This window comes from Hyperolius riggenbachi, chromosome 1 (genome assembly GCF_040937935.1).
Source record: "Hyperolius riggenbachi isolate aHypRig1 chromosome 1, aHypRig1.pri, whole genome shotgun sequence".
NCBI classification, from domain to species: domain Eukaryota; kingdom Metazoa; phylum Chordata; class Amphibia; order Anura; family Hyperoliidae; genus Hyperolius; species Hyperolius riggenbachi.
In genome coordinates, this window is record NC_090646.1 from 438497006 (window position 1) to 438785363 (window position 288358).

A 288358-nucleotide genomic window follows, 5' to 3' on the forward strand; every position below is an offset into this window, starting at 1 on the left:
AAATGGACAGGTTTATTGAAACAAGGGCCGAAGTTCATCGCTTTTGATTCTGAGAAAACTGTACACCGTACACACGCTTCTTTAGGTACCGGCATGGAAAGAATTCCAACGCCAGTATAGCAAGCATGGCAATTCAATGTGCTGCTGCCTGTGCTCTGAATTAAGGCATCAGAAAATATACAGATGACATCATGGCAAAAGGCCCTTTCACTATTATTAAACTGATATTTATGTAATCAAAAACTCCATCCACTTGAATCAAACACGGGGGTGTGTGCAATAATAAAGCAGAAGAGCATACGCAAAGTCTTACCGCATGAAGAGTACAGTGTAATGCATGGCATGTATTGTATTGCATTCTGCTCTATGTGCCCTAAGACTTTACACACGTAATTCTGCATAATGCAGTTTAATAAAGACACCCCAATATATCTTATAATACTATTCATGGCTGTCCATTTTAAAAAAATATTTTTTTTCAGCCTAATACAGATTGTTTTGAACCCTGTTTGATAAGAGAAGTACATTTGCAAAAATAACATAAAGAAATGTGAACATGACATTTTACAGTGATACTCCACCTTCGTTAAAAAGTCATATTACATGCTGTTCCAGTGTTCATTGTGCAAAATATCTGAAAATATGCTTTTTGTCAAAATCACAAAATTTGCTTAAGGTAAAGCTTTTTTAATGACGTAACTGTAGATGGTTTTCTTGTAAGCTTACAAACCCCTACATTAAACCTACGATTGGTCACTAAAATGAATACCTAAAACAACTTTTGTTACTTTGCCAAAAAGTGTATTTTCAGAACTAATTTTGTAATTTAGTTATTAAGAATTATCTTTCCATTTTGTTTAGTTTTTTTTGTAGCAGGTTTTACATGTATAAAAGGGCCTGTCTAAAGTATGTCCTTCCCAGTAACTTCCCCACTCCTGCATGAGTAATTACCGTAGTAGCTACACAGATCAGGAACCACTGCAACTCTGATGGAGTGTTCACTTGCAGTAACCAGCAGACCTACACTGCCAGTATCCACTGTGCTGCTAATAATCCCGTGAGAAGGATTATACTGTACAAACAATTTATACAATATTACAATCGATACAAGAAATTTGAAATAAGGTTTGAAAAATTAATTGTACTGTATAAATATGAAATGAGGGAAATGCTTTTTAGCAAACGAAAGTGGAATATCACTTTAATGGCTTCAGTTTCATAATGCTAGCTTTTGAAGATCTAGTCTCCTTCTTGGATTATATTTTGAGAAGATGGAGGGCAGATCTCTCGAACCTTGCATCAGAAAGCTTTTTTTTAGTTGGCCAATGAAAAGTATTACTTTTGTTTTTTATGGTTTCTCTACAAACATGGTTAGCCAAAGAAAATTACATATTTGTAAATTGCAGTATAACGTACTGGAGGTTTGAAAAGGATCATTTATAAAATGGGTAAATTCAGGATCTGGAGAGTAAAGAGCCTTTGCTTCTGTGTAAACAATTAAACGTAGAGTGGTTATTGGGGTTGTGGTCCTGATGACACCAGACAGGCAGCACAAGCCATAATAAGACTTCCAGTTAATAGCACCCGACACAAAATAGTGGCGGGAACCACTAGAATCTCCACATGATTAATAACATTTATGAAAATTCCACACTGTAGTTACTTATGAACATACAGTAAATGACACATGATTTTAATAAAACATTACAATGATGCTTCTTTTCATGACTCAGCTAAACCTTCAAACAGAATACATACACACATACACGCACAGACGGCGCCAGGAAATTTGGTTACAGGGTGAAGCTGAAAAATGGCTCACCCTGCTCCTACAAAAGTCCCGACGGCATTAATTACTATTCCCCCTCCAGGCCCCTATGGACTCAGTGGGTAAAATGTAATTCAGCCACCAGCTATTGCTGGTGGCCAAATTACGCTGTTGTTAAAGTAATTTGGGCTCCATTATTTGACAACACCCAAATTACTGTTTGAGCACCACTATAGCTATAATTCACATTACGGCCTATGGCGCTCCCAAATATCTCTGCATGGTTTTGTGCAGTTTCGTACATACACACCTCTGGTGCCCCTTTATACCTTGACTGACATGTGAAACCGCTGTCAGTAAGGCAGTTTTTTATTCTGATGAGATTTTTCTTTATACTTGCAATAAAAGGGCATCCCTAGTGTGAAGTGGCGGAATCCTCCTTGTTGGCTCATGCAACAGGCTACTCAGTAAAGTGGAGAAGCATAATAGAAGTTTGTCCAAATTTGCAAGTCTGTTCTGGGCTCTACTGGTTTCAATCAAAAACGATGTAAATGACTAATGTCAAATATAGTGATATTCAAAGGCGCTTATAATAATGGGAATTCTGATACTTATTAGGACTGTTAGAGCGCAGAATTTGCAAACTCATTCTCCCTCACAGCCCAGGATATTGTACAGGCTATCAGGCATGAAGTAGACTCGGACATGACTAGATTATTAGATGCTGCTGATCTTTTGCAGCAGAACTGCAATGATTTTTTTCAACTATGCTTTGAGTGATGTAGGACTTGCAGCAGCACTATAAATGTAGACCTGATCATTTTTTCCACAATAAAACATGATGCTACTTTGCTGGATGTCTTTGTCACACATAAAGAAGGTAAAGGATGCAAAAACAAGAAGCTAGGCTTTTCCTAAACTTTTCTCAGACTATAAATGATCCTTGCAGAATTATTCAGTAAAACAGGCAGCGGTGAGCATCACAATTAATCAAACAACCGAGATTGTATGCCAATGATGTAACTTCTGCATCATAAATATCACTTATTACTACAGGTTACATCGTGACCAGTGTCTCTGTGCTGTTTCACTGTATACGTCTGTATATGTATCCATGATCCACTGAACACACACAATGACATTTTGGGCATATCAAAAATGTTTCACGAGTCTGCAATAAAAACATTAAATTTATATATAATACAAAATAATAAATAATTGGCATAAATAATCCCAGTGCATATGACAGCTGCAAGGTTAAATAGAAACAGGAACAAGAAACAAAATCAGAAGAAAACATTTTGCATTACCGGAATTACTGAACATAATATTGACATTAAATTCACTTATGTACTACAAATTCGAAAGAAAATGATATGTACACCTGCAAAGTATTAAAGGCAATAATAAATAGTAATAAATAATAAAATGTTGTCTGCAGAGCATGTTCACCCTTAATATATATGTAAAAAGTGAAATTACGTCCATGTTTCTACAAAGCGGGAGCGATTTCGCACACTGTTGAAGTTGAATGAACATGAAAGAAAGAGGCCTGTAAATCCAAGAGTTTTGTCATTTCAGGTTTCTAGAGAGGGAACCACCATAAAAAAGGCTTTATATATTAAAAAAAGCCAGGAAACCTGCTACACGTGAAATTACCCCTATTCGCAAAAGTGCCCAGTACATTAAATAAAAGCAGAAAGACAGGTGTGACAATAGAATACAACTTCCTGGCTCTTGACAAGAGTCTCGTGCCTTATGTTCAAAAAGCATTTTATCATAGAAATAATCCGTCCAGGTTCATAACACAATCTGAAACAACGAAGGTTTGGTTCAAGCAAATACTTATCAAGCAGTTTAATATCATGCTTAGGTGTACAATAATACACTATATCATATAAAAGAACATCAAATACCCTAATCATCAAGTGACCAAAAAGTTTACCATAGTACATATCGTAGGTGCAAATAGAAGCAAAATTCTCTTTTAACATAATACACTTGTATTCAGTGGCTGACCAGGACAGGTCACAATGTAGAGTTTACAAACAGGCCCTTACCTTTGCGCTTTGGAAATAAAATGTTTTGATCCAGAGCAGTTACACTGTCTGCACTAACACTAGTAGGCATCTCTAGGCAGCATTTGATTAACAAAGAAATTCATACAATGTCACTGGATTAAGCACTGAATATTACCACTTCTACGTTAACTTTCTGACTTTGCCCTTAAAAAAGTTTATAAAAGTTTTTATCACATTCAAAATCACCCGTCTAATATAGTTTGTGTTCCCAAGAATAAAGTGACGTACATACCTAGAATACATGTTGCCAGAGGACATTCTTTAGTCATCTTTTTATCTGTGATCAGCATATAGATAGGCTGCTGGCTCTGTGCTAAGCAGCATTTATGAATGGCAGGGTGCGTAGGGGGGGAAGGTGCAGAAGTACAAGCAAGCAGCTTCTAGAGGTAGCAGGAACTACACATGAAATTGGCTGAGGATTTTTTGACTGAACAGATCACTGTAGAGGAGGTTCTCAACATCAGGCGGGCACCTGTACCCATCATAGATTTTTACCTGAAGCCATCACGGTGTTTTGAGGCACCAGAAATGTAGTGTGCCAATGTACCTGTGGACTGACACACTTAAAGTCAATCTAAACTCAGAACCTCCTCATTGCTCTAAAAGATTAAGCACAGCATAATAACTTTTAGGGAAAAAATGTTTTCATTTCTATGTACAGAAATCCTAAAAAGAAAATACATTTTAACTGGATTAGCTTTCAAGGAGCACAGAAATGGTTACGCCTTAGTCTTTTCCTGTACAGGCAAGCCGCACCGCCCTCATTCACAGCTACTCATAAGACTTATTACACTCTGATGTAGCTAATCAAACACAGCTCAGTGCAGTGAATTTCTACAGCATTTATATGTGGAATGAAAACTTAATTGTGTGCTGTGCAAGAGTTTGGGTCCACTTTAAATTCTTCACTAACAACTCCAAACATAGAGAGCATATAACATAAATGGTTCCAGAGCACATAAATAGACAAGACAAATAACATTTATATTGCGCTTTTCTCCTTGCGGACTCATAGCGCCAGAGCAGAGCAGCAGCCACTAGGGCGCGCTCTATTGGCAGTAGCAGTGTAAGGGAGACTTGCCAAAGGTCTCCTACTGAATAGGTGCTGGCTTACTGAACAGGCAGAGCCGAGATTCGAACCCTGGTCTCCTGTGTCAGAGGCAGAGCCCTTAACCATTACACCATCAGCCAAATAGGTGGTTTTGACTTGGACAATTTGTTTATCCTTGTTGGCACAGTTGTGAAGGAAGGATAAGCATATCAAAGAATGACTGAAATGCTACAGCACTGAGTGTGCAACTGTTTCTAGCAGTCCTTTAAGGCAGATTACAAGGAAGGAAGAGCAGATATTGAAATAAGGAAATACAGTAGCTGATAAAACTAAGCATTTGTTTCCATTGAAAAAATGCTAAACTATACTCAACTGTATTTCAGTTGTACTAAATAGGACAGAAGCGCAATCACACAAAAACTGCAGCAGGCAGTGTGATTGAGGATCCATAGGAAATGCATTGCACTGATTGAAATGGACAATAATTGCTGGCACTTCTGAAGTGTCATTGCGATGAGCAAAAGCCAATCGCAATGGCAAACACATCAAGTGGAAACGAGCCCTTAATAAATATTTCTAATTTAATACATTTTTTGTTGCCTTTGTGTCTGTGAAGGCCACTGAGTAAAGAAATAACTACATGACATCCACAGATGTCTACTAAATAACTTTACAACTTTATATGGAAAACAACAAGGGTCGTTTAATTACATAGTCACCAGATATTATCAGGCTTTAGGAATACTCTAAAATGCAATTCATTATATCAGACAGAACATCAAAACCACTAGTGAAGTGAATTAATAATAATGATAATATATGAACATGCCTAAAGGAGGGGACACTACAGTGATGAGTTCAGAAGTGTGCTGCAGCTTTTCATTTTACACATGCAGCTGTGTTTCTGACCATGATATATTTCACTGGAGAGCAATGAAAGAAAATAATCCATATTGCTGGTTGTACTTTTTTGATTAATGTGAATCACAGGACTATATGGCATTTGTTGCCAGATAAGCCTTGCTTGTACCATAACTAATTTTAATTTTTAACAAGAAATCAGCTTTAAATATTATTTATTGACGTAACATCAGCATCTGATGTTCCAGTGGACTTATCCAAATTCCTAAAGATAAAAACAAGGTATTTTTATTTCTCCTTAAATATGTTGAGAAGTATAAATAAAAATAGCGGTATACAGGTTAAAGAGAATCTGTACTGATTTGCACAATAAAAAAACATACCAAGTGAGTTACTGTGATCTCCTGCATCCCACTATGTCGTTTCTACCACTCCCCGCTGCGATCCTGGCTTCTAATTGCCAGTTTTCAGCAGTGTTTACAAACAAAAAACATGGCCGCTAACCAGGAAGTGATGTGTGTATATAGCAACAATATGTAGGGAAACAACTGACTCTTGGGTGCATACTGGAAATATTTTAATATAGAAAATTTCATATACAAAAACACATATACACATCAACAAAAACTAGAAACCCACCCACTACATAGACCCAATTAAAATAGGGACGCTACGGCCCTAAAAAACGCCATATCACCCACTACCTCACTAAATTCTCTTGGAGGCTGCAGTCCTCCGGTAAACTAGGACACGTCCAGAACTCCTTATGAATGAAATATAGTTCTTAAGTAGAAATTGCATGTAAACAGTAGACTCAATCGCAGTCGTGTGTGACGTCTGTAGCCACCAGTTAGATACATAAACTGGACTCATTCGCAGTCCTCCATATCACGTCAACATCTCCATTACTTGATATGTGCTGTACATCAAACAGTAGCTTAGAGTGTGGAACATGCACATCCACGGGATCAGCTGTAGCAAGGTAAGAGCCATGCAAACATGATAGAACGGCAACTGTGACTGTCCTCAGTATGGCAAACAGGCAAGCCTTCAATGTTATTGTGTACAGAGCTTAAGCGTTTTGAATCATCAGCATCCACCTACGGTAGATGAGATGCAGCCAGCAACTGGGATGTAAAGTTCATAGGTTCATAGTTACCACACCGCTGAGTATGCGGATTCCGGATAAAGATGTGCTGCCACGATGGAGATGGAATTATAGGTTCCGGGCTCCGGATAGTCCTAGTAGGTGGTTATAGGTAGTGGTGAATGGCGTCAGACGCTATTGCATCTGACATGTTTCGCTGTCTGCCTAACAGCCTCTTCGGAGATTAGCGTCTATTTCTTACTAACGCCACTACACGGGTATTCATGGCGTCCACCCGGGTGACCGCCCACCTCCCTCATAGCTGCTGTAGCCAATAGGGAGCGGCCCAGCACGAGCGCCGAACTCCGCCCACCGCACGCCGCGCTTGGCGGCGGAGGTGTGCGCGTCACGCGCTCCAACGTAGGGCCGCCCGCCTCCCCCACAGCCGCCACAGCCAATGGGAAAAGGCCCAGCACGAGCGCCGAACTCCGTACTGATTTGCACAATAAAAAAACATACCAAGTGAGTTACTGTGATCTCCTGCATCCCACTATGTCGTTTCTACCACTCCCCGCTGCGATCCTGGCTTCTAATTGCCAGTTTTCAGCAGTGTTTACAAACAAAAAACATGGCCGCTAACCAGGAAGTGATGTGTGTATATATATATATATATATATATATATATATATATATATATATATATATATATATACAGTATATCATGTTACAGTATACTACAAGTTTTTTTTAAGTGAATTATCTGCACTCCAGTCTGGGATTCTCGCAGTTTATCAGCATGTGACAGGCAGCTCTCTCCCCCCTCAGCCTCACAAACTGCATCACAGACAAGCTGAAACTGAGAGCAGAGACGCTGTCTGTAATCAAAGCACACAGAGCCTGGAGGGGGCGTGCATAACTTGTGTTCATTACAAAGGGGGCAGCCCATTCCTCCCTGAGTTGACAAAACTTGACAAAGAAAAGAAGATTTAGATATATTACAGAGACAGTGCAACTAGAAGAGGCTGCAGTAACACAGACCACATTAGAACTGGTATAGGAACTTATAGGATAGAAGAAATAAGGCTGAAAATTTTGTTACAGAGTCTCTTTAAGAACACTTTTGTTTTGACACTTTTTGAAAGATAAATGAAAAGAATCCATCTTTGAAATATGTAACTTGACATGAGCTCAAAATAAACATTAGCTAGACATTTTTTATGTAACCATTTTTAATTAGGTGCTGCTTTAAAAGCCATGTGCCTTGATTACAGAATATGCTCAGCTACTTCTTTCAATTGATAAAGTTTCAATCAGTGTAACAACAGTAAAAAAAAAAATGACTCCATTGTATATTGTATCTTTACACACATTGCTAAGAATTAATTATTATAAATATTACAGTAAATCCCTATGTACAAATAGGTTGTCAATGTAAAAGTCTTATGTGTTATTGTTTAAATACACCACATATTGCCTTGTAGACTAAAAACTTCTCATTAAAGTGTACCCAAATAAAAAAAATACAAGATTTCAGAAATAAAATCTATTTTCTAATTATAATAATAAATAGCATGATGACAAATATAAAATATTTTACATTTATTGAAGGAACCTCTCCCTTCCTTTCATATTGCCGGGACAGAATCCGGCAAACTGGTGGAGTAGGTGGTGTCCGGAAAAGGAGGAATTGCAAATGGCTGCCACCTTTATAACCCTAGTTATGAAAAGAGAAGGGTGAAAAGCATGCACTGAAATGCTCATAGGCTTAAAGGAGTGTTTATTTATCTTTGTATGTGTCAGAGTGGTGCAACTAAATATTTTGAATTAAAAAAATGTTTGGTTTGGGTCCGCTTTAACATTTGGGCATCTGTAAGCTAAACTCAAACTAAGGCTAGTTTGACACTATGCAGGAGTGGCAGCATATTTGTATTGACAGATGTGTCGCATCACATATAGGGTCAGTTGCAGGGTCCACTGTACTCCAGACTGGGGGTGTACCATCTATTAAATGAATGGTAGCACAATCTGCTGTCCAAGAATATGTGTGCAGTTTGGATTTTACATCAAACTCAAACAGAATGGGTCAGTGTGAACTGACTCATAGAAAACCACTGAAGTCCTCGTCCATCTGCTGTGAATGTACTTAAAGAGGAACCATCGCGAAAATCTTAAAATTTAAAATAGATACAAATAAGAAGTACATTTCTCTCAGAGTAAAATGAGCCATAAATTACTTTTCTCCTATATTGCTGTCATTTACAGTAGGTAATAGAAATCGGACATTACCGACAGATTTTGGGCTAGTGCATCTCGCTATAGGGGATTCTCAGCATGGCCTTTATTCTTTATAAAGACATTCCCTGAAAATGATTAATATAAAGATGCTGGCCAGCCTCCCTGCTCGCTGTGCACTATTTTGGCAGTTGGACGGAGTAACTGCCATTCACTAAGTGCTTTTAAAAATAAAAAAAACCTTGGGAACCCCTTATGAGAAGATGGGCTAGTCCAAAAGTCGGTAATGTCAGATTTCTACTACTTACTGTAAGTGACAGCAACATAGGAGAAAAGTAATTTATGGCTCATTTTACTCTAGGAGAAATGTACTTCTTATTTGTATGTGTTTTAAATTTTAAAATTTTCGTGACCATTCCTCTTTAACCTATTTTGGTTCCTGGACGTAGAAACTACATCCAGGAACCATGCGCGCTATCGCGCGCTCCCCCGGCCGATCGCGCGCGTGCATGCGCACTCCCGGCCGCGGATTCGGTAGCCACAGAATCAATGTATCAGGCTATGGTGCCCGATCACTGATTCCTCTCCCCCGCTGAAAAAGTGACAGCTTCTCTCGGAAGCTGTGCTTTTTCTGGCCGTTGCCTCCCCCCTGTGTCACTCTAAGCGTGTGTTACGCTTAGAGTGACGTCATGTAAACAAACTCATGGCCTCCATCTTGTGGCCAAAAAGCAAAAAAATACAACTAAAAGTAAAAAAAATTAAAAACAACACACAATTACATTATAAAACTATAGTTTACATCCCACCCTCCCAAAAATACCCAAATAAAATGTTTAATATAAAAAAAAAAACATTACAATAAAAAAAAAAACATGTAAATATTTACCTAAGGGTCTAAACTTTTTAAATATCAATGTAAAGATGAAATATTTCTATATTTTTTTTATTTTAAACTTGTAAATAGTGATGGTTGCAAAACGGAAAAAATGCACCTTTATTTCCAAATAAAATATTGTTGCCATACATTGTGATAGGGACACAATTTTAACGGTGTAATAACCGGGACATATGGGCAAATACAATACATGAGTTTTAATTATGGAGGCATGTATTATTTTAAAACTATAATGGCTGAAAACTGAGAAATAATGATTTTTTTCAATTCTTTTCTTATTCTTCCTGTTAAAATGCATTTACAGTAAAGTGGCTCTTAGCAAAATGTACCCCCCAAAGAAAGCCTAATTGGTGGCGGAAAAAACAAGATATAGATCAGTTCATTGTGATAAGTAGTGATAAAGTTATAGGCTAATGAATGGGAGGTGAACATTTCTCAAGTGAAAACGACGGAACGCGAATGGGTTAAGGACATAGTAACCGAGCCAAAAATCCAAAATGAAAAAGGTAAATTCTAGCAGCACGCTGGATTATAAGCAAATATAAATAATAAATGAAAGAAAAGTGCTAGACAGAATATTTGTTTCCTGGCCCCAGTGTGCCTCTGCAGTACCACTTGCTTTCTCTCCTTTCAGCTGCTGGGCAGATTATTCGTATGTGGCAATATGATACCCACAGTAGGAAAAACAATAGATGCCAGGCTACATTTCCTAGAATCCCTGTATAACATCAGAAAGCATCAGGTTGATTAATTGACAAAATTGTGTGTGCATCTACTCCGTGCTATATTTACTGCATAAAACTTAGGGCACGATGCACAAAGCCACAATCCCATACCTTCTCATGCACAAACCACTGTGGTGTCTAATGCAAAAATCTGACTGCTTGCATACATTTTTTTCATAAGTTATTGTCTACATTTGAGAATGTACCACTCCCGCAAAAACAAATTGCAGTAAATTCTGAACTCTACATTTTTATACAAAAACAATCAAATAATTTAACCATAACAATTATGCATTTACATTTTTGTGGACTTATGATATTCTTGTTATTTGTTTTATGCAGGGAATTCTGGCATATGTATTTATTTTAATTAGTTACACGTTAAATGTGGTATGCAAAAGATACATGTTTTAGGGTACTTCTTTAAATATTACTCTGTGACTTTTTAACTATGGACAATGTTAATTTGAGACTGAAGAACATTCACAAGATTGTTTACATGTACTTTAGCATCAAGGTCTTGCAGACAGCAAGAGGAGATACAATTTTCCAGCCAAAGTCTAAACATTAAAGCATAAACTCATTGAAAGTTTAATACCTATGTCTTATAAAGCACTTATGCCATTTTATATTGCCGAGAGATAAAATCATCAATAAATTCCCAATAAAGAGAGAAATGGTGATTTTTAAATGACGTTAATATTTTATTAATAATTGTAGTATATATAATTATATACTGTACATTCAGTTATGACTGTATTCTGTAAGTAAAAGTTTGAGGCACATATTAGCAAGGGTATTATCATATGTCCTTGATTCAACTGGAAGAACCATAAACAATCCTTTATACTGAGAAGTAAGATGTTTTGGTTATGGATTTTCTTTCAGACATTCTGGAATGCAAACATTAATCATTACAAGGGTTATTCCTATTGTCTTATACTTAGGAGAACTGCAACACATGACGGTTATGCAGTAATTCATATACTATTAATTATTTTATAAAAGACAAATACTTATAATGATTTTATATACTTGAATGTATGATATGCACCTATTTTATTCAGTTATAGTTATATATTTACCTCTATATTAAATGCACTTTTGTATTTCTGGATAGAAGACAGTTTAATTAAGCCAAAATGGCCAATGGTATTTGGAAAAGGACAGACACATTCTGAACTAATTAGTAGAGACATAGGCCTCAATTCTCTAAGCTTTATCAAACACTTTATCGACCGTCAGTAAAATCTAATTTTGAATTCACTAAGGTGTTACAGATTTATTGAATGTTTTATTGATAAAATGTTCAATAAATCTATAACACTTTGGTGAATTCAAAATTAGATTTTACTCATGAGGTAAATTATCAAATGATTGATAAAGTGTTTGATACAGCTTAGTGAATTGAGGCCCCACTATACCGGATTTACGACAGCAACGCTTTAAAGGCTGGTTCCTTTACTGAGTTGGTGATCATGCAAAAAGGCAAGAACCATTTAGGTTTTTGAGAACAGCATAAGGCCTCTTGCACACTGCAAGGGATTCTGATTCAGATTCCGCTTTTTAATCAGTTTTTACATCCAATTCAGATTCCAATTTGCAGTGTGCAGGAAGCAAACTGCAAATCGGAATCTGAATCGGATGTAAAAACTGATTAAAAAGCGGAATCGGAATCACTTGCAGTGTGCAAGAGGTCTAACACTGGTTTGTGCAACAACCCTTGTGAGTCTACATATGGGAGATATGAGGTGGGACTTTGTAGTTCACAGGAAATATATATGAGTCAAACCCTTGAGGGCTGGAGATGCTATCAGCTTGCCTGTGTGTAAATTCAGTCCCCTCTCCTCCTCCCTCCTCCCCTCTGCCTCTGAAATCAATGGCTAGTAACCTCCTCCTCATCCTGCCCAGACTGAGCTCCCAGAAGCCCTTGCTACAGTGCCAAGGCACAAAAGGTGCTGTGGGCGAGGCTTGTTTAGTTTATAGGGAATTAGAGTATTAAAACAAAACAAAAAAAGTACTTGGCTTGAGGAATGCCCTATAAACTATATGAGAGGAACACAATTATGCAATTAGTAAAAGTTTATCTCGGATCCGCTTTAAGCCTGCATGGATAAGTGCACAATTGCAGCAAACACAGCTACACAAAACATTTTCCAAGGGTAATATGTCTATTTTAGTCTAATCAACATTCATTCAGAATGTGCCTTTTTCCATGTTGGTTGGCTTAAAAATAAGTTAGTCAATTCCAATAGTAATTATTTTTAACATTAATCAGTAATTCTGGCTACACACACTTCAGTACGTTCGTATTGTAACGCTGCCAGTGAGTTGGATTCAGGGTGAGCTGGATGACAGCTCACCCTGCTGCCACTGAAATTCCCGGTGGCGTTAAATATTATTCCCCCTCTGAGTCATAGCAACTTAGAGGGAGAAGAATTTCGGGGTCCAGCAATTGCCAGCACCCTCAATTACCTGTGCATTGGTCCACGGACTATAGCATTGTTTCCATAGTGGCGCCCAATTCAGGCACTACGTGGCCAGTGCTGTGTGCACACCTGCTTCCCGCTTCAGCTGTTATTATTTGATGTTTTTTTTTTTTTTATTTATCAACAGCTTCCATTTAGGCTACATTAAAGTGTCATATTAAGAACAATTGATTATTTATTGTTTAACTGATCACATTGAACTGAAGTGATCATTTTAAACACTGAAAGATCACTTTAGAATGTGATTTTAGAATTAATTATTTAAAAAGACAGCATTAAACTATATACATGTGTGAATAGAATTAGCATATAGTAAAATAGTATTTTTTGGAAGATTCATTTTACTTAAGTTCTCAATAGGAAATATATTTTTCTGTAAACATTTTTACAAATGCCTACAAACACCCATGGTCATGGAACTATTTCAGGCTTATGCAATTTTTTGCATGCATTGCTTTGCATTTCTTTTAATTTACCGCTGTAAATAGAGAAAAAATGCATATCCAATAAAATGTGCACAAAAGAGAGTGCAGCACAAGCGCACATGTGTTTTTTTGCTGTGGAAACACAACTGTACAGGGGGAAAAAGCACTTATAGCTGAACAAGTATTTGCAGTGTACCACAAAGAATAATCACTGAAGTCCTGCTGACTCAGGCTGTTTAAGTAACAACCAGTGAACACAAACCCTTAGCAGACCCAGTCACTTTCACTGCAAGTGAAACAAACAGAAATGCATGCATACAGCAATGCATTACGGAAATGCCATCAAATACAGTGCGTAAGTAAGTACAGCTGATGTTGTAAAACATAATTTTCCAAATATTGTGTTACCCAAACGATACGCATTTCTGAATAATGATCAGCAATTTTTAGTGTGTGAATACTACACTTTACACTTCAGTGAAAAAAATATTACAGGCAAATTTAAAGCCTGTATTTAATGCTGTATTCATTACTCACGCAGACAGAACCAACCCTTTATATAACCACATACCATATTTTTTGGACTATACAATGCTCCTGACCATAAGACGCACCTAGGTTTAGAGGGCAAAAACCAGGGGAAAATATATATATATATATATATATATATATATATATATATATATATATATATATACTAAACCTGGTGCATCCTTGGTGAAGGGGCATCTTGTGCATTATGCCCCCTTTGTACCTCAGCCTTGTACCTCTTGTGTCTCCCTGTGTCCTCTTTGTGTCCTCATCTATGCCCCTTTATGCCCCCCTTGTGTCCTTCTCTTTGCCCCTTTGTGTCCCCATGTCCTCCGTTTTTCCTCCTGTGTCCTTCTCTGCATGGGCACAGTACAGGGAGCCCCTAACATTACGGTGGGTTGTAGGTTCGTATTGGCAGGCGTTCACAAGTCAGGAACTCCCTGCATCTGGACTATAAGACGCAGTGACTTTTTCCCCCCACTTTTGGGGGAGAAAAAGTGAGTCTTATAGTCCAAAAAATACAGCATATGTAATTACTATAAGGCATAGAATTTGTAATGCCCCAGTGAAAAAATTAAGCTGTTACTTAAAGTGATCCCGTTACAGACCCTTAATTTTGCTAATAATAAATATGAAAAGACAAGATGGTATTTTTATATTCTCTTTGTACTGATGGGGAGCCCAAGTTTTAGGTATGCACTGGATCTGACTGTCTTCAGCAAAACATTTTTTCAACTTTAGCTGGATGGCAAGAAATTTTGGAGCAGCAACTGTGAGATATCAGACCTCTATCACCATTCTTGAGAGTGAGGATAAGCCCTTCCACTTCTGCAGTTAGTCCTGCTCTGTAGGGCTAGTTCACAACTTAGATCGCAAAAGGCAAATTGCAATCTTACGGAATTGGAATGATTTTCTGCAATTTGTGATCCCCGTTCAAGAGAATTACATCCCAAACACCCCCAAAAGTGTGTGTGCAGCATGTTGGCGAGATACAGTATGAAAAGCGCAAAAGTAGCAATGGGAAATGATCCCATGGTGATACATATGTCGCAGTGCTTTGCTGATTGGCGGCAAGTGTGAACTAGCCCTAACTGTCCTGTGATGGGAAGTATCACTAACAATTCATAAGACCCTGGAAGCAGGGAACAGTGAGGTAAATATCTTAGTAGAAGGGCTAGCCTAGCTATGACTTCAACAACAGTTGGTATCTGCTTCTGGGGTCTGCATGCTACCTATGCTAACAAACTAAATAACTTACTCAACATGAAAGAAAGATTGGGCTTTCCTCTAATGAAGCAGATAGTAATATTTGGAGTATATGCATAAGTACAGTTAGTTATAAGACTTTAATCTTTAATAAACACTTCCAAATTTCCCCACTACGAAACAATTTCTATATAATAAAAATACATGTTGGCAAAAACATGTCATGATTAAGCCCAGTACAGGATTTAACGCCCAATATACCATTTTCTTGGCATCAAATAATAATAAGCAATAATTACAATGCTTGTAACACAGTTTGTGTGAAAAGTATACAAATCTACCCACAGGGATCATCTAACCACTCAAAATCAAACAGTAGAAGTAGAAGAGTGAGAAATCAGAGCTGATACTGTAATCCTGCAATGGGCTGAGAATATTTGTGTTACAAACACTAATTATAAGACCCATTGCCTCTGTTAAAGAGAACCCGAACCAGGTAAAAAAAAAAGCCAGCTAGCCAGGTTAGGTAGAGCCCCTTACTGCCGTCTCCCCACTGCTCCTGTACAGAGTTTTCTGGCAGTTTCGTTTTACCATTAAAAAATAGTCTGCGACCCAAGAGTAACAATGCTGCAGTCTTGGAGGAGAGCACAAAGAGGAGGGGAAGGGGCATGGGAAAGGTAAGGGACAAGCGGTGAGATGGCTCTGAGTCAGGGAATGCGTGATACGCAGGAGCAATTGTTGGTAGATTTTAAGGGAAGGCAGCGAGGAGAAGGGGACTGAGAGCAGCATGGAGTGGACACAGAGGCATGGCATTTAGATGGGAACATGCCTTTAACACAGAAGGAGGTGTAAAACACTTTCCTTACTTCCATGTAAAATTATACTATGACATTGAAATGCTAAAGAGCTAGTTTTCAGCAATCCTTTTGAGTAGATATAAATAAGGAAATACTTATGTTCTACAATTAACTGTAGTAAGTCATAGAGCTTGGAGATACTTTATATTGAACACATTCTGGAGTTCTCCTTTATGGCAGAAAGCAGGGGACAGAGCAAACCCCACATACATGGCAGAGAAAAGGATGGGTGGAAATGTGTACGTGAGAAAGATTGGTTACTGAAAAATGGATTGAGGATTATACCCTGAATTTTCCACATACAGGCTGGAATGTATTAACATTCAATAAAATATTACTCTTCGTTGATTTAAAGATCCTTGACAATAAAGAAGTCAACAGCTGAAAAAAAACTTCCAAGGACAAGTATATGTGCCCTCCTTTATTCCCTAGAGTGTTTAAAAGACAATTTGTCAGTAAAGCTTATGCATATTCACTCATCAAACCTGTTTTGCTGATTTGACTTCTGGTCACCTATAGTATTTATCCAAACACAGTAAAAGAAAAGCCAAGTACAGATGTTCTAGTAATGCTCCACTGCAACAGTATGTCATGATCTTGTATCAAGCGCTTTGAGTAACATGCACCAACGTCAAAACGCTAACGATTCCATACAGGAAGAAACTGTATACCCTAAAGTACAAGCTACCACAGAAAGGCAGCCAATGCTACATACTAATATGCATTATAAATGTGAAAAAATATCTATGCTATTCATTCGTGTCATTGTAGGAACATACATATAAAACTATTTAAGAATGTGTACAAGAATCTGTAGATAAAAATAACCATTTACTAATAGGCTGGGACATAAATATTCCATCAAATATATCATATAATAATATATATATAGTACATACAGCAGTGCACTCAAAATACAATAAACTAGACATCAGAGAATCTAAAGTGATGTCTAAAAAATGTCAAGGTTTTAAACATTCTTAGACTGATTTATTAACAAGGTGCACAGAAAATTGGTCCAAAAGTAGAGCAAAGGATTGTAGCAACCGCTGAGATGTGTCAGCTGTTACAAGAAAGGAGAATGCCCATTGGTTGCGCCAGTTTTCTATGCTCCTGTCTTGATAAATCTTAAATTTTTCATTCTCGAAGATAAAATGCTTTTTGAATAATGGACACCACTGCATCAGATCATTCAGTGCAAAATTATGTGAACATTTGTAGTACAAAGGGATATCAGTACCCCTTTCTCCAGAGCAAACGTAGGCAGCTGAAGGATTATATTTCCCAGCATGCCATGCTAGCACAGAACGCTGGTAGCTGTACTTACACAACTCCAATGAATTAATATTCAAAATCCTATAAAAAATTCAAATGACTGATTTTCTTCAGTAGTAGCTAGACTATGTAACAATGCATACTGTAAGCTATTTGCAAACAATCACCAGTATAAATACAACTACCCCACTGAATGCTGGAGGGAACTCCAAGGATTTTCAAGATCTTGCAGTGCTAAACAGTATTAGAGCAAATCCTAAATTCTGTCTGGCCAGCCTCTTCCTATTGTGCTTATAAGGTAAAACCATGATCAGATTGTGCAGCATTGTACTTATTAAATCAGAATGCTACGTTCAATGTCTAGCTAAAGTACCACAATTATTGTTCTATAAGCATTAAAACATACCTGTCTTTAATCTTTTGCCATAGTCTTCAAAAATATAAATATATTTATATGTATATGTACATATTTCAGTGTATATATACACACATAGTATTTTCACATTAAGGGATCAGACAATTTTATAAAAATCATTGTTCAAGAAGTGCCACTTGTTCTACACACTTGGCACAATGCTTTGACCCAGAAGATCTGTAATGCTATTGGACTGACTCCTGATGATTCTACATGTGTGGACCAGCATGCTAAAAGGGACATCAGTATCAAGGTCTTCCATCTACAGGCTGTTTCAGGCACAGTTCACTTCCTGATGATACAATGGGTAGATGCTTCTCCAAGTGGTGGTTTATGAGATGGCCGATGCTATCAAACACGCGGTCTTTAGTTCTGACCTGTAATTGCACAAAGCACGTAAAGATTATTCTTTTGGCATACACTTTTAACAATATACTGTATGCTATGTGGCATATCTTTGAATTGAACAGAAAATTACTATGTCCGAAGCACATGCCCATTATCAGACTTCCCCTGATCAGAAACTAGCCCATCCTATTAACTTTTCTCCAAGGTGATATTTTCAAACCTTACCAATAAAATACCTTTAAAGCTTCCACCATGCAAAAAATATTCAAATATGTTCAATATTACTTTTTTATTTATGCCTACTTTTTAGAACTTTTTCAATTGCTGAGTGCTGAAAACTTCGTTTTTAGAAAAGATTAAAAATGATCCCCTGGGAGAAAACTCAGGAGAAAAAGTCAATTGGATAAGGTTCACTGGCCCATATGCAATTAACTTTTTCTCCTGAACTTTCTCTTAGGAGTTACTTTTTCATCTTCTATTTAAAAATAACTTTTTGTTACTTTGCAATTAAAAAATACCAAAAAGTAGAAGATGAAAAAGTACCATCAAAATTATTTTGAGCATTTTCTTGCTTGCTGGTGGCTTTAAAGGTCTTTTATTGACAAGTTGTGAAAATATCACCAAGGAGAAAACTTAGGAGAAAAAGAGAATTGCATATGGGCCACTGTATCTTTTGATTACATCTTCACAAAATCACCTCCTTCGTTTAGAGAGGCACTGTAGTGACATATATTAGAATGTGGGTAATTATTCAGTCTACCCACTTTTATGTTAATTATCTTGCTTTCAGAATCAGAAACACTTCCTATAGCTTTATTTTGCTGTATATTGGTATGTAGCCCCGCCCTCCCAGTGATGTCACAGCCTAGGCTGTTCAGATATGCAGAATTCTCCTCCCAGGCATCTCAGAGACCAGGTATTATTTATACTGGATCCAGACTACAAAATAAGCATTCTGCAGTGATGCACCTGGCAGCAGTAAATATGTCGCCACCTTTTCCTCACCCTGATTTACATTCTGAAATTTATCACAGCTGGTGACACTTAACCATTGGCAGGTGCATCACTGAGAAATGTTTGTTTACTGCATGTTACGAAGCCAGATTAAAAAATGCATGGGCCCATATGCAATTCACTTTGTTTTCTCCAAGTTCATATTTTATATTTTTTCGTGATCATTCTGACAGGCAATTTTAACAAACTGATAATGTATTTTTTAATATATACTGTACTCAGTTTCAAAGCTGATTTTCAATGAGTTGCTTTAGTTTACTAAACAAAAGACAAATACAAAATAGATTATACTTACTGTGCCTTCGGGATCTACCAAAAGAAGATGCTTGGCTTGTCCATTGTGCATACCGGTCAGCACATATGAACCAGGATTATTGATACTTTTTCTGACAAGGAAATCACCATCCATTGTAAGTAGTTTTTCTGCTTCTTTCCTGCACATTTCTCCCACATACCAGGATTCTGATTTCAGCTCTTCATTTATGGTCAAGATTGCTGCCCTGGACAGAAGTGGACTGGAACAGTCTACTGAAGCATCTTTATTCAACATTGGTTGGTTTCTCAGGGCATCTTCAAATGGCTCTGTGGGATTATTAGTTTTCAATAGTTTTTTATTGGAATTTCAAATTTTTAACAAATATGCCATTGACATATCATGTATAAAAAAAACAGAGATACACTTTATACATAATAACATTCTTTGTTTAAACAAATAATATAAAATAACCTGTACAAAAGTTATGTTGAAATTTGAACAGAAATACCTTTAGTAAATGACATAGCTTGAAATAGATACATCATAAATGTTAAGTTTCAAAAAATTATAATTAAACTATATCAGATAATTTCCCTTTGGTCTTTTATTATACCCAATATTATATATATAAAAATATTAATCATATCTTAAATTTATGCTACCTTAGTGTGAAGTGATCCTGTAATGGTGTAAATGTTAAAGCGAAATATAACCCTGCATTTCAACTTTGCTCTAAAACATTATTTACAGTATATTATATGCAACCAGCATTTTTTTTTTTACTAGACCAGCATTGGAAGGGTTACACAGGGCTTTAAAGTCCCTAGAGATTTCTGCAGACGCATCCGAACTTAAGTTAGATACTTTTTGTTTACATAGATGTATCTAAAGCTGGCCACTAACGGTCCAATTTCTAGCGAAAAATCGTTCGAGTGATCAGAAATTCTGATCGGACGAAAAATCGTTCAGTACACCATCAACTAACCAATCATTGCTTCCTATCTATCACAACCACCAAGAAAATAAAAATTTTTGTTTGACGAAAATTTATTCGGGCGACATTTTTTTCACTCGTTCATAATCGATTGTGTCCACCAATGGAGATTATTTACAACCAATCCGATCATAATTTCTGATCGCTCGAACGATTTTTCGCTAGAAATTGGACTGTTAGTGGCCAGCTTAAGTGTTTATTGTGACTCATCTCTCTCACTGAGAAGGAGTTGGAGGACAGCCAAAGAGTGTGTAACATTTCTAAATATATACATATAACTAAATAGAATGTAACTATCTGAACGTCTGCATGGAACTTAAAACCTCTGTGTTTAACCCTTCCAATGCTGGTCTAGTAAAAAAAAATGTTTTTTGCATATTATATGCTGTATATAATGTTTTAGAGCAAAGTTGAAATGCAGGGTTATATTCCGCTTTAAGATCTTGTTTATAGAGATTTCCCAAGGAACAGAACCTCTGGAGAATGTGGGCATCAACTAGCCTCCCTACTGAGACTCCAGAGGACGCATCCCTGTTCTATCTCCATGGTTCACTTATGTTACACCATCACTATATAGATCCAAGACTCTAATTCAAAATAACCAATAATCAAGATATGATCCCATAATTATGAATGTCTTATACATTACAAGATTCTAATATTCCTGTGATATATTCTTACTGAACTAATGTAAACTAAACTAACAAAATTAGACTAAACTAAACTAATTTAAACTAAATGCGCTATTGTCTTGTGTTAAGTTCTTGGTTTTTATATATCAAGGATATGTATACTTCACTTTGAATTAATTGGCAAATGATCCTTATAAAATTACTTCCAGAAGTTTAGAGTTTTTTGAGGTTTAGTCATCTTTAATAATACATGAGTTTCCAGCTAGTTATTGGAGTTCCATATATCTATAGTTCTGTGGGATTATTAAGGATAGAACATACACAAAATTACTGAACATATCAAAAGGCAGACAAGCTCTGCATTGCACACACTGATCCGAAAGCATTACATGGAAAATGAAATTCAGTCAACACACAATCATTAAAAACCAAGATGGTATCCAACAGAAAATATTGGCACTGGCTCTGACTCATCCTATGTGAAAACAAAAACCTTCCTGGTTAATTTAATGTGCTATTTTACATATCAACCTCTTCCCCCTACACATTCCTCTAGACTAGAGTATAAGCTAGCAAGAGCAGGGCTCTCTCACTCTTGGAATTTGTTATTAACCACTTGCCGACCGCACACTCATAACGTGCGTCGGCAAAGTGGCAGCTGCAGGACCACGCAGTACTGCGTCGCCAGCTGCAGCCTAATTAATCAGGAAGCAGCCGCTCGTACGAGCGGCTGCTTCCTGTCAAATCACGGCGGGGGGCTCCGTGAATAGCCTGCGGGCCGCCGATGGCGGCTCGCAGGCTAGATGTAAACACAAGCGGAAATAATCCGCTTTGTTTACATTTGTACGGCGCTGCTGCGCAGCAGCGCCGTAAGGCAGATCGGCGATCCCCGGCCAATCAGCGGCCGGGGATCGCCGCCATGTGACAGGGGACGTCCTGTCACTGGCTGCACAGGACGGATAGCGTCCTGTGCAGCCCGGATCTCCAGGGGAGGCAGCAGGTAGGAGAGGGAGGGGGGAATTTCGCCGCGGAGGGGGGCTTTGAGGTGCCCCCCCCGCCACCCACAGCAGGCAGGAGAGATCAGACCCCCCCAGCACATCATCCCCATAGGGGGGAAAAAAGGGGGGCAATCTGATCTCCCTGCCTGCACCCTGATCTGTGCTGGGGGCTGCAGAGCCCACCCAGCACAGATCAATCAAACCAGCGCTGGTCCTTAAGGGGGGGTAAAGGGTGGGTCCTCAAGTGGTTAAATGCGTATCTTGCAATCTGTTATACCTTTTTTTTAAATTCATCATGTTACATTTGTCACTGTAATTACAAATTGTGTATTTTGAACCAGTGTTCATTGTCTGTATTATTATGTACCCCATGTTTGTTTTTCTTACTTTGTACAGCACCACAGAGTATGTTGGCACTTTTTAAATCAATAATAATAATAATGTTACTTTTTCCAAACATATATTAATACGTTTTCTTATTTTCTAGGTGCTGAAAAGGTAATATATACAAATAGGATGAGCAAAAGATAGAGGCCCTCAAGCATTAAACTTATCAGTTTTCTCACCTTGAACCATGATACACTAAACTTATCATTTTTCTCACGTCTGTTTATTCAGTAACTTTTCAGCATCCAGTGAAAAGTATAAAAGTTACTGTGAATAATTTGTCCTCGGTTGACTTAAGTATGGGGTTACTTTTTTCACCTCAAGCTTTGCTTCCATTACATACTTGAGTTTTTATATGTGAAAACTTACATAGGGACAAAAAAGAAAAAAAAAGTGTTTGCACTTTCCGTGCATTTTGGCATGCACCTACTAGCATATATAACATCTTCCTCCTTCTTTGCTTCCTTTGTAAAATGTATGGAAATTTGTCCATTTAACATGCGGAGTAATTGAGAATCATTATGCGCGAATCGGACGTTAACATGATTAGCATGCAGAAGAATGCAGCAGGCTGTCAATTTGTTCCCACAATGCAATATGAATGAAACTTTGCATGTACTGGAAACAAGCCCATAGACATACATTAAGGCTCGGTTCACATTGGCGTTTTGGGCCAAACTGGATCCGGTGAGTAGATCCGGGGTCCGCATCACCGGATCCGGATGGCCCATGGAGTGTCCATTCACATTGTGAAAACGGATCTGATCAATGATTGATCGAAACCGTTTTCACTGAGCAAATACATACCTAATCTTCACAGCAGCCGGCTGTAGAGGGTTCCTCTACTACTAGTCACGTGACGTGTCATGTAGTCACATGACCCGGAAGAAGACGGAAGCCTCTACCGCCGGCTGCTGCGCACGATTAGGTATGTATAAAGCCACCCTAGCCCACCCGCCCGGCTTCTGCACCCTCCCCTCACCCTCCCGTCGCTCACTATTGCGTCGCCCATGCCCACGTCGCCAGTGGAATGGTCCGTTTCTTCACTAGTGTGAAGAAATGTTCCGTTTCCCATTGCCCCCAATGCTGCAGCATTTTTTTCCGGCTCCGTTCCGCAGGGCAGAACGGTCCGGAAAATTAGGGCCTGCAGCAATTTTGGGATCTGAGGTACGGAACGTACCCGTACCAATGGACAGATGTGAATGGATCCATATGTTAACATTGGATCCATTTACATCCATTCCGTTTGTACAGTATACGTTCTGCTTACGTTCCGCAAAAAAAGCCAATGTGAACCGAGCCTAACATGAACATTTTTACTTCATGAAAACGCAAACATTTGCACATAGCAGAAACATGGCCATATCATATTCAACAAGTATTACACAAATAAGGACTTCCAAAGCAAAAAATCTATAACACTGATAAGTGGAGGGACTACTGGTTCCCGTGTTCCACTATCTGCATCCTCCTCTCTGCAAACAAAACATATGGTGCAAGGACATTCTCTCTTGCACTTCCAACTCTGTGAAGCTCATGGTTAGTCAGTTTAAAGGTGGCCATACACTTATAGATTTGCAGCAGATTGGACCATCAGATAGATTTCTGTTAGATGCCTGTCAAGTTGAATCTGACACAAATCTATTTGATGTGTGCCACACACTAGGAACAGATTTCCAAAAGATTTCAGAATGAAATCTATTGTACATCTATTGGAAATTGATTTAAATTGGACCATTAATTCCAATGCAACTCTATGGGCCATCGATATGCTGCCAGGAGCAGATCGACCTAGATTTTCCATCCTGTCAAATGATGATAATTCATGGAATATATTTTTTGCTTCAGGACTATTGTTTCAATTAAGTTTAGTGTGACTTTAATGCACCCCCTGATTGCATTTACGGTATATTGCTAATTGTAGATTGATAAGCTGCTTGTCATTTATGTTTTCTGTTGTGCTTGATACAATTATCTAAAACTCTTCAACTCCCTGTACATAGTCTGAACTTGTATTTTGGGTGTGACTGGGGTAACCTCCACATACACTTGTTGTTTTTTTTTTGTAACATCTTTTTATTGATTCAGCATGAAAAATAAAATTGTACAGTATTGTACAATTGAAAATTTTTCACATAAGAACATAACTAAATCACATGCTTTTTAAATTCAAACATTTGAAAAAGAAACTCAAACAATTACAAGAACAGGAAAATGCCATCACAGAGAGTAGTAGTTGGTTTTTAAACAACAATATAACTAGCTTTAGATCCTCTGTGGGATAATAGTTATACCTACTGTCTTGAACTTGAGAACAAGACTAGGTATATTATGACCCCATTAAATAAACTTAATATAACATTATAGTTTGCGGGTCCCTCTCCCATTCCCCTCTATTTTCCATCCACTTATATCCCCACATCTCAACAATATTACCTTTAGATTAGATCTCTAGTAATCCTAGATAACCCCCATTTTTCCCTTTTAAGTACCATTCAGTGTCTTCAAAAAATCTCTTTAATTGGATTCTGGATTCTAGTAAAGTTTTTTTCGATATACTGTATGACTGCCAGGTTCTAAAAAACGTAGGTATTGTCTTTGGCTTCCTTCGTTCCAATGTCAATCACTCTTGATGAGGAATGTGGTTAATGAGACTCTTTAATTCTTGAATTGATGAGGGGAGGAGTCTAGCCATTTCTTCATAACTGCCTTTTTCGCAGCCAGAAGGAGAAGATGCTCCCACTTCGAGATTGGGGGAACATCATCGCCCTCCAACCGTCCAGTGCTATGGAATAGACAAAACAAGGGGTCTACCATTCTTTGCTTATTAGAATCATCTTTAGAAAACTCCAATACTTCACCCCAAAACTTTTGAATAGAGGTACAATACCAAAGCATATGGTTTAAATTTGGGTCTGCACTCCAACATTTAGGACATGTTGTCCCTAAAACTGAGTCATTATGTTTATATGGCCCTTTTATGTGAATATATGCTCTATAGAGACTTTTAAGGAACATCTCTCCACTCTTCCCCTACAATGGGATGCGAAAGTTTGGGCAACCTTGTTAATTGTCATGATTTTCCTGTATAAATTGTTGGTTGTTACGATAAAAAATGTCAGTTAAATGTATTATATAGGAGACACACACAGTGATATTTGAGAAGTGAAATGAAGTTCATTGGATTTAGAGAAAGTGTGCAATAATTGTTTAAATAAAATTAGGCAGGTGCATAAATGTGGGCACTGTTGTCATTTTATTGATTCCAAAACCTTTACAACTTATTATTGGAACTCAAATTGGCTTGGTAAGCTCAGTGACTCCTGACCTACATACACAGGTGAATCCAATTATGAGAAAGAGTATTTAAGGGGGTCAATTGTAAGTTTACCTCCTCTTTTCATTTTCTCTGAAGAAAAGCAACATGGGGGGGTCTCAAAACAACTCTCAAATGACCTGAAGACAAAGATTGTTCATGATTATGGTTTAGGGGAAGGATACAGAAAGCTGTCTCAGACATTTCAGCTGTCTGTTTCCACAGTTAGGCACATATTGGGGTAAAGACCACAGGCTCAGTTAAAGTTAAGGCTCGAAGTGGCAGACCAAGAAAAATCATTTAGACAAGACAGCTTCATTTTGGAATAAGGTGCTGTGGACTCATGAAACTAAAATTAAGTTATTTGGGCATAACAAGGGGTGTTATGCATGGAGGAAAAAGAACACAGCATTCCAAGAAAAACACCTGCTACCTCCAGTAAAATATGGTTTGGGAATCTTGTCAAAGTTGAGGGACGCATGGATTCCACTCAGTATCAGCAGATTCTGGAGACCAATGTCCAGGAATCAGTGACAAAGATGAAGCTGTGCTAACCCTAAACGCTGCTCAAAATCCACTAAGGCATTCATGCAAAGAAACAAGTACAATGTTCTGGAATGGCCATCTCAGTCCCCAGACCTAAATATAATTGAAAATCTGTGGTGTGAGTTAAAGAGAGCTGTCCAGGCTCGGACGCCATCAATCCTGAATGAACTAGAAATGCTTTGTAAAGAGGAATGGTCCAAAATACCTTCAACCAGAATCAAGACTCTCATTGGAACCTACAGGAAGCATTTAGAGGCTGTAATTTCTGCAAAAGGAGGATCTACTAAATATTGATTTCATTTCTTGTTTGTGGTGCCCAAATTTATGCACCTGCCTAATTTTGTTTAAACAATTATTGCACACTTTCTGTAAATCCAATAAACTTAATTTCACTTCTCAAATATCACTGTGTGTATTTCCTATATGATATATTTAACTGACATTTTTTATTGTAACAACGAATGATTTATACAGGAAAAGCATTACGATTAACAAGGTTGCCCAAACTTTCGCATCTCACTGTACCATGGCTTGCCTGACGGTGTTCCACCCAATTTTAACACTGTCGACAAAATCAGCTCTTGAAATCTCCATTAGCTCTGCCCATTTGTCAATCTATGAAAAGTAGTCCTTGCATTGGGTTTGTGTATCTCTCATAAGGGTGTAAATCCAAGACAAGGACTGTTTGTTTTTCAATCCACCACTTCAAAATTGGAGTTCAAATTGATTTTTCCCTTACCCCCGGTCATCACATACACTTGCTTTTAACTTAAAGGGTTACTGCAAGTCATTCTTAGTAACTGGATGCCATCAAAACCCTAGTTCAGTGGAACAAATGCCACCCAGTGTTGCTATTGAGAGAGAGGAGGGCGGTCAATGGCCACTCAATGCCTTGATGGTGGTGAAGGGACGAATGTCAACTACTGCTGCTATCTGGAGGAGGAGGAACAATGGCCACCTTATTCTAATAGGGGGGGGGGGGGGGTAGGGTGCAGGGTGAAACAAAGGTCGACTGTAGCTTGCACCGCTATGTGGTAATGGAGGGGGGGTCATGGAATTTTGGCCAGGGCCCCATTTTATCTCAAACGGGCCCTGCAGAGAACATAATGGGATAATGAGACTATGGTGAACTGCAACGCTGGTCAGAGTTCATCTGTTAGCAGTACATACAGGAGTTGGGTAGGGTTAGGTGCTATGTTCTGGGTAGTGATGACCCAGTCTCTTGGCACCTGCCAATATGCAAAGGTATCCTGGGTCCTATGGTTGTCTTTTTCAAAGGAATTTATATGGAATTGCTGCATCAAATAAGGAAATTGTAAGGTTAATTGTTTATTCCCCTATTCAGTTTTACTAACATTTAAAAAATCTGTGATCATGAACTAGGGCTTTAAGGAAAGTGAAAATACATGTTAAAGCACACCTGTATACAGAAAGATTAACAAGGCTTTAAGAACTTACTCATGTCAAAGAGATCTTTCCTTGGGCTGAAGTCCTTGCAGCTGTCCATAGAGCCACAGAATACAGAGTCTATACTCCTTTGCAGTGCTCCAAGTGTCTTTTTGTTGATGTGTTGAGTATTGACATACGTTGGAGCATTGCCAGTTGATGACTTTCCTTCTGGAACACTGTAAATGTCTAAAGAAGCTGAAATATAATACAAACGTTTTCGTTATTGTTATTATTATTTGTGTAACATTAACAAATCTAAAAATTGTGCCCAATGACTTCAATGTATGTCGTAAAAATAAATTAAGCATGCTTGCCCCTAAATTTTCACATATATTCTCAGCCATGTGAAAATATGTTCAGAATCCTTTAGTGCATTAGTTTATTTTTTAAACATAATTTTGTGTAACTTGGATTACATGCAAAATCATAATTACGATCAGTGGTAGGCCAAAATTTTGCATATGTGAAGTTTCACATTGAAATTCGCAATTACACATCATAATTGTAATGCCAAATTTTGAGAGAAAATCGTAATTAATTTCATATGTAATAGTAATATTTAATAATTTCGTGAAATTTTGCATAATTTTGTGACGACTTTAGCGGTTAATAGCAAAGCCCCCATACATGTTATTGCTACCAAGATTGCTACATATGTTAAGCAGAATACTAGGTACAAGTCAAAAAAAATTTTTATCAAAAAGACTGTAGTTTTTGAGAAAATTGATTTTAAATATGCAAAGAAAAATGATTTTTAAACTGTAATTTTTCTGAGTTTAAAGAAATATTGTAGAGAGTCGGGGGAAAATGAGTTGAACTTACCTGGGGCTTCTAATGGTCCCCCACAGACATCCTGTGCCCACGTAGCCACTCACCGATGCTCCGGCCCCGCCTCTGGTTCACTTCTGGAATTTCAGACTTTAAAGTCTGAAAACCACTGCGCCTGCGTTGCCGTGTCTTCACTCCCGCTGATGTCACCAGGAGCGTACTGCGCAGACCCAATATGGTCTGTGCCTGCGCCGTGCGCTCCTGGTGACATCAGGGAAATCGAGGACACGGCAACGCAGGCACAGTGGTTTTCAGTCTTTAAAGTCTGAAATTCCAGTATTGAACCAGAGGCGGGGACAGGAGCATCGGTGAGTGGCTGCGCCGGCACAGGATGTCTGCGGCGGACCATTAGAAGCCCCGGGTAAGTTCAACTAATTTTTCCCCTACCCCCTACAGTATTCCTTTAAAAAACATTTTTTCTTTGCATTTTTAAAATTGTTTCCTTTAAAAACTACACAGTCTTTTTGGAAGATTCTTTTTCTGACTTGTATCCACTATACCCCTCAACATATGTAGCAATAAATGTGTAAATAGCATGTATGGGGGTTTTGCTATTCACTGCCAAAGTCGGCATGAAATTACGCGAAAATTATGTGAAATTTTACGAAATTACGAATAACTATACAAAATCAATTGAATTCACAAATCAAAATTATGTATAGGAGTAATTGCGAAAATGTATGTGAAATTTAGTGTAATCGCTGATTACGATCATCACTGATTACAATCGATCATAATTGTGAAAATTATGTGGAATTTCAGGAAAACAAAACTATCCACTACGATCAACAATACTGAAAAGTGATTTTTTTGTTATCTTATCTGTAACATCAAACATGGTATTATGTGGAATGGTTGTACATATACTTTTATTGTTGCTTTTGAGCTGAGTTTCTAAAGCACTTTGGTTGGATCTTAATTGTAAACTTCACATTTATATGAGCTCTTATAGAGCAGTGTTAAGCTGCATTTGAATTACCATATATACTCGGCTGTAAGTGCAGAAATTTAGGACTGACTTGCAGTGTAAAAGTGGAGGGGTCACCTTTTTTGCAAGTCAGTCCTTATTCCTTCCACTTATAGGCTGGAAGAAAAGGAAGGGCACCTCTCTCCCACTCCTTGCAGCCCGAATCTGAGACCTACTCTGATCCCCTTCCCATCCATCACAATCTATAGGAGTGCCGCTTCTCACTGCCCCCCCCCCCCCCCCCATTGATACAATGCAGAGTCTGCCATCTCCACTCCCTAACACTGGTCTGTCTGTCAGGAGTAACTATGGTACATTGGCAGCCGGAAGTACACTGATGAAGGCAGAGCAGTGTGAGTATGGGGAGGGGGCCGTGGTGCTCGTTGTGGTCTCTGTATGCCCTAGATTGTTGGTGTCCTCTACACGTCATGATGTAACCATTTCTTGTCATCAGGCTGGCGCTGTATTACTGATGCACAATAGAACTTTCAGTCTCTGAAACAGCTGTTAAAAACAGCTGGTTTCTGAAACATGCACAGTTGCCATATAAAATGATGCCCTGCCCGGAAGCAGCACCAGAAGCTCTGAGAAGGACTGCACCATCCTCTGTACAGGGTGCACCATTCTCCGTACAGAGTTCCCCATTCTCTATACGGACTGCACTTTTAGTGGAGGTAGGACATCACTTGGCTATTGGTTGCTGCAGTACTTAAGTAAATGTGCAGTCCATAGAGAGAGTGGTGCACCCCATACGGAAAATGGAGCAGTCCTTCTCAGAACTTTCTGGGTGGGCAGCACAAAATTATCAGGCAACTGTGAATATCTCCAAAACCAGCTGTTTCAGAGACTGAATGTTCTATGGCGGGTGCTGATGAGAAATGGTTACGACATGACATGTAGGGGACGCCAGCAATCTAGGGCATACTGACCAGACACCAGTGGTGGGAATGGTGAGGCTTCTGCTGCAGGGTCTGCATTGTATCAAATGGAAGGGGGAAGACAGCAAAAAGCGGCCCCCATTAGATTGTGGTGGGTGGGAAGGGGGGGGTCAGAGTAGGTTACAGCTTCAGGTTTCAGGAAGAAGGAGAGAGAGATTGCACATTATAATTTATCACAGATGACAGTGGTGGTGCATTGCAGTCAGCTCCATGAAAATGTAATTATAAATTAACCAAGCTGGGTAGTGGATGAAGGAGTCTGGCTGCTATGGACAAAATACAGTGGGGTGCGAAGGTTTGGGCAACCTTGTTAATTGTCATGATTTTCCTGTATAAATCATTGGTTGTTATGATAAAAAATGTCAGTTACATATATCATATAGGAATCACACAAAAAGTGAAATTAAGTTTATTGGATTTACAAAAAGTGTGCAATAATTCTTTAAACAAAATTAGGCAGGAGCATACATTTGGGCACTGTTGTAATTTTATTGACTCCAAAACCTTTAAAACTAATTATTGGAACTCAAATTGGCTTGGTAAGCTCAGTGACCCCTGACCTACATACACAGGTGAATCCAATTATGAGAAAGCGTATTTAAGGGGGTCAATTGTAAGTTTCCCGCCTCTTTTAATTTTCTCTGAAGAGTAGCAACATGGGTCTCAAATCAACTCTCAAGTGACTTGAAGACAAAGATTGTTCACCATCATGGTTTAGGGGAAGGATACATAAAGCTGTCTCAGAGATATCAGCTGTCTGTTTCCACAGTTAGGAACATATTGAGGAAATGGAAGACCACAGACTCAGTTCAAGTTAAGGCTCGAAGTGGCAGACCAAGAAAAATCTCGGATAGACATAAGTGAGAAGTGAGAACAGTCAGAGTCAACCCACACCAAAGACCTACAACATCATCTTGCTGCAGATGGAGTCACTGTGCATCGTTCAACCATTCGGCACACTTTACACAAGGAGATGCTGTATGCAAGAGTGATGCAGAGGAAGCCTTTTCTCTGCCCACAGCACAAACAGAGCCGCTTGAGGTATGCTAAAGCACATTTGGACAAGCCAGCTTCATTTTGGAATAAGGTGCTGCGGACTGATGAAACTAAAATTGAGTTATTTGGGCATAACAAGGGGCGTTATGCATGGAGGAAAAAGAACACAGCATTCCAAGAAAAACACCTGCTACATACAGTAAAATATGGTGGTGGTTTCATCATGCTGTGGGACTGTGTGGCCAATGCAGGGACTGGGAATCTTGTCAAAGTTGAGGGACGCATGGATTCCACTCAGTATCAGTAGATTCTGGAGACCAATGTCCAGGAATCAGTGACAAAACTGAAGCTGCGCCAGGGCTGGATCTTTCATTAAGACAACAACCCCAAACGCTGCTCAAAATCCACTAAGGCATTCATGCAAAGGAACAAGTACAATGTTCTGGAATGGCCATCTCAGTCCCCAGACCTGAATATTATTTAAAATCTGTGGTGTGAGTTAAAGAGAGCTGTCCAGGCTCGGAAGCCATCAAACCTGAATGAATTAGAGATGTTTTGTAAAGAGGAATGGTCCAAAATACCTTCATCCAGAATCCAGACTCTCATTAAAACCTACAGGAAGCATTTAGAGGCTTTAATTTCTGCAAAAGGGGATTTACTAAATATTGATTTCATTTTTTTTTTTTGTGGTGCCCAAATGTATGCACTTGCCTAATTTTGTTTAAACAATTATTGCACACTTTCTGTAAATCCAATAAACTTAATTTCACTTCTCAAATATCACTGTGTGTGTCTCCTATATGATATATTTAACTAACTTTTTTTTTTTATCATAACAACCAACGATTTATACAGCAAAATCATAACAATTAACAAGGTAGCCCAAACTTTCGCATCTCACTGTACTTTGTTGTGTCAGTTTACTTTGTTCCACTTTTCACAACTCTGCTTGTGGAGAAAATCTCTCAGGAGGGTTATTTAGGCTGTGCAATCAGGTGCAGAGTTTGCTGGATAGACTTATATTTGAGTATTGAAAAAATTCTAGCTTAAAGGATACCCAAAGTGACATGATGAGAAAGACATTTCTATGTACAGTGCCTAACACACAAATAAATATGCAGTGTTCTTTTTTTTTTCTTTCTTTGTCTGAAAGAGTTAAATATCGGGTATGTAAGTGGCTGACTCAGTCCTGACTCAGACAGGAAGTGACTACAGTGTGACCATCACTGATAAGAAATTCCCCTTTTTACCTCTTTCGTGCTCTCAGAAGCCATTTTCTGCTAGGAAAGTGTTTTATAGTTGTAATTTCTTATCAGTGAGGGTCACACTGTAGTCACTTCCTGTCTGAGTCAGGACTGAGTCAGCCACTTACATACCTGATATTTAACTCTTTCGCAAAAAAGAACACAGCATAGTTATTTGTGTGCTAGGCACTGTACTGTACATACCCATGTCTATCTCATCATGTCACATGTCACTTCAGGTATCCTTTAATAGCGTCAAATATTGGGGTCAACTTATATTCAATGATAAACAGTATATTGGTATACTATCATTATATATTGATACTCATTTTTATGTCTAACTCCAGTTCTGAAGGGCTGAGTTCCTCAAACATTTTTGGCACAGCTGAAATGAATTGGTGGAACTGAATCAGGAAAGATGTGGTTCATCAAGCAGAACACATTTCTCCATTTCTCAGTCCATCCTAAACATTGGCATGGATATGGCCCTCAAGAACTGGAGTTCAACATCCCTGCTTTACACAAATGGAGATTATATGTGAATCACATAAAATAATACATATGAAACATTTTATAAAGATAAATGTGTGCTTTAAGAAGATCGTACAACTGTTGAGTTTCAACTCTTGATGATCTATGAAAAGCAGCATATAGTGAAAATGTAGTATAATCTTTACAAATGGCTTGTGATCATACTTCATGCATGCCAGGTAAGGAAAAACATGTTTTGTTCTCTCTGTGCATTCTGGAAGCCGAATAAACATCTATAATTAAATGTAAGTGTTTGGCAATAACAGAAGAATAAAATATTGGCATGTGTAACTATAAAATTAAATGGCTCTGTGCCAGGCATCTTAGATTACTTACCTTGCCTTTTTACTGCTTGCTGAAAGACTTCATTAGGTTTTTCTACTAGATGACGACCTTGGTAGTATGTCTGCTCAGATCCAGAAGATGTCAGAAACTAAATCAAAGGCAAATCATTTCCAGTAAGTTTTCAACTAATTTTACACAAAAAAGTACTTATCTTACTAGATTGAAAGACTTATACACTCATACGGTGTGAGTTGGCACCCGATCCCTTGGGCAACATTGCAGGGCTGAGGCTGTACAGAAACGTCACTAGCTTGCATGCTTGCGAGCAGTTGAGGGGGGTCGCTGGCTGCTGTACACACACTGGATTCTAAGCAGATGTGGTCGTTATCATCCACCTTGACCGAGTTACCTCTAGCGTGTGTACAGAGCTTAAAGTGTACCAGAGATCTCACTATCTAAAGATTTGATACTTACCCGGGGCTTCCTCCCACCCCATGAATATGTGCGATTCCCTCACCATTTAGCCGCGACCAGCCCCGGTAATAGTCCAGGTCCAGTCTGGGTCTTCTGCGCATGTAGACCCAGACTGAGGCGACTGAGCCTATTACCAGGGCTGATCGCGGCTGAACCGGAGACCACAGGCTGATTAGGCAGTGAACTAGAGTCCAGTTTATGTCAGGTTCAAAGACTGCACACAAAACGGGAATAGAAATTCCTACAGACAACCAGCGTCCCAGACAGAAGCGTTGTCTATAATCTTTCGGTGATAATAAACACCACCTCACCCCAAGAAGTGGGCACTCACCCTCTATAAATGACCCTCAGCTAGACAGATCTACAGCGCATGTCGGGTTATCAGGTTGCCCCCTGCCTAATCCACGGTCCTGTGCTCTGTATTTCCTCCACTTGAAAAGGACAATCTTGATCCAAATAATCTCAAATAAAACATATTCAAGGCCACCAGAGTGTAAAACTGTGTATAAAGCTATGAAGCTTAGAGTTTTTATAGGCTCAACCCAATATGTTGGAAGCCGGGTCAGCTTGAATCATGCTGCTCATTCCCCTTGCTTGCCGCCTCTCTCAACCATGCTAACCGAGTACATATTAACTCAGCGCCGCTCAGTTCGGCACGGGGAGAGACAAATGACAGCTCTCACCGCTGCCACAAAACTCTGAGGCGGCGTTAAATACTATTCCCCCTCCGAGTTGTCGCAACTCGGAGGGAGATGTAATTCGGGGTCTGGCAGCCGCCGCAGCCCGAATTACTACTACATGCCCCGCGCAGCATAACATTGCTGCTATGGGGCGCCCAGCTTCATCGCTCGGCTCTCAGAGCTCGTCCCTGTGGAAGCAGCGCAGCTACGGACTGGGCTTTTGACTGCTGCGGTTTACATATGTGGCAGTTTAACTACCTTAGTGTGCCAGCCCACTGCCCGTCCCCTGCCTCCTGGTGCCCTAGGCCATAGCCTTTTTTGGCCTTGCCTCAAATCCGGCCATGCTTAACTCTGCTTTGGTCAGTACAGCTTCCACACATATTTTAAAACACTCATGTATACCTGATTATTGTCTCCTTGGCTTGGATTCTGATTTTTTAACCTCTCATCAATTATCCCTCCAGGAGGGGGGAGTTTGTTTGGAATACTGTTGTAATACTGAGGTTCTGTTGATGTTGTATCCTCTTCTGGCCAAAGTGGATCATCTAAACTCTGCATTCTTTAAAGAGAAAATACAATAACTCTGAATGATTATCTGCTAACGATATTAATGAACATTATCCGTTTTCTAACAGGTGTACAAAAATGTACTGTAATTAAAAATGTTAAAGTAAAGATATTGTCAGTGGCAATTTCCAAGTATTCCCAATCAACAATGACATGCTTTTTCCAGAGGATGAAGATGATACTCATATCTGTGGGGCTCTACGCATGCATCAGTAACAGACAAGCCATGCGAGGCCGCTTTCACAGTGACTCAACCATATGGAGAGGAACCCTACAGTAAACCTAGGTTGCCAAAAAAAGGTTTGCCTTCTTAAAACAGAAGGTATTTGTGATTATTCAGATTAGAGTGAGCATATGATGTCTCCAATGAAGCATCACGTTTGAATATGCAAATTATCCTTTGTTGTCCCTGTAAGCTAAACACACCTCCAGAAACGCTGGAATGCAATGATGTGTCAGCTTGTTATTATTACAGAGCCAAACTAATCCACCATGCATACAGTTGTATGTTGGATTCGTATGGCCCTGTACAGATAACAAGCTTACACATCATTGCATTCCAGTGATTCTGGAGGTGTGTTTAGCTATCAGGGACAACAAAGGGATAATTAACATCATATGCTCACTCCACCCTGAATAATTACAAATACCTTCTGTTTTAAGAAGACTAATGTATGTTTTGCATAACATTTTAGTAAAAGGGATTTTTGGTCCATTTCAGGCCCTTACACACTCCTAGGAGTTCTGGTTCACCATGAGCTTGCTGATCAATCTTAAACATACAGTAGTTTGTCTGTCTAATGAAGCTTTTTAAAATATATAGAAAGGATCTGACAAGAGACTAATGTTTTCCTCTCTAGAATACAAGATATTCTTGATAGAAGTATACTTTTTAAATATCCTTATTCTTAAAGTACCCCTGATCCCTGACCTGGTCCCCGATACTTTTAATATATTTTGCTCCTGGTGCTGTGTGACTAGCACACAGCACCAGCCTCCCACCTTCAGCGCCCCCTGCGGGCCCGTCCTGACATCAAATATGTGCAGGGAGTAAGTGGCAGCTCTTCCTCCACTCTGCTCCTCCTTAACCCCGCCCCCTCCACTCGCCGCTATAGTTCCCCATATGACTCGCTGCACACAGCGTGCAGGGGAGCTGCGCTGTGTGCGGTCTTGTGCTAATTGAGGTCGTAGAGAAATCCAACCTCAAATACCACAAGAGCGCACACAGTGCAGCTCCCCTGTGCTCTGTGTGCAGAGAATAATAAGGGGAACTATAGCGGCAAGCGGAGGGGGCTGAATTAAACATAATAAAAGTATTGGGGGGGGGGGGGGGGACCAGGTCAAGGGTACTTTAAAGCTTTTGCTTGATAGGCATACAGAGCCATTAATATACTGATAAAAATACATCACAGATCACCAATCTTGTATCATACATGACATCTACTCACCTGTCTGGGAATGCAGGTATCTTAGATGGACATTGTAAATACTGTTTAAATCGTAATTCGAAAGCTTGTCCTATCGTGCTGATGACATCTTGAGCTAACCCATCACCACATTCCAGAATATGACAGGCTTAGGTGAAAGACAGAAAGAGTTATACATACAGGCGAACGTCTCCCATCCTATAATTTAAAAGGCTTTGGTTTTTGAAACTCACCTCGACGATTAACAGGATCCTTTGCTACATATGCAACATAGTCAGCTGCATCCTAAATAAAGAACACAGAGAAAATGCAAAATCATTTTTATCCAAAATTAATGTCTAAAAATAGACATATTTCTATGGAAAAAAAAAAAAGAAGAGAAAGTGTAAATTCTATCAAGCACGTCAGTGAAATGTAATCATACACAGTCCCCACTAGGAGGCAATGTACTACTCATAATGCCTTGCTGAGATCCATCTGCTGGAAAAAATGCCCATTGTTTGTTTTGTCTTTATTTTTTTGTATGTGGCTAGGAGTTGGTATACTCGTTTATGGGAGATCAATGAAGAAAAAAAGTGATCCAGAAAATCGGATTTTTTTTTTTTTTAATGTTTTTTTTTAAATGTTTTTTTAATGTTTTCTATTCAGGTGTTAAGACTTTGCAAGGGCTGCTGAAAGATTAGTAAAATAGCAGAGGTGCAATTGCAATTACATGCATGCATCCACACAGTGTGAAACTGGAAAACTGAATACTTACCTTCCGTACTTTTCCTTTCCTGGATAAACAATGGCGGCATACTTCTGGGTTAGGCCCCTGAAGTATGCCGCCATGTTTATTCAGGAAACCGGAAAATTGAATACTTCCGTAATTTTTCTTTCCTAGATAAACAATGGTGCACGTAGTAGTGTGATGCACACCTCTTGTTGCTAGTAGTTGATGTGCCAGGCTAACGATCCGGCAGCACTCCGGGTCCTGGATAAACAATGGTGGCATACATAAGGAGGCAGAGCCTAATCCATGTTTATTCAGGAAACGCAATATGCCAAATCCATACCGTCTTAGGTTTATTAAAAATATTTTTGTTGGCATGTGGCAGCAGTAGTGAGAATACTGGGCAATACTTGCTTTGCTCTTATAAGAAATAGATGAGGGTTACAAACAGTGGCGTAGCTAAGGAGCTGTGGGCCCCGATGCAAGTTTTACAATGGGGACCCCCAAGCACTCTATACAAAACAATTGATACGGCGCACCAAAACCTGCCAATGGCAACTACATGTCAGAGGTGCAAGAAGGGGATGGGGAACAGTTTGTTAATGATTACCACTAGTCAAAATATCTATAGAAGTGATTATTATGAGCACAGGACCAATAGAGAGCTAATACTGCAGTTGAGGGAGGGCCCTTTGGGGCCCCTCTGGCCCAAGGGCCTGATGCGGTGGCTATCTCTGCAACCCCTATTGCTACGTCCCCAGTTGCAAACTTTTGCAATGTAGTATTTACTTAATCCTGTGTCTCCCACAGGAGCAAAGGACCTCCACAAATGTATGCAATGTAGTACACATTTGTTAAAAAAAAAAATCCAATCTCAGTGGAAGCTAAAGTATAACCTCCTTCCATGCCATAACATCTTAAGTCATAATGAAGCTATCATCCAAGCTTGCTTTGAGCATGGCAGGGAAACAGCTTTGCTTTCTGCTGTGTGACTGCATATATGCATAGTGCCTGGCTGGCACCTTGACCTTCCACTTTCCTAGCACTGCTTGACACTATTAACTTCCTGTTGTCCTCTGTGCCATAACTGGCACAATTGACCCTTTACAAATCTGACACACTTGGTGCCACTTTTATACCCCTTGTTCCCTGGCTCTGTTAACTATTAGGTTGTCATCCTTGTGCTGTGTCAGCGGAGTAGGGGTGAGGTTCAGTCATCCTTATAGCATATCTAGATCATGACTCAAAGGTGCTGTGGGCCCTGTCTATACAGTAATCTCTAAACTATACAGTAAATACACATTAAAAAGCCCAGGTGAGTATTCTGTATGCATTTTCTTCATTAGTATAACCATAGAGTGACTGGTTGAGACAGAGAGCAATTCAGCTCAACCTCACAACATATTCTGGTGTCACCAACAGCCCACTGAAACAGGTAGGGCATAGCACCAAGCTGACACATCTGCCATTGAAGTAAGACTACAGTACTTTCGGTACTTATCCGTTAGCTGGGCGCATCCGGCAGGTGGCGCCAAAACTACACCATAGTTACATCTTTCCCTACTATCCATGGTGGCCTGGAGGGCGAATAGTAATTAGCGCCACCTGCCGGATGCGCCCGGCTAACGGATAAGTACCGTACTTTCTATATCTTTTATTGTGTAGGGCTGGGCCTTAGGAGGTAAACAAAGCCTCATTCTCAGTTATGTTTGGCCAGTCAGAGGTTTTGTTCACCTACCTCTGAAGGCCCACCCCTTACAGTTAGGGATATCTGCCACCAGGCATAACATTTAAAGTGAACCTTAACTGATAAAAAAAAAAGAGTTTAACTTACTGTACCTGGGGCTTCAGCTGGCCCCCTGCAGACATCCTGTTCCCGCGCTGGGACAAACCAATCCTCCGGTCTCCCGCAGTGAGCCAGTTTAGTTTCTGGCGACTGTCCAGACAGTGGCCACTGCACCTGTGTAACCTTGGCCTCACTCGTAACGGGGAGCGTCCTACACATGCGCAGTATGAGAATTTCTGTGTGCAGGATGCTCCCGACGACGGGAGAGTGATCAAGGAAGCGCGTGCAGGTGCAGCGTTGACCATCTAAATAGTTGCCAGAAACTAAACTGGCTCACTGCGGGGGATCGGAGGATCGGTTTGCCCCGGCGCGGGAACAGGATGTCTGCAAGGGACCAGTAAAAGCCCCAGGTACAGTAAGTTAAACTATTTTTTTTCATCAGTTAAGGTTCCCTTTAAACATGCAAATGCTGGTATGCACCAACAAGGTTGATGAACAGTACAGTTTAAATGTTTTGGTACAATGACTAAAGGTACAAGTATTATTCAGTGGGTAAGTGTTCTACATAATGGTTAATGTGTATAACCTCTATTGCATAAAACATCATCTTAATTAATCTTGTGATTATTATTATTATTATTTTTTATTTATATAGCGCCAACATATTCCGCAGCGCTTTACAACCTACTTCACAGACTCAAGAAGATTATTATAATTATTTATTTATAAAGTGTCAACATATTCCATGGCGCTGTACAAAGTAAGAAACAAACATGGGGTAAAAAATAATGCAGACAGTGGTATACACCAATATACAAAATACAGAGTTGGTACAAAATACATAATTGGTAATTAAAGTGACAAAAGTAATATGAGTAGAATGTACAGGGTGGGCCATTTATATGGATACACCTTAATAAAATGGGAATGGTTGGTGATATTAAGTTCCTGTTTGTGGCACATTAGTATATGTGAGGGGGGAAACTTTTCAAGATGGGTGGTGACCATGGCGGTCAATTTGAAGTCGGCTATTTTGAATCCAACTTTTGTTTTTTCATTATGAAGAGGGTCATGAGACACATCAAACTTATTGGGAATTTGCCATGGTCACCACCCATCTTGAAAAGTTTTCCCCCTCACATATACTAATGTGCCACAAACAGGAAGTTAATATCACCAACCATTCCCATTTTATTAAGGTCCATATAAATGGCCCACCCTGTATAACAAATTCCAAGACATAAAAGGGTGAGAGAGCCCTGCCCTGTACACTTTTAACAAAGTCAGACCAAAAAAATAGGGATAAATGACCAATGTCTAACTGCAACAAACAGAAGTAAAGTGTACAAAAATGCACACACATATTACAATATTTATTAAGGGAAATCTGAGATAAAATAAAGAAAAGCATGTATACTTACCTGGGGCTTTCTCCAGCCCCCTGTAGGCTGTGGGCTCCCTTGCCAACTTCCCGCGCTGCTCCATTATCCCGCAGCCAGCTTTCATGAATTCCCCAGTCATGCTCCCCTGCGCATGTGCAGTCCTGGCATTGCTCACCCCCAATCACACTCCTGTGGCCAGGAGAGTTCTGTACCTGTGCAGTTTGCTGAGACTGTAACTGCACATGTGTAGAGTGCTCCCAGAGGAGGCGCTTGTGGCTGGGACCACACATGAGCAGTGGAGCATGACTGTGCCTTCTGAAAAATCCTCTGCTGGAGCAGTCGTGGGCTACTGAGCATGCACAATGCTGTCTACGGGCGTCCTGGATGGAACTCCCTGGGAGCACAGTCATCGATAGGACTGCGCATGTGCAGTAGCCCCCAACTGGTTCAATTAGCTGTTATATGAATTTCCCTATGATTTTCATATTGAGTCTTCCTCTATATGATTTTCGTATTAAGACTTCATACTGCCATTATGTGAATATTGTTTCTATCATTTTTATTTGAAATTTGAAGTTAGAACATTGCAAAATTACAGTAAAACATTGTTGCGCATTATATAAAGAGCTGTTTCCCTTTTTATATCTATGCTAAGTCATATTACCTGTTTATACCGAGACAAAGGAAAGTCCAACTACAACAACTGAGTAAATTTAATTCAGCCAAAAAATAGTTAGTATTGCTATCGCTATATACTGCCAGCAATAGGTGTAAGGGCACTTGATCATGCCCAAAAGGTCAAAAGGTCCGTCAGTTAACACCAAGAACACGTTAAACACTTAAAACCAAAGCAGAAAAGCAAAATGAAAATACGAAGCAAACACTCCACATCTCTCTCCCATTGTGACAAGAGCTTCAACTAATGATGATATCCCGAGTACCCCCCACCCATCCCCCTGCAGCTAAATCTAATAAGGGTTGCCATTATGAGAATTTTCCTATGATTTTCGTATTAATACTTCCTATAGCCGTTAAAAAATATTGTGCACCTTTATTATACTGTGGGCGCCACAAAAGCGGTTACTAACATTGTGCTATACACAGCACCCTTTTTAACTGCTTGCCAAATGTGCACGGCTGCGCAATCATCCATGTCAGAAGATACCGACCTGGCAAGGTCAGCATTTGCAACCGAAGGGACCCCGGGACACTGGCTGGAAGAGGAGCTGCGGCGAGGAAAAGATGGGGTGCCAGAGGCTGGAGGAAGACCCAGGTAGGTAGATTTTGTTTTTTTTAACCTCAGACCTGTCCTTTAAGCTGTTAAATCGAGTATGCCAGTACTTTTTCTTCTTTTAAATTTTGCGCTGGGTGCTAGAAAACAAGTTCATGATGAAATAGTCCACAATGTCGTTTTATTACGACAGCAAACACTCCACATCTCTCTCCCATTGTGACAAGAGCTTCAACTAATGATGATATCCCGAGTACCCCCCACCCATCCCCCTGCAGCTAAATCTAATAAGGGTTGCCATTATGAGAATTTTCCTATGATTTTCGTATTAATACTTCCTATAGCCGTTAAAAAATATTGTGCACCTTTATTATACTGTGAGTGCCACAAAAGCGGTTACTAACATTGTGCTATACACAGCACCCTTTTTAACTGCTTGCCAAATGTGCACGGCTGCGCAATCATCCATGTCAGAAGATACCGACCTGGCAAGGTCAGCATTTGCAACCGAAGGGACCCCGGGACACTGGCTGGAAGAGGAGCTGCGGCGAGGAAAAGATGGGGTGCCAGAGGCTGGAGGAAGACCCAGGTAGGTAGATTTTGTTTTTTTTTAACCTCAGACCTGTCCTTTAAGCTGTTAAATCGAGTATGCCAGTACTTTTTCTTCTTTTAAATTTTGCGCTGGGTGCTAGAAAACAAGTTCATGATGAAATAGTCCACAATGTCGTTTTATTAAGATTAAGCATGTGGAATATACTTATTTAGAAATCTGTTCTTGCACCTAAAGGCCATCTATTTCTTAATAGAACACACCATAAAACTGAGAGGTAGAATAACTTACCGGGTCCCCACCAGATGCAAAGGAAATGGACTGCATATGATGATTTGCAATGATCTGCAATAAGATGAGAAGACAGTGACACAATTGAATTAGCCAATGCTCTTTGTTTATTGCTTATGTCAGATTTCAATTTACAAATGCACACACAACATGGAATCTGGAGACTTCTGCCACTCCAGGTGGTTGAATCAAAACCCTTGCAGTAAACTGTGGTACCCTGAAAGCACATTACAGGTAGGTTCTACAGCTTACCACACATCAGTGCTGTTTGTCACATCTGATGAAAGCCACATGGGCAATACATTTGCTTCAAACATATCCTTTGATGCACTGCCTCTTTCTTATTTGATTTTATATATGAGTGTTTGGTCTGGTGAGTTCTGCCACACCTGGAAGCTTGCCCCGGCTTTACCTAAAAAAGTGTTGGTGTTTGCAGAGCATATATTGTGTGTCATCCTTCCCTGTAAGAATGTCCTCCATTTTATGGTTTCATAGATGTCTTGTCTATGAAGTCAGAACATGAAAATGATGTTCTAGCCTCCCTGTGGCAACAAGTAGGTTGAAAAAAGTTCTGCTCCTCTTTTTGTTTTCTTCCTTCCTGTTCAGCGAGCAAATTTCACACTACTTGGCCAAAACAGAAACTTGTGAGATACTTGTAAGTCATTCCTTATTAATAAGGCGTTAATTTTGCACTTTGCCTAAACAGCGAAACCACTGCATAGAGTGCCCTCTACAAAATGCAAGAATTTTGTACTTTGCAATTTAACATATACATGTTTTTGGAGGAACTTATGCTGCCATCCACAATGTCTTTTTGGAGGAAGATCTTGATTATTTCAAACCTCACCTGCATGTATAACACCAGGAATCTGTAGTAAGACAGAGTCTAAATGCTTAAGTAGCCTGTCTGCAGTCCAAACCTGTCAGCCATTGATTTAAAAAAGAAAAAACAATAGACCCATTAAAAATATTTGGTGATTTTGAAATGAAAAATAGGACAAAGGAAAGCCCGAACTATTGAGCAGCTGGAATCATATTTCATGCAAGAATAGGACATTTCCCATTCAGAACTACAGTCGCTCGTGTCCTTGGTCAAAAACAATTACAAAGTGTTGAAAAAAAATTAAGGTAATGCCCTACAATGGTAAAAATTTCCTTCTCAGAACTATTTTTGTCCAACTTAGCATGTAAGCAAGCATCTGTGCAGATACGAAACGGCTGTTGTGCTAGTTCACTTAGCATCTTAGCACTCACATCCCGCCCAACACACTCTAGCTTCATTGCATTGCGTTAAGGATTGTTGAACCATTTTGGCTGTAAACCAGGACTTTGAATAAACAAGTTTGGACAGTCCTAAGTGAGCACAATGAGCTATACATATTGCAAGGATTAATGGCAAAACTTATTTTAGAGTGATTACTTTGTTTTTATGTAAATAAAAAAACACAGTTATTCCTCAGTGTAGAATTAGGACATAGCAGTGTGAAAGTCTGCTGGCAGTTAATGGATTATCCCAGGTGTTATAAAATGAGTAACTAAAGCTCCTGTACTCTACAGGCTATTATTCCTTCATGAAGGTGCAAGTTCCTGGACAGTCTCATAACAACACCAAACAAAACTACACAAGTGTTATTGACATGAATGCAAAGAAGAGCAAGTTGATTTTAGACAAATTTAGATGGCTGCTAACTGACATGGAAAGTTTACCTTTTCAATAATACAGTCATGGCCAAAAATACAGGTACCCTTGCATTCATAAAATGCACCACTTCTCCGAGACAATTGTTGCAATTACAATGTGATGTATTGCCATTAGAAGAACACAAAAAAGCAAGGGAAAAGTATTGGCAAAATTATTGACACCATCAACACAATACCCTTTGGAAGAAAAAAAAAACTGATGTTAATTGCTTTCTGTAACAATCAAGGATTCTTTTACTTCTCTCTACTGGAAATTTGGACTACGCCTCCTTTGTCAGCTGCTCCAGGTCTCTTATGCTGGGTATACACAGCTCGATTTTGCTGCTCGATTCTCCCGCTCGATCGATTGCCCGCTCGATTCCGCAGGCGATTCTCTTATCTTCCGCTCGTTCTTCTTATCTTTTTGCATTGTGTTCAATGCAGAATTGAGCAGGGAAGCGATCGGGCGGGAGATCGGACATGTTGGAAATAATCTATCGAGCCATCGAAATGGCTCCGAATCGAGCCGTGTATTCCCAGCATAAAATTTGAAAGGTTCCTCCTCCCAACTGCTATTTTAAGAACATGTGCTCTATGGGATTTAGATCTGGACTAATCTCTGGCCACTTCAGAACTTTCCAGTGTATTAAACCATTTCTGGTTGCATTTTGAATTATGCTTTGGGTCACTGTCCTGCTGTAATACTCATCACCTCCAGCCCGGGAATTCTTTGATAGCCTTCATCTTTTATGATACCATGCAAACAGTCAATACAGTGCCAAAGCAGCAAAGAAACCGCAAAACATCAGTGAACCTCCTCCATTTTTGACTGTAGGGCCCACGTTCTTTTCTTTGAAAGGTTCTTTTTTTGTTTTCTGTAAACAGTTGAATGATGTGCATTACTGAAAAAAAAACAACTGTATTTTTGTCTCATCTGTCCAGAGGATATTCTCCCAGAGGGCTTGTGGCCTCCACAGGTACGTTTTAGCAAACTCCAATCTGGATTTCTTATGTTTCTGTGCCGTAGTGATGTTCTCATGGTTCTCCTGCCATAGTGTGCCTTTTCATTCAGATGGTGGTGGAAAGTGCAAGCTGACAATGCTGCACCCTGTGCCTGCCAGTCTGATTGAATTTGCTTGGAGGTTGAATGAGATTCTTTATCCACTATTTGAACAAGTCTTTAGTGAAACATATAATCAATCATTCTCTTTTGTCCATGTCCATAGAGCTTAGGTACAGTGCTATGAATGTAAACGTCTTTACAATGTTGCATGCAATGAAAACATTAAGATTACTGAACATGAACTTACTGCCTTGAAATTGTCTTTGCTTTTTTTATAATTTTTGTCCTCCAATGCTCAGAAAATGATTTGCTCTTCTTTCTTGTCTTCATGTTTAGTGGGGTATTCACTAACAACCAAAGGGAATATTGAACCACTTCAATAAAGGAAAGAAAGCACAGTTGGCACTTACCAGTGTACTCTTGAGGCTTACAGGGGGTTCAAATGAGTCTATAAATCTCATGAATCCCTGACCAGGACCGCTGGCACCTTCGGAAGCAACGCGGCTGAGTCAACATTTCACCATTTTAACTAGTAACAATTGTCAACACTATTCATTTCTTCTGGTGAATTGCAAATCAAAGTAGCATCACATGTTTGACACGTTTCAAATAGTTATTTCATACAATCCTGATTATGTGCCAATAATTTAATCCAATACCATTTCTGAAGTTATATGTGGAACCTCTCATTTTTTTTCTCTGCCTTTTTGTGTCCTTTAAGTGCCAACAAAAACAAATAAACATAAGAAGACCAAAGCATATGAGATTGCAACAGTTTTCTGGGAGAAGTGGGTCATTTTCTGAAATAAATACAAGGGTGCCAATATGTTTGGCCATGACTGAACTAAATTGCATAACAAAACCTTGTGCAGCACTCATGTATTTTTCCTGTATTTTCATAATGAAAGTAGAATTTCCCTTTAACATTACTCACTTAGGGTAAAACACCCAAGATTCACCAATCCTCAAGGAAACCTTGACCATTCATACCTTCCTGTACAAGCAACAATACTGACATTAGATCAGAATGAGTAGTGGTTGCTCATCATGAGAAGGGCCTTCTAGTTGCTATTTTATATACAGATTTCATTCTGCTAATATTTCCGCTCAGTGCCTTTCACCACAGTGTACATTAACTGCAGACATCACCATTCGGGATTCCTGCCTTGTATTCTTTTGCATGATAAATGTATTTCCAACAGTTGCTCTGGCAACCGCTGCCAGCCTCAGCCACATTTTGCAGATGCTTTTCTTCTTCATTCATTGATTTGATTTCGTTTAAAAACACAATGCATACAGGCTTGATTCAGGAAATAGGGGTCACTGGCTAACTAGTACAACACAGCAGAATATTATCTAAATGAGTATTACAGCACAACAGCTAAATCTAAGCATTGATTCAATGTTAAATTCAATTAATGGAAGCTTATAATGCATTTAAAGAATTAGTGGTAAATTAAAGCGATGAACGTCCAGATTCCTATTCATATATTGATTATAAGTGAACATGTGTTCATATGTTAAATGGGTGAAATGGAGAAGGACTGTTGCACAATGTAGCTGTGCATGATTGATGGAGGATTCTAGGGTAAAGACTGAGCAAGTAAAGATCCATTCACGTACAATGGCTGACAGCACTGGACAGTATTTAGAAAGGTGGCCAGCAACATCTTATTAATGCAACAGTTTCAATATACATTATACAACTGTATACGTTATACAACTGAAGGCAAATATTTGGTAGAAATATTTTAACTCCTACCAAAAGAGGGGGGATGCCCTTTAGCTAGTCTCATTATGTTCCACACTGAACTATGAAGATAGTTTCATATCATTGCCATTCAGCAGCTTTTCCACTTAAAAACACAGATGGTAAAACCAGCAGGTGATCTCCAATACATAAACCATTCATATCTTCTGATCAAATAAATAATAAATAGATGTTCATTAAGTACCTTCATTTATGAGCAGATACACTGCACAGTTTTTGAATTCCCTAGGTTTACTGCCTTCACCATACTCAGCATATACAGTCCCTCTTTAGGACACTATCTGCACAAAGGTTATATGTAATCCATTTGTTTACATTGCTGCTCCACCGTAGACTTTGGTTTCTTCCAACATCCCAAAAACATACTGGTAAGTTAATTAAGTGCCACAAATATTGGCGGGTCATAGGGTTATGGTTAATGATAAACTTGAGCTAGTTTTTTTTTTTTTGAAAGGTGAAGGTTAGGGGAAAATTGAGGGTTACTGTTTGCACTAGAAAGGGTTAAAAATAGGCTCAAGGTAAAATTAGGACTATTGGGTTGAAGAGTCCAGTTAAGGTGAGTGTCAGGCATGAAAAGGTAGGATTCCTGTTAGGATTAGGCAAATGTTAGGATATGAAATTAAGGTTAAGTTAACCTCTTGAGGACCATGGTGGTAAACCCCCCTAGTGACCAGCCTAATTTTACATTAATTGGCCACTGCAGCTTTAAGGCCAAGCTGCAGGGCCGTATACCTCTGCACACAAGTGATCCCCCCCCCCTTTTTCTCCCCACCAACAGAGCTCTCTGTTGGTGAGGTCTGATCGCCCCCCCCCCCCCTGTGTTTATTTTTTTTTTATAAATATTTGTTTGTTTGTTTGTTTTTTAAATATGTTTTGACATTTTCTTTTTTTTTCCTGAATCCCCTCCCTCCCCCCAGCCGGCCAATCACGGCGATCGGCTGTCATAGGCTTCTGCCTATGAGAGCCGATCGCTCTCTTGTCCCCCATGGGTACAGCCGTGTCACACGGCTGTCCCCAGTGCAGCGCTGCTGCTGATCGCAGCGCTGCACATGTAAATACACGACGGTTTCGCCGTGTAACAGTCTCCCGAGCAGCAATCGCCGCTCGGAGACTGAAGGCGGAGCTCAGCTCCGCCCACCAAGCGGGAGATGCGCGCGCACCGTGCGCGCGATCTCCCGTAAACTGCTGCCCCAGGACTTTCCGCCAATTGGCGTTAGCTGGTCCTGGGGCTGCCGCCGCGGCCATGCCTACTGGCATGACGCGGGCGGCAAGCGGTTAAATTGTACCTGAACTACAGATGTCTTTTTTAATTTAAGGTGTTTGTAAGTTCTTCCCTATATTTTGTCTCTGTGAAGTCCTGTTTCTTAGATATTTTCACTTCCTGCTTGTAAACTTGCGGCCAGTCTAAAGCCAAAATTGGGAGTATCAAAGGAAGGTTACTTTAACAGAGATGAAACAAAAATATATAGTTCTTAAAGCGGACCCAAACCAAACATTTTTTTAATTCAAAATATTTAGTTGCACCACTCTGACACATACAAAGATAAATAAACACTCCTTCAAGCCTATGAGCATTTCAGTGCATGCTTTTCACCCTTCTCTTTTCATAACTAGGGTTAAACAGGTGGCAGCCATTACTTCTGAGCTTAGTTGGAGGTTTTAGATCATGGTTGTGTTTGCCATCAGCTACCCTCCCTCAAAGGGGCGTCATCTATGTGAAATCTCACACAAGCTGAGATCACCTCCGCTGTGACATCATCAGTAGCAGCCTGTGTTTTGTTTTTGTTTTTTATCTCCTCCACCAGTTTGCCGTAAAAATCCCGGCAATATGAAAGGAAGGGAGGTGTTCCTCCAATAAATGTAAAATATTTTATATTTGTCATCATGCAGCTGAAAAAAGGCTGCTATTAATCATTATAATTTAGAAAATAGATTTTATTTCTGAAATCTTGTATTTTTAATTCGGGTTCACTTTAATGTACTGTACATGAGAACCTAGTGATACTTTTATTTTATGTCTGACATGTAAACCATTATTATTATTATTATTTAGTATTTATATAGCGCCGACATATTACGCAGCGCTGTACAGTGTATATATATATATATCTTGTCACTAACCATGGGATTTTAAATGAAACGCATACAGAGTGTGAAAGGGTCCAGAAGTATTCATGTAAAATTTAATTGTATAGGGAACCTAAACTGAGAGGGATATGGATGTTTTCTTTTACACCATACCAGTTGCCTGGCAGTCCTGCTTATCTCTTTCAATGCAGTAGTGGTTGAATCACAGACCTGAAACAAGCATGCAGCTAAGGCCCGGTTCACACTTGCGGTGGCCCTCCGGAATCGCCGTGCCGGAGCCGCACCGCCTGCAGAACGGACGGAACGGACGCACGGCATAGCAATTAAAGCCTATGCGTCCGTTCACATGGGTCCGTTCTGCAGAACCGGAGCCGGACCGGATCCGGGCCGGATCCGGACTCCGGCCTCCGTTCCAACATGCGCTATTTTTTCATCCGGCCCCTCCGGCAGCCGTATCCGGGGCGGAGCCGGACTGCACCATCCGGCCAATACAAACAAATGGGAACCGGAGGCCGCACAACACACTGGCTGAGAAATCCGGATCTTCTACCCCACTTCCTATGCGGATTTTTGCGGCGATATTGGCTGGGGACACATGGGCAAGCATTTTGGAGTGGAGCAGCAGGAGCTGGAGGTGTTGGCAGGATGTTGGCAGCATGTCGGAGGTGGAGGTGAGTGCTAAACAGCAGAGGGCCTGATTCCACAGGTCCCCCTTCTGCTGACCTCCCAGACCCCAACATTTTTTTTTTTTTTACACGTATATTTTGCCAAACGGATCCAGATCGCATCCTGATTGCCACCTGATGCAACCTGACCGGATCCGGATCGGATCCGGATCAGAACCGTACGGTTCCGATCCGGATCCGGTCCGGATCCGGTCAGGTCATCCGGTCCGTTTGGCAAACAACCGCTAATGTGAACCGGGCCTAATCCAGTCTGACTTCAGGCAGAGCACCAGATCTGCATGCTTGTTGAGGGGCTGTGGCTAAAAGTATTAGAGACACGGGATCAGCAGGAGAGTCAGGCAACTGGTGTTATTTTAAAAGGAAAAATCCGTATCCTTCTCAGTTTAGGTTCCCTTTAAAGGAATACTTAAGTCAAAAAAAAAAAATGACATTTACTCACCTGGGGCATCCCTCAGCACCCCGAAGCTGGATGGTGCCCTCGCAGCCCCGCTCCGATCGTCCTGTCCCCGCCGGCGGCTACTTCCGGTTCGGCGACAGCCGCCGACAGGCTGGGAACGCGGCTGATTTTCCGCGTTCCCAGCCGCTGCTATCACTCTCTATGCTGCTATAGCGTATATATATATATATATACGCTATAGCAGCATAGAGAGTGATAGCAGCGGCTGGGAACGCGGAAAATCAGCCGCGTTCCCAGCCTGTCGGCGGCTGTCGCCGAACCGGAAGTAGCCGCCGGCGGGGACAGGACGATCGGAGCGGGGCTGCGAGGGCACCATCCAGCTTCGGGGTGCTGAGGGATGCCCCAGGTGAGTAAATGTCATTTTTTTTTTTGACTTAAGTATTCCTTTAATGTATCATTCCTTACATCCACCGAACAAACAATCGGAAATTAAAAACTGAAAAAACAGCTTACTGTTTATGTTATTTAGTTTTTATGGTTTTTTTTGTTTTTTTTTTATTTTCAAGACAACAGGTAGCCAGCATTCAAATACAGGTTGACCTTACCTGCTTTGAGTCCGGTGTCATCATATTAAGACTGGTTGTAGAGATGTTTAGCGTTATGCTCATTCCCGCAAACTGTAGATTGCACTTTCCCAGGATACTAGACAGGATCTTATTTGAAGACTGAAGAGAAATAAATAAACTTAAATGAGGATGAGAGTGAATAAAATTCTGTATATTCTATGCATGTCTGGTCTCTTAGGCTGAGTTTCCACTTCTGCCAGAATGTGTCTGGGAGACGCGATGCTGGCACTTTGTGGAATGTGCAAATTTGGATGCAGCCTGCTGATTTCAATGGGCTGTAATATCGCATCCAAACTTGCTTGCAGTTGAATGGACAGAAATCACAATAATGGAAATGCAGCCTTAAAGTACCATTTACCTCTCTTGAGGGGTGGTCAAACACAGATTCACCAATTTACAAAGTCAGTTCACATTAGATATTATAATCCTTTAGTCAATATGACTGCAATTTTAGATCAACAAGGACTCAAGTTTTATAATAACAACTAGAGATGATAATGAGATGCTAGTTTTCTGAGTTTATGCAGATTTGGATGTAATTGCATGTAGTGTAGAACTGAGCTTATCACATGTAGTTCCTGCCAGTTTGGATTAGACAAATCCAAGCTACATGCAATGTGCAATAAAATTTACATTAACCAGTTAAGGACCGCAGTGATTGAGATCTACGCCCTGTATTGGTGGGCTCCTGGCTGGCAGGGCGTAGATCTCAATCACTGTCCGCAGCGCGCATCCGCCGTTTCCGCCGCTCAAACCCGACGATTCTCACCGCATCTCACAGGCTCTGCCTGTCTCTATGACGGCAGAGTCATGTGAGCCGGTGAGGAGGCGATTTCATTGGCTCCTGGCCCTGTCTTTCAATGTAAGCCGTTGCCATTGGCTTACATTGAAAAACAGGGTCAGGAGCCAATGAAAGCGACTCCTGACCGGCTCACATGACTCTGCCGTCATACAGACGGTAGAGTCTATATCCTGGGGGTCTCGGCGAGCGGCGATGACGGCGGTTGCGACGGGTATGTGCGGCGATTCGTCGGGATTCCGTCGGGATTGGACCAGAGGTCTCTGGTCTTTAAGTGCCCAGAGACCGCTGGTCCTTAAATGGTTAAGCAAGATTTTTATTGATCATCTCTAGAAATGACCATTTTCATTACATATGATTTAAAGGACCTCTATGCAATGTAAATTACTTTTCTCCTATGTTGCTGTCACTTACAGTAGGTAGTAAAGATCTAACATATCTAACAGGTTTTGGACTAGTCCTGCTCCTTATGGAGATTCTCAATATTTCCTATATTCTTAACAAAAGCACTCCATGCTAGCCAGCCTCCCTACTCGCTTACACTCTATTTTTGGCAGTTGGACTGAGCAGAGTGACCAATTTTTCAGTCTTACCCGGCGTCCAAATCTCCCGGCAGCTTAATTATTGTTATGCCTTAAAATAGCCAATGAGCAGATGGACTAGATGAGACACTGTTTAAAGTGTAAAAAAACAAAACAAAACAAAAATAAAAACCATACGATTCAATTGCAAACCATCTAACCCCTATTTAATTGGAAATAGTTTAAAAATAGCTTACGAAATGTTAAAGAGAAACTCCGCCCAAGAATGGAACTTTATCCCAATCAGTAGCTGATACCCCCTTTTCCATGAGAAATCTATTCCTTTTCACAAACAGACCATCAGGGGGCGCTGTATGACTGATATTGTGGTGAAACCCCTCCCACAAGAAACTCTGGGGACCGTGGTACTCCTGGCAGTTTCCTGTCTGTGAACCTTGTTGCATTGTGGGAAATAGCTGTTTACAGCTGTTTCCAACTGCCAAATAAGCATGCAGCAGCTACATCACTTGCCAACAGTAAAAATGTCACCATGTAATAAATGTCATAATGTAAATCAGAGATTTAAGATTTTACAATGGGCAAACACTGACTAAATCATTTATACATAATTATTGTAAAAATGAAGCACTTTTCTATTACATTATTTTCACTGGAGTTCCTCTTTAAAACATTTAATTATGATTGTTTTATGAAAAATATAGGTACATTTTTGATTTGCTGTTAGTAACATTTCAAACATTTGGACCTGCGCAACAAAAGAGAATAGAAACATTGTGCAATACAAGAATTGAAAATGAAAATGTAATGATCGCTGCTGCAGCAGCTATTGCTGGAAGTAGTGCTGCAGCTCAGGCAGTTCTGATCTATTTCCATGCAAGCTGCATAGCTTTGTCTGTCTTTCCCTGCTGTCAGCTTGTGACTGATTATCATTCACCTGTGTGGGAATCTGCATGTCTGCTCCCATTGGATGACCTCAGTATAAAGATCTGCTTCCTGCAGGGTTTCCTTGGGTTTTCATAGCTTCAGCTTAAGCCTGCCTTGCTGTCGCTTTAGCCCCCGATCGTGTTTCTTGTTGTGGAGATTCTTTGCTGGTCTTTGCATCATATATTGGTTCATTGCCAATATATATGCATACCAGCACGTTTATTATTTTCCTTGTATTTGTGTTACGTTGATATATCAGTGTCGCTGATATATACGTACACGAACTGTTTATTTCCTGTGTTCAGTTAGTCAGTTTTCCAGCACGTTTTGGTAGTTTGCGCGTACCGTGAACACCCGTGCTGAGGTAGTTATCCTGTTCCTGGTCCTGTTTGTGGATTGCGTTCATCTCTGCGAAGAGATAGCGAATCCTTCTGAGTCCTGTTCCCTGTATTACTCCAGTCCTAGTCAGCGTTCCTGCTTATGTCATATATCGGTTCATTGCCGATATATACATATGTTAGTCAGACGTTACAAATAGTTTCATTGATAGCTGTAATTGTAATACGCTAGGAAAACATACTTATTGTATATTTATCTGTGTTACGTTCATCTATCTTAATCCTGCTATTTTCTGACTATCCTGTCCTGTCTTTGTGAGGCACGCCATCGCCGCATCGCATTGGCTGCCTCATTCCAGTCTGTCTGGTTTTGGACGCTTGCTGTCGCTAAGTAGCCGCTAGCTAGCAAGCGTTCATTCTGTCTACCTGTCCTGATCTCCTCAGTTCTGTTTAATGCGCTCAGCGCTACTTTGCGCTGAGACGTTATAACGAAAGCATTGTTTGTGGCTGTCAGATCTGCACCGGCTCTGTGCGCCACAATCTCCTATTGGAGTCAGTCCTCCCCTCCACTATACTAGGGATAGCCTGTTTCCTTGTGCTGGTGTGTGTACCTCCTCCACGCCAGCTCATGCGTTGCATGCTGACTGTGGAGAATACACCACCAAGCCTTACATTATGAAAACCCCATTACCAATCCCCATTGTGGGGGGGATTCCCAGAAAGTATGACACTGTTAATTATGGTTCCTGTTCCTTTAAGAAATTTGAAGAACTTAGCTCTGAAACAGAAAATGAGTTTTTCTCTGAATGTGCCAGGTTCCTGGCCAATCCCGATCTCCAAGCGACTCCTGTTTCAACCTGGGCACTCCAACTAAGTTATATTTTGTTTAAAGGGCAATTGCTTCAGTGGGCATGTGATGTTCTCAATCATTCCGATTTGAATGAGAGACCGCTGGAATTTCTAGCGTTTGTGATCCATAACTGGTTGCGCATAGATCCATTGCCTTTTCCTCTTAATGAACTCCTGGCAGCAGGCCAATCAGCTGCTCCTTCAATTGCTTGCAAGAATGAGCAGCAAGCAGAAAGTGTTACTGATAATTTTCCTGCAGCTTTGAATAAATCATCAAAAACCGCAAGGTCAAAGGCAAAACGCAAACGTTCTAAAAAACGTGTCCAATCTGCAGAGTCGTTATCCTTAGCGACTGAGACCTATAATGAGATTCTGCCATTAACAGATAATGAAATGCAATTGTCTTTCAGGGGAGTTAAATGGACTTATGAAACTACTAATGAACTTTCTTCACTTGGCTAGGGAAAATAAAGATTTTTGTTTAAAAGAATTATCTGAGTATGATTATGAGGAGATAATACAGAGTATTGAACAAATCAACTTATTTGTGAAGCAAGGAAAGTTTGCATACACTACAGTTAAACACTTGCTACAGGTATTAGAGATTCTTAAGAATAAGGAATCTGCCAATCACCTGCTAATTAACCCAATATATGTCCCTGCCACAATCATATCTGCAAACTGTGATCTGCCTGTTAAGTATGCTTGGAATCCTCCATTTGAGAAAGGAGAGATGGAAGCTCTGGTCAATGAATGGAAGAATGATTCAAGTTCATTTTGTCAATTTTACAGTGCAAAAGGTGAATTAGTATTGAATGCATGCATTAAGTCTGCCTATAACCTAATAAAAACTGGTGTGTGTGTGGGTATGACTTTGTGGCTCCATTGATCGATGTGTGGAAAAAGATTTTGGATGATTTTTATGCGATTCAATCAGTTGATACCAGGGAAGACACACTGTCAATTGGAGACTGTCCCACTTCTCCAGTTACTGAGTCCCTGCCATGTCTTGTGAATGTTCCTGTAACTCCACCCTGTACCATGGATAACTCAGTGTTACTTCCCAGTAAAACAGAAGCCACTGATACTTTCTTAACTTTGCCCTGCACAAATTTCTCAGCAGAGAATCCAGTGGTCCTGCTGACTTCTGAGTCCAGCCTAGCCAGTACTCATGAGTCTTTGTTCAGTGAAACAGACACCAGAAAAATCTTGCCTGTCTCTGCAAACACTTCTGCAGAAATCACCCGTGTTAATAAAGTTCAACTCCTGTCTGATCCAGCAGATGCCAATAGATGCACTACATCAGTTTCCGAGTCCCAGCAATCCTGTCCAGAAATCTCAGAACCCCAGCATCTGAATTTTCCAATTTTACAATTGAATGGTGATTCAGATGCGCAAACATTGTGTCTTGATCTTCCTGTTTCTACACCTCGCTCTAGTTTCGTGAATAGCTCAGAGCATCTGCTCTGTGAATCTGAAATCGCAGAATTATTACCTTGTTCAGAAAATGTTCCAATAAATTTGCCCTGTACCATGAATTGTGCTGTAGATCTCTCCAATGAAACTCAGGTCACAGAATCATTATGCTGTCCAGCAGGTGCTTCCATGGTTTTGCCCTGCAATATGGACTGTTCAGTGATCCTGTCCAGTGAAGCTGTGGTCGCAGAGTCTTATGCTTCACCCAGTACTTTGGATATTTCAAACCCTCTAGCAGAAGGGTCTGAGGCACTGCTTACCTCAGTTGGTGTTGCAGTAATATTCACTTGTCTAGCAGCTGTTTTGGAACTACAGTCTGCTCTAATAAAACTTGATGAATTTCTGCCCAGCAAAGCAGAAGCCATTGAAATATTGTCCTCGTCAGCAAGTGTGTCAGATACCTTGCCCTGTACACAGTCTGATTTAACCAATGTTGTTGAGTCCCTCTCCAGTGTTGTAACAGCCGAGGAACTCCAGCCCTGTCCTCTGCATGTTTCAGAAGTCTTGCCCTGTAACATGGATAATTCTGATTCTCTGGTCAAAATAACAGAAGTCTCAGAATTTCAGTCTGATTTAGTAAGCATTCCTGAAACCCTGCCTTGTATCCTGAAAGATTCTGGTTCTCTGGCCGCTGTGGCAGAGGTTCCAGAGTCCCCTTCCTGTTCAGGGAATTCCTCAGTTTTGCCTAGTCCAGTGGGGGCTGCTGCAATACTGACTTGTTCTGCAGCGCCTCATGAGCTCCAATCCAGTGTATTAAATGAGTCTCTGTCCAGTCCAGAGGTAGTTGTGGAGTCCCTATCTGGTTCAGTGCATACATCAGAAGATTTGTCCTGTCTTGTTAGTGCCCCTGAATCTGATTTGTTACTGACTTTGCTGGAATCAGCGACATCTAAGTCTGATCCTGCATTCTCGTGTAAAAATCCAGTAGTTGCGAAGTCTAGTCATGATGATTTTTTTTTGGCCGGTCCTGGTTTTGGTCCCATCTTGGCTGACCCTGAGGCTCACAGTTCCTTGACATGCCCAGAGGTTTCTCTTGTGCCGGTGTGCCCAGATGTTCTTTGTGTGCCAGAATGCCCAAGTGTGTCTAAGGTGTTAGCGTGCTCTGATGCTTCCTTAGTGGGAACACGTTCTGATGTTGCCAGTCTGCCTGCATGCCCAGAGATGGTTCTGGTCCCTGAAAGCCCTGATATTGATGTTTGTCCTTGTGGCCCTGACTCGGGAATTGCCCTAGGTTCCATAGGGGTTCTTGATAGTTCTCCATGTGAGCCTAAGGGGCATTCTGACCTATGGGGATCTCTTTGGAGCTTCGAGGTGTTCTGGGAGGTCTCTGAGAAAACTTGTCCTGGTGCCTTGGACTGGTTCAACAGTGGGTTTTGTGTTGGTAAAGACAGTACCGGTGGGCATTGCAAAGGCTTTGGCGTTTCTGAACGGTTCCTGGAAGGCAGTGGGTATCGCTCAGGGAATTTCGGAGGGCTTTCTTCTGGAAATCATGGTTCTGATGGGTGTCACACTGGGGCTTGTAGTACTGATGGGCATGGTTCTGTAGGTTCTGGTTCTGATGGGTCCAGTCTTGTGGGGACTGATTCTGGAATTCGGTGTTGCCGGGCTGTCCCAGTCATCATGAATTATCAGTCAGACTGTTTTGTTGAGAATTTCAGTTTTGAAAAGCGTCTGGAATCCGCTTTTAAAGGCGGGGGTACTGTAATGATCGCTGCTGCAGCAGCTATTGCTGGAAGTAGTGCTGCAGCTCAGGCAGTTCTGATCTATTTCCATGCAAGCTGCATAGCTTTGTCTGTCTTTCCCTGCTGTCAGCTTGTGACTGATTATCATTCACCTGTGTGGGAATCTGCATGTCTGCTCCCATTGGATGACCTCAGTATAAAGATCTGCTTCCTGCAGGGTTTCCTTGGGTTTTCATAGCTTCAGCTTAAGCCTGCCTTGCTGTCGCTTTAGCCCCCGATCGTGTTTCTTGTTGTGGAGATTCTTTGCTGGTCTTTGCATCATATATTGGTTCATTGCCAATATATATGCATACCAGCACGTTTATTATTTTCCTTGTATTTGTGTTACGTTGATATATCAGTGTCGCTGATATATACGTACACGAACTGTTTATTTCCTGTGTTCAGTTAGTCAGTTTTCCAGCACGTTTTGGTAGTTTGCGCGTACCGTGAACACCCGTGCTGAGGTAGTTATCCTGTTCCTGGTCCTGTTTGTGGATTGCGTTCATCTCTGCGAAGAGATAGCGAATCCTTCTGAGTCCTGTTCCCTGTATTACTCCAGTCCTAGTCAGCGTTCCTGCTTATGTCATATATCGGTTCATTGCCGATATATACATATGTTAGTCAGACGTTACAAATAGTTTCATTGATAGCTGTAATTGTAATACGCTAGGAAAACATACTTATTGTATATTTATCTGTGTTACGTTCATCTATCTTAATCCTGCTATTTTCTGACTATCCTGTCCTGTCTTTGTGAGGCACGCCATTGCCGCATCGCATTGGCTGCCTCATTCCAGTCTGTCTGGTTTTGGACGCTTGCTGTCGCTAAGTAGCCGCTAGCTAGCAAGCGTTCATTCTGTCTACCTGTCCTGATCTCCTCAGTTCTGTTTAATGCGCTCAGCGCTACTTTGCGCTGAGACGTTATAACGAAAGCATTGTTTGTGGCTGTCAGATCTGCACCGGCTCTGTGCGCCACAATCTCCTATTGGAGTCAGTCCTCCCCTCCACTATACTAGGGATAGCCTGTTTCCTTGTGCTGGTGTGTGTACCTCCTCCACGCCAGCTCATGCGTTGCATGCTGACTGTGGAGAATACACCACCAAGCCTTACAGAAAATAAACCCCCAAAAACATGATTTGGTATAAGAAAGTCCCAAGAAAGCAAAGTCTTTCTGAAGTAAAGGCAATGAGGGAGACACTACTGTGAAAACACTACACAGGTGAATAGGGATACCATTACCATTAGAAATAATATTCCTCCAATGTTTGTAAAGAAATGTGGGGATATCTTTAATGTTTTACTAATTTTCACATTTCTTTACAGCAAATAAACAAAAGAGTCAATAAGTCTGAATTTCCTGGGTGCTTGCAACTAAAAGGTATATTGCATTACCCTACTGCAGTCAGTCACTTCCATTCACAACTGGTGAAAATAAAGAAAATGGTTCCTGTTTTTTCTAGCATCTAGAAATGGTAGCTGGTAGAAAGACCAATGGGCTGTCAGTTATGAGACTTTATTTGTATGTTTCTACTAGCAGTCAGAATAATAGAGCTGTTTTTCTTCATTTCCACCATCAAGGCTGGTGACCAGACACGGACCTTGGTAATGGAAAAGGATACAGTACAGAGGAAAAGGAATATATTGTAAGAGATGGATTAAACACAATGCAACAGAACGTGTAAGCTACTGCAGGAAGCATAGAAAATCAGGACAGGGTAAGTGAAGTTAAGGGTTTGTTCACAGAGCTCAGTTGCGTTGTGTAATAATTCTGCAAGTAAGCTCATTGTCCATACAATTCTATGGGCCTATTCACAGTACTGCGTTGTAACTGATCGCGTTATTCTAACTAGCTGTATTCAGGCTTTGTATCAAAGTCTATGACCACTCTCCATTGCAGTTCACAGTCATTATAGCATATGCATTGTGCAGCTGACCACTGTGAACCTAGCCTTAAAGAGAACCCGAGGTGTGTTTAAAGAATGTTATCTGCATACAGAGGCTGGATCTGCCTATACAGCCCAGCCTCTGTTGCTATCCCAAACCCCCCTAAGGTCCCCTGCACTCTGCAATCCCTCATAAATCACAGCCGTGCTGTGAGGCTGTGTTTACATCTGTAGTGTCAGTCTCAGCTGTTCCCCCGCCTCCTGCATAGTTCCGGTCCCTGCCCCCGTCCCTTCCCTCCAATCAGCAGGGAGGGAAGGGATGCAGGCGGGGACTAGAGTTCTGCAGGAGGCGGGGAGAGCAGCAGACTGACACTATAGAAATAAACACAGCCAGCTCTGACAAGCTGTTTGTCAGCAGCGTGGCTGTGATTTATGAGGGATTGCAGAATGCAGGGGGACCTTAGGGGGGTTTGGGACAGCAACAGAGGCTGGGCTGTATAGGCAGATCCAGCCTCTGTATGCAGATAATATTCTTCAAACCCACCTCGGGTTCTCTTTAACCCATTCGCGTTCCGTCGTTTTCACGTGAGAAATGTTCACCTCCCATTCATTAGCCTATAACTTTATCACTACTTATCACAATGAACTGATCTATATCTTGTTTTTTCCGCCACCAATTAGGCTTTCTTTGGGGGGCACATTTTTCTAAGAGCCGCTTTACTGTAAATGCATTTTACCAGGAAGAATAAGAAAAAATGGAAAAATTCATTATTTCTTAGTTTTCAGCCATTATAGTTTTAAAATAATACATGCCTCCATAATTAAAACTCACGTATTGTATTTGCCCATATGTCCCGGTTATTACACCGTTAAAATTATGTCCCTATCACAATGTATGGCGACAATATTTTATTTGGAAATAAAGGTGCATTTTTTCCATTTTGCATCTATCACTATTTACAAGTTTAAAATAAAAAAAAATAGAGAAATATTTCATCTTTACATTGATATTTAAAAAGTTTAGACCCTTAGGTAAATATTTACATGTTGTTGTTTTTTTTATTGTAATGGTTTTTTTTCTTTATAGTAAACATTTTATTTGGGTAGTTTTGGGAGGGTGGGAGGTAAACAATAAATTTATAATGTAAATGTGTGTTAATTTTTTTTTTTTTTTTACTTTCAGTTGTAGTATTACTTTTTGGCCACAAGAGTTGGCCATGAGTTTGTTTACATGACGTCACTCTAAGCGTAACACACGCTTAGAGTGATGCATCGGGGAGGGAACAGCCAGAAAAAGCACAGCTTCCAAGAGAAGCTGTCGCTTTTTCAGCGGGGGAGAGCAATCAGTGATCGGGCACCATAGCCCGATTCACTGATTGCCTGGCTAATGAACCGCGGGCCGGGAGCGCGCGTGCACGCGCGATCAGCAGCGGGAGCGCGTGGTGGCGCGCATGGTTCCTGGACGTAGCTTCTACGTCCAGGAACCAAAATAGGTTAAGGTCATCGCCAAGTTTAGACTGAAAGTTACCATCTAATAACTTATTAAACAAAGTGCCCAAATGTTGCCAAATTAATCTGAAATAAGGCTTCTTCTAAATATTCTTTTAAATATTTGGCCACTGTAGCAGGTTGTTCAATTCTTAAATAATCATATGGGCTGCCCAGTAGTTTGTGATTCAAGACTGTGTTTACTGTGCATATTTCCCTGATTAGTAAATACTGTAAGCAATTTATTCTCAAGGTAATGCATATTGCTTGTAAACTGCTCATTAGATCCTGAATGGTTCCCACATATAGTGAATGGATTAGAGCAGTGAACTTGGTACTGCCTCTTCAACGGGCTGTGTATCAATGCAGAGTGGTGCTTACAAAATTTGACAGAATCTGGTCACCTTGGATATCCTCCCACAGAACTCAACTGTAGTAGGCTGCTAAATGGAGATACTGTTGGAGGTGGACCGTCTTCCCGTTCCTATCCTATAACCTTGTGTCATTAAAAAATTACAGCTTAAGAGGATCGACTTATATTCGAGTATATACAGTATTTTTCCTATTTTGTTACCATGCTCTTCGAATACTTGATATGGTATTGGTTTTTGCAGCACTGTTTAACTGTGTGTTGTTATATTTATTGTTCAAACCAGGAAAGCTTTCTCAAACTTGATTATATGACTGTATATTGGTATGTGAATATTCCTGTCTTCATATATCTGCCTTAATAAAGCTAGGTTTGGAAATATATATAGCCACCGGATCTTAAACAACTGAGTTGATAGAGCTAATATAAGGATGCAAGGGAGGTGCTGCTGTTGCATGATGCTATATTATCATTCTGTCTGTATGAGGGGGTTGGTCATAAACTAGACTGAGAGGACTGCAGCCTACAGCAGGGGAACTCTGAGGAGCTCCTAGCTAGTTGTGAGGGAGCTCCTAGCTATTTATTTTAAAACAGGTTTGTTTAACCACTTCAACATTCAGTCATTTTCACTTTATGCATCCGAGCAATGTTCACCTCCCATTCATTAGCCTATAACTTTATCACTACTTATCACAATGGACTGATCTATATCTTGTTTTTTCCGCAACCAATTAGGCTTTCTTTGGGTGGTACATTTTGCTAAGAGCTACTTTACTGTAAATGCATTTTAACAGGAAGAATAAGAAAAGAAAACAGAAAAAATGTATTATTTCTCAGTTTTCAGCCATTATAGTTTTAAAATAATACATGCCTCCATAATTAAAACCCACATATTGTATTTGCCTAATAGTCCCGGGTATTACACCATTTAAATTATGTCCCTATGTATGGCGACAATATTTTATTTGGAAATAAAAGTGCATTTTTTTCTGTTTTGCATCCATCACTATTTACAAGCTTATAATAAAAAAAAAAATAGAAATATTTCATCTTTACATGGATATTTAAAAAGTTTAGACCCTTAGGTTAATATTTACATGTTTTTTTTATTGTAATTTTTTTTTATGAAACATTTTATTTGGGTATTTTTGGCAGGGTGGGATGTAAATAGTAATTTTTTTATGTAAATATGTGTTTATTATATATTTTTTTTACATGTAGATGTAGTTTTACTTGAGTTTGTTTACATGATGTCACTATAAGCGTAACATGTACACTTAGAGGGGCGTAGGGGGTCGCAAGACGCAGAAAAGGCGAGGCTTCCGAGGGAAGGCGTCGCTTTTTCTGCTGGGGAAAGGGATCAATGATCGGGCACCATGTCCCGATTCATTGATTCCTGGGGTAATGATCCGCGGACCGGGAGATCGCATGCAATCGGGCGCGGGAGCGCAGGAGGACTTTTGGAATTCCCCCCCCCCCCCACACACACACAAATTCTTAAAAGAAAAGATACGGTCTTATCGCACACAGGAAAAAAACAATCCTACTTCATGAGCCGTGAATTAGGATATTTAGACACATTTTATTAATTGGGTCCAGGGTTAGTAGTAACCGATGACAAAGATTCTATATTCAAAAATTTTAATTGATTTAACAAATTATTTTGGTAATTTGTTTTATTTGAAAATGTTTCAAATACAAGAAAGTAAATAACATAATATAAACAAGGTGAAAAATGAGATCACAAGTTAATGTTGTAAACTTATTGCTAACTTATAAAGCTTTGTTAATAAGAATTTGTTTAAAAATAAACTAATAAAATAATAGATCATATTATCACAATCAACTGTATGATTGTTTTAATTAATTAAATTGAAATACATGTGTACACACATAAGAAATACATTTCTTCCATAGTAAAATGCACTTTAACCACTTTACCCCCGCGCGTATGGATTTCTCCGCCCCTTTTTCCATCCTTTCACCCCCAGGGACGGAGAAATCCGTACTCTGCGCACTCCCGCCGCTGTCCGTGCTCCCGCTCGTAAACACGCCGCCCGCCGCTAGTAAACACGCCGCCGCCCGCTCGCCCAGAGATCAACGAACGGGAAAATCCATTCCCGTTCGTTGATCTCAGCCCCGCAATGATCTGCTGCTGCTCGGCTGAGCAGCGCGATCATTGTGAAAAAAAAGTCCCAGCCTCTTTCTACTTCCTGCAAGCGTCCGGAAGGACGCTTGCAGGTTGCATGAAACAAATTGGTAATGTTGCCATCTTGTGGCCAAATAGTAAAACTACACCCTAACCATTTTTTACACACAAATAAACTTGTTTTACACAAAAAATTAACTCCTTACTTCCCACACTCCCCAATTTTTTTTTTTGTAATTAAAAAAAAAATAAAAAATTTACAATTTAAAAAAAATACATAAATAGTTACCTTAGGGACTGAACTTTTTAAATATTTATGTCAAGAGGGTATAACACTGTTACTTTATAAACTATGGGCTTGTAATTAGGGATGGACGCAAAACTGAAAAAAATGCACCTTTATTTCCAACTAAAATATTGGCGGCAAACATTGTGATAGGGACATAATTTAAACGGTTTTATAACCGGGATAAATAGGCATATACATTTAATGGGTTTTAATTACAGTAGCATGCATTATTTAAAAACTATAACGGCCGAAAACTGAAAAATAATAAATTTTTTACCACATTTTTTCCTATTTTTCCATTAAAACACATTTAGAATAAAATTATTCTTGGCATAATGTCCCACCTAAAGAAAGCCTAATTGGTGGCAAAAAAAACAAGATATAGTTCATTTCATTGCGATAAGTAATGATAAAATTATAGACGAATGAATGGAAGGAGCGCTGAAAGGTGAAAATTGCTCTGGTGGTCAGGGGGTAAAACCCTTCAGTTAGGAAGTGGTTAAATTACTGTTCTCTTATGTGGCTGTCACTAATGTAGGCAGTAAAAATCAGACAGATTTTTGGACTAGTCCATTAGCTCATGGGGTTTATCATTTATTCTTTACAAAAGCACTCTATAAAAAGGATCTATACAAAGATGCTGACCAGCCCCCCTACCCGCTTGCACACTATTTTGGCTGTTGGATTGAGCAACTGCCGTTCACTAAGTGCTTTTGAAGATAAAGAAAACTCTGAGAATCCCACATGATGGGCACCTTTACAAAACAGAGAATATAGCAGACATGGGGAGGTTTTCTGCTGCTGTCAGGAGTAATTCCTCAGACAAGCAAGGCAAGTCTCAGGGCACCAATAGTAACATCTCTGTGCTGGACTTTCTGACATATCTAAGAATTTAGACAGAGATTAAGCATACACATTTTCAATGTATCAGTTTTCAAATAAATTTCAGTTTAGGCAGCACGGAACCTATTAAGTGTTCAAAGCCTGTGAATTAAGGCAAACATATGAGAACATTATACAAGTTGCCATCTTATGACTGTTCCATGTCTGGCTTCATTGTTGCTTTAATTCACTCAGAAAATATTTTATAATGGGCAAACACTGACTAAGTAATTTATAAATGAATATTGTAAAAAATATATTTATTCATATATTCAAATATTCATTATGTTATTTTGACTATAGTTCCTCTTTAAAGAGGAACTGTCGTGAAAATCTTAAAATTTAAAACCCATACAAATAGGAAAGTATGTTTCTTCCGGAGGTAAATGAGCTATAAATTGCTTTTCTCCTATGTTGCTGTCACTTACAGTAAATCGTAGAAATCTGACATTACCGACAAGTTTTGGGCTAGTCCATCTCTTCATGGGGGATTCTCAGCATGGCTTTTATTCTTTATAAAGACACTCCCTGAAAAAGATTTATGCAATTATGCTGGCCAGCCTCCCTGCTCACCGTACACGTTTTTGGCAGTTGGACGGAGCAACTGCCATTCACTAAGTGCTTTTAAAAATAAAGAAAACCCTAAGAACACCCTATGAGAAAATGGGCTAGTCCAAAACGGTAAAGTCGGTAATGTCAGATTTCTACTATTTACTGTAAGTGACAGCAACATAGGAGAAAAGTCATTTATGGCTCATTTAACTCCGGAAGAAACGGACTTCTTATTTGTATATGTTAACATGTATTTTAAATTTTAAGATTTTCGTGACAGAGGTCCTTTAAACACATTTGTGACACAGGCTTGCTTTCAGTACATTGTATGTACTGTAATAACTGTATAACTGCACTGGGTTTCTCTAACTGAAGATGCAGCTATAGATCACAACCAGCAGAACCATTAAGATCAGTGTCAATGCCATAACAATGTTGCAGGAATCTGCTATTTTTATCAGCATCTTCACAAGTGCAAAAGAAGCCATACCACTACCATAAAATATATGAATTCCTCCTCCGTTTGCATAATATGAGTCACATTTCACACTCAAAATCATGCCAGGCTTCATCAGCTCTAAGTTATGCAAGTCTTACCAGATGTCCCTTCAGGGAAAGCGTTCTGTGCCAAAGATATTGTTATATCACTATTTATACACAAAAAAGAAGAGTGTACTTCTGTGTCCTGAAGGAAACAGTCAGCAGTGCAAGCAATACATTTGGTATGATGAGGTATGGTCTATACAGACACTGGATAAATAAACTCAGTTTTACAGAGTAACACGTTTTACTGTTTTATGCATCACATTCACTGCTGAGGTAAAAATGTGAGAAATAGCATTAAAAGTATTATATGAAACCTGAAAGCATTTGTCACCATGCCTGGTAAATTTTATAAAGGCAATTTTAATTTTTTTTTCAATTGAACTTTTGGATAGAGTGATGAGTTATGGTGGTCATACATGAAATGATCTAAATCAGTGGTCCTCAAACTAAGGCCCGCGGGCCGAATGCGGCCCCCTGAGGCTTTTTTACTGGCCCTCCACACACAAAATGTATTACTTATAGATGCAGCGCTGGAACCACGTTTCCACATGGAAGCCAGCAAGAAGTAATTCAATGGCTTCCAATCCAATTCCGCATCAGGTGGCACTGCTGTCCAATTGTATGGCAGGTTGTCACCTGGGTATGCTTCACTGTTTGGTGTGCAAAAACATTGTGGTTTAGTGGTGGTGGTGGGGGGGGGGGGGGGGGGGTTGTGTGGTTTGAGGTGATATAAAAGCAGTGTGTGCGCGCGCGTGTGTAGGCGTGGATAATTTGCAGTCCTTGCAATTACTTGGGAAAGGGGGTTGTTTTGGGGGGACTTTTGAAAATATGTATTTTGAACACTGATTGCTTTGCGTGTGGGGGATGGTGTTTCAGGCATTGTTTACACTACCTAGGTTCAATGTAATGTTTTTCTACATCATTTTATGTACACTCCGGCCCCCCCAGCAGTCTAAAGTATGTTGACCCGGCCCTTGACTAAAACCGTTTGGGGACCCCTGATCTAAATGAACAAACAGAAATCTATAAAAGACAAGACTAATAAGATTAATTTGCGCTTTTCTCCTGGCAGACTCAAAGTGCTTAAGCAACAGCCACTAGGGTGCGCTCAGTAGGCTGTAGCAGTGTTAGGGAGTCTAGCCCAAGGTCTCCTTACTGAACAGGTGCTGGCTTACTGAACAGGAAGAGTTGAGATTTGAAGCCAGGTTGCCTCTGTGTCAGAGGCAGAGACCTTAACCATTACACTATCCAGCCACAAGGCTCAAAAGCCTTTCAGCCACAAACAGCGACAAATTAAATAACTGTTGTCAATTCACTCCACTTATTTCCATAAACCCTGTACATACACCCACAGCCTTTGATATGTGCACACGTGCAATCTCAGCAGGGAACCATGAATACAGACAAATGAGAGGGGGACCACAGGAGATGCAATGCAGTGGACAGAGCGGTACTTAAAGTGGATCCGAGATAAACTTTAATAAACGCTAATTCCCTATAAACTAAACAAGCCTCACTCACAGCTTTTTCAGAGTGCCTTGGCACTGTAGCAAGGGCTTATGGGAGCTCAGTCTGGGCAGGAGGAGGAGGAGGTTACTAGCCAGAGATTTCAGAGGCAGAGGGGAGGAGGGAGGAGGAGAGGGGACTGAATTTGTCACAGGCTGAGGGCTGGAGATGCTATCAACTTGGCTGTGTGTAATGTGACAAACAAAACATAGCTGCTGTAATTGTATCACAGGAATAAATAATCATAAACTGTTGAAGCTGTTTGCAGCTAGATTTGCTGTGTAAACTAACTAGACTTTAGATAAGATATATAGACAAGTTACTTGTTATAGTTAGTTTTTTATCTCGGATCCACTTTAATAGTACACTGGTAATATGATAGAGCCCAGCAAAGATTTAACACTGCAACTCAAGGGGTATATTGCAGATAATTTCCTTCTGGTAAATTGTAAATGTAGTGTATTAGTTAATGAGCTACTGTACAAAAAGAAATGTAAGTACAGACTTTGCATAAACCACCATAATCCCATAGGTGGGCCCTGCATCCATAGAACTGATGTAATCTAATATGTTGCTTGATTAGTAGATTATGCAGGCATTTTAGATACAGTAGATGATTTTAAGTCTGCCATGTTGCTTGATTTAATTTGTGTCAATGTGATTTATTTATTAGACTATTCAGATTAGTTGTTCAGTTAGATTAGTCTCTGTATGGCAACCACAGGGGTTGGTTACAGTTTGTGCATTTTTTTTTACTATTTTATTAGTTCCTTTTTGGGAGAGTCTCTTCTCTTCCTCTCCCTTAAACATTTCACATCAGGACAGAAAGTGAGACAAATTTGGAGTATCCAGCTTATAGTAACCCTGTCATATTTTACACAAGCATAAATTCCATTCGGTCACACTAGAGATTTTAGCAATGTGTAACTAGAAGAGAGCAGCCCCTGTGGCTGTAGCAGCCCCTGCGCACACATCTTTGGGTTTGTTAACACGCTTATTTGCCATACCTTATCAGATTTGATAAATCAGGAATAAATATTTGTCCATTTAATTATAAGGTCACTAAAAAATTTTTCGCATGTTAAATTTCCATCACCGAGAGGGATCGGGACTCAATCTCATGGGTGACAGTTTTGGACCCAATACTGTACAGAGGTATTAGTAGCCTCCAAACCAGGGACACCTTCTGTTGCTATGGAAAGGGGAGGAGGGCCAGTGGTGTGGCACACAATGAAGAGGTACAGAACGGGCATAGTGAACAGGAGGACCATGCTCTGCAGATCGTTTACCAAAACATTGGCAGGAATTCTGGCCACTGTAAACATGCTGATTCTTGGCAGAAGCAGCCCTGACCGGCTGCTTTGGCTGAGAACCATCTACTGTTAATACAAGACTTAAAGGAAATCAGGCCTTACATACTATCTTCAATGTAATCCAGACCAGGACCGCTGCCTCAGTTGCCCCCTGAGAAGCTCCATCTCCCTGCAGTCTGTTTCAGTATAGGGGGATCCTCCTCTCTGAACACTGCTCCTTTAAGCCACTCACACCACTGCCCGCACTCTCACTCTCATCCTTTGAAGTTCATGCTGTCCATCTCTACTCTCCATACCACATTCAGATTGCTGTTATCTACCGCCCCGCCCGCCCGGTCCAGCCTCTACTTTCTTTGATCACTTTTCAGCATTGCTTCTCCAGACGCTCTCCACTGATATACCCTCTATCATCATTGTGATTTTAATATACCCATAGACACTAACTGCCCTACTGCCACCAAACTGCTCTCTCTCACCTCCTCGTTTGACCTCGCCCAATGGTCCTCCATTTCCGCCCACAAAGACGGCCACACTCTTGACCTTGTCTTTACCCGCCTCTGTTCTATTTCAAGCTTCAATAACACTCCGCTTCCCCTCTCAGACCACAACCTTCTTACCTTCCCAAACAATTCTTCTCTACCGTCAACTCCTCCAACACTACACAATATGGTCATGCGCAGGAATTACCACAACCTGGATCTGAATACCCTGACTGAGGCCTTGCAACCTCTAAGTACTCTGTCATCCTACACTGACCCGGAGGCAGCATCCAGTTACTTATTTAGTGTAGTCTCCTCTGCCATGAATTCAGCTGCCCCACTCACCACCACCTGCCCCCGCCTAACTAACAGGCAGCCCTGGCTCACCGAACAAATCAAACAGCTGAAAAGGCGCTCCAGGGTGGCAGAAAGGTGCTGGAGAAAGAGCACTGCTGTAGAGGACTTCCACCACTACAAACAAACTATGCTGGAGCTCAGGGATGCCCTCACCTCTGCTAAGCAGTCTTTTTTCTCCTCGCTCATTTCCTCACAGTCCCACAACCCAAAACAATTGTTCAACACCTTTAACTCCCTACTTTGTCCCTCACCTCCTCCCCTTACCACATGTCTGTCAGCTGACGACTTTGCATCATACTTTACAAGCAAGATTGATGCAATACGTAATAGCTTCAACATGCAACCACTTTTACCAGCTCAACCATCACCTGTAGATTCCTTCTGTCCGCCTGCACCCTCGCCCACTACTAACTGCCTACCCCCCCCCCCCCCCCCCCCCCGATCCACAAGACCACTCTCCCACTCTAATCTCTTTCACCAAACTCACTGAACAGTGTCTTTCCTCACTAATCTCCAAAGCACATCTCACTACCTGTGCCCTTGACACCATTCCCTCTCATCTAATCCCCCAGCTTTCCTCCTCCCTTAATCCCGCTCTAACAACGCTATTCAATCTTTCTATCTCCACTCGCACTTTTCCTTCCTTATTCAAATAAGCTATCATCACACCACTTATCAAAAACCACTCTCCTGATCCAACTTCTCTATCCAATTACCGTCCTGTCTCGCTCCTCCCCTTTGCTTCTAAACTGCTGGAACATCACATCCATTCAGAATTGTCTGCCTTTCTCTCTACCAACTCCTTACTTGACCCCTTTCAATCTGGATTCCGCACACACCATTCCACTGAAACTGTCCTCACGAAAGTTGCTAATGACCTACTGGTAGCTAAATCCAAAGGCCAGTTCTCCATTCTAATACTCCTTGACCTTTCCTCTGCCTTTGACACAGTTGATCATGCTCTGCTTCTGCAGACACTGTCATCTTTAGGAATCACAGCAAGCACATTCCTGTATCTCCTCTTATCTCTCTGGACGCTCTTACACTGTGTCCTTCTCTAACACCAATTCCTCCCCACGCCTTCTGTCTGTTGGTGTTCCTCAAGGCTCTGTACTTGGGCCACTTCTTTCCCCGGCTACACTTGTGGCCTGGGACAACTAATTAACTCTTTTGGCTTCCAGTATCACCTCTATGCGGATGACACCCAAATCTCTCAGTTCCTGATCTGTCATCACTACTATCTAGAGTCCCCAACTGTCTACATGCCGTTTATGCATTTATGTCCTCCAGCTTCCTCAAACTCAACATGAGTAAAATGGAAATTGTGATTTTTCCATTGCTATCTACACCCCCACCAATTGCAACCATAATGGTAGTCAACACCCCAATAACCTCAACCACTAAGGCCCGCTGCTTGGGGGTTATACTTGACTCAGAGCTCTCCTTTAAACCTCACATTGCCTCATTAACCACCACCTGCTATTTCCAGCTCAAAAATATATTCTGTATCCGTTCTGTTCCTCACACCACCAAAATGCTTGTACATGCCTTAATCATCTCCCGCCTAGACTACTGCAACACCCCGCTCTGTGGTCTACCAAAAAAAAGGCTAGCACCTCTCCAATCCCTTCTAAATTCAGCGGCCCGCCTCAATCACCTCTCCACACGCTCTGCCGATGCAGCCCCACTGAGCCGTTCTCTCCACTGGTTACCCATTACCCAGAGGATCCAGTTCAAACTCCTGACTCTAACATACAAAGCCCTCCATGAGTTGTGCCCTCCATACATCTCATCACTAATCTCAAGATATTGTCCCTCCCGCAACCTCCGCACCTCCCAAGAAATTCTCCTGGCCTCTAAGCTGATCACCTCCTCTCATGCTCGCATCCAAGACTTTACACGAGCATCATCCCTTATCTGGAACTCTCTTCCACAGCCTGTACATCATGCTCCAAACCTGGACATCTTCAAACGCACTCTTAAAACACACCTTTTCAGACAAGCTTATAACATTCTATAGCCCTTATTTACTTATCTGACACAAAGTAATCAGAGGCAAAGGGTAACTGCCTCATCCATCCTCCACCCCCTTACCTAGTGTGTCCCCAACTACCCATTAGATTGTAAGCTCGCAAGGGCAGGGTCATCCTCCTAATGTTTACTGTTTTTGTCACAATATTTGTGCTGCTTGGAACTCTGTTGTACATTTTCTTAGTGTATCTATGTTCCCCTTGACGTCTTTTTGTGCTTTGTAAAGCGCTGCAGAATATGTTGGCGCTATATAAATAAAAAATAATAATAATAATATACCGTGACCAGAAGTAATCAACAACATTTGAACCAGATCTACTTTGGCCTACGCATTCGCAGTTTGTTCTGTGAGGCCTCGGCAGTCTTCAGGAGCCTAAGTTCTTCTGAAGACAGGTCACTCCGTACTGCGCATGAGCAAGCTTGCATACTCGCACACTCACACATGTGCATGAATGCATGCTCGTGCATGCACAGTACAGAGCAGCCCGGCAGCACTCAGGCACCCGAAGACTGCTGAAGCCTCCCGCAGTGGAAGAGAAAGCATCGGTCGGAGACTGCTAATGCGGGAGCCAGTGGTGGAACACAGGGACTGTAGGAGGAATGGGAAGGACCCACAGCCTTTCCCCTCCTGAGTATCTGTTTGTTTTTTTGTATTCGCTTCAGACTCCCTTTAAGTACAATCCTGCAGCATCAAAGTAAGAAGAACCATGAGCTCAGTGATGATAATGTGACATGCGTATATGTCCTGTGCTAGTATCACAAGAAGTTTCTTGCTTATCAAGTCAAGATTTATAAAAATATTTTCTTGTCTTATGAAACGTTTGCAAACCAAGTTACTTACAGTCCAAGTTGTTTTACTGTATGCCATTGATGCTTCAGTATATGCATTGTAAAACCTGTCATATAACTCACTTTTAGCAAATCGGATGTACAAAGAAACTGGAGAAAATTAATTAAAAATAGTAAACATACTTTTCTTTTCTTGAAGACTCCTTTGGTACCAGGAACAGCTTCACATACCCTGCTAAAGGCTTCCCTAGAAGAAAACAAAAAAAACCGAGGCTATAATAATGTCTTGTTTTTAACATAAATATGCACCTAGTTCTTTAGGAAACATTACAGGATAGAAACATTTTTAAAAATATACACTGTTAAAGTACCTTTAAAAAAGTATCTTAAAGCATGGCAATGTAACTGCTGTCTTTTTTACTCCTCCATATCAGACCACTAGGCAAGGTCAGACAGCATAAGGTACTGCAAGAACATGTCTCATTAGTAATGCAGATGATGTTTCGGCAACTGTATTTCAATTTTCAAATAGCAGTTTCTTGTGCAAATATTCTATTGGTATTTTAGCTTAAAGGACTCCTTTGAGAAGGATATGGAGGCTGCTATATTTACCAGTATTTTCTTTTAAGCAATACCATGTGCCTGGCAGACCTGATGATCTCTTTAGCTGCAGAGGCGTCTGAATCAAGCACCTGAAACAAGCATGCAACTAATCCAGTCAGACTTCAGTCAGAAATATCTGATCTGCATGCTTGTTCAGGGTCTGTGGCTAAACGTATTTTCTAGAGGCAGGGGATCAGCCGGACAGCCCAGCAATTTGGATTGTTTAAAAGGAAAGCCTTCCCTAAATTCAGGTGTCCTTTAAAATATGTTGGAGAAGGACAGAGGCATGCTGGAAATGTGAGAAAGCAAATATACTGCATAGATGCTCACTTTAAAAGATTCCTGCATGAAACACAACCCCAACATAAATTCTGAACACAGTTTTACTTTTAGTGATTCGTGGATTCATTTTTTAACTAATTGTCATGGTCACTTACCTGCCTGGGTCCAGTAGCTGGTACATAGGGTAGCAGGAAAAAAGGGCACCGGTGGCTAGCAGACAAAAAGGGCCTTGCCATCGATTTTAATGCAATTATCGCAGAAAAAAGGGCGCCTGATAAATATGGTTAACAACATTAGAACATTGAAGTTTTTGAAGTATGTTATCGTTTTAGAAGCTTGCAACGTTATAGTTTTTGTCATGTTATTTCCTTTGTATGTACAGACTTTACGTTATCAAATATATTATGATTTCTATGTGTAAAAGGGTGTTTCTGCGGGGGGAGTGGTTAGGGTTAGACACCACCAGGGTGATGTTTAGGGTTAGGCACCACCAGGGGTTTAGGCACCTCCGAGGGGATGGTTAGGGTTAGGCATCGCCTTGGGGGTGGTTAGGGTAATGGCCCATACTTACGGGCAACTTTTTGGGCCTGTCGCCAGCACACGTGAGCGTGTGGGCGACAGGCCGGCGACAGCTCCTCACCAGGTCCCTCCGCGTACACACGCGGAAGAGGGACCAGCAGCGCGACGGAAGCTGTCGCCGACGTTCCTCCTCCCCCGCTGGAAGCTCCGTATTCCTCAATGGAGGTTGCTGTCGCTAGTCCGCGTACTCACGCGGACTAGTGACAGTTGCGGCGGAATTGCGGCGGCAACTGTCGCCAGGCGATTGAGCAGTTCAATCGCCTGGCGACATCAGCGACGAGCGACAGTTCGGGGTGCGCGCCTGTGCAACGGCGCATACTCACGGGCGACCTGTCGCCGCAACACGCGCGTGCCGCGTGTTGCGGCGACAATTGTAGCCCGTGAGTATGGGCCATTAGGCACCACTGGGGGAGTGGCTAGTTTTAGGAACCACCAGGAGACGGTTCTGTGTGAGAGCATGGCATCATGGCCTAAGGTTTCAAGCCAATGGGAGTGGGACTGTCCATCCATGTGAGAAATCACGTGTGTGTGTGTGCAAATTGTCTCACTAAAGAGTCAACACAGTGTGGGAAGCAATAATCACCAGTACTGTAGTACTACAGCTAGTTCTGTATGTGGGAGTTGTTCTTGTGACTCAATCTACTGTAATGTCTGCTCCTTGCCTTATTTTTGCTGAACCTCCTGCCTGCCTATAGGGTCATCCTACAGCATCTTTGAGAGGAAACATTTGGATGCGGAGTGCAGTGTCCTAAGATTGCATGTGGTGAAGTGGAGTAAGGTGACTGCTGTAATCGTCTCTTCTTTATTATATTTACGACTTGATTATTATCGACTATTGTACTTTATATTTATTATAATATTGTATTTCAGTTAGGGCTTCGCTTGGGTTTTTTTGTCACATTTTTCAATGACTTTCAGGCTTCTTACAGACTTGCACATTTGTGTTGCACCGTGCAATTACTAAGGTAGCCAGACACAGCTCTCCCCCCCACAGTATAAGTGGTTGCCCCCAGTATAAGGTAGCCAGACACAGCCTCCCCCCCAGCATAGGTAGGTGCCTCCAGTATACGGTAGCCAGATAGCCAGACACCCCCGCTCCCCCATCATGCAGAGAGCCCAGTGGAACATATGTAACTTATTATCCGGGGCAAAGAAGGACACACACAATCTGCTCTCTTGTGCTGTGCTCTTTGCTAGATTTACTTTTTCCCACCTTCTTGCCCATTCTGCTCCCAACTCTTGCACTGCACCTGCCCGGCCTGCCCCTAGAAACGTACCTAAGCGTGGGTAGTGTAAATATATATACATATATACACACACACACACAAACGTTCCAGTAAACAACATCTAATACAAAGTATGTTAAAAGAAACCAAAACAAAACAGCGCTGGTCGCAATCCAAATGTCATCATGGGCACTGGTACAGACTCAAGATATTTTTGTCAAGGGAACATGTGAAAAAAGTAGATATATTTCTGATACAGCAAAGAAAATTCATACAAAATAGATTTGTTCATTTATTTAATAAAACTCTATTTACAATGTTTCAAAGATATCATTCTTTACATGAAAACAAATCAAAATATTATAAACAGCAACATTCTCTTGATAAGTATCGTACATCATTGCTTTCTTAGCCTTTTCAAGAACAATACAGAAACCTCCACATTCAAAATTGGATAATATGGCTTGCATCTCTGCCAGCTTCAGGACCAGGATCAGCTTCATCTCCAGGCAACCAGTATAGCTCCACCAATAGTGAAAAATGTCTTCTATGAATGTCGTCACTGTTGATTGTGGTTTACCTTGATTTGGACCAGTGGCAAACCAACTTCAAATTGTTTTTTTTCAACTATGTTTTCTTTTCATGTTGCGTCTTGGATGTCTGTAAATATTTTCTTGTAAAGATAATTAAAATGATTAAAGAATAGCAAATGCATCCATGAAAAGTCATCTAAAAAACAGTACATCATTGCAAAAAAAGTTTTTCAATCGGTTTAAGTTATTCAATGTTAATAATGCTTTATTTTTCCTAAATTTGTATTTAATCCATTGGCAACTAATGTATTTTAGAAGGATTTGCTTTTCAGGGTATCCGGAAAAATATAAGGAATGTTTCTACCACTTTCTCCTATCAATCATCAGTAGTGATGATTATGTCTAGGAGAACTCATGGAGTAGCATGTGATCAGTTTGGTCAGGTGATAGATATGTAAGTCTCTGATTTGCTAGTCATGACTCATGATCACAGCAAATCAGAGCTTTGTAAATCTATCAGCTGATCAAACAAATCACATGCTTCTTAACGAGTTCTCCTAGACATGACCATCACAAATCATCTATCAACTCAAAGCTATGGAGAAGATTTGACCAGCGTGTCTGTACAGTGCTTGTATGGAAATCTGCTGCCTGAATCAATCCCCAATAATCTGTTTGGGCGACAACACTACCTACTGGGTGTAGCTTAAAAAGCCAGGCTTGCTGATTACATTCAAGTTTAGCTCAGGGCATGGTGTATTATTTTAGTTCTGAGAACAAGATCTTGTACAAGAACGGTTTATTTTATAAATGCTTTTTAAAAGGTTCCAGGAGAATACAAATCTGCCACTGTGGGAAATAAATAATATCCAGCTTATCGAGAAATAACCTGTTTACATCTCGTAGATTTCAGATATAATCATTGCTATGAACCCTGCTAATTGTCTTTATGTATTTGTGCTTCTTTGCTATTTATACATCAATAGCAAATTCATGTATTTTTAAGTGCTTCTGTGATTTGATCTGAACTGTAATTTAAGGTCAACGTTCTTGAGATCTGAACTCCATCAGCTCCTTTCTTGTGCTTTTGATGCTTTGAGTGCATGAGTTTATAGTGATCAGAGAGACATAATTTATAAACATGAAAATAGCAGGATGACCTGAGAAAGAATATCTGTCACTACATGCCAAATATTAACAATCCATGCTTGGATCATAGAAACCATAGTGAAATTGCTGAAAAATGAGTAAATACATGTTTGTACAATTGCAGTCATGTATATGAACCCACAGCAACACAACAGAGAACCGTTTCATCAGCATGCTTTAGTGTTGGGTACTGGTTTGCATCATATAAATTTGCTTTATTTAGAACGTGCAAAGATTACAGCTAATTAAAATTCACAGGTGGCTTTTAAAGAAACACAAAAAAAAGAAACACATAAAAAAGAGACCGAGAGCCCAATATGGTGCAGTATGTCAGTATGAAAAGGAGTAAATATAAATCGATAGTTAATATACTCACAAAGTTGGGTTACCAAAAAGGTAACCACTGGAATGGCAAGTGGGGAGAATTATGACCTGACCCCACTTTAAAATGTCGCTCTCTGTAGACAAGAAAAAAGAATGGGGATACACCCCTCCACTCAGGGTGGACTTAATCATTGAAATAATTGAACAAAACAGAGGCGCCAGCAAGGATAAAATAATTTAAAAACCGTTTAAAAGGAGGGATGTAGGTGGACTCACCTCCCTCAGCCAAGCTACATATCTAGATTCAAATGGTTTTTATCATGTATATATTGATATGTTTAACATTTATTTATTTGATGATTTAAGTGTATGTTTGTCGATTCTGTTAAAGTGTCCTCTGGCTTAGTCCCCTTGTTTTGTTTGCTCCCTTATTTTCCCCACTGTTTCTCCGATCTCGATTGCCTGATGAAACGGGATGTTTGCCCGTGAAACGCGTTGCATGTACCTGGAGAATCCCCAATAAAAAACATTGTTGTTTATTGACGGCTCATTGGCTGGTCTTTACCTGAGGGAGGTGAGTCCACCTACATCCCTCCTTTTAAACGGTTTTTAATTATTTTATCCTTGCTGGCGCCTCTGTTTTGTTCAATTATTTCAGTAAAATTCACAGGTGTTTACAAGACATGCAGGATTCTTTGTAGTCACACTTGGCATTGTATAGGCTCCGCTGGATTAGCATGTGTCCTATCAGTAGCATGTAACATGCATAATGCCACAAGCAAGTATATTGTGCATTAACCTGTTTGAAGATTGTAGCATACAGTATATCATAAAGCTCCACTTACAGTGCTATCCATAATTATTCATACCTCTGGCAAATTTTGACTTAAAGTGAACCTCCAGACTAAAAATCTACTCAGCAGAACTGAAAAGGCTTGGTGTTTCTTTAACAGTTTCACAGCATCAGAACTTTGTTTTTCTTACCAAAGCATCATTTTAGCTGCATTTTTAGCTAAGCTCCACCCATCAAAGAAAACTGTCCGGGCTTTTTTTCCCTGATGCTGTGCAAAGCATGATGGGATTTCCTATGTTGTTATTCACGTTGCCTAGCAACTGGGAGGGGTGATCAGCACACAGGACAGTTTGAACTGTGTCTCATGTTCCTGTCACCTCCTTTCAACCAAAAAGATGGCTGCCCTCATGAAATCAAACATTTGCCTGTTCTTGTAAAACAGGGTGGGTGAGAGATTATATTACCTATCTATTTTAATTAACATAACTAATGTAACTTAATGACAGTATGTTTGTTTAGGCTGAAGTTACTCTTTAAGCTGTCAGTGATGGTCAACAGCATTCAGATTCAAGCATTTAGCCCCTCCCCTCCTGAACTGAGAAGTTGTCCCAGCAGCCAGCCAGGTCTCATATCCATGGCAGTCATCTGGTCTTCATTATGGAAGAGCAGTGCTGACTGCTATACCCACCACAGCCATGCCTTTGCAGTCACAGACAGCATATCATTCACTAGGGAATCATGGCTTCAGCAGGGATCACAATTAGCCCCATTGTGGTTACCACGTGATCCAGGTTTTCTCTGGAAGGGAAGAGAGAGAGAAACTGCAAACTGATTACACTGTAGACTTGGCCAGCACTGACAGGTTGCAACCATGACAAAGCATTTTTAGAATATAACACACTTTTTTTTATAATGGTGTTTCTAATAAATGCAGCCATAGAGAAAATAGTGAATTAGAACTTTAAACCTAATATGGTGAATACTCAGCCTGTATATTGTATGGCTGGTTGTCTAGATTGTACAGAGTCTTGAACTTCCCATGTATCTATGCTCCCTAGTCCCCACTATTTGTTTTTACTATGTATACCGCTACAGAAGATGTTGGATAGAAATAGATTGCAGACAATAGAAATGCCATTATGCAGATTACGGGCTTCGGTGACACCCACCTGCTTTTTCTCCAAATCATAATTTACATGTTTGAATCCATTAGTCATTCTGTAAAAATCAATAAAAAAAAAATCAATGCATCATAAATATATTATAAGACTTAAAGTATTATTCATGCAATACACAACTAACATGCAGGGTACTTCACAATTACTGTACATTATATAGGTGGCTACAGACAGGAACATTGTCTCTATCAATTACAGGCTTTATACATTGGAATATGGCTAAAATCTCACTCCACCCCTTCCCCCAAAAAAATATATACAAAAAGTGTTTGATCAGTTTCACCAACAAAGTTCATCAACATGCAAAGGACAAATACTGCATGCATAGGACAAATACTGCATGCATAAAGCAATGTCAGTTACCTTGTCTCAGTCGACAACCTTCTCAGAGCCTATTTGTCTTTTGTAGAGGTGGCTACAGATAATCTGTAGACCCATTCCTCTTGCTGTGGGAGTTTTGCAGCTTTAATGCCTCTTCGTTTATATGCAGAATCCACATTATTTATTTTTAGGATAAAATGGATTTTGTATAAACACAGATGTGAGTTGCAGAAACCTTTTCTTTGCAGCACCCATCTTTCCATTTCAGGGTGCCGCCAGCAAAGAATGTCCAAAAATGACAATAAGCTCCAATAGCACTTGGTTTGCAACCTGTGTACTCTGTTTGGAGTACTGTTACTGTAAGACTGTCAAGAAACTCCCACCTTGCTGTAGACTTAAATAACTTTGGCTATTCATTTTCAATACCTGGAAAAATCCGACACTCCAATCTCTTAGTTTCAGTTAAAAGAAAGTCCTCATGACCCAAAGTAAGCGTGGTTGTTCATAGTTCAAAAAGCAGATGTCAATAGCTGCTGCCCTTAACCCTTTAACAGCCAATTTATTTAGAGGCTTGCAAGTGCTCCAGGCCAATTTATTTTAGCACTTTTTATTTCTTATTTGTTACATCTCCTTGTTATGAATTAATATTGCTGTAATGTATATTTATGGCCACTTGTTACTTGGTGGCAGTGTGACGCAATAACAGAGGACTTTTGCTTGCAGTTTCTATACCCTCTGCTAGCAGAGAGATATCAAAGCACTTCAAGAATTTACAGCACAACGAGATCTGCCGGCTGAGGTCAAAAGCAGTGCACTATCTCAAACAAGATCATTTTTTTGAAGCTGCTAATGGGTTAAGGCAGTTGACTTATATCTGCAACTCCAACTGCTCTGAAATTGTTTGTATTAAAGAGTAACTGTCAGGCTGCAAAAGCTAATTTAAACCTCTATTCTCCTGTGTTAAACAGTTTAGAAGGAAGCCAAAAAGGCAATACTGAAGTTAAAAATCTCTCTTACTTTTGATGTGTGCTGAACAGCAAGGATGTTAGACCCAAGCTCTTAAAAGGACGACAGGCCGCATACCATACTACAAAGCATTCTGGGGCTGCTTGGGTCCTCCCCTCGGCTGCTAGTGAGAAGTTACAGTCTCATGTTACAACAGCCAGCACTGAAAAATCTCCGGCAGGGTATACTGCATGAGTCCGCTATTGTTCCTAGCCACATGGCTAATTAATATTCACTGCACAGTAGTGTTGTCTTTTTTCTGAGTGGAATCATCAGGAAGCAGGGAGGACATGACAACACATTTGGCTTCATAGGAGACAGACAAACATGGAACCTGCCATGGGCTGTCAGGAGCATCATTCTCTGCAAATACTATATAAAAATTCTGTGAAATCCAAACGTGGACAGTGAAATGCATGTGTAATGTAAGTACAGCCAATCTTTAGCTACTGATATATGTGTTTTTTTTCTCTGAGACCCTATACCTAACAGCTCCTCTTTAAGCTTAACATTTAGAGTATGTGGTAAGGACAGAACTTCTTGCATTGCCTCGTTCTCCCCATGTTTCCATGAATTATCTCCTCATTTGCATAATATGTCAGAACGTTATAAATAAAATAAATAAAAATAATACAGAAAAGTAAATTGACTTTCCCTAAATTAGCCGCAGACTAGGATAAGGACATGTGAATATGGTAGGGATTAGATTGTGAGCCTCTCTGAGGGAGCGCTAATAACAAGACTATATATATATATACACACTGTGTAAAGTGTTGTGGAAGATGTCCGCACTAATGGAATACTAAATACATTCTTTAAAAATTGCCTCATTGTAATCTCGAAGTTTGGCTTTGGAGCAAAACACACACACCAGGGTATGATGATGAATTATGGCGCGCTGGATCTGTTCTACAAATGTTTGTGTTATTATCCCTTTAGGTTTCACATACTTGCAAGATTGTCTTAGCTTGGTTAAAAAATCTTCTTTGCATTTGCTTCATTACGGCATATGCCTTTCAACGTAGCTGTTGTTCCTGATTCACTTGCAGACGCTTGAATCAATCAAAGCCATATAACCATGCATCTTGTAAGCAGCTGTGAAAGGTTACAGTGTCGTCAGATCCCAGTGATGTAAGAGGCTGATAGTTATCATTCTTTATTTATAAAGTGCTAACATCACACAGTGTTGCAAATGATAAAATCCGCAGAGAACAAATTCTGAGCTACAGCCAAACTGCACAAAAAAAAAAACATGACACAGGAGTAAAGAAGGTCCTGTCTCAACCCTGACATAGCATAAAAACAATAATAGCCCTATTCTGTTGACTGTTGGTGTTCATGTAGGGATACTGGCAGTATGTATGATAAGCAGCAGTTCTCTCCATCTGTTATTACATGGCATAAGGCTTTCTTTATACTTGCTGTGTGTAGCAAAAGCATGCACTTCCTAAAAGAAACTGACAAAATAACTGCTACTGTTGGCAACCTCTTTAATTAGTCAAACTTTTTGAAAATTTGACATTTGCAATATAAGATGATATCATATTATGAGACCATTAGGAAAAAATGCTTAATAATGCTTTAGGCAAAATAATTGATGCACATCAATACTTGTTGAAATACATGTTGAGATAAATGTTGTGGTACAGTGTAAAAATGGTTTGAAGTTTGAATATTTAGCATTTAATAAACATATTGAATGATGAGAAGGGATGTCCTTGGCTACAGCTGCAGAAAAAATAATGACACTTGATTAGTAGGGATGAAAATGCTTAAAGGGTTACTTAATTAAAAAAAAAATTACTGGGGCTTCTTGTAGCCTCCTGCTGTCATCCTGTCACTAGCAGTGGTGATCCCCTCAAAGTTGGCCTGTCAAAGCCAGTCACAGGCTAGTGCCCATGCACGGGCCTGAGTCGCATGCACCCTGATCGAGCTTCCATTGCCGAGAGCGTTCTGCACGTGCGCAGTAGCTATTTTCCCGTACTGCGCATGTGCATAATGCTGCTGTGCGTGGCTGGCCAGAAGAGAGGGTTGCCTCTTCTGGCTGGAGGGTCATGGAAGGACAGCGCGGGCACAGGATGACTGTAGGTGGCTGGAAGAAGCCCCAGACAAGTTAAACTTTTTTTTTTCTAAACTTAAGATCTCCTTTAAGAGAACAGTTTGATCAGCTGATAGATTTGTAAGGCTATGATTTGCTGGTCATGATCATACATTAAACCAGGAAGTCATCACAGCAAATCAGAACCTTACAAATCTATCAGCTCATCAAACTGATCACATGCTTCTCCATGAGTTCTCCTAAGCATTGCTATACCTACTGATCAGCAGAGACTACATATAGCTAGACAACCCGGGTTGAAAGATAAAGGTGCCCATTAATGGTACAATATTTACCTAAGATACCATCAGATTTGCAGGATCGTAAGTAATTGGAAGGATTTTATTGATTGTTCCCATAAAGGGGTTGATTAGGGCACTTTCTTTCGATACAACTGTAAAATTCAACATTCCATTCAACAAAATTCTATTTCCCAATCACCCATAGAATCATTTCATATTGATTTTCTCCAAATATTACATGGTTCTCTGTACAATTTGATTGTAAAAATCTGCTCGAATGATCACATGTGAGGAAAATATTGTACTGTTAATGGGCATTGGGCACCTTAAGACCCGGTAAACACAGGAAGATCTCAAACAAACCTTTCAAACACTGATGAGTTTTCCCAATACATAATAAATAGAGCTGAAATAGCAAATCAGCTTTTGCTTTTCCCTCTAATCTTTTGCTCGTGGCAAGCTCCGACAGCTTCCTGCTTGTGTCACTTTGCTCAAATGAAATGACATGCGGAATGACGTGCACAACCAATCAACAGTTACTTCCACGTTCGTTTGCTTAACGGACTACTCCATCGAAAAAAATAAGCAGTTAAAATCTCACAGAACAAATAGGTTTTGGACTAGTCCAGCTCCTCATGGGGGATTCTCAGGTCTTTCTTTGTTTTCAAAAGTATATCCTGTTTAACTGCCAAAATGGTAAAATACCAGCCAGCCTCCCTATTCACTTGCACACTATTTTTCCAGTTAGACTTAGCAACTGTCGTTGTAGAAATGCTTTTGAAAACAAAGAAAACCCTGATAATCCCCTGTGAGGTGAAGGACTAGTCCAAAGCCTGTCGGTTTACCATGAAATCCTGCTTAACAGACTGCAGGAGTACTGTGGCATCAGTGGATCAGTCCTCCAGTGGTTCAGATCATTCCTGACTGACAGAACACAGAGAGTATCCCTAGGACCTATAATGTCCAAACCTGCACCTCTACAATTTGGAGTGCCACAAGAATCAATCCTATCCCCTCTGCTGTTTGCAATCTACATGTTGCCACTCAGTACACTTATCCAACGACATGGCCAGACGTACCACTGCTACACCGATGACACACAGCTATACCTGTCCTTCAAACCTGGTGGAACAGACCCTACTCCAAAAATAAACTCTTGCCTAGCTGAGCTACAGGCATGGATGAATGATAACTGGTTGAAACTGAATGCTGACAAAACTGAAGTCCTTTTTTTCCAAAGCCAGCGCTCGCCATCAAAACAGCTCTATCCTAAATCAACACCAATCAGGATTGGGAATTCAGACATAAACAGCTCCAACCTTGTGCGCAGCCTTGGCGTACTAATTGATGGGGAATTGAGTTTCAGAAACCAAATTTCATCTGTAGTTAAATCTTTCTACTTTCATCTGAAGAACATTACAAAGATTAAACATCTGATTCCCCCAGAGGATCTTCCAACCCTAGTTCACGCCTTCATCACATCACGGCTGGACTACTGCAATGCCCTTTATGCTGGCTTCCCCAAAAAGGACCTGCGTCGCCTGCAATTAGTGCAGAATGCTACTGCCAGATTGCTAACAAACCAGCCTCGCCACTATCACATTACACCGATCCTTCGCTCACTGCACTGGCTACCAGTAGAATGGTGAATATTCTTCAAGATTGGACTGCTGACATTCAAATCCCTGCACAATCTGGGCCCTGGATACATAAAGGACTTGCTGAAGCTGCACCACACCTCTCACAACCTCAGATCAGCAAGTCCTATAAACTTGGTCACTCCCAGAGTGCACCTCAAAAAATCTGGAGATAGAGCCTTCTGCCATGCTGCCCCTACCCTTTGGAACTCCCTGCCACATCCAGTAAAGACAGCACCATCCCTGGAGCTATTCAAATCCAGACTGAAAAACCACCTGTTTAGCCTGGCATTTCCGGACTTATAAAATTCTTCCTCTGTACCACGATGGTCTGAGCCATGCTTTTGCGCTTTGAGTCCTCTGGGAGAAAAGCGCTTTACAAATGTTATTTGTTGTTGTTGTTGTAGTTGGTTTTGTCAGATTTTAATTGCTTAATTTTTGTTGCTGGAGAGGTCCTTTAACAATGGAAAAAAACGTTACGTGAACAGGATTTGGGAGGTGTGCTGTGTGAGTATCTATCTTTGGGGTTAAAATGAAAAGCCTCATTATAAGCCTCACCATTTTAGAATCTACAGGGTGATGGGATTGAAAGCAGGCTCATTAGCCATGAATATTTCACTTCTACCAAAGAATGGTAAAACTACACCCCTGAGAGTCACGGATATCTCCCCTAATGTCATCTCCTGCATGTGTACTTGGCTGCATAGTGTAGGTAAATCTTAACCACTTGCCAACCGCCCACAGCTGATGGGCGGCAGCAAGTACTGGGCCTAATCGACCGCAATACGCCCATCGGCGGTGGCGGCGGCGGGCGTGGTTATGCACCGATCGCGTCACGCGTGACGCGATCAGGCGCTGGCAACAGGCTCCGCCCCCTTGCGCAGTAACCCGCCGGCCGATCGGTAGCGCTGGTGGGTTACTAGCTGCCCGATCGCCGCTACAAAGTGTATAATACACTTTGTAATGTATACAAAGTGTATTATACAGGCTGCCTCCTGCAGCCACCACGGTAAGCACCCAAGCACACTGATCTCCCCCCCCCTGCCCCCTGATCGCCAACAGCACCCCTCAGACCCCCCCCTGCCCACCCCCCAGACCACTGTTTGCACCCAATCACCCCCCTAATCATCCATCAATCACTCCCTGTCACTATCTGTCAACGCTATTTTTTTATGTCCTAAACTGCCCCCTGGGGGCTCCTGATCACCCCCCCACCCCTCAGATTCTCCCCAGACCCTCCCCCCCAGACCCCTCCCCTGTGTACTGGATGCATCTATCCCCCCTGTAATAACCCACTGATCACCTGTCAATCACCTGTCAATCACCCATCAATCACCCCCTGTCACTGCCACCCATCAATCAGCCCCTAACCTGCCCCTTGCAGGCAATCTGATCACCCACCCACACCATCAGATCGCCCGCAGACCCGCCATCAGATCACCTCCCAAGTGCATTGTTTACATCTGTTCTCTCCTCTAAACACCCACTAATTACCCATCAATCACCCCCTATCACCACCTGTCACTGTTACCCATCAGATCAGACCCTAATCTGTCCCTTGCGGGCACCCAATCACCCGCCCACACGCTCAGATTGCCCTCAGACCCCCCCCCCCCCCCCTTATCAATTCGCCAGGGCATTATTTACATCTGTTCTTCCCTGTAATAACCCACTGATCACCTGTCAATCACCTGTCAATCACCCATCAATCACCCCCTGTCACTGCCACCCATCAATCAGCCCCTAACCTGCCCCTTGCGGGCAATCTGATCACCCACCCACACCATCAGATCGCCCGCAGACCCGCCGTCAGATCACCTCCCAAGTGCGTTGTTTACATCTGTTCTCTCCTCTAAACACCCACTAATTACCCATCAATCACCCATCAATCACCCCGTCACCACCTGTCACTGCTACCCATCAGATTAGACCCCTATCTGCCCCTAGGGCACCCAATCACCCGCCCACACCCTCAGAACGCCCTCACACCCCAGCCCTGATCACCTCGCCAGTGCATTGCTTGCATTTATTCCCCCCTCTAATCACACCTTGAGACACCCATCAATCACCTCCTGTCACCACCTGTCACCCCCTAGCACACCTACCCATCAGATCAGACCCTAATTTGCCCCGTGTGGGCCCGATCACTCGGCCAAACCTTCAGATCCCCCTCAGACCCCCTTCCGATCACCTCCCCAGTCCATTGATTGCATCTATTTTCCCCTCTAACCACCCCCTGAGACACCCATCACTCAACGCCTGTCACCCCCCTAGCACTCCTATCCATCAGATCAGGCCCAATACAACCTGTCATCTAAGAGGCCACCCTGCTTATGACCGGTTGCACAAAATTCGCCCCCTCATAGACCACCTGTCATCAAAATTTGCAGATGCTTATACCCCTGAACAGTCATTTTGAGACATTTGGTTTCCAGACTACTCACGGTTTTGGGCCCGTAAAATGCCAGGGCAGTATAGGAACCCCACAAGTGATCCCATTTTAGAAAAAAGACACCCCAAGGTATTCTGTTAGGTGTATGACGAGTTCATAGAAGGTTTTATTTTTTGTCAAAAGTTAGCGGAAATTGATTTTTATTGTTTTTTTTCACAGTGTCATTCTTCACTAACTTGTGACAAAAAATTAAATCTTCTATGAACTCACCATACACCTAACGGAATACCTTGGGGTGTCTTCTTTCTAAAATGGGGTCACTTGTGGGGTTCCTATACTGCCCTGGCATTTTAGGGGCCCTAAACCGTGAGGAGTAGTCTAGAAAACAAATGCCTCAAAATGACCTGTGAATAGAACGTTGGCCCCTTAGCGCACCTAGGCTGCAAAAAAGTGTCACACATGTGGTATCGCCGTACTCAGAAGAAGTAGTATAATGTGTTTTGGGGTGTATTTTTACACATACCCATGCTGGGTGGGAGAAATCTCTCTGTAAATGGACAATTGTGTGTAAAAAAAAAATTAAAAAAATTGTCATTTACAGAGATATTTCTCCCACCCAGCATGGGTATATGTAAAAATACACCCCAAAACACATTATACTACTTCTTCTGAGCACGGCAGTACCACATGTGTGGCACTTTTTTGCAGCCTAAGTGCACTAATGGCCCAAAGTCCAATGAGTACCTTTAGGATTTCACAGGTCATTTTGAGACATTTGGGTTCAAGACTACTCCACACGGTTTAGGGCCCCTAAAATGCAAGGGCAGTATAGGAACCCCACAAGTGACCCCATTTTAGAAAGAAGACACCCCAAGGTATTCTGTTAGGTGTATGATGAGTTCATAGAAGGTTTTATTTTTGTCACAAGTTAGCGGAAATTGATTTGTATTGGGTTTTTTTTCACAAAGTGTCAATTTCCGCTAACTTGTGACAAAAAAAAAATCTTCTATGAACCCACCATACTCCTAACAGAATACCTTGGGGTGTCTTCTTTCTAAAATGGGGTCACTTAAGGGGTTCCTATACTGCCCAAGCATTTTAGGGGCCCTAAACCGTGAGGAGTAGTCTAGGATCCAAATGCCTCAAAATGACCTGTGAATAGGACGTTAGGCCCCTTAGCGCACCTAGGTTGCAAAAAAGTGTCACACATGTGGTATCGCCGTACTCAGAAGTAGTATAATGTGTTTTGGGGTGTATTTTTACACATACCCATGCTGGGTGGGAGAAATCTCTCTGTAAATGGACAATTGTGTGTAAAAAAAATCAAAAAATTGTCATTTACAGAGATATTTCTCCCACCCAGCATGGGTATGTGTACAAATACACCACAAAACAGAGCGCTAAGGGGCTCAAAGTCCAATGAGTACGTTTAGGATTTCACAGGTCATTTTGCGACATTTGGTTTCAAGACTACTCCTCACAGTTTAGGGCCCCTAAAATGCCAGGGCAGTATAGGAACCCCACAAATGACTCCATTTTAGAAAGAAGACACCCAAAGGTATTCCGTTAGGAGTATGGTGAGTTCATAGAAGATTTTTATTTTTTACATTACTTCTCCTGAGTACGGCAATACCACATGTGTGGCGCTAAGGGGCCCAAAGGCCAATGAGCACCTTTAGGCTTTACAGGGGTGCTTACAATTAGGCACCCCCCAAAATGCCAGGACAGTAAACACACCCCACAAATGACCCCATTTTGGAAAGTAGACACTTCAAGGTATTCAGAGAGGAGCATAGTGAGTCCGTGGCAGATTTCATTTTTTTTTGTCGCAAGTTAGAAGAAATGGAAACTTTTTTTTTGTCACAAAGTGTCGTTTTCCGCTAACTTGTGACAAAAAATAAAATCTTCTATGAACTCACAATGCCTCTCAGTGAATACTTTGGGATGTCTTCTTTCCAAAATTGGGTAATTTGGGGGGTATTTATACTATCCTGGAATTTTAGCACCTCATGAAACATGACAGGTGGTCAGAAAAGTCAGAGATGCTTCAAAATGGGAAAATTCACTTTTGGTACCATAGTTTGTAACGCTATAACTTTTACCCAAACCAATAAATATACACTGAATGAATTTTTTTTCAAAGACATGTAGCACAGAAAGTAAAAAAAAAAAAAAAATTGACAAAATGCATGTCTTTTTTGATGAATATAATAAAAACTAAAACTCGCAGCAGCAATCAAATAGCACCAAAAGAAAGCTGTATTAGTGACAAGAAAAGGAGGTAAAATTCATTTAGGTGGAAAGTTGTATGACCGTGCAATAAACCGTGACAGCTGCAGTAGTCTGAATGGAGAAAAAGGCTCTGGTCCTTAAGGGGCGAAAAGACTGTGGTCCTCACGTGGTTAAGCACCATACTAACCACCCGACGGGTGCAGTGTTGTCCCCTTGACGTCAGTTGTTAGTGACGCATCTTCCTACCGGTGGGTATGCAGGATGTCGCGCATTGTTTCACATCGGAAGCGAACGAGACTTCAAGCGATTGCTGCACTGCCCCAAGTCATCGGGGATCTTAGCGATCCGATGTGCCAGTTGTTATTGCCGTTCGCGTGGTCATGCACCTGTACCCACATCGTGATGTTGCGAAAAAAGACTGCTCGGCACTCAAAAAATCACCAGTTGTCAGGAAAATCGGCGGGAAATTCGCAACGTGGGTACACAACTTTAGAATCCACAAACATCCCCTTTTGGTTTATTGAGGTAAGCCTATGCTCTCTAAATATATAACCAAACTCTTTATTTCTCTTTAAAAAATTGATATTGCTCAAGCAAGTCCTGCTGAAACACAGGGTTGGGCCAAGGCATAGGCTGGAGAGGCTCCAGCCTCAGGGCGCAGTGTAGGAGGGGGCGCAGAATTCATTCAGCTGTCATTCCTAATTGTGTTTGAAGCAGAAATAAATAAGAAAAGGGGATACATGGCAGTTACTGCAAGCCAGATAACTAGATATTAAGGTGTTGGGGAGGTTGTGGGCCCTGTGGCCCTCTTAGTCTAATAGCAATCAGTGTGTGATGGCTGAGGTGGCAGGGATGGGGGGGCGCACTTTAGTGTCTCAGCCTTGGGTGCTGGAGGACCTTGTCCCGGCTCTGCTGAAACATCTTTGTAATGAACAAGGTAGAGATCTGCAACAATGTCTGTAAAAATCTTTAAAACGTACAGAACTAACCATATTAAATGACAACCATAAGTCAGACGGTACGGCTTTGTCATAGGAATACCATTATGCAGAAAACAATATTTCATCTGCATACGGGAAGTGAATATTCCCGAGATATTTATGAGACGGTGGTGGGTCATTCTTCCTCTATGAACTGCACTTTCCACTTGGTAAATCACTTCAGCAATTTAGCAAGCCTACGATTCTCCATGGCAACAGGCATTCCTCTAGTTCTGGCTGTGCTGGGGAAACGCTACATAAATGGTAGCTATAGCACAAAGAACTAAACCATTAGACCTACCAGCACAGCTGAATACGCTGTTTGAAAAAGCTACGTGATCAGTGTGGTACTGGCATGACAATGTATTAGTGTTTCTAGGGTACACTGTAAGCAGATTTGTAGAAACCTTTAAAAAAATCTAAAACCCCCAATCCCAGTAGTATAAGTTCATAAAGGTGATTAACATAACCAGCACAGAAATACTTGACCTTTCAAGTACAAAGAACTGTCAAAAGACCACTGACTCCCTCTTCAAATCAGACACTTTGCTAGGGCAGGCGTGTTTCCAACAGGGATGGATTTCTGGATAGGCCATAAAGGCCAGGGCCTTCGGAGGCTGCAGCCGAGGGGGCACCTGAACTCGATATAGGGGTTGCTACTGGAAAACAACACATGAAAAAGGGAAGCTGATTCCCAAGGGAGCTGTACATGAAAGAATGCGGATGCTGTACATGGATGTTACACATGAAAGAGGGGGCTACATGTGGAATGGAAGCAAGGCCGGTTCTAGACTTTTTGTCGCCTGATGCACCGCACCCCCCCTTACATGGGTCCCCCGATCTGTGCTCCCCCTAAAGCCATTAAGCGCAGCAGAGTAGTAATATCAGGCAGAGGGCGGGGATGACCCGCCTCTTCTGTGTTCCAGCATGCGTTTCACTCTCGTCGCTTCCTGCAATGTCGTCCACTTACAGTACAGTGGGAGGCATTGCAGGAAGTGATGAGCGTGGAACGCACGCTCGATTATGCCGCCGGATCGCTTCCCGCTCGTGCTCGCAGGCGATTCTCTTATCTTCTGCTCATTTTTCTTATCTTTTTCCATTGTCCCGCCTGCGGTATCGAGCGCGGAATCGATCCGGCGGGTGATCGGACATGTCGGAAATTATCAAACAAGCCATCTACCGTGTATTCCCAGCATTAGATTTGAAAAGCGTCCATCCAGAACTGGTTAACAACAGTCTTGTTTAATAGCATGATGCACCTATTGTTAAAGAGACTCTGTAACAAAATTTTGAGCCTTATTTCTTCTATCCTATAAGTTCCTATGCCTATTCTAATGTGGTCTGTCTTACTGCAGCATTTTCTAGTTGCACTGTCTCTGTAATAAATCTTATCTTCTTTCTTCTGTCGGCTCTGTCGGGCTGAGGCTGGAATGTGTGGAATGTGCAGCACTGCTTGTCATTGGCAGAAGCTTTACACACCCTCTCCAAGCTCTGCATGAGTCACACAGTAAGCTGCTCTCAGTGTATCATACTCTGGTTAGAAGCCATGTCATTTGTTTGTAAACGCTGCATAAAACTGTTAATTACAAGCCAGGATTGCAACAGGGAGAAGCAGAAACAGCACAGAGGGGCCCAGGAGAACCTAATGAAGAGAATGGTATGCTTTTTATTGTAAGAATTTTAGAGTACAGATTCTCTTTAAAGCAGTTATAAATCTTTAACACAGACTACACAAGTTCTCTTGGCACTGCATAACTAAGTTTTTGCAGTTCAAAAAGTCACTTTTTTAGTTTGAAAATGTATTTTTGAAGTATTACATAACCTGGTTTGAAATAAAGGACAACTTACTACATCTGATGCACTTGCAAGCAGATGGCGAATAATATGACTAATACTAGTACAGTCATAGCTGCAGTATGGCATATATTTAAAATGCTGTTCCAGATATAAGGATATGTGCATGTGCAGTGCTGCTGCCAGTTGTTCACTTCTGCATCTATTATTAAAACTGGTTCTGTATGTGTATAACTTTAACTCAAGTTAGTGGAAGACAATCTTTTTTTTCTAATTTTTATACTTTCCTTATATCTTTGCCAGTCTATGATACATATGATATGATAGCTTGAGCCAGGCTGGATTTAGGACTCATTCACAGCAGTGCATTGGTGTGCACATAGCACAGCACTGAGTGCAGAGCTACACAGCCCCGTTCAAAATGGGTGAATGGTGCCACCCTCCAGTACTCAAAAGTGTCTCTATACATTTATAGTACACGGCACTGCAGTTTCTTTTAATGGTGTCGCTGGCCACAGCAGAGAAGAAACAGTGTAAAATGGTGAGAATAACTCTGCATTTGGTGTGAATGGAGCCACACACACAGTCAGATCAGGAGACAGTATAGGAATAATATCTGCTCAACAGGTTTTGTTGGGTGAAGCGCCTAATTTGGGCACCACCAAGCACCTGATAATTTGGGTGCTGCATAGATCTCATTGGTAATTGCAGCTATATCAGCACAACAGTGTATAATTTGGGTGCTGGAGGTGCAGGTTATAAACTAAATTTGCCGCTAACAAATAACAGCAGAGGGACACTAAGCTACACAGGTCCTGGCACAAATATCGGTGGGGGATAGGTTAGTTTTAGGCATAGGTGGGGGGAGGGTCAGTGTGAGAAGACGGTTAGGTAAAGTGATAGCAGAATATCTGTAAAATGACCAATATTCTGAGAGCTAAGGAAATGTGGTGAATGCTGGTGACCCAGTAATTATCCCACAGCAGGCAGATGGCTGGGTGGTGGACCCTAAAGAAAAGGGCCACAGGTCAAAAGTAAACAACAATAAAAAAAAAAAATGTGAGGGTATCTAGCCCACGATAACATAAATGATGAGTGGCTCCCAACCTTTTCCGGCCCGGGGAACACTTTCTGACCAAATTGGGGGGGGGGGGGGGGGGGGTGTTTGCGCGACCTAGTGGACAGTGCTGTGCGCAGCAGGCTATGGGGGGGGGGGGGGCTGGGGTGCGGCTGCATAGCTAGCATAGTTGCCACAGTATAGGGAGTTTAGTTGCCTCAGTATAGCTAGTATAGTGCCCCAGTATAGCCAGTATAGTGCCCCAGTACGGTGCCCCAGTATAGCCAGAATAGTGCCCCAGTATAGCTATTATAGTGCCCCAGTATAGCCAGTTTAGTGCCCCAGTATAGCCAGAATAGTGCCCCAGTATAGTGCCCCAGTATTGCTAGTATAGTGCCCCAGTATAGTGCCCCAGTATAGCCAGTATAGTGCCCCAGTATAGCCAGAATAGTGCCCCAGTATAGCCAGTATAGTGCCCCAGGATAGCGCCCCAGTATAGTGCCCCAGGATAGCTAGTATAGTGCCCCAGTATAGCCAGTATAGTGCCCCAGGATAGCCAGTATAGTGCCCCAGTATAGTGCCCCAGTATAGCTAGTATAGTGCCCCAGTATAGCCAGTATAGTGCCCCAGTATAGCGCCCCAGGATAGCGCCCCAGTATAGTAGCCCAGGATAGCGCCCCAGTATAGTGCCCCAGGATAGGTAGTATAGTGCCCCAGGATAGCCAGTATGGGTAGGTGGTGCCCCCCGCCGTTATTACCTTAACAGCGGCCGATCTCCCCTCTCCGGCGCGTGTATTTATTCAAGCAGCGTATCTCCCGGCTGCTCTGTGTGATGCGGCAGGAAGCAGAGCAGCGGCTTCCTATAACGGCGATATGTATAGTATCGCCGTTACTATGGTAACCGAGCCCTGCTTCCTGCGCATCACACACACAGAGCAGCCGGGAGATACGCTGCTTGAATAAATACACGCGCTGGAGAGGGGAGAGCGGCCGCTGCTAAAGTAATAAAAGCGGCGGCCGCGGGGACGGGCGGGGGGAGGAAGAGGACAGTCCTGCGTACCGCGGACCACAGGTTGGGGATCCCCGCACGGCACACTAGGCAACATCCCGCGGCACACTAGTGTGCCGCGGAACACCGGTTGGGAAACACTGATGTAAACCACCTCCCCCCTCATCCTTATATATTAGAAAGCTAGACAGCTCTTGGGAGTTTAAAGGGGAAACTTGTAATGCAGATTTGGTCACCCTTAAAAAAGAAAAAATATATATATGGTAAAAGCGTACATTTACTTGAACATTATTATTATTGTAGAACATCAAATCACTACTTTTGTTGACATTTATAAGAAAATCCACATAAAAAAAGTAATCAATAGAAATACATCAGGACATACATCTGAATATACCATTTGGAGGTGTAGAAACTCTGGCAACAATTAACAATAAATTATATCTCAATAGATTTGGCTTGTAAGTACGAATCTACTAACCTTTCATCAAACTGCACTATGGGTTATATTTACTAACTACGGTTATCAGAATAACGTGCGTAAAGTCTCAACCAGACAATGAGTAGAGCAGAATGTAGTACATTACATGCAATGCATTACACTCTACTCATCGCTCGGTAAGACATTACGCATGTTATTCTGATTTCCACCAATTAGTAAATATACATGTTTCTATATGACTTAGGTTACTTCCACATTGGGGAGTTGTGCCGTGTTCCGTGGAAAAACAGAATCACAAACTCAATGGAGGGGAAAAGTTGCATCACAATTTATGCCTGCGGAGCTATGCAACGAAGCATACAGTACACAGAAAGTATGTTTCATCACAACTGTTAGCACATGCGTTAAGTGATAACGCACTGCAAGCATTACGTTATTGACAATGGATCCATCACAATGCTAACTGTGTGAACAGAAACATTACAATATAATTGCATCACTTTAGCAATGCAAATGTGTTGTCTGATGCAACACACCAGCGTGGAAGTAGCCTAAAGCCAGGGCTACAACTTTTTATGATGTAATAGTTTTTTGAAGAAATTCTGCAATCTTCTGTGGATCACTTATGATATGATAAGGTAAGGACTCTCCAATGACTTTTCAACACTCAAATGGACAAAACTGTGTAATTTTAAATGTAAGGGCAAGATCCAACGCTTTTATACATGACGCTGTTTGTGTCTGTATCTTTTCAGTATAGCATACTGCATAGCTCAGAGCAGAAACTACTCCTACTCAATCTAAGATGGAGCTTTTGTTCAGAATGAACATCGCTATAAAATGCACAGAAGCAGAAGTGGACACACAAACCAAGATTCGGATCTCTCTCAAGGGGGCCACACAGGATACAATTTTTTTGTATTTATTTTCAATTACAGAAGTACAATAAATGTTTTTGATTAATTTTAACATTAAAAAAATCTGACCTATGCATCACACACACCTGTGTACAATTTTTTCCTAATAATGACAAAAAAAATTACTGAAAACTTTTAAAAAATTGCTTGGGGGTCTATAAATCAAGAAATTGACACTTTTTCCTACACCAAAACATCTGCTGAAAAATTGCACAAAAATTTCCACCACTCCTGATCGAGTTTTATAAAAAAGAAAAAAAAAAAAGAAAGGGAAATGTCATCAAATTTCTCGCCCAAATACAAAAAAGAGATTTTGAATTTTTCTGTCCAAACAATATTTTTTATCGAATTTTATTGTATCGTGTGTGGCCAGCCACCTTAAAGCAAACCTAAAGTCAAGTAAAAAAAAAGGCAGTTTTACTTGGACGTCTCTGGTGACGGGAGCGTGAACAAGGACGTGCACGGCGACAGCCACGCAGGCGCAGTGGTCATTGACTGGCCATTTGGGGGAAAACAAAACTTAGGGGACCGGAGGGTTGTGAGGTAGTCGTGGGCACAGGGCAACTGCAGGGGGCCAGTAGAAGCCCCAGGTAAGTAAAACTGCCTGCTTTTACTAGACATTAGCTCCCATAAAGAAGACACAGACATCTGCGGTAAGTTTGCTTTCACAAAATTAATTTATTCATTTCACATAGCATACAGGATTTTAACCTTCTGCCGCCCGCATCACGGCAATGGGCAGCCCCAGGACCGCCTAACGCCGATTGGCGGAAAGTCCTGGGGCTGTAATTTGCATGAGATTGTGCATGCTGCGCGCGCATCTCATGCTCGGAGAGCGGAGCTCTGCCCCGCCTTCAGTCTTAGAGCGGCTATTGCCGCTCGGGAGACTGTTAGACGGCGATCACGCCGTCTATTTACTAGAGACACGGCTGTCCCCATGGGGGACAAGAGAGCGATCGGCTCTCATAGGCAGAAGCCTATGACAGCCGATCGCCATAATTGCCTGGCTGTGGGGAGGGAAGAAATTTAACCACTTGCCGACCGCGCACTCATAACGCGCGTCGGCAAAGTGGCAGCTGCAGGACCAGCGACGCAGTATTGCGTCGCCAGCTGCAGGCTGATTAATCAGGAAGTAGCCGCTTGTGCGAGCGGCTGCTTCCTGTCAATTCACGGCGGGGGGCTCCGATGGCGGCTCGCAGGCTAAATGTAAACACAAGCGGAAATAATCCGCTTTGTCTACATTTGTACGGCGCTGCTGCGCAGCAGCGCCGTAAGGCAGATCGGCGATCCCCAGCCAATCAGCGGCCGGGGATCGCCGCCATGTGACAGGGGACGTCCCGTCACTGGCTGCACAGGACGGATAGCGTCCTGTGCAGCCCGGATCTCCAGGGGGGCCAGGTAGGAGAGGGAGGGGGAGGATTTCGCCGCGGAGGGGGGCTTTGAGGTGCCCCCCCCCGCAACACCCGCAGGCAGGAGCGATCAGACCCCCCCAGCACATCATCCCCCTAGTGGGGAAAAAAGGGGGGCGATCTGGTCGCTCTGCCTGCACGCTGATCTGTGCTGGGGGCTGCAGAGCCCACCCAGCACAGATCAGCTACAACAGCGCTGGTCGTTAAGGGGGGGTAAAGGGTGGGTCCTCAAGTGGTTAAAGAAACAGGGTTTTTTTCAACAAAAAAAACAAACAATAATATTTATTTAAAAAAAATAAACATGGGGGGAGCGATCAGACCCCACCAACAGAGAGCTCTGTTGGTGGGGAGCTCTGTTGGTGGGGAGAAAAGGGGGGGGGGGAATCGCTTGTGTGCTGAGTTGTGCGGCCCTGCAGCTTGGCCTTAAAGCTGCAGTGGCCAATTTAGCTAAAAATGGCCTGGTCACTAGGGGGGTTTAGCCCTGCAGTCCTCAAGTGGTTAAGGGAATCTGAACTAGGATTTTAAGGCTAATACGAAAGGGGTATTTTGAAGACCCTTGTACATATTAGCCAGGGCAGGGGTTGCTTACCTTTCTCCATTATCAGGACAACTGGACAACAGCATAAATCCCACCCACTATTACCAGTCATGCCACTGGGCAATGGAATATCCGAATAGCTGCTTTGTGACTTTGCCACCCACCCCTTGAAAGGTACCCCTCACCACCACTGCTGAAAAAGCATAACAAGAGGATAACTTGAACTGTTTGAGCACTAATCTGGTCTCTCTTTGCTCATTAAGAACAGCTATAGCTGGGTGACAGGGGGTTAGTACAACTAAACAAAAAACACACACCGGTCTTTTTTCTTTACTGTGAGCTGAATGTGCGGAGTACATTGGGAACCTTATGCTCAGTGGTACCTAAACTAAAAACCGCAGGGGCAGCATCAGATAATTAGTAGTGCTATTATCTCAAATTAGCATAATGTATCAATTAGGAAAGGATGGTTAATGGAGTTGCAATAATTATCAATAATTTATGCTATGGTTACATGACCTTACTGAATTTTAGTACATCAATCCTAAAACTCTCGCAAATACATTTCAAATAATCCCTGAAAAGAATGAACACAAAATAGTACAGCAGGTACTGTGCAGTTCTCTAGTAATACATAACCAAAGCCTCTATAGAAATTCCCCTCCCATACAAACCAAAAAGAAGTCATTGTGCTATTCTCAACATACAAAAGAGGAAAAGAACAGACAAAAAAAACTATAGTCAGCATGCAAAGTAAGAACAATGGTATTGTGCAGGTTTTCATGTGCACAAGTAAATAATACTTCACATACTTCCTGGAGTGAACTCGTTATCTATCAAATAATGTAGGCCTTTTACAGTCTGCCAAGAGAGAGAACCAACACCTCCACTGACGAGCTCTGTGCTCACTGCTACATGCTCAAAGATTAGACACAGGTTCAGCATCATTCCAAGGGCATACAATCTTTCTGGGCCTCAGAGCAATGTAGATCTCCAACTAGGGTTACTACCTATCAACATGTGGTATGAACAGTTTGGGAATGTAATTCTGCTTAAATGAGCTACAAATTTACTACACTTTCAATGGGGGCTATATGTGATGAACTTAACCATTCCTGAGTGCACATGAGAGGCTTGATAAAGTTGGGGGTCACATAAGTCTGCACATTGAATGAGCTTAAACACGGAAGCTGCACACAAATAAAGTACAGTGGTACAGTAAGCTACACTCACTTTTGACCATGCACACCACAAGTCATGAAGTTGTGCAGGTATGCTATAAATAAATCGACCAGTATTGTCAGCACCTTCCCTCTAAACACCCCTCAATGTGATTCAAAAGTTGTCGAGCCTAAATCTCCCCATAACCCCCCCCCCCCCCCCCAAAAAAAAAATAATTTGTAAAATTACTATGACACTACTGGCACCTAAAAACACCTATGTTGAGCATGGACTGCAACCCAAAATGGATCACCAAGTGTCAGCAATGATCCTGGCACATCCCCTCATGAGTCATGATCATTGATGATACCCCCTCAACATTATTGCTGCATTTTTCTTTGGAACAGAAATTGAAAGCTCGCTTTTATACCTGCATTGTGCGGTAAAAACGCTAACATTCTACAAGATACTGAGCCTTGCCATTTATATACACTGTGGGCCATTTTTTACACTTACTAAGTGACTAAGCTATTTACAGGTACTTAATGGGCAATTGTACACAAAAACTAGAAAAGCACCCCTATAGAAAACAGCACCACACTGACCCAAATGCGTAATAGAATAATCAATACATCTTCATTTAGACAACAACCATATTGAATAAAAACAATTAAAATCACCTGAGGGTGATCAGAGGAGTGTCAACCAAGTATAACACAATAATCCATTATAAATACAATAATATTCATACATAATTGGTCAGCTTGACCCTCCAAAAATTGATTATAAAAATAAAAATGTGATATTATTCTTATAAGGCACAAAAAAAGTTGATGAGAAAAGTGCATTGGTGCTAGCAGCATGTATGAAAAAATCAGGCTGAAGGGGCAATAAATGATGCAAGTAGTGTAGAACATGGAGAGAATGGAGTGGGGAAAATAATTCCACTCACAGGGCTCCTATGTAGCCAAAGAAAAGTGCTTGCTGTGCTAGCAGCAATGTAAGAAGAGAGCAGCGTTCTGAATTGAAAAAGTGCTTACGTGCTAAAGAAGTGTAGGAGGATCAAGGATGGCTGAGGGACACCGCTGCCAGAAGCCTTAATGCACCACGCGGGCCACGCTCCCGCTTCAGAAGAGGCTCAACTTAATGGGTAATATCGATTTATTTTTTGCCTTGGTAAATTTAGGGCTAAATTGACCCTACACAACAGAACTACTTAGCGCGCCTCTGACAGGCAAAATCTGCCCATGTTGATAGTAAACTTCAGAGCAGGGTAAAACCTGCTTTCCAGGTATCAAACTATGCAGAAATATTTTGTTTACATTCTTCTTGTCAATATATTTTGCCAAACTTTTCACTTTCTGTGAAGGGTGTATTTGGACAATAGGTCTGAAACGAGCTGAATATGCCACAGAAACGCATATTGTAACAATCGGTGTCAGCAACCAGAGAGAGAATCTGATCCTTGGCGATCCGCAGTATCCCCAAGAATACAGATATACCCGATTATTGAGGATCTGCGGAATCGTCAATAATCAGATATGTCTAACCTCTAGACACCTGAGAGAGTGTAAGTGTTTGGTGCAACAGTAACAAGCTCTGAGTAGGGACCACCAGAGGAGCTGGCAGCCTAAGACTCCTGAGGAATTCACCCCTGACAGTGGGTGATATTCCTGTAGCCTGTGGACCCCTGAGCGAGGGACCAAGGCTGGGTGCAGGAAGCACTGCTGCTAATATGCAAGGAATTGCCCTGAACTGGGCTAACGTAACACAGTAATAGCAATACTAGTCTGAGGTGTGAGGTCCGTAGTCACAACACCCTGGAACTAGTCTGGAGCATAACATAAATGATAATACAATTCCCTAGTCTTGGGTGTGAGCTCCGTGATCATCAACACCCTGGAACTAGTCTGGAATATAACACAAAGACAATACAGTTCCCTACTCTTGGGTGTGAGGGCCTTGATCTCAACACCCTGGAACTATGCTAGAGAATGCACGGAAGATATACATTATTCCTAGTCTGGGGTGTGAGGGCCTTGATCTCAACACCCTGGAACTGGTCTAACAAATAAACAGTACAAGGTAATCTGACTCAGTGTGAATTCCCAAGTCCTCTTGGTTCAAACACACTGTAAGATCTGACTATGGTCTGAATGCTTCCACAAGCGCACACCGCTGCATGCAAACCGCCGCGTTGGACGTGGAAACGGCCGCTTTGCTGTCAGGACATGCAGCGGCCTTTCCGCATTCCACCATACTACCAGACACGTGTCTATGCGTGCAAACCGCCGCGCTGGACGCGGAGTCAGCCGCCTTGCTCTTGACAGACGCGGCGGCTTTTCCGCGTTTTCTCACACATATGTTAGGAATATCAGTAAAATATTCTTGATATAATTTTTCAGCTTTGCGACACAGCCTTTGGTAGGTGATTTAGCACATATCCCCCTTTCTTCCTTTAGCCTACACAGTTTCCCTTAATGTAAATTCTGTTCCAGATGCCTAATGCTTAGCCCTAACTTAAATGCCTTCCAGCTGCCTATCCCTAGTCTAGCTCCCCTAAACCTAACCTCCTAACCATAACAACTTAAAACCAACCCTTTCTTTCCACACTGTAACACTCACTCTCCCTGTGTTCCAAAAAACAGGCTCCTCGTAATAAATATTTGTTGGTTGCTATGGGCAACAACACCACACCTTTGTTCAGCACCGTATCACAGAACCTGTGATAACTTGACATTTGTCACAGCAGCAGCAAAGGCGATAGAACTGATAGACATCTCCAAACTTTAAGGAGTTTATTTGGAAAAACAGATATACAGCCAAAATGCAGAAATGTACTTAACCACTTCACCACTGAGGGGTTTTACCCCTTGAACACCAGAGCAGTTTTCACCTTTTAGCGCTCCTTCCATTCATTCGTCTATAACTTTATTATTACTTATCGCAATGAAATGAACTATATCTTGTTTTTTTCGCCACCAATTAGGCTTTCTTTAGGTGGGACATTATGCCAAGAATTATTTTATTCTAAATGTGTTTTAATGGGAAAATAGGAAAAAATGTGGGAAAAAAAATTATTATTTTTCAGTTTTCGGCCATTATAGTTTTTAAATAATGCATGCTACTGTAATTAAAACCCATGAAATGTATTTGCCCACTTGTCCCGGTTATAAAACCGTTTAAATTATGTCCCTATCACAATGTTTGGCGCCAATATTTTATTTGGAAATAAAGGTGCATTTTTTTCAGTTTTGCATCCATCCCTAATTACAAGCCCATAGTTTATAAAGTAACAGTGTTATACACTCTTGACCTAAATATTTAAAAAGTTCAGTCCCTAAGGTAACTATTTATGTTTTTGTTTTCTTTTTGTATTTTTTTTTTAATTACAAAAAAAAATAATTGGGGAGTGTGGGAGGTAATGAGTTAATTTATTGTGTAAAACTAATGTATTTGTATATGTAAAATGCTTTAGGGTGTAGTTTCACTATTTGGCCACAAGATGGTCACAGTGAGTCTTTGTTCATGCGACCTGTAAGCGTCCGGAAGGACGCTTACAGGAAGCACTATGAGGCTGGGAAAATCACAATGATCACGCTGTTTCTCATAGAAGCAGCAGATCATTGCGGGGCTTAGATCAATGAACGGGAATTCCCGTTCATTGATCTCCGGGTGAGAGGGCGGCGTGCACGAGCAGCAGGAGCACGCGCACGAGCGGTGGGAGCACGGACAGCGGCGGTAGCGTGGGAGGTACGGATTTCTCCGTCCCTTGGTTTTATAAGGGTGGAAAAAGGGACGGAGAAATTCGTACCGCGGGGGGTAAAGTGATTAAGGGTGACTCCGCAAAGCAGGAATCTGAAGTTCATCTTAAGCGTGTCATGGCATCTTAAAACCAGTCTAGTACTGGTTTTAGGTTCGTCTTTATGTTGCCTCACCCTAAGACCAATGCAGCCTACGTACAAAGATATAGGTGTAGTAAAGCAGAAAGAGGAAATCGCAGGAAGGTAGAAATGACTAGAAGTGAGCTCTGTAGCTCTGGTGTGGCTTTTATACTAGCCTCTAAAGAGTTAAACTTTGACATCACCCGGCAGGGGCGGACCAGTCACAAATCACATCCGAAGCCTGCTATTTCCGAACTTTTTCGTTTTTTGTAGTTAACTGTTACAAAACCAAGTTCAGATGATGTTGGGTACCCACATTCTGTTGTCCCAATGTGCCTAATTGTTGAAAGACCTCTGTCATGCCTTGTATGTCTACACTGTTTTCTACTGCCATTCCAGCCCCCATGCCTCCCAAGATTGTATCTGCTAAATGCCGGGACCTTCTTCTGGCTACATTATTCCCTGTGGAATGTGCACAAGACATAAAAGCCTGTAAGTTAATCTGCTAAGTAATCAATTGAAGTGGAGCATCCATAGTAACTGGAGTAGCGCTCATTGGGAAAATTGTGTAGTGGATATGGGCCTTCAGGCTGCGTCTGTGTAGCCTTACTGTCTCCAAATCATTGCACTTGGGGAGGTGGAGAGAGTGATAGGGCAGAGCTACTTTGCAGCTTCTGCAATAAAGAAGATGGGGCACGGCCTAGAAGAAAAGTTAATTTGAGAAGATGAGCATTTTGGTATTAATATATTTGTAAACCTTGGCCCTCTTCCCCAAATGTGAGAACCTGTATGTAGAACAAAGCATGCAAAGGTCCACTTTAAGGTGCCATTTAACAGACTTAGCTTCAGCCAAATATCCTATCAGTTAGTCAAACTGAAAGAGAAGTAATACTTTATGTATATAAATGTTTAGCTGATACAATGCTCAGATTCAGGAAAGTTTACAGCTATATGACATATTGGTAAGTCAACTGTAATACGAATGTAAATGCAGGGGAAGAAAAAACAACTTTTAATTTGTAACTGTGTTTTCTAGGCATACTGTCAAAAAATACCAACTCAACAATGACTTGTTTATGTGAGGATGGAACCCTGAATTACTTACCTTGTTATTTGAGTTCTTGTGTTGAAATCCAGAGACCTCATGGACCGCAGAACCTCTATGCATCCCAAGTACTGTAAATAGATTGTAGGTAAAGTTAAGTAAACATAAGAAGTATTACTGAGTATTTACTGTGAAAGCTAAAAACAAGAATGAAACACCAGCAAAGATTGTTACTGCAAATGGCCTGATCAAGTTGGTTCACGAAATGCTGTTGAAAACAAAGAAAACCCAGAGAATCCCCATGAGGAGATGGACTGGCCCAAAACCTGTCGGTTCTGTCAGATTTTAACTGCCTACTTTTTTGGCGATAGTGGTACTTTAACATCATGGTCTTCCACAAAATGTGCAAAATTATGACTTGTACTACCCATCACAATCAATTAAATATTAGTACAGTGTAACTATTCTCATTAAAGCTCCAACTCCAGAAACATGTATTTTCTTTGTCCTACGTATACATTTCACTACTGAGCGTTGATTAGGTGATGGCAAATAAAAATAAATCATTTTTATATTAAACCTGTAGGGGGTACTTACCTCGGGAGGGGGAAGCCTCTGGATCCTAATGAGGCTTCCCCCATCCTCCGCGGCCAGCTCATTCCATCACTGGTTCCCCCACAGCTACCTAGACCAAAATATTTACAACCAGCAGTGCGTGCAGTGCATAGACTTTCATGTTACCATTCAGACTGCAGTGAGCGTTCTGTGCATTGTGTTGTAACGCGGCATGTAACATCCTAGCGCACTATGCCCGCATTTCCCATTGTGGTCAATCAAAGCCGGCCACATTCACGATGTAGCACACTACAACGCTTGCTTCTGTGCATCACAACGCATGCAAGAAATCATGTTTGTGCATTCTTGTCCCGTCTGAATGAGTACTAATGGCCCTCCCCCTACCCCAGTGACTGCACAATGCAGTACACTTTCATTGACTCACAAAGCTGATCCCTCCACTCTCACTGCGGGGCATATGCATATATATTCACTTTTTCTCCTGAGTTTTCTCCTATGAGATCATTTTTCATCTTTTAAAATTCATCAATCACCAATTTAAAATAATATCATAGCACTTTGCAATGGGAAAATTACCAAAAAGTAGGAGAAAACGTACTGTCAAAATTATTTTGAGTATTTGTTTGCTTGCTGGTGGCTTAAAAGGCATTTTATTTACAAGTTGTGAAAATATCACCTAGGAGAAAACTCAGGAAAGAATGTGTACTGCAAATGGCCACATGAATGCAAAGGCAGTGTACAGTGAAATTATATTTCATAAATATATATTAAGATTAAATTATGTTTTTTTCTTTCTTTTGAGTGATAGTCTGTTTTCTTCATTTTATTGTGTATTTGTTATTGTTGTGCTTTTATATATTGCTGACATTTTCTGCAGCCCTTTGCAGATTATGCAGTCATGTCCCTAACTATCCCTAAGAGAAGCTCTCAAACCTTCCTTACTAGGCATGAGTGAGAATGATTCAGTGAAAAGCGAAATCATCCCAGAGTGCGAGGGGGTTTCAGGCTGTGGGTTCATTCACCATGACTGCCGCCTCCCTTTGGATGCGTTCCATGCTGCTCTACAGCTTTTTACATTTCGGCCTTCACAGTGGAACACTCAGGGAAAATTTCACTTTATGCAAAATCACTCTTGCTCATCCCTATTCCCTACCACAGTCATTGTGTTAAGGCTCTACTGTAGACTAAACTAAGGCAAATTTTGTGGGGAAACAAACTAACTTATCTGTATGTTTTGGGATTTGGAAATGGCTTTTAGTGGTTTTCAGCCACTTTGTACCTCATGCTTATTGCCTGATTTACTGATATAATTATTGTTATGCTTATTTAAACATTATATAAGACAGGTGATCCACTTATTGTGAGATGTATGTTTTTTTTTTTACAAACTTTTATGGTTTTAATTATGTGTAACTTGTTGTTTAATAAATTTATATTTTTTGATGACACATATATGTGAATCTATTTATTCAGATATATTACCAGACTAGCTACCTACACTGGAAATACTGGAGGCACCTACCTGACTAACTTATACTGGGAGCAACTATACTGGCTACCTACACTGGAAATACTGGAGGCACCTACCTGACTAACTTATACTGGGAGCAACTATACTGGCTACCTACACTGGAAATACTGGAGGCACCTACCTGACTAACTTATACTGGGGGCAACTATACTGGCTACCTACATTGAAAATACTGGAGGCACCTACTTGGCTAACTTATACTGGGAGCAACTATACTGGCTACCTACACTGGAAATACTGGAGGCACCTACCTGAATAACTTATACTGGGGGCAACTATACTGGCTACCTACACTGGAAATACTGGAGGCACCTACCTGGCTAACCTATACTGGGCACAACTATACTGGCTACCTACACTGGAAATACTGGAGACACCTACCTGACTAACTTATACTGGGGGCAACTATACTGGCTACCTACACTGGAAATACTGGCGGCACCTACCTGGCTAACCTATACTGGGGGCAACTATACTGGCAACCTACACTGGAAATACTGGAGGCACCTACCTGGCTAACCTATACTGGGGGAAACTATACTGGCTACCTACACTGGAAATACTGGAGACACCTACCTGACTAACTTATACTGGGAGCAACTATACTGGCTACCTACACTGGAAATACTGGAGGCACCTACCTGACTAACTTATACTGGGGGCAACTATACTGGCTACCTACATTGTAAATACTGGAGGCACCTACTTGGCTAACTTATACTGGGAGCAACTATAAGACAAGACAAAACAAATAACATTTATATTGCGCTTTTCTCCTTGCGGACTCAAAGCGCCAGAGCAGAGCAGCAGCCACTAGGGTGCGCTCTATTGGCAGTAGCAGTGTAAGGGAGACTTGCCAAAGGACTCCTACTGAATTAGTGCTGGCTTACTGAACAGGCAGAGCCGAGATTCGAACCCTGGTCTCCTGTGTCAGAGGCAGAGCCCTTAGCCATTACACCATCAGCCAACTGCCTACACTATACTGGCTACCTACACTGGAAATACTGGAGGCACCTACCTGACTAACTTATACTGGAGGCAACTATACTGGCTACCTACACTGGAAATACTGGAGGCACCTACCTGGCTAACCTATACTGGGCGCAACTATACTGGCTACCTACACTGGAAATACTGGAGACACCTACCTGACTAACTTATACTGGGGGCAACTATACTGGCTACCTACACTGGAAATACTGGCAGCACCTACCTGGCTAACCTATACTGGGGGCAACAATACTGGCTACCTACACTGGAAATACTGCAGGCACCTACCTGGCTAACCTATACTGGGGGCAACTATACTGGCTACCTACACTGGAGGCACCTACTGGGCTAGCCTATACTGGGGGCTACCTATACTGGGGCACCTGCGCAATTTAGCCTAAAAACTGCCCTGTTATATACAAGCTGGTCGCCCTTCGTTGCCCGGGTATGTAATTGGCTAGTGTTAGCTCTGTCCACTTTTCCTAATCCTAACACACAATTACTCAATGATGACCTAGTTTGTGAGCTTTGCGGTCTTTGGCATCAATAATTGGCATTGAAATGAAATAAATCTAACTGGCTGTGGCTCCACTCCTTTGAAAATCAATAGGTGAATTGTGATTAGCTTTTGTAGGCTCCACCCACTTTTCTGAATATTAATCCCAGCTACCCAGTGACCAACTGTGCAAAGTTTAAGAACCCTGCCATTGACAGACAGTGTAAGAATGGCTGCAGTTTACATTCTGGCAGTTAAATTTGTATTTTTCTCCACCCACTGATGTCCTAATGTTTCCCGGGTATGTATTTGGCTGCTGTTGGCTGTGGCCACTTTTTCTAACCCTAACACACAATTGTCAATAGTCAATGACCAAGTTTGTGAGATTTGTGGTCTTTGGCATGAATAATTTTCATTGAAATGAAACACATCTGATTTGCTGTTTGTGGCCCCACCCCTTTTCTAAATATTTAACCCCAGTCACCCAATGATCAACTGTACCAGGTTTGAGGCTTGTGCCATTAACAGTGCAAAAATGGCAGCAATTAAATATTTGCCTTGAAAATCAATAGGTGAATTGTGATTGTTTTTTGTAGGTTCCACCCACTTTTCTGAATATTAATCCCAGTCACCCAGTGACCAACTGTGCAAAGTTTTAGAACCCTACAATTAATAGTGTAAGAATGGCTGCAGTTTATATTTTCCCAGTGAGATTTGTGCTTGTCTCCGCCCACTGAAGACTCAGCATTGCCCAGGTATGTATTTGGCTGGTGCTGGCTCCGCCCACTTTTTCTAACCCTAACATACAACTACTTAATGACCAAGTTTGTGAGCTTTGCGGCCTTTGGCATCAATCATTTGCATTGAAATAAAATAAATCTGATTGGCTGTGGCTCCACCCCTTTTCTGAATTTGAACCCTAATCACCCAATGGCCAACTGTACCAGGTACAGGTGATTAACAGTGCAAGAATGGCATCAATTAAATATTCCACTTAAAGATTAATAGGTGGATTTTGATTGGCTTTTGTAGGCTCCACCCACTTTTCTGAATATTAATCTCATTCACCCAGTGACCAACCGTGCAAAGTTTGAGAACCCTACCATTAATAGTGTAAGAATTGCTGCAGTTTACATTTTCTCAGTGAAATTTTATTTGTCTCCGCCTACTGATGACCCAGCATTGCCCGATTATGTATTTGGCTGGTGTTGGCTGTGCCCACTTTTCCTAACCCTAACACACAATTACTCAATGACCAAGTTTGTGAGCTTTGCGGTCTTTGGCATCAATAACCTGCATTAAAATGAAACAAATCAGATTGGCTGTTTGGGGCTCCACCCCCTTATATAAATTTAAACCCCAGTCACGCAATGATCAACTGTACCAGGTTTGAGGCTTGTGCCATTAACAGTGCAAGAATGGCAGCAATGAAATATTCCCCTGAAAAATCAATAGGTAATTTTTGATTTTTTTTGTAGGCTCCACCCACTTTTCTGAATATTAACCCCAGTCACCCAGTAACCAACTGTGCAAAGTTTGAGAACCCTACCATTAACAGTGTAAGAATGGCTGTTGTTTATATTTTTCCAGTAAAATTTGTATTTGTCTCCGCCCACTTATGACCCTGCATTGCCCGCTTATGTATTTGGCTGGTGTTGGCTGTGCCCACTTTCCTAACCCTAACACACAATTCATCAATTACTCAATTACCAAGTTTGTGAGTGGCAACAATAATTTGCATTGGAATAAAACAAATCTGATTGGCTATTTGTGGCTCCACCCCCTTTCTGAAATTGAACCCCAGTCACCCAATGATCAACTATACCAGGTTTGAGGCTTGTGCCATTAACAGTGCAAAAATGGCAGAAATGTAAATATTCCCCTTGAAAATCAGTAGGTGAATTTTGATTGGCTTTTATAGGCTCCAACCACTTTCCTGAATAATAATCCTAGTCACCCAACGACCAACTGTGCAAAGTTTGAGAACCCTACCATTAACAGTGTAAGAAAAACAAAAGTTTGCTTTCTTAAAACAGAAAGAATTTGCAATAATTCAGGTTGGAGTGAGCTTGAGATGTCTCCCAGTGCATCACTGATGAATATATGCAAATTTACCATTGATACCCTTAGAAGCTAAACACACCTCCAGAACCGCTGGAATGCAATGATGTGTCAGCTTGTTACTTTGTACAGAGCCATAATAATCCAACATGCATACAGACTGTTTTGGATTGTTTGATCCTCATTAGTGCATGGCATAGATTAATTTGGCTCTATGCAGTAGGGCTTGTAACACCGAGAGGTACAGACTAACCAGCAAGGTCATGGTGACCCAGAACTCATTGGAGTGTGTAAGGGACTACAATGGTCCTAAAAGCCCCCTTACTAAGATGTTAAGAAAAACAAAAGTTTGCTTTCTTAACCACTTAAGCCCGAAGGGTTGAAATTTTTTTACATCCGAACAACTTTCACCCCCCATTCATTTGCCAATAACTTTATCACTACTCATCACAATTAATTGATCTATATCTTGTTTTTTCCGCCACCAATTAGGCTTTCTGTGGGTGGTATATTTTGCTAAGAGCCACTTTACTGTAAATGCATTTTAACAGGAAGAATAAGAAAAAAATGGAAAAAATTCATTATTTCTCAGTTTTCAGCCATTATAGTTTTAAAATAATACATGCCTCCATAAATAAAACTCACGTATTGTATTTGCCCATATGCCCCGGGTATTTCACCATTAAAATTATGTCCCTATCACAATGTATGGCGACAATATTTTATTTGGAAATAAAGGTGCATTTTTTCCGTTTTGCGTCCATCACTGTTTAGAAGCCCATAATTTATTAAATCATATTGATATACTCCTTTGACATGCATATTTAAAAAGTTCAGACCCTTAGGTAACTATTTATGGTTTTTTGTTTTTTTTTATTATTGTAATTTTTTTTTTTTTTTAATGTAAACTTGTATGTGGGTATTTTTTGGTGTGGGAGGTAAACAGGGTTTTTTTTAATATATGTATATGTTTAGTTTGAAAACTATTTTTTTTTTTGGGTGTAATTAGCTATTTGGCCACAAGATGGCCAGAATCAAAAAGTCCTGGGAGCGATCGATCTCGCTCCCAGGCAGAAGAAAGGAGCCCAGAGCTCAGAAAAGCCGCAGCATCTGAAGAGATGCTGTCGGCTTTTCTCCGGGGGGGTCCGATCAGCTAAAGGGATTTATAATCCCTTTCACTGATCGGTGGGATAGCGGCCCGCAGCGGGGGCGCGCACGGGGGGGCCCGCGGGAGCGCGCGCGACCCGCGGGAGTGCGCGCAGCCCAACTGGACGAGAAATCTCGTCCAGTTGGGCTTAAGTGGTTAAAACAGAAAGAATTTGCGATAATTCAGGTTGGAGTGAGCTTGAGATGTCTCCCAGGCACCACTGCTGAATATATGCAAATTAACTATTGTACCCTTAGAAGCTAAACACACCTCCAGTGTAACAGTGTAAGAATGGCTGCAGTTTACATTTTCCAGTGAAATTTGTATTTGTCTCTTTTTGATTATGGGAATAAAAAGTATCCTATACTTTATTCCAGGTAATGTACTATGTGTGTGCCAAATTTCATTCAAATCTGTTCAGCCGTTTTTGCGTGATCGAATAACAAACATCCAAACATCCGAACTTTCCCATTTATTATATTAGTAGGATTCATTTCATTAGAGGGCTCTTTTTCTTTAATGTGGAGAGTTCTGATATGAATCAGAGACCCAGTGCTGCAAGGCGAGAATTCAGTATGCCACCATCACTGGACATGAGTGAATCAGTAAAGTTATTTTGTCTATATATGGGCACCCATCACATAGCAGCAAAAACAAAGGACCAAAAGCCGCAGCACTGACCCCAATCCTAATTAACAGTAAATCCAATTATTGTTTCCGAAAGAAAAACAATATTACACTTGTGAATTCAGTATACTACCACCACTATGAAGTGTCGGATGTTACTAAAAGTCATTATACTTAGTCTCTCAATGCAGATCCTGAATGCTACACTTGTACCATATAGCAATGCTAATTCCTAGGTTACTCAAGCTAGGGTCACAGTGCTTATGGTAATTCCCAAACCCAGATGCTTTGAAATTAGCATAAGCCCCCCCCCCCTCCACACACATACACTCACACACAGCATGCCCCTCTCCCAATGTTCCCCCTGCTGGACAGGAAGTACGTCACTGGGATTCCTGGGTTTCTAGGCCCCATTGCCTTGTTATTGCGTTACCCTGCAGTAAAACAGGGTAACGCAATGCAGCTTTGCAAAACAAATATAAAAGAGCATGTGTCTTTTTCAGCTAAAAGCTTAACACATATGCTTTACTGAATGAATGCTATCCTTCCTGTAGCTCCTACCTAGTGGCTTCTCAGCATCCTTCACATCAGGCCAGGTGACATGCCAGGAGCCGTGCACGTATGCCAGAAAGCTGAAGGGAGTTGCATGAAGGGTAGAAGACGCTCGGTAAGTATTTTCTACACTACAATGTTCTGCAAACCCCCCAAACCACTGTCCCCATTATCCCCCTCAGGTATGCCGGTTACTTGAGACTTCCGATTGCCTGAGTTAGGGATAACCGGGAGTTTGCTGTGCTTAGGTTTGGGGGTTGTCAATAATGCCATAATGCCCTCATAAAAAGAAGAAATAGCACCCTTCCCACCTGTCCCCCTCCTCACAAATGCATTCAAACAGGGATGAGGATCTGATCTCCCACTGAGGTCGTCAGTAATGCCTAATTTGCAAGTACTGTGACGTTCCGATTCAGGAATGTCCTTAGTAAACCTCCGATGCTTAAAAGGTATAAATAAAACACTGATTCAGAATATATTGGAAAAGTGCAAAATCGTTAGTGACCAACCAGGAACATTATTTAGGCTCTGTAAAGGCAGGAGGGGAGTCGGGGTTACCCACTTATATTGAGATCTGAGATATGTGGGGAGGGGCCTGGGAGAATTTACGCTTCCACAGAGATAAGCTAAAGGATACAACTTTATTAATGGCTTGATGGGGTCTGCTAATATCTTTTTGGGAGGACACTTTTCCACAATATAAAGGGAAATAACATTTATGAAGGCGTTACCAGGATAATGGTCTCCAATGACAAATAAAAACTTTTGCCCATATGCCAACTGTTATGGGAAAATAAAATAAAGGGAAATCTATGGCTGCAGGGAAATCAAATATAATACAATCTGAATGAGCTTCAAACTGTTCCACCCTCTGTTCCACTATCCTATACTGCCCAGTTCCGGTCTATGTATAAAACATGCCTTTGGTTTGGTGCAGTGATTTCCTATATGGCACTTGAAGACAAGTCAATACCTGAGTTTGGAGCAATTACTGACAAGTATACTTTTATTAGATTGACAGTACAGCCCCTTTATTTTGTCATCTCTAGAACATTCTGAAAATATTTGGAAATGTAAGTTGTAGGGCAGAGGGCCCCTTTTTACAGTAAAATGGTTTGAAGGCCCAAGTTTGACTGTGATCTGCAAAGTCACCTGGAATAAACATTACATACTTTTTTATGACAGTGTAGGTTTCTATAACCTAGAAGACTGAATGAGGGATTCCCTGCTAGGCAAAATTGTGCTAGATGTATACCTACTCAGTGGTAAGTTTCCATACAATACTGGCTGACCACGTAAGGGTTTTCTAGAACCTCATTCAGTCTCCAAATATGAAAGTGATCTATGTTTAAAAGCCCAGCTATGCCACCATCCCCCTAGACCTGCCCCCACTACCCATTTCAGTCCTCCTATTCTCCAGACCACCTCCTAAAGTGGAATCTGCAACACAGAACCTCTTCATATTATAGTGATGATCCACTACTGGATCACTTTAATGGCAAGCTGGTGTTTCTAACTCACATAAAGGATGCTGAGACGTAGGCTCCTTTTCACAGTCTAAGGCCTAAAATACAGTACCATGGAACATAATTTTAATACAAAAAAGGCATCTAACAGTCTAAACATAAATAGGCAGCTAATGCTCAAACATATTCATTGTTCACCTCTGAAACCAGTTCATTTTGTGTTCATTCTTCATTTTTACAGGTAACAAGTTTCAGCTTTTTTTTTACCGTTAAAAATACATGCCATATTTACAGATTACACCACTATGTTTACCCTGGATAAGTCATGTGATTTTCACCTTTAGTTATGTGAAGACACTTCCCCCACTTGAGTTCCCAAATTACCCTTAGAAAGAAATATTTTACTGTTCACCATATACATGCTGCCACTTGGAGAAATCATACATAAACATGGCCTGACATATCATTGCTATGCTGATGACACCCAGCTATATTTGTCATTCAAACCTGACGTCACAGACCCTACTCCACAAATAAACGCATGCTTAGCTGAGCTTCAGGAGTGGATGAATAATAATTGGCTAAAACTTAATGCTGACAAAACTGAGGTTCTTGTTATCGAGGGCCAGGGCTCAACAGCAAAGCAGCCCCAGTCTCAACCAACACCGCTAAGGATAGGGAGCTCAGACCTGAACAACTCAGACTGTGTGCGCAGCCTGGGAGTACTGATTGATCGGAAATTAAGCTTCAGGAATCAAATCTCAGCTGTTGTGAAACATTCCTTCTTTCACCTAAGGAATATTGCAAGGATTAAACACCTAATTCCTTCAGAGGATCTTCCAACCCTAGTTCATGCCTTCGTCACATCAAGGTTAGACTACTGCAACGTCCTCTACACAGGCCTGCATAAGAAAGACTTACGCCGCCTGCAATTAGTACAGAATGCCGCCGCAAGGCTGTTAACGAGCCAACCCCGCCATTGCCACATAACACCAACCCTGAGCTCACTCCACTGGCTACCGATAAAATGGAGAATTCTGTTTAAGATTGGCTTACTGACATTCAAATCCTTGCACAATCTGGGCCCTGGATACCTGAAGGACTTGTTGCAACTACATCACACCCCCCACAATCTTAGATCAAAAGGACGTAACACCTTGGTCACCCCCAGAGTCCACCTCAAAACCTTTGGAGACAGAGCCTTTTGTCATGCTGCCCCTACACTTTGGAACTCCCTGCCACACCCAATCAGGACAGCCCCATCCCTGGAAACATTTAAGTCTAAACTGAAAACCTACCTTTTCAGTCTGGCATTCATGAACATCTGACTATCTCCTCTGTAACACAACCCAGCCTGAAACCCTGTATTAATCTGAGACACAGCTATGCGCTTTGAGTCCTATGGGAGAAAAGCGCTTTACAAATATTATTGTATTGTATTGTATATTAAAAGTGCCCCAGTAATTCAGGCCATTTTTCATACTATTTTGTATGAACCTCCAGGCAAGGCCGCCGTTAGGTACAAGTAAAGCAGGTGGCGGCATCTGTCTCTCTATACTGAGCTGAGGCTCGGGAGGGGGGGGGGGGGTTGGGCAGGACATTTGAGTACCTACACTGGGCTGGGGGGCATCTGACTAACTACACGAGGCGGGGGGGGGGCATATGACTACCTACACTGTGCTGGGGCTAATGCATGAACCAAGAGAAACACAATGACCAGAAAATGTATATATTTTTCTAGCCACTTTATTACTAGGTATGTCTTGCTGGTACTGAGTATGACCTTTTTTGCCATCAGAACTGCCTTAATTCTTCATGGAATTCCTCAGAGATTTTTGGTCCATATTGTCATGATAGCATCATGCAGTTAGCTCTTCCCACATCATGTGATGGCTACGCCCATTTTTTACCACTCCCTTCCGGGGAGAGGGCACCAATTATGTACCACTTTAGCAGCAACCCTGCCTCCGGGTGTTCCTCTGCCACCCCTTTACAGTAAGTATTCTACTTTTTTTTATGTCTATGTTTTAATGTCTAGCCATTAGGAGTACAGGGAAAACTTCTGTACTGGATTTCCATACACTGGTCGATTTCAGCCATTTATCGATTGATCGATTCTATAGAATCAATCGATCAGAAATCGATACTTTTAAATCTATCAATTGATCGATTTGTGGCCAATTTCGCCGGTTTTGATCTATCTGACAGGATGGTAAATCTAGGTCGGTCTGCTGCTGGTAGCAGATCCATGGCCCATAGAGTTGCATTGGATCTAATGGTCCAATAATGCACTTAGGTAGATTTCCAATAGATTTCATTCTGAAATCTATTGGAAATCTGTTCCTAGGGTGTGGCACACATCAGATAGATTACCGTCAGATGCAGATCTATCTATATTTAATAAAATAAATGTTCCAATAAAAACACTAGTTGGTGTAAACACGAGATTAAAGGATACCCGAAGTGACATGTGACATGATGAGATAGACATGGGTATGTACAGTGCCTAGCACACAAATAACTATGCTGTGTTCCTTTTTTTCTTTCTCTGTCTGAAAGAGTTAAATATCAGATATGTAAGTGGCTGACTCAGTCCTGACTCAGACAGGAGGTGACTACAGTGTGACCCTCACTGATAAGAAATTCCAACTATAAAACACTTTCCTAGCAGAAAATGGCTTCTGAGAGCAAGAAAGAGGTAAAAAGGGGAATTTCTTATCAGTGAGGGTCACACTGTAGTTACTTCCTGTCAGGACTGAGTCAGCCACTTACATACCTGATATTTAACACTTTCAGGCATAGAAAGAAAAAAAGGAACACAGCATAGTTATTTGTGTGCTAGGCACTGTACATACCCATGCCTTCTTCATCATGTCACATGTCACTTCGGGTATCCTTTAATTGCTATGGCTGAACTTGCAGAGGGTAAAGTGATCATAATTGGTATCATAAACTGAGATGTGGATCTGCAAATGGTGCAGAATGTTCATTAAATATATATATATATATATATATATATATATATATATATATATATATATATATACACACAACTAAAGTGAATCCATAATAGCGGCACTTCCCATGTGAAAATTAGGAAGGGTGAAAAATGTTTAAAAAAAAATGAAAAAAATTACCAGTATTTATTTTTGCCATTTACATAATTACCCTATAAAATACTTTATGGAAAAATATTACACAGAAAAAGCCTAAATTGCCCTGATAAAAAAAACAATGTGTCACTGATGATCATAAGTATTGAAAAGCTTATTGTTGTATCAATATTACACAGCTAAAATGTTCAAATTGACAGGAACTTGAGTGGGTTAAAGAGCTGCAAGTATGTGTCTAATTAATGTTCAGACAGTTCGTAGGAAGGCCACTGTGGAACGCTCCAGGCCGCGTGAGTGTGATCAAGGAAGTGTGCAGCCTAAGCCCTGCATGCACAGTTGCCCACTATTGGCAATTTTTCAGAGGAGCATAGTGGCACAATGGAGCAGACCAGGAGGAAACAAAGCAACCCATAAGGCTACAGGGGCTGAAAGGAGACCCAGGTAAGTAAAATAGAACTTGTTCCCTCATCTCAGGTTTACTTTAATTTAAATACAGTACTTATTTGAGCTTGCACTGAGCTCTTATAAACATTTCCCTATGGATATTTTTATTAGTGGAAATCCATACATGCTTTTTTGTTTGTTTGTTTAAAGGACAGCTGTTACCTTTAAAAACAAAGAAAGTTAGATACTCACCTAAGAGGATGGTACTCTCTGCATGCCCTCGTTCTACTGCCGGGCCCCCGTTTAAAACTCCAGCCAGCTTCATCTTCAGGTGCACAGTGTGGAACCTGTTCATCTTCTAAAGTACAGGAGTCCCCAGTATGTCTGTGGCCTTCTGAGAGAACTCAAAGGCCTCTCTTACATTAAAGTTGAAGATGGGAATGGGGGACCCGGCAGTGGAAGAGGGGATGATAAAAGTCACAAAGAAAAGAAAAATCCAGATATGACACGTGTGGCCTGTTTTACTTAGTAAAATCGCTATCTGAAATGTCTCCAATTATGTACTCCGAGCTCAGAAAAAAAAGGAAAGTTGTACTCACCAGGGGCTTTCTCCAGCCCAGTGCTGGTCGGGAGGTCCCACGCCGGCGTCCTGGATCCTCTCCTTCTCCCCGCTCTGGAATGGCTGGCAGGCCGCAGCCCGGGCGACACTCTCCCGAGTGTCGGGCTGCTTTTTCCGCATATGACGCGGATTACGTCACACGCCGGCCGCCTCGCGTCATCACGGCGGCCGGCGTGAAAGTACTGCGCATGCGCGAACAAAGCGCGCATGCGCAGTACTTTCACGCCGGCCGCCGTGATGACGCAAGGCGGCCGGCGTGTGACGTAATCCGCGTCATATGCGGAAGAAGCAGCCCGACACTCGGGAGAGTGTCGCCCGGGCTGCGGCCTGCCAGCCATTCCGGAGCGGGGAGAAGGAGAGGAGCCAGGACGCCGGCGTGGGACCTCCCGACCAGCACTGGGCTCGAAAAAGCCCCTGGTGAGTACAACTTTCCTTTTTTTTCTGAGCTCGGAGTCCCTTTAATTGCACATACCATGGAAATAGTAAATCAAGCTTGTAGGAAATTATAGAACGGGGAAGACCTAGAATCCACTAAAGCAACAAAACTCCATGTAGTAAGTACACTCAAGTAAAGTACACTGGTATACCTATTTGGACATACAAATACATTAAGCGCATGGCATTGTGCAAAGGTTTATATACATGCACACACAAACCACCCTAATAAAATGCTATTTCAAGCTAAACAAATTAGAACAATATGTATATATGTTCGGTTGCGTCAAGTCTAGTTATTGTGAAAAGTATTTGGTTCCTATTTCTGACAAACAAGGTCTCTTATATGAATATTGACATAAAATTTCATTGTAAAAACAGGCCAAGTAAAACTCATTACTAATATTGATCTGATCAAGCTAAACATTCAACAATGTTAGTGGTGGAGCAAAGTAAGGAAGTCCAGCACCCTTGGAAGCTGTGCAGCAGGGGGTGAAAACTGGCCTGTAATATAACTGTGGCTGTAGAGATGCTGGTCCCTTTAAGGAGCTTGCTCAAGCCGGGAACATAGAGTTTATCAATGTAGGAGAGAGGAGAGGCAAGGCTGGCACTGCTCATACAGGGATTTTAGTAGCTTCAAATTGAAAAATACAAAATTGCACTTACAGTCATCCAGTCAGGTATATATGCTAAAAGTGGCTATGTGGGCGCCAGGTCGGGAAACCCCTGCAGACGATCGTTTCATGCCGCTGGCACTTGCTCACTGCAGAGGTGCAGTGAGCAAGCAGCAGTGGGCGATATGATCGTCTGCAGGGGTTTCCCGACCTAGCGCCCACATAGCCGCTTTTAGCATATATACCTGACTGGATGACTGTAAGTGCAATTTTGTATTTTCCAATTTGAAGCTAATAAAAACCCTGTATGAGCAATGCCAGCCTTGCCTCTCCTCTCTCCTAAACATTCAAGTTGTAGCACTAGATGACCATAATACACTAAAACATTTTTTTTCACATAAAGCAGTACACCAAATACAGAGATGGCCAGCTACAATAGCTGGCAACCCTGAAAACTCCACTGTTGAAATGATTGGATAATTGTTCAGGAGATACAGCCACTTCTTGTTTACAGTCATTCTGACCTCTTCTCAAATGACTGTACTCTTATGGCCCATATTCACGGGCAACTTTTTGGCATGTCGCTAGCACACGGGAGCGTGTGCACAACATGCCGGCGACAGCTTGTCGCCAGGTCCCTCCGCATACACACGGCGGAGGGACCTGGCAACTGATGCGGCGGAAGCTGTCGCTGTTGTCCCTCCCCCCGCCGGAAGCGCCGTCTATTTGCAATTATGTTGCTGTCGCTAGTCCGCGTACTCACGCGGACTAGCGACAGTTGCGGCGGAGTTGCGGCGGCGACTGTCGCCAGGCGATTGACCGCGCCAATCGCCTGGCGACATCAACGACGGGCGACAGTTCGGGGTGCGCGCCCGTGCAATGCCGCATACTCACGGGCGACCTGTCGCCGCAACACGCGCGCGCCGCATGTTGCGGCGACAATTGTAGCCCGTGAGTATCTTCTAGAAACACTGATCTGAAGGACTTCTCTTTGACTGAGAATTACATCAGTTAGCAAGCTGTGATCAGTGAGCAAAAACCGAGAACAAATGCACATTATCAAATAAAATATGACGCCACCCATGTCATGCAATAATGGGTAGCAGAAATCACCTATGGAAAAATAATAATAGTGGAAATATACTGTGGTAAGCTTGTATGTTATTTACCAATGCAGTGTGTCGATTTCTTTACATGTGCATTAAGGACAGGTTTCCTTTGCAAATGACTGATTCTTTGGGATAACACCAAAAAGCTACACTGGATGCTACGTATAGCTACAGAAACTGCTGACTTTCTATCAAGTTAAAATACTGCTAACAATGAATCAATCAGTAACCCTGAACTAGTTATTTCACTGATTGGAATTGATTTCTTTCCTAGCAACAAGAACACATAATCAGGTAGATCTTAGAAAATTGTGGAGAAATAGATCAGCACACATGCACAATTAGCCCCCTTGTTTGGATGGCCTTCCCCACTAAAACTTAAGCCCCATCTACACAGTACAATTCTTTATGTTTTAAGACTTATTGCAGATGAAACATACATAAACATAGCATCAAATATCAAACCTGACGACAGTGCCCATTTCCCTAGATCAAGTGGTGATGAAGTTGTAAAGGGTTGACACGCGTTTTGCATATTGCATCGTGCTTTATCAAGACCAGTGAGATAGGTCTGTCACTGCTAAAAATGTTTTGATATAAAATTATATTCAATAAAACCCTTACACAAAACACAGCATTGTATAGTCACCTTACAGAGAGGAGACCATATACACACTTCTGTAACAGGCAGGCCATGGATGGGCAAGATAACGTCTCTTCCTCAAGCAGATAAAGTATAATACCAGTGAGTGACAAGACAATATTATTCTTACACAGTCATCTGGATTGTATTGATACTAGTAACGTACATACAAGTGGATTACTTATTGATTCTGGCCTTCCACAATAAACACTTTATACACATTTACAGTTTGAAACCTTATATTGCAGAAACAAAAAATAAGACAAGTGCTTAATTTTTGCAGCAGTAATGTAGTAAAAGTGATATCTCATAATACAGCATCAACGACAAGGGCATAACTAGAGTCATATGAGACAATGTGGTTGCTATAGGGCCCGTCAGTCCAGACATCTCATTATGGTCTGGCTACATCATGATTTATCCATGCAGTAATAGCAAATGAAAATATACTAGGGAAAATAACAGACTTTCCACTGAATGTTGTATTTTTTCTTTTGTATTTTGGTGTACAAAAAAAGATAATGGCTACACCATGAAATGAACCAATGAGAACCTTCCCAGACAGAGCTTTAACAATGAATACACACACAACTGAGGCACACCTTTGTACATCTATAAAAGTAACTAGCATGCTGGAGGTCTGTACAGATGGTGAGAAACGGTCATCTGCACAAATCACTGATGAGTGTTCCTTGTCTGGTACATACCATGCAATTTCCCATCAGATAGATGGGTCGATAGATCATTTCCAACAGATCCGATCAGATTTTTGATCGATTTTCTGATCACTTCTATGCAAATCGATCAGAAAAACGATCGGAAATCAGATCGGACCTGTTGGAAATTATCTATTCGACCCATCTATCTGACAGGAAATTGCATGGTGTGTACCAGGCTTTAGGTGACAGTTGTAGGAACGATTGCTCTATACACATGCTGCTTAGATGTTGTCGAACAGCCTGTTCCATTCTATGAAGTGAATAGGGGAACAATGAGAGCAGAGGATGGGTGGGAGGCACCAAACAGCAGTACTCGTTCATGCTGGTTTGTTAATGATGCAACACAGTGGATTGTTAAACAATGTCGTGAGACACATGTATTAATGCTAGATTTTACCCCGGGATGATCACAAATCATTGTCTCAAGTGATGAGATGACCTTTACTGTCAGCAGTGGTATAGCTTTTGAAACCAAAGTCTGCAGATTTTGCATGATTTTACTATTGGGCTCCATACAAATAATATCTTCCAATACAGTACAATTGCTGGCATGGCTATGATAAGGTGTTACACTCAATGACACCCAGTAGAGTTCTGTTCTTCGATTTCATTCCCTTATCAACTTTTTTAAGAAATATATGAATGGCAACAAGCTATCACAATGTTAGGTCAGGAAGGTCAGATCTTTTTCCTAGCCTACCAGTTGGCCTTTACTGCTATTTGCATATATTCAGCAGTGATGCTCTGGGAGACATCTCAAGCTCACTCCAACCTGAATTATCGCACATTCTTTCTGTTATAAGAAAGCAAGCTTTTGTTGTTCTGCTATACACTCTAAAGGGATTTACTGGTAGTTGTTAAAATTGCCCTTTTATGTAAAAAAACTAAATAATCTGTCATTTGCAAAGCAAAAATTAATTACAATGGCAAATGACATGGCAGGGCCTCTATTCAAAAGATAACTTTACCACTACTAATGGGGAAATGCACTATAGGTGCAAAAGATTTCCTACACCCAAAGTCATGTACTGTATATTAGGAGGACAGATGAATGTTCTAAATCACAGATATTTTGTCAGCTTTTCTTGAATAGATAATATAATTGCCTTTTCCTAAAGCCTTCATCATAAAAAAATAACAAAACAAACAAGGTGCTGCGGCTGCAACTAATGGAAGTCCAGGAGAGGCACCAGAAACTATTTGCTAAAGGAGTACTAGATACTTGGAACAAACTTCCACAGCAAGGATATATGACAGGAGAAAAAAGTTACAGACTAAGCATAGTGTATTCCAGAGACTAGACTACTGATATACGGGCATACACACCCAGAGTCAGGAATGTGGAATGTATATGATTGCACTATACCTGCAGAAAACCTTGCACCTATAAATAAAGTTCACTCAATAAAAAAACTGATTGCACTGAAAACCTACTGCTGAGTCCTAATCAGACCGCTATTTACAAGCCAGGTATGCAGTACACATCTATTGTTTATTATTACATGTAGCATATTAGGGTAATGCAGATTATCATTTAATAAAGAGACATAATTGGATCTTTCACTCCAGCTATGATCAACGCGAATAATATGATTGTGTCAATGTGTGACGTATGTGACAGTACAGCTGAATGCACAATAGAACGCTTTATAAATGCACATCTGCTATTGTTTTATTTACAGTAGTACAAGTTTTCACTCTAACATGGTCCGTTTAATGTTTCCCTATAACAGGTTTCTCATGAAACACTGCCGTAGACAGAATGGTCAGGTTTATTATCATGGAAACACACTAACAGCTCATATAGAATGCTTTGATAGTGGTCTTGCTGAACGAGAGATTTCAAATCCCCATCGCATGAATTAACACTGAATCAGTGCTGCAATCGTCTACACTGAAGCCATATGCTGCTAGACACAAATGCTTTTGGTCATTTTTATTATGAATCCCTAATGTAAGAGCCTCTGCGAGAAGAATGCAAGGCTTAATTAATCTAGAGGTAAAGCACTGTATCAGCCAGTCTACAGCAGATATATTACATCCCATCACTTCACGTAGATTAAAAGGCACGTTGCAAGTGATTGCTTAAATGTTAGATGATAGTTATTACGTAAACTAAACAAACTGTTGATTGATAAAAAGAGAAAAAAAACCACACACACAGTGATGGGTAGAAGCAGACCAACCTTCACAATGTACGTCACTCCGGGTCCCTGGATCTTCTCATTTGAGTGCAGCCATCCTCGAGAAGGCTTATTGACAAAGCTGCTACTTTGATTCCAATCTTCACCTCCCAGATGCATTTCTTCCGAGCGTGTTTTTTTCCCTGTGCTCATCTTGCTCATGTCCTGCTGGGAACACGGAGGAATAGAGGCAAGGTTACATGTGTTGTCTGAGGCTCCTGCTGCTGCACTTAGAGCAGGAGAGCTACCCTGTAACTTGGATCCAGCAAGCTCCTTCACTGCAGAGGAAAGGTTTTTTATACCCAACAGGCTGCCTGTGTTGCTGAGTTTCAAGTGAGACACTTTGTGAATAAATGTACAAAGAGAGGTGGATCCATCTTCCTGGTCCTTCGGTGTATCAGAGGTCGCAACCTGGCATGGAATTGTAGATGGGGTACCGGCAACTGTGGAGACTTTACTGTTCATGGACAGGTTGCTCAAGAGACCATCGACCGGTGTCACAGATTCATTCTTGAAGCGGTTATACTTGGTACGTTGAAGCATGCCCTTCTATCTAGTTTCCTTGATATGCTGTGGCAAATCTGATGCCAATCTAAGAACCACCTTTGTTAACATTGCCAAAGGTTCATAACGGTACCTGTAAAACCAAATGCAACAGAAAAGAATACAAATCTGTAACAAAATTGTGGAAAAAATGCCAAAGAGCATAAATGGTAGAATTTTCTCAAGACAGTTCTACATGACATTCCACTTCTGGTTAGAGCTGCCAACTCGCTCACAGCAAAAGCATGACTCACACAAATGAGGAGACCCTTTTCAACAAAAGGCTCAGTGAGCACTGCAAATCACTTCCTGTAGCACAAAAAACATCCACCCACTTACAGCACTCTAGAACCAATCAATTCTCAAATTTCCTTCCCCTAACTTCGCAAACAGATCATTTCTTCAATTTATGTCAATATATAACCTCTCCTCAAAACCAATGTATGCCTGTAATCACACCCTATGGTCTCCAGTAAGGGTTTCCTCCTATTACACTACGTGTCCAACAGCATTGATGTAAATCACAGTGGACAGGTATATTAGATAGACAGATAGGCAAACAAAAAGGTTTAAAAAACAACAAGTGGACCGAATAAAAGTATAAACATGAAAATAAATATAGAACGAGTCTCAGTTTTGAAGTTTTACTAATCTATTTAGTAAAGAAATTATACTTTAGCAAGTGTTGCTTTATATTACAGCTGAACCCCACTTAGCAGATATTCACACACAGGAATACGATGTACGGGTGAATGGGAGATGTCACATGTAATACTGTATTGTAAGCATTATAACGTCAAGTCTGTACAGGAAATAACATACAGTTATTGAGGTGAGTGGTGAATTCTGAAGGAAAGTGAACAGCTTCCAAATCCACGGGTCCCAATTCAATATCTGACCTGGCTAGCTAAGTAGCAATACTCTAAGAAATATAATAGGCCTCAAGTGATGCTAAACAATAGATATGTAAAATAAGTGATCTGTCAAATCTTCCTGTGGAATGCACTACATTAATGACCTAAGAAAGCCCCCCCCCCTCCCCCCCCCCCCCCTTTACTCAAAGACTGCAGCACAGAAAGTACAAAGACGTGATGTTAACTTTCAGATGAAGAGATTTAATTAGTCTAATTTATGACACATGAAATAAGTCAGCACCTCTGCTCCCGGGGGTGTTGAATAATAACAGAGTTGTCCCATTTAATGTAAGAGCGAGCTCCTAGTGCAGAATAGCCTTTCATTAAGCACACGACACAGCCCGCTGCAGTATTCTCACAGCATTCATCTTGCCCATTCTGTCTGCTAGCATAGCAACAATGAATACTCACATCATAGATAGTTTCAGCTCTTAGCTAACACAGCGGAACACCTAAAATTCCCAAATGCCTCTCTTCATTAGCTACAAAGGAAAATCACAAAATGTGAATGAAACTCTATTTGTGTGAATGAAAGGGCTGGCTCGCATATCAATAATTCTGTGAATGAAGCAGGGCCATGCAGCCTCTGCCTGGCAATCCCTTGGGTGCTAACCGTTCCATCCAATGAGAGACAGCCTGGATGACTCATTCAACAAAGGCTTGCTAAATAGTGGAAGAGTCCATTTTGATCGCAGGCAGCATTCTTTATATGGCAAAATGTAACCTAATTAAGCAGCCAACAGACAAACAAATGCATCTCTGTAGCCTGAGAATGAAAGGGATGTTAAAGATAAACCACGGCAAAAAAAACAGGTTGCTGTGTGTTTGATAGAATTCCTAATCACTAGTGTGTGTTTTCGTGTACCTGCTCCATTCATGAATGTGCTCATTCTGTCTAATATGCCTATTCCAGCACATTTAATTGACATATTGACCGACAGAGCCCTATAGGATGGTCTCTAGGGTAATAGATTGGACAGCATATATGCTGAGGATTAACCCCTTGGTGAAAATAAGACAATGCAGCTGCAAAGCATTTTCATTTTAACAGCCACACAAAATGTAATATTTTAGTGTATATAATATGCTAATTGAAATCCTCAGGGGCACATTTTGTAAGACGTGCAATATGTGAAACTATATACACAATAGCAATAAATACATGAATGCCAAAGACGGTGAGTTTTCACAACATTAAATAAGTGATTCTGAATGCTGTAAGTAACTGCATATCATTTTTTTTTGCATTTCTGTATATTATGATATGAAGGCAAGAACAGAGAACAATTAATTGTGGCTGTTTCCTACATTTCTTGATCTCTGACATAAGATACTAGTACACCTAGCTAAAAAATTATGGAAAATAAAGAATAAAGATGACCACAACTGAATCTCAGATTAGTGTTATAATTTTATCTGGAAGGCCTCCTAAATAAAAGTAAGACACTGAAACAACACAAAAAAGGCAAAATTACTTTGCATACATCCTCTCCTGCAGCTGATTTGAGCTGTGACCAATTCAGTGACAGCTTGTTCATAACATCTTGTAATACTGACACAGCAATAAATACATTTTTTTTCCTATTGATACTGTTCATCAATACCTGCAATATAATAATCTATTAAAAATACTCTTGATAAATGCCGGGTCTTTCATCCTGGGTGTGGCAAATGACAACGTTATAGCTTTTTTTTCTAACTAAACATACTGATAACTTGAGTCAAGGCTACAGTAATTCTGTTCAATAATTCAAGTCATTTTGTAGATTTTTATTATTTTCTCCCCTTTGGTACTATGTCATTAGCAATCCATTGTGATTCTCTTATGCTGTTAGCTATTCCAGCACAGGAGGGGTTTATACAGCAGCAACACACGCAGCAATATGTTCAGACTACCTGACTTTCCAAGGGAACAATTCATACAGCAGTAAGCAGGATGATGTACTGTGAGAACCCTCCCTTAGCAACAGGGGCTGCCATGGAAACGCACACGGAAACAAGATCATGTTGGAATTTTTCAATGAAATCATTAGGTTTTGGAAGGAATAAAGCAAACAAATAACGGTCAATTTTATTTATCAAAATCTCATGGGCGCAAAAAAACACTCTGCTTTATTATATAGGTCTACAGGCAGTTCTAAAAGGGGGTTAATTTTCATGAAAATTAAATAATGAAAATCCTTATATAAGCCTTCATGAAGAACAAAAATGACTATAGATCTTTACAATGTGTGCACATAATGGAGTAAGGGCAAAAAAAATAAAAATGTTTATCAGCAAATTGCACAGTCAGTGGACTATTGCACAAGTCAGGTCACACAATAGCATGTTTCATGTAGTTCTACTAAAATGATTGTTCAGTTTGAAGAGGAATCTACAGGTTTTCATCACATAGCTTAAAATGCTGCTGGATCCAGATGTGCACATGCATTCATCCCCAGCAGTTAACCCATGACATACCTCTCTTGAGGCCACCCATGTCAAATATTATAGAGCAATATGTAACAGATACAGAAAGGACCACAAATTACTTATGTTGGGCATACAGTAATTCCATATTATGTATATCCAGCTTTCAAAAGGGGCAAAACGAATCATTGTGAGCTTACCAGAATTAAGGTGGCCATACACGTTTAGAGTGCCACCCAATGTGGGAAACAGATCAATTTCTCCTTGATCTCAATCTGATCAGAGAGGGACCCAATCCATCCATACACTACACAGATGTTCATCAAAATGCAGCATTGCACTGTTCGCTACATAGCTATGGGCCACCACCCGGACTGATCGCAATTTCCAACGATGTTTGCTTTTAATCAATGACTGCTTTACTGTAAGAAGTTTTGGTAACCACACTATAAGACAATGAGACTTCTGTTTTTGGATTGTAGAACATTTTGAATTCTGATAATTATGTTGTACTTCCTATGTCCTATGTACCCAGTCTTGGAATGGTATTGTACAGCTCTAATACTAGGTACACACAATACAATGTTCTGGCAGATTTACCTGCCAGATTGATTTTTTCCAAAATGTCCGATCTGAATTTTGATCGATTTCCATAGAGGTGAAAAGAAATCGATCAGAAAATAAATTGGAAAATCGATCTGGCAGGTAAATCTGCCAGAAAATTGTTGTGTGTACCTAGCAGAAAAAAAGATGATACCACTATGTAAAATACCACCACCGCCGCCGCCACCACCACCGCCGCCACCACCACCACTACTCTCCCAGCGAATCCAAGCTTTAGGATATGCAAATTTCGTGCTGAGTGTCACGGAAGAGCTGTGAGACCAGAAAACGCAATTGCAATTGGTTTCCTGCACCGATTGTCGTTGCGTTGCCAGATCAAGATTTTATGTCTAGGGGGTAGCAGACTGTCGAGCCTGGGGTCTTCTTTTGGAAATCTAGCATTTCAGTTGTTAGCAGAAATTTCTTTTCATGAGACAAGTGGCTCTCTGAGAAGACCTGGTTGTGTAATTAACTTCATCAAAAGAGTTCCTTCCTGGGCCAGTGACACCAAGGTGTGGAAGCTCTCTAGCAGTAAGCCCCAAATGGAAAAGTGTTGCTGCCTTTTTGAAGAGACAGGATAAAGTCAGCAGGAGACCAGACTGCTAGACTTCGTCGGAAGCAGAGAGAAAATTAATGCTGTATATGATTTTTAGCCTGTTTAAGGAATACTGTTCATATGAGAGGTATGAAAGTTATCTCATTCTGCTGGCCCAGATTTGGTGAATCTTTTAATATTAAATTGAGGCCTTTGACATACCCAGAACCCGAGGTATTCCTCTACTTCGGAACCGGACGTGCGACAGCAACCAAGTTTGATGTCATATGAACTGTCATATTCTGAGGAATATGAATCTGTGACTGTTATGTGTGTGCGGGAAGCGTAAGTGGAGATATGGAGAATGTCATATTTGGTGAGCGCCAGAAACCCACCCAGGAGGTTAACTGCACCCTGTCCAGCCCCTGGGCTGAACCTGAGACTCCACCCAAAAATGTAGGGCATTCAAAAGAACTTGCCAGGGGCTCCTCCTTTAGTCCTCTGAAATCCATATTCATAGGAGCATGCTGCTGCTGTGAGGACGAGTAGCGGCCATCTTGTCTAAAGTTTGCTCCTGAACTGAAACAAAGAAACTTCCCGTGTTTTCCCAGAAAGGACATATTTCCACATGAACTTAAGTATTCGTATTTTCTTCCCTTTTTTATTTTTATACTGTGCTACAATTGTCTCCATAATTGTTGATTTTAATAATTTTCTGTATATATTAATTATTTATATTGCATTAATAATAAACGACTAAAAAGTAATTTATTTGTTCAGCTACCCCTGCTTTTCAGCTGCACAAACTGAACCCTAGCTTCTGAAGAGTCGCTACTACTGTTGATAGCTAGATAAAATAGAGTGTGTTTAACCGTTTTATTTGTAGATATTAATCTCAGTGTAGTTAGGACTCCTACCCTTCTGTAGGAGTAGTGGCACTTATACCCTGAAATAGTGTGTAGTTTGTATCATAGTAACTCACAAGCTCCCTTCTAGTCGGTCTGCTGCCAAAATCCCAGCGGTTTCTGCGCACCGATTGCGACCACATATTGCATGGTCTGTGTGCGTAAACCGATTGGAATCCATTGTGCGGTCAAGCCACAAGGGGGCGTGTTTTAAGTTTCTTTATCTCTAGAAAAAAAAACTAGGTTTAACCATTTCAGCCCGTGGGGATTTTTCACCTTATGCATCAGAGGAATTTTCACCTCCCATTCATTCGCGAATAACTTTATCACTACTCATCACAATTTATTGATCTATATCTTGTTTTTTCCACCACTAATTAGGCTTTCTTTGGGTGGTACATTTTGCTAAGAATTATATATTTATAAATGCATTTTAACAGGATTAATAAGAAAAAAATGGAAAAAATTCATTATTTCTCAGTTTTCGGCCATTATAGCTTTGAAATAATCCACGCTACCATAATTAAAACCTATGCATTTTATTTGCCCGTATGTCTCGGTTATTATACTATTAAAATTTTGTCCCTATCACAATGTATGGCGCCAATATTTTATTTGGAAATAAAGGTGCATTGTTTCCGTGTTGCGTCCATCACTATTTACAAGCTTATAATTTAAAAAATGTTTGTAGTATACCCCTTTCAAATGCATATTTAAAAAGTTCAGACCCTTAGGTAACTATTTACTGGTATGTTTTTTTTTTTTTTTTTTTTTAATAATTTTTTTTTTCCATTAAAAAATGTATTTGGGTAATATTTTAGTGTGGGACATAAACAGTTCATTTTTAATGTTGTTGAATGTGTAAATTGTAATGTAAAAAATGTCTAGATGTAGTTTTACTATTTGGCCACAGGATGGCCACCTTCATTTTTGTTTTCCCTCCTTGAACTTCTCGCTAAGTGGAAGTACAAGGGGGATGCAGAAATTTTTCCGGGCAGAAGAACTGAAGCCTCATGTGTGAGCGCTTCGGTTTTTCTGCGGGGGACAGGGATCGTTGATCGGGAACCATGTTCCCGTTCACTGATCCCAGGGCTACCGGGGACACCATGGGGGCGCGCCCGCGATCGTGCGCAGGAGCCCGCCGAAGCACGGGAGCGCAACAGAGCAGCCGCCCGGGCGTGAGCTTCACTTCCGGGCGGTGGAAATGGTTAAAGAGAACCCGAGGTGGGTTTTACAAATCCTAATTGCATACAGAGGCTGGGTCTGCATATAATGCCCAGCCTCCGTTGCAATATTATCTCCCCCCAGGCCCCCCCCCTGCACTCTGCTGTGCCCCCCAAAGTAAACCGTCATGCTAGCGACACACAGCATGTCCCCAGCAGGCTGTTTACATGTATAGTGTCATTCTCGCCGCTCCCACACCTCCTCTATGTCGCTGTTCCCCGCCCGCGTCCCTTCCCTCCAATGAGCGGGGAGGGAAGTGACACAGGAGGGGAGCGGTGATATACCGTGGTTTGCAAAAGTATTAGGCCCCCTTGAAGTTTTCCACATTTTGTCATATTACTGCCACAAACATGAATGAATTTTATTGGAATTCCATGTGAAAGACCAATACAAAGTGGTGTACACATGAGAAGTGGAATGAAAATCATACATGATTCCAAACAATTTTTTAGAAAAAATAACTGCAAAGTGGGGTGTGTGTAATTATTCAGCCCCCTGAGTCAATACTTTGTAGAACCACCTTTTGCTGCCAGTCTTTTAAGGCATGTCTCTACCAGCTTTGCACATCTAGAGACTGAAATCCTTGTCCATTCTTCTTTGCAAAACAGCTCCAGCTCAGTTAGATCAGATGGACAGCGTTTGTGAACAGCAGTTTTCAGATCTTGCCACAGATTCTTGATTGGATTTAGATCTAGACTTTGACTGGGCCATTCTAACACATGGATATGTTTTGTTTTAAACCATTCCATTGTTTCCCTGGCTTTATGTTTAGGGTCGTTGTCCTGCTGGAAGGTGAACCTCTGCCCCAGTCTCAAGTCTTTTGCAGACTCAAGGAGGTTTTCTTCCAAGATTGCCTTGTATTTAGCTCCATCCATCTTCCCATCAACTCTGACCAGCTTCCCTGTCCCTGCTGAAGAGAAGCACCCCCAGAGCACGATGCTGCTGCCACCGTATTTGACAGTGGGGATGGTGTGTTCAGACTGATGTGCAGTGTTAGTTTTCCGCCACAAATAGCGTTTTGCATTTTGGCCAAAATGTTCCATTTTGGTCTCATCAGACCAGAGCACCTTCTTACACATGTTTGCTGTGTCCCTTACATGGCTTGTGGCAAACTGCAAACGAGACTTCTTATGCTTTTCTGTTAACAATGGCTTTCTTCTTGCCACTCTTCCATAAAGGCCAACTTTGTGCAGTGCATGGTTAATAGTTGTCCTATGGACAGATTCCCCCACCTGAGCTGTAGATCTCTGCAGCTTGTCCAGAGTCACAATGGGCCTCTTGACTGCATTTCTGATCAGCACTCTCCTAGTTCGGCCTGTGAGTTTAGGTGGACGGCATTGTCTTGGTAGGGTTACAGTTGTGCCATACTCCTTCCATTTCTGAATGATTGCTTGAACAGTGCTCCGTGGGATGTTCAAGGTTTTGGAAATCTTTTTGTAGCCTAAGCCTGCTTTAAATTTCTCAATAACTTTATCCCTGACCTGTCTGGTGTGTTCTTTGGACTTCATGGTGTTGTTGCTCCCAATATTCTCTTAGACAACCTCTGAGGCCATCACAGAGCAGCTGTATTTGTACTGACATTAGATTACACACAGGTGAACTCTATTTAGTCATTAGAACTCATCAGGCAATGTCTATGGGCAACTGACTGCACTCAGACCAAAGGAGGCTGAATAATTACGCACACACCACTTTGCAGTTATTTATTTGTAAAAAATGTTTGGAATCATGGATGATTCTTGTTCCACTTCTCACATGTACACCACTTTGTATTGATCTTTCACATGAAATTCCAATAAAATTGATTCAGGTTTGTGGCAGTAATATGACAAAATGTGGAAAACTTGAAGGGGGCCGAATACTTTTGCAAACCACTGTAGCCTGCTGGTGACACGCTGTGCAGAGCTCAGGGGGGCCTGGGGGGAGATAATATAGCAACAGAGGCTGGTCATTATATGCAGACCCATCCTCTGTATGCAATCAGGATTTGTAAAACCCACCTCGGGTTCTCTTTAAAGGGTTGTAAAGACAAACTTGTAAAAGTATTGGGGGAAAAACAAGATATATTAAATATATCAAAAGATAGACTGAAATTTTGAAGCACTCCTTGTAGAAAGAAATCATCAAGATGTAAGAATAAGACCAGAGGAAACAGAAAAGCATGAAGAGCTAGTAGAAAAACCAAACAGACAAGATATAGACATCATTATAAGAAAAATCAAAAACAACTAAACTCCAGAAGAAGATAATATCGTAGCTGATTTAATTAAAGCGGGAGGGAGTTCATTGTCTGGCGTAATTTTAAATCTCACCATTAACCTTCCTGGCGGTAAGCCCGAGCTGAGCTCGGGCTATGCCGCGCAGGAAGATATCTCAGCCCCTGGTGGGGCGATTTTCTTCATTTAAAATGCTGTACGCGCAGCTAGCACTTTGCTAGCCGCGCGTACAGCTTGATCGCCGCCGCTCTGCGGCGATCGCCCGCACGCAGCGGCGCAACAGGGCCCCCCCCCCGCCAGAGCCCTGCGCTGCCCGGACCAATGAGTTCCGGGCAGCGCTATGGGCTGGATCGGAGGCGTCTGACGTCAGGACGTCGGCTGACGTCCATGACGTCATTCCGATCGTCGCCATGGCGACAGGAGAAGCCAAACAGGGGAACGCGTTATATACGCGTTCCCCTGTTTGCTATTGATGCCGGCGACGATCGCACTAGAGGGACACATGCGCCCTCTAGTGGTGTTTCATGTAGCTACCACTCTGGTAGCTTTACATGAAACAAAAACAAAAAAAATTTAAAAAAAAAGGATTTTTGCCTTTTTGGCAAAAACAACTAACCGCCAGGAGGGTTAAGGCTCCTACTCACTCAACTTTTTGCGTGATGAGTGATCGTTTCCATGACATTGCAACGTGGGTACGTGCATGTGGTTGATCAAAGGTTTTGCATCGTCACAGAGGATCAGATCTTTAAAGGGACTCTGAGCAGTCCAAAAATGAAACTGGTACTTATCTGGGGCTTCCTCCAGCCCACCATAGGCCGCAAGGTCCCCCGGCGTCCTCCTGGCTCCTCTCCCGGTCCAGCTGGTGGTTACCTGCGGCATTCGGGCTGAAGGTCGGACAGTTCTTCCTGAACGGGAACACTCCACATCATCACACCGGCAGAGTTAGAAAACCATCCTGTAAGGGATAGCGGACCCGCTTCCCAGGCTCTCACCGCTGGTGTGCCGGCGTGCGGGGCAGTGCGGACGGCGGAGTCCGCATGCTTGGCGGACTCCGCCGCGCAGTTGCTTCCTGTGGGGTCCCCTTCACCGGCCCTCACTCTCCGCATGACGCGCGCACGCGCGAGGAGGCAGGATCTTTATGCCTCTAGACGGGGAGTCAGCTGACCAGGCCAGTCAGCTGACTCCGGCTGCTCTGGTGATTGGCTGGGGCTTTGGGGTGGCGCTGGACAGCTCTTTTGCTACATATAGGACTTGCTTGTCAGTAGCAAGTTGTCTACTGTCATGAATACATCCGTGTTAGCGCTCAGACCTTAGCTCAGTTTCCTAGGTGTTGATACCAAGGACGTCACACCTTAGATTAGGATTGTATTGTATATTTACCTGTGTTTTGACTCTGGCTATCCCTGACTACTCTTTACTCTAATCGCTCTTGTACTTCTGCCTATCTGATTCAAGTTGCCGACCCTGCCTGTTTACCGACTCTGAATCAGCCTTCCGTTTCTGTACTGCTGCCGCCTTCTCTGTTGCTGAACCTCCGCTTGTCTGACCTTTCTCCCTTCAGTGGAACGTCTCCCACTATAGGGTTATCTCTGAGGCTTGCCTCTCCGAGACGCCTGGCCCAGCAGACGATTACTGCCAGGGGCTGAGATTCCTCTCTTTGCCGGGTTTGAGGATCTCACACACGGGGTTCCCATTCAGAGGTAACCACACCTCTGAGGAATTGCCGTGTGGTGGATATTTCCACGATCTTGTAAATTATTGCTGTCGTTATTGTTATTTACTGTGTTAGGTGTCCAGCGGTTAGTTTCACTTGTATTATTGGTGATTCTGCAGATCATCAATAATCAGGTGATATCTGTATTGTTGGTGATACTGCAGATCACCAATAATCAGATTCTCTCTGTTTGCTGACACCGATCCTGACACATCCATGCACAGGACTGTCATGCCGGCCGCCACGGTAACACGCAGCCGGCATGATGATGTAGAGTGTCCCCGTTCAGGAAGAATACAGGCCGACCTTCAGCCCCAAAGTCGCCGGTATTGTTAAAGTGGATCCGAGATAAACTTTTACTCATTCCATAATTGTGTTCCTTTCATATAGTTTATAGGGCATTCCTCAAGCCAAATACTTTTTTTGTTTTGTTTTAATACTCTAATTCCCTATAAACTAAACAAGCCTCGCCCACAGCTTTTTCACACTGCCTTGGCACTGTAGCAATGACCTATGGGAGCTCAGGTCTGTGCAGGAGGAGGAGAAGGTTACTAGCCAGAGATTTCAGAGACAGAGGGGAGGAGGGAGGAGGAGAGGGGACTGAATTTACACACGGGCAAGCTGATAGCATCTCCAGCCCTCAGCCTGTGACAATGTGACAAACAGAACATGGCTGCCCTCATTGTATCACATGAATAAATAATCATAAACTTTTGAAGTTGTGTGCAGCTAGATTTGCTTTGTAAACTATCTAAACTTTAGATGAGATATATAGATAAGTTACTTGTTATAGTTAGTTTTTCATCTCGGATCCGCTTTAAGAAGAATTATTGGACCAATGTAAGAGGGTGAATACGCTATAATCATGAGTTAGAAGAAATAATAGAGGGACAAAATACTATCAGGCATATAAAAGCCCTTCGTATTAGGTGTCTGAGATGTGGGGAGAATGGAGGAAGGATATAAGCCTAAAATATTATGAAAGAAAGGCTGTACTCAACAAAAAGAGTACAGTATAGAACAGTCAAACAATATATAGTTGGCACAATGATTTGACACAATAGTTCACAAAAATCATATTTTATGTTTTAACCTAGCTGGCTATGTTAATATCACGTTCACAGTAACAATGTGTATTGTTCATGCACTTCCAGGTTTCACTGTACACTGCCCCTTTAATGCAATGCCAGCAGCCTATCTCTGCTTGCTGGTTTGTCTAAGCACATACACAAGCTTCTCGCCGTTATGGCGAGTCTCTGCCCCCTCACTTCTCTGACACTCTTGCTCCACACCAATGGAGGTGTGGCTTACAGGTCCTATCTGGAAAGCCGCTCGGCGCCGCCATCACCAAGGATGCAAGCACGTGAGCAAGCGCCAGCTGGGCACGAAACGGCTGTAGTGCCGTCCATTCATCCCTGGTCACCCGCATCCCGCACTCCCCTGACACCCTCATCAATGCAGGTTTGATCCATCCAATTCCGATTTGATATGAATGTATTACTGCTATATTTTTCGGCAAGATGCTACATTAAAGAGCTTAAAGGGACTGATGCCCGGTCTGTCTTCATGTATGTACCTCAAGAAAAAGAGGAAGACAACGTGCAAGATGGATGGAAGACATAATAGCAGACCTAGCCAATGGAGAAAAAGAGCAAGAGAGAGAGAAGGATGGAGGAATATTGTGGAAGAGGCCAGAGCCCACCAAGGACTGTAGGGCCAGAAGAAGAAAATTGTTTTAATGGTGTAGCATGGGGTTAGGATTAGGTGATATGTTAAACTATAATTAGGCATTTCATGTAGACAGTTTAATGCTAAGAACATTCAGGGATTGGCAGTCAGGAAGCAGTTAAAAGAGAACAGAGGCCATTATCTTGCATAGTCATGGGTGGAGGTGCATACAAAACAGTGTTTTGTACTTACAGTACATTGCCAAAGTTCTTGAAATATAAAATGCCTGGTAAGTTAAATCATATGCACACCTGCAACAATCGATCACTGTTCTGGTGGGATTATAATCCCAAAACTAAAATTTCAGTAACTACTCTTAGCTACATAAAAGAACATTTGAAAACATTTCCAAGCATTCCCTGTGAGTAAAAATGTATTTTCACTGCAGAGAGCAGTAGCCATTTACTTATCTCTGGTTCCTGGCAAATGTAATCATTGCTGGTTGAAGCTCTCTGAAAGTTTTTTCCCCCCTTTCTTTTTTTTTGCCACTAGGGACTGATATGGCCCAAATGTGATATTATAAAATGTGACCTTTAGAGACACCGGGGCTCTGATCTGACCTGGGCCCTGTTTCAATTACCTTTTCTCCTCAATTTTCTCATGTGAGCGGTTTTCACAGCTTATCAATAAAATATATTTTCAGACCCTGACCAGCAGAAAAAGGACTTTAGGTGGCCATACATTTGTCAAGATTTTCCATCCGTATCTGGCCAATTTGTTCACTTTATCAAATCTTCTGGAAATTGCAAGTGTTTTCGGTCAGATGGAAGATTTTAGTTGATTGGCGGTGGGTCTGGAGCGAGACGTTATTAATGTTTGATTTTGGGCTGGTTGACGCATGTATCCCCTTCTCCTAAAAATTGCGTCTATCCCCTTCTCCTAAAAATATATATACACATATATTCACATATACACATATATATATATATACACATATATATTTAAATCTAGTTTTTATGGTTTCATTGTCTCTGCTCAATGGTACCTTCATTGCAGTATGCCAGAGCTTAACGCTATGAAGTGTTAACCCTTTTTTATCTCTTTCTTGTTCTCAGAAGTAATTTACTGCCAGGAAAGTGGTTTATGGTTGTAATTCCTTATCAGTGAATCTCATGCTATAGTCCGACCCAATTTACACTGTTATAGAAGCTGTACACTGACTAATTTACATTGTACCAAAGAGTTTTCATCGTTGTCCCCCCAAAAAACATTTAAATAAAATGTGAGAGGTGCACTCACTTTTGTGAGATACTGGGCCATATGCAATTCACTTTTTCACCTGGGTTTTCTCCTGGGAGATAATTTTGCATCTTCGATTTAAAATAACTTTTCAGCACTTTTCAACTAAAAAAGTACCAAAAAGTAGGTGAAAAAGTACTATCAAAATTATTTTGAGTATTTGCTTTCTGGTGGCTTAAAAGGCATTTTATTTGCAAGTTTAAAAATATCACCTAGGAGAAAACTCAGGTGAAAAAACAAATTGCATATGGCCCACAGTATGTAAACGTATTTCATTAGGAGTGCATGTAAACTTGGATTTAAGGTAGCCATACATTAGTCGATCTGCCACAAGCTCAAATCTGATCATAGAGGGATCTATTGCCTGCCCATTCAGTGCACATCGAGATTGTCCTGCTGTCAATCCCATGAGCACCTATACCACCAGACACCATGTTCATGTATTGATGGTGCTACATGCCCGATGTCATATGATACAGGTGCTCGCTGTGACGGCACACACCGGAAGCCAGGATTCATGTCGGTGGACAGGCAAGCAAGCCATTGCGATACTGGATGCCATTACACTGCACACCCAATTGAGCCCTTGCAACTGAGATTTTCCAGCATTCCCAATCAATCCTTTAGACCGATTTCATCCAGAAATCAATTGAAAGATTGATTGGGCAGCCATGTTGCAGTACCAATTCTCCTTCGATCCAATAAATGATCGGAATGAAAGTTTCATTAGCCTGCAAAATCAAATAATGCATGGGCACCCTTAATTTTGACGCTGATCAATTTGAGGATGCAGTGAGGCCGTGCTTTTGCAGCAGCCTGCTAGCAGACTATGAGATAACAAATCTGACTGCATGTAAGTTAATGTTATTGTGAAGAACTATATCAGAGAGAGAGAGAAGGAGAGAGAGAGAAAGGGAGAGAGAGGGAGTGCATGCGTGCGTGTTAACAGACCAGGTGGTGGTCTAACCTGTATTGTGTGTCGTTTGTTTGTGTTGGCGGAGGAAAAAGGTGATTGTACAAAGATTCAAGCTCACAGGATAGCTTAGGGAACCCTTGACGTGTGGGAGAGTCACCTACCTGCAACACGTACTAATCCTTGGCCTAGTTTGAACCTGGGAACCTAGTGTTGCAAGGTGAAAGTGCATTATCCAATTGTATGCAGATTTGTATGTCCCTGTGTGTGTTCATTAAACTAGGTTGTGAATCCATCTACTGGTGACTTACAGTATTGCAGAATTACTTGTTTTACCTCCCCAAAGCAAGTTCTTTCTTCCTCGCTCTTCATCAAATCAAGGGTTTTATTTCTGTTAGCAACTTGCCATGAGCATTATCCTTGACAGGCCACAGCAAAAGAAAACAATAGTAGGTGAATGTTTATTTCCACTTATTACATCTGTAAATACATTTAATTTATAGATCTTGGCGCTATATACTGGCACATAAAATATATATATATATATATAGGTAATATAAGTAACTCTATATGGGTTTGCTATAATGAACAAGCTCTGTGGCCTTGCCACACTATGGGGTTGATTCATCAAACATTGGTAATATTACCATGCACCCACAGTGCATTGCAATATTACCGTTACTTGCGTGCGTACAACGAGATACGCTAATAGCGTGACCCACGGTACTCCAGTAGCGCAACTATTACTGCAGTAACATGCGCATTACCATAGTAGTGGGCCTGCTAATATACAGTGGTGTGAAAAACTATTTGCCCCCTTCCTGATTTCTTATTCTTTTGCATGTTTGTCACACTTAAATGTTTCTGCTCATCAAAAAACGTTAGCAATTAGTTAAAGATAACATAATTGAACACAAAATGCAGTTTTAAATGATGGTTTTTATTATTTAGTGAGAAAAAAACCTCAAAACCTACATGGCCCTGTGTGAAAAAGAAATTGCCCCCCTGAACCTAATAACTGGTTGGGCCACCCTTAGCAGCAATAACTGCAATCAAGCGTTTGCGATAACTTGCAACAAGTCTTTTACAGCGCTCTGGAGGAATTTTGGCCCACTCATCTTTGCAGAATTGTTGTAATTCAGCTTTATTTGAGGGTTTTCTAGCATGAACTGCCTTTTTAAGGTCATGCCACAACATCTCAATAGGATTCAGGTCAGGGCTTTGACTAGGCCACTCCAAAGTCTTCATTTTATTTTTCTTCAGCCATTCAGAGGTGGATTTGCTGGTGTCTTTTGGGTCATTGTCCTGCTGCAGCACCTAAGATCGCTTCAGCTTGAGTTGACGAACAGATGGCCGGACATTCTCCTTCAGGATTTTTTGGTAGACAGTAGAATTCATGGTTCCATCTATCACAGCAAGCCTTCCAGGTCCTGAAGCAGCAAAACAACCCCAGACCATCACACTACCACCACCATATTTTACTGTTGGTATGATGTTCTTTTGCTGAAATGCTGTGTTACTTCAACGACAGATTTAACAGGACACGCACCTTCCAAAAAGTTTGACTTTTGTCTCGTCGGTCCACAAGGTATTTTCCCAAAAGCAATTATTGAGATGTTTTTTAGCAAAATTGAGACGAGCCTTAATGTTCTTTTTGCTTAAAAGTGGTTTGCGCCTTGGATATCTGCCATGCAGGCCGTTTTTGCCCAGTCTCTTTCTTATGGTGGAGTTGTGAACACCAGTGGCGTCCCTACCATGGGGCGGCCAGGAGCGCTCCGCTCCGGGTGTCAGCTCCAGGGGGGGTGTCATCAAGGCCTCCCCAGAAGCCTTGATGACACAGGAGGGGAAGCAGCGCTGAAGGAGGGGTGGCAGCGTCGGCGGGGAGGGGGGAAATACCCCCCCACATCTCCCTCACCTGGGTCCCCTCCTTCGGCGCTTCCCCTCCACGGGCGCCGGCAACGGGCACTGACAGGGCGGCTGATAGCCGCCCTCAGTTTACCCGAGCAGGGCTACAGGAAGATGGCCGCCGACGCCCGCACTGGAGACAAAAATAGACGGCAAGATGGCCGCCGACGCCATCTTGCCGTCTATTTTTGTCTCCAGTGCGGGCTTCGGCGGCCATCTTCCCATAGCCCTGCACTGATGACGCAGCAGGAGACGGCGCGGGACATTTCAAGAGGAGCTGTGGAGAGAGAGGCTGCCTGGGATTCGGAAGAGAGGTTTCATCTGCAGGTAAGTGAATGTTTTTTTTTCCTTTTACAGGTGCACCGGCCCGGCCACCCACCACTGCTGCCCACCTACCCACCACTGCTGCCCACCTACCCACCGCTGCTGCCCACCTACCCACCACTGCTGCCCACCTACCCACCAGGCTACCCAGCAGGCTACCCACCGCTGCTGCCCACTTACCCACCGCTGCTGCCCACCTATCCACCGCTGCTGCCCACCTACCCACCACTGCTGCCCACCTATCCACCACTGCTGCCCACCTACCCAGCAGGCTACCCACCACTGCTGCCCACCTACCCACCACTGCTGCCCACCTACCCACCGCTGCTGCCCACCTACCCACCACTGCTGCCCACCTACCCACCAGGCTACCCAGCAGGCTACCCACCACTGCTGCCCACCTACCCACCACTGCTGCCCACCTACCCACCGCTGCTGCCCACCTACCCACCGCTGCTGCCCACCTACCCACCGCTGCTGCCCACCTACCCACCGCTGCTGCCCACCTACCCACCACTGCTGCCCACCTACCCAGCAGGCTACCCACCACTGCTGCCCACCTACCCACCGCTGCTGCCCACCTACCCACCGCTGCTGCCCACCTACCCACCACTGCTGCCCACCTACCCACCACTGCTGCCCACCTACCCACCGCTGCTGCCCACCTACACACCACTGCTGCCCACCTACCCACCAGGCTACCCAGCAGGCTACCCACCACTGCTGCCCACCTACCCACCACTGCTGCCCACCTACCCACCGCTGCTGCCCACCTACCCACCACTGCTGCCCACCTATCCACCACTGCTGCCCACCTACCCACCACTGCTACCAACCACTGCTGCCCACCTACCCACCAGGCTACCCAGCAGGCTGCCCACCTACCCACCAGGCTACCCACCACTGCTGCCCACCTACCCACCACTGCTACCCACCTACGCACCACTGCTGCCCACCTACGCACCACTGCTGCCCACCTACCCACCAGGCTACCCAGCAGGCTGCCCACCTACCCACCAGGCTACCCAGCAGGCTGCCCACCTACCCACCAGGCTACCCAGCAGGCTGCCCACCTACCCACCACTGCTGCCCACCTACCCACCACTGCTACCCAGCAGGCTGTCCACCTACCCACCAGGCTACCCAGCAGGCTGGCCACCTACCCACCACTGCTGCCCCCCTACCCACCAGGCTACCCACCTACCCACCATGCTACCCACCTACCCACCACTGCTGCCCACCTACCCACCAGGCTGCCCACCTACCCACCAGGCTACCCAGCAGGCTGCCCACCTACCCACCACTGCTGCCCTTCTACCCACCACTTCTACCCAGCAGGCTGCCCACCTACCCACTAGGCAATCAGGCTGCTCACCCTTCACCACCTACCCACCAGGCTATCAGCTTGCCAACACTCAAATCTGCTACCGATATTGTGTATTTTGTGGTCAGATCTGCTACCGACATTGTGTATTTTGTGGTTAGTTTAACTACCGTCATTGTGTATTTTGTGGTCAATTTAACTACCGTCATTGTGTATTTTGTGGTCAGTTTAACTACCGTCATTGTGTATTTTGTGGTCAGTTTAACTACCGATATTGTGTATTTTGTGGTGAAATCTGGTGCTGACATTGTGTATGTTCTGGTCAAATCTACCGCAAGATTGAATGATTTTTTTCTGGTCAAATCTGCCGACATGATTGAATGTATTTTCTTGTGAAATCTGCAGGGCTGTGGAGTCGGAGTCGGAGTCGTGGAGTCGGGCAATTTTGGGTGCCTGGAGTCGGAGTCGGAGTCGGGAAAAAATGCACCGACTCCGACTCCTAATGAATTTGTAACTGTAATTAAAATAAAAATATGATAAAATGTTCTATTTCTCAGATAATAGTCATTAAAAATAATGTATACAGTATATACAGTAATAGCTGTGCTTAGTCCACAAAAATGAAATAAACCAATCAAAAAGAGTTACTTGTGCTGCTTCAATAAAGCAGTCCCCGTATTTTTAAGGTCAGATATACATATCTGATTGTGACTGTATATATGATGTGTACACAGGAATCTCTTATATATACTAAATAACAGCTATGCTGTAAGAATTAAGCCTGATGTGTAGCTGTGTCACTAATAGAGAAGGTCAATGAGATGGAAATAATTCTGCACTGATGCTGATTTATGCAAATGTATGCACTCCCTTTGCTGATGAAATCAAATAATTTGATATGTTGTTAAAATTTGGTTTGGTGACTACAAATTAAAGGGTAACTGAGACGGATGAAAAGTAAAGTTTTATACATACCTGGGGCTTCCTCCAGCCCCCTTCAGGCTAATCAGTCCCTCGCTGTCCTCCACCACCCGGATCTTTTGCTATGAGTCCTGGTAATTCAGCCAGTCAGCGCTGTCTGGCCGCATGCCGCTCCCACAGCCAGGAACATTCTGCACCTGCGCAATAGTGCTGCACAGGTGTAGTATGCTCCTGGCGGCGGAGTGTGTGCATGCACACTACGCCCGACTGGCTCAAGTACCTGGACTCATAGCAGAAGATCCAGGTGGTGGAGGAGGACAACGAGGGACTGATTATCCTGAAGGCGGCTGGAGGAAGCCCCAGGTATGTATAAAACTTTAATTTCATCTGTCTCAGGTTTACTTTGTTACACAATAGTATAATACTCTACATAGGCACTCCCCACAGAGATGCAGGGAATCCACTGAGAATGCTGTGCACATTGAACACAGAGGTGTTGTCTGTATACAATCTCCTCATTCCCCTGCAGAGTACCTGCACATCACTCTTACATGTACCCACACTTACATTGCCTAGGGCCTGATAGATGTTCGTTGTTACGTTTTGTACCTTTTACAAGTACTCTTACCAAGGTATAGTTTTAGTCTAAAGGGAATAAATATAGTAGTCTACATATCCTTCTCACTTCAGTTCACTTCAATTCCTAAGCGTTGGCAAGAGACGAATTTCATGTTTCATACTTTTAATCAACAAAATTGTAATATGCAAATTAGAGGAGTAGGAGTCGAGGAGTCGGAGTCGGAGGAATCCTAAACTGAGGAGTCGGAATCGGAGTCGGTGGATTTTTGGACCGACTCCACAGCCCTGGAAATCTGCTCACATAACTTGTAATGTCTGGTGAAATGTTCTCGCATTACGTGTATTTTATGTTGAAAGCTTCTGACATTTTGTGTATTTTCTGGAGAAAAGCTGCGCAATGATGTGAATTTTCTGGAGAAAGGTTGACTAAAACTTGGGTGCACTTTTAAATTAGCTCCACCCCATCCGGTCATAGCCACGCCCATTTTTCGCCGCGGCGCGCAGAGCGCGCAGGTGGTGTACCGTGGGTGGGGGGTGTCTTTCAATACCTAGCACCGGGTGTCAAATGCCCTAGGTACGCCACTGGTGAACACTGACCTTAATTGAGGCAAGTGAGGCCTGCAATTCTTTAGATGTTGTCCTGGGGTCTTTTGTGGCCTCTCGGATGAGTTTTCTCTGCGCTCTTGGGGTAATATTGGTCTGCCGGCCACTCCTGGGTTCATCACTGTTCCGTGTTTTTGCCATTTGTGGATAATGGCTCTCACTGTGGTTCGCTGGAGTCCCAAAGCTTTAGAAATGGCTTTATAACCTTTACTAGACTGATAGATCTCAATTACAGTACTTTTGTTCTCATTTGTTCCTGAATTTCTTTGGATCTTGGCATGATGTCTAGCTTTTGAGGTGCTTTTGGTCTACTTCTCTGTGTCAGATAGCTCCTATTTAAGTGATTTCTTGATTGAAACAGGTGTGGCAGTAATCAGGCCTGGGGGTGACTACAGAAATTAAACTCAGGTGTGATAAACCACAGTTAAGTTATTTTTTAACAAGGGGGGCAATCACTTTTTCACACAGGGCCATGTAGATTTGGAGTTTTTTTTCCTCACTAAATAATAAAAACCATCATTTAAAACTGCATTTTGTGTTCAATGATGTTTTCTTTGACTAATAGTTAACGGTTTTTGATGAGCAGAAACATTTAAGTGTGACAAACATGCAAAAGAATAAGAAATAAGGAAGGGGGCAAATAGTTTTTCACACCACTGTAGTACCGCGGGTCAGGCTACTAGCGTATCTCATGATACTTACGAGCGCAATTAACGGTAACAGTTACAAGTGCAAGTAACAGTGCGCTATGGGTGCATGGTAATATTACCAATGTCTGATGAATCAACCCCAAAGTTACGACCATACAGACAAGAACAGTCAAGCCACAATATTCCTTTTGACTAAAGCATGCACATGCATTGATTTTCTACCGGCAGATTCAAATCTGCTAGAAATTTATAACACTATGAGTCGCATTGATTGCAAATTTGGTTGATTTCCAGCAAAGATCAATCTAAATTACGGTCGGACTGGACAGAAGATCTTGAGAAGCAGCCAGCTAACAATGCAATGCTGCAGTTTGATAGATTATCAATAGATTTCATGGTGAAATCTACTGTATTGAGAATTTGTGTGCAGTGTATTGGGCGATTCGTTGGGCGATCTCTGAAAAGATTCAGATCAGAGAGGGATTAATCTGTTTGCCATATTGGATGGCAATCTGTACATGTATCGGGCACCTTATGCCAAAAAGAAATGGCAGTGCTCTACAGGACTTACATGTCCTGTATATCTACCAGTACAATAATAACAGCTTCCAGCCCTGAAAGGCCCTTTATCTCTTCCTGCTTAACCCCTGATAATCTCCCAGTTCTTGTAAATGCTCTAATTCACTGCTTTAATTGTAACTACGACACCACATAAGACAGTGGGAGACTGAATCTGTCAAATGACATAACTGTAGTAAAATAGACACACATTACTGGGGAGACCAAGCTTTATAAGAATGAATTGGCTGGCTCTGCTGTATTATCTCTTGGCTTGATACGGCTACACACTATTGGTTATCCTGTAAACACAGGTAGATGTGTTGGACCTGTGAATTAGCTGCATGGAAATGAGTCACAGGCACTGCAGGGTTAAACTGCTGAGTCGTGACTGCTTGAAGCAGTCAAATTCTCTCCAAGGATAAATAATTAAAGCTTCAGGAAGAATAAGCACACAGGAAGCAGCAGAGATTGGATGTACGTAGGTGTTAAGGGCATTCATTTTTATCCAATCGCTGCACAAAGACTGCAATATTCATGCAATCTTGTTCATTCACGGATACGTGACCTGCACTACAATGGGAGTCTGCAGTGTTCAGTTTTGCCTCACAGACAAGAAAGCTTTTCACACAGCAGCACTATAGCTGTATCAGAAAATGGACATTCCTGTAGAAAGTACACTGCAGCCACAGCTTATCCTTTTAACTCCAATGAGTAGTATTGAGGCAACCTTTATGGGTCTGATGCCCATTAACATAGAGGAACTGAAATCCAGGAGTAATGGAAAACAGATGTCTCCACCCATAAACACTACAAAACAGTTAACAAAACTGTAAGGAAAAGAATACAGAGATTGTTAATCTTTGGGCTGTCATAGCTTTTTAATGCTCCCCTGATTGTATGCTTGTACCAGGTCAAACAATCAGAAAGGATTTCAAGGGAACCCGAGGTGAGAGGGATATGGAGGCTGACATGTTTATTTTCTTTTAAATAATGCACATTGCCTGGCTGTTCTGCTGATCCGCTGCCTCTAATACTGTTAGCCATAGACCCTGAACAAGCATGCAGATCGTATAGCTATGACAAATCTGACAAGATTATCCTCCTAAACTCCCTTAACATTCTCCCACCCCCTATCAATGCCCTACAACCTGCATAGGAGCGATCTGGAAATAATTAACTTTTTTTAGTCATCATACTTAATCGGACCGGTCTCTTCCCGCTCCTTGGTAGACTTTCAGCAGTGCTTTTTTGGAAGATGCATACTGATGTGAATGTATTTTGATGCTGTTTGTATATTATTTATGTAAATATTGAGTTCAATGTATTACTGTCATAATCTGTCGCTTTTCCTGCCTTTCTTCTATGTACCACTCAGTATTGTGCCAAACCCAATTCCGGGCATGACCCAGTCATGCTTGGCGAAATAAAACTGATTCTGATTCTGAAGATTATCTGCATGCTTGTTTCAGGTGTGTGATTTAGATTCTACTGACCAGAAAGATCTTCAGGACTGCCAGGCAAATGGTATTACTTAAAGTGTACCTGAACTCAGAATGTCCTCTCTGCTCCAAGGCCCAGTGCACACTGGGCGGATCCACCGGCCGCATCCGCCTGAAAATCCGCATAGCTAATGTATCTCTGTGGGCTGGTGCACACCGGCGGTTTGAGGTTTTTAGCAAGCCGCAAACGTGCCTCTTGCTGCACGTTTGCGGTTTGCTAAAAACCTCAAACCGCAGGTGCACCAGCCCATACAGATACATTAGCCATGCGGATGCTGATGCGGATGCGGCCGGTGAACACCCGGCGGATCGCATCAAGATCCGCCCGGTGTGCACGGGGACTAGACTCTGTCATCCGCACCCAAAACCGCTACCGTTTTGCGGATCTGCTAGCGGTTTTGGTGTGCACTAGGCCTAAAAGATACACAACAACATAATAACCTTTAAAGTGAACCTCCGGACTAAAAATCTACTCAGCAGAACTGAAAAGGCTTGTTGTTTCTTTAACAGTTTCACAGCATCAGAACTTTGTTTTTCTTACCGAAGCATCATTTTTAGTTGCATTTTTAGCTAAGCTCCACCCATCAAAGAAAAAAAGCCCAGGCTTTTTTCCCTGATGCTGTGCAGAGCATAATGGGATTTCCTATGTTGTTATTCACGTTACCTAGCAACTGGGAGAAGTTCTCAGGACACAGGACAGTTGGAACTGTGTCTCATCCTCCCTGTCACCTCCTTTTAACCAAAAAGATGGCTGCCATCATGAAATCAAACATTTGCCTGTTCTTTTAAAACAGGGTGGGTAAGAGATTATATTACCTATCTATTTTAATTAACATAACTAATGTAACTTAATGACAGTATGTTTGTTTAGGCTGGAGTTCCTCTTTAAATAAAAAAACTTGTATTTGTTACAGCTGATACAAACCCTGCAATAGATCTGCACTGTTTCTACTACCAGATTCATGGAAGCAGACATATGTTTAATAGCCTGTGCTTTCAAATGAACTTATCTGCCGAGGCAGTCATGTGACACAGGGGAGAGATCAAATTACAACTTGTGATTAGACACAAATGAGGGGGAATTAAACTGGCTAAACTCTCTAAATACATACAGGGTGCATTTCTCTCTGTTTTCTTTCTGTCCTGTGCACCAAGGGGTGAGGGTGTAAAAATTGCACCCCCCCCCCCTCCACCGTGCGTGGAGCCAGGTAAAGGTGCCCGCAGTATAGGTTAGCCAGCTGTAGGTCCCCCCCAGTATAGGTAGCCAGGCATAGTTGGCCCCAGTATAGGTTAAATAGGTAGATGCCCCCAGTATAGGTTAGATAGGTAGGCACCTGCCTTCAATATATGTAGTCAGTATAGTTGCCTCCTGTATAGGTTAGATAGGTAGGTGCCCCCAGTTTAGGTTAGATAGGTGGGTGCCTTCAATATAGATAGCCAGTATAGTTGCCCTCAGTATAGGTTAGATAGGTAGGTGCCCCCAATCTAGGTTCGATAGATAGGTGCCACCAGTATTGGTTAGATGGGTAGGTGCCCCCAGTATAGGTTAGCTAGGTAGGTGCCTCCAATATAGATAGCCAGTATAGTTGCCCTCAGTATAGGTTAGATAGGTAGGTGCCCGCAGTATAGGTTAGATAGGTAGATGCCCCCAGTATAGGTTAGATAGGTAGGTGCCCCCAGTATAGGTTAGATAGGTTGGTGCCCGGAGTAACGGTTAGATAAGTAGGTGCCCCACAGCGGAGGGAGGAGTGGGTATAGTAGTTATACTTCACCTTCCGCCGCCAATCCCCCGCAACCTCTATCTCCTTCTTGTCCCGGCGTCTGTCGCATTGGTAACAGCACCCCCTGTGATGACATGTGGTCACGTCATCACAGGGGGCGCTGTTACCAACGTGATGGATGCCTGGGAGAGGAAGGAGATAAAGGGTGCGGGGATCGGCGGCGGAAGGTGAGTTGTAACTACTATGCCTGCTCCCCCCCTCCGCTGTGCCCCCAGTCCTGCCGCTCATTCCGGCACCCCGGACGATTGCACTATTTGCACGCCCATAGATTCGGGGCTGGTTGTAGCCGCAATTTTCAAAAGATATAAGCGGCAATCCTTGTGATCTTTGCAGCCCCATTTAATGACAAAATTACAAACGGTATTCACAATGGTCTTTGTAGGTACAATATTATAAAGATATAATCGGTAAAGATAACCAATATTTAGCTTGATCAAAATAACCAATATTTTGTAAGGATTGAAGGATTGTGGTAGCCGCAAATAAAATGATACAAATAATGAGGCCAAAATGTAGTTGTAAAAATATATCCGTTATTACTTATGTTAAGGTCATATAGTGTAGGCGTAATTCAAATCAGGTCTTTTATTGTAACCGCAAACATTTCCATGATATAGCCCAAATAAATATGATATAGCCAATATAAAATAATGGGCACACTTTTCAACACTTATAGCGACAAATAACATTGAATATTATGGAGGCGTCCTTTTTACACAGATTATCTTATAAAATAGACATTGCCAGATATAAAAATATGGCCACTCTATGATACCATTGTTTCATAAAAACCTATTTATAGAATTTTTACTTTATAACTTTTTTATTTGCTCATGTTTTAACTGAAGTAAGGCTGATTCCCAGCTGAGCATACTCAGTATGTTTTCTATCTAATAAAAAGTAGCTATCTGAGAATCCTTTAATTTAAATATACCTGTATTCTAAGTAGGAAACACACATTGAAGAAAGATTTAATTCTGGCTTAAATAAAACCATTCAGAGCTAGTGAATTGAGGATAGAGATCAGACACTAATTTTACAATTATGCATTAAAGCTGCAACAGCGAGCATAATTATCATAGAACAAACACACCCCTGGGGCTCTTTAAAGAAACAAAAAGTAGTGGAACGCCTTAAACCTCTGGGGAGGTAATTATCTACTGACAGATAATCACTGGAATTACCTGATATCAGATGTTGGGGAAAAGAAAGAAAAAAACTTTTTTTTTTTCCAATTTCTTCATTTTACACTAGGAGATTCACTGTTCATACTCGTCAGGTAAAGTACAACGTGGGTGTCCACAAATTCTACAGGACAATCTATTCAGAGTTTAAGGAATTAAATACTGCATATCCGTGCTGAGGTTACAAATTCTGATTTGTTCTACTAGAATATAACCACTCTCAATGGTTACATGCTACCTCCATTTCGGTATCCACATGTGAAGATACTGAATCAGCAATTAATGGTATGCTAAAACCCTAAAGCAAACCTGCCCCCATCCAGGAATTAAACTCTGCATATGCTTACAGGTGGTGATATACAAAAGCAAGGAGTAAGAGGCGATCTTCCAAGCTGGGAAAAGAACTCTAACTATGACCATTGCTATGGTTCATATATGTCCATGTAAAAGGGTATAGCCACTTCTAGCCTGCTCACTATCTGCATACTACCTTGGGCCTGCGTGGATTACCTCAATAGCACCAGCCGGTGAAACCTATGCTTCCTGTGTAAGCTGCTGCCTGATTACTGAAAGAAGCGCCTGTCATCTGTGACATGCTTGTGCATGGCTGCAAAGAGATGTGGACAGAGGAGCAACCTCTTAGTACTGTACCTTCAGTAACTGTGCAAGCTGTTGCCTGATTATTGCATGCAATATTCATAAAATATACCCATAAAATACATATTAAAAAAGCTGAGTCCCTAAAGGCAACTATTTATGTATAACTGTTTTTATTAATATTATTATTAATTTTAAACAATTGTTGGGGCAGCCTTTGGAAGTGGAATGAATAAATGTTATTAATTTTTAATTCATAAATCTATATGAATGTATGTGTGTGTAATTTTACTTTTTCGCCACTAGATGGCGCTGCAAACACTACCCTGATTTATCAGGATGTGTTCATTTTTTTTTTCTTTTTACAGATTTAAATGCTTTAACCACTTGAGGACCGCAGTGTTAAACCCCCCTAAAGACCAGGCTATTTTTCTTGAGGACAGCAGTGTTAACCCCCTCGTGTTTATATTTTTTGTACAAATATTTATATGTTATATTTTTCTCATAAATTTCTTTCTTTTTTTTAACAAACCCGCCAGCCAATCACTGTGATCGGCTGTCATAGGCTTCAGCCTATGACAGCCAATCACCCCTGAGCCAATGGAGGGCTTCGATTGCAGCACTGTATGAGATAATTAGACAGCGGTTTCGCCATCTAACAGTCTCCGAGCTGCGATTGCTACTGGGAGACTGAAGGCTGTTTGGGGTCATGTCCATTCATTCCAGGCATTGCAATTGGTCAGCGGAATGGTTGTTTCCCTTCCCCAATCGTGAATCTCCATGACGCGGCGGTACAAGCGGCGAGGGCGCGTGTCCATGCACGGCGGCAAGAGCGAGCAACGCTTTAAACTGTCCTGGAACCATTAAGAGGATCCAGCAGGAAGTTTTAACGTGGCAGTGGATCGGCAAGTGATTAACAAAGGGGTGACTAGATTATCAACCCCACTCAGGGGAATAAATACAGCAATTTTATTCTTACTCATTTTGAAAAGAAAAAAAAATATCATTGTCCATTGGTGTCCAGTTTCATACATTAACGAAGACTAACAGAGGAACCACCACCCTGGTGCGTTTTGTATTCCTTTTTCTATGATGTGTTTTTAAAAACGTTGGTTTTGTTGCATAATTTTCAAAGACGCACATAATGAAAGCCAATGGTAACGCAATGTAATGCATTTTGTGTGCGTTTTTCATGCGCTTTTTTTAAGAATTTTTTTCTGATGTATTTCCACTTCCTGTAGTCTTCCTAGTGATTTGCATAAAACGCAATAGAAAAAGGCATGGAAAACGCATACGCGAACCACAAACGCATTAAAACACATGCAAAACGTAAGAAAAATGCATATGTGGAAAAAAACGCAAACGCAAAAATTATGCACTGAAAACACACTACAAACATAAAAAACGCACATGACAGAAAATGCAACCTTTCACGCCCAGCCATGTTTGCACCCAGCCTACGACATTTTTACATGTATATACATACATATATATACAGGATCTTCTCAAAAAATTAGCATATTGTGATAAAGTTCATTATTTTCTGTAATGTACTGATAAACATTAGACTTTCATATATTTTAGATTCATTACACACAACTGAAGTAGTTCAAGCCTTCTATTGTTTTAATATTGATGATTTTGGCATACAGCTCATGAAAACCCAAATTTCCTATCTCAAAAAATTAGCATATTTCATCCGACCAATAAAACAAAAGTGTTTTTAAAACAAAAAAAGTCAACCTTCAAATAATTATGTTCAGTTATGCACTCAATACTTGGTCGGGAATCCTTTTGCAGAAATGACTGCTTCAATGCGGCGTGGCATGGAGGCAATCAGCCTGTGGCACTGCTCAGGTATAGATATAGATATATTTTCATCGGGGGTGCCAAAATTCGTTGCGTTACACCAGGGGTCCTCATACTTTTTTGGTCAAGGGCCGGGACAACATACTTCAGACAGCTAGGGGGCCGGAGTATACATGAAATGATGTAGAAAAACATAACATTGAGCCTAGGTATTGTAGACAGCGCCTATTAACATGGACAGCCCTCATATCTCCCATTTAACCAGAGCAGATGTTATGCAACTTAGCAAGTACTCTATGTTGGCACTTTATAATTACAATACATAATATTAATAGTATACAGGTAACAATAAACAGAAACTAGATCCTAAAAATATAAATGTACATATGTAAAAAAAAAAAAAAAAAACATAACATTTTAATATCCAATATAAACAGGCAATACTGTCCTGGAGGTTTTCCCAGTATCACTCCAGGACTGGTATACTTTGAGATGATTAGAAAGAAAACAACCACCAAGCTTACTAGTACACCAATACGAGGCATGTTGCCCAACGGGGATTCGGACCCGATCCCTTGAGGGACATTGCAGGGCCAAGGCTGTACAGATGCACCACTAGCCTGCAGTCTAGCAGCATATTCTGTTTCTTCACAGAAGGCAGATGGCTGACAGAGCGGCACAGAAGTGACATCACGTGGTGGGTGGGATAAATGCGTAGAACAATGCTCTTAGTTAATGCTTGCTGGTAGAGCAGCTACAAGGAGGGGGAGGGATCGCGGGCTGCTGTAACCACACAGGATTTTTGGCAGAGGCAGTAGCTATCGGCCACCTCGAGTTACATTTAGCGTGTGTACAGGGCTTTAGAGTGGGCTGTGTGCAGAACTGTACTTCCAAATGCCTAGTCTGCAGATAAACTTTGGACCAACCAGTTATGGCAAATGAAGGTGGCTAGGCTCCTCCAACGGTAACATTCCTGCCCTAGAAGCCCAGGTCGTAGCTGTCGCCCTAGTTAAATGAGCCCTAAGATTAGTTGGGGATATTTTCACATCCTTTTGTAGACTTATAGCCTCGGTTTTGTTAATAAATTGCTTCAAACATCCAGCGTAAGCTATTTCTCTTTTTTCTGTCTTGGGATTCACATAAAAAGAGGGCAGAACTATTTGTTGTGTTTAATGGAACATATCCCCTACTTTTGGTAAAAACTCCGGCCTGGTTCTGAAAACAACTCTGTCATTAAAGAAACAGTCATACAGTTCATTACAGGATTAAGATCAATGATTGTAGAAGGATAAATCCCACTTAGGGAAACGATTAACAAAAATGTGTCTATTTCTATTTATTTTACAAAACAAACAATCAATGAATCCGAAGCCTATTTTTTGTCAAAAAGGTTGAGATCAGGACCTTAATAGTGCTGAAAGCAAACCTGAACTGAAAATTAAATGTCAAGATAAACATACACATGTCATACTTACCTCCCATGTAATCTACTACTCAATCACTTTCTCCTCTCCTGCGTCCCATTTGTCCACTGTGATCAATGGATTTCTCCGTCCTCCATTTTGAAAATGGCCATTACCCAATAACAGCTTCATGGTCAGCACACCGTTAAACTGTAATATCGCCCACTTGAGCCATAGGGAAACAATCTTGTCAGAACTGGAATGAGTCGTTGTAAGAAGAAAATGGTGAGCTTCTGAGAGGAACTGACGGCAGGGTAAGTATGTAATATTCATCTGCAGGTACATCATGTGTTTATTTTAAATTATTTTACTCAGTTCAGGTTCACTTTAAGGCCTAATATTTTTCTACCCCTTCTGGCAAAATTCCAAAACCGTGCCTATCTTTGTCAATTGAAATTTATATTCCTTTAACCAAAAATGTAAAGTCTTCCAATATTTTTGGTACATAATTCTCGTATCTTCCCTTTGGCTTTTTAATATTGTCTTTGAGACAGCCTCTTAGACTCAAGGGCTGTCCTCTCAGTAGCCAGGCTGTGAGATTCCACTTCACTGACCTGTACCCGAATTATGTCTTATCATGGAATTTTCCTGCGTCAATCTCTTAGTAGCTAAAGTAGGAGAGGGTACCATGACTCTTCAGACAGTTCAACCCTATAGGTATCATCATGCAGTCTGACATCATCAGCTTCTGTAATAACAGCAACATCAAATTCAGAGGCGGAGAAGCAGAAAATAGACCTTATTTCCACACTTCAGAAAGAGTTGCAAATTGTGCTGTTTGCAAATAAGTGTATTTCTTGTTGAGCTCAGTTTTGTATTGAATTCAGAGACCACTCTGTTTAATATTTGATATCTGCCAGACCACTGAAGAATCCTTTTAGATGAACCCCTGTGATGGAAAGAAAAGCTTTCTTCGCTATCTCTAGAACTTCCAGAGCTAATTGCAGAAGTGGGTAAGGTTTCATACTTGGCGATACTCATATATATGTTACAGACAAAGTACAAAATTAGGCATTCTACAGAGCTGGAATACCTATGCCTGTCAGTGAGGCTAGTGATGATGATGGGTGCATGCATGCTGATATTTACTGTTTGCGGGAAAGTGTTGCTGTGAAGGAGACTTAAAGAGAAACTCCAACCTAGAATTGAACTTTATCCCAATCAGTAGCTGATACCCCCTTTTACATGAGAAATATAATGATTTTCACAAACAGACCATCAGGGGGCGCTGTATGACTGATTTTGTGCTGAAACCCCTCCCACAAGAAGCTCTGAGGACCGCGGTACTCTGGGCAAACTGCCACAATGTAACAATTTTCACAGACAGGAATTAGCTGTTTATAGATGTCTCTAACAGCCAAAACAGCTAGGAGCAGCTACATAACCTGCCCACAGTAACAATGTCACCATGTAATACATGTCAGAATGTAAATCTGGGAGAGGAAAGATTTTACAATGAGCAAACACTGACTAAATCATTTATACATAATTATGGTAAAAAATGAAGCACTTTTTTTTACTACATTATTTTCACTGGAGTTCCTCTTTCAGGTGTGCTGCTGCCAGTGTGGGGGGGGGGGGGGGGGGAGCCCATGAGCAGGAAAGAGGAGAGAGAGAAAAGCTGTGGATATCATGTGAGGGGGGGGGGAGGAATGGCAGTTGCGTTTTGGAAGTTGAAGGCTAGTGAGGGGGAGGTGCCTGAAAAGCCATGATGCAGCAAAAAAAAAAAAAAAGTTTAGAGTCATGATACAATGCAGCAAGAAATAAGCATGATTTTTTTTTTGTGAGAAAATAGAAGGCAGAGACTAAAGAAGAGACCAGCCATTGGTGAGACTGACAAAGCAAAAGCAGAGGCACAGACAAGAGAGCACTACTGAAAAACTAAAGTAAGGAAGAGAAAGAGAGCTGCAGACATAACAGGAGAGGAGAGGAGAGGAAAGGAGAGAGACACCACTCACATCTACAGGCGGTTGGTTGTACATTCACCTGTATATGTTACAGGCAAAGTATGAGAAATTCAGGCATTCTATAGAATGCATAGGCAAAGTACGTAACAAAAACAGACATTTCGTACTTTGCCTAAAATGGTCAGGCATTTTATAGAATGCCTGAATTTCATACTTTGCCTGTAACATATACTCACCCCCACCCTAGCATTGTCCGTCCAAATCTACACATGATGGCACCTGAGACAATGCATTTACCCAATTATTGCTACTACTTCGCTATTTTACTTCCATCAGTTCCCTAAAATAAAACAAACAATCTTTCATAGAACTTTCCAAGATACCCTGAGGCCTGAATTTTTCTATACCAGTCCAGGTGTAACGGTTGGGTGTAGCAACTCAGGTGTCTGATTATTTGGTGATCTGCAGAATCACCAATAATGCAGACGCACCACCCGGCCTATCTGGATGCAACCTATGAAACTCCACCCAGAGTTCCTCTGCATGCATGCGAGAGAGTGGTACCCAGGATCTCTCCTCTGGACCATACCCTCGCCAGTGGACCAGATACTGCAAAGAGTTATGCACTCGCCGGGAATCCAAGATCCTTTCTATCTCATACTCAGGCTCTCCATCAACCACCACAGGGAAGGGGGGGGGAGTGGAATCCACACACACGGCAGGTTTCAAAAGTGATACGTGAAACGTCTTACCACCCCTGAAACTAGGTGGGAGTGACACCATGTAGGTAACTTTATTCACCTTCTTGAGAACAGGATAGGGCCCTATAAATTTGGGACCCAATTTGACAGAGGGCTGTTTCAAGGACAGATGCCGAGTGGAAACCCACACCAAATCTCCCGGTGCAAAATTCCACTCGACAGAACGTCTCTTATCAGCTTGCTTTTTCTGAATGGAAAAAGCCTTTCTCAAATTTTCTTTCACCTTTTTTCCAGGTATTTCTCATGGACCCAGACCAATGTTCCAGAGCTGGAAGTGGTGACGTCACCACTGGCAGTGGTGAAAATTTGGGTGATCTCCCTGTAACAATCTGGAACGGAGAGAACCCTGACGATGCAGACCTCAAGTTATTGTGGGCGGACTCGGCGTAGGGTAAAAACTTAACCCAATCGGTCTGGGTATCAGCCACGTAACATCTGAGGAACTGCTCAAGGGCCTGATTTACCCTCTCGGTCTGACCATTGGTCTGTGGGTGGTAGCCGGAGGAAAACGACAACTTCATCCCCATTTGATGACAGAAGGCTTTCCAAAAGCGAGAAGTGAACTGGACCTCCCTATCTGACACCACATCCTGGGGAATCCCATGCAGTCTAAAGATGTGGAGTACGAACAGCTCCACCAATTCCTGTGCAGAGGGGAGTCCGTTCAAGGGGATGAAGTGTGCCATCTTACTAAACCTGTCGACCACCACCCATATGACCGTTTTACCCTCAGAGAGAGGCAGTTCACCCACGAAATCCATGGACACATGGGTCCAAGGTTCCTCGGGCACTGGAAGAGCCTGTAAGGTGCCTGCAGGAGCTCGCCTAGAAGTCTTGCTTCTGGCACAAAAGGCACAGCTTCCAACAAACTCTTTACAATCGGAACTGATTGAGGGCCACCACACACTCCGACTCAATAATATATATATATATAGCTTCCCTCACTCATCTGTCTAAGGCCTGGTGCACACCAAGCGTTTTTACAACCGCTGCCGCCTGTGAAAAAGCTTGGCTAATTTATCTCAATGGGATGGTGCACACCAGCAGTTTGTTTTTAGCAAACCGCAAACGTGGCTCCTGCAGCATTTTTGCGGTTTGCAGATGCGTTTCTGCCTCAATGTACAGTACAGGAAAGTGGAAAACCGCTCTGAAAATGCTAGATCAGAGCGGTTTTCCAGGCATTTTTGTTACAGAAGCTGTTCAGTTACAGCTTTACTGTAACAAAATATGACATCTGCTACACAAAAACGCTCCAAAAACACTAGGCATGTTTAGAATACCTCTCTAAACATGCCTAGAATCTGCTTCAAAAACCTCTAGCGTTTTGTGAATCTGCTAGAGGTTTTCGGTGTGCACTGGCCCTAACATTTAGAAGCCCTTAGACCTTTTTTTAGGGTCTCCTGAATAGTATAAATAAATAACTATTTCCTGAAACTTTTGGTTATCTCCAGATATTCTATTAACACCCGTCTTATATCTAGGTTACCAAACAGCTTTTCATTACCTGGATTTTGACAAAAAAGACGTCAGTGTGAGAATGATTTTATCCTGTAACATTGTGAGAAAAGGCTCTTTCACTGATACGGCTTGAATGTCACCTTCACCGATTCTTCATGACGATGTTATTGCTACTAAAAAATTGTATTGGCAGCCTCTCAATGTCCAACTATTACAATGGTTGAAAGGGAGGATGCATCATACTCTGGCAAATATCACTGTGGTATGACTAGAGATAGCTCGAACCTCCGATTTTAGGTTCACGAACCTCGAACGTGTAACCCCGCAAAAAGTTTGGTTCGCGCGAACTTTTCGAACCGCAATAGACTTCAATGGGGAGGCGAACTTTGAAAACTAGAAACATTTATGTTGGCCACAAAAGTGATGGAAAAAATGTTTCAAGGGGTCTAACACCTGAGTTTTTGCATGGAGGAGTGGGATACACACCAAAAGTCCCTGGGAAAAATCTGGATTTGGCGCAAAGCAGTGTTTTAAGGGCAGAAATCACAATGCATGCTAAATTGGAGGTCTAAAGTGCTTTAAAACATCTTGCATGTGTATACATCAATCAGGTAGTGTAATTGGTGTACTGCTTCACACTGACAGACCAAACTCACTGTGTAACGCACCGCACACAGCTGTTTGTGTAGTGACGCCCGTGCTGAACTGGTGCGCACCATGACAAGAGTGCAGGTGATGGCGGCTTTCCAGCCCATATGATCACCAGACTGAGGTAGCTCAATGACAGAACAACAGTGACTGTCCAGCTGATCGAATTTGGTCTGTCCACAATGAAGCAACGACCTTATTATCTTGGGTGTGTGTATGGGATCAAGTCGCTGATGGCGCCTTCACTGTGACTCATCGGGTTTCAACCCCTCAAACGGCCGCATGAGCCTGCAGGCATTTCTCATGAGTGTCCAGTACTTCGGCCAGAACATCCCCATCTCCCCAGAGCATGTCCTTTGACTGTAGTTGTAGAGATACTGTTTGACGGCTTTCTGTTGTTGTAGCAGGCAGGTGAACATCAGGAGCGTTGAATTCCAGCGAGTCGGGCTATCGCAAATCAAGCGTCTCACCAGCAATTTGTTTCTTCGCTGAATATCGGCATAGCATGCCATGGCCGTGTAAGACCGCCTGATATGCCCACACACCTTCCTGGACCTTCCTGGACTGCTTCAGGACGTCCTGTAAGCCTGGGTACTTAGACACAAATCTCTGAATTATTAGATTCAGCACATGTGCCATGCAATGGCAGCAATCTCATTTCGGCTTTGAATTTGGGAAAGTTGACACATGCAAATGAGATTGCTGCCGTTGTCACACACCACGTTGCCGATCTCCAGTTGGTGCACCCCGCACCAACAGCCACTGATCCACCTGTTTGTTCAGAGCAGCCAGGATAGCTGCTCCAGTGTGACTCTACGCTTTGAGGCAAGACATGTCTAAGATGGCGTGACACCGTTGTACCTGGCTTGCAGCATAGGCCCTGGGGAGCTGGGGCTGTGTAGCTGGAGAGGAGATTGCAGCACCAGTAGAGTTGAACTGCCACTCAGTCAAGGAGGAGGAGGAGGAGGACGACAGCGAAGAGGATGTAGCAGGAGGAGAGGAGGTGGCAGCAGGCCTGCCTGAAAGCCGTGGAGGTGTCACAACTAGGTCCGCTGCATAGCCACGTACTCCCTGCTTGCCAGCGGTCACCAGGTTGACCCAATGGGCTGTGTAAGTAATGTACCTGCCCTGACCGTGCTTGGCAGACCAGGCATCCGTGGTCAGATGGACCCTTGACCCAACGCTGTGTGCCAGAGATGACACCACTTGCCTTTCAACTTCACGGTACAGTTTGGGTATCGCCTTTTTTGAGAAATAATTGCAGCCTGGTATCTTCCACTGCGGTGTCCCAATGGCCACAAGTTTTTGGAAGGCCTCAGAGTCCACCAGCTGGTATGGTAACAGCTGGCGAGCTAACAGTCCCGCCAAACCAGCTGTCAGACGCCGGGCAAGGGGGTGACTGGCAGACTTTGTCTTCTTCCGCTCAAAGATTGCCCTCACGGACACCTGGCTGCTGCTGTGTGCAGAGGAGCAGGAACCGCTCAAGTTGAGAGGCGGAGTGGTGGAGGGTGGTTGTGATTGTGAAGGTGCAAGGGAGAAAGCGGCTGAAGATGATGCACCTGAAGGAGGAAGAGGAGAAGGAGGGTGGCTTTTCTTTTGTGTGCTGCTTTTCCTCAGGTGGTCTTCCCATTGCAGTTTGTGCCTTTCCTCATGTGCCTTTGTAAGGCAGTTGTCCCTACGCGGCTGTTGGCCTTTCCACGGCTCAGTTTTTGGCGGCAGAGAAAACAGATGGCATTGCACTGGTCTGAGGCAGACACACGAAAAAATGTCCACACCGCTAAGCCCAAGGGTGTGGGCACAATGGTGGTATCAGCAGCTGACGTTGAAGGCCATGTTGGCTGGCTGACCATAGGTGGCGATACACTGCCACCAGCTGTTTCTGATGACGAGCTCCCCCTGCTTTTTCTAGGAACTCTTCTCCTCCTACTCCTCTCTGACTCCCCCTCTGAACTGTCCCCTTGGTCGTCTTGTCTGTTTAGAATCCCACGTGGCATTCGTATCATCATAATCATCCTCCATAGCTTCGCTTGCCTCAGACACCTCATAAACTGCACCAACAGCAGGTACGTCATCATCCTCCTCCTCACACCTTACGTCCATAGTGTCGCCTAAATCAGACATATGAGGTGCTGTAACTTGCTTAGTGCCTTCATCTTGTAACAATAATGGCTGTGAATCAGTTAATTCCCCACCAAATACCTCCTGTCAAATGCAGCGGATGTGGTGCTTGTAGTAGCGCTGGTTGCAACGGAAGATGAGGTGTTCAGTGTTAAATAGTCAACCACGTCCTGACAATCTTGGGAGTTGATGGGACGTGCCTTCTTCTGAGCACTATACTTTGGGCCAGGGCCGCATGAAATCACGTCAGCACGACCTCGATCAGACCTGCCGGGTGGCCTGCCTGTTTTGTCCATATCGGGAGGGGGGGGAGGGGGTGAAGTGAAAGGTATGACTTGACTTACTAATACAATGTGCAGTCACACAGGTGCAGTGAAAGGTATGCAGTGACTGGTATTACGATACAATGTGCAGCTGTCACACAGGTGCAGTTAACAGGTATGCACTGACTTGTATATTACACAGCGTGCGGTCACACAGGTACTGTGAACAATTATGCAATGACTAGTATTACAAATGTGCACCTGTCACACACACAGGTACTGTGAACAGGTGCAGTGACTGTTATATAATATAACACTGCTTGCGGTCACGTAGGTAGGTGCACTACTGAACAGGTATGCAGTGATTGGTATTACAAATGTGCAGCTGTCACACACACAGGTACCGTGAACAGGTGCAGTGACACTGCAGGCGCTCATGTAGGTAGGTAGGTGCACTGAACAGGTAGGTATGCAGCAATTGGTATTACAAATGTGCAGCTGTCACACACACAGGTACTGTGAACAGGTGCAGTGACACTGCGTGCGCTCACGTAGGTAGGTAGGTAGGTGCACTGAACAGGTGGGTGTGCAGTGATTGGTTGTAATGTACCTCTTCCGAAAGAAACCGATGTGCTGAGAACAGCAACCCTTGCAAGTTATCAACTGGAGGCCCTGAAATGGGTACAGAGGCAAGCAGTTGACAAAGGGCAGGAGTGCTAACAGGACTGATGTCGTGATGCCGAAGCGCGTGATCAAAGTAGCTCTGGAGCTACCCCACAGTCAAGTCTGGTAGTGCAGGGACTTGACCAACCAGCAGGAACTTGGTTCTGGAGCAATCCGGTAGACAGGCGAGTAAACAGGCAACAGGATACTAGTAACAAGGCAGGTTCTCGGACAGGCAAAGGTTCAGCAACAGAGTGGGTTCTCAGACAGGCCAATGTCGGTAACAGAGCGGGTAGTCGTACAAAGCCAGGGTCGGTAACAGAGCAGATAGTGAGATGGGCCAGAGTCAGCATTGAAACAGGAACAAGATCAGACAGGAAGACCTAAGTTACGTCACAGGAGACATACTGAACTCGCTGCAAGACTACAGCACTGAAAACTGATCTCAGCAGGCTTAAATAGGCCGTTTGGCGCGAAATTACCGTCATGCGTAAATGACGTACGCATATGCATGCGAATGCGTACTTTCAAGCGTAAATTAATGTACACGGGGAAATCCCTCCGCGTGCATGCACGAACACATACGCCACCACAACTTCCGTTGCAGAGGCCAGATGCGTGCGCACAACACACGCAGACACACCGCCGGAACCTGTTTCCAGGAGGCCGAAAGCATGCCCCAAGATCCCGAGGACACCCGTAAGTAGCAGCTGCCAAGCCTGCCCAGGAGCTGACCGTGACATTGGTATTACAAATGTGCAGCTACCACACACACAGGTACCGTCAACAGGTGCAGTAGTGACACTGCGTGCGCTCACGTAGGTAGGTAGGTGCACTGAACAGGTGGGTATGCAGTGAGTGGTATTACAAATGTGCAGCTACCACACACACAGGTTCCGTCAACAGGTGCAGTAGTGACACTGCGTGCGCTCACGTAGGTAGGTAGGTGCACTGAACAGGTGGGTATGCAGTGAGTGGTATTACAAATGTGCAGCTGTCACACACACAGGTTCCGTGAACAGGTACAGTGACACTGCGTGCGCTCATGTAGGTAGGTAGGTACACTGAACAGGTGGGTATGCAGTGAGTGGTATTACAAATGTGCAGCTGTCACACACACAGGTACCGTCAACAGATGCAGTAGTGACACTGCGTGCGCTCACGTATGGAGGTAGGTGCACTGAATAGGTGGGTATGCAGTGATTGGCATTGCAAATGTTCAGCTGTCACACACACACAGGTACCGTCACTGCGTGCGCTCACGTATGTAGGTAGGTGCATTGAACAGGTGGGTATGCAGTGATTGGTATTACAAATGTGCAGCTGTCACACACACAGGTACCGTGAACAGGTGCAGTGACTGGTGGTATATAACACTGCGTGCACTCACATAGGTAGGTAGGTGCTTTGAACAGGTGGGTATGCAGTGATTGGTATTACAAATGTGCAGCTGTCACACACAGGTAGTCACTGAATGTGCTGGGCCTGGCAGTGGCACAGTAGGAATTACCAAGGGGCCAAGGTCCCACCAGCAGCTGCGACTGACTGACAGGGCTGTATATGCAACACAAGTGTATGTGGGACACACACAAAAAAAATAGATCACAAGAACAACATTAGCTCTCAATAGAGCTGTTAAGGATGAGGAGTGCTTTTTAGCAATATGTATCAGCAAGAAGGAGCAACCTAACAAGCCTAACACAAGCTAACTAAGCTTTCCCTATGTCAGCAGCCAGGTTCTCTCCCTTCTCTAATTACTGCAGCCACACGAGTGAGAGAAAAGGCTGACGCTGCCTGCGTTTTATAAGGGAGGGGGGGGGGGGGCCTGATTGGCTACCCTGTGTCTGCTGACTGTGATGTATAGGGTCAAAGTTGACCCTAATGATGTAGTATAGGGGGCGGGTCGAGCTCGCTTATAGTTCATCAGTCGGGTATAACTTTTGGCTTTATTGTCCCCATTCTAGCGGTTGCCTTAAAGAGAATCTGTACTCTAAAATTCTTACAACAAAAAGCATACCATTCTATTCATTATGTTCTCCTGGACCCCTCTGTGCTGTTTTTGCACTCTGCAAACCTGGCTTGTAATTGCCAGTTTTAAGCAGCGTTTACAAACAAACTAACCAGCTTGAGATAAGCTCACATAAGCAGAGTGTGTGAGTCATACAGAGTCTGCAGGGGGCCTGGAGAGGGTGTGTATAGCTTCTATCCAATCACAAGCAGCCCTGCACATTCCAGTCTGAGTGCCTCAGCCCGACAGAGGAGAGATTAGATCATATAACAGAGATAATACAGTCACTGTGCAAGTAGGAAAGGATGCAGTAAGCCAGACCACATTAGAACAGGAATAGAAACTTATAGGATAGAAGAAATAAGGAAGAAAATTTTGTTACAGAGTCTCTTTAAAGAAATTTTTCACCACGTTTTTCTTGCTAGTGGCTTGTCCAAGTGCACTGACTGCACATAACACTGAAAAAAATATTAGGATCCAGTGCACAGGTCTTAAAAACTTAGTTTACCTCCAAGATGGAGGGAAGGCAGGAATGCAAACTTCAATACATACTCCAAAAAAAGGTGCAATCTGCCACTCATCAACTATAAAAGTACAAACTTTATTGATTAGATTAATTCAGGTGAATCAATGTATTGCCCCCCCCCCCCAAAAAAAAAACATTAAAATCCCCCTTCCACAGGAGCGCTTCAGACAGCATGCACACTTACATGTATTTGTGTATGCTGTCAGGAGCGCTCCTGTGCAAGGTCCAGGGGGTCTAGGGGGAGTGTTTGGGCGGTGTGTGTGTGTGTGGGGGGGGGGGGCAACACATTGATTCACCTCGATTAATCTAATCAATAAAGTTTATACTTTTATAGTTGATGAGTGGCGGATTGCCCCTTTTTTGGAGTAGCACCTCACACTGACCCTTCCGTGTACTTAGCACCATTCCCATACCTTACTCTTTTGAACACCATAAAGAATATCCCTTCCAGACCTTGTATATCTTTTATGTGACAGATTTTCTACACTTTTATATTGACTTTTACCGACATGAGAGGGAAATAAGGGGGATTTTTTTTTATTTAAACATTTGTAGGTGTATTTTTACTTTTAGCCTCTAGATGTCCCCATACTATCCTGTGTACTGAACAGTACACAGGAAGTGCTAAATAGCTGTGAATGATTATCAGCATCTCATTGATGCCAAATCATCATTCACTTCTGGCACTGTGATTGGTGACTGGGAACACGTTCCTATTCATCGATCACTACTCTGGCGCGGTGGGGGTCTGCCGCGGTGTTTGGTTCGCACGTCTACATGCATCTACGCCCTTGGTGCTGTAGTGAAGTCCACAGGGGCGTAGATACACAATGCAGATACACAATGAACAAGTTAAAGATAGTAGTCCTTTCCCTCTTGTGCCCCCATTTGTTTATATATGCTACTGTAGTTACATTGTATGCTACTATAGTTATATTGTCAGGCATCTCGGTTTTGAATAACGTTTTTAAAAGTTTGCTGTGCTAAGCTAGAGTGACCAGACGTCCCGGATTGCCCGGGACGCATCCCGGATTCGGGGTCCGCTGTCCCAGGCAGCATGAGGTCCCGGGAAACGTCCCGCTTTCAGCAGCGGGACGTCCCGGCCTCGGTACTCTGGTCACTCTATCCTCATGAACTGGCAGCAGCGTCTATAGACGCCGTGCCAGTTCATTGCCCGCAGCCTCGCTCCAGCCTCCTTCTTCCGGTGTCTGTTCCGACACCGGCAGGCGAGCAGGGCTACGGCAAGATGGCTGCCGAAGCCCTGTACTGGACACTATTTGTGTCTCCAGTACAGGGCTTCGGGCGCCATCTTGTCGTAGCCCTGTCAGCGCGGAAGAGAAGATCAGGAGCAAGATGGTCCCGGGAGCAGCGCGCCAGAGGCCGGAGACTTCTGCCAGGTGAGTAAATGCTTTCTTTTCCAGGTGTGAAATGTTTGCCCGCATTGCGTTTTTTTTTCCAGGTGAAATGTTTGCCCGCATTGCGTTTTTTTTTTTGCAGGTGAAATGTTTGCCCGCATTGCGTTTTTTTTTTGCAGGTGAAATGTTTGCCTGCTTTGCGTTTCTTTTCTGGTGAAATGTTTGCCCGCATTGCGTTTCTTTTCTGGTGAAATGTTTGCCCGCTTTGCGTTTCTTTTCTGGTGAAATGTTTGCCCGCATTGCGTTTATTTTCTGGTGAAATGTTTGCTTGCATTGCCTTAATTTTCTGGTGAAATGTTTGCCCGCATTGCATTTCTTTTCTGGTGAAATGTTTGCCCGCATTGCGTTTCTTTTCTGGTGAAATGTTTGCCCGCATTGCGTTAATTTTCTGGTGAAATGTTTGCCCGCATTGCGTTAATTTTCTGGTGAAGTGTTTGCCCGCATTGCGTTAATTTTGTACTGACATGTTGCCCTCATTGCGTTTATTTTGTACTGACATGTTGCCCGCAATGCGTTTATTTTGTACTGACATGTTGCCCGCATTGCGTTTATTTTGTACTGACATGTTTGCCCGCATTGCGTTTATTTTGTACTGACATGTTTGCCCGCATTGCATTTATTTAGTACTGACATGTTTGCCCGCATTGCGTTTATTTTGTACTGACATGTTGCCCGCATTGCATTTATTTTATATTGACATGTTGCCCACATTGCATTTATTTTGTGCTGACATGTTGCCCATTGCGTTTATTTTCTGGTGTCCGGGGTAACCGTTACTGCATTTATTATTTAATGGTCATAGATGGCTATATTTGCTGCTTTGTGGTTACGGTATACTATTAGCATCACACAGTTTCTGCACACCCATGATGCAAAGTCTCGTTTGTCTACATCATGGTGTAAACACTGCTTTCTTATGCCTTGCTGTTACATCATTATGTTAGCTCCGCCCATACAATGTCATTTTTCGCAGCCCCCCCCCCCAGTCTTCGTCGCTGCGCGCTCCTCAGTCCTCCCCACTTCCCCCCCCCCCCCCCCCTCCCAGGTTGGACCCACAAAAATCTGGTCACTCTAGCTAAGCCCACTATTCTCAACTCCCTTGGATTAAAACATTGGGCATCCTCTCCATTTTTCCAGGTCCCCTGAGCTTGGGGTACCCCACATAACGCCCCCCATCCTTTGCTGCTGGCATCTGTTATTGCCTTTATCATTTGCTGTTCAGACCACAATCTTCCTTGCTGTAAATTTTCTCTTTGTAGCCTCCAGTAATTATGCGTCCACTTTACTGAATCCTTTAATTGACTGGGCACCACTACCTTCTTGTCCAATGACTGTAATGTCTTTTTCCATTAATTTAGCAGAACAGATAACACACGAAGTGATAAAAATAAAAAAGCTGAAGGTAACCATACACAAGTACATTTTTTGCATTGATATGTAATTGATTCAATCATTTGATCAAATCGGCTACAAATCGATACTGCAAACGATTCCTGATCAACTGATTTTCGCCCAAAATTGTGTCTGCCTCCCGTTACACAGGTGCCCAGGACTCTGGAGTAAAGAAACAGGATCCGGCAGGGAGAGCATCTATAACATTGATGTGTAACTGAAAAGCAGACACAACTGTGTTACTGGGCTCAGGGTCTAACTAATCAGCAGTTGCTATCTTTTATTAGTTCAAGTCTGTTAAAATTTTCACTGAGGCAGGGAAAACACTTGAGACAGTTTTCGTACGTGTTTTCTGCACAGAAAAACTGAAAACTCATGTTAATCAATGTGCTAGTTCACACTTACTGTGTTGTTCGCACGCAGAAAAAAAGCTGACATTCTGCATGATGACTCTGCACATTTTGGCAGTTTTCTCTAACAATTACATCAGCTGCTGTGAAAAAAGGTGCGCATTTTCCTGCATGGAAACACACTTGGTGTGCAAAAGTATGCAGAAAAACCCGTGCGGAAAACTGAGGCAGGGAACACACTTGTCTTTTAGTTTTCTGCATACTTTTTCTGCACACCAAGTGTGTCTCTATGCAGGAAAACGCGCACGTTTTTTCATAGCAGCTGATGTAATTGATACAAAAAACTGACAAAATGTAGAGTCATGATGCAGAATGTCAGTTTTTTTTTCTGCACGCGAACAAAATATTAAGTGTGTACTAGCACATTGATTAACATGAGTTCTCAGTTTTTCTGTGCAGAAAACGCGTACGAAAACAGTCAAGTGTGTTCCCTGCCTGAAAGTCAAGTGTGTTCCCTGCCTGAGGTGATTTTTTTGTTATCAGTTATCTTTTATTAGTTCAAGTCTGTTAAAATTTGCACACAGGTGATTTTTATTTTGTTATATCAGCAGAGATGACTTTCAATTAAAAATGTTACCCTTGTTCTACAGCAGAATTAACAGGGGCTCAACCAGAATTATTCCTGCAGCGAATCAAATTTGTAAGCTGCTGATTGTAGATCAGATGCTAAAGTCTAAAAGAGCTAAAGAGCGAACATGTTGGATCCAGCGCAGATTTGGGCCAGTGCCACCATAGACCGAAATAGGAATTACAGCTATAGCGAAGCACAGTAACCTCTGCGCCATCAGAAGAGGAGCTGAAGTTACTTTTTAAAACACTGCAGTTCAGCTGCCAGCTGGATTACATCATTCCCTACCATCCACGTGGACCTGGAGGGGGAATAGTTACACATATTACGCAGCACTGCATAATAGATAAATGGGTTAACATACAAGGTAGGACATACAGGAAACTCACAACAAAACAAGATCATGCAAATGATTTGATAACAGTACAGTGTCATAGGTCAAAATAGAGACTGTTTGTAAGATTGCATAATCAAGCTGTAAACACTAGGGAGGAGGGCCCTGCCAGAGGCTTACAATCTAAAGGGTGGGGATGGAGACAATAGGTGCATCTGTTGAGAGGGTATTCAACAGAACGTATTATGGCATTGATGTAGGGGGGTACATGAGCATGAAAAGGTGAGTCTTGAGAGCTTGTTTGAAGGAATTAAAGGTGGGGGCAGGTCTGATGGATAGTTGGAGCGAGTTTCAGAGAGTGGGGGCAGCCCTAGTGAAGTCCTGCAATCGTGCATGGGAGTGAGATATGCGTGGTGTGACTAGGCACAGGTCATTGGAGAATCTGAGGGGGCGGGCTGGTATATGCCTGTGGACAAGATCGGAGATATAGGTCGGGCAGGTCTTGTGCACCGATTTGTAGGCCAAGCACAGGATTTTGAAATTGATCCTAAAGCTGATGAGGAGCCAGTGTAGTGCTTTACAGAGGGGAGTTGTATAGGCGCTGCGATGAGAATTTATCAGTCTGGCTGCCGGATTCATTACTGATTAAAGTGGGGAAATACGATTAGAGGGAAGGCCAGATAAAAGAGAATTGGAGTAGTCTAGGCGGGAGATGACAAGGGCATGGATGAGTTTAGTGGTGTCAGGGGACAGGTAGCAGCAGATCCTGGAGATTTTGCAGAGGTGGAAGTTGCAGGACCAGGCAATACTTTGGATGTGGGGTGTAAAGAAAAGTGCAGAATCCAGGGTAACACTTAGACAGCGGGCTTGGGAGGCAGGGCGTATGGTAGTATTTTCAATATTAATGTGTAAATGTGAAGAAACGCGGAAAAGCCGCCGCAAGTGTTCAGGGTGAGGCGGCTGTTTCCGCGTCCAACATGGCGGCACAACGCGAAGAAACCGCCGCATGCCGCATAGGCAGAGCAGTGGAGTCCGCGTTGGACGCGGCGGTTTGTACGCATAGCGATACCCCTGACATGGTGGTTGGACGCGGGGAGTCCGCCGCTTGCTTGGAAAGCGGTGCGGCGGCTCCCGCGCCCGAATCAGCTGATACTTTGCAAAACATGTCTGGTGTGGCTGGGACTGCTAGTCCACACAGGTTCAGAAGGACGCGCGCGCGCGCTGAGAGGCAGAGCTTATATGACAGCCAGAGAAGAGTCAGCTGACCAAGCTGGTCAGCTGACATTTTCACCATTCCCCATTGGTCCAGCACTTAGGGGTGGCGCTGGAGAGCGCTGTTGTATATATACTGGGTACTGGTCATTTCTCTGGTGTCTGGCATTGCAATCACTACGTGGTAGCACTCAGACCTTGTCTGTATCTGTGTTCTAGCATAGTTTCCAAAGGTGTTGATGATCAAGGAACTCACACCTTAGCGTCAGGAATATTGAACTGTATTATTTGTTATGACCTTCTGCCTGCCTGACTATCCCTCTGAACTCTGATTCTGTACCTTGTTATTTCTGATATCCTGTTGCCAAACTCTGCTCGTTCCTGGACTCTGTACCTGCCTCCTGATTCTGTACCTTGCTATTCTGATACTCCGTTGCCAAACCCTGCCTGTTTATTGGATTCCGTATCTGTCTCCTGAATCTGTACCTTATCTGTCTGTGTGTTAACGACCTGGCTTGCCCGACCTCGAGAACTGGCCTTACTGTTAGAGGCAGTTCCCAGACCTGTTAGTGACACCCTCTCACTGGTGTCACTCATGCTCTGTCCTTCCTACTCTCAGCCTAGCTCCTCCCCCGGGAGAGTCTAGGCCATCGGAAGGAACATACTTCTGTGCAGTACTCAAAGTATTGTTGTTGCACTTAACACTCACTCGTTATCTCAGGTGAACAGAGGTTAGTAGATATATCTGATTATCGGTGATACTGCAGATCATCGATAATCGGGTATATTCTGTATTCTCTGTGATACTGCAGTTCACCGGTAATCAGACCCTCTCTGTGTTACAACGATTGTTACAGTAAATCTGGGAGGGGTGCAGCTGTGCGGGGTGGAAATATCAGAAGCACAGTCTTGTCCAAATAGCGGCCATCCAGGAGGAAATGGATGGGAGGCAGGATGAAACTTTGTCCATGGTGGAGGAGAAGAGATCTGGTGTGTGGAGGTATATCTGGGTGTCATCGGCATACAGGTGGTAATTGAAGCCCATGGAGGAGATGATTTTGCCAATTAAGGCAGTGTAGAGTGAGAACAGTAGAGGTCCTAGGACGGAACCTTGAGGAACACCGAGAGGGTTGTGGGAGTGGATAAGGAGCTATTGAAGAATGATGTGAAAGAGCGGTTGGAGAGGTAGGAGGCGCTAAGGCTAGGTCCTGAATGCCCATTGACTGCAGGGAGTGGAGGAGGGAGTGGTCAACAGCGTTAAATGATGAGGAGAGGTCCAGGAGGAGCAGGATAGAGTATTTGCCTTAGGCTTTGGCAAGGTCACTGACCACTTTGGTGAGGGCTGTTTCTGTAGAATGGGCTGTATGAAAACCAGATTGCAGGGGATCGAGAAGGGAGTTGGAATTAAAGTTGGTCAGGTGACCCCTAGTCACACATACCATAAAGACTTCATGAGAAAAATATGTTACTTTCAAACCACACTGGTTCTTTCTATCCCAATTCATTTTCCTTCATATGAACATTTCCAAAAAAAAAATATATATATCAATTTAAAGGCTGAGAATAAAGTTTACAGCATATCAAAAACATTTTTGAGTAGAAAAATACATTTATTTACATAGAACCATGTACTGTTCAGTAAAGAAGAAGAAATGAGGAAGAAAAAAGGGACAGAGGGATTAGATTACCAAAGATTAGTTTATCCTTCTACCAAAGGGACAGATTTATATGGATGCCCCATAGCTGCCCAAAAAAGGTGCTTGAGAGCAGTCAGCAGCCACCCGCCTGTATCTAACAGGCACAAGCAGCATGCCACAATTGTTATAAAATCCATATTTTATGTAAAAATAGTGAATGGATGACAACTGGTCATATCATTCTAGCAGTTATACGTGTCTTCCTTATAGAAAAACTACGACATTCCTGCAGAAGAAGACTGCAGTTTCAGCTTTCCACACCGCGCGCACCTCAGTCCTCAGTGACTAGCTACTACAGCAAGCACGAGTCCAGCCGTGCTGTTACCCGAAACATCTAGAACCTGCCCCCTACTGCTCACTTGTATGCTGACGCAGTACACGTGTTCGGTGACGTCGCCGAGAGTCTTCTCCCATAGGCTCCCCCTAACTATAATGCCCTATGGTACAGTCTGTTTTCAGGTAAGGCCTAGCAACAGGGATGTTATTGGCTTGCTTCTCTTTCACCATACGCGTGACGAGTCAGTGCGTCTCTCCTGATTGGTTCGGGGAACCGCTTCCTAGAACCAATTAGGAGAGTGTGCTGTGCGATTCAAATCGAGGAATCTCAGCGGCAGTTGCGGAAATAAGCCGTTGCTGAGTGGTGGCCATTCGGTGCGTCAGCGAGGAGTGTGCTGTGCGGCTCCGGCGTCCGCGCTGTCATCATGTCGTTCAAGAACATTTATTACTCTGATAAATACACTGATGAGAAGTACGAGTACAGGTGAGAGAGCGCGTGTGCGCGTCCGGGCGGAAATCCTGGCGGTGCTGCAGCAGCAGCTTCTATGTCCGCACTGCTGGCGGGAGGGAGGCGGCTGCTATCCGGCCACTGTATGTTGCTGAGTCTGCCCAATCAGGCTTTTGCTATAGTCGGAATCATTTCTACAGTATCTAGTTTAGTATCCCGTCCTGCGGCAAAATAAGGCTCGTAATCCGGATAGGAGCTTATTTGTAACGTTTCTAAGGAATATGGTGAATGCAACGTTCCCCCCCAAAAAATGTCAGTTAAAAGGGACCTACCGCCATTCCATTCAAATAAGTGGATTTTTTTTTTCGTAAAGTAAGTCAGAGATATCACTGGATACTGATTTGATGCTTACCCAGGGCTTCCTCTCGCCCCATAAACATGTCTGAGTCCCATGCCATCCTCCCACGGTCTGCTGTTCAACCGCAATCAGCCCCGGTAACTTGTACAGTCCGGGTCTTCTGCACATGGACCCGGACTGACGCGGTTGAGCAAATTTATTGGGGCTGAACAGCAGACCGTGGGAGGACGGTGTGTGACTTGGATGTGTTTATGGGGCGGGAGGAAGCCCTGGGTAATGGCCCATACTCACGGGCTACAATTGTCGCTGCAGCACGCAGTGCGCGCGTGTTGTGGCGACAGGTCGCCCGTGAGTACGAGGCGCAACACGGGCGTGCACCCCAAACTGTCGCTCGTCGCTGTTGTCGCCGCAACTGTCGCTAGTCCGCGTGGGTATGTGGACTAGCGACAGCAACCAGCAGGGAATACCCTGAGCTTCCGGCGGGGGGAGGAACATCAGCAACAGCTTCCTTCGCATCAGTTGCCAGGTCCCTCCGCCGTGTGTATGCTCGCCAGCCTGTCGCGCACACGCTCCCATGTGCTAGCGACAGGCCACAAATGTAGCCCGTGAGTATGGGCCATAAGTATCAAATCTGTAGCAAGCAACATCTCTGGTACACTTTAAACAATGGCAAACGCAGTTGCTTTTCATGTAAATGTTGTGGTAGATCCAGACGTATATGGATGCTACCTGTAGCATCCAGCGTATCAAAATGTAACAACAGGAACAGACTTCAACTATTTTCTGTGCAGTAGCGAGTTAAGCATTGGTTAACCACTTGCCGACCGCACGCTTATACCGTGCGTCGGCAAAGTGGCAGCTGCAGGCTGCTTCCTGTCAATTCATGGCGGGGGGCTCCGTGAATAGCCTGCGGGCCGCCGATGGCGGCTCGCAGGCTAAATGTAAACACAAGCGGAAATAATCCGCTTTGTTTACATTGTACGGCGCTGCTGCGCAGCAGCGCCGTAAGGCAGATCGGCGATCCCCGGCCAATCAGCAGCCGGGGATCGCCGCCATGTGACAGGGGACGTCCTGTCACTGGCTGCACAGGACGGATAGCCTCCTGTGCAGCCCCGATCTCTGGGGGGGGGGGGGGGGAGAGCAGGTAGGAGAGGGAGGGGAGAATTTCGCCGCGGAGGGGGGCTTTGAGGTGCCCCCCCACACCAGCCACACGCAGGCAGAAGAGATCGGACCCCCCCAGCACATCATCCCCCTAGTGGGGAATAAAGGGGGGCAATCTGATCTCTCTGCCTGTTACCTGATCTGTGCTGGGGGCTGCAGAGCCCACCCAGCACAGATCACTAAACACAGCGCTGGTCCTTAAGGGGGGGTAAAGGGTGGGTCATCAAGTGGTTAAATGAGATGTTGAGCGGGACCCTGTGTGAACCAGCCCTTGAATATGAAGCTGTATTTAACCTGGAGACCGGCTGCCTAACCCCCCTTAAAGAGACACAGCTCAGTAATGTAAAGCTCTGATACTTGCCCGGGGGGAGGACGGCGTGGGACTTAAATGTGTTTATGGGGCGGGAGGAAGCCCCGGGTAAGTATCATAGCTTTACATTACTTGAGCTCTGAGTCTCTTTAAGGACCAGGCCATTTTACATGGTGGGGGGGTGAGTTTGAGGGGGTCAGGCAGCCGGATTCCCAGTATAGTTAGCTAGGCATAGTGTAGCCAGGTGTCTTCTGTATTGCCAGCATCCTTTACTCACCTCCCAGGCTCCAGCGATGAGCAGCTCTGGCCGGCATTCCCACTCGCACTGCCGCTAAGTTCCAGGTCACGGCTTGATGACGTCATCAAGCTGGGACCTCACACTTAGGCAGAGCGAGCAGGGATGCGGGCCAGAGCGGAGGGGAGCGAAGATTGCCGGGGGAACATGAGGAAGGTGAGTCCCCGTCCTTTTCTTCCCCTCGGACTGCCGCTGACAATAGTGATCACTACAATCAGCCAGCGACTGTAGTGATCAGGAGCCAATTGCGATGGCTACTGATCACTGAGGGGAAATGTCAGCTTTCATATGACAGCGTAATCTCCCCTCTCGGGTGCGCATGATTGGGTTGGGAGCAGAAATGGCAGGTGGTGTAAATCCAACAGGCTGAGTCAGCCACAAGTGTGGTGTAGAATTTACTACACGTGGTACCCAGAAGGTTAAAATAAATAAAACTGATACTTGCCGAAGGGAAGGCGCTGGGTCCTAATGAGCCTTCCTGTTCCTTTCATGGTCCCTACGTTCCAGAGCAGGATCCCTGGTTCAAACCTCCTGCTGCAGGAGGCTTTGTAAGGCTTAGTGAGCCTGAGTGCTCCTAAAGATGGGCGGTTCCGTACTGTGCATGCTCAACAGATCATGCTCGTGCATACGCAGTATGGTGCGACCCGTTTTCGGGAGCACTCGGACTCGTGAAGACTTACGAAGCCTCGGGCACTTGACAGAGCAGTCTCCGATTGGTTAGAGACTAACGGGGGAGCCAGCACAAGAAAGACAGGACTGGGAGAGGAACGAGAAGGATTCCCTCTCGTTTTTGTTTTTTTATAGCTTCAGACTCCCTATAAATGCCAAATTTTGAGATTTGGGAGTTTTAGAAACTTGTTTGTGTGTTTTGCTGCCTGTGTTTTGTTTTGTTTTTTTGTCCCTATAAAGTTTTCCTCACTTTCTGTCCTTTAGGCCTTTTTATGTAGTAAGTATTTTGAGAAAAAGAAAACTTGTTCTAGGGGCAATAAATAAGGGACAGTGTTATAAACTGGTTGTGGATTAAAACTTTTTTTCCCCTGTTCTGAGTTCTGTCATGCACTTATAAAGAACAAATGTTTTCTGTAGCTCTTAATATTGACAATTCATGATGCTAAATTATATTATAGAAGTTTTGGAGGGGGATATCTAGAAAAATGGTCAGTTTTTTTCAAAGTTTATGATTATACATAGCATTAACATACACCACATGTTTAAACGCTCCCATTTAGTGCAGAATACAGTAGAATCCCTTTGTAGTAAACTCCAATGAACCAGGAAAAGTAGTTTTCTATAGCAGAATCTGTCATACATTATATTTTTATACATACACATTTGCTGGGACCTGAGGACTGAGTTTACTATATCAGTTTACTATAATGAGATTCTTCTGTAATGCGAGGAATAATTCAGAAGTTGTATACAAAAGCAGTGCAAAAAATATTTCCAAAGTTGTACAGTATACAGAAGTGATGACACTAGCTTGTTTTGGACCACAGCTGGCCCTTTGTCAATCTTAAAGCGGAATATAACCCTGCATTTCAACTTTGCTCTAAAACATTATTTACAGCATATTCTATGCAACCAGCATTTTTTTTTTTTACTAGACCAGCATTGGAAGGGTTACACACAGCTTTAAAGTTCCGTGGAGAGACATGCTACTGCAGCCGAAGTTTAGATAGATATACTTAAGTAAACACAATGTAACAAGTGGTGAATGTTACACACTCTTTGGCTGTCCTCCAGCTCCTGCAGAGTCAGAGTGAGTCACATTCACCACTTGTTACATTGGCTATCATTCATAAAGCATTTCCGCATGCGGAAATGCTTAAAACAGCTGACTTTACCGAACACTCGGAAAGTATTGCATTCATTAAAGCCTCTTTCCGCATGAAAAACTGACACTACCGAGCAGAGTGATAAATCACCGCATTGTGCGGTGATTATCGGAACAAATGTAACAAAATGTAAATTCATAAAGAATACCGCAAGCGGTATGAGGTTGGGAAGTACCGCTCCCTCTGATGTGGCGATACCAATGTAAAGTGAATGGAGACACAGACCTCCCAGGCAGCTGCAGTAGAGCGGAACACGGAGAAATGTATCAACGCGGCTGCTTCCTGTGCTTCTGCAAGCCTACCGCCTGCCTACCAGCCTAGTTTGGGGAATCTCCGCACTGCTATCGCAACTGGATACATTTTTATTAATGCCCACCCAGAAGTCTAAAATACCGGCAGCAGTGTTTTCCTGCATTGATTCTCCTTACCGACAGCTCCTTTATGAATGATAGCCATTGTGTTTACTTAAATGTATCTATCTGAACTTCGGCTGCGGCAGCATGTCTCTCCACGGAACTTTAAAGCTCTGTGTGTAACCCTTCCAATGCTGGTCTAGTAAAAAAAAAAATGCTGGTTGCATAGAATATGCTGTAAATAATGTTTTAGAGCAAAGTTGAAATGCAGGGTTATATTCCGCTTTAAGGTTTATAATATATTTAGGGCTGGTTCAGATGGACAGCTGCTTGTCTCATTTAGCAGAAAAGCATTCGGGTTCAGTTCCTGATGCACAGAACCATAAATGCAGCTGATGCTTGAAATTGCACACAATGTCTTGGAACATTTGATCAACCATGTTCACGTAACGGACTGTGAGTGGGGGCGGGGGCAGTGGATTTCGGCTTTAACAAAGACAGACGTCGGCATCCGTCTTAACCGGCCCAAAGGTGAGGAAAATGTTTCATTCTCTCCAAAGGGGCTCGCTGCTGCATCAGACTTTCACATTTTCACTGTTTTGACCCACAGAAGCCTAATTACTGAGGCTGCAACTTTCTGGATAGTTTCATATGTCATCTCCACAAACATTAGATCAGGTTGCTTGGTCACTGAATGGAAAAGGTTTTTCTAGTAGAACAGTTTGTACCTTTTTATTAGGATCCAGGAAGATGGTCCTCTCTACCGTCTACTAAAGCAAAGTACACACAATTGTTGGGGAATGAAGCTGTTCAGACACATCCCTAGCCTTGAGGCTAGTTGTGTGTTTTGTTGGTATTTGTGGTGGGTGCCGAGGGGCAACAATTGGCGCACATTGGAGCAGCTTCTATCGGTCTGGGGTGGTTGAAAATGGCATTGGTCTTGCATGGGCATCTGAGTTGTTAAGGGTCTGTCATGACTGATCCTTAATGACGTCCGATCCCGAGCAGGATCTATCGGTGGCTGCTGTACACGCAGAATTATGCAGTTATCGGCCGGTTCAGCTGGTGGTTATCGCATGTGTACATACCTTTTTAGATGGCATGCTACATAAAAATTGTGAAGAAACTGAAACCATAAACGACACCTATAAACGATTTAACGCACAACTAGGGATGAACAATGAGGAAAGTAATAAGTTGGCACATTGAGTCTTGAGGATTAACTAATAAAATGCAGCCTCCATGCATTTGGTTCATTTTCAAGCTGCATAAAATCTGCATCATCTCGGAATTATTTGCATATGATTGGCTATCCCTACAGACAGCAGTTTTGTATGCACTGCAACATAGTTGTTCTCTGTACAGAACAGACTTGGGTCCTTCATTCAAAGTTCACGTGGAAAAGCTGTGCTTGTACTACATTTGTGAGTGATCACATGGCCTCACATTGATTGACAGGATAGATCATTCATTGGGCCCCAAGAACTGTTGTCATTGGGCTTTTTCAAAAAGAAAGATTGTCTAGTGGCCTGTCATAGATCATTATTTAGCATGTACAGTTGTGCTCATAAGTTTACATGCACTGGCAGAATTTGAAGATCCAAGGAAAATAAAGTTCTACTTGAGACTTCCTCCAGCCCCTGGCAGCCGATCTGTCCCTCGCTGCAGCTCAAGGGTCCTCTCCGTTGCAGATGCCGACCTCCCAGGTCGGCATCTTTTCCGCCTGCATGAGCGCCACTCATGATCACGCTTATGTGGTCTGGAGCATTTGCAGGCGCAGTACTTTTGAGCCTGTACCAAATGCTCTAAACCACATGAACGCAAGCGGCGCAGAAGATACTGACCTGGTGAGGTCGGCATCTGCAACAGAGGGGACACCGGAGCTGTGGTGAGGGACATATCAGCTCACGGACTGCTGGATCTTTTCTTTCTGTTCTCTAACTATTTTTCATTGAATATGAATAACTAGGGATGAGTTAATGAGATGCAAATATTTTCGTGGAAGGTTAATAGTTTTTCATTGACCACTTCTAGCAATTCCTGAAGTTGAACAACGCAAACTGTTGACTTATAAGCTGTAGTCAGGAGTTCTAGATGTGACCGCTACTGCCTATAGCGTGCACCTTTGTGTCTGCAGCTCTGGTACTTTGAGTCCTCCAGGGGAAAAGCGCAATATAAATGTTCTATGTACATTCGTTTTTATCAAATTATCTAATAAAGATATTGGCCTCAATTCCCTAAGCTTAAAGGACTTACGAGCCCAAAACAGTATAAAAATGTCTGTACCTGTATGAAGTTGGAAGGGACGGGGGGAGGATAAGCAGCGGGGACCCGGCGGAACTGCACGGAGGGCGCGGATGGCGTCCTCCGTGCCTTCCAACTTCATACAGGTACAGACATTTTTTACTGTTTTGGGCTCGTAAGTCCTTTAACTCCTGTCTTTAATAACGTTTCTAGAGTTATCACCATGGCGATAAGGCATGTAGTATTCAGGAAACCTTTTACCTCAGGCAAACCTAAAGTTAACTCTTCTGTCTTTAAGTTAACTCTTCAATCCTTAAAATAACTCCGGAGGTAAAGACAGGCTGTTAATTAACTGCGTGTGAAAATAACTACAGTGGAGGTAACGTTAGTAATGAAGAGATAAGATAACTCTCTCACTGTGTGGAGGTAAATTTTCTCTTGCCTTATTATCTCCAGCATGATCTTAGTGAATTGAGGCCATTGAATTGTGTATGCCTTCCTTAAGGTGGCCATACACTGGTCGATTTGCCATCAGATTCGACCAACAGATAGATCCCTCTCTGATCGAATCTGATCGTATGGCTACCTTTACTGCAAACAGATTGTGAACCGATTTCAGCCTGAAACCGTTCACAATCTGTTGTGGTGGTGCTGCTGCTGCTGCCCCCGCCCGCATACATTACCTGCTCCGCCAGCGCGACTCCAGTCCCCCGGTCACCGCTGCTCTGGTCTCCAGGTCCGGCATGCCTCACTTCTTCTAGCCCGGCAGGAAGTTTAAACAGTAGAGGGGGCTCTACTGTTTAAACTTCCTGCCGGGCTAGAAGAAGTGAGGCATGCCGGACCTGGAGACCAGAGCGCAGACAGAGCAGCGGTGACCGGGAGACTGGAGTCGTGCCGGCGGAGCAGGTAATGTATGCGGGCTCTATTGCGTCGGTCGTCGGGCACTCGAACGCCGCTAGCGATGCGCTCTTTACCCGCGGGCGATCGACTGTTATTTTCCGCACGGCGCGATCGACGGGATCGGACGAAATGGATCGAAATTCGGCGTGTAGCGTGAACGATTGGCAGCAGATTCGATCCCAGTGATCGAATCTGCTGTCGAAACGGGCGCAAATCGGGCCAGTGTATGGCCAGCTTTAGTCTGTATATAGCTCAACTCTGCTTAGTAAGCCACCACTTCAGTTGAATCCTTGTCTGTAACGTAATCTGTTTTGATGCCACACAATGGACTCTAAGTACCAGTTTCTTTGCACACCAAACTTTCACCTTATTACTGGAATAAGATGCTCAATATGACCTCCATAAAATTTGTGGAATCCTTAATCTCTTTTAGGCATGTCATGCTTCCAAAAGACTTAGCAAAACAAGTACCAAAAACCCACCTGATGTCTGAAGAAGAGTGGCGAAGACTTGGTGTTCAGCAAAGCCTTGGTTGGGTCCATTACATGATCCACGAGCCAGGTGAGTTCAAAGTGGCATAGGTTGTTTTATGACTTACATAAGTTGCAAACATAATTGGGCCGAATTTCCGTATTGTCTGGAGGCTTCTCTCTACCTAGGTAAGTACCCATTTGGAGCATGAGTTAAATGTGTATGTACAGTGCAAAACATTAAAGCGGAATATAACCCTGCATTTCAACTTTGCTCTAAAATATTATTTACAGCATATTATATGCAAAAAGCATTTTTTTTTTACTAGACCAGCATTGGAAGGGTTAAACACAGCGGTTTAAAGTTCCGTGGAGAGATATGCAGAAGTTCAGATAGATACATTCTATTTAGTTACATGTATCTATTGATACATGTTACACACTCTTTGGCTGTCCTCCAAGCTCCTTCTCAGTCAGAGAGATGAGTCACATTCAACACTTAGATACATTTTGTTTACATAAATGTATCTATTTCAGCTTCGGATGCGTCTGCAGAAATCTCCATTAACTTTAAAGCCCTGTGTAACCCTTCCAATGCTGGTCTAGTAAAAAAAAAAAATGCTGGTTGCATATAATATACTGTAAATAATGTTTTAGAGCAAAGTTGAAATGCAGGGTTATATTCCGCTTTAATAACCAGGCTGTTCTGTTTTTTTTTTTTGTTTGTTTTTTTTTAATTATTTTGATGCCTGAAAGAGTTCATTTTCAGCCATGCAAGTGACAGCTTCTGCCTTGTTACCTTGTCAGGTATATAGTAAACTTTACTGATAAGCAAATTACAACCATAAAAGTTTTCCTGGCAGATTACAACTTCTGAGGGCAGGGAAGTGATAGAAAAAGGTTGATATTTCATATATTTTAACTCTGGGCCACTTAGAGGAAACCTGATATGGGTTGGGGGAAAAAACTCCCCCAGTTCCCTTCAGGCCGTTGGCTCCCTTGCAGTCCTCACAGGACACCTCGACCCTCTACTGGCCATCCAGGTATATCTTCCAGTCGCCATGTATTGCCCATGCCTGGCCGAGCACACCTGTCTCATCGTTGGGTGTTCTGCACCTGCTGCAGACGGGTCCTGGCAATAGGCCGCACATGCGCAGTACGTGCCCGACTGGCAGTGACTAGAAGATTTATCCAGACAGCTAGTAGAGGATTGAGGCAGCCCGGTAGGATGTTGAGGGAATCAATGGCCTGAATGGGAAATATGTTTTTCTCAGGTACACTTTTTAATAGACTGCCATTGAGGAAAAACAATAAAACATGCTATCTACTTTGTAAATGTTTAAATATAAAACCATGGGCTATAAAAAAAAGTCAATTTTAGGAGTAGGAGGATTAATACAACTGATTATCTCATCCGTTTATTTTCACCTCGGGTTCACTTTAAATCATAGCACCTGATCATAATGGGTGTATGACTAAAAGTATTAGCTGCAGGACAGCCGGGTAATTGGCTTAATTATAAAGAAAATAAATACGGAACCCTTCATATCCTTCCCACCACAAGGTTACTTTAAATCTTCCAGTGAAAAGTGGAGAAAAGAGTGACACAGGTAAGTTAGAACTGATGCTATGGTGTAAATTCACTAAGCATTACCACATTCTGTAATGCAGAAAAACTTTTCCTGAACTATTTCTCAAATACCAATTCTCTAAACCTATTACTGCACTGCAAAGTAAAATTACCAACTAGTGAGGTAAACTACCGACTTGTGCAGTAAATACAGTGGTTTGCAAAAGTATTCGGCCCCCTTGAAGTTTTCCACATTGTGTCATATTACTGCCACAAACATGAATCAATTTTATTGGAATTCCATGTGAAAGACCAATACAAAGTGGTGTACACGTGAGAAGTGGAACGAAAATCATACATGATTCCAAACATTTTTTACAAATAACTGCAAAGTGGGGTGTGCATAATTATTCAGCCCCCTTTTGGTCTGAGTGCAGTCAGATGTCCATAGACATTGCCTGATGAGTGTTAATAACTAAATAGAGTGCACCTGTGTGTAATCTAATGTCAGTACAAATACATCTGCTCTGTGATGGCATCAGAGGTTGTCTAAGACCTAGGTTCTCAACGTGTGGTACGTGTACCCCAGGGGGTACTTCTGATGGTTCCAGGGGGTACTCGGGCTTGATATACGTAACCAAGAATAACAAATTTAGAGTTTTAGAAAATTATAAATCCTATTTAAACACCAAATTAGTGTTTTAGCTAATTAAAAGCAATAGTAAATGCTTGTACATAGTTTAGAACCAATTATCATGTATTACGATTAAATATATATTTGTCAAGGGGTACTTGTGATGATGTTTACTATGCTAGGGGGGTACTTGGTGAGTACAGGGTTTTAAAAGGGGTACATACCAATAAAATGTTGAGAAACACTGGTCTAAGACAATATTGGGAGCAACAACACCATGAAGTCCAAAGAACACACCAGACAGGTCAGGGATAAAGTTATTGAGAAATTTAAAGCAGGTTTAGGCTACAAAAATATTTCCAAAGCCTTGAACATCCCACGGAGCACTGTTCAAGCGATCATTCAGAAAAGAGTATGGCACAACTGTAAACCTACCAAGACAAGGCCGTTCACCTAAACTCACAGGCCGAACAAGGAGAGCGCAGATCAGAAATGAAGTCAAGAGGCCCATGGTGACTGGACGAGCTGCAGAGATCTACAGCTCAGGTGGGGGAATCTGTCCATAGGACAACTATTAGTCGTGCACTGCACAAAGTTGGCCTTTATGGAAGAGTGGCAAGAAGAAAGCCATTGTTAACAGAAAAGCATAAGAAGTCCTATTTGCAGTTTGCCACAAACATGTGGCAGAAGGTGCTCTGGTCAGATGAGACCAAAATGGAACTTTTTGGCCAAAATGCAAAACGCTATGTGTGATGGAAAACTAACACTGCACATCACTCTGAACACACCATCCCCACTGTCAAATATGGTAGTGGCAGCATCATGCTCTGGGGGTGCATGAAGCTGGTCATAGCTGATGGGAAGATAGATGGAGCCAAATACAGGGCAATCTTGGAAGAAAACCTCTTGAGACTGCAAAGGACTTGAGACTGGGGCAGAGGTTCACCTTCCAGCAGGACAACGACCCTAAACATAAAGCCAGGGCAACAATGGAATGGTTTAAAACAAAACATATCCATGTGTTAGAATGGCCCAGTCAAAGTTCAGATCTAAATCCAATCGCGAATCTGTGGCAAGATCTGAAAACTGCTGTTCACAAATGCTGTCCATCTAATCTGAGCTGGAGCTGTTTTGCAAAGAATAAAGGGCAAGGATTGAAGTCTCTAGATGTGCAAAGCTGGTAGAGACATACCCTAAAAGACTGGCAGCTGTAATTGCAGCAAAAAGTGGTTCTACAAAGTATTGACTCGGGGCTGAATAATTACGCACACCCCACTTTGCAGTTATTTATTTATTTTTTTTACAAAGTTTTGAATCTTGTATAATTTTCGTTCCACTTCTCACGTGTACACCACTTTGTATTGGTCTTTCACGTGGATTTCCAATAAAATTGATTCATGTTTGTGGCAGTAATATGACACAATGTGGAAAAATTCAAGGGGGCAGAATACTCTTGCAAACCCACTGTACCTTGAATGTTAATTCACTTACATTAGAGCAATCGGTTAAGCCTGTAAAATGTTCAATATTTTAAGAACTATGTGGACTTGCTATTAACATTGATAGACAAGGCAGACGGACAATAGGAAGAGCCTCCTGGTCCTTGTTAACCCATTTGCTCCAATGCCCTTGCCAGAGGGACATCACAAACAAAGTGTGCAGAAAGATACATTATTGAGAGGCAGTTCTGTATCCCTTTTTAGATGTGCAGATCTCTATACTAATACACAAAAGACAGACCTATTCTACAGCTGGTTAGACATTACCGAGCAGGGCTTAGTAAAATGAAGCAACATTTTTCGTTAAATTACGGAACATTTATGTGAGGAAATCTTTGAAGTAGGAAAAAAAAAAAGTTTGGTAAATAAGTTGTTCCAGCTGCCAAAAAAGCAAGCCGCAGCGACTTCCACTGACATCACCTGCCAGCAGTAAAAATGTCACCATGTGATAAATGTCAGAATGTAAATCAGGGAGAGGAAAGCTTTTACAGTGGGTAAACACTGACTAAATGATATATAATTATTGCCCTAGGGTACTTTTCTCTGATACCCATTCCCCTGCCCCAATCCTTCTTTACAGAACTATGTTCCCTTTTCATAAAATTTGTATGGAAGGGGAAAACACCCAGATTAGCCTATTCAACGCTGATTAAGAGCAAGGATAGAGTGGGATAGTTACTCCCGGATGTGAAGAAATATTTCCAATCTGTGGCCTTAAAGTGAACCACAGACGAAGCACCCTCATGTATTTTACCATATATATCAGTGGGAACATTAGAGAAAAACTCCTACCCTGCTCTTTCATCCTTCACTGCTCAGCTTGCTTATCAGCCCTGATAAAATCCCTTTGCTCAGAAAACATTATAGCGGAGTCTGTCTTCTCTGATGTCTTTTCAAGACCAAGCCTGCCCCCTTCTGGCTCTGCTATAATGACTCTGCTATAATGATTCCTGAGCAAAGCCAGACTGAATGCTCAGTTGGGGATTTTATCAGGGCCCATCACAGGCAAGTGGGCAGAGAAGGATGAAGCAGAGAATAGGGTAGGTGTTTTCTCTAATGTTCTCACCGATATATGGTAAAAATACATGAGGGTGGTTCGTCTCTGGTTCACTTTAAACAGACTACTTGATTGGAAGTACTGCACCACATGTAAGGGGTGGGTAGTCCTGGAAAAGATTTTTGGGGGAAGGGATGTGGCCCTGGCACAGTGGGTTCCATTCAACTTAAGGGCACTCTCACTTAGCCCCCCCCCCCCTGGATCCTCAACGCTCTAAAAGTAATTGATTGATTAAACGAGATTGGACTGGTTTAGCCCAATCTCCTTAATGTCTCCATTAGTAGGCTACCCTCTTTTGAGCCTGGGCTTGAGCGAGGCTTCTTGGGGAAAAGGACAGCCAGTATGTTTAGGACATATTTGGCAAGGAACGAGACTTTTCTCTTGCAGAACTATGAACAGACTACGGGCAGTTCCCATTTGACTTCTGGAAGCGTAGGCAGTTAGAAGCATGGTATGCGGCTCTTAAAGACTCTGTTAAAACGGTGCTAGATGATGGAATTAGACCACATGATTGGGTGTCCCTCTTCACCAAAAAAGACAAAATTGAACATTCAGTGTCCACTCTATACAAACTGGTTCTTGACCATGAAAACCAGAAGCCACTGCTATATTTAAGGGCCTGGGAGAGGAAAATGGGATCTGATTTAGACGAAGAGCAACGGAGCACAGTTCTGTTACATGCTCATACTTTGTCAATAAGCACTAGAATCCAAAGTAATTTTAAACTTCTATCTAGATGGTACAGAACTCCTGTGAAATTGGCCCAAATCTATTTACTACGGGATGATAGCTGCTGGAGGGGGGTGTGGAGGCATAGGAACCCTTTTACATCTATTCTGGGACTGTCCAATGATATGTGGTTGCTGGTCTGCTGTCCATGTGACCTGTCAGAAAATAGGTCATACCAGGGGTTGTCATATATTTCACCTCTAAGTCACCGAGATATACTAATCAGTAGTTCCTCATATGTTAAATGCAGCTAAGGTCTTGATTCCTCTCTCTTTTGGAAATCTACCCAGGTACCTTCAGTCAGAAGCTGGTTCTTAAAATTTTCAATTCAACAAACTGAAGAGACCGTCCTGGAGAGCAAATATAAATACAACAAATATTCAATTTGGGCAGTCTGGATTGATTATCAATCTTCAGAGGAATATCTAGGTACTCTCTCCTAAACAAACCCTGCCCATGGGGGCACACTGAGTGTCCTCATTTGTAATGTACGATTCTTGCTGAGGACGAGCTGCTCATTGGGATAAACTCCTTTGTCACTCCCCACCTTGCCATGTGCGTTGCCCCCCCCTCTCCATTACCAAGTGTAGAAATGCAAGATCTTCATGATGATGATCTCTCTCCATTATACATGTTGTAGTAGATTTGAGTCTGCACTAGTATGCATGACTACCTCATGCAGTGTGTTCCAGTTTTCATACTCTATAGTTAGTTATTTGTCTAGTTTAGTTTCTATTGATCTTACGAGAGTTATTGGAGCATAATCTAAAGTTTTAGCCTTAATCCTCTCGTACAATAGATATGTCTAGAAATTTTTATAAACTGTAATTGATGCTATACCTTGATAGGTCCCTCTGCAAGGGTTCCTGCTAAGCTCATTCTCTATCTGTACATTGCAGTTTATAATTCAATAAAAATTGCGTTAAATACATAATTGTAAAAATTAAGCACTTTTGTTCATTACAATATTTTCACTGGAGTTCCTCTTTAAAGGACTTCCGAGGCCAAAAACAAGAAAATGACACTATACCTTTTTAATATCAGAATCCACGGAGGACGTCCAGCGCGTCCCCCGCACCGTTCCGCCGTCATTGCAGCCCTTTTCGTTCCCCTATGGCTCGGACCGACCCCACTGATCGGGTCGCATGTATGCCACAAGTAAGATGGCCGCCGCCTTGAGCCGCGGCTGCGCAGTACGCTTTGCCGCGAGTGCGACTGCGCAGCCTTGGGCAGCATTACGGGACTCTGTACGCGGCGGGAGGCGGGCTAAAGGCTGCGCAGTAGCACTCGCGGCAGAACGTACTGCGCAGCCGCGGCTCAAGGCGGCGGCCATCTTACTTGTGGCATACATGCGACCCGTTCAGTGGGGTCGGGCCGAGCCATAGGGGAACGAAAAGGGCTGCAATGACGGCGGAACGGTGCGGGGGACGCGCTGGACATCCTCCGTGGATTCTGATATTAAAGGTATAGTGTCATTTTCTTGTTTTTGGCCTCGGAAGTCCTTTAAGTAAAGTTGCATTCCTAATGCACAAAGTTGTTGTTTTTGTTTTTTGTCAATTGCACGTGTGTTCTTCTTGCAATAGGTTTAACGACTTCCAACCACAGGCTATTTTACCCTTCCCTTAATATGAGCCAATCTTGCATTTCATCACTCCTCTCATTCATTTGGCCTTGACATTATTCTATCTTGTGGTGTGTTTTTTTTTTTTGTTTTTTTTTTGCCACAAATTAGGCTTTTTGTGGGTGATAGCTATATGCATTTTAATGAGATAAACAATGAAAAAAATATTCTCAAATTCCATCCCCTATAGTTTTTAAATCATGCTACAATTTTTTTTTTTTTTTTTGCACCCTTTCAGCCCATAAAGCCTGAAAAATCATGCTGCCAGGGAGATATGTAGCAATTTTTTTTACTATCACTCACCTACCTGGCTCCAGCGCTGCAGTTATGCCTCCATCCTCCGGGTGGTGCTGCAACTCTAAAGGGAAATTGCCGGCTGTCATGACGACAGACGGCGATCTCACCAGGAAGAAGTAGAGCCCCGGAGGAGAGGAAGGAGAAAGGCGGCCAACGTCAGGGATCTCCCTGAGGTATATAAAAACGTCCGCTGCGCGCAATGCTCTGCACACGACCTCCGGCGGCTTCCCCGAGCAGAGGTCGGGATTACCGCTCTGAGCTGCGGTTTTCCTCCATGACCCTAGCTAGGGATTACCACCAAGGAGGTTAAAGGACCACTATCATGAAAAAAGTAGGCAGTTAAAATCTGACAGAACCAACAGGTTTTGGGCTAGTCCATCTCCTCATGGGGGGATTCTCAGGGTTTTCTTTTTCAACCGCATTTTCTGAACAGCAGTTTAACTGCCAAAAATAGTAAGATACCAGTCAGCCTCCCTACTCACTTGCACACAGTCAGTTAGACTTTGCAACTGCTGTTCAGGAAATGCTGTTGAAAACCCTGAGAATCCCCCATGAGGAGATGGACTAGCCCAAAACCTGTCGGTTCTGTCAGATTTTAACTGCCTGCTTTTTTCTTCTGAGTTTTTTAAGTTTTTTTGAAGTCAGTACTGCAGCATCAAAAGCAGTTTTGTCTCCCTGTTCAGTGTTTGTGTACACAAAAAAAAAAACTAGCTAAATACTAACCTATAATAAACATTAACTAACCTATTTTTGTTTCACTTTCAGAACCTCACATTCTGCTTTTCAGACGGCCTCTTCCAAAAGACCAGCAGAAATGATCCACTCTTCACTTGCATCTTTTGGGACAATCTGTATATATTGTAGTATTCAGTGAATACAAAGACTATGACTCTCGTGACCACAGCTGTGCACACGCTGTATTGACAGCAACAGAGCTCTGGGAGTGTCTACATTTTGGAGCTGCTATTGTGTTCTGTTTCTTCAGTCTTCCTTCTGTCACTTTGAGATTTGTTTTCCTTTTTTTCTTTTCTTCACAACCACTGTTAAAGTTTACATGTTCTATGCATGTCTAAAATCTTAATTTGTTTTTCAATTCTGAAAATATATTTTGGAAATTTTTTTGTTCTTGTATGGATTTTTCCTGCTTTTCAGACTTGGTCCTGATATAATGTTACAAGTAACACTATTGGATTGCGAAGAAGACCATCTTCTATGTGTCTGCTACCAAACATGAGACAAGTGCCAAATTATAGTATGTTGTTTTAATAAAACAAAACTGCATTCTATTAAATGAGGAATTTATTTAGGACACTGTTAGCTTAATAGCACACTTCCTACCAGGTTAGTGTTGCTTCAACAGTTTGTTTTGCATGCCAAATGTTTAACTTTGAAAAAGATTTGGTTCACAGCACAATGAGGACAAGCAAATGGCAGTGTAATCATTTTTGATGAAAGGGCAGCATATAGAATCTTCTTGGAAATTACCACCACAATGCTGATCATCACCTGTTCATATGACCTACTAGGTAGGTACCATTGGGCAGGGTGGTTAGGCACCTGGGGGTCTTTGGGTTAGGCATAGGTAGAGGGGAGGGTTCAGTGTGAGAGTAGTCAGGGGTGAAGTGATACATTACCTGGTCCCATGCAATCGCGACTCCACTTCCTATTTAGTTTGCAGCTGTCCTGCAGCCAACCAATCATTATGCGGGTTCAGTCCCTGCATGGTCATTGGCTGGCTGCAGAACTCCTGAAAGACTAACCAGGAAGTGAATAAGACTTTTTTTTTTTTTTTTTGGCACTTTTTAAAGAGGAGCTGTTAGGTATAAGGTCTCAGAGAAAATAAACACTATCAGTAGCTAAATATAGGCTGTACTTACATTACATATGCATTTCACTGTCCACGTTTGGATTTCACAGAATTTGTATATAGTATATGCAGAGAATGATGCTCCTGACAGCTCATGGCAGGTTCCATGTTTGTCTGTCTTCTATGAAGCCAAATGTGTCGTCATGTCCTCCCTGCTTCCTGATCACAGAAAAGCTCGTACTGAATAACACTAGTGTGCAGTGAATATTAATTAGCCATGTGGCTAGGAACAATAGCGGACTCCTGCAGTGTACTCTGCCGGGAGATTTATCAGTGCTGTGCGCTGGACTGAGTTACATGCTATTGTTACTTGACCCTGTAACTTCTCATTAGCAGCCGAGGGGAGAGCCCCAGAATGCTTTGCAGTATGGTATGCGGCTTGGGTCTTCTTAAGAGCTTGGGAATAACAGCTTTGCTGATAAGCACACATCAAATGTAAGGGAGATTTTTATCTTCAGTAATGCCTTTTTGGCTTACTTCTAAACTGTTTAACACAGGAGAATAGAGGTTTAAATTAGCTTTTGTAGCCTGACAGTTACTCTTTAATAGTACTTGGCCAGTTCCCTTGAAGTAGTTATTTATATAGCGCTGGAAGCTTCCGCAGCGCTGTACACAGTATATCATCTTGTCACTGTGCCTCAGAGGTGCTCACAATCTTATACCATAGTCATATCTATGCATGCATTGTTTAGTTTCCAGTAAATGGATTTTTACTACTGTGTGTATATAGCAGGATATTGGTATATAGCTCCATCCCCTTGCCATGGCAAGGATGTACTGTTTCCTCTAACGTAACACATCCCCTGCGAATAAAACCTAGCAGGAATTTAAAGAATGCTTGAAATGTAAGACATCCTCCGAATTTAAGCCCTAGCTAGGCAGCAGCCCACATGACACCAGCAAGTCACGCTCAATACAAAGCCTGGATACAGGAGAGCAGCAGTATAATGTGAGTCCTGTATATGTGTGTCAGGCAATTTGTGTTTTTGTTGGAGCCAGTCCTCCTGATCTGTTGTGATAAACATCAGCAGCACTTCACCTCTTCCCAGGACACACACAGCTTATCCTATGCTCTGGGGAGCCTGACAGAGTTCTCTGCCTGCAAGAAATAGTCTTAATTACATGATCAGCAGAATTAATTTATTGTAATTGAGAGCCAATATCTGCAAACCACAAGCTCTGTGTATGTTGCACATGGCATACAGTATGTACATTTTGTATAGTTAAACTACCAGTGTTTGCCCAAAAATAAGACACCCTCTGAAAATAGCCCTAGCACATCTTTTAGAGCAAAAATTAATATAAGACGGTGTCTTATTTTCGGGGAACACAGTAATTTGCCCTTCTTCCTTAGCTGGGAGATCAACTGATTTTTCTGCTCAACACACATGGGGCGGGGGAATAACTGGAATAATACCAATACACCTTGCTTGCAGTAAAAATGCAAGCACCTTGTGATGCATTTAGGAATGTGGGGGGGGGGGGGGGGGGGTAAGGTTTTATAATGGACAAACACAATTTAAAAATGAATATTGTGAAACTGAACAGAGTATGCTAAAGGATCAATCACAGGGTTGTCTGAACTTGTGCTTGCAGTGCAGTTCTGCTAATCTTCCTGACTACCAGCGTGATTGTAAGCACTTGTCAGTGATTGCTACAGTGTGGTGTTTTTTTTTTTGTGCTGTAGAAAACCACCAAGAAATGTTTAGCAGGCAGTCGCTACTTTTTTAGATGCACATGCAGTGGATGGGCACCTGAAAACATGCTACCATTGTAATGTATTTTTGACCAATATTTTTTCATAAAGCTGTGTACACACAATTACTGCCCGAAATAAATGTTTTGGAATAGGCACTGTACAGACATTGCTCCATTATTTGGCTAGCATTGTGTTTTGTTTTAAAGAAAAAGGGTGGATGGACAAGTAAGCTGCTCCGTGCTGCAAAAACTTCAAAGTAAACTCCTACAAGCAAAAAAGCGGTTGGGCAGGAGATCCAAAAGACTGGAGAGCAGCTCAATGCCAATGGCCAGCTGTATATTGGTGAACAGCACTAATGTCCTTTCTGGAAGAAATGAATTTTACCTTATAAAACTGTTAATTTTAGAATGCACCCCTTTAATTCTAGAGTGTGGGTGACCAATAGTGTTTGGTGGCACTAGGATCTCTAGTCTAAGATTATGCTGAATAACTATTAGTTTAGAAAACATGCTATGTTTTGTAGCAGTGTGCGAATTGTCCTGCCTCTGCAGTCCTGAAATTGTCTATTGAGTGGAATTAGTGAAGGAGAGAATAAAGCTGGATTTATTTGGGTTGGTTTCTCTTGCTGGACATCAAAAACTTCCTGTTAACCATTTCAGCCTGCGGGGATTTTTCACCTTGTGCATCAGAGCAATTTTCACCTCCCATTCATTCGCTAATAACTTTATCTATCACTACTTATCACAATTTATTGACCTATATCTTGTTTTTTCCACCACTAATTAAGCTTTCTTTGGGTGGTACATGTTGCTATGAATTTTTTTTTTTTATAAATTCATTTTAACAGGATAAGAAAAAATGGAAAAAATCATTTTCTCAGTTTTCGGCCATTATAGCTTTAAAGAGACTTCGTAACAAAAATTGCATCCTGTTTTTTATCATCCTACAAGTTCCAAAAGCTATTCTAATGTGTTCTGGCTTACTGCAGCACTTTGTACTATCACAGTCTCTGTAATAAATCAATGTATCTTTCCCTTGTCAGACTTGTCAGCCTGTGTCTGGAAGGCTGCCAAGTTCTTCAGTGTTGTGGTTCTGCTATGAACTCCCCCCTCAGGGGGGAAAGAAACACACAAATGATCTCTTGAGATTCAAAAGGAAGGCTGTATACAGCCTGCTTGTGTATGGATGTATTTTCTATGTGTGGACATATTGTACATCAACCTACTTCCTGTTTTGGTGGCCATTTTGTTTGTTTATAAACAAACTTTTAAAAACTGTTTTTAACCACTTTTAATGCGGCGGGGAGCGCGAAATTGTGACAGAGGGGAATAGGAGATGTCCCCTAACGCACTGGTATGTTTACTTTTGTGCGATTTTAACAATACAGATTCTCTTTAAAATAATCCACGCTACCATAATTAAAACCTATGTATTTTATTTGCCCATTTGTCTTGGTTATTATACCATTTAAAGAGACACTGAAGCGAAAAAAAAAATGATATAATGAATTGGTTGTGTACTATGAATAATTTCTAGAAGATTAGCAGCAAAGAAAATATTCTCATACTTTTATTTTCAGGTATATAGTGTTTTTTCTAACATTGCATCATTCTATAATATGTGCAGATTACACAACACTCAGCATTCAAAATGATTCTTTCAGAGCAGTCTGTGAAGTAATGACCTCTCATCTAGCAGAGAAAAAGTAAACAGTTCACTTAAAGTTGAGATAATAAAAGTCAGATAACAGCCCTCTCCACGACTAACTTAGTCGGAGAGCTTAAAGAAAACCTGAACTGAAAATTAAAAGTCAAAATAAGCATACACACTCATACTTACCTCCTGTGTAGTCTACTCCTCAATCTCTTTTTCCTCTCCTGCGTTCTGTTTGTCCACTGTGATCAATGGAATTTTCCGTCCTCCATTTTAAAAATGACCATTACACCATAACAGCTTTCTGGTCAGCACACAGTTAGAGACACTGAAGCGAAAAAAAAATGATGATATTATGATTTGTATGTGTAGCACAGCTAAGAAATAAAACATTAAGATCAGATACATCAGTGTAATTGTTTCCAGTACAGGAAGAGTTGAGAAACTCCAGTTGTTATCTCTATGCAAACAAGCCATTAAGCTTTCCGACTAAGTTAGTCGTGGAGAGGGCTGTTATTTGACTTTTATTATCTCAACTGTTCCTGGACTATTTACTTTTCCTCTGCTAGAGAGGTCATTACTTCACAGACTGCTCTGAAAGACTCATTTTGAATGCTGAGTGTTGTGTAATCTGCACATATTATAGAATGATGCAATGTTAGAAAAAGTATAAGAATATTTTCTTTGCTGCTAATCTTCTAGTAATTATTCATAGTACACAACCTATTCACTATATAATTTTTTTTTTCTTCGCTTCAGTGTCTCTTTAAACTGTAACATCGCCCACTTGAGCCATAGGGAAACGTGGACACATCAGTTCTCCTCTCAGCTGTAACTGACAGCAACTGATATATAACTGAGAGCAACTGATATATTTCAGTTCTGACAAAATGTTGTCAGAACTGGAAGGGATCACTGTAAGAAGAAAATGGTGAGCTTCTGAGATGAGCTGATGGCAAGGTAACTATGCAATGTTCATTTGAAGTTACCTCAAGTGTTTATTTTAAATAATTTTACTCAGTACAGGTTCTCTTTAATGGCTTGTTTGCATAGAGATAACAACTGGAGTTTCTCAACTCTTCCTGTACTGGAAACAATTAACTTATGTACCTGATCTTAATGTTTTATTTCTTAGCTGTACTACACATACAAATCATAATATAATTTTTTTTTTCGCTTCAGTGTCTCTTTAAATTTTGTCCCTATCACAATGTATGGCGCCAATATTTTATTTGGAAATCAAGGTGCATTGTTTCCGGTTTGCGTCCATCACTATTTACAAGTTTATAATTTAAAAAATGTTCGTAGTATATCCCCTTCAAATGCATATTTAAAAAGTTTAGACCCTTAGGTAACTTTTTTTTTTTAATTGCAATTTTTTTTCCATTAAAAATTTTATTTGGGTAATATTTTGGTGTGGGAAATAAACAGTTAATTTTAATGTTATATGTGTAAATTGTAATGTAACAAATATGTACATGTAGTTTTACTATTTGGCCACAAGATGGCCACCTTCAGTGTTTTTTGTTTTTTTTCCCCTCCTTGTGCTTCTCGCTAAGCGGAAGTACAAGGGGGTTTTTCTGGGCAGAAAAACTGAAGCCTCTTGTAAGAGCGCTTCAGTTTTTCTGCGGGGAACACGGATTGGTGTGTTCCCGTTCACTGATCCCAGGGCTACCGGGGGACACCACGGGAGCGCGTGCAGGAGCAGAGCAACCGCCTGGACGTGAGCTTCACGTCCGGGTGGCAGATACGGTTACTTTAATATCTAAATTACGTAGCGCAGCCGGTAGTGATCAGTGTCCAAAGATTTGATCTAAAGGGGCTGATGCTGCTTCGGATTTTATTGGGGGAACGGTGTCACCATGTTTTCCTATGTCAGACATAGTCCAACATAGGATTACAAAGAGATAAAGTGTGTGTGTGTGTGTGAGTGAGAATATATGTAGAAAACATGGTTTTAAGTTTAAAGAGGGCCTGAACTCTTACACAGGACAGAAGGAAAACAGAGAAATGCACCATGCATGTATTTGGGGAGTTTAGCCTGTTTAATTCTCCCTCATCTGTGTCTAATCGCAAGTTGTAATTTGATCTCTCCCCTGTGTCACATGACTGCCATGGCAGATAAGATTATTTGAAAGTACAGGATGTTAACAATATGTCTGCTTCCATGAATCAGGAAGTAAAAACTGCAGATTTATTTTAGGATTTGTATAAGCTGTATTTTGTATAAAGGTTTTTTTTTTTTTGTGTGTGTATCTTCTAGAGCAGAGAAAAAGTTTTGAGTTCAGGTCCGCTTTAACCTCCCTGGTGGTAATACTGACCTATGCTTTAACTAGCCGCCGGGAGCTCTATGTATAGTATAGCATGCAGCGGGCATTTTTACTCCCCTCCCGTGGGATGCAAACGTCTGTAGCCGTTCTCCTTCCTGTCCTCCAGTGTTGCCAACTCATCCCTTTAATTACTGACACATGAATTATACAGGTTTTGTGGCTAGGTAGATGCAGTTAAGGCACTGATTAGCCCCAGAACCTGTATAACTTAGATGTGTCAGTAATTAAAGGGATGAGTTGGCAACACTGCTGTCCTCTGAGGCTCTGAATCACTCTGGTGAGATCGCCGACAGTGATCTCACTACAGAGTTACATACAGCGCCACCTGGAGGATGGAGGTAAAATTGTAATGCTGGAGCCTAGGGAGGTGAGTGAGCATGGGCTGCTGCAGAGATTGGCGGCATGATTTTTTTCCCTGATTTTAGGATCTGAAACGTTTTAAAAAAATAATCATACCGCCAGGGAGGTTAAAAGAAAAATTCCTGTTTCCTGAGGCCCCGTTTACACTTAATCAGTTGGTATGCGTTAGTGCGCATTGGTACGCGTATTTTCCATAGCAGTGCATTGGGAAGAAGATTTCAGTTAAAACGCGTTAACCAGTTAACGGCTAATTGACTCATTAAAACGTCCTGTTTGCCACTGTTAACAGCAATAGGACGATTTAATGAGTCAGTTTGCTCTGCTGCCGCTGTGCACGAGTGCGCGCGCATGTCTGGTCCCGCAGTTCCGTGATTGGACCAGGGAATCACATGTTCCCTGGACCATTCAAGTGCTCGTAACAAGGCAGATCATTGTTACATGCCAGTAACCATGATCTGCCTAATAAATGTTTGTAAATACACTTGCTTTCTCCCTCCCAGCTCATCTATCACCACAGACTGCTGTAAATCAGCATTCTGAGGTGACAGGAGCTGGGAGAAAGAATCTGATTGTACTTGTGGTAGGATTTTTTTTAATTTTTACCCCTATACTCTTTTTCTATGTATCTATCCCCTTTGCTTGTTATGGTGGGGGAGACGCTTTTCTGTTGAGGAGGCAGCCGCCATCCTTCAGCAGCGCAGCAGCAGTGGGGACGATTCGGGGAGTGAATGGCTCCCAACAAGCAGCTCTTAGTCAGCTTCTGACAGTTCAAAGAGCATTGGGCAGCCCGCTTTAGGAGGGATGATGATTCCACTGGCCATGGCCCTTCAGATGCCACCGCAGGGGGCTCAGTGGGAAACGGGAGGGATGGTGATGATGAATCCAGTGGGTAGCACAGCTGCAGCTAGCAGCAGAGGCAAGCGGGGATCCAGGCAAAGGCAGGTACACCCACCGGTATCTGACAACATTATTCAGGGCACCTGGTCAACCGGGAACCTAGTAGAGCCCAACGTCCTGCCTTTTACTGGGGCAAGCGGAATATCAGTGCCCACTGACAATTTCAGGCCTGCTGATTTCTTCCAGCTATTTGTGGGAAATGATTTGCTGCAGCACATTGTGGAGCAAACTAATCTGTATGCACAGCAGTACATTGTAAAGCCAGTGAAGAAAGGATCCGCAAACCAGGATTGGCTTAGTGAAAAAATGTCCGTTCTTTATTAGAAAAATCCACATGACAGAAAATGTGCAATAAAATCACAGGATCGACTGACGCGTATCGGGCTTACAATCTGCCCTTAGTCATAGTCAAAGTGAACCTGTCAAGGAGGCAGCTTATAAATGGCTGAGAGGGATGACTCCACCCCTCACAAGCCAGCAGCCAGGTCCTTGAAGGGAAACATTACAGACAAATAGTAAAAGCAGACTTGCAATGTATAAAATATTACAAAAAGGTATAAAAAGGTAAGAGTAATGTAAAACAGAAGAAAGATAACCGCTGGACTACAGGAGATCCTCCTCCTCTCTAGATCCTGCACCGATTGGTATGTGTTGTCATGGGGGTTGAGCGTTTATGAACTTGTTCAGTACATTGTAAAGCGCTGCGGAATATGTTGGCGCTATATAAATAAAAAAATAATAATAATTAGAAAATCCCCGTATCAAGGTGGACCTTTACATGCACCTGTGAGCACTTTCTATGCTAAGCAAAATAAGTGACTTTTCATCTGCAAAATATACTGAATCGTCTTGCTTTGGAATCTCCATCCCTTGTGAATAATTATATTTCTGGGAACTCTGAACAGTATTGTGGTCCACATGGAATAGATTTTTTTGTGCTGAGAGCTCCAGCAAACAAGTTATTTTGATTATTTGATGTTATATGTGTTGCATTGGTCAAATCTCTTGTCCCTTGGGTATTTGGAGTCAGGGCTCTGTTTTTTAATGGATATTATTGTCTTTTTTATATTTGGTGTTTATAATAAATTATATATATTTTTATATATTTGTTTCCTTCCTTTTACAAGTAAGTAGTCAATAAAGCAATCCCCATATTTTTAAAATCAGATATACATATCTAATTGTGACTGTATATATGATGTGTACACAGGAATCTCTTATATATGTTACGGCTAAAACCAAAAATTGCCCAATTCTAGAATTGGACGGCCGTTTCTAGAACTGGCCGATTTGATGCCAGCCAAAGTCCAAAATGCTATGGATTTCTGACTTTGGCTGGCCAGTTTGCATAATGGCCAAAGTCAGTCGGCCAAAGTCCAAAATGCACAAATGCCATAACATCCCGGGTCCTGTAAAGCACTATTACTGGCACTGGGAACTTCCTCTCTGCTCTGAAAGATACACAACAGCATAATAACTTACAGTAAAAATTTCTTTGTTACAGCTAATACAAATCCTGTAACGAATCAGCAGTGTGTCTACTTCCCATTTTCATGGAAGCAGACATGTTAACATCCTGTATGTTCAAATTAGCTGTTCTGTCGTGGCAGTCAGGTGAAACAGGGAAGAGATCAAATTACAGTGGTGATTAGTCACAGATGAGGGGGGGGGGTGCATGGTTGGGGGGATTTGCTGGGCACTTTTCATGGCTGGGGGTGCTTTGCTAGGTGCTTTGCATGGCTGGGGGGGGGGGGAAATTTGCTGGGCGCTTTGCATGGCTGGGGGGTATTTGCTGGGCGCTTTGCATGGCTGGGGGGCATTTGCTGGGCGCTTTGCATGGCTGGGGGGCATTTTCTGGGCACTTTTCACGGCTGGGGGGGCATTTGCTGGGCGATTTGCAAGGCTGGGGGCATTTGCTGGGCGCTTTGCATGGTTGGGGGGCATTTGCTGGGGGGCTTTTCTGGGAGCTTTGCATGTGGGGGCTGCCTGTGCTAACTTACAGACCTCAGATCAGAGCGACCAGAGAGGCAGAGCAGCGCGCACGCTACCCGCCCGGACCCGTACACTTCACATGCAGAAGTGATCAACGACATCACTTCGGCATGGAAGTGTTCACAACCTGCGGGTTGCGTGTGAGGCGATATGACTCTCTCCGCCTCTCAGGTCCGGTCGCCCTGATGTGAGGTCTGAGAAGTGCAGGCAGTGGGAAGAGGTGAGCGAGACTTAGGGACGTGGCCGGCCGCACTTAGCCACAACACGTTCTGGCCAGCCAAAGTCCGCAATGAAAGTCTATTTCTTACATTGGCCGCATCAGCCGGCCACTTCTAGATTGGACCGGCCAGAACCCGAAGTGGCCAGACTTGGGGTTCTGGCCGTAACATATATACTAAATAACATCTATGCTGTAAGAATAAAGCCTGATGTGTAGCCGTGTCATTAATAGAGATGGTCAATGAGATGGAAATAATTCTGCGTTGATGCTGATTTATGCAAATGTATGCACTCTCTTTGCTCATGAAATGAAATAATTTGATATGTTGTTAAAATTTGGTTTGGTGACTACGAATTAAAGGGTACCTGAGATGGATGAAAAGAAAAGTTTTATACATACCTGGGGCTTCCGCCAGCCCCCTTCAGGCCAATCAGTCCCTCGCTGTCCTTCTCCACCACCTGGATCTTCTGCTATGAGTCCCGGTAATTTAGCCAGTCAGCGCAGTCCGGCCACGTGCCGCTCCCACAGCCAGGAACATTTTGCACCTGCGCAATAGTGCTGTGCAGGTGTAATACGCTCCCAGCAGCGGAGTGTGTGCATGTGCACTACGCCAGACTGGCTCAAGTACCTGGACTCATAGTAGGAGATCCAGGTGGCGGAGGAAGACAGCAAGGGACTGATTAGCCTGAAGGGGGCTGGAGGAAGCCCCAGGTATGTATAAAACTTTAATTCCATCTGTGTCAGGTTTACTTTGCTACACAGTAGTACTATACTCCTACATATGCACTCCCCACAGAGCTGCAGGGAATCCACTGAGAATGTTGTGCACATTGAACACAGAGGTGTTGTCTATCACCCATAAACCTGGTTCAGATTGTGCATAAAGAATGTGTAATAGAGGAAGAATCGCCTCATTCTCCTGCAGAGTGCCTGCACATCACTCTTACATGTACCCACAGTCACATTGCCTAGGGACTGATCCATGTTCAGATTGTGCATGAAGAATGTGTAATAGAGGAAGAATCTCCTCAATCCCCTGCAGAGTACCTGCACATCATTCTTACATGTACCCACAGCCACATTGCCTAGGGCCTGATCCATGTTCAGATTGTGCATGAAGAATGTGTAATAGAGGAAGAATCTCTTCATTCTCCTGCAGAGTACCTGCACATCATTCTTACATGTACCCACAGTTACATTGCCTAGGGTCTGATCCATGTTCAAATTGTGCATGAAGAATGTGTAGAAGAAGAATCCCCTCATTGTCATGCAGAGTTCCTGCACATCATTCTTACATGTACCCACAGTCACATTGCCTAGGGCCTGATAGATGTTCTTTGTTCTGGTCTGTACCTTTTACAAGTACTCTTACCCAGGACTAGTTTTAGTCTATGAATAAAGGGAATAAATATGGCAGTCTACATATCCTTCTCACTGCAGTTGTCTTTTAAAATTCCTAAGCGTTGGCAGTTAAGAGACGAATTTCATGTTACATACTTTCAATCAACAAGATTGTAATATGCAAAATAGAGGAGTCTGAGGATTTTTGTACCGACTCCACAGCCCTGCTGAGTATACTGCCAGGGAGTGTCCTGCACTTTCATGCTCTGGAAGAACCAGTTGATGCAAAATGGAATCTCCTCTAGCGGTCTAAGAGGGGAGACACAATGATGTTATGCTGTGTCTAACCCTCTGCCACTAGATGAAACCGGCCAGTGTTCAGCAATGAGCAAACTTCACAGACATGAGGGGAAAGGAAATGACAAATCACTTATCTCACCTTGTACTGCCAAACCAATCTCACCCACTGAAGAGCCGGAAAGTCCTGGGAGATGGTGTGTGGTCAGATGGGCTGAGGTGGTTCACTGCAGTCGGCTGCGCGTAACACAGGCGCGTGGAGGACACTACAAACAGGAAGCGTTCCTCTCTTGCCTATCCCTGGTGACCCTCACAGTCTGCAGGCCTATCTTGCAAGGCTCAGAAAACAAGTGAGGCCATCATAATGTTCACACCCATGAGGGCCTGAGCCCACTAATGCAGTTGTGTCTGCTTTTCAGTTACACATCAATGTTAAAGAAAACTCGTAACTAAAAAAAAGTTCCCCTGGAGGGTACTCACCTCGAGTGGGGGAAGCCTCCGGATCCTATTGAGGCTTCCCCCGTCCTCCTGTGTCCCACAGCGGTCTCGCTTTGCCCCTCCAAACAGCGTGGATGTAAATATTTACGCTCCAGCGCAGGCGCAGTATCGACTCTCCGCTCAGAGATAGGCAGAAATAGCCATCACTGTCGGGCCGCTCTACTGCGCACAGGCGCAAGTCTCCTGCACCTGCATAGTAGAGCTGACCCGACAGAGATCAGCTATTTCCATCTATTTCCATGCTGAGAGCCGCAACAGCGCCACCCGCTGGAGCCAGAGAAGTTAAATATATCAAGCCTTGTCGAGCAAGGATTGCGGGAGACTTCGGGGGGAGCTGGATTGCCTGCAGCTACAGGGGGAGGGGGAAGCCTCATTGGGACCCTAAGGCTTCCCCCTCCTGAGGTAAGTACCCCTCAGGGGACGTTTTTTCAGTACAGGGTCTCTTTAAAGATGCTGAAAAGTGGACACAAATGCGTTAGTGGGCACAGGCCCCAACAGTGCAGCCACAAAAACACCTGATATGAAGGATGAATCCTTATATTGGTGGAAGGGAAAGTTAATAGTTATGATTCATGGAGGCAGACATATCGTTAACAACCAGTGCTTTAAAATGACTTTATCTGCTTATCTGTCATAGGCAGTCATGTGACACAGGGGAGAGATCAAATTACAACTTATGATTAGACACAGATGAGGGGGAATTAGACAGGCTAAACTCTCTAAATACATACAGGGTGCATTTCTCTCTGTTTTCCTTCTGTCCTGTGCAAGAGTTCAGGCCCACTTTGAGGGCCCATTCACACTTAGAAACGCTAAATGCCGGCGATTGTTGCCGGCGTTTTACAGAAGTGATTTTTCAACGGAAAAATCACTGAACACTGTGGCGATTTTTTCCGCGATCACGTTTAGCGCTTCTATAGCACTGAAATGCGATCGCCGGGAAATCGTCTGAAAATGGTGCAGGTGACTTGTTTGTGTTTCTCGATTTTGGGCGATTTGCGGCAATTAGCGCAAATCGCCCAAGTAAGAACGGGCCCATAGACTTTTATTAGACTAGTGCTTTCAAAAGCGCTAGCGTTTTGGCATTTTGCCGAAATTGCCGGCAAAACGCTCAGGTGTGAATGGGCCCTAAGCCTTTGCTAAAAAAAGAGAGTTTATCCCATCCTGAAGTGTGAGATTTATCATCTCACAATGTCTGTCCTGAAAGGCTACTAGAGTACTGGTAACATTTCCAGTAGTCTTACAGGACACAGATACCACCTTACAGAGAAACAATAATGTAATAGAAAAAGTGCTTCATTTTTACAATAATTATGTATAAATGATTTAGTCAGTGTTTGCCTATTGTAAAATCTTCCCTCTCCCTGATTTACTTTCTGACATTTATCTCATGGCGACATTTTTACTGCTTGCAGGTGATCTCTGTGGAAAGAGATGATGCATTTTTGGCAGTTGGAAACTGTTATTTCCCACAATGCAACAAGGCTCCCGCAGTTTGATGTCAGTACCCTGGTGCTGACATCACACTGTGGGAGGGGTTTCACCACCATATCAACCATACAGAGCCCTGTACAGCCATACAGATGCTCCGTTTGAAAAAAGTAAATATTTCTCATGGGAAAGGGGGTATCAGCTACTAATTGGGATGGAGTTCAATCCTTGGTTACGGTTTCTCTTTAAACTGTTGACAGGAATTGATGTATTTCCTGTTTCCTTGTAGTCTGCCCTTGATTGTTTGATACAAATATGAGGGGACACAAACAAGGCCTTAATTTTATATGGGTAGAACTGATGATTTCTGCTCATGCAGAGAAGCCTAAATCTGTTCCTGCCGTGGGAGACTTACTGGAAATGGTGTTACCAGATAATTAAGGCTGGACATACATAACGCTGCCATGTTCATTCAGTGCAATGCATACATGTCTCCTTACACAGTCTGATGCACTGTCTGCTGCATTGAGGTGTAGAGGCGTGCAGTTACTTGTTGAGTGGCACTCAGTGTGTGCAGTGCTGTGCAGAAGTGAACATGTCAATGCAAGTGCAGGGCCACATAACACGTCTGCTATGTTCAGCTGCAGACACAGCTATACCTATCAACTTTTTGACATGAAAAAGAGGGACACTCAAGCCACACCCCTGGCCACACTTCTGATCACACCCCTAGTCACACATACCATAGAGATTTCATAAGAAAAATATGTTGTTTTATAATTCAAATCACACCGGTCCTTTATATCCTGGTTCATTTTCCTTCATATTAACATTTTAAAATTAGTAATATATCAATTTAAAGGGGAACTGAAGAGAGAGGTATATGGAGGCTGTCATGTTTATTTCCTTTTAGACAATACCAGTTGCCTGGCAGCCCTGCTGATCCTCTGCCTCTAATACTATTAGCCATAGCCCCTGAACAAGCATGCAGCAGATCAGGTGTTTCAGTGGTTCAGACTTATAAGTCTGATCTGACAAGACTAGCTACATGCTTGTTTCTGGTTTTCATCAGATACTACTGCAGAGAAATAGACCAGCAGGGCTGCCAGGCAACTGGTATTGATTAAAAGGAAATACACATGACAGCCTCCATATATCTCTCTTCAGTTCCCCTTTAAAGGAAGGGAATAAAATTTAGAGTCAATCAAGAAAATTTTTAGTAGAGAAATAGATATATTTACATAGAAAGGGACAAAGTCCTGAAAGAGGGACAAATGAGAAGGAAAGAGGGACAGAGGGACAGGGCTCCCTGCACAAACCCAGCTGCGCTTCTCTGAAAAATAAATAGCTTTAGGTATTACAAATCTGTCCCCCAGAAATATCAGGGTAACAAATGTGCAGTGAAGTGCCATCTAAAAAATGTCCTTTTATTGTGAGGCTGAGATCCTGCAATAATAAAATTCTATATAACTCCATTGTAAAAACAGATTTTACTACTTTTGGTTACTATGGAGATTGTCTCCCATTTTAATCCCAGCTGTGATTTCTCCAGTTCTACATAAGCATTGTTCTTCCCTAACTGCCTCTGTTAATAAACCACAGACTATTCTTACTTCTTCCTCAGTGGTATGAAGTTATTTTTGTTGTGTATAACTTAATCTAACCACATGAATACTAGAATGTGCGCTATGTTATAGAAACTAAAGTAAATGTCAATATATGGTAGACATCCTAATTGTATTACCTGAAATGATTGCTTGTCATCTAATGTCTACATGCTAGCACTGGCTTCTCCGCCAAATTGTGTTGGATTTGGTCGTTGTTCCTTCTCCTATCCACAGGACAGTACTGCTGCTTGTGTGCATGTCTAGCAGAAATTCCCAGGCAGAATATCGGTAGGACCTTTTTCCAGCTTTTCTTGCAGCCGAATGGCAGCATTTGGTTGACACACAGTGGTGTCACCCGGCAGCAATAAACCATAGCTTGTCCTGTCTAAGCCAGAAAAGTTAGAAAATTATGTAGAGGAAAGGCTCTCAATCCCATAGGGACCTCACAGTCCCCTCTCCGTCCTGCTGCTCCACCCCCCCCCGCAGGTCAAATAGTTCTTTAGGACTCCTAATGCAGGCTTCGGAAGTATTTGCATCCTGAGTACTCTTAAAGAGAGCCCAAAGTGGGCGAACACAAAATAAAACAAAGAGAAGGCTACCTGACCCAGGGGGCAGAGCAGCTCAGGTAGCCGTAAAAAAAACGCTGCTCCCTACTAGTGTTGGGCAAACACCTAGATGTACGGGTTCGCGAACGTTCGCCGAACATCGCCGCGATGTTCGGGTGTTCGCGCCGACCTCCGAACATAATGGAAGTCAATGGGGACCCGAACTTTCGTGCTTTGTAAAGCTTCCTTACATGCTACATACCCCAAATTTGCAGGGTATGTGCACCTTGGGAGTGGGTACAAGAGGAAAAAAAATATTTGAAAAAGAGCTTATAGTTTTTGAGAAAATTGATTGTAAAGTTTCAAAGGAAAAACTGTCTTTTAAATGTGGAAAATGTCATGTTTCTTTGCACAGGTAACATGCTTTTTGTCGCCATGCAGTCATAAATGTAATACAGAGAAGAGGTTCCAGGAAAAGGGACCGGTAACGCTAACCCAGCACCAGCAGCAGCACACGTGATGGAACAGGAGGAGGAGGCGCAGGAGGAGAAGGCCACGCTTTTTGAGACACAACAACCCAGGCCTTGCATGAGGACAAGAAGCGTGCGGATAGCATGCTTTTTACCGCCATGCAGTCATAAATGTAATAAAGATGAGAGGTTCCATAAACAGGGACCGGTAACGTTAACCCAGCACCAGCAGCAGCAAACGTGATGGAACAGGAGGAGGCGCAGGAGGAGAAGGCCACGCTTTTTGAGACACAACAACCCAGGCCTTGCATGAGGACAAGAAGCGTGCGGATAGCATGCTTTGTACCGCCATGCAGTCATAAATGTAATAAAGATAAGAGGTTCAATAAACAGGGACCGGGCGGCAACGCTAACCCAGCAGCAGCAGACGTGATGGAACAGGAGGAGGCGCAGGAGGAGAAGGCCACGCTTTCAGGCGCAACTCAGGCCTTGCATGAGGACAAAAAAATGCGTGCGCAAAGCAATGCAATGAGTAGTTTTCAGGACACAATGGGCTATTTGGAGGAGCTATTCCCACCCCCACAATCTTCTACCTGTGAAAGGTCAATGGAACAGCCACAAATGTTGTGCCCGGATTCACAACCTTTTTCTGTGGAAAATGCACCTCACACTGAAATGCAAGGCGAGGCCGAGGATGAACATGACGTCAACAGCTCACTACTGTTCCCAGCAGACACAGAGTGGCAGTAAACACAATGCTATATAGTGTGCTGGGTGAGCGGTGTACACAGAGTGGCAGTAAACACAATGCTATATAGTGTGCTGGGTGAGCGGTGTACACAGAGTGGCAGTAAACACAATGCTATATAGTGTGGCTGAGCGAGCGGTGTACTACTGTTCCCAGCAGACACAGAGTGGCAGTAAACACAATGCTATATAGTGTGCTGGGTGAGCGGTGTACACAGAGTGGCAGTAAACACAATGCTATATAGTGTGGCTGAGCGAGCGGTGTACTACTGTTCCCAGCAGACACAGAGTGGCAGTAAACACAATGCTATATAGTGTGGCTGAGCAAGGTACACAGAGTGGCAGTAAACACAATATTATATAGTGTGGCTGAGCGAGCGGTGTACTACTATTCCCAGCAGACACAGAGTGGCAGTAAACACAATGCTATATAGTGTGGCTGAGCGAGGTACACAGAGTGGCAGTAAACAGAATGCTATATAGTGTGGCTGAGCGAGCGGTGTACTACTATTCCCAGCAGACACAGAGTGGCAGTAAACAGAATGCTATATAGTGTGGCTGAGCGAGGTACACAGAGTGGCAGTAAACAGAATGCTATACAGTGTGGCTGAGCGAGCGGTGTACTACTATTCCCAGCAGACACAGAGTGGCAGTAAACAGAATGCTATATAGTGTGGCTGAGCGAGGTACACAGAGTGGCAGTAAACAGAATGCTATATAGTGTGGCTAAGCGAGCGGTGTACTACTATTCCCAGCAGACACAGAGTGGCAGTAAACAGAATGCTATATAGTGTGGCTGAGTGAGGTACACAGAGTGGCAGTAAACAGAATGCTATATAGTGTGGCTGAGCGAGCGGTGTACTACTATTCCCAGCAGCGACACAATGACTGGGGGGACCCTGGCTAGCGTGGCTGGAGCGTGAACTACCCTGCCTGCCTACCCAAAGCTAAACCCACAGACAAATGGCGGAGATATGACGTGGTTCGGGAATTTATTTACCTGAACCACGTGACAGTTCGGCCAATCAGAGCGCGTTCGGGTCCGAACCACGTGACCCGTTCGGCCAATCACAGCGCTAGCCGAACGTTCGGGGAACGTTCGGCCATGCGCTCTTAGTTCGGCCATGTGGCCGAACGGTTTGGCCGAACACCATCAGGTGTTCGGCCGAACTCGAACATCACCCGAACAGTGGCGAACACTGTTCGCCCAACACTACTCCCTACCCCTGTGGGCCGCACTGGCCCACTTTCACTTTTGTGACCTATAGGTCACGACACTGCAAGGAGAGACTGTATGCCTCTCATAGCATGCAGGGAGGCGGGGGAACAGCAGGAGGCATGGCCAAGGAGAGAAAGCTGCCCAATGGTAGCTCTGGGAACCCTGCAGGAACGCCAATGGCTGGCGTTTTGAACAGGGAATCTCTCTCCTTGAGTTAACCCAAACTCAGGGGGCTATAGCGCGGTGGGGGGGGGGGGGGGCAGAGAGCAGCGGTGTAGGGACACAGAGGCATGTCATATGAGGCAGAGAACATGCCTCTGTGTCCCATCTCCCCGCCTCGGGTTCTCTTTAAAGCAGAACTGAAATTACTAAAAAGTTGGACTTTCACTTGCCTGGAGCTTCTGCCAGCCCCGTGCAGCCTTCCTGTCCCGCGTTCTCCTGCCGGCAGCTACTTTCGGTTCCGTCGACTCGGCAACGGCACCTGCGCGCCCCGCCCACGCATATCTTTCTTCGCAATAGCGTTTTGTCTTTCTGCGCAATAGAAAGATACGTGTGGCTTGCCGTCGATTTACAAGTAGACGGTACAACAGTACCAAAAGTAGCTGGCGGCGGGAGAACGGAGGATTGTGGAGGACCGGTGCAGGACAGAAAGGCTGCACAGGACTGGCAGAAGCCCCAGGTAAGTGAAACTCTTCGTTTTTTTTAGTCATTTCAGTTCCGCTTTAAAGGATGTCCAAAGTGACAAAATAAATCTATCTTTACTTACCTGGGGCTTCTTCCAGCCCTTAGTAGTCACATGTGTCCCTCACCATAGTTCTGCAGTCATAGGAAGCACAGGCAGAGTATGCTCCATGTGACACGGCGTGCACTCCTGCGCATGTGCAGAAGACACCCACCCATTGGGGTCAGCAATCCTTCAGTGGCTGCCAGCGGGACCAGGAGAAGACCGGAGCTGCGGCGAGGGACACTAGTGACTTCCAGGTCCTGGAAGAAGCCACAGGTAAGTAAAGATAGATTTATTTTGTTACTTCGAATATTCTTTAAAAACCATCAGATCTGTACTGTGCACACGCTAGTCGGGGCTCGCACATGCTCAGTACAGACGCACCTGTCTCCAGAAATACTGGGGATGCAAAAGCTTTGCAAGCCTGCTGATGAGTCCCAAATGTGCATCAATTTAATCAGGGCATCGGTGGAACAAGCAGACAGAGCGTGGACCAGGATGGCTCTATGGGATCCGGGGCCTTCCCTCTGCATAGGTAAGTATCTAACCGGAAGCTTAACTGGTTACTTCTAAAGATTACAACAGGAAAATGTGCTTCATCCAGAAGAACAAAAATAACAAACAGCTAAACAAAGGCACTTCCTTAGACACACAGAAATGGGATGAATTTAAAAAGACAGGAGGCAACAGCAGAGAGCAACTTACCAGGCAGCAGCGAGCAGTTACCAGGGAGCAGAGAGCAGTTACCAGGCAGCCAAGAGCATTTACCAGGCAGCAGTAATCGATTACCAGTTACTGCTCATGGAAAAGGACCCTAATTGTGTTTATTTGTATGCAACTGCAGGCAGTACTCTATTTAATAAATTCAGTTTTTTTTCCTCTACAATTACCAAAGGACACAAGGCAGAACCAGAACTTTGCACAGGGCTAATTAGATTACAGACGTGTATGACGGATTAGATGACAGCTTGATTAATCATTGACTGCCACAATGTACAGATTCACATGGCACAACACCTTTCTCGCAGGCAAAGCAGTGGAGATGAGTTTAGATTTCAACTTATATTTATTATATAGCTTATAGCTCAAATAACGTCCTGGATTTCCTCCAGAGGGGTCTTGATCTAGGACTTGCCAACAGTACCATTAAAACACAGATATCAGCGATATCAGCGCTCACACACCACAAGTGGGCTTTGGAACCACTAGTAGTTCAATTTATGCAGGCTGTGATGAAGATCAGGCCACCAAGAAGGAACTGGTATCCTCAATGGAATTTACCCCTGGTACTGAGTGGTCTATCAAAGCCACCATTTGAACCTCTGCAGGAATGTTCTCTGTTCAACCTCACCTTAAAGGTAGTGTTCCTAACGGCTATTACTTCGGCAAGAAGAGTGTCGGAATTGCAGGCGCTTAGTTGTGATCCGCCAAATATACAATTCTTGCCTGATCGGGTAACACTTAGACCGGTGGAAGAATTTATTCTTAAGGTGGCTACTCAATTCCACTTCAACCAGGAATGGAATCTACCGTGCTTCTCAGACGTCAATTCGGAGACCCAGGACGCACTAAATATCCCACTAATTCTAAAGAATTATATTGATCGGACAAGTGAATTCCGTGTTACTAGAAGATTGTTTGTGATTCCAAATGGATACAAAAAAGGTCAGCCAGCAACAACCAGAACCATAGCCTCATGGCTAGTCAGGGCTATCAGGACTGCATATGGAGCCATGGGAGTGACACCACCGCAAGAGGTCACGGCCCATTCTACTCGTTCAGTTGCTGCATCTTGGGCCGCATTAGTAAAGGTGTCCCCAGAGGTCATCTGCAGGGCCGCAAACTGGGCATCAGAGAATACGTTTGTATCTCATTATAAAGTACATCCAGAGGGACTATCTACAGTAGAGTTTGGTAGAGGAGTCTTATCTGCTGCTAGAGAGGATGTTCCTCCTTAAATAATGTACAAATTGCTGTTATAATGTACAATTTATTTCTAAGTACTGATTAAAGTATTTTTTTGTTGATGCATATCTTGTGCCCTCCCTTTTCTTTAAATCTATATAGATATAGCAATCTGATTCACGGTTAGTGCAATAATGTTGTCTCTGCTCTTCATGATTAGCCTGCTTTCCCCTGCTATTCTCAAATCTGTACACTCACTGCATCCTCCTGCTGTCAGCAACACGCTCTACATTTCTCCCTCTCTTTTATCATCTCCACAGGTTGCTTCTCACGAAACTTTCTTATTCATACAACCGCGCTATACATTTCATACTCCAACTACCCATAAATCTAAATCCCACCCTATCCTCCGCTCTCTCTGCCTCCTATTACTCCTTGCTGCAGGTGACAATTCACCAAACCCCGGACCCTCTGTGGCGGCTCGCTCCTCACTCTTGCACACTAATCGCACTGCAAACAGCCAACCACATGCACACCGAAACTGCCACAACCTTATTAATATTCCTCTTCTCCCCCCTCGTCCCCCACCTATCTCTGCTGCTCTCTGGAATGCCCGCTCAGTCTGCAACAAACTTCCATTCATCCATGACCTTTTCAATTCCAACGCCTTCACCTTCTTTGGGGTCACAGAAACATGGCTGACGCCTTCTGACACGGTCTCACCTGCCGCCCTCTCTTATGGGGGATTCCACTTTAGTCACACGCCTAGAAGTGGGAATAAACATGGCGGTGGTGTGGGCATTCTTTTCTCTGATAGATGCTCCTTCAAGCCACTCACCCCCATTCCTTCTCTTTCTCTACCTTCCTTTGAAGTCCATGCAGTCCGTCTATACTCTCCCTCTAACCTCCAGATCGCAATAATCTACCGCCCTCCTGGCCCTGCTTCCTTCTTCCTAGATCACTTCTCTGCATGGCTCCTCCAGTTCCTGTCCTCCGATATCCCTACCATCATTATGGGCGACTTTAACATTCATGTTGACACCAACAATTCTGCCGCCACTAAACTTCTGTCACTTACTTCCTCCTACGGCCTGTCTCAGTGGTCCACTGCTCCAACTCACTCTAATGGTCATACACTTGACCTCATATTTACTCATCTCTGTTCTATCACTGATTTCACTAATACTCCTCTCCCGCTCTCTGATCATAACTTCTCTCTCTCCTCCTCTCTTCCTACCACCCTGCCTCAAGCACGCTCATATACACGCAGGAACTACCGCAACATAGACATGCAATCTGTCTCTGATGCCTTGGCACCTCTCCTCAAACAACCATTCACTGACCCTGACTCAGCAGCTGCACACTATCACTGCTCAATCACGCAAGTCATGGATGAAATCGCACCCCTCACCAATGTCCGCCCACACCGTGTCAGTCGTCAACCCTGGCTGACCAAAGCTACTAAACAGCTAAAGGGGTGCTCTAGGGTAGCTGAACGCCGTTGGAGAAAAACTAATATTACTAAACCGCTCTCTCTTCTGCAAAACAATCATACTTCTCCTCCCTCATATCCTCCCACTTGCACAATCCAAAGCGCCTGTTCAGTACTTTCAACTCCCTTCTCCGTCCACCCCCTCCTCCTCCTTCTTCATGCTTATCAGCTGAAGAATTTGCAACATACTTTACAGATAAAATTGCAAAAATCCGTAGTGTGTTTTCCACGCAGACATCAAAACTCCACCTCCACTCCTCTTGTTGACTGCTCTTTTTCCAGTTTATCTCCACTCTCCGAACATTCGCTCTCTTCCCTTATCTCCAAATCCCATCTAACCACCTGTTCGTTGGATCCTATCCCATCACATCTCATTCCACAGCTATCCACATCCCTCATCCCTGCCCTAACATCGCTGTTTAACCTATCCCTCTCCACCGGAATTTTTCCATCCTCACTCAAGAGGGCTGTTGTAACACCACTACTTAAAAAACCATCTCTAGACCCCACCGACCTTGCTAACTACCGCCCAGTGTCACTTCTTCCATTTGTATCTAAATTACTTGAACTGCTGAACTAAGTCAGTATTTATCTGCAAATTCCTTGCATGATCAGTTCCAATCTGGCTTCCGGCCAAACCACTCCACAGAAACAGCCCTCACCAAAGTAGCTAATGATCTCCTCACAGCTAAATCCAAAGGCTATTATTCCATACTCATCCTTCTAGATCTGTCATCAGCATTCGACACTGTCGACCACACTCTACTCCTACAGATCCTTTCATCTATAGGAATAAAGGACCTCTCTCTCTCCTGGATATCTTCCTACCTCTCTGGAAGGTCTTTCACTGTTTCTTATTCAGATCAGGCCTCCTCTTCACATCCTCTGTCTGTAGGGGTACCTCAAGGCTCTGTCCTGGGTCCCCTCCTCTTCTCCATCTACATGCACGGTCTTGGTAACTTAATCAGCTCATTTGGTTTCCAATACCACCTATATGCAGAAGATACACAACTGTACCTCTCGGCCCCAGACCTTAACTCCCTCCTCACACGGGTTCCCGACTGCCTGGCCGCTATTTCCTCTTTCATGTCCTCTCGCTTCTTAAAACTTAATATGAATAAAACTGAACTAATAGTCTTTCCACCATCCCTGTCCACCCCTTTGCCTGATATTACAATAAATGTTAACAACACGTCTATAACATCAGTTCCCAAAGCACGGTGCTTGGGGGTAATATTTGATTCTTCTCTCTCATTTACTCCTCACATTAACTCCCTAACCAGCTCCTGCCATTTCCAACTGAAAAACATAGCACGTATCCGACCTTTTCTCTCCCATGACACAACCAAAATGTTAGTACATGCTCTTATTGTATCTCGATTGGACTATTGCAATATATTGCTGGATGGACTTCCAACTAACCGACTAACACCGCTCAATTCTGTACTGAACTCTGCTGCTCGACTCATTCATCTCTCCTCTCGCTCTTCCTCTGCTGACCCTCTCTGTCAAGCTCTTTACTGGCTACCAATTAATGAGAGGATTCAGTTCAAACTCTTAACCCTAACCTACAAAGCTCTCCACAATCTCTCTCCCCTGTACATCTCCTCACTAGTATCCAGATACCAACCCAACCGCAATCTCAGATCTGCACACGAGCTTCTTCTATCCTCTTCTACAATTACCTCCTCACATTCACGTGTACAAGACTTCTCACGTGCCTCACCCCTCCTCTGGAATGCCCTTCCACAACACATTCGCCACTCTCCCACCTTTGAAATTTTTAAACGCTCCCTCAAAACCCACCTTTTCCGACAAGCATATTCTCTAGCTTAGGCCATGCACCCACTAAATAACCTAATTGCGCACTGCCTGTACATATACTGTATACATCCCCACCTCTTGTTTCCACCCCATTCCTTTAGATTGTAAGCTCGCAAGGACAGGGCTCTCATCCTTTTGTGTCATGGACTGTTATTAATTTAATTGCTTGCACACTGTTAGACATTTATACACTTTAGTCATCATGTTAAATCAAATTGTAATCAGCAGTGCTGTATTTTGTATCAGTGTTCATATTTGATGTATATCATTGTCTGTATCGGTATGTATCCCTTGTTTGTTTTCTTACATTGTACAGCGCCACGGAATATGTTGGCGCTTTATAAATAAATAATAATAACAATAATCCCCGTAGTATGGCTGCCATGGAGACGGAAAGGAAAACGGAAAATTGTATACTTACCTACAGGTAATTTTCCTTTCCATTCGGGATCCATGGCAGCCTACGGAGATCCCACCCTAGGTAGTTCAGTCAATTTAGGGACTAGCAAAAAAAGCACCTTGGAGGGGGCAGGGCGAAAGATTTATAGTAACAGGTCCTGTAGGGGTCAGTGGGTGGGACTAACCCCGTAGTATGGTTGCCATGGATCCCGAAGGAAAGGAAAATTACCTGTAGGTAAGTATACAATTTTCCGTTTTCTTACAAATTAGCGATCACAACCAAACTGCTGCAAGCAGGGAGAAGCCTTTGGTCTAGGAGGTTACCAGGTGGGTCACCCCAACTAGACTAGCTAATCAGAATTATGGAATATTTGGAACACATTTTGAGATAAAGGTAAACTTAGATAGAAAAATAAGGTAAAATGTGTATGCACTGTGTCCCTTGTCAGTTTTGCACCATTATTTTCCCTCTATCTGGTCCCTACCCTGAAATTCTTGTTTGTGCAGAAAAGAAATGAATTTGATCTAGTTCAATGTATTTCTGCATCCTCAATAGTAATAACAGACACGTTAGGTACACAGGGAATATGTACATTCAGCGCACAGCAATTCCTAGAGCAAGAACCTGCCTCCCTTCACTTCCGTCTCCGAATTTGCACAGCTGCGTTTTATGGCAGCCGCCATGTTTCTAGGCAGAAAGTGCCACGGGCTTCAGGAAAATGTCTCCTGTGCCGGAGACAGCGAGGAAAGGCTCTTCTTCCGTGTTTACTCCGTGCAAGAAAAGCGAGCTGAGCAGCAGACGGTATGGCAGCCAGCGGTACTGTGAAACTTGTGCTAGATGAGCGGACGTTCGGCCACCACGGGAGTCGGTAGAGGCGCCGCAGCAGCGCACACGGCAGAGATGCAGCCAGGGGGTATGTATGTATGTAGGTAAGACCCCTTTCTTGTCTGGGCACCGTGACTTCAAAGTTCCAGACATTCGATGGTGATGACAATTCTGGGAAGTTCACAGCTATTTCATAATTTCGAGGATCATTACTGCAGAGACATCTGAAAACGTGCTCCACATAGCTTTTTCGTGATTTTATAAACTGAGTCATGATACTTATTTGGTTAGTTCACATATAACTGGTGTTTCTAGTGTTACTTAGATGCTGGAGAGTAAACTAGACACATTTATTTAAAATGATTGTTCGGATGACCGTTTACAACTGATTGTGCAGACACATTGCTCAGCTATATGCCAAACAGTTTTGTTTCGTTCCAGTGAGACTAGAAGCAGTAAAAGACAACCTAATCTAGTTTAGGGGACCCAGCAGGAAACCTCATAGGGAAACTCCACTGACGTGATTGGGTGGCTAGCACCCTCATTGACTGCTAGGATTCAGATAAACTATGTCTATGCTATTCAGCCTATCATAGCGCTTCATTCTGTAGGGTGCTGTGATTGGAGAAAAGGTTTCCTGCTGGGTCCTCAAAACTAGACTAGTGCCTAAAAGGCACCCAACGGCTGTATCTTTAATACACATACCTGCAAAAATGAAAGAAATTTGTTATTAGTGATCATGCATGATAGATGACAGTACTCTAGTTTAGGGCATCCAGCAGGAAACCTCATTGAGATATTCTTTAAACAGGATTGGGTGGACAGCGCCCTCTCAAACTGCTAGGTTTAAGGTAGGTTTTGTAGTAAGCAGGGCTGTAGAGTTGGGGCAATTTTGGGTACCTGGAGTGGAGTCTGTGGTTTCATAAACTGAGGAGTTGGGAGTCGGATGATTTTTGTACCAAATCCACAGCCCTGGTAAATATTAGACTAAGGAGTTGGAGTCAAGGAGTCTGAGCCATTTTGGGTACCTGGAGTCGGAGGTTTCATAAACTGAGTAGTCGGAGTTGGAGTCAGATGATTTTTGTATTGACTCCACAGCCCTGGTAGTAAACTATGCCCACACTATTCAGCCAATCACAACAATGTGTGCTGTAGGGGTGCTGTGATTGGAGTCTTCTAGGGGTGCAGTGATTGGAAACTTCTAGAGACTTGAAGAAGCCCCAGGTAAGTAAAGCTTCATATGATTATTTCACCTCATATATCATTTGACTAAAGCCCCATACACATGCTATATGGTTTTAGAGAATGTTGCCAGCGTACAGCAACCCTGATCAGGTAACAGCCCAGGGGTTCCCCCTGCAAAATTGTCATGGGGCCCTCTGGGATCCAAATTCCCTGCCGTACCTAGTCACTTACCCCATACACACACACACTTTGCCCTGACACCATTGCAGAGTAGCGACGGGAGCGGAGTAATATTTACCTGCTTCCAGCACTGTGGGTCTCCTCCATGCATCACAGCCACACACTTTCTGCTGCCATTCATTGGCTCCCAGTCATGGGACTCACATTGGTCATGTGATTGGGAGCCAGTCAACGGCAGCAGAGAGTGTGCTGCTCAAGTGTGGAGGAGACCCGCAGTGCTGGAAGCAGGTAAATATTATACCACTTCCTGTGCTACTCTGCAAGCAGGTTAGGAGAGGGAGGAGGAGCTGCCCCACAGCCCTTGGGTGCCCCCCCCCCCTCCATCTGTGGGGGCTATTGCTACGTGATCTTCTCCAACACATCACCAAGAGATCTGGAGTGGAGGATCATCTCCACCTGAGGGATTGAGTCCCGATCCCTGCGGGTGACCGGGTCAACTATTTCACCACCACTTTGTAGAAAAGACTGTCTTTTTTATTTTTTTTTCAAATATGTTAGCATGAGGTTTGCAAATAGGATGTTATATGGAGATAAGTGCAGTTATACTTGTGAGTCCCCGGACTGTTTGACACACGGTGGTGTTATTCTGTGGGCCAAAAGTACACAACATGTTGCATCTCAGCGTGGTGGTGCCCAGACATGCCTTCATGGGGGGGTGGAAGATATTGGTGTGTTATCATTGTTGGTATGCAAATTACTTCAGGAATAAGTTCTCGAGGGCACACTACTCTGCCAATAAAATGTTGTTGTTTTTTATTGCACTCAACTAAATCAGTAAATGGATACAAAAACAATTCACCTATAAATTGAGTCCACCAAAACTGTGACCCCCTCATACACCATGTAAAATCCCTCTATAAGTGTTTGTTGATTTAAAATTTGTAGTTTGTACATTCTGTTGTACTTTAGAACGTGTTTAAGTTATGCAGTTAATGAGAAATTCTGATAAAAATTCTCGTAACAAGAAGCATTAGAGTAAATGGCCCCTCCTCAATACACACCTGCTTCCTTTGGCATATGTCTCAGCAACCAGGGCTAATGGTGGTGTCATTCTGCCTTACATATCTATCTATCTTAGGCCTAGTGCACACCAAAAACCGCTAGCAGATCCGCAAAATGCTAGCAGATTTTGAAACGCTTTTTCTTATTTTTCTGCAGCGTTTCAGCTAGCGTTTTGCGGTTTTGTGTAGCGGTTTTGGTATAGTAGATTTCATGTATTGTTACAGTAAAGCTGTTACTGAACAGCTACTGTAACAAAAAACGCCTGGCAAACCGCTCTGAAGTGCCGTTTTTTCAGAGCGGTTTGCGTTTTTCCTACACCTAACACTGAGGCAGAAACGCATCCGCAATCCAAAATCTGCAGCAGCCCGGGAGTATGCGTTTCTGCAAAACGCCTCCCGCTTTGGTGTGCACCAGCCCATTGAAATACATTACCCTAGCGGATCCACACCCGCAAGCAGATCGCAAACCGCAGCGGAAACGCTCCGGTGTGCACTAGGCCATACTGCTGGTTGCACATCAAACCAGCAGTACTGTTGAATAAAGGTGGCCATACACTCATAAGATTAGCAGTAGATAGATCAGATAGATTTCTTATCTATCTGATGTGTTTAGGAACATTTTTTTTTTACTAGGTTTATAATTCCAATAGATTTCAGTTTGAAATCTATTGAAAATCGATCTGATGGCATTTTTTTTTGCCATCAGATTTCCATTAGGGCCAATGCAAAATAAGCAATCTCAACAGATCGACCTAGATTTTCTACCCTGCCAGATCGATTGAAATCAATTGAAATCGGCTGCCAATCGGGCGATGGGTCAACTGTTTTGCGATCGACCGGCCAGAAAATCGGCTGAGTGTATGGGGCCCTTAACGACTGGCATTATCTCCCTGTATGTGTTCAGCTGCTGGTTACACAATCTCAAGTCCATATGCTGTGAAAATATTCTCCAAAATTAACCAGGTACACAAATGCTGACCTGGACACCTTGTTGGTATACATACATTGCTACCATGCTCATATGTTTTATTGGAAAGTCCTGTGCATGGTTCTAACAAACCTGGAGACTCAAATGCAGAAGTTGTAGAGTATGCTCACATACTCACTTCCCTACATATTTCCTTGGGTATACTTCCTCTGGTTGGGACTGGGAGGGAAGGAGTCGCTCCAAAATATAGAAAATATAAAAAAAAATTGAAAGGAAAGAGGAACTTACATGAGGAAATGAGACACAGTTGAAGTAAAATAAGAGGTAATTTTATTAAAAAAAAAAAAAAAAAAAAACACCGGACACATTTCATGAGTATCAACCGATCAGTGAACAGTGTCTGAAGGTAAGTATCACACGGTTTGGCGTGTATGTAGGAGTTCAAAAACACATGATTGGTTCGCACGATGTTTCTTTCAGCTCTAGGACATGGCGGACAGGTGAGCGGTTAGGGAGGGACCCCTGTGGGAGGGATGCCTGCACGGGGCGGTCCTGCTAGCGACGCAATCTTGCAATGGCGTCCAACTGAAGCCTCCCACCTGAATGCTAATGGCTGCTAGATGTGGTATGGCAGGTAAAGGGTGTATGACAGTGCATCCTGATTGGCTGATGAGCACCTGCTGACCACTTAAATGTAGCTGGATGCATGTACTGCTGTGTTCTATTGCTTGTGTGTGTTCCATCGTGCGAACCAATCATGTGTTTTTAACCATCGTGCGAACCAATCATGTGTTTTTAACCATCGTGCGAACCAATCATGTGTTTTTAACCATCGTGCGAACCAATCATGTGTTTTTAACCATCGTGCGAACCAATCATGTGTTTTTAACCATCGTGCGAACCAATCATGTGTTTTTAACCATCGTGCGAACCAATCATGTGTTTTTAACCATCGTGCGAACCAATCATGTGTTTTTAACCATCGTGCTAACCAATCATGTGTTTTTAAACCATCATGCGAACCAATCATGTATTATGTAGTATATACAGGCGCTGATCCAAACTTTATCTCATGTGTATGTTCCACCAGCTGCTCAGGATCAACCACATCCACCATCGGTTTCAATAAAAATGCATATAAATCCACAGCGCTTGGTACTCAAATCGGCATCTGCAGTCACCCCACAGTGCTCAAAAGTATATTTCCACAGTGACCATCACCAGAAATAAATCGAGAAAGGTCACTTCTCCATCCAAAAATCACATAAAACATTTATTAGAAGCTGATTCTATATCGCATATACAATGACTTACTTCCAGGGTCCTTTTGACAGGGACCCTTAGTAGTTAAAAGCATATAGTGTAACCCAGTACACATTTAAAATCCAAAAAAACGATCTCATATAAGTTGCCCAGTCTCCAGTTCCTGGCTTCTTCCAAGGCTGAGTGCACACCAATACAAGTTGCCTGGCTGTCCTGCTGATCCTCTGCACTAGATCTGGATCTCCAACAGCCACTTGGAGCGGACCTTACGAATATGATGTGATTGCATGTGAGAGAAAATTATCATGAGTTAGTTGCTCACTCTATTTAGCACCTGCTAACACTGTGTGTGTGTGTGTGTAATTTTCATGTTCTTTTATTTTCTTCTTTCCACAGATACGCCTTCTACTAGCCCTGGTACACCAGTCACATGGATGACATGGGCCAGCAGAGTAAAACAACCTCCAAAAGCTGTGATCCCTCCATCTACCTCAGTGAAACCTGTGTGTGCTTCACCTCGCATCACTAAGGATTCAGAATTAAAAGCCAGTAATAAGGTAGGCAGGGCCGGCCCGCCCATGAGGCGGGGTGAAACTTTTGCCTCAGGCGGCACTTCTGGGGGGGCGGCACCCGCCCGTCCATGTGTGTGGGGGGCCGCCCGAGTTGGAGGGGATAGCAGGCAGGAAGGGGGTATTGGGCCTAGCGGCGGGGAGGGGGGTAGGACCCCCCCCCCCCTCCCTCGCCTGGGTCCCCCGTCCGCCGCTCCCCTCCAGCTTTAAAAAGGTCCGTGCTGTGGCTGCAGCTATTCGTAAGAGGCAACGGGCGTGGATTACTCACCTCTTCCTCGTTCCAGGCCAGCGTGCGCTCCACTGACGTCACTTCCTGCTACGCCGCAGGAAGTGACGTCAGTGGAGCGCATGCTGGCCTGGAACGAGGAAGAGGTGAGTAATCCCCGCCCGTTCCCTCTTACGAATAGCTGCAGCCACAGCACGGACCTTTTTAAAGCTGGAGGGGAGCGGACGGGGGACCCAGGCGAGGGAGGGGGGGTCCGACCCCCCCCCCCCCCCCCCCCCCCTCCCCGCCGCTAGGCCCAATACCCACTTCCTGCCCGCTATCCCCTCCAGCTCGGGCGGCCCCCCACAACAACGGCTTGGGGGGGGGGGCGGCGGCGATTTCACTGAAAATTGCCTCAGGCGGCAAAAAGTCTAGGGCCGGGCCTGAAGGTAGGTCAAGCCCAGTGGTGTAACAAAAGCCCTGCTACACGCCATTGTGGAAGGTCAGCTCCTGGGTTAACATGCAGAGTGGCAGCGTAGCATAATGCATTACTACCTCCTCCTGGCGGCAGGACAGGTCCTCCCCACTCCTTTTCAGTGTAGTGCATCGATGAGCTATACTGAGGCAGGGGTCACACTTGTCTTTTGGTTTTCTACACTTTTCAGAAAACAGAAAGACAAATGAGACCCCTGTCTTATAGCAGCTAATATAATTTATAGAGAAAACTGACAAATTGTGCAAGATGTCATTTTTTTTCTGCAAAGACCTGTCCTTCCACTGCTCTGCCTAATGGGTTGTAGGAAGCAATGACACCTGACACTGAGTTTTGGGTAAGTGGGAAGATTTGGAAGCTACTATCACTTGTGGGGGGGAGGTGAGTTTTAAACCACTGCTGTTATGGGGGAGGGGAGGCCTGGCCTGCAGATTTTTGCTGGCGGGCCTGGAAGACAGTATGGTCAAGCCCAAAGCTACCTTTACAGATGAGAAATCTATTTCATATATCACCTCTGGCTTCTCGCTTCGGTAGGAGGCGGAGGACATGGCCACTGTCGGTCCGGCTCTCCATCAGCCACGGATCGCAGCAGAGGAGGGCCGGCAAGAGGATCAGCTGCTCGCTCGGGGGCCCACGTGCAGCTTGCAAGCATGGTGAGGCATCAGGGAGCTCTGCCGCCGGACCATCTGCGACACCACCGTCACGGAGCTCTGCCGATCTGCCGCCGGACATCAGCGACACCACCACAGTACTGAGGGCTCCCAGGGGCGAGGCACCCGTCCTCCGGACGTTCCAGCCACGGAGGATGATTCCTGTGCAGGCCACTGGCTCCACTGCTGGTCGGGTGCGCCCCGCTTCACTCAGAGGACCAGCTGCTCGGGTGGATCAGCGCTCCTGCACGGGCATCTTAGTTGCTGCCCGACTGCTTCCCCGAGCCAGCCCCTCCAGCCACCGCTACGACAGAGGCCTCAGAGATCGGCTCCCAGCCTCCCACACCTAAGCAGGCAAGGAAGAGCTGCCGACCCAGAGCCCAGCGGTACCCCGCTACCCGGGGCGACCAGGACGCCACCAGCACTGCATGAGCAGCCTTCCTCCGCAGCCCGGGTTTGAGGAGGCTACAGGATCCCCCTCCACCACGTGGGCCGCTGCGATGGGGCCTAGGAGTCCAGGAAGCCAGCCGGAGCATAGGGGACACCCCACATGTTGGAGGCCTGACCACCACCGCTTCCTGCAGGGCCTCCCACGGTGGAATCCAGAGAGGGCCTTCACCAGCTGCAGCCCCCAGCCTGCTCGGCCACCCAGGGTCTACCCCTGCCGCAGACCAGGTCAGCCTGCACCACCTCCCAGCCCTGACGTTCAGCGAACAGCCTGCTTCTCCACCCAGCCGTGAAGACCCGCGTGGGGTGGGCCACCTGGCGTTTTTCCACAGGGATGGCCACTACTTGGACTGTCTGTTTGTATCCTGCAGCCCAAAAAGACTCTGCCTCTGTCTCTCTCCCTGCCTTGGCTCTCTTTCTTCTACACTCTCTCTTAGCTATCCCTCCTCTCTTTCTCTCTCTCTATACACTCTCTTCCAGGACACACTGCGGGGATCTGGGACTGCTGCGGAGCTGAGTGAGCGCCACCAATAGACGGTAAGGCTGCTCCCCTCACACAGCACTCCAGACTCCCCCACGCGTCCTTCACTACATTAAGGGCTCTGTGTATATGTGGGTGTTTATATGTATAAATGGGTATGTATGTATGTATATGTATATATGTATGTATGTATGGGTATATGCTTACTGTACTACTGTACCTGATTGTATGTGTTGGATTGTACGCAAGTGTTTGTACCATCTCCGACCCTGTTGTGCCAAAAATAATTCCGGGTACAACTCCCGTTGTACTTGGCGAAATAAATATGATTCTGATTCTGAGCTTTGCAAGAGGGTGGGAATTCCAAAATATCATTATGGTGAAGAGTATGCATTGAATTTCAGTTGTACTGGATAGACGGGAGCAATGAGATGCTCCTTTTTGTTTTGTATGCTGCATGGAATTGGATCTGTCCAGGTAGTCAACAACTGCACTTGCTGGAAATTTTATTCTCATTTGTAGGCAAGCCAGAGCATTAAATTGGACCTGAACTCTTGCACATGAAGGAAAAAGTAGAGAAATGCACCCTGTATGTATTTAGACAGTTTAGCCCAGAGTTGCCCACATTTTTTTTGGCTTGTGAACTACTTTAAAAATTGTCAAGTCAAAATGGTCAATCTATGTACAATTTTAGGAGCCCAATTATATATACAGAATGGGAAATGTAGTCCAGTTGGGATCTACCATAAAGTCCTGTGTGATCTACCCAATGGGCAAGCCTGGTTTAGCCTGTCTAATTTCCCCTCACCTTTGCACTGTGATTTGATCTCTCAGCTGGTTCAGCTCAGGAATCTCCTCTGCCATGGAAGAGCAGCTAATTTGTAAACACAGGATGTTAATGTCTCCTTACATGAAAGCAGGAAGTAGACACTGCAGATTTATTACAGGAGTTGGATCAGCTGTAACAAAGAAAGTCCTGAGTTCAGGTCCGCTTCAAATGGGACCTTAACTGAGAGAAATATCGATGTTTCCTTTTAAACAATACCAGTTGTTTGACAGTCTCTTTGGCTGCAGTAGTGGCTGAATCGCACACCTGAAACAAGCATGCAGCTAATCCAGTCTGACTTCAGTCAGAGCACCTGATCTGCATGCTTGTTGAGGGGCTGTGGCTATTAGCACATACATGTCAAACTCTGGCCCTCAGAGCCACTAAATTTGGCCCCCATGTGGATTCTCCACCTTGCATTATGTTTGGCCCACTTTAGACTGCCAGGGAAGCTATACTGGGGGTGAAGCCCTAGAACACCAGGGAAGCCACTTGGAAGAGGTAGGGGAAAGCACTTAACACTAGGGATCTGTATAGGCGAGGGTGGGGGACAGTAGACACCAGGGAACTATATAGGGGAGGGAGGACCACTAGAGACCAGGGAACTGTATAGGGGAGGGAGGAGAACCACTAAGCATTGGGAAACTGCATGGGGGTTGGAGGGGAGCCATTAGACACCAGGGAACTCTATAAGTAAGGAAGGCAGCCAGTAGACATTGAAGTTGTCCTGTGACTAGGTCCCAGTGTACAATTTTTGCCCACTTTGTATTTGAGTTTGACACCCCTATATTAGAGACACAGGATCAGCAGGAGAGTCAGGCAACTGGTATTATTTAAAAAGGAAAAATCAATATACTTCTCAGTTTAACCACTTAAGCCCAACTGGACGAGATTTCTCGTCCAGTTGGGCTGCGCACACTCCCGCGGGTCGCGCGCGCTCCCGCGGGGACCCCCCGTGCGCGCCACCGCTGCTGGTCGCTAGCCCACCGATCAGTGAAAGGGATTATAAATCCCTTTCGCTGATCGGACCCCCCCCCCCCCGGAGAAAAGCCGACAGCGTCTCTTCAGACGCTGCGGCTTTTCTGAGCTCTGGTCTCCTTTCTTCTGCCTGGGAGCGAGATCGCTCGCTCCCAGGACTTTTTGATTCTGGCCATCTTGTGGCCAAATAGCAAATTACACCTAAAAAAAAAAAGTTTTAAAAATAAACATATAAATATATTTAAAAAAAACCCTGTTTACCTCCCACACCAAAAAATACCCACATACAAGTTTAAATTAAAAAAAAAAAAAAATTACAACAATAAAAAAAAACAAAAAAAACCATAAATAGTTACCTAAGGGTCTGAACTTTTTAAATATGCATGTCAAAGGAGTATATCAATATGATTTAATGAATTATGGGCTTCTAAACAGTGATGGACGCAAAACGGAAAAAATGCACCTTTATTTCCAAATAAAATATTGTCGCCATACATTGTGATAGGGACATAATTTTAACGGTGAAATACCCGGGGCATATGGGCAAATACAATACGTGAGTTTTAATTATGGAGGCATGTATTATTTTAAAACTAAAATGGCTGAAAACTGAGAAATAATGATTTTTTTCCATTTTTTTTCTTATTCTTCCTGTTAAAATGCATTTACAGTAAAGTGGCTCTTAGCAAAATATACCACCCACAGAAAGCCTAATTGGTGGCGGAAAAAACAAGATATAGATCAATTAATTGTGATAAGTAGTGATAAAGTTATTGGCAAATGAATGGGGGGTGAAAGTTGCTCGGATGTAAAAAAATTTCAACCTTTCGGGCTTAAGTGGTTAAGTTCTCTTTAATCACCTCAGGTACTGAGCAACCTAGCTCCACTGCAGTGCACAGGGGAGATGTGGCACTCAAAAAATCACGGATTCACAGATCACTTGTGTCTGTACGTACAGATACCTCCTTTATTGGTTGCCAGAATCATCCCTTTCATACTCAAGCACTGAACTGAAATTTCAACTAACCTTTTATATGCTTCAAGACCTTGCACACTGCAGTACTAACATTTCTTCACAGTCTGCTGAAGCAGATATTTTACAAGGAGAAAAGTCAGGTTCTGGAGTTCCAGAGCTCTGCATACTGAGTGTATTTAAAGGACAACAGAAGTGAGAGGGATATGGAGGCTGCCATATTTATTTCATTTTAAGTAATACTTGTTACCTAGCAGTCCTGCTGATCCTCTGCCTCTAATACCGTATTTTTCGGACTATAAGACGCTCCGGACCATAAGACGCACCTAGGTTTAGAGGACAAAAACCAAGGAAAAAAAATTACACTAAACCAGGTGCATCCATGGCAGGGGCATCTTGTGGAGCTTCTCTACCCAAACTGTTTCTGTTATCCCCAACACAGTAATACCCCCCATGTACAGTAATCCCCTGCCCCACCCCAATTACAGTAATACCCCCATGTACAGTAATCCCCTGCCCCCACCCCAATTACAGTAATACCCCCATGTACAGTAATCCCCTGCCCCCACCCCAATTACAGTAATACCCCCATGTACAGTGATCCCCTGCTACCACCCCAATTACATTGAGCAAAGACACTGGCAAGCCCCCCTCCCTCCGATATGGATAGTGCTGCAGAGACTCCCTCCAATATACCAAGTGCTGGCAGCATTACTCACTCAGCCATCCACCCGTGGGTATAAGACATCAGGGAGCAGCAGTGTCTGCATGATCAAGGCATCCCTCCACCCGCGGACACGAGACATCAATGAACGCCGATCTGCCATCCAAGCAAGCAGCAGTGTCTGCATGATCAAGGCATCCCTCCACCCGCGGACACGAGACATCAATGAGCGCCGATGTGTGCTGATCGAAGCCTCCATCCACCCGCGGACATAAGACACTGCATACCAGCCTGCAGCACGTGCAATGCTTTCCTCTGCCTCCCGTGTCCCTCCAGCTGCAGCCGCTTTTACAAGCATGCCGCTCTACTCAATACCGGCTTCTCCGTACTTCCTGGTTGGTGATGTAATGTCACTACGTGATCTGGAGCGCACGTGCGCTCCAGATCACGTAGTGACATTACATCACCAACCAGGAAGTACGGAGAAGCCGGTATTGAGTAGAGCGGCATGATTGTAAAAGCGGCTGCAGCTGGAGGGACACGGGAGGCAGAGGAAAGCATTGCACGTGCTGCAGGCTGGTATGCAGTGTCTTATGTCCGCGGGTGGATGGCGGCTTCGATCAGCACACATCGGCGCTCATTGATGTCTCATGTCCGCGGGTGGAGGGATGCCTTGATCATGCAGACACTGCCGCTTTCTGATAACTGGCCCCGCCGCTGATACCGCCTGCTCTGGGGGTCACTGGCAGAGAGGGGGATGAGAGGACCCCGCTGCCGGCTGGATCGGTAGGTGCTCTGATGTTCCCAAAATCGTGTATTCGCACTATAAGACGCACTGACTTTTTCCCCCCAGTTTTGGGGAAGAAAAAGTGCGTCTTATAGTCCGAAAAATACGGTACTTTTAGCCATAGACCCTGAACAAGGATATGCAGATCAGGTGTTTCTAACATTGTCAGATCTGACAAGATTAGCTGCATGCTGGTTTCTGGTGTAATTCAGACACTACTGCAGCCAAATGCCTGGCATTGTTTCTGTGGAATGAAGGTCTGATGTCAAATCTACACTTATCACCTGCTTTCTGAAGGATAATATTGATAAATAAAGAGAACTTTGGTTAAAAAAAAACAAAAACCGTTGTTTGTATACATTGACTTGTGGAATCATTTGTTGGGGTGGAATCACACTACTTTTTTATCCTGTCAATGATACATCAGCAGGGCTGCCAGGCAACTGCTATTGTTTAAAAGGAAATGAATATGGCAGCCTCCATATCCTCTTACTTCAGTCGTCCTTTAAGTTTGGGAATTACTCTTGTGGCAAAAAGGGCATTGTGCTAAACCTGCACATCTTGCTGCAGAAATCTTTCCAACAGGACACCATTACACTCCTTCCACTTTCAAAGTATTCTACTGAAGCCTAAGTTAGGGTTAGACAGGAAGGGCTTTATGTTAGGGGCAGGGGAAGTTAGGATTGGGCTCAAGGAAGGACTTCATGTTCAGGGTTGGGGAGTTTAGTGTTAGGTGTCGGGAAGGATATCATTACAGGGATTGGTTATGACTGCTTGACGAAGGGGTAGAAATAATAAAAGCACAGTTTAAATACCTTTGCATGTTAGTTGCCTCACACCAGCACTATATTTAGCTGACAAAATGTATATTTACCAAGGCCATGTGGGTGCCATTTTAAACACTAGTGACCCAGAGAAGATATTAGTTTACAATAAAAGCAAGGGCTGATCTGGGATTCTTATTTACCAGGCCATCAGAGAGAGGGACTGAGGCGCTGGAGCAGGAGACAGTATTTGTGGTCACCAATATCTTTTTTTTTTTTTTTTTTTTTTTATGCACAATATCTGTACAATGTCAATTGAAAAACTTATGCTTTAAATGCAGTTACTAGTCAGACTTTGCTATTTCGAGGGCTTCTTTATGTTTTTTCTCTGTATGTACAGGCGCTTTAAGTTTTCCCTGACATTGAGTTTTTGTGTGTATCACACCTGACCATCTTTTCTAGATGCCCTCATCACCTCATTTAGCTACAGAAGCAGAGATGGAGGAAGTGGTCCAAAAGAAAAAGAGAAAACGAAAGAGGAAAAGTAAACAGACTCCAAATCGTGAAGACCCAGGAAGTGTAAAGGTTCCAAATGAGAACATTGTTATTCAGGAGCCTCCAAAATTTCAGGTGTGTAAAATTACTTCTATTCTCTTACCAGAGTAAAGTTTCTAGTCCTCTGCTTCCACTATATTCATGTTGCTTCATAGACCAGCTCAGATAGCTGAGCCTTTTGGGCCTAGTATGCTACTTCTACAACTATTACACTGCTACTATGACTACTACTACCAGCTACTACACTCATGCACCAAGCTACTGGATGCAGGACTGGGTAAGACGTTGTGTACACAAGCAAGACTAAACACTCATACACACTCTAGATCAGGCATGGGCAAACTTGGCCCTCCAGCTGTTGAAGAACTACAAGTTCCACAATGCATTGCAGGAGTCTGACAGCCATGGTCATGACTCATAAAGACAAATGCATTGTTGGATTTGTAGTTCCTTAACAACTGGAGGGCCAAGTTTGCCCATGCCTGCTCTAGATTCAAGTCAGCTGATAGTGACCGCCTCCGCCGATAATCGGGCATGTGTATAGCAGCCCACAACCGCTGACCACAGCCCTCAGCAATCATCCAGGCGACGGCCGATAGGTTTGTGCGGGTGATGCTACATCTTCATCGGCCCTCCACCCCCAGCATAGCAACACAATGCATCCTCAGCCTGTAGGCCGCCTATGTGTCTGTTCAGCCTTGGCCCAGCGATGTCGCCCGGGGGATTGGGTCCTAATCCATGTTTGGAGACATCCATTTTCATTTATCCATTTGCACATTGAAATGTATACACACAATTAGTTATTCAGAGCTTAAAGTGCTGCAACTGTTTGACACTGGAATTCTGTTTACAAAGGACTGCAAGTTGCTTCCAAGCTAATAATTCTTATTTTTATATAGCACCTATGTCACCTGAGCTCTATACAGAGTGCAAAATGGACACTAGTGGAAAGTACAGATATATAATAATAAGTTTTAAGTTAGATTGTAAGCCTTTGGCAGGGTCCTCCCTTCCCTACTGAGCCTTTGGCAGGGTCCTCCCTCCCCTAGCCTCCCTGACATTATTATTTCAGATTTAGGGTCTAAAAGCCGTGCAATTATTTCTCAAGCTTTTAGACCCTAAAAACAAGAAAAAAAAAAACATACCTCAGAAAGATCTGCAGTAGCTTCTGCATATAACTCACTCAGGCACGGGATTACCGCTCTGAGCTGCAGATTTCCATCCCGAGCCTGACTCAGGATTACCACTAAGGAGGCTAGTGAGCCTTTGGCAGGGTCCTCCCTTCCCTAGTGAGCCTTTGGCAGGGTCCTCCCTTCCCTAGTGAGCCTTTGGCAGGGTCCTCCCTTCCCTAGTGAGCCTTTGGCAGGGTCCTCCCTTCCCTAGTGAGCCTTTGACAGGGCCCTCCCTTTCCTAGTGAGCCTTTGGCAGGGTCCTCCCTTTCCTATGACAGCCTGTACTTGTATTACTGGGCCTACCTAACCAGCCCAAAATCGCATGATAATGTATCCTGTACCCTGTTTGCCTTGTATAGCTTTGTCCTATGTTGTATAACCTTGTTATGTCTGTCTGTCATCCTTTGTACCATTGTATGTATTTATTGTCCAGCGCTGCGTAATATGTTGGCCCTTTATAAATACAATAAATAACACAGTATGATCAGAACATTGGTCAATGCGATGCAAATAATTCTGAGTTGATGCAGGATTATGTAAATTTTGTATGTAAATGTATGCAGCTAGAAAATGGGACAATCAAATCCTGGTGAGGTGGAATTTGATTGGCCCATTTTCAAGCTGTATACATTTGAATACAAAACTTGCTAAATTGTACACCAATTTGGAATGATTTCAATCTCATTGACCTTCCCCACCCACAAGTACAGATACATGCATAGCTTATATATGGTTTAAACATACATCACCAATACTGGTACATGTTTATTGGATAAAGCGCAACAGAAATAGGAAAAAGTAGGTGGCATTTCCTGCCCTTGTGAGTTTACAGTTGAGAGGAATCAGGGAGCATTTAGCTTCAAAGAAATACTAAAGTGATCATATAAAAAAAAAAAAAAAAACTGATTTGATTATTCTTTCTCTAATCTGAGTCAGCTGTAACTGACATGGGTTACCTGTCACTTAATCTGATGATAAAATATTAATACAACAATAATACAATGTCTTCACAAGACCTGGTTTTAATACACAGCTCTTCTTCCTGTTTCTTCCTTATAGGATGATGAGGAATTCCCTGACCTGTTGTCTTCAGGAGCTGGTGACAGAGGTCTGAAACCTGAAAACAGAAGAGCTCCTGGCTATAACTGGGGCCGGGGGGAGGCTGGGGTAAGCCTCTCAGTGGCAGAATTAAAGTGGGCCTGAACTCTTGCACAGGACAGAAGGAAAACCTAGATAAATCCACCCTGGATGTATTTAAAGAGTTTAGCCTATTTAAGTCCCCCTTATTTGTGTCTAATCACAAGTTGTAATTTGTTCTCTCCCCTGTGTCACATGACTGCCATGGCAGAGATGGCAAAAAAGCTGAAAGCACAGGCTAACAATATCTCTGCTTACATGAAACAGGAAGTAGAAACCGTGTAGATTTATTTTAGGATTTGTATCAGCTGTAACAAAGAAATGTTTTTTTTGTTTAAAGGTTATTATGCTCTTGTGTGTTTTAGAGCAGAGAGGATGTTCTGAGTTCAAGTCCACTTTAAAGAAGTATTTATGCTAATGCTTTTATTAAACTGTGATTAACTGTATGTTATAAATTGTACAAATAATATAGCCTATTATAAGGCATGCAACCCTTTGGGGAGAGCGTGTAATGACATAACATCTGCAACGTGAATTTCCCATTCACGCTACAGCTGTGTTTACACAGTTTCCCGTCAGGACTGCTCCATCCAGTGGGCGGAACTTGATGTCCATTCCATCTGATTGGCGAGATAATGGACTGAGTCCCGTCTCTCCGCCTCTCCTTGGGGCATTTCCCGTGTGAGAGCAAGCTGAAGTGATGGGACGTGTTCCTTTGGCATGTAGGTATGGGAATTTTGGTAGGCTTATGTTGATTGCATAGTCTTATACATATGTATGAGCTAGTTTTCTGTCAAGTCCTGTTTTCCATCATACCTGTTCTGATTGGTCAGATATTTGAGTCTGGTATACACTCAATTATGATTGGCCAATCACTGACCAATTTTACCACCTTTATGTAGTATGATGGTTTAGCGACACAGTCTTTTCATAGCATTCTATATCTGTTGACCCTGATACTACATTTAGATAGTAAAAACGGTCAGTGATTGGCCAATCATACTTCAATGTGTGTACCAGGCTTTATTCTGACTGTTCATATGCTGAATCAGATGGGGTGCATATGTATAAATAGCAGGATTGTTCATTGTATGTTTAGTTGGGAGTGTGGTGTGGCTTGAGAAGAGCGCTGCCATCGCTTGGAAACGTCACCAGTTCACCCACTTTCTAAATAAAAGAGCTATTATCTATTGGACCATACTGGCTTCCATTACCTCCTGTACATATCTGCAGTGCTGTGCGATTCTGGCCAGAATACATCCAACATTGTCTTTGAGTACAGCTGGGTGCACCTCTACCTTTATCTTTACTAATCCCCATATCCTCAAGCTCCATGCACACGCTTGACCGCCATCGCCCAACATGAACCACGGGTGGACCGAGAATCGCTTAAAAAAAGGTTTCTGAACAACGGTAAATGACAGCAAATATCATTTATATAGACAGATCCATGCTAGGGAAACGATTTGGACGATAATCTGTGTTAGACATTCGTACCAAACAATGACAAATGATCGGTCTATTCAAAGTTCTCACATGTGAGGAATTTGACCCTTCCAGGTCCTCATTTTCGCACTTCTGCTTACGATCCAATTGGCAGACTATCATTGTGCCATGGTTTAATTCAAATGTACTCCAATGTCGTTAGCTCATCGCTAACTGTTGGAGATCGCTTGTTTTGATAGCGATGGTGATCGAATCTGTGTATGTTGCTTTACAGATGGAAGGTTCATTCCCACAAACTTACAGTGGGCCTGAACACTTGCACAGGACAGAAGGAAACCCTAGAGAAATGCACATTGTATGTATTTAAAGAGTTTAGTTTCTCTAATTCCCCCAAATTACGAATTGTGACTAATCACAAGTTGTAATTTGAACTCAGCTGGCTGCTATGGCAGAACAGCCAATTGGTAAACACAGGATATTAACAATGTCTGCTTCCATGAAAGCAGGAAGTAGACACACTGCAGATTTATTGCAGAATTTGTATCAGCTGGTACAAAGAAATGTTTTTCTTTAAAGGTTAGTATGTTGTTGCTTAGCTTTTAGAGCAGAGAGGAAGTTCTGAGTTCAGGTCTGCTTTAATGGCAGTGTAGTGAGTGTCTGAAAGTTTGCTTCCTGCATTTTGTAGGGAAAGCAGTCAACCAATGATTTGAACAGAGAGTTGATGAATCATGGCAGTACTGCTCACGCAATAATGTGCAAAGTGTGAAAATGGCTGCGAAAAGCTTCGTTCAATTTCTGTTTTCTATGTTTAGAAAGCTGTAGCTAAACCGATACTATATCAATGAAGTAACACTCATTCACTTATAAAATTACTTGTTTAACTATGATACTTTATACCAGTTTTTAATGAAAAGTTACACTTTGATTGGAAGGAAGTGCGGATAGGCTTGTGCTTATTTGCTTAATTTCTTGTTTTGTTTTTATTATCTTTTGCGTCTCCCAGGAACCATCAAAGACAAAAGGGAGTGGCAGAAAGAGCAAGACCCCCGTCAAGCTAGATTTAGGAGGCATGCTGGCTGTACTGGAACAGAAACAACATGTTGATAGAGTCAAAGCATCTGCTAAGCCTGTCATCTTATCTGGTATGTGGGATGTTTAAAGGCCTATACACACACTATGCAATTTTCCTGTCAGATCGACTGATCGATGTGATTATTTCCAGCGTGTCTGATCTGCTTCTGATTGGGAAAAAAATAATTTGTGCAGTACTGATCTCAAAATCGACCCCTTTCTCAATTGGAAGCAGTTTGGACATGTTAGAAATTATCGAACAGTCAGGCGATCTGACAGGAAATTTGCAAGGTGTGTATAAGCCTTTAATTATTATCTTTTTGCACTTCTTTGGAGCTGCTAAAAACCCCTGAACTGAGGGGGAAATGGAGGCTTCCATATTCAGAGTTAGGTCTGTAACAAAGGTGACTTTTTTTCTAATCTTGGTTTTGTGCATTCTTGCAATTTATTTTAAATGAAACCACTTAATGCAGTTGAAGTGCAGACTTTCAGGCCTCGTTCACATCATTTAGCGCAGATGGCTGTGCGATTGGAACGCAACGCGTCCGATCGCACGCCATCTGCGCTCCTATGCGCTGCGCTGCAGATCCCATTCATTACAATGAATGGGATCTGCGCTGCGATTCCCAAAAATGCGTGCAGCACGCGATAGCGCAATCGCGCTGCCACGCAGCGCATATGATGGGAACGGTAGAAGGGCTGTCTATGCCCTTCTACCGTTCTTGCGTGTCGCACACTATACGCGCTGCCAAAATGCGCACGGCAGCGCGTATAGTCTGAACGAGGCCTTAACGTTAATTCAACAAAATGATTGCATAAGAATGTGAGGCAACTAAAGCTGTTTTTTGTTTTTTTGTTTAAACACAATCCTTTCATTGCAGGGGCTTAAAATATTTTGAAATAATAGTCTGTACTTCAACTTCATCTGAGTCATTCCATTTAAAATTCATTGTGGCAATGTACAGAACCAAAATTAGAAAAAAAAAGTTGTCTCTGTCCAAATATTTATGGGCCTAACTGTATTTCCTTTAAACAAAATAAGTTGCCTGGCAGTCCTCTTTGGCTGCAGTAGTGTCTGAATCACACACCTGAAACAAGTATGTGGCTAATCCAGTCAGACTACAGTCAAACCCCTGATTTGCATGCTTGTTCAAGGTCTATGGCTTAAAGCATTAGATGCAGAGGTTTAGCAGGATTGCCAGGCAACTGGTATTGTTTAAAAGGATATAAATAGGACAGCCTCCTTAACCCTTTCAGTTTAGGTGTCCTTTAAATGTGTTCCTTGTTAACTGCATGCTTCCTCTTCCCTATGACATACATAATAATAATAAAAAATACCAGGAAAACCCACTCTGCTTCCAGCTCCATGCTTTCTAGAGTACGCTCACATGATTGACTTTTCCAAAGTGAGTTTATCTGCATTGGAAATTGTAATAGCGTAGTCCCCCTATTCACTTTTATTGCAATGAAAAATCTAGGTGGTTGTACTGGGGCTTGCACGTTGCCTGAAGCCTACTATAGGCAGGTACTGTATTTGCCAGGCCCTCTATTACCTGTGACAACAGACAGTATTTCCTGAAACTGATGTGCACAACCTATCCTGAATCACATACAGGCTAGACATCCTGTGTCATAGATTTTCTCTAGATTGATTATATAAAATTGCTGAAAATGCACGAAGCACTGTGAGAAGTGCAAAGAATACTGGAGCAAGACTGGAACAGTCACCTAGAGAAACTGATCAGAATGCTTGGTTCCTGTAAGCTTGAATGTGATTGGTTGCTCCATTTTTTGTCCAGTTTTCTTTCATCTTGATATATCCGTCACTCTATGCATTTGGCTTACCGCTCTACATTATTAAAAACAATTCTACATATACTCGCGTATAAGCCTAATTTTTCAGCTCAAAAAATGTGCTTAAAATTTACCCCCTCGGCTTATATGTGAGTCAGTGAAGCAGAATGGATGGTGGAGCAGGTTTTGTTACTAGCAGAGGAGAGTAAGGATTGTGCACTAGTGATCCTGCTCTTGCCAGCTGGCTCCCTGCTGTGTCCGTGCCCCCCATCCCCTGCAATATGGTGTGCAGTGTGCGCTGCTCAAGACTACCTGTGTACCCTGGCTTGTGGAGCAGAGCATGCAAGCAACCTTTCAGCGGTGCAATGATCGGGATTCTTCCTGTGTGGCAGTCGCTGTGTCTCATACCTATCATGCCATTTAGCGGCATCTTCAAACAGAGCTGTGTCCTCCTGGGGGCACATCTTGCTATAGGGAGAGGGGCTGACTTGTACTGGGGGCGCATCTTGCTACTGTGGAGGGGGCTCTACTGGGGAGGGAGCTTATACGCGAGCCAATCACTTTTTCCTGGTTTTTGAGAGAAAAGTGGGTATCTTGGCTTATATGCGACTGTATATGGTATTTGCATGTAATTATAAATAAAATGAGCTTAGTATTAAAGAAAAATATAGCTTATTTACAGTAAAATGGAAGCTACCTATTACTCCAAATAATGGCTGCCCAGGGACTGACTGCTTCCTGCATACACTGCGGAGGAGAAAGGGGATGCACTGTAAGCTGAAGCCATGTTTCTCTGACTTGTAGCCTATCATGGCTTCAATAAGATTTTAAGAGCAGGCAGCTGTGGACCACACAGAAATAAATTAGAAGCTATAAATTAGTTAAGCAGACAAATTTAATGCATAAGATTTGTAGAATGCTAATACAATTGATGCCTGTGACTGGAAGGAATAAGTGAAACAAAACTTTGATTAAGGTGACCTAAAAGATGATGGGGAAGAGGGGTCAGCCCAGCCAGGGCCGGATTTCTGGAAAGGCCATAAAGGCCCAGGCCTTGGGTGGCTGCTGGCCAAGGGGTGGCTGGACATGGAGAAGGGGAATGCTGAATATAGAAAAAAAACAGGGCTGAGGAGTCGGTACATAAATCTTCCAACTCCTCAGTTTATGAAACCTCCAACTCCGGGTACCCAAAATTGCTTCGACTCAGACTCCACAGCCCTGGAAAAAAGCCAGCCAATGGAAAAGGGAAGCTACAAATAGGGAGCAACATATGGAAAAGGGGAGATGCTGCTCAGTGGATCTGCACATGAGACAGAGACATCGGTACATGGATGTTACACATGAAAGAGGGGGCTGCACATGGAATGGGAGGGTTGCTGTTGCATATGGATAATGAACAACTATTAGCCTGGGGTGGAAAAAGTATAAATCCAGCTTTGTCAGCCCTAAGATAATAAAGATTAATGCAATACACTGGCATACCCAGGAAATGGGCATACATTCCAAAGTTGCTTCAGATTGTGAAAAAAAAAAAATCTTTTTTTTTTTATATAGTCTTGTTGGTCCAGTCACCTACACACTTGCATTTTACGTCATATTTGTGTTTTAGTTGGTGGTGGGATGCCTGTGGTGTCCAGAGAGTCAAACAGTGTAACCAAGCATCCCCAGACAAAGCAAGGCCAAGGACCTCACAACCCCCTTGATTCCAGTGCCCCTCTCGTCAAAAAGGGAAAGCAGCGAGAGGTGCCCAAAGCTAAGAAACCCACTTCCCTGAAAAAGGTCAGTGTTTGCTCATTTTATAGTAAATCTCCAGCCATAAATGCATGTCCTTTAGCTTTCAATAGTGTGAGATAAGAATAGAATACTTCCTGTTGACTATGACTTAAAAACAGCAGGATCTATCCGACATGGACACAAATAATAATTAAAACCTCACAGATCTTTTTCTTATGTCTCTGTATTGATGTTTGCACTTGATATATTTCACCTTCATTTCTACTTTTGCTGCATCTGCAACTGGATCAGGAAATTAGAATTTACTTAAAGAGAACCTGAATTGAGAAGAATAAGGAGGCTGCCATACTTATTTCCTTTTACCCGTGTTTCCCCGAAAATAAATATATTAATTTTTCTTTCAAAATATGTGCTAGGGCTTATTTTCAGGGCGGTCTTATATTTTGTGGGGGTAGCCAGATCCCACTTTAGTATTTAGCCAGAGTCCCCCTGTGTGCAGCCAAAGTCCCCCTCCTCAGCCCACCTGCTTGCTTTACTTGCTCTGTGCCCAGCTCCTGGCCCCCTCCTTAAAGGGAAGGTTCAAGCAAAATAAAAAAATGTGTTTCACTTACCTGGGGCTTCTACCAGCCCCATGCAGCCATCCTGTGCCCTCGTAGTCTCTCACTGCTGCTCCAGTCCCCCGCTGGCAGCTTTCTGACCTCGGAGGTCGGCGGGACGCATTGCGTACATTTTTACGCATTCCCGCTAGTGCAGGAACATTAACACATACAATTTTACGCATTTCTGGTTTAATGCGTAAATTTTTACGCATTAAACCAGTAATGCGTAAAAATGTATGTGTTAATGTTCCTGCATTAGCGGGAATGCGTAAAAATGTACGCAATGCGTCCCGCCGACCTCCGAGGTCAGAAAGCTGCCAGCGGGGGACTGGAGCAGCAGTGAGAGACTACGAGGGCACAGGATGGCTGCATGGGGCTGGTAGAAGCCCCAGGTAAGTGAAACACATTTTTTTATTTTGCTTGGACATTCCCTTTAAAGCGGTATTGTCACCATAAAAATCAAATTTCAACAGCAACTGGTGAGTGTATTAAGTGATAAAGATGCTAATCCTGCATTCAAAACTTGCAAAACTTTTTCTGCTGTTATGTTTTGGAGTGGTCACATACTTTAGAAGCACTGGCCCTTTAATAGCCATTGCCATTCAGTTGCATGCTGGGGGTTCTTTTTATCTATAATATATTCCTCCTCTTCCCTTTATTTCCCTGCCTAGCTGCTTATCTGCTCACTTGTGTTTACAAGCAAGGCTGAGGTGACTCAGTGATTGGAAGATAAGACAATGTAGTGCCTAGTATACAGCTCAGTGGGAATGTCTGAAGACTCTGGGTGGAGGGCAGCTAATGAACACACAATGAGCAAGAGAAGGGAGGGGGAAAACAAGAGTCAGGGAGAATAGTAAAGCTAATTTCCAAGGTCTCCAATTTGCAAAAATTGCTCTCCTGTTGCTTACTAATTTTTTAACTATTTCAGATCATTTTGAAAGAGAGAGAACAGAGGAAACAACTCCAGGCTTCTGTGATTATAGATGCTGCCCTTCAAGCCACAGAAGATTGCCCAGACCATGCAGAGGAATCCACACAATGCCAAGAAGAGTCTGAACAATCTCCTGACTCTCCAATTCCTAATGATACAGGTATCTGACATGTTGTCTATCATTTTAAAGAGACATAGCTGCTACCTTATTTGCAATGCTTTCCACAGGCCCGCTCCCCCATAGATTTTATTCCTAATTTCCACGGAAATGATGTAGGGATAAGGCGAAAATGTGTATGGAGAATTGGTTAACCTCCTTGCCGGTCTAAAAAATCCGGCAAGGAGGCAGCGCCGCACTTTTTTTTTTTTTTTTTTTTAAATCATGTAGCGAGCCCAGGGTTCGCTACATGATAGCCACTGAGCAGCGGCATCCCCCCACCCACTCCGATCGCCTTCGGCGATCAGAGTATGCAGGAAATCCCGTTGAGAACGGGATTTCCTGCAGGGCTTCCCCGGTCGCCACGGCGACGGGGCGGGATGACGTCATGGACGTCACAGGGAATCCCGAACCGCCCCTCAGCGCTGCCTGGCACTGATTGGCCAGGCTGCGCAGGGGTCTGGGGCGGGGGGGGGGGGGGCAGCTCGGCGCGGCGAATCGGCAGTGATCGCGTACTACACATAGTTACATAGTTATTTTGGTTGAAAAAAGACATACGTCCATCGAGTTCAACCAGCAAAGTGCTAGCTGCGTGTAGGAAAAAAAAATTATGCAAATCGGCCCAGCGGGGCCTGAGAAATCCTCCTGCGCACGTTACACCGAGCTGAGCTCGGGATAACCGGCAAGGAGGTTAAGGGACAGAAGGCAAAGGGTGGTGGTAAATAGATCATATTCAGAATTATAAACTGTTAGCAGTGGGGTGCTGCAAGGGTTAGTACTAAATCCAATCCTTTTCATTTATTGTCTAGTAGATTAAATACAGAGTAATATCATCTTTGCAGATGATACAAAATAATGCTGACTTATAGCACTAAGCAGTATAGTGACATTTTACAATAGGATCTGGACAGCATGGCCATATGGAAAGAAAGATGGCAGATGAAATATAACATAGATAAATGTAAGGTCATGTACCTTGGACGTGCCAATATTAGAGCACCATATAAGAGTATTGGCATAAAGCTGGGAACATCAGACTTGGAGAAGGGTTTGAGTTTGCTGGTTGATAACAAGTTTAAGCTACTGTATTCAATGGCAAGCAGCAGCTAAAGCAAGTAAAATTCCAGGAAGCTTAAAGCGGGAAATACAATCATGAAATGCTAGTTTATTACTCGATCTGTATTAATTTCTTGTGACGCCACATCTGTAGTAGGGGGGATACAGTTTTGGGAACCACACTATAGGAAGGACATTGACATACTAGAACAGGTACAAAGACGGGCAACTTAAACAGAAGGGCGGAATATCTCACTTACACCATCATAGTTACATAGGTTGGTTGGTATTTCAGAAATGTAAATTTTACATGCTGCATATCCATAATACAAGCAGCATAGTCAGTATGGATTTGTGATGCAACAGACCTTGTATCAGGAAAGAAACCTCTCTAGGACCTTACTAGTCTATATAAAGGCAAAGAGATATTGGATTCTCATTCTAGGTGCAAATGCCAAACCACATGCATGTGGCAAGGAAATGAACAGCGCTTCTTAAAAACAGATAAGTGCCTACCTGCAAGAGAGTGCAAGCCCCACTTGTGGGATAAAATGCACACCTAGCATACACATGACATGTCTACCACTGGAGGATGTTGGTTTCCTGTAACAGCTTGCATGCAACTTGTTAAGTACTCGTTCCTCCCACTGCGGAGAAGTCATCCTTGATGGGAGGGGACCTAACACTAACTAAATCCTAACCTATGTATATGCATAGCCTGGGTGCGGCCAATCAAGTAAAAGAGCCCCTCCGGAAACTGCAAACGCACCTTGAACCCAAACAGAAGCTCTGCATATACACCAAAAGCAAAGCTGTTAAGTGGGAGCAGCTGACCAAAAATGAATTAAATTAGTACATGGAAAGGAAATGAACAGCGCTACTTAAAAACAGATAAGTGCCTACCTGCAAGAGTGCTTTTGGTGTATATGCAGAGCTTCTGTTTGGGTTCAAGGTGCGTTTGCAGTTTCTGGGGGGGCTCAGCGCACCTCTGATTGGAGGCCATTCGGAGGCAGCCTGGTGATGCGCTGATCTACCTTTTGCGCAATTTTCAATTTTACTTGGTAGCGCGCCCAGGCTATGCATATACATAGGTTAGGATTTAGTTAGTGTTAGGTCCCCTCCCATGGAGGATTGACTTCTTCGCAGTGGGAGGGACGAGTACTTAACAAGTTGCATGCAAGCTGTTACAGGAAACCAACATCCTCCAGTGGTAGACAGGTCATGTGTATGCTAGGTGTGTATTTTATCCCACAAGTGGGGCTTGCACTCTCTTGCAGGTAGGCATTTATCTGTTTTTAAGTAGCGCTGTTCATTTCCTTGCCATGTACTAAATTAATTCATTTTGGGTCAGCTGCTCCCACTTAACAGCTTTGCTTTTGGTGTATATGCAGAGCTTCTGTTTGGGTTCAAGGTGCGTTTGCAGTTTCTGGGGGGGCTCAGCGCACCTCTGATTGGAGGCCATTCGGAGGCGGCCTGGTGATGCGCTGATCTACCTTTTGCGCAAACCACATGCATGGCAACTTGTCCTGTCAGATTTCAGGACAAGTAGTGCTAGACTACCAGTGATGGTTACTGCAACCTGTGTGGTAACGTAGGAATACTCCTGAAATTTAGTGGACAAAGATGCTATGTCTACTGCGTATTGTAATTCTAAATTATGCACCTAATTGTTTAATGGAGAAATTTGCTTCTTTCCAGCTTCTATTCTTTGAAAAATGGAGCAGTGTAGTAGGTCCTATGACCCATTCCTTATGAGGAAAAAATGTCTGTACTTCATTGATGCACATAGCAGGATAGAGGGAAAAAAATCAACAAACGTCAATTGCTGGTTCTCATATACAACATCAGCATTCATAACAATGTATCCGTATATACCTGCTGCTACACATGGTTTGTTTTAGAACTGTCATGTTGCATAAGATAAACCCTAGATAGGTTTCCTGACAGCCAAGTCACTCCCAGCACTATAAAGAGCAGCAGCATGGCAAAAAAAATGCATTTAGCAGCCTCATTTCCTTGAACTACAGTAAAAAAAAAAAAAAAAAACCAATAACCTCATTCTGGTTGGAGTCGATGTGACAAGTCCCAATTCATAAATAAGTACGCTGTAGTACACAACTTTGCAGTAAGAGAATTTATGGATCACTTTCTGCAATACTGTACTTTATATACAGCCTGTCCATTTGGTTCAGGTTCTACTAAACACAGACCCTGCAATTCAGTGTTTACACACACACTTTTTTTTTTTTTTCTTTTTATAAGGTGCAGCATCATTCTTTTTTTCCTCTCTCGTAACAATGGGATTGTCTCAGCCGTCCAGTACTTGGCAATTAGTTTTCTCGCTTGAGACAGGTTTTCATGCAGAAAAGCAGCAGTGTATTTATCCATGTCAGTGGGTGTACAAACACCAATTAAACACATTCTGGGATCAGATAACGTGTGCACTCCAATATTGCAGTATAAGAATTTAACCACTTAAGACCAAATGCTTCTAGATTTAGGGCAACTCAATCGCAGTATGAATGTGCCTTTTGCACTATGACATTTAGAATGATTTGTACGTTTGGATACCCAAGTGAGGGACAGCACTGTGCAAAACACCAATTTTATTTACTCGGTATAGTTGAGGGAGACTTTGTGGGGTGTCTGTAAGGCCTCTTGCTACTTCTCCTCTTCATCCAGCCCTCCTATATTTGCCAGCCAGACATTTCTGATTCCCTTCATACTGTCAGCAGCATAAACGGTAATAACTGTACACTTTTGTCATAGTACCTTTGTAAAACTCTAGTAGCACATGATCTGCATAGGTTGCATCCAGGGGCGTAGCAATAGGGGGTGCAGAGGTAGCGACCGCATCGGGGCCCTTGGGCCAGAGGGGCCCCGAAGGGCCCTCCCTCAACTGCGGTATTAGCTCTCTATTGGTCCTGTGCTTATAATAATCACTTCTATAGATACTTTGAATATTGGTGATCATTAACAAACTGTTCCCCATCCCCTTCTTGCACCTCTGACACTGTAGTTGCCATTGGCAGATTTTGGTGCGCCATATCAATTGTTGTGTATAGAGTGCTTGGGGGGGCCCAATGTAAAACTTGCACCGGGGCCCGCAGCTCCTTAGCTACGCCACTGGCTGCATCAGTTAGAATCGAGCTTATACCTATACAAAAAATGTACATGAATGCTTAGTTTCTGGTTAAAGTCAGTAAATGTTATGAAATAAAACCTCTCCTAGATTCCTGCATTGGGCAAGTTATCCTGGATTACCAGTAACTGATTTGTGGGACTGGTTTGGGCAGATTGTGGGATTGAGTTTCTGAACATCTGTGGGCAATACTGCAGATCATGTGTGAGTAGTGATTACCTGAGTGGTTCTGTGAGGCCAGCTGCTTCAACATTCCTTTGCTGATTTTATGTTGTGGTTGTTGGCTGTTTTTTTTTTTCTTGCTTTGAGATTAAGCTCCACAAACAGACTAGGTATAAAGTGGGAAAAGGCACTCTTGATACTCCTACTCATTTGAGGGGGGCGGGGAAGTGAGTGATCTGTACCCTCTTATGAGTCTCTGTTCCAACTTGTGCTGGGCCACATGGGGGAGCGGATTGTCTGGCTGGAGCCTAGGCAGATGTGCTCCCCCATAGGCTATATGGGAAACGCATCCACATGCCCAGTATTTTCCCGGACTGCCCAGGATTCTGCAGATCTGTTGCAGCATGACAAGTGTGAACGGCTCCTATTTATTAAATAGGAGCTGTTCACTCTCCGTTTAGCAATGAGCACAGACTGGACAAAAAAAATGTCTGTTCTCTGCTCAAGTGGGAAGAAAGCCTTGACTGCATGGATATACTTGAGTAGCCAGAAGCCAGAGAGTGTTTTGGGCATGCTCTGTTTACTTGGGAGGAGGGAACACAAGTGAAGACTGATGCAATAAGGAGAACAGTCCTAGATACAGTATGTCCACCTGATCCTCCTTCCCAAATTGTCAGCAATGCCACCAAAATCTGTTTAGCTATTTTGTATTGGTTCTTGTTTGTGCTTTTCAAATAAAATTGGATCAAAAATGTTACAATAATACCGTTTTTAGTCATTTTGTCTGGTGGAAAGACGCCTTAGAGGAGATCTAATTAGAATGGAGAAATACATCAGAGGGCAATTAAAAAGCTTTGCAGATGATCTATTTGTTCCTATGCTTGTGCAAAAGTCTAGGGGACATGATCTGCACATTGAGGAAAACATTTGACATGTATTTAGGAAAGGGTTCTTTACTGTAAGGGTGATTAAAATGTGGCATGTACTACCACAGGAAATAGTTATGGCACATTATCTGCATTTAAAGAGGGCGTAGATGCTTTCCTTACGTTGAAAGATATCCATGGCTTAATTATTGGGTAACTAAGCCAGTTTAAAAACGGGCTCTAGGCCACTCTTGCCACCCGCCACCGCCGCAGCTGGCCGCATGTCAGCACGCATGCGCGCGTCTCTGCCTGCCGCGTCCGCACATGCCCAGTCGGCCCCCTGGCCCAATCCTCCTCCTGTCCCAACGGCAGTAGCAAAAAAGCACGGACACAGGGACAAAGGAGGACACAGGGATTATTATATATAGGATTCTCGGTGGGATTGATCTAGGGATTTTATTTGATTGCTATCTGGAGACTAGAAAGATTTTTCCCCTTTTGGAGATAATTAGACCTTGCCTTGTAACGGTTTTTCACCTTTTTCTGGATCAACAGGGATATGTGAGGGTGCAGGCTAGTGTTATTTATTGGTTGAACTTGATGGATGTGTGTCGTTTTTTTTTTTTGTTTGTTTTTTTTCCAACCCAAATTACTATGTAACGGTTTTTGTTTTTTAAATTGTTAGACTGAACCGTGAAGGTTCATAAGAGTTTAAACAGCATTTGTAGTTTTTACAGAAATTTTACAGAACTAGGGGTATACATATTCAGTGTTGGATTGGTTTTTTTCTTTCCATAGAGAAGGAAATGGAATCCACTGGGGACTGCACTACTACATTGGATGAATCTCCACAGACTGCTGCTGATGTTTCTGGCATTATTTCTGTTCATCAGACAAACTCCAGCCTCCCGAAAATTCACAGCAGGCGATTTCGAGAGTAAGCATTTTTATAAATCTAATATGTTTTCAAGGAAACCTTTAGTCTGTGAAATTTGGAGGCTGCCAACCTTATTCCATTTTTTAAGTTTCTATTTGCCTGGCTGCTATGGTGATCATTCTCATTTGAATACTTGTGCCACTGACCCAGAACAAGTCTGCAGATCAGGACTTCCAACTGAAGTGTGACTCCACTGGCTGCATTCAGTTTGCATTGTGACTCTGACACTGCTGAAGCCAGACTGCAGCATGAAAGGGAATAATGTAAAAATATCAGTGCAAGGCATGGATTAATATGGTTCTATGGCTAGGACTCAGTATATATGTTCGTATATATATACGTTCATCCATACAATGTGTATGTATGTCTCCATGTGTTGCAATTCAGTATGGTGATTCAAACACAGTGATTCCATCCTACCTAGACACTGCTCTCTAGTGCCCGTTATGTAATAAGCTTAATTACTAGTTCAATATAAATGAATGGGATCTGCACGGCATAGGGAATAGATGCAAGTGCCATGCATACTATGTATGGTGCACAGCCACCTGCGTCGCAAGTGGGGACAGGGCTTTCATCAGTTGCTTGAATCTGCTCACGTTTATTAAATGTTATTTACTGTGCTGTATATTGGTCTAGGTTCATCTTCACAGTGAATGAATTTTGTTCTGTACCTCAAGCTTTAGGTGCAGGTGTAACCTTGTGCTTAGACTGCATATAGCAGTGGTGTGTGGACCAGTGGGGTCGGAACGACCTTCCAGAAGAAACAAAAATAAGACCGGGACACTAGGAGCCCCTGATAGTGTAGTATATCAAGTCTATGAGCCAAATAACCTAAAATATACTCACAAGTGTGGGTTGCAAGACCACAAGCACAGTATTAAAGCCAGTGAGGGAAACCCGTCACAGGTCGCACTCCAGAAGAAGATTGGTTTTAGGGGTTAAAAAAGAGCCGTAACACTAACTTGCTTCCCAATATATGGGGGCTGGTGTAATTAGTGTAATTAATATTTTGGAGGGAGGAGGTGCCCCCCCCCCCCCCCCCCAAAAAAAAAAACAAAAAAAAACAATTGGCATATGAAAGAAATATAAAAAGGTTTGCTTACCTCTATGAAGAAGGAGATAGCCATAAATGGTAACACATTTATTAAAGAGAAAGCGTAACAAAAAAAAAAACCTCTAGGGCATACATGTCAAACTCCGGCCCACGGGCCAAATTTGGCCCTCAAGTGGTTTCCCCACTTTGCATTATGTATGGCCCACTCTAGACCACCAGGGAAGCTATATTAGAGGTGAAGCCCTAGAACACCAGGGAAGGGTAGATGGGGGGTGGAAGCACTAAACACTAGGGAACTGTATATGGGGAGGGAGGACCGCTAGGCACCAGAGAGCTATATAAGGGAGGAAGGTGGCCAGTAGACATTGAGGTTGGCCCGTGACTAGGTCCCAGTGTACAATTTCGGCCCACTTTGTATATGAGTTTGACACCCCTGCTCTAGGGGATTCTTACCTAGGGTCGGGGAAGCCTCAGGGTCCCAATGAGGCTTCCCCGACCTGTGAAGCTTGGTGGAATCCAGCGCTGGCTCCCCCGACAAGCGGTGATATATTTACCTCTCCACGATCCTGCGGAGGCACACTAGCGGCTCTTCATTCAGGCTAGGCGGAAATAGCCGAGCCCAATCGTATCTACTGTACAGGCACAAAGGACTCCCGCCTGCGCAGTAGAGTGGATACGATCGAGTTTGGCTATTTCTGCCTTATCTGAACGAAGAGCCGCTAGTGTGCCTGCGCAGGATTGTGGTAGGTAAACGGTGTTCCGGTACTTAAACGAAAGGATGGGGGAAGCCTTGTTAGGATCCAGAGGCTTCACTCTCCTGAGGTAAGTATCCCCCAGAGGGGGGGTTTTACATTACAGATTCTCTTTAAATAGAAAATCAGACACTCGGTTGATAACGCGTCTCACGGATCTTACTGATCTGATGAAGCGGACTGCGATCTGCAAGACTGCATATAGTTTCTGCGACCATATCCCCATGCTGACCTGTGCTGTTTGCATGTAACAGTGTGAATGGTAGATGGGAAATGGTTGAGGTACAGGACATCTTGGAGTGGTGGGTGCTTTAGTGCAACAGAAATTCCTAGAAAGTATGCTCATGTATAAGTTGAGGTACCTACTTCTCCCTCTGAAACAAGGAAAAAGTAATTAATTCTCGTATAAGCCCCCTACCCAGTATAGCACTCTTCACAATATAACTAGCCAGATGTGCCAGAAGCAGCCCTCTCCCCATTATAAATAGCCAGATGTGCTACCATGATTAGGCAGCCCCCTCCCCATAGCCAGCTGTGTCCCAGTATTAGGCAGCCCTTTCCCCATTGCCAGATGTGCCACTGCACTGGCTATACCCCCTTCAATATAGCTCAATGTGTACCCTGTGTTTCCCCCTACATGTTTAGAGCAATAATGTGGTAGGTGCCCCCCAGCTACTTGCAGAGCAGTCTAACCAGTCAGAGCCGGGAGCCCTCTTTAGCCTTTCTGTCGCATGCTGTGTCACAAGACACCACTAGAGGGCATCATGCAGATGAGATATGGCTGAAGAGGGTGCTGATGTCACCGCTGCAGGCTCCGTTCTGCACATTTTTATTTTTTTTTTGTGTGCTGAAAAGTGTGGCTTATACGCAAGCATATGCAGTAAGTTGTCAGCATCTGACTGAAGCAGAAATATCCTTGCATTACATATAAATAGCTGTTTTGTCTCTCAGGTATTGCAGCCAGGTTCTCAGTAAGGAAGTAGACATCTGTGTGACAGACCTTCTTAAAGAGCTGGTGCGTTTCCAGGACCGCCTGTACCTTAAAGATCCAGTAAAAGCAAAGACTAAAAGACGTCTAGTCATGGGATTACGGGAAGTGTTGAAGCATCTGAAACTTAAGAAACTCAAGTGTGTAATTATTTCTCCCAACTGTGAAAAGATCCAATCTAAAGGTAAAAATGGCAACAACAAAAAAACCGTTGAGAAGATTATTTAACTTGATGATTTTTTCCCAGGAAAACAATACACATTGCAAGTATGAGGAAATGCTGCTTTGCCATACAGATTAAACGGGCCATTTCCTTTTTTTTTTTTTTTTTTTTTTTTTTTTTGTAACACTATATTTTTATTTTGATTATAAAGGAAAAAGTTTACAAGTACGGGTACATAGCCAATTATCAAATCTTAGTACAGAGTAGTACACCTTAGGTAAAATCAGCAAGTAGGGGTACAATAAGCGTGGAAGATTACCACCAGGGACTGGGGAAGAGTACAGATAGTATGTCAGTGTCAAAGTCCATAGTATGAATAAAATTAGGATAGATGACAAAAATCAAGCCTACTAATAAAACATACTGCAGAGTTTCTCAAAGTCTATGCACCTGTAGATATAAAGGTGAGTATTGAGTAGAAATAATTTAAATTAAAATCAAAAACAAAAGACAAGACATTAACCCCTATATTTGGTCGAAAAAACTAGTAAAGGGGAAAAGATCAGATTGGTTCTGGTATTTTTTACATTGCAATGAGTGGCCAAAGTGGTAGGCAGGATAAATCCTAGGGTTGACCCTAGTATATAGGAATACCCAGTAGAGACTGGTCATTAGAGAAGTGGCTTTCCCATGGACCCCAGATTTTATCAAAGCGTAATTCAGTATCCCTAAGGGTAGCGGTTAGCTTTTCCATAAGTTTAATCCATTTGATTTTTATTAGAACTTCTGAGAGTTCTTGGGGGGGGGGGGGGGCAATTTTTTTCCAGTTAGAGGATATGGATAGCCTGGCAGCAGTGAGGATACGAATGATTAAAATTCTTTTGAATTTATGGGTCTGGGGGAGAGACTTGCCTAGGAGCATATAAGTGGGGTCTAGGGGAATGGAGACCTCTAAGACTTGATAGATTAGTTTTTGGATCTCCGACCAGAAGGAAGACAAAACTGGGCAGGACCAAAATATGTGGTCTAACGTTCCTTTAAGGCCGCAGCCCCGCCAACAAAGGTCGGAAGATCCAGGATAAATTCGAGAAAGCAAAGCTGGCGTTAAATACCATCTAAATAATATTTTATATATATTCTCTTTAATTTGTACACACATGGAGGAGTCTTTGGCATTTTGCCAAATAGAGTCCCATTTAGAAGTGGATAGGTGCTGGGGTAGGACAGATTCCCATTTAGTCATGTAAAAATGATCGGGGGTGACAGTGAACGATTTTGTACATAGGAGTACATATATCTAAGTTATCAGACCCTTTTGATGACCTCTTTGAATACAGAGGTCCTCAAAAGTCGTCGGACGGCCCAGATTAGAAGGGTTTGGCAGCAAAGTTTTCAAAAAATGAGAAATTTGATTATATTCTAAAAAAGAGTTTAGGAGAGGGAGGAAAGTGTTTGCAGACATGGTCATAGGTTATGTACGATATAGAGGAGGGTTGTAGCCAGTCTTGCAATCGAAAAAATCCTTTGGCTAAACGGGCCATTTCTATTTGCCATTAGGCTGGTCTGCATGTGGGACACTGATGGTGGCTCACCATCTGCAGGCTGTAGAACAATGTCAATGGCCAGCTTTAGCTTTTACAGTGTGTTAAATACTCATTAACATTTTTAGATCCTTTTTTTTTTTTTCCGAAGCTTAACGTTTAGTTTCATGAAAAACTAGTGGTAAGGCCATATCAGAAGGAAGCAAGCACTTGTAGAGGATGTCTAGATCTGTCACAGCCATGAAATGCTGACTGTGTCTGTACTTATGTCATTTGTGCAGGTGGATTGGATGACACTCTGCAGACAATTATAAGTTGTGCCTGTGAACAGAATGTCCCCTTTGTATTTGCACTGAATCGGAAGGCTTTGGGCCGTTGTGTGAACAAAGCTGTCCCTGTTAGTGTGGTTGGGATCTTCAGCTATGACGGAGCCCAGGTGAGGCCTGCTTAACCTACCTGTCTTCACAACTACTGAAGTATTGTGGGTAAACTATGAACAAGTAAGCTTGTATGAAGGTGTTATACAAGGGAATTGATAATTTGCTCATAGACTAATGGTGAAGTTAAGGACTCAAGCTTCAACACTGTGAGAACTAAAGGGATATTTTTGTTTTTCTTTCTAGAAATGTTAGAGAACCCGAGGTGAGCGTGATATGGAGGCTGACATGTTTGTTTTCTTTTAAACAATGCACATTGCCTGACTGTCTTGCTGATCCTCTGCATTGAATACTTGTAGCCATAGACCCTGAACAAGCATGCAGATCAGAGGTTTCTCACCTCATGTTCCTTTTAAGGCTGAAAGGGTTTTTGTTTTTTATTTGTTTTTTTGCAAAACAGTTTTTCTTTATCATGTATACATTTAAGATTATACAGTATAATCTTATTATAGTAAACTCCAAGGGACCAAGAAAATGGGTTTACTGTATCAGAAATTGTCCTAGATATGGCTTAGCATACCCAGGTACATTCTCTGCTGCAATGGAGCTACTCTGTCCTCCCATTGGAAGTACAGTACAAGCGCCTGCACATTTGCTGGACTACAAGGTTGCTTATTTGTACAGTACTGTATAGCCAGCGCTGGGGCCATTCTTCTTGTCTTACAAATGTTACCAGATATCAACTCACTTGCAACCAGCCTGAAGAGAGCGGCAGACCATGGGTTTCACACTAACATATGACGCAAGCACCGCCCTTTGTTTACTATATCCAGAGTCAGCATCACGTAGGGACCAGAAAACAGGTTTACTATGACAGAAGTTTTATTATATCAGAGTTTACTATACCAGACGTTGCTCCCATGGACTTATAATGGAGATTGGCTGGGACTTGGAGAGGTAGTTTACTATACTCAAATGTTGGCCATACCAGAGTTTATTATAATATTATACTGTAGTCAGTGGAGGGATTTTTTTCCAGCCAGCTTGAGCAGCAAAGGTATTACAAATATGGTACAGCCAATGTTATATCAGCACTATACAAGAGTAAAAATCATAACTGATACAATCTTAGCTTGATGCCACAGCATAAGTTTCTCAAGTTACCTGATCTATTATTTAAAGTATACCGGAATTGAGGAAAAAAAAAAGTTTCCATTACCTCAGTTGTGGGGATTTTCTGGATTGTGCAGAGACTTCCTGGATCCTCCATCAAACCAGTGCAGGGACCTATTCATCTCAGCACGAGTCGAATAAGCTTCTTCTGACCATGCTTCCAGGTGTGGATGAGCTTATTCGTACTAAGTTCTGCCCATGCCCAGTAGAATGAAGTGCTCATGCATGGAGGAAAAGAGCCATGCACGAGCGGATTCATTTTATTAAGCTTGCGTGGACCTTATGGATGCCCAGTCTGGATGTGCTTGTACATGGCTGGGAGAGTGGCCAGAAGAAAACGAATCATCTGGTTGGATTGGGTGACGAAGTCTCTACACTGGTGTCTCCTAACCTTTCTTGTTGATTGCTATTGTACCCTTCCACTGTATTCTACCTCTGACTACTCTCCTTTTAAATTAATTTGTTCCCACAGAATGGGCATGTCACTAACTGTCTTGCCCTTTATATAAAAAGAGTTGTATATAATTGGTGCTGCTTAAGAGACCGAGCATGGCTTAGGTACTATTATGTAATCTCTGAGTGTAACCACCGTTCAGTACAGTTTTCTACCCAGACCAGCCCAGGCACAGCAGCATAAATAAATACATAAATTAAAATGTTGCTATTATTTTGTTATGCTCTTGCAGTGTATAATGAGATGTAAACGGCCTGGACTACCAGATATTTTTAACTCCCTGCAAGTGTTTATGGCAAAGCAAAAGACAAATTGGTTGGTTCGCTTACCGCTCATTTAAGGAGGCATTAAACCTTTTTTCAATTTGAGTAAAGGAAAACCAGTTGTCCCTCTTATCCCTGCATGCAGTAGATATGCCACTAAATAATGCCAAGCAAGTGTGAAACGAGATCAATAATTGGTTATTCTTTTCAAAACCAGATGTTTTCTTTAGTGTTACACATCTCTAATCAGTTCATCGACCTATGTAAATGGATAGTCATTCTGCTGTTTGGTATGTGTCCTACATTGGCTATTAAGTCCCCAAGCAGCTTGATGTGAGAGCAGTTGCACCGGTTATCAAGCGATTTGCTACTGCAGTCAACCTCCCTGAACACGGCCTCAAGAGAAAAACTGACCCCAGAATGGACAGTGAAAAAGTAGACATAAAAGGCTAAGCAGAACTATAACTTCCAATGAGTAATGTGATGGTGAATGAGAATCATTTGATGTGTATTTTTGTACTTTGCGGGTTGGTCTGCAGTCATGCGTGTAAAGATATGCTTCTTAATATTTTTTTTTTAACATAGGACCACTTCCACAAGTTATATGAACTTACAATGCAAGCTAGACAAGCCTATGTGGACATGATTGCCTCATTACAAGAGCAGCAGAAGGAAGGTGATGAAGATGAGAATACGGAGAATGCTAAAGAAATGTGTCAGCAGAAACCTGTGGAAGTGAGTGTAGAGTCCGCAGCGGATGAGGCAGAGGAGCCTAACTACAGTAAGTATTGCAGATCTCCCTAGCAGCCAAGCGTGTGATTAATATTATAGTGTGCTGATGATCTTCTTGACTGTACTGCTGCGTTGTTTGACTGAGATTCTCCACGAACATTATCATGAACTTCCAATATCAGTATTTAAAACATGCAAATGGGATCTATTGCGTGTCTGTGAAGAGAAAGCAATCTTCTGTAGCTCAATGTGTTGACTGCCTTTGGTCATATGATAATCTATCTAATAACCACCCTGATCTCATGACAAAAATAAAGTTTTGTGTTCACTAAAAGCTTGGCTTAATGTTTTTTTCTATTTCCTGCAGTTAAAGTATGGAAGAAAATGCTGGAAGAGCAATATACGCCTTACGCCCTGAGCCTGGAGGAAACTCTTGCATCTGATATGTACAATTTCCATTTATCATGACTTCAGCCTCTTGTCAGCTAGAGAGGGAAGCCAACACATGGCGTATGGACTGATACACTATAGCAGCAGATTTTTTTTTTCCATTAAGTTTACTATGTAAAATATACAATGTGTTCTTATAACAGACTGATGCAGTTTATATATTGGCTGCTTTTCTTTTTTGAAGGAAAATGGTTCACACCACCGGTAACTCCTTGCCTAGTGGTTGAAGCGTAAAAGGGCTGCTTTGTGACACTTCATAGAAACGCAGTAGAATTCGGAGGGCTTGTGTAAAACAAGTTGATGGCATTATATGTGTGATGAAAATTGTAAAAGCTAATTCTAATACCTAAAAGTGATTCTAAGGCTCCTTTTACACTATGTCTGTTGCGTCATGTCGCAACGGACAATGTTATTGCATCACACCGCGATGCAATATTCCTACGGGGAAATCCCATAGATTGCAGTGCGCCACATTCTGTCAGGGTAACAAATAGCATGCAGTGCATTTACAGTGCAGCGTGCGTGTTTGCCATGGCAGTGAGGCATACTCATATTGTACTGTATTCCTCACAGTATGGTCGCACCGCTGCCGCATGATACAACTTCTTTGCTCTGTTATCGCAACATACGTTGTGTGAAAGGTGCCTAAGTGTTCTTCTCAGCCCCTTTGTATGTCTGTCAACTCCCCTCTCCTGGCCCATACCTGCTCGCACCTGTAGGGTACCCATGATGTAGCACAAGCCCCCGGTGTATTCGAACACGTTCTCTGAGCTGTAAGAGGGCTGTGGGAGGCAGTTAGGATAGATTTGCTCTATAAACACCCTGTTCAATGCCCAATTTCACAGTAAAACATTAACGTTGTGCCTGATGAGGGAAAGCAGGCAAGAAAACAAAAGTAGACCAGAGGAATTGGGCTGCACTAGTAGCAGCCTGCCTTACTAATTCTTACTGGCTGCTTTCTAAAATTGTCTGCTATATTTTGGTGGGCCCTGTCTGTCACCTGCACTTCTCCCACACCCTCCGTGTTGTTATCCTTCAGCCGGTGCACTAATGCAGAGCCTGGAGTAGGGTAACTGGATGAGAGGAGGCATTGGCAAAACCCTCCTGACTCCCTCTACAAAGCAGGACCCGCTATGACTCTCATCAGGGCAAAAGCTATAACTGTAGATGGATATGTAAGCCTGCTGCTTGTATGTATGGCTTCTGCTATTTGATCAATAACATGATGGCAGGATCTGTGAGCGATTCCAATTATTTGTCCCTTGAGCTGCTTCTGTGTTGGCCAGTTATGTAATAATTGCATCTGATTTGCTTAGATCTGTTTGGAGAGCCACCTAGATGCACAGCCTAGGGTACATTAAAGGAACGCTGTCGATTAAAACAACTTTTTTTAATGCTGTGGTAATGTGTGCCCTAACATACAAGTACTAGGAGCAATTTCTTTCCTCACACAGCTCTGGTAATGTGTACCCTAATATTGAGTATCAAAAAAATGTGTTTTAATTGATAGTGTTCCTTTAACAACTGTTGAAACTAACAACTTTTACAGGACAAAACTACTACTCAATGTACTCCATCTGACTGCATTTTGTCATGATATATAAATGGCTCTCGGATCTCTTTCTAGATATTAAAGTAGATGGTGAGTGTGATTGTAAAACTTTTATGTAAATTGGAACATGATGAAAAATGGTATAACATTTCATTTTAAAATGTATTTTTTTGTTATACTGTATGCTTCTTTGGTCTCATTTTATGTAATGCAGTACCAAAACTCAGCCTGCAGATGGCATGGTTGCTTTCTATTTAAAAAAAATGTACCTGTATATATTGCAGTGCAGAAGTTGAAACTAAAAATATACTTCATACTGTTTTTACCATTTGCCGTTATGTTTCTCTAAAGCTCTGTACTTTTAGTGATTAATGCCCTTTGCCAGGGAAAGTTTTTTTTTTTAGAAAGTGCAGATCAATGTCTGAAACTAATTCGGAGTTTATCTAAACAGAGTTTTTCTTTCTGTTATCATTTAGAATTGATTAAACATTTAGGTTGGGTACACACATCCAATTATGGTTGGCCAATTTTACCACTTCCATGTAGTATGAGAGCTTAAAGAGACCCTGATCTGAAAATAAAAAGTCAAAATAACCATACACAGGTCATACTTACCTTCTGTGTAGTCTACTCCTCAATCTCTTTCTCCTCTCCTGCGTCCCATTTGTCCACTGCGATCAATGGAATGTTCCTTCCTCCATTTTAAAAATGGCCATTACCCCATAACAACTTCCTGGTCAGTACACTGTTAAACTGTAATATCACCCACTTGAGCCATAGGGAAACATGGACATTACCTTGCACATTCAGTTGTAACTAACAGCTGCTGATATATAACTGACAGTAACTGGTATATTTCAGTTCTGTCAAAATATTGTCAGAACTGGAAGGGATCACTGTAAGAAGAAAATGGTGAGCTTCTGAGAGGAACTGACTGTGAGTTTAGTATGTAATCTTCATTTGCAGCTGTCCTGTGTTTATTTTACATAATTTTATTCGCTTCAGGTTCCCTTTAACCACTATACGACCACTCCACGCCATTTGGCATGGACGCCGCAGCAGTCCCAGAACCGCCTAATGCCAATTGGCGTGCATTCCTGGGGGCAGAGTTTGCAGTGGATCACGCGCGCTCTGCTCCGTTACCAGTCTCCCAGCGGGGATCGCTGCTAGGAGACTGTTACGGAGTAACAGTCTCCTACAGTGCTGCGATCTAAGGCAGTGCTGTACTGTGGACAGCCGTGTGACACTGCTGTCCCCCTGGTAGGCTTGGGGGTGATTCGCTGTCATAGGCTGAAGCCTATGACAGCCAATCTCAGTGATTGGCTGACGGGGAGGGAGGGGGTTATGTAAAATAACAAATCAGCAATTTTATAGGAAATTTTATTTGAAAAATAATAAAACAAATACTGACCAAAAAAATGAACATTGGTGGAGCGATCAGACCCCACCAACAGAAAGCTTTGTTGGTGGGGAGAAAAGGGGGGGGAAATCACCTGTGTGCTGACTTGTGCAGCCCTGCAGCGAGGGTTAAAGCTGCAGTGGCCTATTTATTTTTAAAATGGCCTGGTTTTTAGGGGGGTTTAACACTGTGATCCTCAAGTGGTTAAGCTATGTACACACAGTGGTTTGTGCTAGGCTGTCACGGATGATAAAAACCCCTTGTCTGTGTATTGTGAGTCAATCCAGCGTTGGCTTGGCCAATCAGAATTGGATATGTGTATGCATCCTTCAATGTGGGCTTTTAACCTTTTGTCTTTCTGTAGACTGCCGCTTAAAATAAGCATTCTCTGTGTCAGATTTATAGCACTAGGAGACCTTTTCCAGCATACTGAAAATTCTCCATCACACAGTAGGTTGTGGTTGCTGAAACGATTTGTATAAAGAGCCACTGGGCACGTTGCTGCAATGATGTTATCTCCATGCCATAAACTGACAGGAAGAGAAGAGAAGTTGCAGTGTTCTCCCCAGAATTTTTTTCCAGACGGGTGGCATGAAAAAGTAGCCGGGTGGCATGAAAAAGTAGCCGGGTGGGTTGAGATGAAAATGCAGGGCAACTCTGCTTACAGCATAGGAGGAGGTGAGCCGATGACAGCCGGGTGGAGCCTGGGGAGAACACTGCGTTGGTTGCTATTGGCAACAGCACTACACCTTCGTTCGGCACCATATCACAGGAACTGTGATAACTTGACTCTCATCACAGCAGCAGCATAGGAGATAGAACTTCTTAGGCGTCATCACAGTTTCAGGAGTTTATTCAGTAAACAGATATACAGATGCTTATCTCTACACAGCGAAGCAATTGTTCTGTAGTAAGTCCTCTTTGTGTTCCTTGCATACTTGATCTATCTCTAATAGCTAGATCAGGCCTCTCTTATGTTACATCTATACTATGTGGCACATAGGCCTATATACAGCATACAGTTAGATAAGATGACAATACATTACAAAAAGAGTAGATGGTGGAGTCATCAGCCAGAAGTCAGAAGCTGCAGAAGTCAGAAGTTGCTCTCTGGAGCCCGTCGGCTGCTTTAATACTGACCTCTAAAGAGTTAAATGTGACATCTGAGCAGGGACGTATCAATAACTCATCGCCTGCTATTGGCTAAGACCCCGTGAGATACCTTGTAGTATTATGACAAGCACAGTCTTTACTGTGCATGGCCTGGAAAACCCCATGTTCCAGGCACCGGTCATCTTGTTCTGAGGAATAACTTTGTTTACTGTACTTGGCTCGATGTTTACAGAACAAGACTGCCTATCTGTCTGTACATCGCATAGCCTTGTACAGTCTGACTCGCACTGTTCTTCAGTGCTTCTAGAAATCCTCTTTAAAGGTATACTCTGCAAATCAAGTCTTTTAACTAACCTCAGTTAAAGTAACTGAGGCCTACGAATTCAATCATATAATACTTAAAGAGAAACTCCAACCAAGAATTGAACTTTATCCTAATCAGTAGCTGATACCCCCTTTTACATGAAAAATATATTGCTTTTCACAAACAGACCATCAGGGGGCGCTGTATGACTGATTTTGTGCTGAAATCCCTCCCACAAGAAGCTCTGGGACGTGGTACTTTGGGCAGTTTGTTACAATGTAACAATGTTCACAGACAGGAAATGGCTGTTTACAGCTGTCTCTAACAGCCAAAACAGCTAGGAGCAGCTACATAACCTGCCCACAGTAACAATGTCACCATGCAAATCGGGGAGAGGAAAGATTTTACAATGAGCAAACACTGACTAAATCATTTATACATAATTATTGTAAGAATGAAGCACTTTTTTTTATTACATTATTTTAACTGGAGTTCCTCTTTAAATTATAACAACTTACAATATGGACATAAAGCCGTAGGATTAGAAACTAGTACTGGGTTGATTTACTAACATGGGTGTAAGGGCAACTAGAGCAGCTGCTGTAAGTAACTAGTCACCAGTTCTATGAAACAAGAATTCTGAATAGACACCTGTGCACACAAAGGATTGTTCCCTTAGTCGATTGTAATTTCTATAGTAGGTTCTCAAGTCATTGAGATCAGTGTTAAATCCTTTCTCAGGCCTGGTGCACACCAAAAACCGCTAGCAGATTTTGAAACGCTTTTTCTTATTTTTCTGTAGCGTTTCAGCTAGCGTTTTGCGGTTTTGTGTAGCGGTTTTGGTGTAGTAGATTTCATATATTGTTACAGTAAAGCTGTTACTGAACAGCTTCTGTAACAAAAACGCCGGCAAAACCGCTCTGAACAGGCGTTTTTCAGAGCGGTTTGCGTTTTTCCTATACTTTGAGGCAGAAACGCATCCGCAATCCAAAAAATGCCTCACCCTGGGAGTATGCATTTCAGCAAAACGCCTCCCGCTCTGGTGTGAACCACCCCATTGAGATACATTGACCAAGCGTATCCGCAGCCGCAAGCGGCTGCAGAAACGCTGAAAAAGCCCCTCGGTGTGCACCAGCCCTTAACCACTTGAGGACCCACCCTTTACCCCCCTTAAGGACCAGCGCTGTTTTAGGTGATCTGTGCTGGGTGGGCTGTGCAGCCCCCAGCATAGATCAGGGTGCAGGCAGAGCGACCAGATCGCCCCCCTTTTTTCCCCACTAGGGGGATGATGTGCTGGGGGGGTCTGATCGCTCCTGCCTGATGGGTGTTGCTGGGGGGGGGGGCACCTCAAAGCCCCCCTCCGCGGCGACATTCTCCCCCTCCCTCTCCTATCTGTCTCCTCTGGGGATTGGGGCTGCACAGGACGCTATCCGTCCTGTGCAGCCAGTGACAGGCTGTCCCCTGTCACATGGCGGCGATCCCCGGCCACTGATTGGCCGGGGATCGCCGATCTGTCTTACGGCGCTGCTGCGCAGCAGCGCCGTACAATGTAAACAAAGCGGATTATTTCCGCTTGTGTTTACATTTAGCCTGCGAGCTGCGATCGGCGGCCCGCAGGCTATTCACGGAGCCCCCCGCCGTGAATCGACAGGAAGCAGCCGCTCGCGCGAGCGGCTGCTTCCTGATTAATCCGCCTGCAGCTGGCGACGCAGTACTGCGTCGCTGGTCCTGCAGCTGCCACTTTGCCGACGCGCGGTATGAGTGCGCGGTCAGCAAGTGGTTAAAGTAGATCTGAGCTCAGAGGAAAAATCTGAGCTTAGAACTTCCTCTCTGCTCTAAAAGATTAGGGGCAGAATGAAAACAATCAGGGAAACAAAATTCTTTACGATGCACAGAAATCCAAAAAAAGCCCTGAAAGTGTACTGGATGAGTTTCCAGGAAACAAAGGAAGGGTTAAAGCATCTCTTTCTTATCTTTTTTCAATTTACTTCAATGATGAATCGAACGGCAAAACAATCGAACGGTGATCAGACACGTTGGAAATTATCTATCGAGCCATCTTAATGGCTCAGAATGTATTCCCAGCATTACCTGTGCAGCCAGCTCTGACCAGCCCTTGGCTCTGTGAGTCATGCCTACTGATTACACCCTTGTTAAGGGGCCTATACACCTAACGATTTTCCCGCCGTTATACAGCAAATTCGATCACTGTGATCGAATCTGCTGAGAAATCGTTGCGCAAACGCTGACCGAACGATCAGTTTCCGTCTGAAATCGATCGTTCCCGTGGAAGATTTTGCTCGATCGCGCGCGGGTCGGGAGTACGTCGATAGCGGCGTTCGAATGTCCGACGACATTACATTACCTGATCCTGCCGGCGCGTATATTCGCGTTGTCACCGCTGCTTCTTCTCCGCTGGGTTCCGGCAGGCTTCACTTCTTCCTGTCCCGACAGGAAGTTTAAACAGTAGAGCGTCCTCTACTGTTTAAACTTCCCCGGACGTGAAGCTGGAGCCGAGCGCAGAGAAGAAGTCAGCGGAGACCGGGGGACTCGCGCCGGCCGGATCAGGTAATGTATGCAGGGGGGGGGGGGGGCTGCTATAGCAACATAGAGGGAGCTATTGTGGCTGGGAACGCGAAGAATCACTCGCGTTCCCAGCCTGACGGCGAAACCGGAAGTGGTCGCCGTCGGGACCAGGAGGATCGGAGGGACACGTCGAGGGCACCGATCAGCTGTAGGGGGCTGAGGAAAGCCCCAGGTGAGTAGAAATCATTTTTTTTTTCACTTAAGGGTCACTTTAATGAATTAAATACCTGCAAGTGGAGAGTGTTAACAAAGTAAAAATGGCTGGTGAAAGGTAATCTGGAGACAGACATTACTTACAGCAACAGCGGGCTTGACAGTGACAGAGTGGTAGACCAGTTACTGACTGCTATAATGCAGATCATGGGGGGGTCAACTGTTGCATACAGGAGGCTGGAAGACTTTTTGTACAGAAGCTAAAGTTTCTATGGAAAACAGTTATTCAAATAAGTCACTATATATAGTCATACAGCCCTCTAACCTAACACAGTGGTTCAGGATAAGATCTGGATACTGTGGTGTCACACTATTTGCATAGTAACAAACTGTAACATTTGGTCCCAAAATTATACCTGCAAATAAGTCTGCCTGCAGCAATCCTTTTTATACAGTGATTACATTTATCAGTTTTGAAATGAGCTTGTCCAGTTTGAAGGAAAAACAAAGTCAATGTGTCCCTGAATAATATAATGGAGCTCTTGATGGAAGAGATTAATACTGTACATTTCATTTTTTTTTTATTTAGTGATAATGGGGCATTTGTCATAGTCTTTACTGAAATCACTGAATGTGACAATGACGTCAGCATCTGCTGTATTATGTGGACTGAAGTCACAATATCCTTGCTAAAGAAAAATAAATACTGTATATTTTCTTTTGTCATTATGTGTATGTTTTGTATTTGACATTAATGGAAATTACATAAAATTTCCTGCTTACAACCCATCTGCCAATGTCTATGCCAAATGTGTACACAGCACACGGTACTTGCTTTTTTCATTATTAAAAATCCTAGACTTGAAATCCTGGGTGTGCTGCACCCATTGCTGCTCTATAACACTTGCACTAATTCGCTGTGGTCACACTTGCACTGCTTGTTACTTACGTCTCTAGAGCATACTGCAGGGGGTGAAGGATGCATTTTTGTAGCTAATTACAGTTTTCCAGTCCAATTTTTGTCTTATGGGAGGACAGGCGGTAATTGGACCTGTTTGAACCCCATGCCTAATCATGATTTGCTCTCTTGTGACGTCTGTCAACAGCTATACAGCAGTCAGTGCAAAATCACTAGGGTTTAGTCTGTTTAAACAGAACCTTGGGATTCCATTAAAGAGTTAAAGTGTACCCAAGGTGACACGATGAAATAAATGTGTATGTACAGTGCAAAACATATTAACTAGGCTTTTTTATTTTGCTGCCGGAGTTAATTTTTCAGGCATGCAACTGAGTTTCTGTCTTATCAGTGATATAGTAAACCTCACTGATAAGCAAATTACAGCCATAAAAGTTTTCCTGGCAGAATACAACTTCTGAGGGCTGGGGAGGAGATAGAAAATGGTTAATAGTTCATGTATTTTAACTCTGGGACTCTAATAGACTGCCATTGAGCAAAGACAAGAAACCATTCAGTCTACTTTGTAAATTTTTAAATGTAATGCTGGGTACACACTGAGGTTTTCTGGCCGATTTACTGTCAGATCGATTATTTCCAACATGTCCGATTCGCTTTCCGATCGATTTCCGAGCATTTTCCGATTGATTTCCTATTAAAGTGAACGGAATTCGATCGTAAAATTCTCGGAAATCGATCGGAAAGCAAATCTGACATGTTGGAAATAATCGATCTGACAGTAAATCGACCAGAAAATCTCAGTGTGTACCCAGCATAAAATAAAACCATAGGATATAAAAAAAGTCATTTTTAGGAGTAGGAGGTTAAATACAATTGTTTATCTCATTAGTTTATATTCACATCTGGGTAATTTTACCAAAAGGCAAAATATTGGCGTTTAAGATTAAAACTACAGTGGGTGACGTCTATCTATGGTCGCTTATGTAAAAATCATTTAGCGAATGTTCTGACATATAAGCCTCTCTATGGCCTCTTACATGGAAAGCTAAAAGCCGTGAAATCACCACCGGTCAACTGCTCCCATGCACTAGCTGGGTGTTTGCCAGCCCTCGGCACATGCAGTGGAGAGGTGGCCATCGCATTTGCTCGGACAGCAACATGATGTGGGTTTTTTTTTGCTGCTGGATAACCACACTATGTCAAATGCTGGCATGTGTTGGGTTACAAATGCTGGCATTTAGCAGCATTCAATGGAAATGGAAAGGAGCTTGGGGGCAAGCAGTCCATCTGAAAGAGGTCTAAGGGCTGGTGCACACCAAGAGCGTTTTTAAGCGCTTTGAAAAACGCTTGCGCTTTGAAAAGGACTTGGCTAATGAATGGGATCGATCACATCTGAGCGATGTGATTTTCACGCAAATGCGGTCCTGCAGCATTACTGTGCTTTTCTGAGGCGATTCAGCCTCAATGTTAAGTATAGGAAAGTGGAAAATCGACCTGAAAAGTGATAGATCAGAGCGATTTCCAAGCGTTCCCAGAAGCTGTTCAGTTCCAGCTATTCTGTAACAAAAAATAAAAAACGCTTCACCAAAACGCTCCAACAATCGCTAGGCATGATTAGAAAATCGCTAGGCACATGCCTAGAATCACTTTGAAAAATCACTTCAAAAAGCACTGAGTGTTTGCAATTACGCTAGCGCTTTTTGAATTACACTGGCCCTAACTTTGTTTCCATCTGTAAAAAGCGCAGCAGCCAGTGATGCAGACCTTGGTTATAATCACAACTACACTGCTGATCTGGCGTGTGGGTTGTGTTTTGCAGGGCTGTGGAGTCTGAGTTGGAGTCGGAGTCTAGGCAATTTTGGGCACCCGGAGTTGGAGTCGGAGTCATGGTTTCGTAAACTGAGGAGTCGGATGATTTGTGTACAAAATTCACAGTCCTGTTAAGTATTAGACTAAGGAGTCTGAGTCGAGGAGTCTGAGTCAGAGCCATTTAGGGTACCCGGAGTCGGAGTCGTGGTTTCATAAACCGAGGAGTCGAAGATTTCTGTACCGACTCCACAACCCTGGTGTTCTGCTGGAAAATACGTGGTGGCAGTTTTCTGTCTGTGGCTGAGGGATAATGGTTGTGTAGGGTGAGGATGAGAGTATTGCAAGCACATTGCAGAATATGTAGCCTCACTTCTTTTTAATTCATTTTAGGCAGTCATACAAAATACTTAAAGGATACCACAACTGACATGTGGCATAATGAGATAGACATGGGTATGTACAGTGCCTAGCACACAAATAACTATGCGGTGTTCCTTTTTTTCTTTCTCTGCCTGAAAGAGGTAAATATCAGGTATGTAAGTGGCTGACTCAGTCCTGACTCAGACAGGAAGTGACTACAGTGTGACCCTCACTGAAAATAATTTCCCCCCTTTTTATCTCTTTCTTGCTCTCAGAAGCCATTTTCTTCTAGGAAAGTGTTTTATAGTTGGAATTTCTTATCAGTGAAGGTCACACGGTAGTCACTTCCTGTCTGAGTCAGGACTGAGTCAGCCACTTACATACCTGATATTTACCTCTTTCAGGCAGAGAAAGAAAAAAAGGAACACAGCATAGTATTTGTGTGCTAGGCACTGTACATACCCATGTCTATCTCATTATGCCACATGTCAGTTGTGGTATCCTTTAAGGGTTATTTTTGCGTGCAGGTGAGCAGAGAGCTGCCCTGCCTAGGGGACAATGCCTAGAAATATAGAAATAGCACTTCGTGCAGGAGACATTGGTCTCAATTCACTAAGATCATGCTGGAGATAAGGCAAGAGATAACTTGCCTCCACACAGTGAGAGAGTTATTTTATCTCTTCATTCCTTAAGTTACCTTTTCTGTAGTTAATTTACCTCCTCTGTAGTTATTTTCACACGCAGTTAATAAACAGCCTGTCTTTAACTCTGGAGTTATTTTAAGGATTGAAGAGTTAACTTAAAGACAGAAGAGTTAACTTTAGGTTTGCCTGAGGTAAAATGTTTCCAGAATACTACATGCCTTATCACCATGGTGATAACTCTAGAAGAGTTATTAAAGACAGGAGATAAGCTTAGTGAATTGAGGCCATTGTTAGGTGAAATTTGCCCCTATTTTTATAACGAGTGAAGAAAATACTACTTGTTGCTTTATTGTCATGCAGAGGGTATTTTCAGATTTATGCATTTAGTATGTGATATTGTGGAATATAACTTTGACTGCTGATGTTTTGCAAGCCATTATGGGTTAACTGCTGTTTGCTGACAGAACAAGCCCAAAGCGCTGTGAATGTGGATATGAGAAAATCACTTTTCATTTCCTGCTTTAGATAACAGCATTTTCTGAAACAGAATTGTTAAAAGCTCTTAAATTTCTGGAGGTTTCACTTTGCAGACACGCTAACCGCTGATGGAGTAATGGCGCACATTAAAGCCACATTACGTTTCTGGGGAGATGCACTAAAATGTGAAGTCAATTTACAGCTGAAATTAGGAATCATTATCTTGATGGATTTCTTGTCTTCTGTTTGAAATTGGAGCTCTGCCCTGTCATATACTCCCAGTCTGCAGGTGTCAAAGCTGCCGCTGTCACAGGGTGGGCTAGATAAGCTGTGGACATTGGATGCAATGATCAGCTGTTCCCCAGAGATAAGAGTGATGTGGTGGCTTTCAGTTGAAACAGGAAGGTCTCTCATGTTTACTTTGGTGTGCATGTGTAATGCTGGGAATACACGGTACATTTTTGAGCCATTTAGATGGCTCGATTGATCATTTCTGACATGTCCGATCTCCTGCCCGATCGATTCCGCGCTCGATTTTGCATGGAGGGCAATGGGAAAAGATGAGAAAAACGAATGGAAGATAAGAGAATCGGGCGGGGAATCGTTCGGGCTGCAGATCCGAGCCTCAAAAACGTACCGTGTATTCCCAGCATAAGAGGTGGGAGGGAGAGATACATTTTTAAGTGTTCAGTTCATATTTATTTATGACTTCATACCTTAAAGAGGAACTTCAGCCTAAACAAACATACTGCCATTAAGTTACATTAGTTATGTTAATTAAAATAGATAGGTAATGTAATATCTTACCCACCCTGTTTAAAAAAACAAAACAAAAAAAAACAAACATGCACAGTAACTGCTGCCCATAGTGAATGGGAACCATCGCTAGGGCGATAGTTCTGAGTGTTGTACAGATGCATCATTGGGCTACACTCAATGTGTACTGTTGCTTAGGAGTAGGGATGATCAAATTGATGCAAGTTTGTGCTAATTTTTATGCAAATATTATGTGGCTCCAAGCTGCAGGGCCGCACAACACAGCACATGTGTGATTTCCTTCCTCCCCCCCCCCCCCTTTTCTTACCACCAACAGAGCTCTCTGTTGGGGTCTGATCTCCCCCCAGTTGTACGTTTGGTTTTTTCACAAATATTTATTTTTATTATATATACTTTTTTTTATTTTCTATTTTCCCTCTCCCTCCTGCCCACCCGCCGTCAGCCAATCACGGCCATCGGCTGTCATAGGCTTCAGCCTATGAGAGCCGATCGCTCTCTGGTGCCCCAGGGGGACAGCCGTGCGGATCGCAGCGCTGTACAAAGTAATTAGATGGTGGTTTTGCCGTCTAACAGTCTCCTGAGCGGCGACTGAAGGTGGGACGGAGCTCCGCCTTCCGAGCAGATGCATGCGCAACTCCTGCTAGCCCTATAAACGGCTGTTCACGCCAATCGGCGTGGAGCGGTCTTGGGGCTGCTGCACTGCTCAAGCCAATTGGCGTGGAGCAGTCGGCAAGTAGTTAAATGAATTGGTCCATTTTCAAACTGCATACATTTGAATCAACTTGGAAATATTTCCATCTCATTGATCATCATTGATGATCCCTACTTAGGAGGGGAGACAACGCCGGAAAGGACAAAGCAGCTTTCGGTGTGGGAAGTAAGGAGGGAAACAAAAACAAAAATTGCAGCAGCAATCACATACCACCAAAAGAAAGCTCTATTAGTGAGAAGAAAAGTAGGTAAAATTCATTTAGGTGCTAAGTTGTATGACCGAGCAATAAACCGATAGTTGTGAAGTACGGAATTGTAAAAAATGGCATGGTCACTAGGGGGTGTAAACCTCTGGTCCTCAAGTGGTTAAAAATGGAAATTGCCATCAATGTTCTTGTAGCTGCATCAATTCTTGTAGTGATACAGGGACACCCGAGGCAAGGCAAGCAGGGAGCAAAGGCAATATAATGGTCAGCATAACTTGCATTTCTGAAGTGCCTCTCTGGGAATTACACTTTGTCACTTAATAGCTGATATTTTGGGCATGAAAATGTCCATGCAGAATCCAGCTGCAGAGAAGCACTCGTGTGCATAATTCCCCTTGTCTGTCATCTTCATGGCTGTTGAGCTAAAATGTGATCGATTTCAATATTCAACCAGAAAATAGTGCAGTGTGCATTATTTCAGGAATCAATCTTCTCTTGTGGAGGAATCGCCCTGCTGATGGCTGACACTAAAAGTTATGTTACGAGGCAGCCATCTGACACTTCATAATTCCATGCTCCAATAAAATTACCATAAGCTTGTAATTGCAGCCATATCTTTTCTTACGGCTTCAACCTTTGTGGTTAAAATAAGCTGGTGATGATATCTGTACAGGCACAGCCGTCACTCTAGTCCTCTTCCAGGAAGCTGGCAGCCTGTAGTATAATCACCACCCGTGGAATTTACATCTAATGAGCACACTCCGCTATATCAGCAGCTTCTTAGCATAGCGAAACATGAGCTAAAATAAATATGAAGGGCTAGCATTACTGACCTCCTAAAATCATTAGTTACCTGGCAATGTCCTTTCCAGCTATAGATACAACCACTCCACAGACAAGAAAATATCTGCCCTGTCCCCAATAGACAAAGTGTAGTAAAGGTAGCCATACCCTGGCTGATAGCCAGTAGATCCGACCAAGAGACAGATCTATTACTGCCACACACTACAAATAGATTAATAGACTTCATCTTGAAATCCATTACTCTATGGAACCGCCGCCATGGGGGCTGACTGGCAGGTCTCCATCCCCCCCCCAATCTAGTGCTCCCCTGGGCCCCTGCAGAGTGTTGGCAGCTTAGTATACTCACCTGACCCGCTTGTGCACTCCTCCCGTGCCCTGTCTCCATCCCAGTCAATGCACCCGTTCCCCATGAGCCCGCAGCATGTACATTATGTGACTACAATACATATCATGGGAATGGAGAGAGGACTCGGGCCAGGAAAGTGTACTAAGCTGCTCTGCAGGGCATGGGGAGCGCCTAATATACCTAATTTTAACCCCTTATTCCCCCTCCTTTCTTTATAAATACATAGCAATTATTAAAAAAAAAAAAAAAGTAACCACATAAATTGTTACCTTAGAGTATTGGCCTTTTTAATATGTATGTCATTCTTTAACAACAAAATGGTTTATTTGTTAAACTTTTTTGTAATTAATATTAGGCTATTGAGTATTTTTGTGGTTAATGCGAGTGGGTATTGCATGTCCTGCAGTTGCAATTTTTCCACTGCCAGTTCTTTGATTATTGTGGTTTATCTGTTAATTTCCTTTAATGACAGAATGGTTTAATATGTATATTTGCATATAGTGGGATGTGGAATACTGGTTATATGATATAGTAATGCACCTGACACCAAGTCATCTACAGCAGGTAAAAAGGTTTATTCACAGGAATGACCAAAATGAATTCCTTGTACTGTAAATAAAAATAAAAACTATTCACTAGATTAAAACTCCATGTAAACATTTGCACACAAAAAAAAGCCCTCACATATAACCAATTTTGTTCCAAAAAAATCATTCAGAATATCCAGTTGCAAACTCCTCACAGGTCTTCAATGCAGGGAGGTATTAGCAGTCTAGTGACACTAGGGGGCAGATTTAATGAGCTTATCCTGAGCTGGAGAACTCTAACATATACATACAAACATCAAGCTAATATGCACTGGATTTGTTAAAAAGTTTTACTTGTAAAATATTACATTTATCTACTTCATATCAGAACATTGTGAGAATTGTTGAAAGATCAGTAATTTTTACTTTGGCCTGATCTGACCCAGGTGAAGATGCACACTTAAAGTAAACCCGAGATGAAAATAAACTAATGATAAGCTAATGAGAAACAATTGGATCTGTCATTCCACTCCTAAAAATAACTTTTTTAGATATATTGTGGCTTTATTTTATATATAAACATTTAGATACAAGGGGACAGCCTGATTGCCAGAAACACTGGCCAACAACATCAAATAAAACAATGCATCACTTGTCGCACAAAAGGGGTGTACTACGTATTAAAATGCCCCTGCGGTTTGGAGTATGCCGGGCGTACCACCCGATCACTACATAAAAGGATAGGGGAGTATGTGGCAAACATAATTAAAGGGTTGGCCACACACAGCCTTTCCAATCATTTCAAATTACATCACAACAGAGACCCAACAGGGCTTAGGTTTATGGGGGTAGAATCACATGTAAAAAGGTGGAGAGGGTCAAGTGTAGTACGGGACATCTCCCAAGCAGAGGGTAGATGGATATTCAATATGGGATCACTATCTCCGGGGGGGACTTAATGTGGAGTTTGATTTAAATTGTTTCACAAATGATGTATGAATATTGATCATTGAGAATCCTGTGGTTCTTTGAAACATTAATAGGGGACCACTAAATCATCACACATAGTATTACATTAAGGGGGAGGGTATTGAGGCTGAATAGGGCACAGAGTAATAGGGATGGAGACACACAGAATTCTCCCTCTGGGAGCGGCAGGCCACTAGGACCCCCAGCTTGTAAACAGAGGTTGGTGATAATTATTGCATTGTAAACTGTGGATGTATGGAGAATGGCCAACTTTTGGCAGCTACTATGGGGCAGAGGCTTTTGATCTGGGATTGCAGCCCAAGAGTATCCAACTATACCCTATAACAGGGATTATGGCACTATTAACATAGGAAGTACTAACATTGGAAATACAGACTGGGTACCCCACGGCGGAAAAAGAAATTCCCACTGATTGGATAATAATCTATAAATTAGACAAATGGCTGAGGGTAAATAAGCCACCATATAGGTATGCCATTAGATTATGAGCAGTAATGAGATTGAAAAACTAAAGGGCAGTTAATGGCTTAAAGAGAACCCGAGATGTGTTTAAAGAATGTTATCTGCATACAGAGGCTGGATCTGCCTATACAGCCCAGCCTCTGTTGCTATCCCAAACCCCACTAAGGTCCCCCTGCACTCTGCAATCCCTCATAAATCACAGCCACGCTGCTGACAAACCGCTTGTCAGAGCTGGCTGTGTTTATCTCTATAGTGTCAGTCTGCTGCTCTCCCCGCCTCCTACAGAACTCCAGTCCCCGCCTGCATCCCTTCCCTCCCTGCTGATTGGAGGAAAGGGACAGGGGCATGGACCGGAGCTATGCAGGAGGCGGGGGAGCAGCTGAGACTGACACTACAGATGTAAACAGAGCCTCACTGTGATTTATGAGGGATTGCAGGGGGACCTTAGTGGGGTTTGGGATAGCAACAGAGGCTGGGCTGTATAGGCAGATCCAGCCTCTGTATGCAGATAACATTCTTTAAACACACCTCGGGTTCTCTTTAACCACAAGATGGCAGTATATAGACCAAAGAATAACCATTGGGTCATTACGAGGCGCCATTAAGGCTGTGCTCCAGACAACAGCTGATGACGTATGCGTATAGCAATGCGGAGGACTAAGAAGGAAAGCGTCAGCTACGGTGCCCGTACGGGGAGGAGCCCATAGTATAAGAGACGTCAGCGCCCTTGTGACGTCAGCCCCTGATGAGTCCATTGGACGAAACGCGTAGGGCGTGACCAGGAGCGCTGACGTCACTGGGCAGCAGGAAACGCGCACACTAAGGAAACAGTAGTTACGGGGAGCGGAGGATCGGGACGCCGGCACCGCGAGTAGGGGAAAGATACTGTTGGGCTGTGATGCTCGAGATGCCCTTTATCTTCAAACCTACATGAGTGTGCTGAAACTGCGCAGGCCTTTTTACTAGCAAAACTGTATTACGCTATGTATGTTTTTATATATTTTACAAGTGGAACTGTGTATTAAAAGTGGATTGATCCGGTTGTGAACAAAGGCAGTGTGGAGGCTGTGATTTGAAGTTTGCCGCTCTAAGGCTAAGCGCTAGACCCACCTGGATTGTGAGGTGGTGTCCATCTGGTGAGCTGCTGGTGTGGAGGGGTTAATGTTCATCACGAGTGAAGCACATTGACATCACTAATGCACGGTTGGGGGGTGTGTGAACTCTGTTACTTGAGACTACATTAATGCACTATGTGCGATTTTTATCTGTGTTTAATTTGTAGATCTGAAGAGGAGCGCTGTCACAAAAATACTGACTGAGTGTTTCAGGTATGGCATTAATTCTAAAGAGGACTGTAAAGTAAAAACAGTTTCCTTGGACGCTTCAGTGTCTCTTTAAGTCACGTAATATTGTAAAGGAAATTTTAAATGAATAGAATGTGGCCAGTTTCTTACAAGGGGCTTCTTCAAGTCCCCTGAAATCCCTCTGGTCCCTCACCGCCATTCCACCCTGCTCCATTCAGCTGTATGTGCAGAATGACAGTGAGGGACCAGGAAGACTTCTGGGGGCTGACAGAAGCCCCAGTTAAGTTAAATCGGCCAGCTTTATTTCACTTAAATTCTGTAGTTCAGGACAACACCTAGATCTCAGACACCTTAAAGAGAAACTCCAACCTAGAATTGAACTTTATCCCAATCAGTAGCTGATACCCCCTTTTACATGAGAAATATAATGCTTTTCACAAACAGACCATCAGGGGGCGCTGTATGACTGATTTTGTGCTGAAACCCCTCCCACAAGAAGCTCTGAGTACCGCGGTACTCTGGGCAAACTGCCACAATGTAACAATGTTCACAGACAGGAATTAGCTGTTTACAGCTGTCTCTAACAGCCAAAACAGCTAGGAGCAGCTACATAACCTGCCCACAGTAAAAATGTCACCATGTAATAAATGTCAGAATGTAAATCGGGGAGAGGAAAGATTTTACAATGAGCAAACACTAACTAAATCATTTATACATAATTATGGTAAAAATGAAGCACTTTTTAACTACATTATTTTCACTGGAGTTCCTCTTTAACACACAATGGTGCATTAACAGAACAATGTTAAGATTGCCATGTACAGGCAACATGTGGCAATTTTAGCGTTACTTACACTAGCTGCATAGCACATGTTGTGCAAACAGCACAACCCTTGTTACCTAGGGAAAGTGTTACAATACTTGCATAGCATGCATTACCTAGGTAACACAGGTTGTTCTATTTGCACAATGCACATTATGTAACTGGCATAAGTTGCATGCCTTGGACTAGGTATGAAAATCTTAGATATTTCCCAAAAACGTGAGCGTGATTATCATGCTAATAAAAGATTTAAAGATTTGTGGCTGACTCAGATGGTTAGTGCAGATAATTGCCCATATGCAATTACATTTTTCACCTTAGTTTTCTCCAAGGTTATATTGTCAAAATACCTTTTAAGCCACCAGCAAGCGAGAAAATACTCAAAATAATTCATAGTACTTTTGCTCCTACTTTTTGGTACTTTTTCAGTTGCAAAGTTATTATAAATAGAAGATGAAAATTGATCTCCTAGGAGATAACTCAGGAGAAAAAGTTAATTGCATATGAGCCAAAAAGGTTTCTGCCAGACAAATACATCGAATTAAGAGAGCAGCTGCTAAAATGCCATTACGAAGCAGCAAACAGGTATTTGAAGCTGCTGGTGCCTCTGCAGTCCAGTGAGCAATGATGGTTTCAACTAGAAAACCAGAGTAGCACATCCTCTTTGTCTTCAAGAACCGTGTATCCAGGAGCACCCAAAAACAGCTGCAGTAAAAAGTGTGTGACTTTGTAGGAACTTGACAAAGGCCTATCAGGCCAAAACAGCAGGCTGTCATTGCTGTCACCTTGTTGTATGAACTAATAAAGTATTTGAGCTATAACCACTTTGTGTGGTGCCGGTCCTTTGGGGACTTTTTCCCCTTTGTCTTCAAGGAGACCTAAGTAGTTATTGGAGATAATTACTGTAGTAAATGTAGTGTGATCATACAGGCAGTCTGACACCCCTGCAGAACAATGGGCTCTGCAGTAACAAACAATTAGGAAACAGAAGAGTACAGATGTACAGCAATCACCATACATGCAAGGCAAGCACACTGCATCCCCTTCTCACCTGTGGCCTGGCTTTAGCCAGGTCAATCTACTGACAGGGGTAGTTAAAGCAGCAAGGAATTAAATCAAGAGCACTCAGCTTGAATGTTATGGAAACAAAATGGCTTGATTGTTTTCTTGTGGTGTGGCGGACAAGCCTTGCATTGTACAGGACTGTTCCAAACATCCTTATAGGATCCACACAATGCACAAAGCAGCAGAACAGTTTGTGCGCAGCCTGTGCTGTCCTCCAAGGTCGCAGCCCTTCACAAGCCAGTTAGAGGCTCATTCACTTCTTATAATATAGCTCTGTTAATAGAAGCCTGGCTCCGTATACCCATCATTCATCTTCTGCCATTTTCTTCATTTTGTTTAACTGACATCTTTCTTGTTGCAGCTCTCCTAAAATAATAGAAAGCCGAGTCAGCACATTACAGTCCGGGTTCAGCTAAATTGGATAAAATGAACTGCAAAGATTACGTTTATATAAATGAGTCCATCAATAAATCAGAAGGAAATGATGAGCGAACTATAAAGTTATGCCTACTTAGTACCTGTTGAAGTGTGCACTCTAGTAGTCACTGCAAGGCAAAGTGTATGAATGTTTTTTCACATTGTGAACTCCCACACACACCCAATGTTAGCCAATGGGTGGAATTTCGGACACCATGCACATTCTCTCTATTTTTACATTGTGCTGCTGTATTTTCGCATATGAACACGCCTGGTGTGTGAAAAAAACAAATGAGAAAATACATGTACGATGTCAGACATACAAGTGTAGTCTTAGGGCTGGTTCACACTGAGCGATTGCGCTCAGTCTGCGGATTGCCAGTGATCGCCATAGCGCTACAGTAGTGTCACACTATGAGGGTGTTCTCACTGCAGCATTTCGATTGAGAAAATCCAAAACATGCCCCCTGTTAGAGTTGGGCCGAACGGTTCGCCTGCGAACAGTTCCATGCGAACTTCCGCGGTTCGCGTTCGCGTCCCGCAGGTGAACGTTTGCGGAAGTTCGGTTCGCCCCATAATGCACCATGGAGGGTCAACTTTGACCCTCTACATCACAGTCAGCAGGCCCAGTGTAGCCAATTAGGCTACACTAGCCCCTGAAGCCCCACCCCCCTTATATAAGGCAGGCAGCGGCGGCCATTACGGTCACTCGTGTGCCTGCATTAGTGAGAGTAGGGCGAGCTGCTGCAGACTGTCTCTCATAGGGAAAGATTAGTTAGGCTTAGCTTGTTCCTGGCTGCATACCTGTTCTGTTCAGTGAGCCCACTGCATACCTGTTCTGTGAACCCACCACTGCATACCTGTTCAGTGAACCCGCCACTGCATACCTGTTCAGTGAACCCGCCACTGCATACCTGTTCAGTGAACCCGCCACTGCATACCTGTTCAGTGAACCCGCCGCTGCATACCTGTTGTGTTCAGTGAACCCGCCACTGCATACCTGTTGTGTTCAGTGGACCCGCCACTGCATACCTGTTCAGTGAACCCGCCACTGCATACCTGTTCAGTGAACCCGCCACTGCATACCTGTTCAGTGAACCCGCCACTGCATACCTGTTCAGTGAACCCGCCACTGCATACCTGTTCAGTGAACCCGCCACTGCATACCTGTTCAGTGAACCCGCCACTGCATACCTGTTCAGTGAACCCGCCACTGCATACCTGTTCAGTGAACCCGCCACTGCATACCTGTTCAGTGAACCCGCCACTGCATACCTGTTCAGTGAACCCGCCACTGCATACCTGTTCAGTGAACCCGCCACTGCATACCTGTTCAGTGAACCCGCCACTGCATACCTGTTCAGTGAACCCGCCACTGCATACCTGTTCAGTGAACCCGCCACTGCATACCTGTTCAGTGAACCCGCCACTGCATACCTGTTCTGTGAACCCACCACTGCATACCTGTTCTGTGAACCCACCACTGCATACCTGTTCTGTGAACCCACCACTGCATACCTGTTGTGTTCAATGAACCCGCCACTGCATACCTGTTGTGTTCAGTGGACCCGCCACTGTATACCTGTTCAGTGAACCCGCCACTGCATACCTGTTGTGTTCAGTGAACCTGCCACTGCATACCTGTTCTGTTCCGTGGACCCGCCACTGTATACCTGTTCAGTGAACCCGCCACTGCATACCTGTTGTGTTCAGTGAACCTGCCACTGCATACCTGTTCTGTGAACCCGCCACTGTATTCCTGTTCAGTGAACCCGCCACTGCACTCTCGCCATGGTGCGCACCAGTCCAGCACGGCCGTCACTACACAAACAGCTGTTTGCAGTGCGTTACACGGTGAGTTTGGTGTGTCAGTGTGAAGCAGTACCTTAATTACACTACCTGATTGATGTATACACATGCAAGATGTTTTAAAGCACTTTAGGCCTGTCATTTAGCATTCAATGTGATTTCTGCCCTTAAAACGCTGCTTTGCGTCAAATCCAGATTTTTCCCGGGGACTTTTGGCGTGTATCCCACTCCGCCATGCCCCCCTCCAGGTGTTAGACCCCTTGAAACATCTTTTCCATCACTTTTGTGGCCAGCAGAATTTTTTTTTTTGCCAAAGTTCGCCTCCCCATTGAAGTCTATTGCGGTTCGCGAACTTTTCCGCGAACCGAACGTTCCGCGGGAGTTCGCGAACCTAAAATCGGAGGTTCGGCCCAACTCTACCCCATTTTCCATTTTTAGAGCAATTTTTGTTTTTAGAGCAAAAAGGTACATTTCTTTAAAAATCACTTTGCAAAATCGCAATCGCTAAGCACTTAACAGTTGCGTTTTGTAGCGTAAACTAGTTCAAATTAAAATGCTAATTGAGTCCAGTTCAAAACAAAATAGTCTCCGTCAACTTCATACAGCAACAAGCAACAGTACCCAACATAACATGTAAGGGGGAAACACCTGTATTCTTTTCTAGAGTGACAAAAACATTGTGGGCCCTTTTTTCCAGTAGCTAGTCTTGCTTGCATGCTAACCTATAGGCTAACATCCAACAGTTATTGGAATACAAAGTCTTGTCTCCAGTTCTTCATGAGGAACAAGACAGAGGAGTCTTATAACACACTATCATCCTTCAGCCCCTTGTCTAAAATATATTAATGTAAAGAATGTACAAGAGTCCACAAGGACACCATGAAGTAGGTAAAATCCAGGATACTTTATTTGCACATCCAAGACAACAGGTATATTACTGACGTGTTTTAAATACATGGCAGCCTCCGTGCCCCCTCTCAATTTAGGTTCCCTTTAAGAGATTTTTTCCCAGTACGTCAGCTCAGACAGCACCCCTAATGAGACTTGTCTCCCTCCAACACACGGACAGGAATCTGCAAAAGATTTAAATTTGCATAATAGGCGGCCCCAGTATATAAGGCATTAGTCATCAATTACCTTCAGTTCTAGTTTCCTGTCCGGACGTGTAGGAGGGAGAGGTCTCCAGGGAGCCATCTAGTCAGGCGGCTGGGGCTCTGTTGCGGAGGTTTTCCTGGGCAGTCCGCTTCAGGGGGAGCGGTGTGGAGCCTGGCAGCACTTAGGAGGCTTCTCCTAGGAAGGCGGCGTTTTTATGCGTGCAGGGGCACGCAATGGAAACTTCCGATGCGGAAATCCGGAAGTGGTCACGACGCTGGCGTCCCACGTGACCCGGAAGTGCAGCAGGCGGCAGGGGCCGCGGCGGTGAGCTGCTTCAGCTGGGGATTATGCAAATTCTTCAGGAGCAGGTATTTTAGCCTCTCAAATCCTGGTCTCAGATGTGTTGTAAGCTGGGATCATGGAGGACGCTGTAGGACCCTCTCCAGCATTATCTGTGGAGTCTGGCTCCGAAACCCCTCTGGCAAGTGGTTATATGCACACTGCTTAGCTAGTTTTTCTATGACTTATTTCATGGGGGTTCTTGGCTAATTTAGATTTGTTTGTTTGTGTTTTAGCCCAAAAGATCTGATAAATCGAGTGCGCACTCCAGTCAGGACAAACGCACAGACACCAAGGTTGAGAAAAAATGTGCTATCTGCAACAATCGCATCTCTTCTTCCTCCTCTAAGAAATTATGCCAATATTGCACTGATAAGATTGTAAAGAATGAGTCTCCTGCTGTGTTTAAAGACTTGATGGGCTGGATGAGAGCAGAAATGTCTACTGCTATTAAGGAGATAAAGGATTCGGCTATGAGCACTGCTTCTACCTCTAATATTTCTACTGTGCCTGTTGTGTTGCCTGTGGATCCTATTGCAAACATTTCTGGAATAGTTGTTACGAATCCTCCTGCTGCTGCTATGTCTCCAGCTGGATCAGGTGCCGCCCTTCCTATTCCTCTGGGAACTAAGAGAAAGAGGTCGGGGGAAGATTTGGGTGAATCTGAACTATCAGAGGGAGAGATTTCTGCATTTGAGGAAATTTCTGAGGAGGAGGCAGTGATTAAGGGAAGCAGACCACATAGGTTTGCCTTCTCTCCTGAGCTTATGAAAGACTTTATTGCTGCCATGCATAAAACAATGGGTATAAAGACTGAGCAGAGATCCTTGACAGCCCTTGATCAGATGTATGAAAGTTTGACGGATCCCCAATCTCAATTTATCCCTGTTCATTCCTCTCTGAAGTCCGTGATTAAGAGAGAATGGGATAGTCCTGAGAGAAGAGCCTTTTGGCCTAGATCTATGTCTAGTCGCTATCCTTTTAATCCGGATGACCAGGCTTTTTGGGGACCTCCGCCTAAGCTAGATCCGTCATTATCAAGGGTTTCAAGGAAGACTGACTTGTTGTTTGAAGATTTTGGCAATCTTAGGGATCCCATTGACAAGAAGATGGACAATATCCTTCGTAGGGCCTGGGAATCATCGTCATTAACATTTAAGCCGGCAGTGGCTTCCACCGCAGTAGGGAGATCTTTGAAAACATGGCTCTTGGATGTACAATCCAAGATTGCCTCAGGTGTACCGAGAGAGGAGATACTTAACGACTTCCCAAATCTGTTTAATGCTACGGACTATCTCACTGATGCTGCTGATGACACTGTGAAATTAACTGCAAGAACAACTGCTTTAGTAAATTCCGCTAGAAGAGGGGTTTGGGTAAAGACTTGGGGGGGTGATAATTCCTCTAAATCAAGACTTTGTGGTATTCCCTGTGAAGGGGGTCTTTTGTTTGGGTCAAAACTTGATGAGACCTTAGATAGAACCGCTGACACTAAGAAAAACTTCCCCACTAAGAGAAGGTCCTTTCAATACAAACGGTCCTTTCGCGGGCCCCCAAAGTCAGAATCCAATGAGCGTCCCACCACCTCCAGAAAGAGGTGGGCTCCTTACAGAAACCAGAGAGGGAAGCCCAATCCCCCCTCAACTAGCAAGACTACAAAACAATGACATCAGGCTTCCAGTGGGAGGGAGGTTAGCCCACTTTTACGAAATATGGCATCAGTACTTCACAAACCCATGGCTTCTGCACATTGTCCTGGAAGGATACAAAATAGACAGGGGCGTAGCAATAGGGGGTGCAGCGGTAGCGACCGCATCGGGGCCCTTGGACCAGAGGGGCCCCAAAGGGCCCTCCCTCAACTACAGTATTAGCTCTCTATTGGTCCTGTGCTCATAATAATCACTTCTATAGATACTTTGAATAGTGGTAATCATTAACACACTGTTCCCCATTCCCTTCTTGCACCTCTGACACTGTAGTTGCCCTTGGCAGGTTTTGGTGCACCGTATCAATTGCTATGTATAGAGTGCTTGGGGGGGGCCCCATTGTAAAACTTGCATCGGGGCCCACGGCTCCTTAGCTACGCCACTGAAAATAGAGTTCGAAATGTTACCTCCCCAAAGATTCTTTGTCACTCCTCTGCCATTAGGACATACAAAACAACTAGCCCTTCAGGCCGAAGTAAAAATCCTTGCTTCTCAAAAGGGTAATTCGGGAGGTCCCCTCATGTCAAAGGGGTCGGGGGTTTTACTCTCCAGTATTTCTTGTTCCAAAGTCACAAGGAGGCTTTCGCTTCATTCTCAACTTAAAAGGTCTAAACAAGTCAGTAAAGTACAGGAAATTCAGAATGAACAACATTATTTCTGTGATTCATCTTTTACAGAAGGACAGTTTCCTTGCATCTCTGGATCTGAAAGATGCGTACCTGCATATTCCCATTCATCTCTCCTCTCAGCAATTCCTCAGATTTGCAGTCCAGTTGGACGGAAAGGTAAGACATTTTCAATTTAATGCTCTTCCTTTCGGGCTATCCTCTGCGCCCTGGTTGTTTACTAAAGTCATGTCAGAGGTCTTAGCAGTTCTAAGACTGAAGTCTGTTAATGTTATTGCCTATTTGGATGACTTATTGCTTTGGGATTCCTCTGAGAGGTTACTGTATGCCCATTTGGACTCATGTCTCTCATTCCTTCAGTCCCTGGGTTGGCTTGTCAACTGGGAGAAATCCTCTCTGACCCCTTGTCAATCTATGGAATATCTAGGGTTCAACATTGACACTGTTAATGAAAGAATTTTTCTGACTGATAAGAAGATTTCTTCTATACTAAATACTGTTCTTTCTTTTCAGAAATCAAGATCAGTCTCGCTGAGAAGGGCCATGGCCACATTGGGTCACTTAACAGCCTCATTCCCGGCAGTTCAGTGGGGCCAGCTCCACTCAAGGGAATTACAAGTGTGGATTCTAAAGAACTGGAACAGGAGGTCAAGTTCCCTAGACAGGGCGGTGATGATTCCTCACAGTATCAAGGTATCCTTGATGTGGTGGCAGATCAAGAAGCATCTATCCGTGGGTCGTCTCTGGAATTATCCATCTCAGACGACGATAACGACGGATGCCAGTGCGTGGGGATGGGGGGCCCACATGGACTTTCGACCAGCTCAGGGTCAGTGGTCAGACCAGATGAAATCAAGCTCCTCCAACAGCAGGGAGCTCGAAGCAGTATGGCAGGCCTTACAGTTTTTCAGCAGCCAGATCCAGGGCCATCATGTTCTAATAAGATCAGACAACAGCAGTGTGGTGGCTTATGTGAACCGTCAAGGAGGAACAAGGAGTCACCTGCTGTGGTGCCAATCGGGTCGCATTCTCAGATGGGCGGAAGCAAATCTGGAATCGTTGAGGGCAGTCCACTTGAAAGGGACCTCAAATCACCTGGCAGACTTGTTGAGTCGGAAAGCTTTGGATCAGAACGAATGGTCAGTCAATCCTCAGATTCTTCTGGAAATTACATCTCATTGGGGATGTCCGGAGATTATTCGCAAGGAAAGAGAATGCCAGGTGTCGGAAGTTCTGTTCCCTCCACCCGAAAGACAATCCTTGGGCAGTGGACGCCTTCTCAGTGAATTGGGGCTTCCATTTGATGTATGCGTTTCCTCCAATACCTCTGTTATCCAGGGTTTTGAACAAGATTATACAGGACCAAGCACGAGTTATTCTGATTGCGCCATTCTGGCCAAAGAGACCCTGGTTCACGTTACTTCAAGCCTTGAGGGTATCAGAACCAATCTTCCTCCTCATCCGGAGCTTCTGTCTCAGGGGCCATTCTTTCATCAAAATCCGGAGCTTCTGCATCTTACGGCATGGAACCTGAATGGGGATTGTTAAAGGCAAGAGGTTTCTCAGATGAGTTGGCTGGCACTTTAATCCAGAGTAGGAAGAAGGTGACTCGTCAGATCTATCAAAAAACCTGGAAGATCTTTAATGAGTGGTGTGTTGAGAGATCAATGGTCAACAATTCCCTGGTTTCAGTCCTGGAATTTTTACAATCTGGGTTCCAGAAGGGGCTCAGTACCAGCACCCTAAAAGTCCAGACGTCTGCTCTGAGCGTTTTCCTGGAGAGAAGATTAGCCCAGGAGGAGTTGGTTATACGTTTCTTTGAGGCATTAAAGAGAATTAAGCCTGTGGTGAGAACAAGGATACCTCCTTGGGACTTGAATATTGTGTTGCAAGGTTTATGTAAACCTCCATTTGAACCTTTAGAACAAGCATCTGATAAGTTTTTATCCTTAAAGACATCATTCCTCTTGGCAATCACAACCGCAAGAAGATTGGGAGAGTTGCAGGCCCTATCCATAAAAGAGCCGTATTGTGTGGTCTCAGAGGATAGGATCACCCTACGATTGGACATTGCTTTTTTGCCTAAAGTAGTATCTAAGTTTCACAGATCACAAGAATTGTTCATTCCTTCCTTTTGTGATAATCCAGCGAATGACAAAGAAAGGACGCTTCATTGTTTAGATGTTCGAAGATGCTTGCTTCAATACCTGGAAAGGACTAAATCCTGGAGGAAGACCGAGGCAATGTTTGTAATCTTCTCAGGGAATGCCAGGGGAAGTAAAGCTTCTAAACCAACACTTGCAAGATGGATCAAACAAGCGATTACTGAAGCTTATCAAATACAGGGCAGGCAGCTGTCCTTCCCAATAAAAGCACATTCCACGAGAGCTGTATCAACTTCATGGGCAGAGAGGGCAGGAGCCTCGATAGAACAGATATGCAGGGCAGCAACCTGGTCCAGCCAGAACACGTTCGTGAAGCACTATAGGCTTAATGTTTTGGCTAATTCTGACCTATCCTTTGGCAGAAAAGTTCTGCAGGCTGTAGTCCCTCCCTGAATTTATATATCGTGTATATCGTCTCATTAGGGGTGCTGTCTGAGCTGACGTACTGGGAAAGACCAAATTACTTACGGTAACGTCTTTTCCAGTAGTCGCGAAGACAGCACCCCTACAACCCACCCTGGGTAAAAAAAAAAAAAAAAAAAAAAGATTAAAGATTATATGAGCATTATTACGGTGTCCGTGTCTTTTGTATAGAACTGAAGGTAATTGATGACTAATGCCTTATATACTGGGGCCGCCTATTATGCAAATTTAAATCTTTTGCAGATTCCTGTCCGTGTGTTGGAGGGAGACAAGTCTCATTAGGGGTGCTGTCTTCGCGACTACTGGAAAAGACGTTACCGTAAGTAATTTGGTCTTTTTAGAAGCTTCTCATCTTTTACTACCTGTCTCTGGGGCTGCCAGTTTTCATATTAAGCCCACAAAACTCAGTGGAGGCCTTGGAGACCTCTATAAGTAACTAGCCCCCTTCTACACTAGCCAAAACTAAAATCTAATACCTAGTGTTTTAACCACTTCCCGACCGCCCACTACACAGGGGCGGCGGGGAAGTGGAGCCCTGCAGGACGGCCTCACCCACAGAGGCGGCGGTCCATTTAAGGGCATGGGCGGAGCGATCGCGTCATCCGTGACGCGATCCTCCGCCGGCGCCTGTCACCGCTCGCTCGCCGCAACATCCCGCCGGCTATACGGAAGCGCCGGCGGGATGTTAACCCCGCGATCGCCGCATACAAAGTGTATAATACACTTTGTAATGTTTACAAAGTGTATTATACATGCTGCCTCCTGCCCTGGTGGTCCCAGTGTCCGAGGGACCACCAGGGCAGGCTGCAGCCACCCTAGTCTGCACCCAAGCACACTGATTTCTCCCCCCCCTGCCCCAGATCGCCCACAGCACCCATCAGACCCCCCCCTGCCCACCCCCCAGACCCCTGTTTGCACCCAATCACCCCCCTAATCACCCATCAATCACTCCCTGTCACTATCTGTCAACGCTATTTTTTTTTTATCCCCCCCCCCTGCTCCCTGCCCCCTCCTGATCACCCCCCACCCCTCAGATTCTCCCCAGACCCCCCCCCCCCAGACCACCCCCCCCTGTTTACTGTATGCATCTATCCCCCTGATCACCTGTCAATCACCTGTCAATCACCCGTCAATCACCCATCAATCACCCGTCAATCACCCCCTGTCACTGCCACCCATCAATCAGCCCCTAACCTGCCCCTTGCGGGCAATCTGATCACCCCCCCACACCAATAGATCGCCCACAGATCCGACATCAGATCACCTCCCAAATCCATTGTTTACATCTATTCTCTCCTCTAAACACCCACTAATTACCCATCAATCACCCATCAATCACCCCCTATCACCACTTGTCACTTTTACCTATCAGATCAGACCCTAATCTGCCCCTTGCGGGCACCCAATCACCCGCCCACACGCTCAGATTGCCCTCTGACCCCCCCTTATCAATTCACCAGTGCATTAATTACATCTGTTCTTCCCTGTAATAACCCACTGATCACCTGTCAATCACCTGCCAATCACCTATCACCCATCAATCACCCCCTGTCACTGCCACCCATCAATCAGCCCCTAACCTGCCCCTTGCGGGCAATCTGATCACCCACCCACACCATTAGATCGCCCGCAAACCCGCCGTCAGATTACCTCCCAAATGTATCGTTTACATCTGTTATCTTCTCTAAACACCCACTAATTACCCATCAATCACCCCCTATCACCACCTGTCACTGTTACCTATCAGATCAGACCCTAATCTGCCCCTTGCGGGCACCCAATCACCCGCCCACACGCTCAGATTGCCCTCTGACCCCCCCTTATCAATTCACCAGTGCATTAATTACATCTGTTCTTCCCTGTAATAACCCACTGATCACCTGTCAATCACCTGCCAATCACCTATCACCCATCAATCACCCCCTGTCACCCCCTGTCACTGCCACCCATCAATCAGCCCCTAACCTGCCCCTTGCGGGCAATCTGATCACCCACCCACACCATTAGATCGCCCGCAAACCCGCCGTCAGATTACCTCCCAAATGTATCGTTTACATCTGTTATCTTCTCTAAACACCCACTAATTACCCATCAATCACCCCCTATCACCACCTGTCACTGTTACCTATCAGATCAGACCCTAATCTGCCCCTTGCGGGCACCCAATCACCCGCCCACACGCTCAGATTGCCCTCAGACCCCCCCCCCCCCTTATCAATTCGCCAGTGCATTAATTACATCTGTCCTTCCCTGTAATAACCCACTGATCACCTGTCAATCACCTGCCAATCACCTATCACCCATCAATCACCCCCTGTCACTGCCACCCAACAATCAGCCCCTAACCTGCCCCTTGCGGGCAATCTGATCACCCACCCACACCAATAGATCGCCCGCAGATCCGACATCAGATCACCACCCAAGCGCAGTGTTTCCATCTATTCTCTCCTCTAAACACCCACTAATTACCCATCAATCACCCATCAATCACTCCCTATCACCACCTGTCACTGTTACCTATCAGATCAGACCCTAATCTGCCCCTTGCGGGCACCCAATCGCCCGCCTACACGCTCAGATTGCCCTCAGACCCCCCCTTATCAATTCGCCAGTGCAATATTTACATCTGTTCTCCCCTGTAATAACCCACTGATTACCTGTCAATCACCTATCAATCACCCATCAATCACCCCCTGTCACTGCCACCCATCAATCACCCCCTGTCACTGCCACCCATCAATCACCCGCTGTCACTGCCACCCATCAATCAGCCCCTAACCTGCCCCTTGCGGGCAAACTGATCACCCACCCACACCAATAGATCGCCCGCAGATCCGACATCAGATCACCACCCAAGCGCAGTGTTTCCATCTATTCTCTACCCTAAACACCCACTAATTACCCATCAATCACCCCCTGTCACTGCTACCTATCAGATTAGACCCCTATCTGCCCCTAGGGCACTCAATCACCCGCCCACACCCTCAGAATGCCCTCAGACCCCAGCCCTGATCACCTCGCCAGTGCATTGCTTGCATCCATTCCCCCCTCTAATCACACCTTGAGACACCCATCAATCACCTCCTGTCACCCCCTAGCACACCTACCCATCAGATCAGGCCCCAATTTGCCCCGTGTGGGCTCCTGATCACTCGGCCAAACCCTCAGACCCCCTTCCGATCACCTCCCCAGTGCATGGATTGCATCTATTTTCCCCTCTAACCACCCCCTGAGACACCCATCAATCACCTCCTGTCACCCCCCTAGCACTCCTATCCATCAGATCAGGCCCAATACAACCTGTCATCTAAAAGGCCACCCTGCTTATGACCGGTTCCACAAAATTCGCCCCCTCATAGACCACCTGTCATCAAAATTTGCAGATGCTTATACCCCTGAACAGTCATTTTGAGACATTTGGTTTCCAGACTACTCACGGTTTTGGGCCTGTAAAATGCCAGGGCGGTATAGGAACCCCACAAGTGACCCCATTTTAGAAAAAAAAGACACCCCAAGGTATTATGTTAGGTGTATGACGAGTTCATAGAAGATTTAATTTTTTGTCAAAAGTTAGCGGAAATTAATTTTTATTGGTTTTTTTTCACAAAGTGTCATTTTTCACTAACTTGTGACAAAAAATAAAATCTTCTATGAACTCGCCATACACCTAACGGAATACCTTGGGGTGTCTTCTTTCTAAAATGGGGTCACTTGTGGGGTTCCTATACTGCCCTGGCATTTTAGGGGCCCTAAACCGCGAGGAGTAGTCTAGAAAACAAATGCTTCAAAATGACCTGTGAATAGGACGTTGGGCCCCTTAGCGCACCTAGGCTGCAAAAAAGTGTCACACATGTGGTACCGCCGTACTCAGGAAAAGTAGTATAATGTGTTTTGGGGTGTATTTTTACACATACCCATGCTGGGTGGGAGAAATTTCTATGTAAATGGACAATTGTGTGTAAAAAAATCAAACAATTGTCATTTACAGAGATATTTCTCCCACTTAGCATGGGTATGTGTAAAAATACACCCCAAAACGCATTATACTACTTCTCCTGAGTACAGCGGTACCACATGTGTGGCACTTTTTTACACCCTAAGTATGCTAAGGGGCCCAAAGTCCAATGAGTACCTTTAGGATTTCACAGGTCATTTTGCGACATTTGGTTTCAAGACTACTCCTCACGGTTTAGGGCCCCTAAAATGCCAGGGCAGTATAGGAACCCCACAAATGACCCCATTCTAGAAAGAAGACACCCAAAGGTATTCCGTACGGAGTATGGTGAGTTCATAGAAGATTTTATTTTTTGTCACAAGTTAGCGGAAAATGACACTTTGTGAAAAAAAACTATTAAAATCAATTTCCGCTAACTTGTGACAAAAAAATAAAAACTTCTATGAACTCACCATACTCCTAACGGAATACCTTGGGGTGTCTTCTTTCTAAAATGGGGTCATTAGTGGGGTTCCTATACTGCCCTGGCATTTTAGGGGCCCTAAACCGTGAGGAGTAGTCTTGAAACAAAAATGACCTGTGAAATCCTAAAGGTACTCATTGGACTTTGGGCCCCTTAGTGCAGTTAGGGTGCAAAAAAGTGCCACACATGTGGTATCGCCGTACTCGGGAGAAGTAGTACAATGTGTTTTGGGGTGTATTTTTACACATACCCATGCTGGGTGGGAGAAATACCTCTGTAAATGACAATCTTTTGATTTTTTTACACACAATTGTCCATTTACAGAGGTATTTCTCCCACCCAGCATGGGTATGTGTAAAAATACACCCCAAAACACATTGTACTACTTCTCCCGAGTATGGCGATACCACATGTGTGGCACTTTTTTGCACCCTAACTGCGCTAAAGGGCCCAAAGTCCAATGAGTACCTTTAGGATTTCACAGGTCATTTTGCGACATTTGGTTTCAAGACTACTCCTCACGGTTTAGGGCCCCTAAAATGCCAGGGCAGTATAGGAACCCCACAAATGACCCCATTTTAGAAAGAAGACACCCCAAGGTATTCCGTTAGGAGTATGGTGAGTTCATAGAAGATTTTATTTTTTGTCAAAAGTTAGCGGAAATTGATTTTAATTGTGTTTTTTCACAAAGTGTCATTTTCCGCTAACTTGTGACAAAAAATAAAATCTTCTATGAACGCGCCATACTACTAACGGAATACCTTGGGGTGTCTTCTTTCTAAAATGGGGTCATTTGTGGGGTTCCTATACTGCCCTGGCATTTTAGGGGCCCTAAACCGTGAGGAGTAGTCTTGAAACGAAATTTCTCAAAATGACCTGTGAAATCCTAAAGGTACTCATTGGACTTTGGGCCCTTTAGCGCAGTTAGGGTGCAAAAAAGTGCCACACATGTGGTATCGCCGTACTCAGGAGAAGTAGTATAATGTGTTTTGTGGTGTATTTTTACACATACCCATGCTGAGTGGGAGAAATATCTCTGTAAATGGACAATTGTGTGTAAAAAAAATTAACAAATTGTCATTTACAGAGATATTTCTCCCACCCAGCATGGGTATGTGTAAAAATACACCCCAAAACACATTATACTACTTCTCCTGAGTACGGCAATACCACATGTGTGGCACTTTTTTGCAGCCTAACTGCGCTAAGGGGTCCAAAGTCCAATGAGCACCTTTAGGCTTTACAGGGGTGCTTACAATTTAGCACCCCCCAAAATGTCAGGACAGTAAACACACCCCACAAATGATCCCATTTTGGAAAGTAGACCCTTCAAGGTATTCAGAGAGGGGCATGGTGAGTCCGTGGCAGATTTCATTTTTTTTTGTCGCAAGTTAGAAGAAATGGAAACTTTTTTTTTTTTTTTTTTCCTCACAAAGTGTCATTTTCCGCTTACTTGTGACAAAAAATAATATCTTCTATGAACTCACTATGCCTCTCAGTGAATACTTTGGGATGTCTTCTTTCCAAAATGGGGTCATTTGGGGGGTATTTATACTATCCTGGAATTCTAGCCCCTCATGAAACATGACAGGGGGTCAGAAAAGTCAGAGATGCTTGAAAATGGGAAAATTCACTTTTGGCACCATAGTTTGTAAACGCTATAACTTTTACCCAAACCAATAAATATACACTGAATGGTTTTTTTTTAATCAAAAACATGTTTGTCCACATTTTTCGCGCTGCATGTATACAGAAATTTTACTTTATTTGAAAACTGTCAGCACAGAAAGTTAAAAAAATCATTTTTTTGCCAAAATTCATGTCTTTTTTGATGAATATAATAAAAAGTAAAAATCGCAGGAGCAATCAAATAGCATCAAAAGAAAGCTTTATTAGTGACAAGAAAAGGAGCCAAAATTCATTTAGGTGGTAGGTTGTATGAGCGAGCAATAAACCGTGAAAGCTGCAGTGGTCTGAATGGAAAAAAAGTGGCCGGTCCTTAAGGGGGGTAAAGCCCTAGGTCCTCAAGTGGTTAATTCACCTTCACTGCAGAGGTTTATCTCCTGTTGTGTAGTTAGCAAGAAAGACAATTCCAGTGCAAAGCTAATAAGAGGTTCTCTGTCTACTATATACAGATAGACCCCCATAATAATAATAAGAAAACAACTTTACTATCTGACTAAATTTTGTTGTTATGCTTGCAGAGGTTGTTGCCCATGTGAAAACCTCTAGTGCTAAATAATAAGACATTGATTGGCTGCCTAGATTTTGACCTCAAGCTTTGGGGTATAATCAGGGCCTCTTCTATACTTTTTGCTGCCGGGAAACTTATGTGAATGCGGCCACACCCCGATTTGGAATGTTTGCACAGCACGCGACAATTTACTCTGCTTCATTTAAAGTTCTCACATGACATGCTGCAGCTCTACACAATCACAGGCTGCTGCGAGTCTGTGACAAAAACGGCTCACCCTCAGCCACTCCATTCCTCCTCAGGAAGGTACCCACAGTACAAAAATGCTGCTCATGATATCTCTGTGCCTGATGCAAATGTTTCACCTTGCTTCATGAGAGAACCGGCCCTGGTTATATTCACGTATGGGCCTATTTCCACTAGCATATTTTGCTTTTTACATCTGAATTCACATATGTGAATTGAATGTGATTTGCTTGCATTTTTATTGCACATTTTCGTGTCCCATTTTTAAATCTCCATAACAACATGACATCATTGGAGCTACACAGGAAAAAACATGTTAGATGGGAAAACAAATGCAAAAATGTGCATTGAAAACGAGAAAATTCGTATTCGCATGCAGGACCATTGACTTTCAGTAATTACGAATCGCATGGAGAGCAGTGCGTGGTGCGGAAATCTTTAATATGCAGTCCAATTTTTTTCTGAATGGCATTTGGAAAAACGTATTCAGAATCAGAATCCTTTATTTCGCCAAGCATAATAGGGTTATACTCTGAATTGGATTTGGCACGATACATCGCTCAAAAAAAAAAGAAAGAAGACATACATAAAGGGTACACAGCATGCAGGAACATCAAGCAGAGGAACAACGATAACCATTTACAGTGTTCGTTCAGGACAGATCATCCTGTGGTTCCTGTCCGCCCTCAGATCCTGTCTTACGTAGAGTTAGTCAGACTTGGGGGACGGACAGATCAGTTCAGCAGTGTCACAGCTCGGATCGTGATCCGTGATGGGGTTGTACTGCTGATGGGAGTATTTGGAGGGAGTTTAGGAGGCTGAAAGCCGAGGGGAAGAATGCATTCATGTGCCTCGCAGTCCTTGTTGAGATGTCCCGAAGCCTCCGGCCCAATGGGAGCAGGTTAAAGTAGCGGTTTCCTGGGTGGGAATGGTCGTTTGCCATCCTCAGTGCCCTAGATTGCAGCCTTGAGTTGTGTAGGTGGGCAAGTGAGGGGAGGGGTCTCCCAATAATCCTCTCCGCCACCCTGATGACCCTCTGCAGTTTGCACTTGTCGTTATCATTGGCGCCATTATGCCAGACCAGGATGGAGGAGCAGAGAATCGATTCAATGGTGGCGGTGTAGAAGCTTGTTAGGACCTCCTGGGCCATGCCAAATTTCTGCAGTTGGCATAGGAAGTAGAGCCTCTGCTGGGCTTTCCGCTGGATAGCAGTGATGTTGTCTCTCCAGCTGAGGTCATTGGAGATGGTGGTCCCCAAAAGACGAGCGCATGTTACTCTCGCAACTTCCATGCCGTCGATGAAGATGGGAGGTGGGGTGGAAGCAGCCTTCCTGAAGTCTATGATCAGCTCAACAGTTTTTGTCGTGTTTAGCACTAGACTGTTCATCTTACACCACTGGCAGATTCTCTCCACCTGCTGACAGTACTCCTGGACATTATCCTTGGTGACCAGGCCGACAATGGAGGTGTCATCGGCGAACTTTATGTCTTTAACAGAGTCTGCCTCGGATCTGCAGTTGTTCGTGTAGAGGAAGAACAGCAGTGGTGACAGGACACAGCCCTGTGGTGCGCCAGTGTTTGTCGTCACTACCCCTGAGTGGATATTGCCCAACTTGACGACTTGTGTCCTGTTGGTGAGAAAGTCTGTGATCCACAGGCGTAGGCCGGGATGGACACCAAGTGCAGTTAGATCATCCTGGAAGATGCGTGGGCAGATGGTATTAAAGGCCGAGCTAAAGTCCAGGAGTAGTATTCTGGCATACACATCTGGTTTGTCAAGGTGATCATAGATGAGCTCCAGGCATATGTTTATGGCATCGTCCGTGGACCTGTTTGCCCTGTAGGCGAACTGGTAGGGGTCGAGGAGGGGCAGGGTGGAGAGTTTCAGGATGGATAGGACCACACGCTCCAGGGTTTTCATTATGACGGACGTCAGTGCCACAGGTCTGAAGTTGTTAAGGTCGGAAACACCCTGCTTCTTGGGGACCGGTATGATAGTGGAGCAAGTTGCTGAGAGCAGGTTTTCAGGCAGACAGGGGACACGCCGTCGGGGCCAGAGGCTTTCCTGGTGTTAAGTGATGACAGGGGGCGCAGGACCTCGGTCTCTTCCACCACCAAGGGGGGGGGGGGGGGGGGAGTTGGTCTGTGGCTTCGTTTGTAAGGCCCGGAGGGGGAGTAGTTGTTGCTAGGTGCTCCCCAGGTGACCCTCAAACCTGCAGTAGAATTTACTATACTAAGATCTTCCGCTAGTCCAGTGCTGGGTGGTGCCTGTTGGGGGTGAGGCTTGTAGTTTGTGGCAGCCTTTAGCCCTTTCCATACAGCCCGTGGGTCATTTGAGCGCAGGTTGTGCCGCAACTTCTCAGCGTACTCCTTTTTGGCGGCTTTCAGTTCTCGCTTAAGGTCGTTTCTCGCCCTCCTGTAATCCTCTTGGTTGCCGGATCTGTGTGCCGCCTCTTTGTGCCTCCGCAGTTGCCGTAGTTTGTTGGAGAACCACGGCTTGTTATTCGGGTAGACCTTGAAGGACCTGGATGGTACACAGGAGTCCTCACAGAACCTGATGTATGAGGCAACGTTATCTGCCCAATCGTCCAAGTTTGGCGCTTCCAGGGCCTTCCAGTCTGTGCAGTCAAAACAGGCCTGGAGTCGGAGCTTGGCCTCGTCTGACCACACTTTAGTGTACTTGAGGGTTGGTTTTGCCGATTCCAGACGCCTCCTGTAAGTTGGGATGAGACGTATGATACAGTGGTCTGAGGAGCCAAGAGCCGCTCCTGGCACCGCCTTGTATGCATCTTTAAGTGCAGTGTAGCAGTGGTCGAGGGTGTTCGGGCCCCTGGTGGGGCATGCTACATGTTGATGATAGCGTGGCAACTCCTGGCGAAGGTTGGCCCTGTTAAAATCGCCCATGACGATGAACAGAGAGTCTGGGAGGGACGTCTCCCACTGTGAGATGGTCTCGCTGAGGGCCCGCAGGGCGGATTTGGCCTCAGCATCAGGGGGTATGTACACTCCGACGAGGACATAAGAGGAAAACTCCCTTGGCGAGTATGTCGGCCTGCAGTTTATGAGTAGTAGTTCAAGGTCGGGGGAGCACTTCCTGGCGAGCACTGCCGTGGTGGGGCACCATGAGGAGCTGATGTAAAAACAGATGCCACCACCCCTTTTTTTCCCGGAGAGAGCCGGGTCACGGTCCACTCGGATAAGGTTAAAGCCAGGGAGATGGAGGGCAACCTCAGGGAACCTCAGGGAAAGGACTCCATTGAATTGCATTGGTTTCAGTATTAATGCAAAAAATTTCATTGCAATTTTGCACAGTGAAAAAAGGGCCCTTATGCTGAGAACACACATTTCGCTTTTGCAGAAGAATCGTTCCGATAGATGCTTTCGATGGATAAATTCCTTCATGTCCGAGTCTCCGTTCGATTGTTTTCCACTCGATTTCTCAAAGAAGTGAATGGAAAAAAAGATAGGAAAAATGAGCGGAAGATAAGAGAATCGAGCAGAGAATCAATCGAGCAGAGAATCGATCGAGCGAAGAATCGATCGAGCGAAGAATCGACCATAAAAACGTATTGTATGTTCCCAGCATTACTCCAGTAAAAGGTGGCCCAGTGGCAAGACTCATTCCCTTTTACACAATGCATATTGTGTGACTGTCCTGCTGGTCCTTTGCCTCTAGTACATCAAACAACTGACCTAAAATGGAACAAGCAGATCAGGTGTTCTAACAAAAGTCTGACCATATGATCTGCATACTTGTTTCAGACTAGCAATTTAGACAATGACGACGCCAGAAAGATCAGCAAGACAGCCAGGCATTGTTTAAAAGGGGGGGGGGGGGGGGGGGGAAGATGATCAGCCTCCATATCTCTCTCACTACAGGGTCATTTTAAGTTATGCACACAGAATTTTATGATCAAAGACAATGGTGATGGCCTTTCCTTCAGTGTACTGCTAAGCTGGATAATATTCACCTGGCCGCCATTGTATTTGCAGGGGTTAGCTGTAATTGTAAATCTGGTCCTCCCCCTCCCTAGATTAAAAGATGTTGCTCAAAGGAGAACAGAGCACTACATCTGTGCACTGATCA

General features: G+C 43.1%; 4 protein-coding genes across 8 annotated transcripts in view; 2 read left to right on the plus strand and 2 right to left on the minus strand.

Annotated features, from left to right (window-relative positions):
• Positions 1–17673: 17673 nt before the first annotated feature.
• On the minus strand, positions 17674–170346 carry SHC3 (SHC adaptor protein 3). Of its 4 annotated transcripts, none has more exons than XM_068237784.1 (13): positions 170302–170346; positions 122423–123056; positions 103215–103285; positions 72508–72571; positions 51018–51137; positions 42728–42781; positions 37009–37060; positions 36797–36923; positions 35184–35340; positions 33679–33775; positions 27848–28033; positions 19556–19842; positions 17674–18275 (listed from the first exon to the last, which is right to left on the minus strand). In XM_068237784.1, the coding sequence occupies exons 2-13, from the start codon at positions 122960–122962 to the stop codon at positions 18147–18149; spliced, it is 1884 nt and encodes a 627-aa protein (XP_068093885.1). In that variant the 5' UTR covers positions 122963–123056; positions 170302–170346; the 3' UTR covers positions 17674–18146. The 4 variants fall into 4 exon arrangements, with proteins under 4 accessions (XP_068093885.1, XP_068093865.1, XP_068093874.1 ...); XM_068237764.1 differs by lacking the exon at positions 170302–170346 and adding an exon at positions 125773–125815; XM_068237773.1 differs by lacking the exon at positions 170302–170346 and adding an exon at positions 124288–124463.
• Positions 170347–170499: 153 nt separating this feature from the next.
• CKS2 (CDC28 protein kinase regulatory subunit 2) lies at positions 170500–187118 on the plus strand. Its single transcript, XM_068237800.1, has 3 exons — positions 170500–170702; positions 178556–178683; positions 186765–187118. Exons 1-3 carry the CDS (start codon positions 170644–170646, stop codon positions 186815–186817), a joined length of 240 nt encoding a protein of 79 aa, XP_068093901.1. The 5' UTR covers positions 170500–170643; the 3' UTR covers positions 186818–187118.
• A 25095-nt stretch (positions 187119–212213) lies between these two features.
• On the plus strand, positions 212214–251385 carry SECISBP2 (SECIS binding protein 2). 2 transcript variants are annotated; one of them, XM_068237816.1, is made up of 12 exons: positions 212214–212430; positions 217356–217516; positions 225259–225426; positions 227583–227690; positions 230110–230248; positions 233581–233750; positions 235233–235395; positions 241417–241555; positions 244316–244536; positions 246338–246492; positions 248909–249104; positions 249423–251385. In XM_068237816.1, the coding sequence occupies exons 1-12, from the start codon at positions 212355–212357 to the stop codon at positions 249521–249523; spliced, it is 1797 nt and encodes a 598-aa protein (XP_068093917.1). In that variant the 5' UTR covers positions 212214–212354; the 3' UTR covers positions 249524–251385. The 2 variants fall into 2 exon arrangements, with proteins under 2 accessions (XP_068093917.1, XP_068093925.1); XM_068237824.1 differs by lacking the exon at positions 217356–217516.
• Positions 251386–266167: 14782 nt separating this feature from the next.
• Positions 266168–288358, minus strand: part of SEMA4D (semaphorin 4D) — a 156935-nt gene continuing 134744 nt past the window's right edge. Inside the window, exon 19 of the mRNA XM_068237885.1 lies at positions 266168–269199. Within this exon, the coding sequence (XP_068093986.1) occupies positions 269170–269199 (30 nt within the window). The 3' untranslated portion in view covers positions 266168–269169. The remainder of the gene's footprint in view (positions 269200–288358) is intronic.

Excerpts from the sequence above, each read along its gene's own strand:
- SHC3 (XM_068237784.1), bottom strand. The coding sequence starts at position 122,962 with ATGCTTCAACGTACCAAGTATAACCGCTTCAAGAATGAATCTGTGACA. Across the intron at positions 42,782-51,017 it reads TGACACCGGACTCAAAGCAG|ATCATTGCAAATCATCATAT; the intron begins GTAAGGTCAACC and ends ATCTTATTGCAG. Across the intron at positions 19,843-27,847 it reads GAAAGATCTCTTTGACATGA|AGCCATTTGAAGATGCCCTG; the intron begins GTAAGTTCTTAA and ends ATAATCCCACAG.
- CKS2 (XM_068237800.1), top strand. The coding sequence starts at position 170,644 with ATGTCGTTCAAGAACATTTATTACTCTGATAAATACACTGATGAGAAG. Across the intron at positions 170,703-178,555 it reads GATGAGAAGTACGAGTACAG|GCATGTCATGCTTCCAAAAG; the intron begins GTGAGAGAGCGC and ends AATCTCTTTTAG. Across the intron at positions 178,684-186,764 it reads TTACATGATCCACGAGCCAG|AACCTCACATTCTGCTTTTC; the intron begins GTGAGTTCAAAG and ends TTTCACTTTCAG.
- SECISBP2 (XM_068237816.1), top strand. The coding sequence starts at position 212,355 with ATGAGCGGACGTTCGGCCACCACGGGAGTCGGTAGAGGCGCCGCAGCA. Across the intron at positions 233,751-235,232 it reads AACCCACTTCCCTGAAAAAG|ATCATTTTGAAAGAGAGAGA; the intron begins GTCAGTGTTTGC and ends TAACTATTTCAG. Across the intron at positions 241,556-244,315 it reads CACAGCAGGCGATTTCGAGA|GTATTGCAGCCAGGTTCTCA; the intron begins GTAAGCATTTTT and ends TTTGTCTCTCAG.